Source organism: Aedes albopictus, chromosome 1 (assembly GCF_035046485.1).
Source record: "Aedes albopictus strain Foshan chromosome 1, AalbF5, whole genome shotgun sequence".
NCBI lineage: Eukaryota > Metazoa > Arthropoda > Insecta > Diptera > Culicidae > Aedes > Aedes albopictus.
The window spans coordinates 12,075,448-12,351,746 of NC_085136.1; the positions used below are offsets into that span (position 1 = coordinate 12,075,448).

At 40.8% G+C, this 276,299-nt stretch overlaps 1 protein-coding gene and 1 non-coding gene across 16 annotated transcripts; one reads left to right on the forward strand and one right to left on the reverse strand.

Moving 5' to 3' along the window:
• Positions 1-1,276: 1,276 nt before the first annotated feature.
• On the reverse strand, positions 1,277-1,351 carry Trnad-auc (transfer RNA aspartic acid (anticodon AUC)). Its single transcript has one exon. It is a non-coding gene; the product is annotated as a tRNA-Asp (tRNA).
• A 12,086-nt stretch (positions 1,352-13,437) lies between these two features.
• Positions 13,438-217,453, forward strand: LOC109424976 (titin). 15 transcript variants are annotated; one of them, XM_062843497.1, is made up of 7 exons: positions 13,438-13,662; positions 15,064-15,426; positions 169,560-169,673; positions 203,848-204,224; positions 204,292-204,439; positions 204,511-213,727; positions 213,818-217,453. In XM_062843497.1, exons 3-7 carry the CDS (start codon positions 169,580-169,582, stop codon positions 213,915-213,917), a joined length of 9,936 nt encoding a protein of 3,311 aa, XP_062699481.1. In that variant the 5' UTR covers positions 13,438-13,662; positions 15,064-15,426; positions 169,560-169,579; the 3' UTR covers positions 213,918-217,453. The 15 variants fall into 15 exon arrangements, with proteins under 15 accessions (XP_062699481.1, XP_062699491.1, XP_062699459.1 ...); XM_062843507.1 differs by having other exon boundaries at positions 13,438-13,649; XM_062843475.1 differs by lacking the exon at positions 13,438-13,662 and adding an exon at positions 13,693-14,176.
• Positions 217,454-276,299: the final 58,846 nt, after the last annotated feature.

Genomic DNA, 276,299 nt, shown 5'->3' on the forward strand with positions numbered 1-276,299 from the left:
CCATAATTTCCATAACGTGCTCACATAAATAAACTATCTTTGCCGAGTTTTCTTGTGATTCGCGATAATTTTACTAAATTAACCAATTGATTTTATTTCATTCCAAGATGATAATTTTCACTATTTTCGAAGCGCATTAATTTTATGGTTCTGCAACCCCAATATTCACGGTAAAATTGAATGCGCATAAGCCTACCAACACAATAACTACTAAAATATTGCTTTAAAATGATTGCTTTCTACTTACGAATGATGCATCCTCCTGAACTTTACGTGCCATCGAAGAAGCTTCTCTGCATCTTGAGCTGTCATAGTTTTGTTGATAAAAAAAAACAACAACAATCGAGAATGGGAAACTTCTCAACTAGGTTTTAAAACGGGTTTATTGCTACTTCTAATGCGGTTTGCAAAACCTCTCCGAGAGTGGTCCACTTAGCCGGAAGATTCTCTTAAAGAGGTTATCAAGAGGTTTTGATGTATAAATCAGTTTTATTGCAAGTTTTAAAAATTTGGTCATGCAGATCTCTTGTAGAGCCGAACAAAACCTAACATGTTACTTGGGTTGTGATATACCCTTTTGCTGTGAGGTACGCAAGTAGCAGTAATAGAAATCGAAAAAGCTTTGCTTTTCCAAAAGATCAACTTTGTTGACCCAGTCTAATACACTGGCACCTCTTTTAATTCATATGGCTGGGTCTGCATAAATTAAAAATGTACATAAAAAGGGGGAAACTTATGCATAAATGGAGTTTGAGCTTTGAAGAGAGAATCTAGTTCGCGAGAGCAGGTCTTGCTCTTGGACAATTGAGGTGGGGCTAAGGGAGTTTCCAGAAAGTTCCCAAAGAGCCCATAAAAATAAAAATAAATAATAATAAATAAATAAAATAAATAAAAATAATAATATATAAGTTACGAGCAACCCGTTTCCACTGACCACAATTAAACCGTTACCACCGATCATGCCGATATTCGTCAATAAGCCACTTTCGCTATCCAAGCCTGAGACGCAATCATCATTCTTCTTCTTATTTCTGATTCGGTGGTGCTTTTCTTTTGTGCACACACCTCCTAATGGACCGGCATCGCAGGCCATATGTCCAACCTGTCACTATTTATACTCCGTGGAGTTTACAAAGTTTTTCTACTTTATCGACTGTGTTTTTCATTTTTTGGTACAGTGAAGTCTTGCTAGTCCGTAGAGACTTTTTACAGTTATGTTTTATCGTCCGAAGACTGTCTCATTCTTTTATAGTCCATAGACTTGCCCACTCACCCCTGGAGGGGGTGGGAATTGAACCCATGACCTTCTGATTGATAGTCAGAAGCCTAACCACTACGCTAGATCCCCCCCCACGCAATCATCATGAGTCAACATAAACATTCATTCGCCGGAGCACCATTGCAGCCGAATCGCACCAAACATAAACATCCACCCGCAAGCACATCATACGACGTAGAATCATCGTCATAGCTGTGGCGCAACATATTTTCAAGTTCAAGTTCAGTTAGGTTAGATCAGGAATAATCATGATCGATCGGGAAGTGTTAGTTTATAAAAACTGATTTGCACAATACAGAAGAGAGAGTCTTCAGCTGAAACTGAAGTGGCGCAGTCGTAGTTTTTTAAAAACGCCGAAACCCCCTCGGGTATCATAATTTATATATATATATATATATATATATATATATATATATATATATATATATATATATATATATATATATATATATATATATATATATATATATATATATATATAATTATATATATAATAATAAAATAAATAAAATAAAATAAAAAGGGGTTTTAGGGGCTTTTTAGGAGTTGCTTCAGGGGATTCAAGGATTCTTTTAAGGGCATTCTGTCAGGATTTGTTAGCGTTTCAATGGGATTACGGGGAATTCAGGGGTATTTCAATACTATTAAGGGGGTTTCAGAGTCGTTGCATGGGGCTTTAAGGGCAAATCAAGGGATCTCAGAAGCTTTTAAAGGGCGTTTCAAGGTACTCCAGAATAATTTCAGAGTCAATTAAGAGAGTTTCAGGGTGTTTCAGGAACATTTTAAGGGCGTTCCTTGAGGTTATAGGGGCGTTTCACTGGGTATATGTACCCCATTGAAGACGTCCAAAGGGGTTTCAGAGGCGCTTCAAATTGATTATGATGGTTTCAAGGGCGTTTCAATGAGATTACGGAAGTATCAGGGGCGTTCCGAAATATTTTAGGTCAGGGTCGTTTCAGGTTAACACTTAAATCAAAAGGGGCGTTTCAGGGAGTCTCTAAAAATCCTCTGAAACTTCCTGAAATGCCTCCAAGATCCCCTTAAAGCCCCTCGGCCCCCTATATAGCACACCAGAGAGGCTCCGAAACCCCTCGCGCTCTGATATCATCATGCACTTGCGGGAGATCTGAGAATGATCATGCGTTTGCAGAGGAATAGACGTTGCTCTCAATCCAGTTAAAAGTCGATTTTTTTTAACTAGAAGCTAACGCTCCCGTTCACTACATGTTGAACTCTGAACAGCCATCTCTTAATTGTAAAGAAAGTGCGCCGCCGGGATTATAAAATGGATAGTCAAATTCACCTTATGTTTCAGCTTCGTCACCACTTGATTTCGGCAATGTTGCAAATGTTCACCTCACGAGTGTTCATCACAACTTATCAATTGTCCGCTTGCGATTGATTTGTGCTAATCCATGACCAGATGCAAATAGGTGGCAAAACGAGCATGATGTAACTCGCAAACGATTTTGTACACATCTGACAGTGCCGCCCCTCGCGCGGCCGAACAGCTGAACCTCACCGAATGGGTTGGTTTGTAGAGGCTACGATGCGAATTTTCGACACGCACACAGATACAACAGTTGCATATACCGGCACTATACCAGCCGACAATACTTCACCAAAAGCGATAAAAAGAAAGGTTTAGCTGTAAGGTAGCTGCTCAAAGGCGAAAAGGAATACCCAACAAGGTTGTTCAGCGTCGCGTCTGTTCGTGTGCAATTCGCACGGGAGGTTGATTTGGCAAAACGAAAGAGGGAGAAAACATATTCGATGACGAATGCAAATCGTATCATATCGCGAATTTTTGGATACCGGAATTGAATCTTCCTGGTTGACCTACTGATCAGTCGAGCAGATACATCGTCGTAATCACCAGTGGAACCCTTGGTTCTGCATCATCTTCTATAGAGTATGATTATGAGTTTTCATCGAATTGAAGGTCATTAGTGGACATGAAGCCTTCCTTGATAGAGAATCCAAACTCGGCTGGGTAGCGTTCCCTGACCATTTGCTGAATGGAAACGTATTTCGAAGAAACAGTCGCAATTGGCCTATATTCCACTTCCAGAGGTAGTTTGAAAACGCGTTTCTGAATATTTGATCCATTTGCATATTCGAGCGTACCCACGTTGCCGAGAACTCTTAAAGCGTTCTTCAACTGCTCCTCCTACTGGAACTTGATGAACAGACAAAAATCTTTACGGTACATCGCCGGCAGCATATCACAATCCCAACCTTGCTTTTGAAAAAAAAGCAAAAACTTCATCGTTGAACGGATTCCGGGATTAGGCCCCAAACTTTAACTTCAGCTCAATTCCACTCGTTAGGAAAGTTTAATCTTGACGGTTCACTCGATATTGCCCATCATGTTCAACACTAGTGATGATCAGTTCTCCATCTTCGTCCCATAATTCACATTTGTCCGCCGTAAAAACCGTCTTGTGAACACCTTTGCAAATCATACTTACGAATAGTAAACTAGTAGCCAAATCCGGTATCTTGAGCACACTTCCGACATTCACACAACCTTCACTTCCATCCAGGTATACGGAATCTTTCGCAATTGTCTTCATACTGCTGCCGTTAGCTGTTCCGACATCATGGTTCATCGCCTCTTCATCGATAAATCTTTGTTCCGCCCTCGCCATGTGACAGGTCGCGCCGTAGTCAAAATACCATTCGCTCGTCTTCACGTTTCCAATCGCAAAAATACTGCAAAACCCTTTGGACTTGCTCGGCTTCATCGTAGGTTTCTTCTTTGGACATTTCGAAGCAAAATGACGTGGCTTCTGACAATTGAAACAGGTTCTGGAGTTCGTCCCGTCCTTCGACTTCAATGAGCTGGACTTCTTCATATACCCTTTGCTGTACGAAGCTCCTTCGGTATTGCTGCTTACCGGACCTCGTTCCAGCTTCACGTCTTGCAAAATTTCAACTTTTACATCGTGCATGCACCATCAATGCCACTCCTGATGCTTCAAGCCCTGCTATCATCGGCTAATATTGATCGGGGAGGAGGATTGCAGTTAGCCAGGAATCGCCCACCTTGAATCCGATTGACGCCAGCTTATGGCTCGTGCTCATGAGTACGTCGACGTAAGCTTCTACCCTTGCAAAATTTAATGCAATCTTCCTGGTTAATCCGCTATCTTGAAAGGCAAACAAATTGTTGGCAGGGCTCGTTGCTTGATTTCCCCTTTCAATCCTTCGTCGTTGCTTACGGCAATCCAGTTTCCTTCCCTGATTATAATCATCTGCATAGCAAATCCAAGTCGAATAGTTGTCTCTTCCGCGCAGCTTTTCTTTGGCGTTGACTCGAACAATTCCTGTGAATGCCGAACTTTCGTGTCCTAATTCATCTCCTAACTGGCCGAAACGAGAACTTCTTGAATTTGCCATTGTTCACAAAAACGTTTATTCTATTGAACGTTACACAATGGAATAAAGAAATTAATTTTCTCAACTGTTTATCTAACTAACAAGTGCATAGCGTCGTGGCTACCAGCCTACTTACAACACAATTGAAAGAATCCCAGCAGGCTTCCTCAGCAGAGAAATCTCAGAACAAATGCCTGAAGGAATCACAATATGAATTCCTCTAGAAATGCTCAAAGATATCCATGGTTAAATATCTGGAGAAACTCCAGGGAGAGTTCTTGGATCAATCCTTACAATAATCCTTATAGGAACTCTAGTAGAAATTTCGGAATTTCCTGTAGAAGCATCGGTTTAGCAGCAATTCCTGGAGGAATCCCAGCGAGCACTACTTGAGAAATCCCAAGATGAATTCCTTGAAGAGTTATAAAAGGAAGTCTTGCGGAAATCTCTGGAAGAATTTCCGGAGGAATTCTTGGCGAAATCCCCGAAGACATCGTTGGAAAGAAGACGAAAGTTTTGCTGAACGGCTTGTTGTTGATGATTTGGACTTCGTCGGGAAATCTTTGACTTTTGACACTACCGAAGCCTTTGTCGGCTTTTATGGGTAGCGTGATTGAGTTAACAATGTGGGCTTCCTGTGAATGTGCTAACCTGGTAGCATCTCTGTTCCAAGAATCCTCCTAAGGTTACCCCAGCAATTTTTCCTAGGGGTTCCGGGTCATTTGGCCGAACGCCGTTTGGCCGAAAACTGAATGAGGAACTTAAGCGATCATGTTTCTGTTTCCTTTATCAGAATAACTCGAAAGAAAAGCCTATGATTCAAAGAAGGAAAAATCGATGACAAAAAAAAATCGCAGTTTCAATACCAATTACTCCCTTAACCCTCGAGCGATCGCGCTGTTGTATTTTGTACAACACGTTGAAAAAATCTCGCATTTTGTACTCAGCATTAGCGTGGTGCTGACACAGGTAGTCAACCGCGCGAGTTACGGAAGGTTAACAGTAAACTAGCAAGAATAGCCTATGATTAAAAGAAGGATATATTTGTGATAATCATATTGGCAGGTAGAATATTATCCAGAGTTTGTGCACGCCTCTTTCAGCCAGATGACATTTGGCCAAATGGCTGGACACCTTTCCTAGGATTTCTTCTGGCATTCATCCCGTGGTGTCTACAGAAAGTTATTCTGGGATTCGTCTAAGCGTTTATGATTCTGAGACTCAGGGTCCTGCAAATCTTCTTGGGTTTTCTTCCAAAATTAGAGATCCTTCCTGCATTTCTTCTGGGTTTTATTTCTTGAAACTTCACCCAGGTAACACACTTGTCACAGAAGAGTCACGGTGGCGCAGGTTTTTGTTGCGCAAAAATCACTGCGACTTACTTCTAACAAACAAATGCTTGGTTGCTAGAAGTAATTCACAGTGACTTCTGTTCAACAAAAATTTGCGCCGCCTCGACGCTTATGTGACAAATGTGTTACCTGGGCAAGGGATTCCTTTCGGCATTCCTTCAGGAAATCCAGAATCATTCAAAGATTTTTTCATGAATTACTTCCATGATTCTCCTCTTGGGCGTTTCTCTTGAAATGTCTTCAGAAGCTATATTTCCTGGGATTTCCAGAAAAGATTGCTATAAAAACGGAATCCCAGAGAGATTTTTTTTTTTTGGTTTTTATTTTTGTGTATTTTAACTAGTTGCTAATTCTACACTAGTTCCCAGAGAGAAGTATTTCAGGAAATCCAGTAAAAACTCCTGGAGGAATTCCTTACAAAGCTGATGGAGAAATTTATTTAGAAATTGTTGTAGGAATTTCTCTTGGAACTTCTGAAAATTCTACAGAAGGAACTCCTTGTTTGAGTAATTTCAAAAAGAATAACAAAAAGTCCTGTGGGAATCCCTTAATAAACTCCTGCTGCAACATCCAGCCGGATTTCAGAACGGATTTCTGGAGGAATTCCAGAAAGAACTCCTGGAGGAATCCAGAAAAGAATTCCTAGACAAATGCTGGATGGAGTTTCTAGAAATAAAGACCGGGAGCAGTTTCTAAAAAAAAACCTCGGAAGAAGTTTTCGGAAGAAACCCAGAAAGATCCACCGAGAGAATCTCGTAAGAAGTTCTTGGAGGATCCCCGGAATAGGTTCACCGAGGAATCTTGGAGTCCTGGATCAATCTCAGAAGAAATCCCAGAAGTAGTTATTAGAAGAATTCCGGAAGGAGTTCCTGAAGGAATTCCCGGAGGTATCCCAGTATAAGTTCTTTGAGCTATTCCAGAAGGAGATCAAAGGAATGCCAGAAGGATTTCCCAAAGAAATCCAGGAAGGAGTTCATGAATAAATCTCTAAAGTAGTTCCTGAAAGAATCCCGGCAAAAGTTCCCGGAGAAGTTCTAGAAGAAGTTGTTCCATAAGCAATTTGTAAAAAAAAATCCCGGGAGGAGCTCCTGGAGGAGTCCTGGAAGGAATTCTCGGAGGTATCCCCGGAAGAGGGTCATCGAGGCATCTCGGAAGGAGTTCCTGGAGGAATACCAGAGGAATCCCGGAATGAATTCTTGACGCAATCCCGGAAGTAATTCCTAAAAGAATCCCGGAAGGAGTTCCCGGAGGAGACCCAAAAGGATTTCCAGGAGGTATCCTAGAAGCAGTTCTTGTAGCAATTTTAGAAGCAATTCCCAAAGGAATCCCAGAAGGAATTCCCACAGGTATCCAGGAAGGAATTCCTGAATATATCCCATAAGCAGCTGAATGAACACTGGAAAAAGTTCCCGAAAGAATCCCGGAAAAATTTCACGGAGGAATCCTAGAATAAGTTGTCCGGAAAGTAATTCCTAAAAGAATCCCGGAAAAAGTTCCTGGACGAATCCCGGAAGGAACTCCCAAGGGTATCCCAGAAAAAGTTCTTATAGCAACCCGGGAAGGAGTCCCCGAAGTAATCTCAGAAGGAGTTCCTATATGAACCCAGGAATGAATTCATGACTATATCCCATTAGCAGTTCCTGTAAGAAAACTGGATAAAGTTTCCGGAGGAACCCTCGAACAAGTTCCCGAAAGAATCCCGGGAGAGGTTCTTGGAGGAATCCCGGAGGAGGTTCCGTAAGTACTCCAGTACGAATTCCAAAAGGAATGCCAGAAAAAGTTCTTGCAACAATTCTAGAAAGAGTTCCTGAGAGAATCCCGGGAGGAGTTCCTTGGAGGAATACCAGAAAAAGTTTTTGAAAGATTCCCAGAAAGATTTTCAAAATAAATCTAAGAATTCGTTTAAAAACTTCTGAAGACATATCAGTAGGAACTCCTAGAGGGATCTCGCTTGGAATTCATTGAGGAGTCCTGATGAAATTCCAGCAGAAATTTTGGAAGGAGTTCCTGAAGGAATCCCAGAATGAATTTCTGGAGCAATCCAGGAAAGAGCTTCTAAAACATTCCCGGAAGAAATCTCTAGTGTAATTCCTTGAAGGATCCCAGTAGGAACTCGTAGTGTAACCTCAGAAGAAAATCCTTGAGGAACCCCAGATAAAAAAAAAACAATGGGGGGAAGCCAAAAGGGGGAATCCTCGAATTAACATTTGGAATTCTTAAGAAATCCCCGAAGGAATCCATGGAAGAATCTCGATGGGCATCTTGGGGGAGTCCCAGATGGAACCTGTTTGGTAAGCTGGAAGAGAACCAAAGGGAGCTTCTGAATGATTAATTCTGAAATTTCTTCAGGAGCTCTTTCTGAGATTCTTTCAGGAGTTCCTTGCGTGATTTTCAAAAAAGTTCTTTCAAGAGTTGCTCGAAGAATTCTTTCCGGGATTCTTTCTAAAATTCTTACAGGTGCTTCAGCGCTTCCTACAAGAGTTCCTTCTGAGAATCCTGTTGGAATACATTTTGGTAATACATACTGATTCTTCTCAGCGTTCCAGCTAGAATTTCTCCACGAATTTGTTCTGGGATTCCTTCAAGAACTCCTTTAGGATTTCTTCCAGGAATATCTCCAGAGATGACTTTTCGGGTTCTCTTAGGAACTCATTACGGAGTTCCTTAAGAAATTACATACTTTCGAAATTGTTTCAGGAATTCCTTCAATGATTCCTTGGAGGATTTCCTCCGGGATTCCTTCAAGAACTTTTTCCGAGAATCCTCCAAGAAGTCTCCAGGATTCTTCTAGGAGTTTTTTTTGCAATTCTTGCTGATTCTTCTTGAATATCTCTGGAAGTTATTTATGGAATTCACTCAAATGTTCCTCCTATTTTTTATGGAATTACTCCAAGAATTCCGTATGGAATTCTTCTAAAACTTTCTTATAAAACTCCCAAATTCTTCTAACAATTTTTTATCGAATTTCTCCTCAAGTTTTGTATGGAATCGTTCAAGAGATCCCTTTGGGTTTCTTCTTCCAATCGTGCCAAACGTTCTATCTGGGAATTCTTTCTCAGAATCAAGCTCGGAAAGAAATTCTAGGGAACTTCTTAAGGAATCTCCTGGGGAAATTTTGGAAGGAAAATTTGGAGGAATCTCGGAATACAGTTATGCGGGAATCTCAGAAATATCCTGGATGATTCCTGGAACTCCTGGAGAATTTCCGGAAGGAGTTCCTGGAGAAATCCCTGAGGGAATGTCGTAAGGACTTACTGGAGCAATCGCAAAAAGAACCTTATGGATATATTCCAGGTATTCTTCAAGAATCTAAGGCAAAACTCCTGGAAATTTTTGGAACAATATCTAGTTATTCTGGAATCACAATCAAAATTTCTGGGAGGTTCTCGTAGATTGTATGAAACGATCTTTATGAGGTTTCCAGAGGTATTTGGAAGAAGAAAAAAATGATGGCACAAAAACTGCCGCAGGAATTCCGTAATAAACTCCTGTAGGTTTTCAATCCCTGGAATATCTAGCAGAACTCCAGAATGGGTTTCCGGACGAATTCCATAAGAATGCCAGATAGAACTCCTGGAGGAATACAGAAACGTGTTCCTAGAGCAATGCTGGATGGAGTTCCTGGAAATAAAACTCCGGAAACAGTTTCTGAAAGAATCTCGAAAAAAGTTTCCGGAGGAAACCCAGAAAGAGTTACCGAAAGAATCCCGTACGAAGTTCTTGGAGGATGCCCGGAGGGGATTCTTCGAGGAATCTCTAAAGGAGATCCTGGGGGAATCCCAAAAGGAATCCCAGAAGGAGTTCTTGAAGAAATCGCAGAAGTAATTTCTAACAAAAAAACGGAAGAAGTTCTTGAAGGAATTCCGGAAGGAATTCCCGGAGGTATCCCAGTAGAAGTTTTTTTAGCAATTCCTGAAGGAGATCAGGAATCAAGGAATCAAGGAAAAAAATCATTAATAATTCCTTGAAGAAGTGCTTGGAAAAAAATCCCGGAAAAAAGCTCCCGTAGGGATCCTAGATGAAGTCCCCGGAGAAATTCTGGAAGAAGTTCCCAAAAGAATCCCGGAAAAAGTTCCTGGAGTAATCCCGGAGGAGCTCCTTGGAGGTATCTTAAAGGTATTCCGGTAGGAATTCTCAGAGGAATCCCAGGAGAACTTCTTGTAACAATTCTGGATGTAGTTCCTGAAAGCATCCCTGAAAGAATACTGGAAAAAGTTCCTGAAGGAATCCCGGAAGAATGCCTGAAGAAGATCCAGAAGTGTTTCCGGAGGAAATTCCTGGAGGAATCCCGGGAGGAGTTCACGTATGTATTCCGGTAGGAATTCCCAGAGGAATCCCAGACGATGTTCTTGTATCAATTCCGGAAGTGGTTCCTGAAAGAATCCCGGGAGTTACTAGGGGCATACCAGAAAAAGTTTTTGGAGGATTCTTAGTAGAATTTCCTAGATGAATCTCAGAATTCATAAAAAATATCCTGAAGAAATCTCAACAGAAACTCCTAGAGGGATCTCATATGGAATCCAGAGAGGAGTTCGGAGGGAATAACTGGAGGAATTTTGGAAGAAGATCCTGAAAGAATGCTGGGATGAATTTCTGAAGCAATCCAGGGAAGAGCTTCTAGAGGAATCCCAGAAGAAATCTCTTGTGAAATTCCTGGAAGGAACTTCTGGTATTATCTCAGAGGAAAATCCTAGAGGAATCTCAGTAAAATAAAACCATGGAAGGTAACCGTAAGGGGAACTTCTGGAACTACTGGAGGAGTCCCAGAAGGGATTCCTGAAGAAAACCCAGGGGGCATCCCGGGTGGACTTCCTGGAGTAATCCTAAATGATACCTATTTAGGAATGACAGAAGAAATTCCTAGATGAGTCCCAGAAGGAGCTTCTGAATCAATTCCTAATGATCCCTTTGAAGAATGTCATAAGAAACACCTGGGAATCACAGAAGAAACTTCTGGAAGAGTTCTTAAAAGAGTCTGAGGTGAAAGCCCATATAAATTCATGGAGGAATTCTGGATGTGCAGTAGGCTGCGGCTTATTTTTCAAAAGTTGTTGAAACCTGGAATTCGAAAGCTCTTTTGGATTCAAATGACACAAAAAGAGAAACCTCTGAGTTTAAGCTAAAAATATTGAGATTTAGAGGTCGCGCAATCGCTTCAAAGTTGATTTTTCGAGTAATAAAAAGGTGTTTTCATTTCAAGTGCCATAACTTTCTCAATTTTCAACCGATTTTCAATCTTTTTTTTTATGAATTTCTCACAAATTAAATTTCGAATAAACTCGTAGAACATCATTTTTTTCCAAAGTCACGCAAAATATGAGTTTTTGAAGATTTAACTTATTTTTTTCTTCTTTTTACAAAAATGTTCAACTTTAGAGTCCTATAACTTTTTAACCGTTTGACCAATTTTAAATTTTTTAGCTTGCTTTTGTAGATATTTTTGTTGCCTATCTTTGTCCCAAACAAACTTTTCATCAAAGTAGTCATTTTTATGATACTTTTCACCAAAAACTGCCAAAACATGCCTAAAAACTTGATTTTTTTCATGCAAAATTGTAGTTTTTGACAATTATTTGCAATTTTTTACACAAAACCGGATACTTAGCATCATATTTAGGGATGTAGAACACATTGGAGGATATTTTTTCCAAATTTTTTTTCCTCGCATTTCGAACATGAAAATATTTTTTGATTCAGAATACTCCAAAAACTGATGTTTAAGGCTTCCATATGATTATTGAGAATAAATTTTTCACTTTGAGCCCGAAACTAAGCATGAAAACAATTAAAATTTGGTTAAAAATCTGATTTTTCCAATAAAATACGTGTTTTTGGACGGTTTTTGGTATTTTTCTATTTTGAAATGATTTTTTAATGGTACAGTTTATTCACAGCATTCTTAGGCAACAAAAATATCTACAAAAGTAAGCTAAAAAATTTAAAATTGGTCAAACGGTCAAAAAGCTATAGGACTCTGAAGTTGAAAATTTTTGTAAAAAGAAGAAAAAAATAAATTAAATCTTCAAAAATTCATATTTTGCGTGACTTTGGAAGAAAACGATGTTCTACGAGTTTGTTCGAAATTTAATTTGTGAGAAATTCATAAAAAAAAGATTGAAAATCGGTTGAAAATTGAGAAAGTTATGGCACTTGAAGTGAAAACACCTTTTTATTACTCGAAATTTCAACTTTGAAGCGATTGCGCAACCTCTAAATCTCAATATTTTTGGCTTAAACTCAGAGATTTCTCTTTTTGTGTCATTTGAATCCAAAAGAGCTTACGAATTCCAGGTTTCAACAACTTTTGAAAAATAAGCCGCAGCCTAATGTGCAGCTCCTTGAGGGTTGTGAAATGCAAGTCATATATTAGCACACTTTCCCACGCACGTGAACTCCACATTCCGAACTCAATCGCATGCCACCAATAATGAAAGCCGACTAAACTCCAAATCATAAACAACAAGGTCACGAAACGTCAAAAACTTTGGAAAACTGTTCCTTAGCAACCGCGGCATGCAGTGCCTTATTAGTTTTAAAAGTCATTAGAGGAGGGAAAAGTGTAAAAGAAAAGGACTTTTCATACAAATAAAAAACGTTACTGCGGCAGGGGGTCGAATAATGTCGATTTTGGCGTCACGTATTAAATATTGGTTCCCTTATTAAGCATGTGGCTCCCATTTTCATCCCACGAAAAACAAAGGATTGAAGCGCTGTTTGTTTTGTTTCTTATTTTTGTATTTTTTGTTAGAAGTGAGCACCCATGAAAACAAAAAGAACGGAGTCAATCGGTGTCGTAATCGCTTGTTTTCGAATAGGATGAAAATGGGAGCATGAGATTACTGATGGTACACATACCCTATGTGGCCCTAAACCCGAGTGCAGCTTCTAAAGACGACTTGCTCCCACTATCCGCCAGAGTTCCCGGTTCGTCGTCCCTTGCACAAATCCCTGAGTTCCAATCATATTCAAATCTAAGCAACCACTCAATAGACTGCACCCCGAGCCCGAAACAACGCAACAACGACGACGACGACGACGGACGACACACGTTGACGGCATCACTAAATTCCTCCAGTCAGTGCCAACTATGATGATGATGAAGACGACGACGACGACGACGACGATGGTCAAACACAACGAGCGACACGGCCGTCGTCCCCACCAGAAAAAATGCTTCCCTAAACCCTTCGTTCGCCGCATCCCAACCGCTCGGGAGTGCACCACGCTCCCGCGCGGACCGGGAACGGTCGGTCGGTCGGTCGACGTCGGGTCCGGACGGTACGGTGCTCAGCCGGCGGCGCGGTACGCGCGCGAAAGGAAAAAGATTTGCCGCCCCTTCGGCTCGGCTTGGCTTGGCGCGCGGCGGCTGTAACGAAGCACAGTCGAATCGAGTGTGAGAGGTCTATAAAAGCGCACACGGTGTGGCCGAAAATTTCGAGTCGTTCGCCGTCAGAGCAGAACGCCAAGTGTGTGCAAAAAAATTGTCGGTGTCTTCCTGGACTGTGTGAAGTTCAGGTGAAGTGTAGTGCAACGAGAAACGCGGAGGCGCGCAAGATTTTTCCACCCGCAGCAAGCCAGGATCGAAAGGTGGAAAGCGTGTGTGATCCCGCCCGGTGAAGGAAGAAGAAGTGCTGCTGGTTGGTTCGAGTGGTTGGTAACTCAACAACAGGGGAGGCTGTGATTCGCGCGCGCGAGAGGGTGGTAGCGCTCTCGGAGAGCGGGAGAGAGTTTGTGGAGCGTCGTCGCTCAGGGCTTGTATGCAAGAAGTGTGAAGCTGGACAGGCGGACTTGTGTGTAATCTCGCGGGAGTCGCGTGCGCGCGGGAGCGAAGAAGGTGGAGCAGGAGCAGGAGCAGACGACGGCGACGACGAGTGCCCAGCAGCGCACAGAAGAAAACACACGGACGACCAGCCAGCGAGAGGCCGCTAGTTTTTCTTCTTTTAAGCGGGCAGCAGCAGAAAAACAGCATTAGTAGAATAAAACACTTGAACCGAAGAAGACGAACACCGCGAGCAATCATCTCTTCTCGTCATCGTCGAGCAACCTTTTTCAGTTACAGTAGGACCCCTATATCATAAACTCCCACCGCTCGGGAGCGTTCAGTGTGTTCTTTGATTCAAGTGCGCGCGGGACACCACAAGAACCGACTGAAATTCCTTCAAATGTGATTATCTCTGTTTAATTAAGTGACGCTTGTGACTTGTGAGAAACCAGCGAAAAAGGATTTTTTTTTCGAAGAAAAAGAATTTTGCAAAGTGATTTTTTCGGTGGTTTTTCGAATTTTTGTTAACGAACCGCGAGAGAACGAGACAAGCAACCAGCGGGGAACAGAGCAGGAGAACACTGGACAGAAAGAGAGTGTGTGGAACATACCAAGAAATTGCAACACACATAGGAGAAGGAAAAAAAAAGATTTTTTGTACATATCTCTCCCTGTGTGTCGTCGCTGGCCTGGTCTCCGGTCTCTGGTCTCTGGTCTCTGGTCTCTGGTCGTCCGGCCGGGAAGGTGGTGAAGAAGATCTGTGCGCCCTCTCTTAGTTTGGTCGTGAACGCCAACCGAGTCAGTCCAGTCCAGTCCAGTCCCAGTCGAGTCAGTCAGTCAGTCGGTAGAGACGATTATAGCGGTCCGGTCTGGTCAAGCATCATCCCCGAGATTCAGTTTCAGTTCAGTGGTCAAAGTGTGTGCAAGTGCGTGCAGTTCGGTCCGTGTCCAGAGCGTGGGGCCAGCGCCTACTACTAGCCAAATCTAACAGTTCTTTTTTTTTGCTTGCTGCGCGCTGCTGGGAAATAACTGCGCCCCCTGCCGCCTGCTTCGATTGTGGTGTGGACCCATAACCGGGAAAAACAGTTTAACCGCATTTCTTCGCATATGAACGAGAGCAATCATACAGCAGCAAATAGTGGTGACATTTTTCAAAACTTTTCTGTTTTCTAAATTGAGAAGAAAGTTCGGAGCAATAGACAAACCCAACGCGCGCGCACACACTCACACACACGCACACGGAAACGGATATTCTTCAAATTCGACCTTTTCTTTCATTTTTTCCACAGGAATTAACGGTAACACACAGTAGTGAAGAACAAACAAAATTGGATTAAGAAAATCAGTGCCCACCGTAAGCGGGAGAAAAGAATACAGAAACCAAAATCGTTGTGATCCGCCTGCCCGTAGAGTAGTGAAAACGACACGAACAACGCACAAGTTTCGAATTCGTTGTTGGATTGGGAGCACCAAAAAAAAGAAAGATAGTGTGATTTGTTACGAACACGTTTCTCTGGAGTTTTTTTTTTTGCAAAAAAGTTGAAACAAAAGTTTGGAAAAGCAGCTGCACGCGGTGTTAATCTGAGTGGCCCTTTGGGTGGTTCGAGGCCATCACCATCACCATTGGCGGACGATCATTTAGCGAATACTAGGTGAGTACAGTCGGTTTTGTTTTATTGTTAAGCTGTAAGTTAGGATTTGGTGAGCTCGTTTTAGGTAAATTATTTAGATTTTTTAGGATTTTAGAAATAAGAAATGGTGAGGTGAATTCAAATTACACTATTCCTCCGACAGTCAATTTATTTATAGGAATTAGGGCCTCAGAAACTGGTGAGCTCGTTTTATCCAATTTAGATTTTAAGAATTTTTGAAAACAAAATAATTTAAATTTTTACGAATTTTTAAATTACAATTGGAAAAGGGAACTGAAATATCAACATTGATCCCTGAACACTGGTTGTCATATTCAGGATTTTTAGGAATTAGAGCCTTAGAAATTAATTGCAGCTACTCCTTTGTTCAAGTCCTATAAGAGTCTTGCGATTGAAGCTTCAATTGAATACCAATCAATTGCCTTAGTTCATTCTGAACTCCTTTTAAGGACAGTACTTAACGATAACTGCGAGCTACAGTGAGGTTAATATTGTTAATCAAATTCCTGTAATTTCTGAAAATTTTGGTTTTCAAAATTACAAGAATTGATTGATTTGAAAGAATTGACAAGTTTGAGGAAAAAAATGAAAATACGTGCTAAATGTGCCAAAAACTTTAAAACTGGCCAAAACACAACATCTTAAGATGTGTTATCAACTAAATCATTGTTGTCTAGATGAATTTAATACTGTGTTTTCAGATGTGAATGTTCCAAATGGAGTTACAGTGATACAAATATTCCAAAATATCTTGAAAATACAAATATTTAAGATATTTTGGTTCGGGATTTTAAGAAAACAGTTTTTTTTTGGAAACTAGAACAGAATTCTAAAGGAATTTAGTGTTGAGTGTTGAGATGGAGTTTGAATAAAGTCACCCCTCGTATCGAGTATTGATGGGGGTTCAGAATTGGTGAGCTTGTTTCAAACAAATTATGAATTTTTATTTTTGTTTTTTTTTTAAATTTTTGAAATTAAACTCGATGATAACTCTGATCGTCATATTTTGGATTTTTTTTGGAATTAGGGCCTCAGAAATTGATTGCAATCTTTCAATTACTGAAAGGAAGCCCTGCGATTGGAGCTTCAAACGAGTTCGTGGGGTTTCAGAATTGGTGAGCTCGTTTTATAAACATTTTTCCGATTTTTTTTTAGAATTTTTGAAATTTGACTCAATGAAGCGAATTTAAATTACAACATTGATGGCTGACAATCAATGTTGTAATTTAAATTCGCTTCATTGAGTTAAATTTCAAAAATTCTAAAAAAAAAAAATCGGAAAAAATGTTTATAAAACGAGCTCACTAATTCTGAAACCCCATGAACTCGTTTGAAGCTCCAATCGCAGGGCTTCCTTTCAGTAATTGAAAGATTGCAATCAATTTTGGAGCCCCTAATTCTTAAAAATCCAAAATATGACGATCAGAGTAGGGCCCATATAGCCGAGGCGGTAAACGCACGGGTATTCAGCATGACCATGCTGAGGGTGACGGGTTCGATTCCCGGTCGGTCCAGGATCTTTTCGTAAAGGAAATTTCCTTGACTTCCATGGGCATAGAGTATCTTCGTGCCTGCCACATGATATACGCATGCAAAATGGTCATTGGCAGAGGAAGCTCTCAGTTAATAACTGTGGAAGTGCTCATAGAACACTAAGCTGAGAAGCAGGCTTTGTCCCAATGAGGACGTTACGCCAAGAAGAGAGAGAGAGATGGCTGACAAACACTATTTTGGATTTTTAGGAGTTAGAGCCCTGGAAATTGATTGCTAAGTATCCAATTGCTCAAGTCTATGAGAGTTCTGCGATTGGAGACTCACCACACTATGATGCAAGCTGTAACAAGCGAACCTGACAGTCAAGCGTTAAGCTTGGCTCTCCACTGCTGACTCTTTAGCCAACTCTAAACTATTCTGACAACGTTTGTCAGCTGCCAAAAACTTGTATTACTATGAGGAATGTCAACAACTTTCTTAGTTCCTTTGGTCTTGCAGAAAAAAATTAAAAAAAACACAAAAATTTCAAAAAATAACATGGAACGAGCTCACCAGGAGATCCGATAGTATCTAGGTGAGGAATCAACAGCTGTGTTACTTAAGAAGCAGACTTTTCAGACTTTGTAGATCGAAGTGATGGTGAAATTGGTGACATCGACCAGTACTGCCCCAAAACTTCTTGTCCTAGTTCTTCAGAAAACATCTGGAAAGTTTAAAATTGCCTTTAAAAAACGGACCATTTCTCCAACATCGCGTAAAACCATCGCATCGTGGCGTGAACTTGACCTTCGCCTGCATCTCTGCTGTGATGTGCTGTGCTGGTGCAGTTTGGTGCTGACGCGCAAGTTGCGTCACGCTATTGAGGCTGGCTGGCTGGCTGGCATCATCCAAGCGTGGAATATGAATTTTACCGATGCTGCTGTGTTGCTCCGACCGATAGCTGGTAACCTACATATTTTTCCGCATTCAGTGTTTTTCCTTGGTCCAGTTGGTTTTTGGGAAACGTATGCTGGCCGCGGCGGACGATGGGGAAGCTCACAAAGTGATGTGGGAAAATTCGGTTTGGGAAATTAACATGGAACGATCTCACCGGATTTCGGGTGGAGAATTGTGCCGAATGGAAACGATTGCTTTGATCGGCTTTGATCGGAAATGAGACAATTTGATGTGAGATTGATGTTGTTTTTGAAGCTACTTGAAGCTGAAGCAAGCCTCGACGTATTCGTCTTATCTACCTCCTACTTAAAACCATGTTAAAGCTTCCTACACTTTAACTTTGCATGATGATTTTATGTTCTAATAGATGACGCGTTTGATCATCTTTAGCTCCCTCATTATATTTTTCAGAAATTTACAGACAACGATTTTGATTATCTTTTGACCTTTGGATCCATTTGGAATAAATGATATATTTTTTCCTTTTTTTCATTTTTTTTTCTTTTTTTTTATGTTATTGCAACGGCCAAGTTTGCATTTTTCGATAGAATTCCTCTGTTTATAACTTGCAAAATTCGATGGCTGAGATTCGAAATCCACTGATATTTTGAAACTGTTTCACTGGAAATTTTGAATCCTGAAAGTTCGATGAAATTCGTTTCAGAAATGTCCGGGCAGTTTTATTCTCTCGTACAGAACCGTTGTTATCGTGGGCAAATCTTAGTTGGGAAGTTTTGTTGTTTCATTTGAAACCATGGGCTTTGATTTTCCTCAATTCGATTGCATTGAAAGTAAGGCAAACTTAATTCTTGGTTTAAAGTTGTTGGCTTCCACGAGATAACCACGATTAATGAGAAATCCAAAAACTCCTCCATGGGAAAATTTGGAAAAATCTTTCTGGCTTTTCAAGCAGCTACTGCTCTTTTCAAACTACCTCTGATAACTTCCTCTTGGTGTTAGCTTTATTATCTATGCTACGTTTCATAAAGCATTGAGAAAACATGTCATCTTTATCATACTATGCCTTTTTTTTTCTTTTTTTTTTTCTTTTTTTGACCCTAACGCCAAATGGACCATTTGAAATTGTATGCTTTATACTTGTCGATGTGCTAGACCTTCTACTGATGGCTGGCAGGTTATCATTGTTTCATTTCGAGCCAATGAAAAGGTTGCAAATTAATTTCAGACTTATTCAAGCTGATTGATTCTAACTGATGAAATGTAGACATCACCATCAGAAAAAAGCAGATCCATTTAGCTTTGATATAGCTCCTGCCGCACGAAACACGATGAACATCTCTTTCAGTTGAAAACATTCAACTGTAATCTGTTGAGATCGAGCCGAATGAGATGTAAATTTATCGCACACAAATAAATTTGAAAAATCGGAAAAAAAACAAAAACTTAAAAAATATGGTAATTTTTTTTTTCAACTTATGTGTTTTTGTTGAATTGAAACAGTTATCTTCCTCGTTTACTGCAGCTTTTAGAGTTTTTGAAGCATCTTTCAGATGAAAACATTTGGCTGAAATCTGTTCTGATCAAAACCTGAAGTAATTTGGAATTTGAAGCAAAACTCGAAGCAAATCCTAAATATTTTAGAAAATTTTATTTTTCTTTTTTTTTTAATTTTTCTATTTTGATGTTTTGAAACGATTCCCTCCCGGGACATATTGGAAGAGAGTCATTTCTTGTACGGTATAACAGACATCATGCAAAGCTTCTGTCTTACCACATCACATATAACTATCATGATAAGATGGTACACCTCTCGTTTTCCGCAGTTTTTGAAAGTTATGATAGGCAGACTTTTCTTCTGCATTTTCCAAACTGCTTTTCATAATTTCTCCTGAATTTGGCTTAACTAGTTTGCCATTTTTTTGTCTAATTTCTAGGTATGATATAACGAATAATTCAAAAATACATGGGAAAACATGCTTCGTTTGACATGCTTGAAATTTTGTGAAACCGACAATGGCTTTTTTCATATTTTTTTTTAAATTTTTTTTTTAATTTTCATTTCAAATCACGTTTCAAATGAACTTTTTGGAACCACGTTTTACACTTGCAACGTAATGAACTTCTACTAATGTGTGTCGGATCAGACAATCAGATGGCTCCAGAGACACGATATCCTCCATGTGGGACATTTGTGTCAATAGCGCAAATTGAGTGTCGGATAGTCACCAGCTTTTGAGAGTAAGAAATAATTCTAAATTATTTTGCTTGAACTTTCGGTAACTTCTGAACGATTCAAGCTGAACCTGTTGCTGATTGACCAAATATGGAGGTCATCGGAAGAAAAGCATATTCATAAAATTACCGTGATTCAAAGCGCGGTTAAAATCTCCGTTTTTGGACATTTTGAACAGTCGGTACTCAAAACTTTTACGTACCGGATTAATTGCCTATGGAGTGGTATACACGATTCCTGTTTTATCACTTCCAGAATTGTTTAAGCATCTATCAGTTGAAAGCATTCAACGAAAATCTGTTGTGATCAAATCCGTACCGTGGAGACAATGAACTAGATATGAGTTTGTAGTGTACCCAAAGCATTGAGGAATTTCAATCAAAATTTTAAAAAAAGTGACAAAAACTTCAGAAACAGTATTTTTTTTATTTTTTTTTTGTTTGGTCTGGCTTTCTTAAGATATGTTTACAACCATCTCTTGCACGGTATGGCAGATACCGTTTGAGAAGTTTAAACAAACTGAAAATTCTTAATAATTAAAAAAAACGTCGTTTTTTTTCGTTTTTTTATTTTTTTCTATATTTTGTTGGCTTGAGAGGGTTCTCTTAAAATATGTCCATAACCGTTTTTTTGTTCAGAATAACAAACACCATCTAAGAATTTCAAGAAAAAGTATTGAAAAGTTTGAAAAGTTAAAAAAAAGTTATTCATTGGAAATTTTCTGTTTTTTTACATATTTTTGATTTTTTTTATTTTTTGCCTTTTGTTGGTTTGAAACGGTTTTCTTTCACCCAAGTCATGAAAGGAGTCATTACGACCTCCCAGACTGGCACACTGAGTGTGCACTACGTCAGCGAGGTGAGCGTTAGCTAATGCATAGAAAAGCTTAAAATATGCTCAACATTGTTCGTGGTCATTTCTTGTACGATATGTGGACATAATTTTAAACTTCCACGTGTTCTATGAAATGAAATTGAAACCGACATGCAGCTGAAATCAGATTCGAAGAGAACTTCGTACATAGTGAAAAAATCATATAATCTTTTCAGAAATAATCTGCTTATAGGTGTTATTCTCATTCTTGAAATTTATCTGAAACGACTTGGAAGAGTACTACCAGTGCCAGAGAAACTTAAACCTAAAGAAGTGACATTGTCCCTCTGTTTTAATTCTAGAAAGAGTCAAATCAAACATAATGAGAGCTTATCAGAAACTATACTGTAACTTTTGAGAAGGGACTGAAATAAGCAGATTCTGTTGGTTGAAAAAAAGTGAGGGATTCCACTAGAAAAAAAATCTTGCAAGAATAGCATAGCATAGAAAAGCGAAAAAACTTTCACAAATCGTTTATGAAGCTGCAAAGATTAGTAAATGCAATGTCATTGAAGAGTGCAATAACAGCTTATGCAGGCAAAATTTGGAAATCAAGCTTAAACGTTGTTTTTCTTTAATATCTTTTGTACAACAAAAGTGTTTGTTGGGAAGCACTCGTCTCCATCTAGATGAGCAAGTTCTCGAAAGCATTCCTATGTTATAAGCCTAGAAGGCATCTAGACTTGAAACAGCTTTCGATATGTGGTAGAATGGTAACAGCAGTGATCATTCATAAGAGATACATGGTCATAGAATAATACAATGTATGCATAAAGATAATCGGAATAAACTCATCAAGTTCCATCTCCTCAGGAAAATTTCGACAAATTTCGCAATTTTTGGCGGATTTCAGACAACGAATCGAACGAAACCATTGAGAGAGAAACGGTGGAGTAGAAAACACATTTGTTTTCGGAAAGAATATGTTTTAGTCATGAACTTCCTTTAACGATCAAAACTTTTCAGGCATAAACATTTAATGATTAGGGAATCGTGCCCCAGAAGTTTATAAGATTTTTTTTTTCTTTTTTTGACGTTTCCACTTTGTAGAGAGCTCGGACCTATGTAGTTGATCCATCCCGCTCTCCTCCTAAGTTTTGAATTGATTTAAATTCAAATAACTTTTGTTATAGTAAAAGAACCGCAAACAAATATTTTATATTTCTTTTTTTATTTTTTTTCTGTTTTTTTTTTTTTGTTTAAAACAGTTGTTTTATTTCAATAATGTTAAAAGCCATTTCTTGCACGGTATAGCACATGTCATTTTAGAATTTCAATCAAATGTTTTAAAAGTTTCAAATTCTTTAAAAATTTTAATAAATACGATATTCCTATTTTTTTTTTTTGCTTTTTGCGTTCCATTAAATCTAGATTTTATCACCCCTCTATTTCAATAGGTTTCTATTGAGCAACAAAACCCCATTTTTATTGAATAATACGATCAAGCATGATACTCTGATCGTAACGGCACTCATCTCGATCTCGAAAAACGACAAAATAATAAAAAAAAACTTGAAATAAGTGAAATGGTAAACAATTTTTAAATTTTGAAAAATGTATTGATTTTTTGATTCTATACCTTTTTCTGAGCCACTATGATTTTTTTCTGATTTTTAGAACTTCATTTTGGTACCTAAATTCAATTTCGAAGAGATTTTTTGAAAGCACTTTTTGACAGCTGGGCAACTGTTTGACAGCTCCGCCCAGTACAAACTGCGACGAGGGGTGATCCGACAAATTGCTCCCATACAAACTTCAAATTGATTTTTAAATGGGTTCTCAGGCATCAACATTCATGAAAATTTGGATTTCGGCTCAGTTCGACTTGCAGATTCAGAATGTCGAATTATCTCAACACCGTTAAAGAAGCAAATTCAAATTTGAAATTTGAGGTCGACCTTGTCGTGATAGAGGCTCGACATTTTCCACAATGGGGATTCAGAACAGGTTCCTATCTGACGTACACAGGAAACAAAAATTCACTCAATTATGGGTTTATTAATGCAAGGGGTGGGACACTTGATCAAAAAATTTAAAAAAAATATTTTTTTAAACACAATCAGTGCAAATAGATCGAAAAATGAGTAAATCTGTATTCTTGAACCATCGTTAGTGGTTTGAACCAAGAATCTAGGTAGGGCTTTAGTACCCTGAATGTGTCAAATGGGCATAATGTGAGGATCTCTGAAATTAGACGCCTTAAACAGCAATTAGAAGTTCAATAATATTTGCAAAGGTTTCACTCATATACAATCTTAATGATTTTTTTGGTTATATGATGGTTCGGAGGAGCTTTTGAGGTCTGTTTGACTCAAAATTGTTACTTTGGTGTTGTAACTCTTGGTAAGCAGCTAAAAAAAGGACAGTCTTTGGGTAAAATTGATATATGGGATACTCCTTAGACAATTTTTTTCTTGGTATAATTTCAGAATTTTTATACTGTTTTTACTATGGAGAACCCAAATGGAAGATAACGTGCTTCTGGAGCCGGCCTTCTGATGGAGACGGTTAGCTGAGCACTATCTACTCCATAGCTCTGTACCTGTAAGAAACTAAGTTGGAAATCGAACATGAGTCTCACTCTCGAAGGAAGTGACTCCTATGAGCACAGCTCGTGTTTTTTTTATGGGATTCTAACCTATTCATCAACGATGGTGGAAGCGTCATGGTATTAGGGAATAAAAAAAAACACTGTTCAAGAAGTAGTTGTTGATCGTACTCGTGCTATGATAAACATGGTTTCGAAGTTTGTGACAAAATAAAGAGAAAGCTCAACTAAGAAACGAACGAAAGCTTCGAAAGAGTATTGGTGACACGGAAAACACAATAGTTTCCTGAAGCGCTGCCAAGATTTTTGGTTCAAACCACACAAACAATGGTCTCAAAGTATTTTATTTACGCTTGTATCACTTTCCATTTACTCATTTTTTGTTTAAATTTATTTTTGTTTTGGATTTTACTTAAAAAAATGTTTTTTTTTTTATTTATTGAACTTGTGTCCCACCCCTAGCTTTAAACTCATGATTTGAGTTATTTTGTTACTGTGTACGTCAGATAGGAAGAGTTTTGAATCCCCAGTGTGAAAAATGCCGAAAGCCATCGAATCAGGGTCGACCTCATATGTCAAACTAGAATTGTTTGCCATTACCAGCTCGGTAAAGATGTATCAAAACGAGTTGCTGTAGCTTTGAATTGGTACTAAGAGAACCAAAAGCATGGCTAAAGACGGTTGATAAACATGAGTGACTTTTGTTTTGCGGCGTGCACAGACATACGCACACACATACATACACACATACACACACTCGCCTCGCACACAGACATTTGCTCAATTCGTCGAACTGAGTTAATTGGTATACGAGACTTTGCTCTCTGGACCTCAGCTTTCCAAGCGGTATTCATGCCCTTTCTATAAGTGTAAGAAGGGTAAAAATCCTGATACGAACCACTGGCAATCGAGAATGCTGCCACTGAGATTGAAAGAGCAACCAGGGTATCGTGCATTCTCTATGAAATGTAAGCTCTGTTCTTTTTTTTTTTTAAAATTCAGCAGTCTCTCAAATGTTAGCTTCTAAAGTAGTTGAAGCAGCTCCTTTGAAAACGAAACATTGCCTTTTGGAAAAGTTGAGATACAGAATAGGCTCCTAAATTGCTATCGGGATTCTTGTTTTAAACCACAATATATGGTTCAAGAGTAGATATTTACTCATTTTTTGACGTTTTTATTAACCATAGTTAAAAATATATAATTTTTGTTTTTTATGCCTTCTGTCTCGTCCCTAGCTTATAACACATACTTTGAGTGATTTTTTTTCACCGTGTATGTCAGATAGGAACATTTTTGAAATCCCAGAGCGAAAAATGTCGAGCTCAGTCACACAAGGTTGACCTCAAATGTCAAAGTAGAACTATTTACCATTTTACTTATTTCGAATTTTCTCATTATTCCTTTGTTTTTCAAGTTCGAGTAAAGTACAATTCCGATTAGAATACCATGCTTGATCGTATTATTCAATATAAGCGAGATTTCGTCTTTAATTTTAGGACCCTATTGGCATAATGTGAGGATCTCTGAAATAAGCAATTAGAAGTTCAATAATATTTGCAAAGGTTTCGCTCATATACAATCTTAATGATTTTTTTTTTGTTTATATGATGGTTCGGAGGAGCTTTTTAAGACTCAAAATTGTTACTTTGGTGTTTTAACTCTTGGTAAGCAGGTAAAAAAAGGACAGTCTATGGGTAAAATTGATAGAAGGGATACTCTAAGACAAAATTTTTCTTTTTGATAAAATTTCTGAATTTTTTATACCGTTTTTACTATGGCGATGGTTGGACGAGCACTATCTACTCCTTAGTTCTGTACTCATGAGGACTTCAGTTGGAAATTGAACAAGTGCCTCGCTTTCAAAGGAAGTGACTCCAATGAGCACTGTTCGTGGTTTTTGAAATGGTATTCTAACCTATTCATCGACGATGGTGAAAGCGTCATGTCATGAAGGAATGAAAAGCCAGAACTTATCGATCGTACTGGCACTGTGATAAGCAGATTTTTTCATTTTGTGTCAGGATTAAACAGAAGGCTCCACTATGAAACGAACTAAAGCCTCGAAAGAGTATTGGTGACACAGAAAACACCATAGGGTCCCAAAGCCTTGCCAATATTTTTGGTTTAAACCACAAACGATGGTCTCAGAATACATATATACTCATTTTCTGCTAGTTTTATTAATAGGGTTCCAACGCCCTATCTAGATTTTTGGTTTAAATCACGAACGATGGTCCAAGAATACATATTTACTATTTTTTTTTATTTTTTTTAATGGTTGTGGTTGAAAATATTTATATTTAAATTTTTGGACTTGTGTCACACCCCTAGCTTGAAATTCATGATTTGAGTAAATTTGTGTTCCCGTGTACGTCAGATAGGAATAGTTTTGAATCCCCAGTGTGAAAAAAGTGTGAAAATCTAACGAGTCAAGCTCGACCTCAAATGTCAAATTAGAAATGTTTGCCATTACCAGCTCGGTAATGGAACATCAAAAAGAATTATAATAAAATTCAGCAGCTTTGAATTGGTATTAAGAGTACCAAAAGCATGACCAAAGATAGTTGGTAAACATGAGTGACTTTTGTTTTGCGGCGTGCACAGACATACGCACACACAAACATACACACGCACACATACATTTGCTCAGCTAGTCGAACTGAGATAATTGGTATACAAGACTTTGTTCTCTGGGCCTCCAAGCGGCTTTCCAAGCGGTATTCATGCCCTTTTTATGAGCATAAGAAGGGCAAAATTCCTTATACGAAACACTGGCAATCGAGAATGCTGCCACTGAGACTGAAAGAGCAATTTTTATTAAACTCAGCAGTCTCTTAAAGGTTAGCTTCTAAAGTAGTTGAAGCAGTTCCTTTGAAAACGAATGATTGCCTTTTGGAAAAGTTCAGATACAGAACTGTCAATTTACCTTTCATTATAACAAACCAGGGAGTTTTAGTGGAAAAGCTGTGAAGATGTACATATAAGAAAATCACGTCGAATGTTGCTCCGTTTAATCCCAACTGTTTGATCGCATCCTATTCGTTTAACGACCTCATCTGTAAGGTCGCCTTCAATGTCTCGAATCTATTAAAAGCCAACTTAAAAGTAAATTGGCACACCCCTCGCACTTCGCTAGCATGCCTCCAGTGCTGGGAATCGAAAACCTTTGACAGTGCTTTGTTTACAGTTTTCTCTAGAGAGCAATTTCTCAACAAACTGGTGCAAACGTTTGATCAAAATAGTCGTTTGCTTACAGCCACAGGGCACTGCATTGTTTTGATTTTATATGGGATTTTGACGTTTATTAGCCTTGTTGTTTACAAAATTTCTGTATTAAGAGTGACAGAGAAGGAGAGAATTTCATGCAGTGCCCTATAAAATGGTAGACGGACCTCGATTTTAGAGTGACACTTTCATCGATGACAAAACACGTACGTCAAACTCGATTTCAAGCAGCTCAGAACCGGTCAAAAGTTTTACATCGTGACTGCGGACGAGGTGGGGTCTGCCTGGGAAGATTAAAGTTTGTGCTTGCCTACAAATTCTTGAAAAAAAGCTATGATTTGGACCCACTGGCCATGAAGCCAATGAAGCCAACTTCTCTAGCGTTCACCGCATGTAAACAGAGGCGTCACCGTATATGGGCATTAACATTGTGACAGCAGTGGATTTATGTCAAACACACAAGGCTACGGTGGCGCTATCTGTTCATTCCATAGCGGCCGTTTTAGTTATTTTAGTGATCCGTAGCGGCCAGAAAACGGAACCATTTGCCACATCCTTATGTTGTAGCTTAGAAGTTTTGATAAAAGTACTGTGAAGCAACTAGATGAATTACGAATTATAGTTCTTTTTGTGCGAACTAGTTCAGTCTTCGCATCAAAACAAAGCAGCCACCATGGACTTAAACATAGTGACAGCAGTGCTCCCAAAAAGATTTCTACTCAGTCACTGAGCAGGCCTTGCTCAGAAATCGACATGTCTTTTGTCTTTCTCTTCATTTTTGTTAAAGATATGACAACTCAATTGTCCCAGTTGCAGCTGGAACTGAGTAGGAAAACAAAAGACTTATCGATTTCTGAGTAAGACCAACTTTGTGATTGAGAAAGTATATTTCTACGTATGGAGTTGTGTATGTCAAACGTTGTGTCAAACATACAAGGCTTCGGTGGCGCAATCTGTTGAATTCGAAGCGCTCGTTTTAGTTGTTTTAATGATCCAATATTGATTTTAACGAAATAGATTTATCAAATGGGCTTCTACACGAATTTATGCTAAAAAAAAAAAAAAAAGAAGTTTGAGCGCTGCCGGCACCGTGCAGAAGTTCATAGGTAGCAGAGGGTAGCAGAACACACACATTGGCTACTTTGATGTCCGGCTTCTAATCAACGCTGATCCCTCTATCCGAACACATTTCATCGTCAATTGTTGCCAAGTTTGCCAAAATAGTCCAATCCTATTTCAATAAAGTGGAAACACGTTTCACACCCGTCATCCGTCACATGACGGCGACCGCAATCCCCTCCTTCATCCCGGTTCAATCTCAACCGGAATTTCACAACCGAGTCCCGAGCTATGGAACGGAGGGTTCGCTCTTCTTCTTCTCACCAGTCATCCCATGTGTGTGCCATATCACGGCCTACTAAAAATATCAATATCGATTTTCCTCAGTAGCAGTAGCATTCTCCATTGCCTACTTTACCTATTGTCTGTGCCCTGACGTGTAGAGGTTAGTGTGGGACACCAAAATACATTTTACTCCTGTACACTTTTTGAGCTCCATTTTGGCCCCATATCAACTGTGCAAAATTTCAGCTCGATCGGAGAAACTATATTTTAGCGCCAGCCGTTTTAAATTTTCATACGATTTACTATGGGGAAAATCACTTTTTCAAAGAAAAATCACCACAGGTTGCCCTTTAACCCCTAAAAATATATCGATGAATGATTTCTGTTGGAAATTTTACGAGGAACAAACCCTTTGAAGACCGCAAAGCGATCGAAGGCATGTGGAAAAAGTTATTGACTGAAAACCGAATGACATGCCCACGCTGTTTAACACGTAAGGAATAACAATAAATAATAAAATCTCGTCATTTTATCGATCGGGTAAGGCTTAATAACTTTTTCCACAAATGTCGCATCGCTTTGCGGTCTTCGGTGGTCTGATTCCTCGTGAAGTTATCTACAGAAATCATTCGACGACTTATTTTTAGGGATCAATGGTTGACCTCAAGCGATTTTTCTTTGAAGAGGTAAACTTTCCCCATAGTAAATCGTATGAAAAACTAAGAATGGCGGGCGCTAAAATATAGTTTCTTTGATCGATCTGAAATTTTGCACAGTTGATATGGGACCAAAATGGAGCTCAAAAAGTATACAGGAGTTGGAGTTTTTCCATTTTTTATATTTTCCCATATAAACCGTGTACCAGGCTAGAGGTGTAAGCCCTAGTTCTCCAGTGACCATCATTTTTCGTCTGCCGCCCACCCATCTCCCTGTATCGCATCACATCGCAACTCGCAGCTCGACGCTCGCAGCATGCCATGCGTTTGTGTGTACCAGATTGGAATCTTCGGAAGGGGCAGGACAGTAGCATATCGCACGGTCACAATCACAAATCTCTCGGCGTCGTGTCGGGTCGGGTGTGGTGCATAGCCGGCGGAACAACGGGTTGCACGAGAATTTCTCGAGGGTGGAAAAAGATAGATTATCATCATAACAAGCCAACGGGACTCGGGGCCCGGCTTTCGCTGCGATGTCCACCGTGCCATAATCTGCTATCAAATCTAGTCGTCTTTGCCCCTCACAGAACTAGATAGATAGCGAAAGACTACCGTAGCCGTAGCACCGGACAGGTCTCCGTCCACGTTCGTGGAGAGATCTAATCCAGGAGAGCTGGCCGAGATTATTTAATAAATAAATTGCCTAGCTGGCTGGACCCGGCTTCGATAATAAAGTCAAATTGTTCTTCCCGCCTTGTCTGTTGGCCGCGACGACGCGAGAAGGCATCGAAGTAGGCGAAAAGTGGACAGATGGCAGTTCGGCCGCACGACGTCGTCGTAGCAAGCGTTGCCAGTTGTAGGTGGATTAACACGACGATGCATCGTCGTATCGATTGACACTGTGCATTCGGACAGTCAGTCAGTGGATGATGATGGCGAAACTCGGGGGTGACAGGCGAGATCCCTATAAGTGTGATAATGAAAATGAAATTGTAATGAGATGACCGAGTTCAATTAGCCCTGCGGCTTCGAGTCTCTCACCGAGCTCAGCTCAACGGGGATGATGATGGATTTATCTCATCCGCGGACGAGAGTAGGGTTGATTCAATTTGTGGGAAGCGGCGACGTCTCGGATGAAAGTTTGTGTATATCGGTTGCGGTGGTGTGGCACCGCACATCACTCGAGAGATGAAATAGATACGTCCCATTAAAGGAGATTGAAGAGACCTAGACCACACGTCCCGGGGACCCCAAAACCGGGGATCCATTTGATGCGATTGTACGGCCACGGCTTTCACGGTCCACCGAGAGACACGGTTAGGAAGAAAACGCCACGATCGACTCGCGATCTGCTCCACTGCGTCCCGTCCCGGTTGTCTACCGGGCACCAAAATACCCGATGCAAACAAGAACAGAAATAACGGGGACATTTCACCACGTGATTTCCGCTAGCAATCACAGCAATCCAGGCAGGCAGGGAAGCAGTGTACGCGTCTCATCTCGAATCCGCCGAAGTCGAAGTAGGCTTCGGCTTTCCTAACGAGGTGCTGCGCTGGCGCTGCCGCGCTGCTGTTCAATGATTGCTGCGATCTGCTGTTTCTGCTGGATGATGACGCTGATCGTCGGCTGACACGATGACAGTCGATTTGTTGCGCGTTCCCGTCCCGAACCGCATTGCGGTGAAGAACAGTTTCCAAGATTCTTTTTTTGTTTCGGTTGTCACCTTCACCTCTATCTCCGTTCGCGTCCCGCGACAACAACAACAACAACATTTCCGATTCTGATCACACCAGATTCTGATCTCTGTTCAGCAGATCGAACACGAATCAACGCAGCAACGCTCTGCAAAACCATCAGTCAGTCAACGACGAAACGGTTTCGAACCCGAACAGGTTAACGGAGAAAGAGGACAGTGACTTTGATTGGGGAAACACGACGCGGACGGAGGCGTGTAAAGGAACTTTATGGGGAGGGGACATTCTGCATAAGTAATTAAAATTTGTGGAAAAAGCTGTTTTTTTATCAAAAAGTTTACCATAATCAGCGAAATTTATTGGAAGCTCTTCAGACTTATTGTTATTTTTTCCTGAGTCTCTATTTAACTATGATCTTAAAACAAATGTATATAAGAAAAATTGAGATTTTCGACAATTATGCAAAATTAAGACAGCTTCTTATTGTCGCGCTTATCTTTTATTAGAGTCCGGCGGCGGTCGTACGCCCGCAAGGCATACGGCCGCAGTGACAGTCGCAAGGCAAAAAAAAAAGAAAACATGTTCCCGCCCAAAACAAAAGCACGTGGGTTTCGCGAAGTGACAGATGTTTTTGAATGTATTTGTGATAAACGGCAGAAGTGGCTCAATGAAATGAGTGTGCTTGCTGTTAAACCCCGTATAATGGTATACAATACTTTTAAAATCTGGTGACGCTGTTATGATTAGTAACTGTCGCGCTTATATCAGAAGCCATATTCTGATTTTTCTTTTGAGGCATAAATGCTCCACTGCACGAATTTATGATGTTCTGCTTATTCTCATACAAAATTTGACGTTTGAGCGGTGCCGACACGGCTCAAACGTCCAATTTCGTGTGAGAGTAAGCAGGCCAGTATATATTCGTGCAGTAATCCATAACACTGACAACTGACAATGGATCAATGAAGCAAACTTTTCTAGCATTCGCCGCATGTAAACAAAGGCGCCACCGTAAATGGGCATTAACATTGTGACAGCCATGGAGTTATGTCAAACACACTATGCTGCGGTGGCGCTATCTGTTCATTCCATAGCGACCGTTTTAGTTGTTTTGGTGATCCATTGGTACATCCAGATTCATTCAGATCTGGGTGTTCTAGATACTACACACGAAATACAAAACAAAATTTCATCTAACTTCAAGAAAATTGCAGTCTGTCAACAACAATCAAGACAACTTTCACACAGATCGTTAGTTTTCGTTTGGTGTGTAACTTTCGCTTTTCCGGACAAACCTTGAATAAAGGCTGAAGTTGATGTGAATGTTCAACTAAAATTCATTATCAATTTTTGTTGAACTCATCGAAAGAAACGGTCTCCAGTTAGCCCAGTGATTAAGGCTATGGATCGCCAATCCGGAGACGGCGGGTTCGATTCCCGTTCTGGTCGGGAATGTTTTCTCGACTCCCTGGGCATAGTGTATCATTGTACTTGCCTCAAAATATACAAATTCATGCAATGGCAGGCAAAGAAAGCCCTTCAATTAATAACTGTGGAAGTGCTCAACGAACACTAAGTTGAAGCGAGGCAGGCCAAGTCCCAGTGGGAACGTAGAGCCATAAAGAAGAAGAAGAAGAAGAAGATCGAAAAAAACGCAAAAACTGCATTTCATTGCTCAACATGCAAATTGTTATGTTTATTTAATGTTCCTATGTGAAGAAAACTGAATTGAGCTTACATTTTTCATTGCGAAAAAAAAATAATTCCAGTTACGCTCTTTTTTCACTTTAATCCGTTGCAACGCGTTGTTTTGAATTTGGGATCGCTTTGACAGCTCATGACAGCGAAATCTCGGCTTGCCTTGACACACGGTTTCTCCCTGCCAGATTCAAATAATATGGCACTTATCACACGCCATGATCTCTGCAAAATCAAAACAAACAATACACAACAAATCGTAAGTATTTTTTGAGTGAATAATTATGCAACTGACAGATACAACTGATGAGAACGATCTTTGCTTTTTGGAGAAAAATGTAGAATAGAGTTTCTTAAAGTAATGACAAAGCCCCGTTTTTATTGAATAATACGATTGAGTATGGTATTTGAGTCGAAACAGAACTTTCCCCGAAACGAGAGAACAATCAGGGGGGCGAAATTAGTTTTACCGAGCCTAAATATCCCGAAAAAGACGAAAATTCTTAGTAAAGCCTGCAAAAGTTTTGCCGGTTTTACCGGGTTTTTTTTCGTCTTTTTTCGACTTTTTTTTATATTTCTGCTTGGAAAAACTAGTGTCATCGCCCAGAGAATAATGATAAATCCCAAAGTAAGTAAAATGATAAACGATTCTAGTTTGATACTTGAGGTGAACCTCGACGTGACGGAATTCGACATTTTTCACACTGGAGATTGAAAAATGTTCCTATCTGACGTACACGGTAACAAAAATTCAGTCAAACCAAGAGTTTAAAGCTAGTTTCTTCAGAAGCTAGTTCATTTCAGAAGTTTTTTTTTTTTGAGTAATTCTGAAGGAACTTTCAGCAAAATCCTGTGGAAATCCACAAGGCATTGTTGGTGGAATAGCTGTCAGAAGCCCGTTAGATAAAACTGCAGGAGAAATAGGTCAAATGTCAAAAGAATCCCTAATCATGTATGAAAAAAAAGAGATCTGTAGATTTTTGTGAAAGATCCTTGCCCAAGAAACAAAAGTAGCTAAAAAACAGTTCTTTAAGCTGAAGTTTGCTTAAAAGTTGACGATTCCACTCTTATACATGCAAGAATGCTCGCAAGAATGTTTACTGGGTAGTGTAATCCTAAATGGAATCACTAAAACTCCTAATGAAACGTTTCTACGAGACTCTAAACATGGTTTTGCAAAAAGTGATACGATATTTTTAGAACGATTCGTTAAATAACCAGAATGATTTTGATAGGCGAACGTGAAGGAGTTCTGGGAAGATTGCTTCAAGAAATTTTCGAGCAATGCCTGATGAAATCCAGTATCTAGATAGAAATTCTTCAGGGAATATATCACAGAAGATCCTTTCCTCTGCAGCTAGACCCGAGGGATGAAATCCCCATGGGAATAACTAGAAGAACTGAACTAATGTCGCTTCAAGATATGTTTTTTGCGGAAAGTCAGAAGGATTTCCTCCTTCTAAAGGAATTTATCCAGTAATTTCTTCAGGAATCTCTGCAGAGATGTTTCAGGGTTTTTTTTTCTTGTGAAGTTTTTTTTTCAGCAAGTCTCGCCTCGTTTATACACACGTAAAATATCTCAATTTTTATGGTTTTTTTTAGTTTTTCTCCAAGATTATGTTTAGCAGCCTACAGAAGGAAAATATCTCTCAAAGAATTTCACTGGTATCCCCAGGCATTTATCGGGACTGCTCTAGTAGCTTCCGTTGGCTTACTACCGAGACGCATAAGACTTACTTATGAAGGAATCCCTAGAACAGATTTGATTTTCTTTTACTTTTGAAGAGCACGAAAGATGCCCGTAGTGAAAATCTTTCTACTAGGAATTGTTCAGAGATTTTTGTTGAAGAGATTCAACCGATTTTCTAAGAAGTTTTCTCCAATAATGCTTCACTCACAGAGAAACAGACGTCACACTCTTATTGCTTCCCATCGATCACCTTTTTAACGGTTGATTCAAATATTCAGTAGTGGGACGATCGACCACTCGCGGCGCTGGTATCGTTTTTGCTCCTGTTTGACGTTTGCTCACTACCGCCATCTAGTGGCGGCCCGGCCAAATACTATACGTTTAGCATTGGTCGATTACGTTTTCGTGACGATGTTTTTCAATGAAATGTGTTCTAAGTGTTACGTCTGTTTCTCTGTGCTTCACTGATTCACATAATAATTCATCCAAAAGCCCCAACATGCTACAGCATGTTTCTACTGGAATATTCCAGAAAAATCAGCCATTGGAAAGGAATATCTTGAATTTTTAGAAGAAGACATTTTGAAGAAAAGAACGGAAGAAGGTAATAGGAAATCATTGTCAGTAATCTGTCAACTCATATTGGAAGAGCTCCTTGGAAGAGTTCCGCGAACAAGAAGAGTTCATATATATTTCGGTTTATGTCTGTTTGGGTCACATACAAATTACGTAATGAAAAACGCTTCTTCCTTGCGTTACGTCTCAGCTGGAACAGGGCCTGCCCATTAGCTTGAGCACTTCCATTACTTGGAGATTCCTGTGTCGACTCGCCACCATTCGTTTATCGTATGGCAGATAAAACTCTATTCCCAAGAAAGTCGCACCCAAATGTCGCGATACATTTGAAAAGAGGGGAAAACCCTTTGTAAACTAGCTTGTTTCACATCATCATCGATCCAATCTTTTAAACCAACATTGTATCAGCTTTTCCTGCTAAGATTTCTTCGTGAATTTCTTCTGGGATCCTTCAAGCAGATCCTGCCAGGATTCATCCGGGCAGTTTCTCCCAAGGATTTTATCCAGTGGTTTCCCTAGGCATTCCTCGTGGGATTCTTCTAGGAATTTGTCTTGCTATTCTTCAATGAATTCCTCTCGAGTATCGGAAATTCTGTGATTTGTCCATGAATTCTTCCTAGGGATTACTGTGGAGATTTGTCTGATTTGTGAAGAGTCTCCATAGATTTTCTCAGGATTTCTCCTTCAATGTTTTACAGAAATTCGTCTATGCTCTACGGGTTTCTCTACAAATTCCTGCGGAGATTTCTTCAAGGGTTTCTCCAATAATACCTCTAAGGATTTCTTCAAGTAGGGAAATGGAACCATATCGGCAAGGCTCCTATTTTGGGCACTTTTCTGCTATAACTCAGCCAAATTTGAACCAATTGACACAATTTTTGGAACGCGGTCAGATACGTACAGTATCTAGCCGTGTACAAAGTTTCAAGTCAATTGGTTTGGAATTGGCTGAGTTATAGCGACAAGTGCCCAAAATACCGGCAACTGTCCAAGTGGCTCGCTACCCTACTTATTCAAGTTTTTTTTTCAGGAATTCCACTTCACATTCTCCCAGGACTCCCCGCATAGACTATGACCATAAGACATGCTTTACCACCGATTCGGGATACAATTCGAACAGTATGCGGTATTGTTGACAGTGTTGAAAAATTCATTTCGTCATATCTAAATTCAATCACCTACAGCTCTTTTTAGAAGCTGAACCTGAGAATATGGTATATGAAAAACTTGTGCGGCTAGACCAGTTCTGCAAGAAAGTCACGGAAAAACCGCCATTTTTCGAATATTTAAGGTAAATGTCACGGACTTCCTTTGAAAAGTGCCAAATGATATTCACCGTGAATATCATTGGCATTTTTCGAAGGTAGTCCGTGACATTTATCTTAAATACTCTAAAAATGGCGGTTTTTCCGTGACTTTCTTGCAGAACTGGTCTAGCTGCACAAGTTTTTCATATACCATATTCTCAGGTTCAGCTTCTAAAAAGAGCTGTAGGTGATTGAATTTAGATATGACGAAATGAATTTTATGCAATTCAGTATCATAATTTTTAATTTTATATATCTCATTGTGGTAAAGCCTGCGCACTTTAGAATCGGTACACTTTCAACCGCCTGCCGCTCAAAAACGGTGTCACTTGGAATAAAGTGTTGTTAGAAGCAATTGAAGCTTATCTATTGTAGTTTGTAGGAAAAAAATAAAATTTGCTGTTTTTATATTCTTAGATGAACTATTGATCTGAATACGTAAACAGTGCCAGTTTTGTCTGCACACATTGAGCAAAAATCAATCATTGTCAGATTCAAGATTTGTGTAGGAATATATAATTACCAAACCCACCAATTACGCAGTATAGAGTAGTTGTTGGTATTATGATTGTTGATTAAGGGAGGTAAAATATTCCATGAGCGTTTTAAAATTTCCAATATAGCTATGGTAAGCCTTTGAAGGGTTTTATGGAAAACCAAAGGCTTGCATAGATATTTAAGGTCAAAAAAGTTGTTTTCGCATAAACTTTAGTTCGGCAAATACGCATACGGGAAGGATACTATACGAATAGTATTGGAATACAAGAAACCATTGATTTGATGCAGAACAATATAAATAATCGTGGCTCGAAAGCTGTATGGACTATTGCTGACGAAATTCATTGGATGTGTTTTGATGGCGTGAAATATCTAACGATTTTTTTTAATAAAACTGAATCAACTCAGAAGTTTCTAATTTGTGATCATAGAATCACATCTATAGTTTCATAATCTATATGGTTTTCAATGTTTTATCCATGAAAACTATCTTATTTTAGGCTTATTATGAGGAGTTAGCCTTATGACTGTTAATTTCTGACTACTGTGAGGGAAAACTGCTAATAATTTCAAAAATAATCCAGGATTCGATATGAATTAAGTTGGGCCACTTGAATTGGGGAATTGTAGATCCAAAAAACGATTCCAGGAAATATTTTTTCATAAAAAATTACTTTGAGTAAAATTATGCTCTGAATGTAACGTGAATTGACAATAAGGCTATAAGTTTATTATGGTCTTGTGAATCATATTTGTCAAGAGTTTACTGCCGTAACTTGTTTTGAGCATATCTTTGATGAATATTATTTTGTTTCTTGTGGATATATCAGCCCGTAAGCTGTGAAATTTGCGAATGTTGACGATCATTGATTTGTGCAGAATGAAATAGCATGAATTTCACAATCAGGTCAAAATTTTATCTTGAAGAAATAAAAACTGATTTTTTCATATTTTTCCTACAATATACAATAAATAAGCTTCATTTGCTTCTTACAACATTTTTTTCTAGGTCAAACCGTTTTTGATCTGCAGCCGGTTGAAAGTGTACCGATTCTAAAGTGCGCAGGCTTTATCATAATGGCCAATTTTTCCGAACTGGTTCATTATGCAACTGAAATGAGTTGCATAATGAAAAATAGTTGTATAATGTTCATAATGCAACTCATTTGAGTTGCATTATGAACATTATGCAACTCAAATGGGTTGCATTATGAAAAAATCATTGCATAAAATTTTGTATGGAACTCGTTGCATAACTCGATTTTTTCAGCACTCTTCGTATTTATCCAACTCGGCGAGCCTCGTTGGATAAATGTACGACTCGTGCTGAAAAAATCAACTTTTTGCAACTCGTTACATAAATAACTATTTCAGCACTGATTGTTGAACCGTCTACAATACGGTCCGTATATGGTGTTGCTTATTATGGTTCCTCTGGGGATACGTTCAGAAATTTCCCTTGAAATTCCTCCACGAATTTTCTAAAGGAATTCCTCTTGAGATTCCTTCAGGAATTCTCTCTTATATTTATCCAGGAGTTCCTCCTGTGATTTCTTCAGGAATTCTTCTAGGTACAGTAGACGTTCGATAAGTGACATACGTCAACCGGTTGTCAATTATTACCGGACACAGTCAAAATGCACTCAAAAACATCGCAACTCAGTTGACGTTTTGTTTTTGACAGATAGCGGTGCCAAATTAATGCACTTAGCGGACTTGCACTAGAACAGCATTGCAGTTACAGCGTTTGCACCGAGCAAACGTCTACTGTATTCCTCTAGGAACTTTTGCCAGCGATTCCTTCAGGAATTCTTCCAGGAAATGCTCCTGTGATTCTTCCATAAGCTCCTCTAGTGATTCCTCCAGAGATTTCTCCATGGAGAAATTCTCCAGGAATTCTTTCAAATTTTTTATCCAAGGATACCTTCAGAAATTCTTTTTATGAGAGTTTCCAAGAAATTCTTCCACGGTTTCTTACCGGGACTGATCTAGAGATTTCCCCAGGGATCTCAATGTGAATTTCTTCAGGTAGATCTCTATTTCTAAATGATTTTCTTCGGGAATTTCTCAAGAGACTCCTTTTGAGATTCCTCCAGAGATTTCTTTAGAGATTTTTCCAGAGATTCCACCAGGAATACCTATCTGGATTCCTTAAGGGGTTTTCACTAGATATACCTCCAGAAATTTATCTTAGAATTCATCTGGATTCTTACCCAACTAACATTTTTTACTGGATAAGAGCTTAAAAGAGTTTTCTTCCAAATGCGTTTGTTCCATAAGCTCTTATGTGGCTACTTTTGTTAGTAGGGTAGAGATTCTTCTATTGTTTCTTCGAGGGATTTCTCCAGGGAGGAATATAGTTTTGGAAGGGAATTTTCCAAAAATGCTGTGTGAGTTCCTCTAAGAATTCCTCTTTTTTGCTTTTTTAACAACTCTTTGTTTGCTCTCGAAAAGGCGTTCAATGAGTACCTATTTGGTTTATTTGGTTAATTGCATACCGGATTTCTTTTTATTTCCTTGACACAGATTGTCGCAGAGCTAAATACAGGGTGTCTACTACCTGGAAAAACCTGAAAAGCCGGAAATCTTCAGAAAATGTTATTGAAAAGGGGAAAAACCTGGAATTTTCAGAAAATATCTTGAACCATTAGAGATATTTTGCTTCTATAAACAATAAAACATTGGGTCGTATGAATGAACAAGTAGTAAACTTTATTGCTTGTAGATCTAACCAGAAAGGAGCACTACTAAGTTCATACCAGTGTTAGATTTTCCCAGAAATTTCGTTATAGCTTGTTTCTGGAACTTGCTCTCGAAGATTCTTGCAGACTCCTAGCGGAATTTTTAAAATTTTCGAACAATTCTTTTCCGAGATTCTTTCTTGGAAATTTTCCAGGATTCCTTAACTGAGACCGATTCACTCAGGATGCATCTCAGATGTTGCTGTGGAATTTCTCCTAGAGCTGGAGTTTCTCTCGAGATCCTCGGGGGATATTTTCCTCGATTCTTTCCGGTTTCCTCTTGGGACTTCCCTGTCGTGACCCAGCGAACAATCCCGAAGTCCGCGAAATCAGGGATTCGGAAGGCTTGCGTCCGGACAGGATAAAATGATTTTTTCGTTCTTTTTTAAAAATTTTATTTTTCACGTCTATCTCCTACAATTTCTGTCACAAAACTGCCTCTGAACAAAATCATAGCCTACTCACTATTCTAATTATCCTAATAACCTATTAACATTACCAAACATGAAATATTTGGCATTCCTTGCTATTACTCTCATTCTCTACATTGCCTCTCTTATCTACTCTTAACTCTATTATTTACAATGTTTTTTTTTTTTTTATAAATACAAAATTATGATTTTCCACATTTTCTTTCATGTTTTTAATTCTCCCAGCAGCCAGCAATGGTATCTTATAAAATGTGTCCATGACCAATTCATTATGTTATCTCTGTCATCAGTTTCTGCACTGAAAAAAAATATCATGTTAATAAATATTTGATTTGCAAAATAAATAACAGAAAATAATGATTTAAAAGATTTTCATACATATTGTATTCATATACTTATCACAATGACTACATGCTTAAAAAGTCTTCGATATGTAGCATTCTTGAAGGAAGTATTGATAGTTCCTGTGGTGATTTTTTGCTGTTATTTGCTGCTGAAGATCAAGCTCGGTTTTGTCGCTGTTCATCCTATTGTTCTTTCCAGTTCTGCTCCTGTTCATATGGTGCTCATCCGTTACTCCTTTTTTTTTGTGTGCCAGCCGCCAGGATTGTTGAGTCCAAGATGCGATTTACCAACCAACTCAGAGGTTCAATGCATCCTTAATTGAGGCCAGTATTCTAGTATTCAACCAACTCAGAGGTTGTTCTATTAATCCGTTATTGAGTCCAGAATGCGACTTATCAACCAACTCAGAGGTTTTAATGCATCCTTTATTGAGGCCAGGATTCTACTTATGAACCAACTCAGAGGTCATTTTATGAATCCGTTATTGAGTCCAAGATGCAACTTACTAACCAACTCAGAGGTTTTCAATGCATCTTTTATTGAGGCCTGGATTCCAATAATCAACCAACTCAGAGGTTTTTCTATGAATCCGTTATTGAGTCCGATATGCGACTTACTAACCCACTCAGAGGTTTTCGCATTTCATAGAAGCCAAGATTGAACTTATCAACCAACACAGAGGTTGAGTTCAAGAAGTGACATACTAACCAACTCAGAGGTTATTCTATGAATTCGTTATTGCGTTCAAGTTGTAACCAAAAATATATAGTGCAACCAACTCAGAGGTTTTCAATGCATCATTCATTGAGGCCAAGATTCTACTAACCAATCAACTCAGAGGTTTTCTTTTATGAATCCGTTGTTCAATCTATGCAGCGAGTTACCCACAGACTTAAACAAGTCGCTACAATTTCAATGCAAGAGTTTTGAAAGCTATACTTGATCGAATCAATCGTCCAATTTACTACTTAAATGCAAAGCAAAAAAAAATAGGCCTCACGTGGAACGTTTTTTTAAATGGTTTCAATACGTAACCAACTTCTATCAAAGATATGAATTGTAATTGATTTACTGATTATGACCAACTCAACGCCTAACTAGCCAGGAATTGCATTCAACATTGTCGGTTTCCATATGCACGAATAGTCTCGTTTCTGTGTTATTTTTTCTTTGCATAAATATATTGAAAAATTAAGCTTATGTATGTATGTACTCAAGTTCAGTATTTACATGTATTGATCATATGAGGAATGGAAATTCATCAATTTTAGTTAGAATTCAATTAGTTAGCCTACACACCTAGAAAATATCATGTAATTTTAAGTGTCCTGAACCTGACATATACGAGCATCTTCAAAAACACAAATTTAGAGGTTGAAACATGTAAATTTACGTTTTTCAAGACACCCCAAAATAAAACTTATTTTTTTCTTAGCGTCTAGCAATCGCTAGAACCGATTTGTCAACATAAAAAAGTAAAATATTGTCAATCATGGATTCGAACACCGGACCTGTTGATCGTGAGCCACATCTCTTACCCCTCGGCTATTTCACCGAGATAGAAGGTGGTTGATGAACGTGATGCTGGTTCTACGTTTCTGGTGAAACGGATTTGTTGATATCTTAGTATTTTGGGAGTTTATAACGCAATTTTGATAATATTTCGAGTAACTAAACGATAAAATATCAAAATATAACCTTTCTTTGTGTAATATATAACTCACTGATTATGCCCAACTCGACACCCAACTTAGTCTGATGAGCAATTTATATGTTGTTTGATCAAGCGCATTTTTCAAATTGGACGATTTTTGGTATTTTTTATAGTGTTTTAAATTAGTCGTTCGTTTTGAATTTGTCAATTACTATAACCACTGCATACTTGTACCATTCGATTTTTTTTGTTTTTTTTTTTTTGCTGGTAACTCAACACCAAGAATGATCATAAAATTGAATGCAGTATACCTACGACTACACTGGAACAACAGACGAGATTTAATGACATACTTTTTAGAATCCCAACATAGTGTTTTAAATTAGTCGTTCGTTTTGAATTTGTCAATTACTATAACCACTGCATACTTGTACCATTCGATTTTTTTTGTTTTTTTTTTTTTTTTGCTGGTAACTCAACACCAAGAATGATCATAAAATTGAATGCAGTATACCTACGACTACACTGGAACAACAGACGAGATTTAATGACATACTTTTTAGAATCCCAACATGGCCGCCACAATGGCCGACTTTGGACCCTACTCACGATTTCGAGCGCACAAATCTCTTCGTAAACAAAACCAGCGGACCTGATTTTCTCATTTGAAACTTATTTCAAGTGAGCAAGAACAGAATAATAAAATTCACTGTTGTTTGAAACTTGCTTCTTGAGATTTGTGCGTTTGAAGTTCTGTTGCACTGTTGAAGCGGGATTTCAAAACGTTCCCCCACAAAATGTGTCCTCAATCATATTTCAGTTTAATTAAACACAGCATACAAGAGGTGCTGTAACAGATTGTAATCCTAAATGATAAATTCCAAATTTTTGGAAGATTTTTTTGATTTTTTTTTATTCTCATACTAACAGAAGTTGTAAGATCCCATTTTCGTAAACGCCCACTTCAGTCTAATGCTATTGTTATGCGAAAATGGACAGCATAAGTATGCATAAAATGACAGATTTTGAATAAGTTTGAATATTGTTTATCGTGTTTTGGATCACAGCATAACTACCTTAAATCATTTCCATTTTTATTCCATTTCCATTTTCACTTCAATTGCACGCATTACTTTGGCATTAATCAACTCAGAGGTTTTTAATGAATTCTTTGTGGAGGCAATATTTCTGCTTATCAACTAACGTAGATGTTATTCTATGAACCCATTATTAAGTTCAAGACACAATTTGTTAACCAAATCAGAGGTTCTGAATACATTCATGATTAAAGCCAGAATTCAATTAGTCAACCTAATCCAATCTTATAAGTGCTCTTTATCCAGTAAACCACTCAACATTTTTCAATACATACGAGTTACGAATGTGGCTCAATTACTCATTTCAAATTTTATAACGATTCAGGTAATTAGTACAAGCTCAATTTTTAAAATGCTCCATAATTTTCTCAAATACAAAACAACATTTCTATTAACCTACATTTCCACATCAGCTTCAAGCAATTTCGCTCACTATTTAAAAAGTATAACTTTTGCTTTTCTGAAAAAAATATTAACTAGGTATGTTACATATCACCATTATGCCACTCTACCAAGTTGTTCCGTACAGTCATAAAAAAACATATCAACTTACAAAACTCTATGGCACATCAATTTAGTACCCTAGTAAACATTTAGTATCCAATTTAGTTTTTTTATTAAAATTAAATATTGTGAACTGTGCAGCGGTACATAAGCTGATATAATTAGGGGTACTCACTAAACAGATTAAATTGCTGCGTAAGCCATAATTTTCTGCTTATTTGAAATGTTTCATGATTTAGTGAATGAAATAATCAAAGATTGCCTTGGTGATCGCGACGTTTAATCAGTTTACGCTGTTAAGTGAATTCCCCTATCGTTCTTCTATTCAGGTAAGTATCTCCCAGAGTGCTACAATCCACCCAAAACTGAACAAAAATCAATACAATAGTTTCAGACGCTCTAAGCATTCGAAAAAAAAAATCCATTATGTACCTCGTAGAGTACACCAGCCCCTCGAGTTTATTAAGATTATAAACCTAAATATGAATACACTTCGTTCACCTGATGAATAGTTTCAAATTCCACTCAGCAGCATTTGTGTTATTGCGAATAATTGCTTAAAATTTGAACCTATTTCCAAACCTGCTAAAACAGCCTTCACAAATAACGCATTTGATAAGAACAATCAACAACTTTGTGAATACATAACACAGCTTTGGTGCTTGTGATTTTGATTTTTTTAATACATACTTGAAAACCTTGTACACAAATCCAGTACAGTGTGGTCCAAAATGGCCAACATTGAAATGGTTGAACATAAATTAAAGTGCCACTACACAGACAAGCAATTTTTCATTGGAGACGTTACATTAAAAGTTCAGTTTTTTTACACTCTCCAATCGCATGCCAACGATTCGAAGATACGAGAAATTAGTAGGAACATCTTTAGAAAGGGCGTATCTGTTGCTTATTTTCTGGATAAGAAAAGAGCTGTCGAAAGAGAGAGTATCTACGAGAAAATGCATGCGAAAACTCATTCAAGCGTTCGGGATGTTGCGGCCGTTCTATTGATCAGGTCAGAAGAATTTCTCAGAATTCACCAAGGGTACTACTCCGTGTGCAACGATCGCAGTCAGAAGAGTCCAGCATGCGGTATCGTTCAGGAATGCAAAGTTTTCAAGCACAGTAATATTTTCTAATTTGATTAAGACAAGGCTAGTTTTGAACATTCAAATTACACGCCGGCTGGACTCAATTGCACAGTTTTTAGTAGATTTAGTGGACAATTTTCAACATTTTTGTTCATACTTATCACATTAAGATGGTCCTTGTCCTATGTACTCCATCCAGCTTTCGAAAAGCAAGTCTTTGCAAATGTCACCTGGTAGCATCTCAGAACCGTCGATGTGTAGGCAGCTGTTTAGGCCTGATCGATTCTCGTTGCGGTACCTCCTCTCCATAGCCACAGTTCAATTCTAGGTATCTTCCAAAAGCTTCAAGTTCTCCTTTTGTCGCGGGAGCTTTTTGCGCCATGTCGTGACCCAGCGAACAATCCCGAAGTCCGCGAAATCAGGGATTCGGAAGGCTTGCGTCCGGACAGGATAAAATGATTTTTTCGTTCTTTTTTAAAAATTTTATTTTTCACGTCTATCTCCTACAATTTCTGTCACAAAACTGCCTCTGAACAAAATCATAGCCTACTCACTATTCTAATTATCCTAATAACCTATTAACATTACCAAACATGAAATATTTGGCATTCCTTGCTATTACTCTCATTCTCTACATTCCCCAGAAGATTTTCCCGGGAAGAAGTTGGATTTGTACTAGAGCTCCTGCTAAGGTATTTAATAATTTTCTGCAGGAGTTCATCCCGAGATTTCGACCGAAATTTCTCCTGCAATTTCTTCAAGATATCTGTGTAAGTTTTCTTCTAGTTTGCCTTCCTGGAGTTCTACTGGAGTTTCATCTGAGATTTCTCTCGGAGTTTCTTCTGGAACTTCTCTCAGAAGGTTCCTTTCTGTGTTGATTCTGCAAGGTCTCTCAGAGATTTTCCGAATTTAGTCTGGACTCTCTCCCCTAAGATTTGGAGTGTCTTTTTGTGATTTCTGCAGGAACGATATTGCTGATATTTCTGATTGAGTTCTTCCCGTGATTTCTTTCAGAGCTTTTTCGAGGCTTTTCCTCTTAGTTTAGTTAACAGGATTCCTTGCAGTGATTCTCCCGAGAATATTTACTACAGATTTTCTGGGAATTATTCCCAGAGCTCTTTCCAGAATCCTTACCGCAAATTGTCCCGAAATTGTGGGTGCTCCTGGGATTTCTCTAATACTTGCTCACGGAGTTCTTGCAGGGATTTTTCCAGAAGTTTCTCTTGGAATATCTTCTGGGATAACCTACGAAATTGTTTTTAAGAAGCTTCCAACAAAATTATCGGAAGGCATCCAGATGAAATCTTGTGAGAAACTCCGCATAGGCCTTAGAGAAGTCTCTAAAGGAACTTCGGAAGAAATCCTGAGAAAAACAGAGACACATCCGAAAAAAGCTCTGGGAAGAAATAAAAAGTAAATTGTAGGTGGAACTCCGAAAACCTCTAAGAGAATTTCCGGGAGGAAAATGTAAGAGAAATATTAAATTTGTCTAAAGCTATCCCGGAAAACCACTAAGAAAAATCATGAACGAACTTTGAGTAATTTTTGGAAGAATCTTCTAGACGAATACAACAAGAAACTTAAGAAATATATCAGGAAAACCTCTGAAAAAAAAAATCCGGAAGGAACTCCGTGAAAAATCCTGCAGAAATTCTGAGAGAAACGCTGGTGAAAATCGGGAAAAAACCTTTGATAAAATCAAGGAAAAACTCGCAGGAAGAATTCTGTGAGATACTACGAAAGAATTAAAATGAGGAATTGCGGTAGAAATCCAAGAAGGAAACCAGGAAAGAATTCATGGAAGAATCATGGTTTAAATTTCGAACAAAATCTTCAAATGAATTTTGGAACGAATCCTGGAGAGATTTCTATTAGAATTTGGAAACGTTTATGGAATTTGACGGTCATACGGTCATTGCAATCACTGATTGAACTCCTGAATGTTTTCCCTGATTTTTTAAAGCGTTTATATGTTGTTTCTTTTTAAAAGAAATTTCGGGGGAATTGTCCAAGCAATTCTTTCCAATTGACACAAAAGAACTCTACTAAAAATCCAAAGTATTCTCAAGCCAATTTTTGTTGTTTTATTTTCGAAAGAGCTAACCCTTTTAAGGCTCAAGCATCCGTCATCATTTTTCGGAAAGCGAAAAGCAGTTTTTTCACTGTAAATCAAAACAATGACCATGAAAATATATTCACTGTATTCCATTCCTCATGTGGAATGCAGTGAATACATTTTCATGGCAATTTTTTTTTGTTTTGAACGAGAAAACTGCTTTTAAATTCTTAATGATGACAATGATTTCAATGACGAATGCTTCAACGTTAAATGCTATGTTGAGATTATATTAATTACTGCAACAAGTGAGAGACGTCAAAGAGCTGTCAGTTGCTTTAGAGTTACTGGAAGAGAGAGTGGCATCATGACAGAGGTCTTCTGCTCATTTCGAACGGAAATTTGTATGGAATTAACAGATGATCACTGTTCCAATTTTGACATTGACGTCACTCTAAGTTGCTCTTCAGCTATTACTTTTCAAAATTAATTGGTTTTAGACAGTTTTTGTTTCATTAATTAAGTTGAAACATAAAAATTTACATAAAATTGCAACAGTTAATGTCTCAGACTAACAACTGTCAAAATTTTCGTCCCAAACGTGCAAAATCCACTGTCAATAACAGAGATTCCAACGCATTTTGAATCACACCCCACCCATTCGTCACCCCTAGCTCGCGCACTGGCACTGTGTCACCGATGCATCGCATCACACCGCATTCGTCATCCGATCCGTCGCATCGTAGCAACCGCTTGCTTGGATTGGACGTCGAAAAAATCAATGAACTTGAATTCCCTGGCCTGCTTGCGCTCGTTGACGCGACGCACGACACAAGAAGTCGAGTTGCGAGTCCAAAGTCAAGGCAGCGCTGCTGCTCAGCCTCTCTAACGGTGGTTGGGTCTCACCTCGTCCTCCTCCTCCTCCTCATTGTCGCTCTTAGCGAGGCGTGACACTGCTCTGTGTGTGGTTGGTACGCATGGTCGCTTGTTGTGTGTCTGTATGTGAAGCATTATGCTAATTAGCCAGGTCGAGCGAGGCAACAGAAGGATTGTTGTAGGAGATGATATAAAATGATTAAGGTGCTAATACTAATGATTATGATAAATATTTCCATATTTCTTTCGTTCGTGGTTGACGGACGCTTGAGATAGATGGAAGGCGACGCGACGCGTCGCGTCGTCGAACCCAACAGGCTTACTGTGATCTGATTGGATGGGTACGTTCGCAAACGACCGAATCTTTTGTTTAGAAAATCACCGAAGGTGTTATCAGGTAAAATAGAACGTCGCCAGTGGCATTCGGCAAGCGATGATGATTCATTCATCACTCTCGCTCGCTCGGATCCGTTGATCGATGACAGCGATGATCGCGATCTATCGCGCGGGAATGAGTGAGAGTGGCAAATTTGTCAACCCGAGCGTGTCGTTCGTGATTGTGTTGCGGCGATAATTTCGTGTGAACGACTCAATCCAATCGATTGGGTGGGGTCCAGTCGTTTGACTGGACTTCGATTCGATCGTAGGAGGCGAGGCGGTGGTGGCAGAATCCTGTTTTTTCGAACTAGGTTATCGGGTGTTTTATTTCGGTGGTTGCGAGTTGCGAATGAGCACAAGTGCGGAACCGAACTCAGAGTAGTTTGGGAAGTTTCTTTCCCCAAGAGGGAAATAGGAAAGTTTTTGCATTTACTGTTGATAAGTTGGGTGACAGCAGACGAGAAGATTTCGATTCGAGTCCGCCGAAGAAACTTGTTCTTTTCGGAGCACTCATATAAGTTTGTTGTTACTTGGGGAGTTGGGATGACGAGAGCACATATTCACAAGGGGGTAATTTCGGAGTTCTGCTCGAGTGACTGTCAATTTGTTTGACAAAGATGAGCAAGTGTTAATTTGGTGTGAATTGGAGTTTGAATGGAAGCGAAGCGATATTTATCTCACGGAGTTGTTTGGTTCTGGTTATTCCTGGGATCATCATAGTGACCGTTGGAATGTGTCAGCGTTTTTCGATTAGGTAAACAATAATGCTTTGTGGAGAAACTGGGACAGATATTTTAAAAGTGTTTACTCAGTCCATTAGTTGAACTGGTCTAGCGTTAGACGATTTCAATTTTCTCTAATGAATTCACTTGCTTCTGACAAATCTGTCTGACAGTTTCAATTCATCGAAAAATAAGCATCTTTTTCAAATGGACTTTATTCTGCGCTTCGTTCTAGTAAAAGTGTTGCAGAAAGCACATATGTTTGATTGGCAACACTGCTGTCATCGCAACAGTCATCGCACAGTCTACTTTGATCTACCAAACCGCAAATTTCTTATTGCTAGCAATGAAAATCGCTGATTATGATCGCTCGCTGATTCGTTAGTCAAACATGGGGTTCTCGATCGAAACATGCGAAAATACAACTCGTTTTAGGTGCTTTCCATGATTGGCAAACTCATCAAACATGACCAGCGATCACATATTAGTGATCAAACAATCAATCCAGCAATTCATCACGATCGATCCCACTTTGGAATTTTGTAATTGGCTTCGAATTCCGGAACCTATCTAGAATCTTGATCGCTCATGATCGCTGGAAAACGAACCACCGTTAATTACCGGCAAACACCATTGTTCCAATCCAAAAGCATGTTATTCAATGATGGCGCTAAACGAGGAATCCCCGGCAATTCCGTAAAATGGAAACCTGCAATTGTTGGGATGACGTACCCAAATGAGGATCAACCCGTCCGTCATCTCAATCTTCAACTGATAACAGACACAGCATCACGAAATTGTCACCCAATTAAGTCTGGGATTTCTCAGTCGAGCTGGGCGCCATTTCCGATCCGCAGATTCCGGTTTTTGAACTTGAAATCTACATTTTGCAGCCGTCTCAGACTTGAACGAACGATAAAGGTCACTCGGCCGTCTCTTGCTGCTCGGTTGAATGACTCGGCACGCGTTGGGAAACTCCATTCGACACTCGACGTGAAGCTGTCAGTGTTTCCGACCGTCAAAATCTCCGATCAGATTTCCGAGAAAGACTCCAGCATTGGGCGCGATTGGTGATCGCGCCAATCTGACGTACTAGTGAGTGCATAAAACCTCCTACGCATCGCCACCGCCACCCGTTTAATGAAATTTGCTGTTAAACATTTCAATTTGGACTCATTAAAGCACTCAAAACCGCGCCTGAGCACGACGCAGCAGGCCGTTTAGTGTAAAACATACTGTAAATTGATGGATCGCCCACCACCCGCTCGCGCCTGCCTGCTTGGATGGCTTCATTAGTGGGGTGATGGCTCCGATTATGGGCCTAGTTGTACACGACTTTCAGGCAATTGTGTTAAGGTTTTCTTGCGACTGAAACCACAATAAAACCTCCTCAAAACCAAATTAATACGTGCGGTAGTTTTGCGATAGTTTTAACACGGTTTTATGACGCGTTTCAAGTATTCGGTGGAAAATTCTATGGTTCTCGAAAACTGAGAAGCTGCAATGAAACCGTTATAAAACCTTTAAAAGACATTTCTGCTTAAGAGCTGTTGGACACGCGGTGTCCATCACAAGCCCATTCACCCTAGAATGGTTGAGTGGCGAGAAATTGCGCACCCCTGGCGGCCAACCGCTTAATACGCCGTTGAGTAGAGTACCTACTCTGGACGGAAAGAAGATTAATTAGCACGGCGGAGCCTGCGCGACGCGATTTTGCACACAGCGCAGTCTGTGCGAGGGCGTATCTAAAGTGGCGTGAAAAGGTTTCAAATCGGAGTTTAACGGCGGTCTTCCGAGAAGCTTCGACTACGATGAGATGGCCGGTCGCGTTCTCTGCCTGTGCACACTTGGATCGCGCGCCGCCGCCCGTGATGAACTTTGAGTTATCACGGCTTAGGTGGCACGGCCTACTGCAAACAGGCGGAAAAATGGCGGTGAAATTTACCGCCCGTAATTGGGCGGTTTCGAATTTCCCAAACACAGTCATCAACTACGAGCTGTGGCGTGGCGGCGTACACTCGATGATGGGTGACGTCTCCTCGCAGTGACCGCGCGAGACTGACGACTACTCCGTACAAATAGTTCCAAAAGATAATAGGAGAGGGAGGTCTTTGAATTTTGATTTTTCACTTTTGTTAATTGATTGATTGGGGCGCGCGCGCAATTGGCGTCGGTGGCGCGGAAATTCACTTTCGATCTCATCGACCGAAAAGTTGGTCAGTCTGGCTGACTGCTAGCTGACAGACGGGGAAATTTGCTCGTGTCGGAAACCCGGGGGAGGTTCCAGCCGATTCATACAGCGGCCAGCGGTCAATCGCTTCTGTTTGGCAATTTCTCGTCGTTGCCTCGTAAATTGGTGGACGTGATTAGGTTTTGCAGAAAATAGCCAATTTCTTCGGGGAGGCGGGCGGTAATCGGTGCGCAATGAGGTGCATTATATCAGCATCATTAGAGTTTCTTCTCTAATCGATGGGTTTGTATGGAAGTCAAGAGCACAGATGAAAGGACGATAATTTGATTATCGTAATTTGATAATGTGGATTTGGGTTGCTTGGACCAAGCGTTGGACGCGAAGCTTTCCCCTTGCTGGGGGTGTTACCATCCAAGTAACATGTTTTAGTCGAGTAGACTCTATAAAACCATCATAAAACCAAAATAAAAATAATTGTTTTGGTTCTATTCCAGCTTTCAAAATCTTTTCAAAACTAAAAGGTCTTCCAAATGTTGCTTGGGTCTGTCTGTAACCTCGATTACCTACAAGGCAACGATAAAACCTTGCTTGAAAGGCAACAAGGCAGCTGTTGGCGCGACAATGACTGCTAGTAACCCTAGACACAGATAAAGGAGAGTGAAAGATCAGTTGAAAGAGAAAGACCATCGATAGTGGTTGAAGTAGTAAAAAAGCATACAGATTAGAATAATAAATTGGAATAGTAGTTGGAGAAAAGGTTTGAAACCCGACGGAAGGAAGCACTAAGAATTGTGAGTGAAATTGTATTATCTATAAGTTAATTGAAATTCAATAAATCTATTTAGTTTAAGCTGATCAACGAAACAACGACTTTCAATCTGCTGTAAAAACAGTGCGTGATTGAATCCCTCCCCGCTCCAACAGCAGCGATAGAGTAACGACAAAACCTCATCTTGAAATTCAGTTCAGTTAAGAAGCACAAATACCACGAAAGAAGCGACAATTCATAGTTCTTCCTTAAATTTCGATCGAACCCAAGCAACAAACTGAAGTCCAGTCAGTTTTAAGGAGGTTGTAAAGATCAGCATACAACCCAGAGGAGTTTATTTTGGTTTTAAGGTGGTTCTGTTGTCTTAGTTATCTGCAAGACAGAGTAAAGGTAAGCAGCGAAACATCATAATTCTGGTCTTGCGGAATTGTGAATTCCTTCTTCTCCCTTAAATTCCGGCAAAAACTTGAAGTTCAGTTAGTTTTAAGGAGGTTTTGAAGACCAGCATAAAACCTGAAGGATTTTGTTTTGGTTTTATGATTGTGTTGATACTTCAACGTGGTTCTTTCCGGAGTTCACTCCACCAATTCGACAAGGATTGTCGATAAACGAGTTGCCCTACTTCACCTTGGTTATAAAATTTTGGCTATTCTATTAACACTACAGCAGACCGCAAGAAGAACCGTGGGGGGGGGGGCATTTTCCGAACAATAAAGAATGCCAAATAACTGTGCGGTTCCACTATACACAACGAACGAATGATTTCTTTATTTATATTCATCGAGTGTCAACAATAACATCAACATCGAGTAAACGATCAAGGTACGTCAGTAATAAAATGTTGTCTCGATTACGGAGCTGTCCCAATGACAACTGTCTTATAGATTATTATAGAAATGCTTCAAAAATTAGAGCAGAATTATCCCAGAGATTGGAACAATTCTACTCCAAAGCTTGGAGCAGAACTGCTCCACAGTTTGGAGCGAAATCGCTCCATAGTTTGGAGCAGAACTGCTCCATAGTTTGGAGCAGAACTGCTCCATAGTTTGAAGCCGAACTACTCCATAGTATGGAGCAGAACTGCTCCATAGCTTGGTGCAGAACTGTTGCATAGTTTGAAGCAGAACTGCTCCATAGTTTAGAACAGAACTGCTGCATAATTTGGAGCAGAATTGCTCCATAGTTTGGAGAAGAATTGCTCCATAGCATGGAGCAGAACTGCTCCATAGTTTTAAGCAAAACTGCTCCATAGTTTGAAGCAGAACTTCTCCATAGTTTGGAGCAGAACTGCTCTATAGTTTGGAGCAGAACTGCTCTATAGTTTGAAACAGAACTGCTCTATAGTTTGGAGCAGAACTGCTCTATAGTTTGGAACAGAACTGCTCCATAGTTTGGAGCAGAATTGCTCCATAGTTTGGAGCAGAATTGCTTCATAGTTTGGAGCAGAATTGCTCCATAGTTTGGAGCAGAATTGCTTCATAGTTTGAAGCAAAACTGCTCTATAGTATGGAGCAGAACTGCTCCATAATTAAGAGCAGAACTGTTCCATAGTTTGGAGCAGAACTGTTCCATAGTTTGGAGCAGAACTGCTTCACAGTTTGGAGTAGAACTGCCCCATAGTTTGAAGCAGAACTGCTCCATAGTTTGTAGCAGAACTGCTCCATAGTTTGGAGCAGAACTGCTCCATAGTTTGGAACCGAACTGCTCCATAGTTTGGAGCAGAACTGGAACTGCTCCACAGATTGAAGCAGAATTGCTTCATAGTTTGGAGCAGAACTGCTCCATAGTTTGGAGCAGAACTGCTCCATAGTTTGGAGCAGAACTGCTCCATAGTTTGGAGCAGAACTGCTCCATAGTTTGGAACCGAACTGCTCCATAGTTTGGAGTAAAACTGCTCCATAGTTTGAAGCAGAACTGCTCCATAGTCTGGGGCAGAACTGCTCCATAGTTTGGAGCAGAACTACTTCACAGTTTGGAGCATAACTGTTCCACACTTTGGAGCAGAACTCCTCCATAGTTTGGAGCAGAACTGCTCCATAGTTTGGAGCAGAACTGCTCCATAGTTTGGAACAGAACTGCTCCATAGTTTGAATTACACGCAGATATTTGTTGGAACTATCACACACAACAGCAAGAAGAGAAAGGAACTTTCCGAACTGGAGAGATGTAAACAACTTGCGTACAGTTTGTCGATTCACAAACGACTTAATTTCTGCAATATTTACATTTTCAATGATAAACAATAACAATTCGACAACTCACCACAAGACCATGGTGTATTCCCAAACATTAAAGTTGTCTCGATTGCGAGGGGTGCTCGAATGCACGCATTACAACTTCCCTGCAGCGGACTTGTGAAAGGTGTTTATAATGAGACTGCATTGGGGTTAATTCAGGCTAGATTTTCGTCGGAAAATCTACTCTTTTCGCAGCAGTAGGCCCTATATGGAGCCCTGTTTCGATTCTCGTATTCTCCACCTGCAAGTCCGAGCGAACAAATTGTTTGTCGAACCTTTGAACTCCTGCTCTGCTAATCCAACAAAGTTCCACAACCTGGAAAACCCCGTTTTTCTGAAAGCTAATCGCTTCAGTAATTAGTTATAAATTAGACTACAAGCAAAGTGGAAATTGGAGGTGCTCTGCGAGCTACGATCGTAGTAGCCTGGATTTTTCTGGAGCAGCTCCTGCGCCACGCCACACCAGATGTGGATCGATTAACTTGATGAGAATGATTGAACGAATAACCATTTGCTAAAGATTCTCAATTCGTGTAATTGTAGTGCGGGTAGCCAATTAGCGAGGTGTTCGATTGCGAAAGTAGATTTCGGGAGTCTGTAGTGATGCAATAATCGACTTATTGAAATGATTGATATATTTGGCAACTCTTCGAGAATTGTTCATGAACAAATCGAAGTGACCTAAAAGTTACCAACGAGCATGACTTCACTCACTTAACGTTTAAGTGGTAAAGTGTTTAGGAAGAACGAACTTGTTTCCATGGGCACCTAGTTGACACAGCATCGCTCAAAAGTCGAACGAGTAAACAAGTGCATTGATTCATTTTGTAATTGAATATCCACTGTTCAGGAAAAGGAATGGACTGATGCACAGGTGAACTAAATTCACTCGGTTCGAGAAGTTTGACACTAGAGCGGGCCATTTCCAATGAGAATCGGCCAACTCCGATTAGAAACGCCCCGCTCTAGTGTCAAAATTCTCGGATCGAATGAATTTGGTTCATCAATGGATAAGTGCATAATCGACTTCTGAAAGGTCGATGTAAACTGAATTCAGCTTACCATTATCAATCGAATGCATCAGTCCGTCACTCTATATACGTAGATCTTCTGTGGTCTGCAACCAAACGTTATCGTCGTTCAGGATCTTCTCAACGCAACTCAAATTGCCACCCTATCTCTGCCAGGAAGTAAATCACCAACAATGCGCCGTAACCAACAAGCAGTGTCTCCTCTCCGAGGGTCAAGATCAATTTCCCCTCACTTCGCCACAAACTCTGCGAGTGAACTCGCTCACTCGCCGCTCGCCAAAACAATCCATTGACACCGTCAGTCAGTCTACCGCCACCCGACTGCATCGCACCACCAGTCCAAAATGATCGACCTCGACACGTCTCTTCACCGTTGCTTGTTCCACCCTCCACCCATTCCTTCGCCAAGAATACGCGCTCTGCTGCTCTGTCGCTTATAATACACGCGTCGCATCACAAATCTAAATTGCTGCCCTCCTGCCCACGCGTCAACCCCTCTCACTCACAATTCATCTGCGACTGCGAGATGGTCGTCAGTCGCTGAATTTATGAATGAATATTGAATCTAACGCGCGCGATCGTCCGTTCGTTCGCTCAGTCGCAGTAGGCCGCGATCCGATGCTACGCGACGGTTCGCGTGGCACTATGACAACGTACGGGCACGGCAGCGGCGGCGGCGACTAGATGTCTAAGAATCTAGTTTAGAAGCCTCGTTGTCGCCGCCCCCGCTCGCTCTCGGTTTGCTTCGATCCGCATCACAACAGCGGACGGACGTGAATTTATGAGTGGTGCGCCGCCGCCTGCTTAGTCGGGTTTTATGCGTCGAGTTCTCCGTTGTTGCGGTGGTTCAACCAGCTACTAAAATCCCTCCGTATCGTATACCTACAGTTTTGTGAATGAATTAAGAGCTACCGTTCCGTCGCGTCGCCGCATCCCTGGGTGTAGAAGATTCGTAACGATCCGAAAAACCGCAACCCGGTCGTTCCGACCGCCGCGCCGCAAGAGCCGGACACATAAAAGTCTAACTTTATGATCCGGAGCAAGGTGAAATTGAATGAGAATTTATTGCAAATTTCCTCGATGGAGGCGACGCGAGGTAACGGCGACGCAACGGAGACAAGTGCGACTTTCCACTTCGATCGTTCGCGTCCCGAACGGCTTCGCCCTGGATATGACTCCGGAATACGACCGAAAACGACCAATTAGTCGCGATTTGCCACGAACCGCAAACAATTGCCACTTAGTCACCACCGCATCAACGTCAACACCGCCGACTACGTCGCATTTCATCGCAGCATACCTACTTAGGTAGTTGACGCAGCAGTCCTTGAACTTAAAGCGAAACGTTTTTGGGGCAGCCAGCGCAAGGCCTACTTGCCCGTGTCCGGATTTGTGAAATGAGTCCAACTCCCTCCCGTGCTCTAGCTCTAGCTCTAGCGGGCTGTGGCTGCTGCGATCGGGCGCATTTCACGAGAAGTACGAGCGCTTGATCGCTCCCGTGGACTGGATTGGCTGCTGGCGGACATTCCACATCCCGGGCCACTAACGGGGAATGCGCCCCGACTGCTACTGCTTTCGGACTCCCCGTAAACAGATGTTATTTTCTGCTCCATTTTTCTTGCTTCCTTCTACGCCTGGTTGCCTGCCTGCCTGCCTGGCCGCTTTTGGTCTTTGGCGAGGTGTGAGATGTTCGAGCGGATCCAATCCGGGTGTCCGGTAGGGGGTCGGCGCACTGCTGATGAAGGGGCGCTGCTGCGGCTGGCCAGTTTTCAGAGCCATGAGCTCTCGTCAGCCAGCAGCGAGCCATCGAAGGAAAAATAGGTTATTGATGCTGCTCTGCTCTGCTCTGCTCCACTCTTCGCCGCGCATCGCCGCCGCTGCGAGGCGCGTATCACTTCTGACGCGACGCGGCGCTTCTGCTGGAGCAGTGCTGGCAGCTGCGTAGGTCGCGTGACCCCGCACAATGCCTGTCCGGGTCCATCTTGCGCATCAATTTTGTTGATGTTTTCTGAATTGATTCGAACGAATCCGGAAGTTCCGGCTGTTGCAACCGAGTCGACATTTCTGCTGAATTCCATCGTCATTGTGTTGCGCCTTTTTTTCTTTCGAATAACGTGGGGGTTCTCATTGTTATCTGACTACCTACTAGGTATTCTGTGCAAATAAAATCGACGCGGCGCCGCTGCCGCGGCGAAGCGAAACCATCAAAATCGGAAGGGTTGCCGGTGTTCGGGGTGGTTCTGAAAATTGTTTAGTCCTCGACGAATCAATTGCTCGTCGTCCCAGCGATTCAACCGTGAAATGATCGGGGTGATACGTCAAAATGCTTGACGTTTGTGGATGCGGTAGATCCATACGGATTTGAGGTGTCATGTTGATTTTGAAACCAGAACCAATGCAATCAAAACATCGTCGATAATTGTTTCAACAGTGAGTTAATAACGTTTTTTTCGTCTTCTCTGTTTTCTCATTACAGGTATGTTTCAACAACCGTGAAGAACAATCATTCGATAACGCGTCATTCGTGAGTATTCTAACAAAGACTTATGAAAACGCAGCATTTGAGTTCAAACTGAGGTCTCATCCAGTGCAAGAGGCGCTTGCAAATACTTCATCTGCAATGCCTTTTAACTTGAAGTTTCCTAAGTGCAAAAAATCGCACTGTTATCTGTCAAAATCAAACGTCAACAGTGATGCGATGTTTTCGCATGCACTTCTGTTGCTGTGCGATGTTTTGCAAATGCACACTATTGATTGCATTCTGTCAGCAACTGACTTCTTCGACGCCTGTCAGTAGGTGCATTGAAACGTAAACATGTGCCAGCTATCGAGCGACTGCTGTAACTCAGTCGGTGCCTCATCGGTATCCACGTTTGACAGATAAATGTTTACCTTTTTTGACTAATCTTGCAACTGGTATCTTTGTTAGGCATTTAGGTGGACCTATCTCTTCAGGAATAACTCGGGCTCTTCTGAATAACATCTGGGTCTTATCCGAAGATCAACTTGGTCTTTTCTGAAGCTCAACCTAGTCTTTTTTGTAACTACCTTGGTATTTTCTCAAGATCAACAAGTTGTTTCCTGAAGATCAACTTGGTTCTTTTCTGAACACCTTCTTGGTCAGTACTGAAATCAACTTAGTCCCTTCTGAAATCCAATTTTGTCTTTTTGGCAACTATCTTGGAATTTTCTAACGAAACGAACTTTGCTTTTTTCTGAAGACCATATTGGTCTTACCAGAAGACCAACTAAGTCTCTTATGGAACTATCTTCTCTGAAGACCATCTTGGTCTTCTCTGAAGACCATCTTGGTCTTCGCTGAAGACCATCTTGGTCTTCGCTGAAGACCATCTTGGTCTTCGCTGAAGACCATCTTGGTCTTTTCTGAAGACCATCTTGGTCTTCTCTGAAGACCATCTTGGTCTTCTCTGAAGACCATCTTGGTCTTCTCTGAAGACCATCTTGGTCTTCTCTGAAGACCATCTTGGTCTTCTCTGAAGACCATCTTGGTCTTCGCTGAAGACCATCTTGGTCTTCGCTGAAGACCATCTTGGTCTTCGCTGAAGATCATCTTGGTCTTCGCTGAAGATCATCTTGGTCTTCCCTGAAGACCATTGTGATCTTCCCTGAAGACCATCGTAGTCTTCTCTGAAGACCATCGTGGTCTTCTCTGAAGACCATCGTGGTCTTCTCTGAAAACCATCGTGGTCTTTTCTGAGGACCATCGTGGTCTTCCATGAATACCAGCTTGGTCTTCTCTGAAGACCATCCCGGTCTTCTCTGAAGACCATCCCGGTCTTCTCTGAAGACCATCCCGGTCTTCTCTGAAAACCATCCCGGTCTTCTATGAAAACCATCTTGGTCTTCGCTGAAGACCATCTTGGTCTTCGCTGAAGACCATCTTGGTCTTCGCTGAAGACCATCTTGGTCTTCGCTGAAGACCATCTTGGTCTTCGCTGAAGACCATCTTGGTCTTCGCTGAAGACCATCTTGGTCTTCGCTGAAGACCATCTTGGTCTTCGCTGAAGACCATCTTGGTCTTCGCTGAAGACCATCTTGGTCTTCGCTGAAGACCATCTTGGTCTTCGCTGAAGACCATCTTGGTCTTCGCTGAAGACCATCTTGGTCTTCGCTGAAGACCATCTTGGTCTTCGCTGAAGACCATCTTGGTCTTCGCTGAAGACCATCTTGGTCTTCGCTGAAGACCATCTTGGTCTTCGCTGAAGACTATCTTGGTCTTCGCTGAAGACCATCTTGGTCTTCGCTGAAGACCATCTTGGTCTTCGCTGAAGACCATCTTGGTCTTCGCTGAAGACCATCTTGGTCTTCGCTGAAGACCATCTTGGTCTTCGCTGAAGACCATCTTGGTCTTCGCTGAAGACCATCTTGGTCTTCGCTGAAGACCATCTTGGTCTTCGCTGAAGACCATCTTGGTCTTCGCTGAAGACCATCTTGGTCTTCGCTGAAGACCATCTTGGTCTTCGCTGAAGACCATCTTGGTCTTCGCTGAAGACCATCTTGGTCTTCGCTGAAGACCATCTTGGTCTTCTCTGAAGACCATCTTGGTCTTCTCTGAAGACCATCTTGGTCTTCTCTGAAGACCATCTTGGTCTTCTCTAAAGACCATCTTGGTCTTCTCTGAAGACCATCTTGGTCTTCTCTGAAGACCATCTTGGTCTTCTCTGAAGACCATCTTGGTCTTCTCTGAAGACCATCTTGGTCTTCTCTGAAGACCATCTTGGTCTTCTCTGAAGACCATCTTGGTCTTCTCTGAAGACCATCTTGGTCTTCTCTGAAGACCATCTTGGTCTTCTCTGAAGACCATCTTGGTCTTCTCTGAAGACCATCTTGGTCTTCTCTGAAGACCATCTTGGTCTTCTCTGAAGACCATCTTGGTCTTCTCTGAAGACCATCTTGGTCTTCTCTGAAGACCATCTTGGTCTTCTCTGAAGACCATCTTGGTCTTCTCTGAAGACCATCTTGGTCTTCTCTGAAGACCATCTTGGTCTTCTCTGAAGACCATCTTGGTCTTCCTTATCTGAAGACCAGCTTGGTCTTCTCTGAAGACCATCTTGGTCTTCTCTGAAGACTATCTTTTTCTTCTCTGAAGACCATCTTGGTCTTCTCTGAAGACCATCTTGGTCTTCTCTGAAGACCATCCCGGTCTTCTCTGAAGACCATCCCGGTCTTCTCTGAAGACCATCCCGGTCTTCTCTGAAGACCATCCCGGTCTTCTCTGAAGACCATCTTGGTCTTCTCTGAAGACCATCTTGGGCTTCTCTCTGAAGACCATACCGGTCTTCTCTGAAGACCATCTTGGTCTTCTCTGCAGACCATCTTGGTCTTCTCTGAAGACCATCTTGGTCTTCTCTGAAGACCATCTTGGTCTTCTCTGAAGACCATCTTGGTCTTCTCTGAAGACCATCTTGGTCTTCTCTGAAGACCATCTTGGTCTTCTCTGAAGACCATCTTGGTCTTCTCTGAAGACCATCTTGGTCTTCTCTGAAGACCATCTTGGTCTTCTCTGAAGACCATCTTGGTCTTCTCTGAAGACCATCTTGGTCTTCTCTGCAGACCATCTTGGTCTTCTCTGAAGACCATCTTGGTCTTCTCTGAAGACCATCTTGGTCTTCTCTGAAGACCATCTTGGTCTTCTCTGAAGACCATCTTGGTCTTCTCTGAAGACCATCTTGGTCTTCTCTGCAGACCATCTTGGTCTTCTCTGAAGACCATCTTGGGCTTCTCTCTGAAGACCATACCGGTCTTCTCTGAAGACCATCTTGGTCTTCTCTGCAGACCATCTTGGTCTTCTCTGAAGACCATCTTGGTCTTCTCTGAAGACCATCTTGGTCTTCTCTGAAGACCATCTTGGTCTTCTCTGAAGACCATCTTGGTCTTCTCTGAAGACCATCTTGGTCTTCTCTGAAGACCATCTTGGTCTTCTCTGAAGACCATCTTGGTCTTCTCTGAAGACCATCTTGGTCTTCTCTGAAGACCATCTTGATCTTCTCTGAAGATCATCGTAGTCTTCTCTGAAGACCATCGTGGTCTTCCCTGAAGACCATCTTGTTCATCTCTGAAGCCATATTGGTCTTCTCTGAAGACCATATTGGTCTTCTCTGAACACCATCTTGGTCTTCTCTGAAGACCATCTTGGTCTCCTCCCAGTCCTGAAGTCCTTTTTGCAACTATTACGGCCTCTTCTGAATACCAACTTAGATTTTTGACAACTATTTTGGTCTTCTCTGAAGACCAATTCAGTTTTTTTTACCACTATCTTTGTCTTTTCTGAAGACCATCTTGCTCTTTACTACAGATCAACTTTTTTTTTTTTTTGTAGACTAAGGACTAGGACTCAAACTGAACATCTGCTTTCTCCTTGTCGAAGATCAACCTGGTCTTTACTAAATATCAATCAGATTTTTATAAAAACCGAGACTAACTTGGTCTTTTTCTGTAGACAAATGTCAAATATGTTTTTTATTGACGACTAACTTAGTCTCTTCTGAATACCAATTCAGTCTTTCCGGCAACTTTGTTGGACTTTTCCGAAGACCTTCTTGGTCTTTACTGAAGATCAACTTGTTTTTTTTTTTAAGATCGAAGACTAAGCCCTGAAGTCCTGATCTTCTTTGAAGACCACAGACCAAGACTAAAACTGAGGATTAGCTTTACCTTTGCATAAGATTAACTTGGTCTTTGTTCAGTATCAAACAGGTCATATTCGAAGACCATAATGATTTTGGTCTTTGTAGAAGACCAACTTAGTCTTTTTGCAACTATTACGGTCTCTTCTCAATATCATCTCAGTCTATTGGTCTTTCCTGAAGACCATCTTGGTTTTTATTTTAGATGTCCTTGCTTTTTTATGTAAACTAAAGACTAAGACTTATACAGAAGACCAGTTTTCTTCTTGCCGAAGATCAACTTGATCTTTACCAAACAAAATTCTGATATTTAAAGACCAAGTTGATGGTCTCTTCTGGACTCCAATTCAGTCTATTTGGCAACTATCTTGGGCTTTTCCGAAGATCTTCTTGGTCTATATTGAAGATCAACTTGGTCTTTTCTGAAAACAAAAGTCTAAGCCCTGAAGTTCTTGTCTTCTTCGAGGACCAATAACTATGACTGAGACTGAAGACCAGCTTGCTCTTCGCTAAAGATTAGCTTGGTCTTTGCTCGATATCAACCAGGTCTTTTTCGAAGACCATGATCAACTTGGTCTTTTTTGAAGACCAACTTAGTCTTTTCTGAAAACAAACTTTGTCTTGGTCTTCTTTAAAAACCAATTCAGTTTTTTTTTCAACTACTTGGCCTTTTCTGAAAATCAACGAGATGTTTCCTTAAGACCAACTTGGCTATTTTCTGAACACCAGCTTGATGTTCACTGAAAATCAACTTGGTCTTTACCAGATAAGGTCTGAAGATAAACTTGGTCTTTCTGGAACAACAGAATTGATCTTGTTAAAGAATAAACTGTGCTTGTTTAAAACTATGGAAGGTAAATGCGGGTTTTAAGTGAATAACACAACTAGGTCTTTGCTGAAACGGTCTTTCTAAAACGAAGAGCTCAAGGATTAAAATTCACGTTCAAAAGTCAATCAAGTTTTCAAAACCGCATTGGAAGACTCTGGAGAATCCCTACGGGAGTTCTTAGGCAGCTCTTACAGTCAACCGACGACAGGATGCTATCTTACCAAAAAGGCAGAACTATGGCGAAAAAAATGGTACAATTTCTGAACAAAGAGGACACCAGGAACCCTATTATAACAGAATACTTTGTTCTAAGAACAGAAGGTTGCTAGTCATCTCTATTTTTTTATCTCCTGGATAAAATTTCAAAAAAAATATTTCGAATTTATTTTCGTATTTTCTGAGTAAATGCTGTGGGATTTTTTGGAAGAAATTCCTGTAGATATTCAAATACAGAATAAGTCTTGAAATTGGTTAAATTCGTGTAGAAATTTTAGCGTGATTACCAGATGTTTTTTCAGGAGGAAATTACAATGCTAATTCAAACTAATCCAAATTATAGCTGTTTAGGCAACAAAGAAAATGTATTTCGAGGAAATCCGGGGATTTTTATATTATTTTTTTTATGAAATTTTAACTTTTGCAAAAAAGTCAAAAACTTATTTTGTACTACATTTACCAGAAATCGTCTAATTAAAACCTAAAACAAGCTTCTCTTCGTAAAAAAAATGTGAAAGATGGTTCCGAAACATCTTCTGAGAATTTCGAAAATTCGATACTCTGTGATACAGAGTATTTTCTTTTTTATTTTTTTTATATTTCAATAATTCACAAAACTTTTTAGGAGCCATTTCCAAAACCATATTTTGGTGAATCCCCAAACAATCCAAAATCAACCGTTTGAAGGTAATAAGAAAAACTAGTATTCCAAGGATGATCCAGATATTTTTTGTTTTTTTTTTTTCTTTTCTTTTATTTTTGAAATTTTAGCTACTGTGAGAATCCTTAAAAAAGCTTCTCGTAAAAAATTCTTGTAAAAAAATCCAAATCTTCTAGTGTAGAAATGTATCGAAACATCAGCAACTGCAACTATTGTAGATATTGCTGTTATTCAGTTTGTTCAGAGGTATCTCCCTCAGGTGTCAGCGTCTTTTTTTCATATTTTTTTAATTTTTGATTTGCGATTTTTTTGTTATTCTGATTTTTTTGTGGCTAGAGCTATCCATACCGTAGAAGGTGTTTAGAATCAACTTTTGGACGGAGCTTAAGCATAATTTCCAAAGGAAATCAGACCAACAAGCATCAGCACAATATAAAAAATTTGTGCAAGATACCCAATGAAAGTTTTAAAGATTTCGTTTTGAAATGTCTGGTTTTTTAATATAAAGAATTTTAATATATTCGTATATTAAAAGCTTCTGTAAAAAACTTCTACTGAATAGAAATAAATAATTTTCTCTATTGGTTTTGTGAAATAAAAAAATAAAAAGGAGGAATCTCTTGAAAAATTACAAAAAAACATTTCTAGAAAAAAAATCATAAATTTACATAGAAATTCCTGTAGATTTCATCTCGTGGAAACTCAGCGCCTGAGAGAAGCAAATAGAACACCTCCTGAATCGATGTCTGAAAGAAATTTTACTCATGGAGCTTCTGAAAAGAACCAAATCTAATGTCAATATCTCAAAATTTTCACTCTGATTGCTCTGGAAGCTACTTTTCGAGACAACCTCGATCTGCTTCTGGATATACCACTAGGAAATATCCTAGATGAGAGAGATGAGGAAGATGATTAAGACGATCTTCGGGAAAAGCTCTTGCTTCCAACATGATGCCATTTAATCGAAACTTAGGAAGTAGAAACGAGGAATTTCTTGAAAAATATTTTAAGAAAAAATATTGATCAGATCTTAGAGAGAATCCTGAAGATTGTATATTGTTGGAACTCACTGTCTGAGAGGAGCAAGTTAGACAGCTTCTGAATCGATGTCTCGTCGAGTAATGACAATGGAGAAACTTTTAGCTGATTCTCTCATTAAGCTTCTGAGAAAAGCCATGTCCAATGTCGATTTTTCGAAATTTTGACTCCAATTGTTCCGAAAGTTAGTCTTTGAGATATTCTTGATTTGTTCCTGGATATGTCACTACACGGGAGATCATTCAAAGAATTACAAGGTAAAATTTTTACTTTCAACACCATGGCAAACTTTCGGCGGAAATAACTAGAGGCTTCCGGAAAAAAAATGTAAAAAAGTAGAAAAACTTCAGAACAAACCTCTATGAGATTTCAGATGGAAAAAAATAAAAATAAAAATTATCCTTCTCTTTTTCTTGAATACGTTCGTTGGAAAAAATGGGTAAATTTAAGAATCCTAAAACTATCCAAAATGAATGTCTTGGGATTTTTTAAAAAAATCTTCAGAAGACATAGATTTTTTTCCATTTTTTCTCCAAAATTTTAAACTCTCTGACTGCGTTTGCGAAAACTGTCTGTTTGAGTTCTGAAGGTACTTATCGTCAAGGGAAATTCAAGACAAGGGCTGGAAAACGTTGGAAATCACACTAACCATGTTTCAGGGTGTTCCTTGATGAATTCCCAAAGTTTTTCTAATGAGATTCTCCAGTGAAATTCCAAAAGTCGTCTAGGAGTAACTCCTGTATCAACGGGAAAGTAGAAAAAATTAGCGCAGGAGTTCCAAGGAATGTTTTGAAATAGTTTGGGCAGGAATTTCAGGACTTAATTGTTCAATTTTTCAATTTTTTTAAAAAAAAATTTAAGAAAATGGTGGAGTTTCTGAACATTGCAATCCTGGATGAACATTTAAAAAAAAATCAAGAATTATTTTAAGAAACACACAAAGAAAAATATCAAAAGAAAAATCTGAAAAACACAACTAAAGTTTTCAGAATTTTCCTTTTTTTTTAATTTGCTCCTTTCATCAGATTCTGGTGACAATCATCGAGAGCTTTTTTGGCGCACTCATGTGGCGAATGGCAAGACCGTTTTCTCATGGAGATGCTAGGATGCACTTTGACTTTAAGGATTGTTTTTTTTTGTATAATTAGTTTTTTTATATTTTTTTTTGTTTATTTTTTGAAGGTTTTTAAGAAAAATGTTGAATTTTCTGAACCCTGTAATCCTGGAGGAACATTTTGGAAATCATCAACAATTATTTTGAGAAGTAACACGAAAAATGTGGAAAAATTCTCAGAAAAAATATCCAAAAAACTTTTGTTTGAAATTTGCTCCCTTCAACAAATCCTGAATGGTCTCTTGGAGAAGTTTTTGAAAATCTTATATCAGCGAGAGCTTCTTGGCCGAACTCCTATGGCGAATGGCAAGACGGTTTTCTCTCATGGAGCAGCTGGGATGAATTTCTCTGAAGCAAATTGAACGAAACTCCAATGCCGAATATCAGAAATTTTATCTCTATGTAGGTAAAGAGAGAACTGCTCTTAGAGACTTTCGTGGTCTGTATCTCTGGAAATGTTTCTGGGAAATATTCCAGATGAGCCTACTTAGAAGACGATTCAAAGGTAACACGTTAACACTTCTTGTATGATCCCAAGGCGGCGAATTTACACTGCTGGATGTCCTAATGAAGGAAGCTGAACTGAAACTGAAAAATATGGGTGATACATGACTCGAGAAGTTTCAGAAATAGTTCCAGAAGGAAATCTAAAATCACTGCATGCTAACTGCAGATAAGAACAAATCAGTGCAGGAATGATAAAGAAAGTTTTAAAATAATTTGTGCGGAAATTTCAGGACTTTTTTGTACAATTTTCAATTTTTTTTTCCGTTTTTTGGAAAATTTTCACGAAAAATGCCGAAAGAGTTTTAAGAAAAAATGCTGAACTTAGTAATGCTGGATGATAATTTTAAAAAACATCAAAATTTGAGGAGCTACACAAAAAGATCTGGAAAAACTCTCAATTTTTTTTTAAGAATACTTCTGTTTAAGTCCACAACAATGATCACTTGGAGAAGTTTCCGAAAATTCTACAACAATGACAATCATCGAAAGCTTTTTGGCTGAACTCCCAAGCAAATTCAACGGAGCTTAATGACAAATTTCCGAAATTTTATCGCTATGTACTTTCGTGATATGAATTTCTGGAAATGATCCTGGAAAATATCGCAGATGAGCCTTCCGGAACCGTTCCTGAAAAATATGGGTAGATGTCATGAGAAATCCCGGATTAATTTCTTCAGAATTTTCAGAAAGTACACAATGCCAAGCAGCGGTGGCAACTCTTGGAAGTTTTTACATATTTTCTTATTTTCGTGAATTTTAACGAGGTAGATGCATTTTCTCATTTTTTTTCTTTTATTAAATAATGGAGCAAGGTTTTCAAAATCGGTTTCCATACACATTTAGAGGATCAAGGATCAAGGTATCTCCTAAGTTTTTTCCTGTTGGGAAATGTTAATCAGTTTTCCAAAAATCAAGTTTGTTTAAACAACTTGATCATTGCTCTGAATGTGCATGGGAACCGATTTTTAAAATGTTTCGCCATTATGTAATTAAAAATAAAACCAAACCAGGGAAATGCATCTTGTTTTACCCAAAAGCTAGTTCTTCATACGGCTTAAAGTTTCTGCAAATCAGTAGAAATGACCAGTTTTTTATATATTTTATTCTTAGAATTTTGCCCAAAAGTTTCAGATCTTGGGCAAAATTCTTGAAAACTTAAACAATAAGAATAATTGAAAAGTAGTCCGAATCATGTCCATTCATTTGCGGGAATTTTCGCCAATTCTTTTCAAGAAATTTCAGATAAATAGTCAAAATGTTTGGAAGAGATTCTTCAAAAGGTACAACCATCCATTACTTCTAGAACTTCCTTGAAGTCTCTTAAAAAAAAAAGATCTTCCAGATATTCCCTCTTGAATATCTGTGGACTGTGGGAAAGGAAATTAATCCAAATGGGGTTGAAAATTCTAGCTATAAAGATATGATAATAATAACTGTTGAAAACTATAAATAAGACTTTTCAACCAAGGTTTTATTTTTTTTTACCTTTTTTTCCTTGAACACGAGATTCCTCGTTGATTTCCTCTTGAATATTTTGTTTCAGAACTTGTTCAGGAATTCCACCAGCCTTTTTTGTGTGAACTTTCTCCATAATTCTTTCAGAGGTACATATCTGCAACAGTACTTAACGACAAATCTAACGCAAGGATCTACAGAAGCCTAATAAAACCTCGTTAAACTTTTTTTTCTTTTTTTTTTTTTTTTGAGATCGCCAGGGCACTTTTGAAACGGCTTCATACTGAAGGAACATTACTAATGCTTCCTCAGCATTTCCATTGGGAGGTTCTGAAGCAAGCTTCTGCTAGAGTAACATGCTTCTTTTTTGTTTCTAAAAGAGGTGATTTTTGGTTGAAACTTCATCGGAAACCTACAGTAATTTCTTGGAAACTTCTTCCAGCAACTCTTACAAACTTTGATCTTTTGTGATGATAACTTTGATCTTTCCCAAAAAGTGCTCGGTGTTTCTGAAATGTTTTCTTTATGTCCTTCAAAATACGTGAAGAAACATCTTAATGGATTCATGTAGAAACTTCCCTTGATATGTCTGCATGAGAACTTTTCGAAATTTGATCAGAACAGAGGAGGTAACAGGTGTAAGGTTTTATGACGGTTCTAAAAACGTCTTTAAGGCTAATTGGCCACCGAAATGCTATTTGAATCAGGTATTCATTCTCAACGGTTTTGCACAGGATTTCTTCAAGAATTCTTCCGTAAATACTTGCAAGGATTCTGCAGGAAAGTGTAAAGGGTTTTAAACAGAGGAGATTTCTCAAAACCTCTTCAAGGCCAATTTGCCATCGAAATGTTACTTGAGTCAGGTATTTATTCTACTATATTTCCACGGTTTTGTTTTTGCTTCAGGATTTCTTCAGGAAGTCTTCCAGGAATACTTTCAAGGATTCTTTTTCAGCATTTTCGGGAACACTTCCAAAATTTCAACCACTTTTTTTTTCAAAAAAAAAATCAGGAGATTTCACCAGAACAAACGCCAGGAAAACATCGTAGGTTTTTTTTTTCAAGATAACCCCAATGTGTAACCCTCATTAAGATCTACAGTATTTTCTCAGGGATTTCTTCTGAAAACCCACCAAGGATCTCCCATGAAGTGTCTTTCCGGCGATTTTCATGAAAAGGTTTCATCAGAAATACATCCAAAGTTTTTTTTTTTCAGTATTAACGAGATTTTTAGCCCTGAGCTAGTTAATCTCGGGACCCACTCTTTACTTCCCTTCCGAAGGAAGAACTCACATTTTGCGAGTTTGTCGGGAGTGGGATTCGATCCCAGGTTTTCGGCGTGATAGTCAAGTGTTCTAACCATCACACCAGGTCCGCTCCACACATCCAAAGTTGTTTTAGGGAATACCTGCAATGATTTCTCCAGAATATTTCTTCAGACATTCTTCGAGGGATTATATCAGCCACCTAAACAACCATTTGGCACGTATAATGAGCTTTACGACCGCGTTATAAGTACTTGTATACGTGACGGTTACATCGCATACGATGTAGCGAGATTGTCTTATGCATTATGCACAAGTTGATGCGATATACGTGCATTGAAGTGACAATAACAACGCTGTATGACTTTGATGCGATCTTTTGCGATTTACGGTATGCACTATTGCGATCCAATGCCGTATCTTGCACGATTGATTTATAAAAACAAAACCGTTGTCTCAATGCCGACTTGGATTGAGAAGCCGCAATTTAGTAACCTTACGAAATAAGTGACTTTTTGTAACATTTTGGCACTGTAACCGCTGTCAACCAGCAGTTCTTCCATGGTTTTCGCTATATCGCATTACTTATGGCAATATCAACGATTCCCGCTTAATGTGATTAGTTTTGAATGCATGCAAGTTCATTCATGCACCAATGCGAGTTAAATTGACATAATAAGATAACGTGCCAAGTGACGTAAGTATAATCATCACAGCAGGCTATTGTGCGAGTTCAATGAACACTTTGTGAGTTCGCTCGCACGTTTATCCGACTAAGATCATCGCAATAAAACATTAGCGTGTCATTCATTGCGATGAAAATTATCCATCTATCGTACATATATGCGTTACTATTGCAAAATACAAGCGTGCATCCTTATGCGACTCGTGGTTGTCTGGAGAATGTCTCCAGAGCTTTTTTCAGGAAAACAGCCAAGGAATTTTTAGAAAAACCTTCAGCAAAAGTTCCAGGGATTTCTTTGGAAAATTCTTCCGAGATTTTTGAGAAACAATTTCCAGCGCACATTCAAAGATGTCTACAAGACTTATTGAGGAACATTTCTGGATTTTAAGTTCAGTAAAAGCGGTGGAACTGCTTAAATGCTTTCAGTGCAATTTGAGAGTAAAAATTGACTAATACTTGATGAAACTTATGGAGAAATTTTTGTAAATATCGTAATACATTGACTGCTTCTTTTCGCCGTGCACTAAGCAGCCATTTATACTGAATCAAAAAAGACGAAAACAAAGGCTAAAATGACGTTTGTTATCTCAATTTTGGCAAACATTACCTAAACCTCAGCAAACAAGCAACACGACTGCTAAGATCTCATCGAAGAACAAGTGCCAAGTAACAAGTGAGCACTAAAACGCGGCATTTTCATAGCCTTATACGCGCATTTCATGTATTCATCTTAGGCATTTTTGATTTCAATGCAGACATAATGCTGATATAATGCCAGAATAGGTCAAGTAGTGCTACAATTCAGCCGAGGGACAAACGTCAGTTGTTTTCGCACAGTTTTCAGGGCGTATTTGCTGTCCTGGTGTGCATAAATAAATGCAAAAACAGTGCTAAGTAATTGTTTGTATACATTCAGCCATATGGGCATTAATGCTATTAATGGGCATCTACGTGCCTCATCGTATTGCAAATGCTGGTAAAGAGTTTGTTTGCATTCATAATGTTGAATTGGTACTTGAAAGCACTTTCAGTGCTGATTTAGGGCCTATTGGGGTGGTGCCCAAAACAAGATCCCAAACCTAAAGCTCGTATGAAGTCAATTAAGAATATTCCTCGCACGACCAAGTTCGTCGCGTTCGTAGCGTTCAAGTCCTTCGCCTCACTTCTTGCAAAACGATCGATCAATCTCGGGGACAGACTAATTCTCAATTCAGTCCACGGCAAATCCAGGAAAAGAAAGTAAAACAACTCCTCATCGGTAGTCGCATCGCAAGGCGAGGACCATCAAATTGCGTAAACCTTGCTGCTGCTGGCTGGTAGGTGCCAGTCAGTCAGTACCCATAACTACTTTCACAACCCTTCTAGGCAAGCTGGATTCGCCGGACTCGTCTCTCGATTGGGCTGAACCACCACCACCACAACAACAACAACAACAATAACAAACAAATACGGCGCGATCCCGCGGTCGTCCGAAGCGGGAAAAAGAAAGGAAACCATGCATTTCCAGTTGCCTAGAAACCACCGCCGACCGACCGCCGAACCGGCTGATGATGATGATGACGGGCTACTATGTTCAACAACGCTTGCTTCGATGCTCAGCTGCCCAGATGGACGAAGGCACTCGAAAGTGCAGCGCGGTGACACCCGCGCGGACGCGCGCTCGCCAGAACTCCACTCTCGGTACTCTCGGTAATGACCAGCAGTCAGCAGGGCCGGGGCGGGACGGCGGCTACTTAGCCGGAGCAGGGCAGGGCGCGGGTGAAGTAAGGGCACGAGCGCGAGCAAGACTACGACTCCGACGACGACGCGCGGACAGATGTGTACACATAAAATATGTGTATATTGAAGCAAAGAATTCCATACAGGGAAAATTAGGTTAGCGAGAAAAGAGTCTTTCCCCCGCGCGCTTCGGATTTCAGACCAACCACCAGCGTTCGACTCGTAAACCGGTAGAGGTTCGATTTAGAGAAAGAGGAGGAAAAAGTGCTCTCTGCGAGTGCAACGATCATCTCCTCCTCTATCGGTTATTACTGTGACCTCCTTCGTAGCTGTTCAGGTTGGCAATCCTGAATAATGGAAGGAGCGAGGGGAGGGGAGGTCGTTCACACACGGAGATTTTCACGGGGCTCACCTCGAAGAATCGGCAAATTTCGCCTATAGAAGAAACCGCTGTATCATGACGACGAGCTACTGTGCTGTTGCGATGCGATTTGAATGTCCGCGAGTGAAAGCGAGAGTGGGTTGAAGTTCAACGTTCGTTCGACTCGACTCACCGACCGACAAGGAGCGATTTCTGTCACATCATCTTCCTCATCTCAGCAGGCAGAGCATTAGAGCATCATCATCGCCATTATCTCCGTTCGATTGCGGCGGAGCCTACTTCGATGTGCGAGGCGAGAGGGGCAAGTGATCAAGCGCGAGTGCGCGCGCGCGAGGGAAAGTGAACGAAACGGACGAACCGATGATCCGAGGAAGGCTGAATTCGGGGTGGCGGTGGCGGACGACGGTGACTTGGTGACAAAACGACGACAACGATCAAGAAAGGGAAGAAGCGCGATAGAGAATGTGCTCTTGAACCCGCGCGGTGACTTTGAAATAACGGTACCTCCGATCCCCTCAGTGAGAGCAGAGCTTCTTTGCGCAAGCTCATGGATGGCTGCAGCAGCGTGCAGTCAGTGTGCAGTGAGATCGGGGTGATTCCAACCCAAGTGACCCATTCGGACCCTCTGCTGGATCGACGATGCGGACGCGGCGCGGATGGGCGGATGGAAGTCAAAGACTGCATCTTCTCTACTAGCTTTCTTCATACATATCTTGCGCTAACTTTTACTGAACTTCTTCGTCGTTGTCAGCGCTGGCTGGCTGGCTGCAACCGATCGCTCGACGATCTGTGAGAAACAGCGGCGCTTCCCCATCTATGGGAGTGAAAGATCGTGGGATTCGTTGGTTCGGTCGGACGGAGCAGCAAAGCGATAGCGATCGTTTGCGCGCGCGTCATCCCCATAGAAAGCGACTTCGATCGTTGTTCGTTCGCTGCCGCCCGGCACATATCGGTTTTTCCCATTCCACGAACGGACTCTTAATGGCGAACCGAATTCGGTGAGCTTTCACCAAATTAGGTCAGCTTGCGCCATTATGTCACTGCTGCGGCGCCGATAGTCTCTTTTCAATCGGAAAACGCGACCTTTCCGCGCGACACCGTTGAGCCAAATTTGGAGAATTTTCCGGCTTTTCGATCTGCTTTCAGCGGCCAATTCGCCTGCTTTGTTAAACCGAATAATCAGCAAATTCGCACAGCAAGTCATGATTCAAAATTTTCAGCGCCGTCGCGTCGCCGCCTACTCGGCCGCGATCAATCGCCACGGCGTGCCCGTAGGTCGTGTTCGAACCACGGAATTCACCGAATCATTCTCACCGACTCGACGGCGAAGAAGATCTTATCCTTTTTAATGACCTAGGGGCGAAACAACTTCCTCGTTTGCCAAATTTTCGAAACAATTTTAGCGTGTTCCTCGAAATTAATCGTTCACCCCACGTGTCCGCACGTACCACACCCCGTCGCCGCCGTCAGGCGGTCAACATAGCAGGCGGGCATCATCCACTGTCAGACTTTGGCTGGCTGTCTGTCATCGCCGGCGGTATTTTTCGGGGGAGATCGTCACGAAGAACACGGCGATCACGATGAAGATGCGCGCGCATCGACGAAATGATTCTAGCCGAATCATTTCGTCGATGCCGGTACGGTGCTGCGGTGGTTGTTCTTGGGCAGCGGCAAGTCATTGCCCGCCCCCTCTCGACCCGTCTTGTGGCCGGCGGCTCATTTTGGCAAACGATGACGTCGGCAAACCGCGCGCACAGCAGGCTGCGGCCATTGCCGCCGCCGTGCCGGAATGTGTGCGCGGGTGAGGAGTTCATCCTCCGAAATGGCCTGGTTGAATCCGGGTGGAGATTTTTTTTCGGGATTGGGTTTTCCTGTTGTTTCGTTTTAATTGAGTTGAACTTCATGGACCTCACGCCAGATGTTGTTGTGATTTGAACGGAGGGATGGAAGATGCTTGCGTCGAAACAAAGGAGATGATCTACTTCGAGATAAATCGCAGTTTATCTAAATTGAACATTTTGATATAAATGGAAAGAGCTCACCAGCTCAGTACTAGGCGTCGCGTTTCATTGTCGCGTATTCTCTTCGCGATATTCATTCTCGGCGTCGAGTTGGTGGGTTACTGCGTCAGTTTATTTGTGTTCCTTATTCGATTGAGCATTATGGACTTATCCACCGATTAACCGAATACATCGCGGTCCGAGAATTTTGACACTAGAGCGGCGCCGCTTCCAATCAGAATTGTTCAATTCTGATTGGAAATCGTGCACTTCTGATTTTGGCTCTAGTGTCAAAATTCTCGGACCGCGATGAATTCAGTTCATCGGTGCACACGTCTATTGTGCTGATTTTCCAGCTATTTCAGGCCAAACATTTCAATAGGTCCTATCTGCATTTGAGAGGCTCTCTTTGTTCATTTTCTCTTTCAATTATTGCAATGTAATGGTACACTTTTCAACTATTTTTGCAGTACATCTTAAAAGACGATTGTTTTGATCATCGTTCAATGCAAGGAGACAATCATAATACAAATAAACAGCTGAGATATTAACGAAAGAGAGGGAAACCAAAAAATAGCCTCTCTTCTGCAGATAGGACCTTTATACATGACCGATGATTCGGTAATAATGTTATGCACCACTAACAAATATGCATTCCTATATGTCAAGAAACAGTGCTGCCAAGTATCAGTTTCAGTTACTGTTTTTTAGCCGAAAATGAATGACGTTGTGAGTATTGACAGTATCCAAGAGCTCCACTCGTGAGCGACCCAACCAAGTAAATCAAGCCAAACATATCTAAAGCTCCTACCTGCAGAAGAGAGGTTCTCTTTGGTTTCCCTCTCTTTTATTAATATCTCAGCTGTTTATTTGAATTATGATTGTCTCCTTGCATAGAACGATGGCCAAAACAATCGTCTTTTGATTTGTACTGCAAAAGTAGTTTAAAAGTGTACCATTACATTGCAATAATTGAAAGAGAAAGTGAGCAAAGAAAGCCTCTCAAATGCAGAGAGGACCTATTGAAATGTTTGGCCTGGAATATCATCCCTAATCATCCACACGCACGGCTCGTGCTGACAGGTCATTCGTCTCGAGCGGTAGCTTGTGAGAGTGAGTGCCCTATATGCCACTGCCAGCACAAGTGAAAACACTCACTGCACTCACCCACAGAGAATTGAATGGAATTTAGTTCTCTCAGTTCTCAGTTTCCGCTCGCTGCGTGTCAGCCGTGTGAGTGCCGTGTTCAATTATCTCCCGTGTTGTCGACAGAAACACAACAGTGACAGAGGAAAAACAAAACGGAGAAACTGAAAAAAGCTAAATATCGCAATCAAGAAGAACTCTTTGAAGATATTTCTGGGGTACGTTCAAAGGGTATTACTGGAGGAAAATATAAGAGAATTCCTGACGAAATCTTTGATCGCTGTGCTTTAATGAAATGCTGAAGAATAAGAAAAAATATAAATATCCCTAATTGTATGTATTCTCAAAAATATTTCTGAAAATATTCATGAAGAAACCCTTTGAGAAGCAAAATATTTCTTCTAAATTACTTGAGCGATTCCGTTTGAAGTGCATACCTCGCATAAGGCAATGCATGATGACTTTTCGCGATGGGGGTGACAGCCAAAAACGTAAACATAGTGTGAGTACAACTTATCAAAGTTTCGTCAAGTGTCGTCGGTGCTTAACAAATTCCTTTGTGTTCAACTGTCACCCCGATCATCGTATGTCAAAAAAACATGGTAAACAAAAGAAATCAGCTGATCGCATCTGTCTCATGGATAGCCTTATTACACTAAGCCTCGCATGCGTGCATTACCGTTATTATTAGGACAATGATACTGCACACTAACACAGTTCCTGTTTCAAAGACAATATTAAAGACTGACGCGATTTTGTTTCAACTTGTTGTGATAACTACCGGATCACTTATCACTATCAACAGTTCTGCGTTTCGGCTAACCACATTTCTCGCGGCAAAACGCAGAATCGTCGACAAATTTCGACACTGCCGATTTCGGCTCTCTCCAATAAACATTTTTGTTGTACAAGAGTTGAACAAATCATTATTATGCAAACTTTAGCTTAAGGAACTTTTATTCAGCTAGTTCTGTTTCTTGGGTCCCCTCCTGTATGCGTTACCCGAACTGCTGGCAGCGCCATCCACACATACAAACATAAAGCACGAAACCTCCGCCGGATGGCGTAGCGCCACCATCACGATTCGTATTTGCATGCAACGCGGAATCGAGCTTGGGGAGAGATAAATTCTTCGTAGTTTTTCCCGAAAACAACGAAGCAATTCCTCACTATCAAAGTCCACATGAAATAAACATTCTTCCACATGCGAAAGTGCCATCCGGAAGGCGTAACACCGGCCCAATCGTCGGCGGAATCGCGAAAAGTTGACGAATGCGAAAGAAATGTGACAATCAGTTCAAAACACGTCAGCTCGCGGCAACGCCTACTGTGCGATCTATGGTTCAAAATTGGCAGAATCATCGCTAAAGCCTAGTTTCGTGTTCAAAAGGAATCTCTCAAGAATCTTCTTGACAGATTCCTAGCAGAAACTCTCTATGATGACTGTCATTTGAATTGTCATTTCTTCGCAATTGCTTACTGCGATCGAAGATTTCTTGAGCGATTCAGGCAAGTAATTTCCCATGCATGCTTTCATAAGATCTTCAAGGATATCCACCGGGTGTTTCTCCGATGATTATGGATTCGAGATTTGGCATCCATGAATTTTCAGCTCTAAACCATCTCTTAATCGAATCTTGTGCCTGCAGAACATTCTCAACCAAATGGGGTTGAAAAAGTTGTTTGCGTTCTAAAAGGTTTCGGGAAAATTTCTCTGAGGAATTTCTTAAGAATACCTCCTCAGCCTTGTAGCACGCAAGAGCATTTTCCGAGTACTTTAGCCTCGTAAATCCGGCTAGTAAAACGAAGGACCAGAATGGAGGCTTTCCTCTAGGTCTAGGAAAAAATATTGTCGGATTAAAGTTATCGTGACCAATTGAAAAGTGTTCAGGCCAGAGATGGAAAATGATGAAGATTGCAGCTGAGCAGACACAAACCAAAACAAACATACTCGTGAACAACAGGGGCCCGAGAATACTCACACTCCTTTATTCGTGAGTAAACGAAGCTGGGAAACACTCTCATATGAATCGCGAAGCTTCGTGAGTTTTTTGCATTTTGACGAAAAACGCATTTTAACGACTGGCAGTACTGTTTTTCAGGAACAATGAAGTATAAAGCATTAGTTTATGTTGGATAATCACTGGATTTGCTATTATAACCACAATAAAATGCACTTCCCGCACCTCCTCTAGTTCTTCACGAATAAAAACTCATGAGTGTTTCTGTTTTTGTTTTACTTTTTACTCACGAAGCAGACGGGTGCGAATAAACTCACACACTGTTTACTCTCGGAATCGTGAGTAAGCTTTGTGTTGGATTTACACTCACAAATTGCTTCATGATGAGAGTAATTCCATCACTGGTTCAGATTAGAAGCGGTCAAACCAACGAGGGTAGACGATAGTTAAGGTGAAAAAAGTCATTTTTCCTCAGCCTTTCCATATTTCTTTACTTAAATATTGCGATTTTCAAGAAAATGTTTACCTCACTCTAAGGAAAACATTGCTCCACTTGACATTTTCATCATCTTTTTTCCTCGATTTAAAGCGTATCGTTTTCGATCACACGACAACAATCCGTCTCTCGTCTTCTATACCATACAATCCCCATAAAACACACGGTATCATGGCTCGGTTCACTTAACAAGCCAGCCAACAAGCCCTCAACGTAGGTACCCCCAATCGCCGGCAGCATCTTCTGTCTTCCCACTACTGCTGTTTTTAATCACAAGTTATACTCCCTCGGAAAATTTAATTCCCAGTCGAACTTTTCTCTTCATCCTAGCAAGCCTGGTCCCCGCAGGCAGTGCAGTGCAGTACACTTGCGCGCTCTTTCCCATTCTTCCTCTAGAGAGTTCCCGGCCAACTACGACCGATGACAACGATACGTATGGGATACTGAGCTGAGACGAGATCTACTGGGAACAACACTGTTGTGTCTTGTGTCGTCATCGTCTTCATCGTAGAGGGCATAAATGTGGTTAAGACACAATTTTCCCATCCCAGATAGGTCTGACTCTTCCGCACGGAATCAGTCACCATCGGCATCGGTCGGAGAGTTGCAACAGCAGCAGCCAGCAGCCGCCAGCAACTCGTCGAGAAAAGAACACAAACTGTTGTTGTTCATCATCTTCTGGCCTCCTCGAAAAAGAAAAAGTTTTTTTCTATCAGTGAGCGAGGGAGGTCCAAGGAAACGGGGAAGACTCCTCCAAGTCACGTGTGTGCATAATCGGTTAAGGAAGGAGCATGTAGAACAAACACACACTCCAGGTCCAGGGTCGGTTGACACACACTACACTTAAGGACTGGGGGCGGGGGTTTGCCATAATCTGCGCTACAATTTATGTAAATCCAAATGAATTAATTACCCTGCCGATCGGCAGCTCTGCTGGGCTCAGCAGATGCGGGTTTTATGATCTTCCCAGCAGCCACAGCGGGTTTCTTTATTGCAATAATGCCACACATCTCTGTGCGCTCGCAAGAGAGCAGGTGGGAGTGTCGGCACGGAAATTGAATATTCAACGGAAAGAGCCTCCTGGTCCTGGATAGCCGCCGTCGCGTCGTGGAGGGATGACCCGGGTGCACTAAACAAACGGGATCGCACCACTCCGCATATAGGGACGCGCGCAGGTTTTCTTCACACACTTGGCAACGGGCGCGTGGCCCTAGCAACAGCAGCAGTAGGCGAAGGGAAACTTTCCGCGATCTTCTCTTAAACTCCCATGCTAGGAGTGACTGAGCAGGGCTGGTAGCGAACAGGTAGCAAAAATATTGTGGCTAAATCCAAGTAGGTACCAGAATGTTCGGATAAGAGGGAACTTTATGAGCTATACACCTTATTGTTCTATATACTTATTAGCAGCTTCCATTTTAGGTAATTCTTCATTAAACCAATCAACCTAGCCTTGAAAATGCTTGACAGTTCTCAGGACACTTGACAGACCACTTTAATTATCAGCTAGATTATCAGGGAGTTTCAGAGATGTTTCAGGGAGATTCAGGAGCCTTTCAGGGATGGGCTAGGGGGCCTCAGAGGGTTTCAAGTTGTGTTCCAGGGGTTTCCAGGCAGTTTCAGCGGCGTCTCAGAGAGTTTCAAAGGATTTCAGAGGTATTCCACGATGCTTCAATTGTTTTATGTGGTTCAGTAGCATTTCAGGGGTGTTCCAGGGAGCTCCATGAATTTTGGGAAACCTTCCAGGGAAGTTCTACAGGGGCGAATCAGGAGGCTTTGGGTGATTTTAGTGGTTTCAGAGGTGTTCCAGAGGACTTCAGAAGGTTTCAGGTGCGTGTCAGGGGTGCTCCAGAGGTTATCAGGGAGTTTCAGAGGCGCTCCAGGGAGTTTCAAAAAGTTTCAAGAGAGTTGCAGGAGGTTTTCACTCAATTTTAGAAGTGTTCCAGCATGCTTCAGTTGTTTTAGGGGGCTTAGTGGCGTTCCAAGGGTTTTCCAGGGTGTTCCAGGTGTTTTTAGGGGCTTTCCAGGGATGTTCTAGAGGGTTTCAGGCCGTTTCAGCGGTTTTAGGGGTGTTCCAGGAGGCTTAGGAGGGAAATTTCAGGAGCATTCCAGTGGTTTTCAGGGAGTTTAACGGGCGTTTAACAGTGATATTCATAGAGTTCCATGAGCGTTCTGAGGGGCCCTCAGAAAGTCCTTGGCATCCCAGAACCCTATTGGAACATCTTGAAACTACTTGAAACGGCTTAAAATACCTCAGGAATCATCGTGAGACATCCGAAAATCAACTCTCTCTTTCTCTCCCGAAACATCTTGAAACACCACTTCAAATTCTCTAAAACGGTTTGAAACGCATTGAAACGCCCTAAAATCTCTTTAAAACATCCCAGAAACCTTCTGTAAAGCTTCTTGAGACCACTTCCAAACACTCCTTAAACCACATGAAACCTCGTGAAATGCTTCAAAATATCTCTGAAAATCTCCTGAAACTTTTTTGAATACCCCCTGAGGTCACCTGATATCACCCCAAAAACTTCGTGGAACGTCTTGTTACACCATAAAGCCCCTTTAAATCACGCTTGAAGATTACTTGAAAGCTTCCAAACAAGGGTTCTCTCAGAATCCTGACAGGGATTGTCTCAGAATCCCGACAGGGATTCTCTCAGAATCCCGGTAGGGATTCTCTCAGAATCCCGGTAGGGATTCTCTCAGAATCCCGGTAGGGATTCTCTCAGAATCCTGGTAGGGATTCTCTCAGTATCCTGGTAGGGATTCTCTCAGAATCCTGGTAGGGATTCTCTTAGAATCCTGGTAGGAATTCTCTCAGAATCCCGGTAGGGATTCTCTCAGAATCCCGGTAGGGATTCTCTCAGAATCCCGGTAGGGATTCTCTCAGAATCCCGGTAGGGATTCTCTCAGAATCCCGGTAGGGATTCTCTCAGAATCCCGGTAGGGATTCTCTCAGAATCCCGACAGGGATTCTCTCAGAATTCCGGCAGGGATTCTCTCAGAATCCCGACAGGGATTCTCTCAGAATCCCGACAGGGATTCTCTCAGAATCCCGACAGGGATTCTCTCAGAATCCCGACAGGGATTCTCTCAGAATCCCGACAGGGATTCTCTCAGAATCCCGACAGGGATTCTCTCAGAATCCCGACAGGGATTCTCTCAGAATCCCGACAGGGATTCTCTCAGAATCCCGACAGGGATTCTCTCAGAATCCCGACAGGGATTCTCTCAGAATCCCGGCAGGGATTCTCTCAGAATCCCGGCAGGCATTCTCTCAGAATCCCGACAGGGATTCTCTCAGAATCCCGACAGGGATTCTCTCAGAATCCCGACAGGGATTCTCTCAGAATCCCGACAGGGATTCTCTCAGAATCCCGACAGGGATTCTCTCAGAATCCCGACAGGGATTCTCTCAGAATCCCGACAGAGATTCTCTCAGAATTCCGACAGGGATTCTCTCAGAATCCTGACCGAGATTCTCTCAGAATCCTTAAAGGGATTCTCTCAGAATCTCGAGATGGATTCTCTCAGAATCCCGATAGGGATTCTCTCAGAATCCCGACAGGGATTCTCTCAGAATCCCGACAGGGATTCTCTCAGAATCCAGATAGGGATTCTCTCAGAATCCCGACAGGGATTCTCTCAGAATCCCGACAGGGATTCTCTCAGAATCCCGACAGGGATTCTCTCAGAATCCCGACAGGGATTCTCTCAGAATCCCGACAGGAATTCTCCTAGAATCCCGACAGGGATTCTCCTAGAATCCCGACAGGGATTCTCCTAGAATCCCGACAGAAATTCTCCTAGAATCCCGACAGGGATTCTCCTAGAATCCCGACAGGGATTCTCTCAGAATCCTGACAGGGATTCTCTCAGAATACCGACAGGGATTCTCTGAATCCTGACAGGGATTCTCTCATAATCCTGACGGCCCAGATAACCAATTTGCACGTATAATGAAGTTTATGTTCATGTTATACGTACTTTTATACGGTAAAGTTACATCGCATAAGATGCAGTAAAAGTGCCTTATGCGTACAAAAGTGGAGGCGCTATACGTGCAATGACGGGAAAATAATGACGCTATATGATTTGAAGCGATATCTTATGCGATGTACGGTATGCACTATTGCGACGTAATATAGCACCTTATGCGACTTAAAATATTCAAAATAAAAAAATCTTGTCACCTAAGTATCGAACTAATAACCTTTGGATTATCGAGCCGCACTTCACACTTAGCACCAAACACTACTTATGAAACACACTGATTAAATGTCATGACATTCTAACTCACCTTAGTGCTTGTTGGAATGCACTTGGTTTCCATGCGCTGTACGTGTTCGGCAGGCTCTTTGGAAATCAAAATGATGTAGCATGATTTCCCGCACAGTTACCACTACTCCTCTCTTGCTAGCATCACCCATTGTTAATTATAAGGTCAACAAAACAAAAATGATGACTTTGTAACTTGTTTTGTAACCATAATAATGACTTTTAACTATCTTTTAGCTTTTTGGCACTCCAACAGCACCTCTTTTATTGTTATCACATATCACATCGCAATATGCCAACGTTAACGATTCTAGCTTATGCGAGTTTGTATGTACATTTGAACGAGTTTATTTTCACTTTTATGCGATTTGATTTGTACACCAATGCGAGTTAAACTGACATAATTAGAAAAGCACCAAGCGAAGTCGTATAACCATCGCAGTACGCAATTATGCGAATTCAATTGACACTTTGCGAGTTCACTCGAACGCTTTTGCGAATAAGCAAAGTTCATCGCAACAAAACATCGGAATGTCGTCTACTACGATGAAGTCATGCATAATAAAAGTTAATTTGCACTCTTATATGATTTTACCAGATACATCGCAGTAAGCTCAAAAAATAACATCATATGCGATGAAAATTGCCCCTCAGCCGTACATATATGCAATTGTGACTTAAAATAGTACTTTATACGATGTACAGCGTGAATCCTTATGCGATTCCTGGTTGTCTGGGGGGGATTCTCTCAGAATCCTGACAGAGATTCTCTCAGAATCCTGACAGGGATTCTCTCAGAATCCTGACAGGCATTCTCTCAGAATCCTGACAGGGATTCTCTCAGAATCCCGACAGGGATTCTCTCAGAATCCCGACAGGGATTCTCCCAGAATTCTGAGAGAAATTCTCTCAGAAACCTGGGAATGATTCTCTCGGAATCCTGATAGGAATTATTTCAGAATCCTTAAAGAGATTCTTTCAGAACCCCCAGAGGGGTTCTCTCAGAACCTCGAAAGGGAATCTTTCAGAATCCCGTTTCAAATCGGTCAACTAGTTTTTAAGCTATCGTGATCACAATTTCGTGATAATCACGTTTACAGTCTTGCGGGTTGCCTTGTTGTTCTGAACGCCAACTAATACCTGAATGGCAAAACTAGAAAGAAAAGCCTATTATTAAAAGAAGGAAATATTTCTGATGATCATATTGACAGTTAGAATGTCAAAAGCTTCCTCCAAATTCTTTTGATCATGATTCGCACAAACGGCATTCGGTCAAACGATCCATTCGGCCAAATGGAATTCGGCCAGATGGCATGTGCATTCGGCCAGATGGCATTCGGCCAAACGGCATTCGGCCAAAAGACCGAACACCTCCAAAAATCCCTCTGAAGTTTACTACAGATATTCTCTCAATGCAATGGTCTCCGAAGATGTAAATTCATAAATTTCTCCAAGGAGTCGTCCGGGGATTCCTGTAAAAAATACTAATAGTTTCTTTTAGAATTGCTGCGAACGTTCTTTTTAGGATTCCCATGAAAATTCTTCCTGGAAATCTTCGAAACATTGCGCTAGAAATAGCTTCGAGAATTCATCTAAAAACGTCTTCGAAAAATCTTTCAAAATATTGGGAGAATTTTTTTCAAAAAATAATCAAAAGAATCCGTTTTAACTATCTCTGAGGAATCTTCAAAAAATGTGAGAAGTTCTTCAGAAATTTCAACGAAAATTTCTCAAAAAATTGCTACTCCGGAAGCTTATGCGAGGAAAATTCTTCAGAAATAACCAGCACTGTATAAATCCGCTTGTACTTTTGTTAGTTTTCCCTATTCCTTCCATCTATGGCGTCAAAACAAAAATATAAACATCGGCTCAGTCTGCGCTCATCTGCGAATAAATCGTGAATCGACCTGTATAACGCTTAATTTAGTACTTAACCCATATTGAGAAGTGTGAAGATATTCTAGCGTGAAGATATATAAAATGTTCACCTGGCATCCCTGCTTACGTTGTTTTTTGGCTCCGTAATGTCGCAAGACATTCGAGCCTTGTGCATGATTTTCTTATGATGTTATACGGAAAGTAAAATTTATTGAAAAAATCAATAACGCCTATGTGCATCGCAGTCCACATCAATTAAAACTTAAATCGTGTTTCTCTTAGTTGTGAGTCATTCTACATGGGACAATTATGCGTATAACGACAGCGTAACAGTCTTCAAAAAAGTTAATTCCGCGTTCATTTGACGATCATATTGATTATGGTTTTCAATGCTGCGATTGTTCCACCAGAACCGATTGCTCGACATTCACTATAGTGTACACTACTGTTTAGTTTAATGCAGATGTTCTATATGTTTTAAATTTTGACAGCGAAAATATTCCTTGGTCGTTTTCAATAGCACGTTATCGGGATCTCAACCGGATTTGTGCAATTTCAGGAGGGGGTAATGCCTAGTAACACTCACTCTGACCCTCATTCTTAGTGACAGGTGCCATCCATCAAAACAGAATCGACCACGTCAAAGCAACCCTCAAGCTAACCAGTCGTTCAAATCAGTAACAGCAACATCCAACAGCAGCGATCGTCTCCTCTTCTTGAAACACACGATGAAACACGAAGCTCTGACTGCTTGATTTTTACATCCATATAGGCTTTTTCAGTTGACAGGTCCGTGCATGCCACTGTTTACAACTGCCGAACAAAGGTGCAAACGCTGAACTGTCATTTTCATAGGAGAACTGTCAAAGGCCCCCAAAATCAGCTGATTTTAAATGTCTTCTGATTAGGCCTGTTGCTACGGCGTGATATGTTTGTGTATGTTGCGTCATGCAATACCACTGAACCCATTGACCCATCATTCGGGCCCAACTGGATGACAGTCACCTAGCGGTGAGTGACGTAATTTCTGCGTCGGAGTGACTGGTAACGTTCGTTGAGCTGCTCAAAAGATTTGTAAAGAAATAACGCAAATACGCAAATTTAAACTCTGGCGAAATTCCACAACACTTCCAGACCAACATGTGAAAATAGCGGACATTGCAGCCTTGGTCTTCTTCCGTCCCTCTTAGGCGTATTCCAATTTATTTAATCAAAAACTTATCCCGTCATCAGATAGATGGGAGTCTGTTCTACCTGTTACTGGTCAGAGATTATAGGAATACATAGTGGGAAATACATCCAGGAAAAACGGACGGAGGAGCAGACATTTGCAATTGTTGTTAAGCCATTCTATAATGTTAGACTAAATTTGATAGCATGCAAAACAAATGCCAAAATTGTGTAACTTTAGTTACCATTTTTGTGGAAATAGTGACTTCAGTGACTTTTTGATGCTAATAGTGACATACTAGTGACAAGATCGAAAATAGTAAGTCGCTACCATACCTGGTCTGACTGCTTCTTCCAGCTTCTTCCCAGTCCCGTAGTTCCCGCAGTGTTCAGCTTTTCCTTTAATGGTCATAGCAAGAAGCATCGACTTGCTATGTCGGGCTGTCGTCACGCGTGCAGAAAAGTAGGCGCTGGGCTGGGATAGTGCACCTCACCTAGAGAAAAAAAAAGAGAAGTACACATCTAACTTTCACAAATTCTTTCCCGGAATGCGGTGACCTATTGGTTGGGATGACCATCTTCCTCTTGGTCGTCGTCGTGTTGGTCTTGCGCTCCAGCACGCTGGACGGATTCCTCCTAGGCTCATGATGATCGTCGTCATGTCGTCGTTGGTTGTACAAACATTACTCGCCTCGCATTGTTGTGCGCTCTCTAGTTGCTGCTGCGGGGCATCGATCATGTTCCATGTGTCAACGTGCGAGCGGGGTCCATCCGCAATCCGCATCCGCCGCCCCATCCAGCAGGCTGTTCTGTTTCTGTTTGGCTGATGTAATGTTTACTTTCATCCGAGATCCGAGCGGTCGTCGTCGTCGCCTACTAGCTGACCGACCGACCGACGCGATTTCACCAAGAATTCTCCCACTCGCAGTCTCCTGCGATCCAGTCAGTGGAGTCAGTCAGTGCCCTCTCGCCGATGATGATGATGATGATGCCGATTGCTGGCTGCACTGTGCGCGCATCGGGCGGTAGGTGCTCTATTGGTCCGGTATTGGTTTGGTTTGGTCTCCGTCCCGTCCGTCCGGATCCGATCCGATCCGAGCGGCGAGAGAGCTTTCCAGGTTCCGTTACTTTCGTTTCGTTTCGTACATGTGAATAATCGCTGGTTTCCTTCCACATGGTCGGGGTGTGTGTGGTGTTTGCGCGGCGCGGTACGGCGGGGAGGTTCATGTGTGAGATCTCTTCTCGTTTGGTGGGGTGGCCGGCGCGGTGGCCCCGGGGCAGCATCCATCTTTCGGTTGGTTGGTCGGTCGGTCGGTCGGTGGTATCGACCCGCAATGGTTTCCGTGGCACGTTTTCGTTTTTGATTTTTTTTTTTTCAAATGCTTCCCAGATGATGATGGCGATGCGAGAGAGTTAAAAATGGTGAAAATATGGTTTTGCAATTTGCGGATCAAAGATGGCCAAGCGCCAAGTTATGGCGTAGCATGCAAACATGCCTACTGGGATTCAAAAACAATGCTTTGATTCGCAGCACTTTTCTCCGGGAATTTTCTCAAAAGTAGATTCTACAAATACACACAAGATTCGTCTAGAGCTTGCTCCTGAAATCTCAACAAAAGTTTATTTAGCAGTCCTCCAGTTCTTCCAATGTTTCCTGCATAGATTTTCCATGAAGCTTTTCCTAACTAATTCGTCATCGATATATTTCTCAAGAAGTTTTGTCAAAAACTTCCCAGAGAACTGTTAGAGCTTCACCATAGGTTCGTTGTATGATTTGCTAATTCGTTTAGAAACTTGCTCATAAGAGATTCGTTATCGAGCTTTATTAAAGGCCTATTTGTCTCTTTGGAGTATTATCCATATAGCAGAGGCGGTAAACGCACGGGTATTCAGCATGACCATGCTGAGGGTGACGGGTTCGATTCCCGGTCGGTCCAGGATCTTTTCGTAAAGGAAATTTCCTTGACTTCCTTGGGCATAGAGTATCTTCGTGCCTGCTACACGATATACGCATGCAAAATGGTCATTGGCAGAGGAAGCTCTCAGTTAATAACTGCGGAAGTGCTCATAGAACACTAAGCTGAGAAGCAGGCTTTGTCCCAGTGAGGACGTTACGCCAAGAAGAGGAGAGGAGAGGAGTATTATCCAGTGTTCCTTAAAAACTCTGTGCGAGAAATGTTGCCAGCCATTTTCCTTATCATTATCCAACAATGTTCGAAGAAGTTCCTCTAGAAGTTATTTCAGAGGCTCATTAGAAACTTTTCTCTGAACAAACTTATGATTTTTTCCTGATCATCATGGTCTTATTACTACTATCGATTCTAATTTGAGGTCCATAGTCCAATCATCGAAGCATTCCTGTCCTTTCTACTTTGTATTTCTTATTTATGGAACTGAGTGGAATCAGAAACGAGTTGAACAGCCGTAATCAATTCTTCCCAACTTTAAAGCATTATTTTCAGCGGGCCCTCCACGAACATCAATGCTGTATCAATATCACTACTTTTAGTCAGAATTTTCGTCAAAATCGTGATTATTCCTATTCTTTTTTTTTTTTTTTTAATGATTTGATCATGTTGAAGTTTTGATGAAAATTCTAACAAAAAGTACTGATATTGATGGCGTATTGACGCTCGTGTGTGTCGCCTTACGCCTACCAATCGGCAAAGCATGCAACAAAGTGAGCCTCTGCCACATAGCCCTTTCTTTTTCTTTTTTGATTTTCTCAAAAAAAAAAATATAAAGAAGTTTTTTCAGGGATTCTTTCTGGAATTCCTTCTGGAATTGCTCCAAAAACTCTACCGGCGATACATCCGGGGATTTCTCTGGAGATTGCTTCAGTTATTTCTCCAGAAGTTTATCCAGGAATTCGTCTGGCAATATCTTCAGGATAGCTTCTATTTCTTTAGGCTTGCGCTAACGGGAAAAAAATTCGAAAATACACAAAGAACGCGTCGCGAGACAGGACACAACACGATGTCCAACGTCGTCCTGTCGATGGGCAACATCGAGCCCGAAACCGGACGAAAAGGTAAAGTAAAACCCTTTCGATGTTTTGTGAGAATTATAAGTGTTGTGTCCTGTCTCGTGTCGCGTTCATTGTACATGCTTCAGGATTCCTTTATAGATTTTCCCTAGAAGACTTTCTCTCTATGGTTTTTCTTGGGGTTTATCCAAGGTTTTCTATTGCTATTCTACAGGAATATCTCTAGGTATGGCTTCAGGAATTTCTAATATGATTTCTTCTGGAATTCCTGTGAAAACTGTTGCTGGGAATTCTCCTGTAAATATTGCTAGAACTTCTCAAGCCATTTCTTCTCTGATTCCTTCAGAAGTTGCTTTAAATATTGCCCCAGAACATTTTTCAGGTATTCCTCCGTGGATTTCTCCAGGAATTCCATCTAAAATCCTAACAGAAATTTCTTCAGTGATGCCATTAGAAATTCTTCCAACTGCTCTTCTAGGAATTTCTCCAGGTATTTCTCTAGGAATTTATTCGTAGATAACAATAAGGATTCCTTCAGAAATGATTAGTCCTGTCATTTCTCGGATGATTTCTCCAGGAATTCCTCCATGAATTTTATTAAGGATTTCTTTAGAATTTTCTCTTGGGGACTTTCTAGAAGTTTCTCGAGGGATTCCTGAACTTTATTTAATAAACTGACGAAAACTACATTACATTGCGACAAACTCTCAATAAAAGTCTGAGGGGGTACTAAGACAAATCAACCCTTCCTTCTACTCAACCGGTAGTTGTTCCGCGTTTCCCATATTCTGACACTAAGCCGGTGCAGACAAATTACCAGCTTTCCTAGGCGGCCCATCTTGATCTTACCAGCTGCCTGATTTTCATGAGCAATTGAATGGCATCCTTAACTTCATTAAAATATAACAAGCCCCACTGTTGTCAAAGGTTAAGGCGTGGCCATGCTGGGTCGTACGGGGTTTCCGGGGGGGGGGGGGCTTCAATGGAGTTTCCGAGGTGAGGTGGGGAAGTTCAGAGATGTTCAAAGACGTTTCAGTAGGACTCCAAGGGGGTTTTAGGAGGATTCTCAGGCTTTCAGATGAGCTTCACAGGGGTCTTCAACGGCACTTTAAAGCGTTTTAGGAGATTTCAGAGTGGTTTCAGGAAGCCTGAGTGCCTCTAAAACTCATGTGAGATCTAGGGGGGACATTTCAAGGCATTTCAATTCCTTTCCGGAGCCCCCTGGTTCTCAGGTGAGCTTCAAATGTGGCCTAGGGTGGAGTTTCAATGCATTTCATGACGTTTTAGGAGGTTTCAGCAGGACTTTTGGAGGCTTCATAGGACCTCAGATGACCTTCAAGCGCTTCTCAAGGGGCTTACAGAGGCGTTTCAAGGCGCTTCAGGGGGCTTTCAGAGACATTTCAAAGCGTTTCATGGTCGTTTCAGGCGGTTTCATAAGGACTTCAAGGTGTTTTGGACTGATTATGCTTGTAATTCCGATGACCTATACTCTAGACAGTTCTTGGAGATCCTCAAACAGACATTAAGCCCAACACTTGAAATTACATAGTTGCATGAAGCTGTGTAAGCATGAATTTTATTCATAATGCTCCAGTAGATCATTGATTACTCTTATAGATCCGAAACCCTATATTCCGGGAATTTTTCTGACACTCTTAGACAGTCATCTGAATTCATGGCTAGATAAATCAAAGATGTATGAGCCTATGCGAGTACATATAAACCATACCCATAATACAGCGAGAGATCACATGTTTCGCAAGTGGATCCTATTACTTATGTTCAAGAAAGTTTTTGGGACTCTTAAACTCTAGATGTAGTAACTCACGTAACTTTTGTGACTTTTGTACCTTTTTTAATAACTTTTTCTGAGTCGAACCAGCCAACGGCTGAAAATCTCATAAATAAAGTGAATCGAATAACTTTTTCCACGTCCTAAAACCAAAAGCTGTACCATGAAAGTTGTCCAATTCAACCCTCAACTAGTTGATCACAATCAGGAAATTGAGGATCATATTGTTTTGGAAATCACAATTGTGGTGGGTTCCGTACTTGCTTCTTGGTAGTTCAATAAGTAATGAGTAATATTCTTGGCCTACTTGATCAATACCGTCTACCCCCGTTGGTTTGAACGACACCTCATGCAAAAAAATCAGGTACATTTTTTAATTTGAACTTCTAGTAACCCTGTGGGCATCCAAAAACACACTGGTGGTAACCCTTTTTGCTGTTTTGTTTTGATTCTGCGTTCCGTTTCACCCCGTTCCATGAGTAGAATGACGTTTGAACCATTTTTAGTTTGAACGATGTGCAGATTAGAGGGGGTCAAATTAAAAAGTGTTCAGATTAGATGAGGTCAAACCAACGGGGGTAGACGGTACTAAACTACCACATCTCCTTTTCTTAATGATGAAATGAGCGTTTGATATATAAAATGGCCGAATGTTTTAGTTCCAGTCCTTGGTGAGGGACTTCGATTCTGTCGTGCCCTCACTTGACCAACCCGAAGATTGTCCATGAGGCACTTTATTGGGACTTCACTTTTGATCCGCCAGATGTGAACCTGGAGCTTCGTGTTCCGTTGGTAAATTTTTCCGCAGGTGCATTTGAACGGATGGATTCCTTCGTGGGCCAGCTGATGGAACTTGTAGAAACTTCCTCGCCTAGATCCTCCGAGTGTCCTTCTCCTTCGATTAATTCTTCGTTTTTGTTCATCTTCTTTATTAAAATCAGCTATCTTCTCAGGGATCCGATCCTCGTCAGCCATTTTGTGGTGTGTTCCGTACTTGCTTCTTGACAGTTCAATATAAGTAATGAGTACTATTCTTGGCCTACTTGATCAATACTAAACTACCACAACAATAAAACCACTATGCTTTTATTTTGATTTTATTGCAGAAAAGTCTATTATTTCTTATTAATTTGAACTTAAAATTTTACCTGGGAAGGCTGTAGTGTATACCAGTAACAACTCCAGAAATGCTTGGCCTATAGAGGGGAAAATGCGTTAAGACTACAAAACTAAGTGCAATTGTTACCTTCCAGTGCTGATCCCAAAAAAGAGGTTTTTTGCTCTATTCCACCCCTGGGTTATATTCATAGATCCATACCGGAGATTACATCTGATCTTTTATTCCTTGTAGGGTATAAACGTCACTGCGACCAGCTTTTAGATCCATTGTGACAGTAATAGATGCAATGTATGACGAGAGATTACATAATAAAACCGTTTTGCCATTCAATACTTACCTAAGCAACAATTTTATAACGACTAAAGAAGTCATTACACTGTTTGTGTAGGGTCTAGCTCGAACCCAAACTAAGATTCAATAAACCACAATCGGATGAGTAGACTAACATAAAATATCTAATTCTTGAATTAATTGCGCTCTGAAACGGCGTCTTAATATCACCACGTCTCAGCCAATTCTCTCTACCTAGATGGTTCCCGACTACTATGACCGTTTCTTCTCGTTGTCCTTAACTGCCCATATTCGCATAGTCGATGTAACCACCATTGGCAATAGCACCGTACAAACCCAAGTAACATTTTCATAGCTGATTTATTTAAGTTTTATGAGAGATTTATAACGGTCGTCGGTAATGCCATCGGTATAAGTTTTATTGAATACTAAAAGCGTCCTATAAAGCACGAAAAAAAAAATTCATACGACTCAATCATGAAGCAACCTGGAGCGGACCTGGTGTGATGGTTAGAACACTTGACTATCACGCCGAGGACCTGGGATCGAATCCCACTCCCGACAAACTCTCAAAATGTGAGTTCTTCCTTCGGAAGGGAAGTAAAGTGTGGGTCCCGAGATGAACTAGCCTAGGGCTAAAAATCTCGTTAATACAGATAAAAAAAAAAAAAAAAAAATGAAGCAACCTGTTTGATTTATAAAAGGTTTTATGGCGGTTTCCAAATGCTTTTTAAAATGAACCTTGCAGGAGTATTCACTGTGTGGATTTCATGCCAGAAGATGCACTATGTCATATAAGGTGGCTAAAACTACCGCCATTCCTAACCATGACTCAAGTGCATAAGATATTGAAGTATTCGTTGGTTCATAATACGCCTTTTTCAAAATTTCATCTCAAATAAATGTCCTTTAAATAAAATATGATCAATTTGAAGCCGTTCAAATATTACTATTTGCATATTTTGGCCATTCATAGCCGACCATAGTGAAATGCTGTTTATGGTCGATTTAAGCGCCATCTCATAAACAGTAGTGGAAACCAGAAGTCGGCTTATTACAATCTTAATATGGTAATAACACGACCGATTACACTTATACGGGCTCTGATAAAGAGTTGATAGATTTATCGCCAAACGCACTTTTTTCTGGGAAGCTGCTGCTGCCATATTGAAATTTGTAACTTTTTCCCAACGCAAAATCAATAATTTCGTCAGAATGATACATACCTTGATAATTTCATCCATATTACTAAAGGCTAAATAAAGGCACAATCGGGAAGGCCGTTCATGAGGGATCAGGTGAATAAAATAATCATTTCTCGTTTTTCTCGAATGATAATTTTCTGCAAACAAATAACTATTTTTGAGGCGCGCTGGTTTTTTGCACCTATTTTTACAACTTTCACGGTAAAATTCGTTTCTCACACACTTTCTTACTACGGAAACCACCACCAGAGTCACATATTATTACGAATATCAGCTTGGAATTATCGTGGAACATCGATTACATGATGGTTTCGATAAGAACGCTAGTTTGTTTACCTTTTCTTGTACATTTGAATGAATACTGAACGTCAGAGTTGTTCGAACAAAAATGAACACCATGTTGGTTTTGTTGCGTTCTTATTGTTGCTCATAATATTTCTTTGAAAACCTCAATAAGTGTGGTCCACTTGGTCGAAAGGCGTTCTTATAGCGGTTGTCAGAAGGTTGTAATGGAATAGTTAGCATTATTAGCAATTTTATAAAATTTGTCATGAAAACTGTTTATAGAACATTTTAAAACTTAAAATGTTACTTGGGAAGGCTAATATCTAACGCGTGTGCATATTTGTGACCAGTTTTATTAAAAAGATCGCAAGATCTAACCCTTAGTTAGATGTCAACGCGGAAAAATCTTGAACATTATATTTATTCATGGTTAAAATTCCAAAAGTATGTTGAAAAGTACAGTGGCGCTTACATCGACTATGCGAATATGGGCAGTTAACAGCGAGCACATGTATCGAAACACCGAAACAAACCATCCACTCATTATTTTATAATAACATTATCAATTTCCTACAGTTTATCGTTATGTCAAATATTTGTCATTAAAGTCCGACATTTATCCAATGTTGGTCAATTGTTGGACTTGTTTGGCCAAATATTTGTCATGGCTAATGGGACCTTAATTTGCCTTCAAGAGGTTTTGAGGACCTTTTTGAGTTTTATGATGGTACCAAGGGTCTTGCCATAAACTACGAAGACTCTTCTGTTATCTCTAGTCTGTGCAAAGTCTGCGTACGATAAAAACTTTGAAAATTTTGTATGGACGAAAGTCTACGAGGGGAGGCGAGAAAGGAGGAGGGAGTCTGAGAGGGCCAAAAATGAGTCTACGTAGTTCATGGACAGCACCAAAGTAACATTTTTTTATTCAAATAGACTAGAAGAGCCCCTTAAAACCATCAGAAAACCTAAATAAAAGATATTTGGTTTTATGGCGGTTCTCAAAACCTCTACAAGCCTAATTGGCCATTAAAATGTCACTTGGGCACCTAATGACCTTCTAGAATCTACACAACTTGAATAGGTTACTAGGGCATTTTAGTATACGTACTGTATTGTTTGTATTGTATTGTTTCCAAGGGGCAGGACCAAACGAATATCTTTCACTGTACGTATAGGGGAAAACATACTTAATTTTTTGCAAAAAAAAACTTAAATATTGCTTATTGAGAGAAAAATTTCCGTCTGGCACAAAACTCCGACCTCGAAGCCACAGTTGAAGTCACAAAAAGTATCTTTGGGGTGACTTCCTAATGAAGTTTATTTAGAAATAATTTAAATTCGTCATTACACCCTATAATGAAGTCACACCTGCACCCATCGGACAAACCCTCAACATCTCACCCGAAAATTTTCCGTTCAATAAACAACTAAACATGTTTTACCCATTTCCTTCTCTTTACAGGTAATTACAAATTAACTCCATCCACTCCGACAACTTTTATGACTCAATCGTTTGTGCTGAAGACGACGACCGACGCCGCGCTTTAAACAGGTTTGAAACGCATATAAAGAGCATTCTTTCAGAGTTCCTTCGCCGCGTCCAATCGAAAGTGACCCCTTTTTCGGCGGCAACGACGGTGGCGGCGACGCCGCCCGCCACCACAGAGGGGTCCATTTCCTCCGTGACAACGAGACAACGTTGCTCCAAGAAATTGGAGCAACTCGTTGCTGCCCAGCCCCGGAAGGCTGGGCACTTTGACAAATTTACCTACCGAGAGGGCCCAAGAGCCCCCGGTGGCGGAGCGGAGCTCCGCTCCGACACATCATTAAAAGGTATTTCGAGCTTTCGCCGCCGATGCACGATGGATGTCTGTCCATCCATCGGCGGTGACTTCGTATGCGTTGTTGAATTTCGATTGGCCACCGTACGGAAGTGAAAGTGATTTGCTCATTCCGAATGAGGCAGAAAAATCCCCTTCAATGGATCACCACAAGACAGAAAACACTATCATAAAAATCCAAAAAAAAACGCATGCAGATGATCGAGAGTATGTGCGGACGGTGTGGAGCGGCGCGGAGCGCCTTCACCGAAATCTGGGCCAACCAATTTCTCTGGTACCGCGCGCATCGCCGCGGACCGCCACCCGCCGATGGGGATGTGTGCGATCCCTCCTCTGGCGCGAAACTCGAAGAGAACTCGACGAAAAATGGTCAAGTTCATCTCGCTTGGCTCGGCACGGCAGCCACGACGATGATACGCAAATCCGAGCTGCCGCCGCCCACACACTCATTGATCATCAACTCAGCTCGACTCAGCTCAGCAAATCAGCGAGCCATTCGGGACACTTATCTCTCATTCAGTTTGAGATGAAGACCTTGCTTCACCGGGACCGTCGGTTTGGGTGAAGTTGTACTGTTGAATGCATCCGATCTTGTACTACCTTTCAGTTTAGGGTTCTTTGGACACTTCCACAGTTATCAACTGCGAGTTTCTTTTGCCAATTGATCATTTTAAATTCATAAAGAGAAAAAGTTTACTTCGTCATATGCGCCAATTCCCGTCACATCTGACATCCGATAAAGATGTAGACTATCGATAAACAGCCTCTTTAGCACTGAAAATCGAATAATTACACTAATTTTCACGTTTCAATTTCACTCCACTTACGAGTTTGATAATTTGTCTTGTTTTGCGTACGACGAAGGCAACCGCACCAAAGCAGTATCTAGCCGATTTCACTTGTCGAACCAAACTTCAATTCACACCCCACAAAAGCTCTGTGGCACTTCAAAGTCGAATTTCGCTGCTGCAGAGTGCAGCAAAAGCTGTTAAATTAATTAAATAAATTACGTTTTCTGCCGTCGGTAAAATGTAAACAACAAGTTGTCTTCGTCTAGGGAGGATGCGAGTAAATGTGTGCGTGAATTTTCTGCATACGAAACATCGTATTTCACAACCACAGAGAAAAATGTCTGTGATGGCGTATACAATTTGAAATATTTTGGTAGTTATTCTAAAAGCTACATCCAGCTCAATTTGAAACTTTCTGCTCAATCGTACTTTGAATACATGATTCGATTTGGATTGTGATGATTTTGACCAATTTTTCGAATTAACCACCTACGGTCAAATCATTACTATTCACCATCCTATGTACCACATAGTTTCACGTAGAAGGTGTGCCAGGAATTGAATTCATGCTGAGCTTGAGCTTGATTGGCCGCCCGTAGATGCTACTCCAGTATCGCCAGACCAGCTACACTCACACAAGGAACCAATGAAATATCTGCCACGGACTAGTCAGTAGGTTGTCCCAAAATTGCACATGGTCAAAAAGCTTGGGGGCTCAGCCTGCAAATGATAGCTAAGGGTGTTAGAAACAAACTTTTGTATGACGGCAACTTTCAGAAATGACGTTTAGAGGTCGCCCGGCGAGATTTTTGAAAAATGGCCATTTTTCATAATAAATTTCATACAAATATTTTTTACAGTTCAAAAATTGGCAATACGCACTATTTTTATATTTTTCACAGCTTGATATGGATCCAAACTTCTTGGGAAAAATAATTAAAGACATGTTTTGCAGGTAACTTTTTGATACTGAATTTTTGTATTTACTAAAATTTGTCATTTTTTGATATACTGTGCATTTTACCCATCATAAAACGTATCTGAACTTAATGCTAATTTAAAACAATTTCCATAAAAAGATCGGAAATTTTATGAGGAAAAACTTTGCTGAAGACAGCATGGCGTTTTTTCAATCCGTTTTAGAGTTATTCACAATTTGCTATTTGGTGATATTTGAATTTTTAGATATTTTTCTAAAAATGTCACATCCCAAGAAACAATTATCAGTTTAAGAAATGTTTCTCAGAGCAGCGTTGTAGGGCCACATGTCGAATTATTTTTGGTTTAGTTGAGAGAAAACTGTTGTTCAACTCTTGTTAGCCCAGAAATGGAGAACTTGTTCAACAACAGTCGTTCTATAAACATTGTGAATGTGATGTTTATTCAATGATCGTGCCATCGTTTTACAGCTGTTGTTCAACGTTCAAACCTTTTACTATTTACAAATACATCAGAAACTTTTCTTCAACGTTTATTAAACCTAGTTGTATGATGTCTTTTTGTATAATCGTCTAACAAAGAACGTAGACACAATTATAGCGCATTAGCTTCTGGGTTCATAATAACAAGCTTTCTACGACAATTATTCCAGCACAATACAATCAAAATATGGCAATCATTTCAACGTTTACATTTGGTTGAACAAATGCTGCCAAAAAGTTTCTTGAACGTTTCTTCAATATAGCTGTACGAATGAAAGCAAAAATTATTTTTCTTTTGACATATTTTTTCATATGTGAATAATTTGAAAGATCTAAATATGGCCATATATACCTACATTAACGCATTTCAATCACATTTTTATGATGGAATTCACATCGATGACAAGACTCGAACTCGGGAACTACTGCTTCACTGCCGTCTGTATCTGCTTTTCTCCAATCAGGACTACATGAATTGGAAGATTTGAAACAGTATTTAAACATTGATCCCAATACACTGCCGTTCATGCGTTGCTTAAACATCGCTTAAGTTTTGTTATTCGACTAATTGTTTACATCAACAATGAAGCTGATCAATGTTTGATTAATCATGTTCGCAACGTTTGTTCATGTAAATAAAGTTTTCGGTAAGCTCTGATCATCAGCAGCGCTACTGGAGCTTAACAGTAGTTGTATGGTCACTTAGCTACGGTACGGCGTTGTTTTGCATATTTGGTGACTTTTCAAACATATTTTCATTTTTATACCCAATAAAGTTTTTGTCATTTGTTTTCGGAACTTAGATTTCGTGTACGGAGGAAAAATATGTTTTCTCCTCTTGTGAATCTTCTTATAAAAAGTGGATCATGAACCCGGTAGAGATTGGAAAACTCAATCCGTGTCGTGATGAAGAAACCGTCAAGGGGAAAATTTCTCGACGCTGCTAGTTAGAGGAGTCAGCTGCCGTTTTTAAGCACGGTAATTTTACTGCTGTTGGTCAGAAGAGTGTGAAAGGTGAGTCATGTTGTTTTTTTAAGTGTGTTTTGATGATTTAGAGCTGCTGCAAGGCTCTTGTTTGAGGTAAAATAATATGCAGCCGTAGATGCTCTTATTAGGTTCATAATCAACCACCATGTTTACAAATTTAAACATGGCGAACAATGGTAATTAAGTGATATTATTACACTGCTAATCAGCAGCTGAACAAAACGATTAAGCCAGTATTCTTAAACTATGTTTAAGATACTTTGTTCCACTTTGAATAATATGTAGAATTACGGCATCTAATGTGTCGGAAACAGCTTGTCTTCGTACATTGTTACAACACTATTAAGCAATCGATGGAAATATCTTAACAACTTTCTTTAAACTTTTGTTCGATTAGTTGTTCAATTAACAAAAGTATGATGAACTAAAGTGCTGTTTTCGCGGTTTGAAATATTTATTCGACATTTTTTTTTCAACACATACTCTTGTTCAACTGTCAGCGCTTTTATACAACACTTGTTAAAATGGCATGCTTATTAGTGGTTCCGAATTGTTACTTGGGATAAGAACTTCCCAAAAACACATACAAAATAAAAAATCACGTATGCTCAACAAGTTTTTGTCCTGATTGTGTTATGGAATTATGGTGACATCATTAATTGATTTTGATTTTTTGTTATTCAATCCCTCCATATAGAAATTAACTAGCAAAGATTTTAAAAAAGCTAGCTCTATTGACAAGCTTCGTACTGCCTATTGATTTTTAAAGATATTCTCCACAAAATGTTGAATATTTTTTTGCGTTTATCTTACTTTCCTGTCGATATTCTCAATTATTTTTCAACTCGAAGACGTATGAGTCCTGGACCAGTGAAACAGCCCAGGAAACAGTGGCAAAGTGAATAAAGGCGAATACGTTGCTCCATACCAAATTCAAATCGCGATTACGAACATCTTACGTAAGAATATAAATATGTATACCAATTCAAGACATTCTAAAACACAGAGCATTTCTTTTTTGACATTTACTGATTTGAACTATCTTATCAACACTTAAAATAAGATACACCGAGGCAAATTGAAACGGGTGGGATGAGTTGAACCAGTGAGTTAACGTAATGTTATCCAAGGTTAGAACAATTTGATTACCATAACACATACACGGCATACAATAAGACAAGGTAGGCTATTATTGGTTAACAACAGTTTTGGACATAAACAAGTGACGTCATTTTTATCGTCCTATATGTTGATCAAAATGATAGGGACTACTAGAACGTTTTATTCATGTCCTTTGAACGATTAGAACAACAACATTGAACAATAAAATCAGCATGTTTTGCGAAATGTATCACCTTCTAAATTGTATAGAAAATGTGCCGTGCGTTTGATTGTGTATTATGCTCGTATAAATCATTGTCATTGAAGGGCCCATATAGCCTAGGCGGTAAACGCACGGGTATTCAGCATGACCATGCTGAGGGTGACGGGTTCGATTCCCGGTCGGTCCAGGATCTTTTCGTAAAGGAAATTTCCTTGACTTCCTTGGGCATAGAGTATCTTCGTGCCTGCCACACGATATACGCATGCAAAATGGTCATTGGCAGAGGAAGCTCTCAGTTAATAACTGTGGAAGTGCTCATAGAACACTAAGCTGAGAAGCAGGCTTTGTCCCAGTGAGGACGTTACGCCAAGAAGAGAGAGAGAAACCATTGTCAGTACGTAACCGTTAAAAATGCCATGGCCTACTGAGGCATCTCAAAATGGTACCTAATGATAAAGTTTCTCGCTAGTAGGTACCTTTCTGTATCAAAGAAACTAGATTTGTCAACGGAAACGAAAATTCAATAAATGATGCCACCATAATTCCTAAACACAATCAAAACAAAAACTTGTTGAGCATACGTGATTTTTTACTTTGTATGTGTTTTTGGGCAGTTCTTTTGTGATTTTTTTTTAAATACCTAAAAATCCCAATTTCACTAAATAGTAAATCGTGAATAACTCTAAAACGGATAGAAAAAACGCAATGCTGTCTTCGGCAAAGTTTTTCCTCATAAAATTTCCGATCTTTTTATGGAAATTGTTTTAAATTACCATTAAGCTCAGATACGTTTTATGATGGGTAAAAGGCACAGTATATCAAAAAATGACAAATTTTAGTAAATACAAAAATTCAGTATCAAAAAGTTACCTGCAAAACATGTCTTTAATTATTTTTCCCAAGTAGTTTGGATCCATATCAAGCTGCAAAAAATATAAAAATAGTGGGTATTGCCAATTTTTGTACGGTAAAAAATATTTGTATGAAATTTATTATGAAAAATGGCCATTTTTCACAAATCTCGCCGGGGCGACCTCTAAACGTCATTTCTGAAAGTTGCCGTCATACAAAAGTTTGTTTCTAACACCCTTAGCTATCATTTGCAGGGTGAGCCCCCAAGCTTTTTGACCATGTGCAATTTTTGGGACAACCTACTAGTCAGGCATCTTTAGTGTGTGAGTGTTGATGATCTTCTATTTTTAGGCGGCAATGGCGCCTGCCACGCCAGGATGCTGGTCAATGTGGGGAAGGGGAAGGAAGCGATGATTGCAATCGTTTGTATCCACATCAGACCGAACATACCTCTGCGCCTGCACAAATTCATGCGGATGTCGGAATGTTGGTGGGATATGGTTGGCAACGGGTTCACACATTGGTGCGTGGATGCCAGGCGTAAGGGTATAGACTAGTGTATTTATTACTCTGAAGATATTGCGGCACAGTTCGCTTGATTGCATAACTCGTAGATTGACACTGTGCTGTGAAAGTTGGAAGGAAGGGAAACGGCTTTTTCAACCCGTTTCTGTTCCAGCGATGGCTATGAACATGTGAATATACATGAGTTCTATATATGTAGAAAAGAGGGAGAAAGTATATACAAAGATACAAAGTAGGAGAAAAGGGACGGACCAGGGATTGAACCCAGGACCTTCTATATACGAATCAGAAGCGGTAGCCACTAGACCAACAAGCCCGTCTATGTGCCAGGAATTGAATTCAGGTTGTGCCCAAAATAGACGTCGACTAGACGGAAACGGAATTCGTGGAACAATTACTCAATATTGTTATTTTAAGGAACTTGTAGTTCTTTCACAATATTTTTTACATAATATGGATCATTCAAAAACTAGAAATTAATACCACATTGGCTGAGAGGCATTGGGCGAGATGCAAGAATTAACTCGATCTTTAGTGGTCGGTGTTTAGTTAGACGGGAATTATATTAAAACCCTATAGTATGGCAGGCAAGAATATGCTCTTTACTAGACTGCCTCAAAAAAACACAGTGAAGTCCAAAACTCACAGGTCTGTGTACAAGACACAACCGCTTATCATAAAATACGTGGAGCCAAAGACAAACAGCCCTAGCCTTACCGGCCGTCATATCTCATTTTATCATTCTTATGTTATTTATGAAAAACACTTAATGACTCGCTAAAAACAAAAAATATTATCATTGCAATTTTTTTTATTTCTGAGTTATTATTGAATAACAATAAATAACTGACTAATAACAAAATATGTAATCATAGCAAAATAAGTTCTTCTGAGCATACTAAGTAAAATAACATCCTAATTGCATATTTTGCAATCGTAACTTGTTTTGTTATTGATGAATTATTTAGTATTTATTTTATTATAAATAGAATATTGATGAAGAGTAAATTTTGTTATTGTTTTGTTAGTAAATAAAGCTAAAAAAACAAAAAAAAAACTAATTTTGTTCCAGAAAAAAAGTAAATAATAACTTATTTTGTTATTATAAGATCAAACCAAGGACAAAACAATTCTGAACTTACAATACAGTTTTTTTTCCAATCATAAGAACAAAATTTACAATTATGATGATTTTTTCTTTAAATAACATATTTTGTTCTTACTTTGTTCTCAATAACTCGTTAATAACTTATCCAGTTATTCTCCATTTTGAAATATTTTGTCCTTGGTTTGTTCTTATAAGGATAGAATTAGTTATTATTGAGTTATTTTCCAGTACAAAGTCAGTTATTATCTTTGTTCTTTTAGCTCTTATTCCCAACAAACTAATAACAAATTCTGCCATTCAGCTATTCATTTTTAATGGCAAAATTTGATCTTCGTTAGTTATTTTTTCAGCCCGGGTTTAGACGGGGTATGGTTTGAGTTTTATTATATTTGTTCTTGCCTGTGTAATAAAAGCTTTTATATTTTTAGTTGATATTTAGGACTTTTCTCTACACTCAAACCTCCATTTAGGTCGGATCCATTTAGGTAACGTTACCTAATTGGAATCTGATTGTGTTCAGAGCAGTTGGAGTGTTTTAGATTAGGGATAAGGTTGGTTTAAGGGAATCAAGTTGCAAGTGGTGGTTAATGGAGTTCAGGACGTGCTCAGGGGGGAGCAATAAGAGGAGAGGGGGTTGGTTTGGAACTTTTACGGTTTCCTAACAACTTTCTTAAACATAAGTCAACGAATTCTCATGCATATCTTGTGTGCTTAAATGTTCGAATCATAGTCATGCTTACACAACCTCATGCAACTTTGTGCTGACAAGTGGTAAGTTCAATGTTTGTTTAAGAATCTGTAAGAGCTCGCTTGAGTATAGGTCAACGGATCTACAACCGTCAAACAGTCTGGAACGTGTTGAATCCTGAAACGCTTATGAAACACTTTACAGCGCCGCTGAAATCTCCCTAAAGCTTACTTAAAAGCAGTAATCCAAAAGGTATTTTCAGAAACTTAAGACCCCCTCAACCCCCTCAAAGTCCCTTGTAACAACCCTGAGACCTTACGAAATCCCCGAAAACGCCTAAGTTATTTCTGGGTAACGCCACCAAAACTCGCCAAAAATCATCTGAAGCTGTCTGAAATTCTTCGAAGTCCCCCTAAAACCCCCTCGGACCCATGTAACGCACCTGAGACTCTCAGAAACCCCCCGAAAACGCCTGAGTAACGCCTCCAAAACTCGTCAAAAATCCTCTGAAGCTGTCTGAAATGCACTCGAAACCCCATCGGATCCCATGTAACGCACCTGAGATCCTTCAAAACTCCCCGAAAATACTGCTTAAGGCCCCCCGGTGCAAAGTCTCTGACACCCCCCCAACCCCCCTCCTGAAACTCCCATGAAATCCCTCTAAAACCCTGCATGACCCCCTTTAAAGCTCCAGGTCACTCGCCCATCTAGGTTCGAAGTAATGAAAAGGGGGTCTCACGGGGCCCTAGGAGGTTTCATGGGTTCCATTCCATACGGTTTCAGCGGGTTTTAGAGGGTAATGTAGTTACAGCAGCGTTCCAGGGGTATTTCAGGAGGTTCCAAGTGGTCCCAGGGGCGTTCCACAAGTGTTTCAGTGACATTCCGTTTTATGCGCAAAAAAGGGTTCTGTAGGTTTTACAGGCGTCCCAGGGGTGTTCCATGGGATTTCAGGAACGTTCCAGAGTGTCCCAGTAGGTTTCACGGGGTTTCAGGAGAGCTCCAGGGGGTTTCCAATTCGTTTTTGGAGCGTTCCAGTGAATTTCAGGAGGTTTCCTTGAGGTTGTACGGTGTTTAAGAGCTGTTGAAACAGGTTTAAGGGGAGCTCAGAAGCGTTCCAAGGGTTTCTAAGGAGTTTCAGGGGCGTTCCATGGAGTGCCAGGGTGTTCCAGGGGGTTTCATGGTGTCCCAGGAGCGTTCCATGCAGGTTTCAGAGACGTTCTAGGGTGTTCCAGCGAGTTTCACGGGGTTTCAGGGGCGTTCCATGGGTATTTCAGGAATGTTCCAGGGTGTTCCAGTGGTTTTTAGGAGGTGTCAGGAGGTGTCAGGAGCGTTCCAGGGAATTTCAAGGGATTTCAGGGGCGTTCCAGAAAGTTTAGGGGTGTTCCAGGAGGTTCTAGAGAGTTCCTAGGGCGTTCTCGGGAGTTTAAAGGGTGTTCCGGGGCATTTCATGCAGTTTTAGAGACGTTCCAGCAAGTTTCAGGACGTTTAAGGAGCGTTCCAGGGATTCACATGAGATTTCAAGGGTGTTCCAGGGTTTTTGTTTTCGTGATATCACCTGAAACCATGAAAATCCTTTAAACCCCTCTGAAGCTTCCTTGAAAGCCCTTCAAATTTCTCCTGAATCTCTCCTGGAGCCCTCCTGAATCACCTTGAACATCCTTAAAACTCCTATAAAACATTCCTGAAACCTCCTTAGAAACCCTTAGAACTCCAGGGACAGCAAAGTTGATGTATGTGGCAAAGTTTCTCTGAATTGATTGATTGAAAACGGAAAAGTTGAAAAAAAAGAAGATAACCTCCATGTTGAACAAATGAACAAATTTTACGAAGTAGCTAAGCAGGGATCTAAGAACTGGCGTAACATAGAACACTTTATCATTCACCGAACATGCTTTCCGCAAAAATCATGCTTCCATCATTCAAAACAAAACAAAATCTGAGTGTTGCTTAACCCGTTTGAGGTCTGAGGAGTGCTCAATACGAACCCGTTAGAAAAATGGTTCGAGGTGTTCCAAACTTTCCAGGAAGTCTGTTCTTCAAATCTACAGGAGCAGTTATGTTCGTTTCAGCAACACATACTATCATTGCATAATCTGCTGGAATCCTGGATTCAATTGAAAACTCGAATAGTCTAAACACCATTATAAGGCTATTCAGGTCATCCAAACAAACTTGGAGTTCAGAACCTCAGGTCCATACTCGTAACAGTAGTCATATCAGCATTACAGAGTAACGTTCCATAGACAACCATGGTTACTGGACCTACTAGGAGACTTTTGGGGCAATAAGGGTAGTTCTAACTGTCCTGGAGTTCGATTATTGACAACTAAGGTCGTTACGGTTGTTATTACCAACTGTAACATCCTGCATCCAACTAATATCTGTGGTCCCCTTGGAATTGTACGAATCATTTCGTAATTCCTTTGGGATTATGGAATTCAGACCAACCTTACTAACTTGGTGTTCAGCGCTTCAGATCTATACTCTTAATAGCAGTCATACACGCTGTACAAAGTATTTGGGACAATTTGATCAAATGGCTCCGAACTCCGAAGAGCAGGACTTCAGAGCTACACACTCGTAACAGAGTAACGTTGCATAATCATCTTTGGCTACCGTATCTACTGGATCTACTTGGAAACTAACAGATATAACTGCATACCTTCGTGACATAGACGGTCGTCCAAACTCCCAAGCAACACACATGTTATATAACAGTTACAGCAGCGCAAGTTTTGGTTGTATAGAAGTTTATTTTACGTAATTCTTACACAATGTTGAAATAACGTCGAATTAACTTCTATACAACCAAAACTTGCGCTGTCGTTACTCTTATATAACTGTGTGTAGCTTGGGCTGTTCTGGAGTTGAGTCCTTGTTATTTTCGCTGTAACATCACATTTACAACTGATATCCATGACCTCCCTGGAATTGTACGAACCATTCCGTAATTCCTTTGGGATATTTCAGACCAACCATACTAACTTGGAGTTCAGAACTTCAAATCTATACTCGTAACAGTAGTCATACCAGCTATACATAGTAACGTTACATAATCAGCTTTCACTACTGGACGTACTTAAAGACTGATGAATATCATGTTAAACTTTTGGGCCATTCAGGGTCGTCCAAACTGTCCTGGAGTTTAATCCTCGATATCTACAGCGGTTGAAGTTGTTATTTTCGTCATGAAATGTAACATCACATATCCAACAGTAAGCTATGACTATTATAGTCATTAGTCATATGTGACCCCTTGAAATTACACGAGCAATCTTTTGGGATATTCCAGACTAACCAAACTACTTCAACTTCAGATCTATTCTCGTAGCGATACCCGAGTAGAGGAAAAGAGCACAATAATAGCATATTTTGATATAGAGATCAAAAAGTGATATGGGTTTGATTGACATAAGAGATAAAAGATCGAAAAATAAAATCAAAAAAATACTCCTGGAACATCATCATCAAATCATATTTAGATTTTGTAAGTTCTAACCAATAGCAGCGAGCTATTCATATGATCTTGATATATCAAATTTTGATATTGTTCAGATGTTCCAGGAACATTTTTCAGATATTATTTTCAGATCTTTTATCTCTTATATCAATCAAACCAATACCATGTTTTGATCGTCAGTATTTTACCTCTACCCGGGTAGTCATATCAGTTTTGCAGAGTAACGTTGTATAATAAACCCAACTAACATTTTTAGTCAAATAGACTAGAAAAGGTTTTCAGAACCATCATAAAACCAACATAGAGGGTATCAGGTTTTATGACGGTTCTCAAAACCTCTACAAGACTAATTGGTCATCAAAATATTACTTGGAATCTTTGGTAACTGAACCTACTTGAAAACTGGTAGACACTGTTATATTGGAAGTTTCAGGGTCGTCCAAACTGCCCTAGAGTTCAGTTCTACAGCCTTTACAGTAGCAACAGCAGTTACTCACAACGAAACTTCTCCAAAAATCAGATCTTCTTCTAGACTTTCTCCGCTAGACTTTTAATCTTTTCTGAGAAAAATCGGTGTTGTTGTATGTTTTGGGGATATTACGTATTATCCAAACTGTTATGGAACTTAGTTCTTTAAATCTACCGTCATAAAATTAGTCTAAGAAAGATTCATAAAATCTCAAGTGTCATTCCAGGATTCATTTGGATTAATCCAGGTCATCAAATTTTCCTTGGAACTCATAACTTTACATCTGTGCCACCTAATCCATGTTTACTGTATTTTGAAATATTCTGGGTTGTCCAAACTGTCCTGGAACTGAGCTCTTGACATTAGCACAGCAGTAACTGGTTTTGCTATGAACAGTCAAGTAGCACATACCACCGGGATCTGTGAGCCACTTGGAGTCTTAAAAGCCACTCCGAAATACTTTTGAGATATTTCAGAGCAACCAATTTTTCCGAGATCTAACAACTTCAAGTCTACGTTTGGGACAATAATCTCTTCCACTACATACTGAAGCCTTCTAATAACTTCAAATAGTTCAAGATCAATTGACATGGTTGAGAACTTTTGGGAGCCATGTTGTGAGTAGAGAAACAGTCTCGCCACCACTAAAAATTATATGTTCTCACTGACTTTTGTTCATAGACACTCTCACTCAGCGAGCGTTAGTCTTAGACTTAGTGGACGTCTGAGGACCGAAGGAGATTAGGGATGGCGAAAAAGAGCGTGAGGTTAGGTGGACATTGAATTCAGGTTGACTCTCGGCTCCACAGAATCGTTACCCGTTCTTTGGTGAAGTTGGTTAAAGCGCCCCATCTAGTGAACTGGGAAGACGTGAGTTCAAATCTCACCACAACTACGTAGATTTTTTTTTTTTTTGCAATTTTCCATTTCATTCCCATTTGTAAAAATTTCAACACACTTGTGTCTGTGAACTTCGGGCTTCACGTGTGTCTTTTTTCCAGTTCATTCATTAGAGGCTCAATCGCGTACAACGCTTTACGGAGCCGAAAATCTTGAGATATTTTTTGTTGTGGATTCTTCTAGATTTTTAGGCAGGTGTCCACATGAAATTTGTGGATGGTTGTCCGACAGATTCCTTGACCAAATTCCCAGAGAAACCTCCTTCTGCCAGATATTGTTACATTAGAAGGCCTTTTCTCAAAGGCTCATGTTACTCCGCCTCACGGCACTTCGTAATCACCTAATCTCCTAAAACGCGCAACTCACCACACCTCGCACACAAGTAAGTGCTCTCCAAGCTTTGTTAATTGGTAAATTGTGCCATCTCCGCGCCACACTTCACTCCACCGCCTGCTCTCGAGAGTCGCACATTTTTTTTTTTTGGAGGATTCATTGAACTGATTTGCATAGAGCCATCATCATAGCAGGCAGCCGACGAGCCGAGCGAGAGCACGCACCTGTCCAACGTTGAAGAACTTTCGAATCACGCATCGTCTTCGACCAGTTGTGGTGGTGGACCGTTTGTGCAATTATAGAAGAGCAGAGTTGTGAAAACGAAATGTCATGAACCTCTCCTCGGCAGCGATAATGATCATCACGCGAGACGAGGACGAAAGTTGGCTCGCAGCTCTCCACTCAGAATACCGGGCACGTCTTCCTTTAAAAGCAAGCTGGTACGGACGCGGGGGTCGCTCGCAGATCGCAAATCTGCGATAAAGTAGCCTTCTTCAGTAGGTTCGACGATGACGACCATCAGTAGGCCGTGAGTAGATGATCGCCGTCGTGCGAGAGGGGTGGCGTCGTCGTCGTCTGACAGCTAAAAGTCGCAAATTACCTCCCTAGTTAATGGCCGTGCAGTGCATCGACGACGACGCGGGTTGCTGCGATGCATCAACGGACACGCATGCGGTAGCGAACGCATGATGCGGGGGCGGCGAGGTGTGTGACAAATTGTTTTCGACAATTTGCTCCGAAACGCAGAGCCTGCTGATTTAGCACACACATTGTTGCCTGAAGGCTGAATCGTTTATGATATTATTGCGGGCAATGTTTTATTTTCGGAACACAAACAGCGCTACGCTGCAGCGCTGCTGCGGCGCTGTTGATTGGACGGAATCGCAGAATTATGGCATTCCAAAGGAAGGTGTTGCTGCCACTACTGTTGAGCGGAGGAGGTTATCCGGGGTGCGAAGCAGTGTGTCGACTGATTGACACATCAATGCACTTGATTGCAGTTGGTGAAGTACACGCTCCTCCAGAAGGTTGCCGCAACTACTGGTCGTCATCATCGTCGTCATGGAGCTGCGGACGTGAAGAATTTTGGGAAATTCCGAGCAGCTTTCGATACCGATTCGCAATGCAAATCGAATCGAGCCGATTGACATTTATTGCTAGTGAAGGACTTTCTGACAGCTTCATTACTGTCACAGAGTGGTTACAAGAATCTTTTCCGGAATTCAGAAACGATTTCAGTTGTTGGTTCATCAAGGAGATGTTGAAGGAAAACTGAATCAGTAAAGGAACTCATTTCAGATGGAATGATGTAGGTATGTGTAGTAAGTCTGGATTCGATTCTCTGTTGCTCTGTCATATTTTTTTAGTTGAAACCTCTTGTCTTCACCAAACTCTGGTATAATTGTATTCAAGTTATTTGACCTGTTTAAAATAGCGAAATATCTTCGAAATAGTTATTAGTATTGCTAATTTAGAGAAAAATTTTCACTTTACGGAAGATTCATGATTTTCACCAAGGTATCATCAATCAATCGAAGGATACCTTGAATTGAGCCTTGGTTACGACGCCGATGATCAATATTTGTTGTTGCTTTTAGAACATTTCACTTTGCAAGCATGCTTTGATTTGACCAAACTTTTCAATGATACTATAATTTTCATGGCTGCGGTACGGCTTTGGCAGCTGCGGTAGGACTCGGCGGCTATCGCAGAGTTAAAAATCTTCAATATCTGTTCGAAATAACTTATCCTATCTATATATATAAAAATGAGTTCGAAATTCCTTTGAAGCAATAAAACTCACGAACGGGTGAACCGATCAGCATGAATCTTGCACGGTTAGATTCGTATTCGTGGCGGCTGTGTTTGTAAGCAGAAAAAGTTACGAAAATCCTTTGAAAAATAACGAAAATTGAGAAAATACTGATTTTTGATGAACCGGGAAGAAATTTGGCGTGATCGAAATGAAATCAATCTAGGGTTCATTCAAATATTACGTAACGCAAATTTTGATGATTTTGGACCCCCTCCGTCCCCCACGTAACAACTTTTGTATGGAAAGTTTTGAAATTTTGTATGAAGCGTAACACATGCTAGACCCCCTCCCTCCCCCCTCAGCGTTACGTAATATTTGAACGAACCCCTAGAGTGCGTTGCTGCTATAACCTCAACAGTTGTCAAACCACCACAAGAGTGGCAAGACAAAGTTTGCCGGGACAGCTAGTGCTTAATAATTTCGCCAGGAAGAAGTTAGAATTGAAATTGAGCAAATAGAGATGTATTACCTTGAAGTAGATCAATATGGATTTCCTCAAGAAATTCTGGTGGATTATAGTTCCTTGCATAACTCATGGACTTAATTTCGGCAGATCTTCGAGAGGAGTTGACGATGCTTTGGAGGCATTCTAATACAGTTTTTTTTGCACCCTTCAACGAATCAATGGAGGCGTTTAAAGCAGTTTCTGAAGGGATTTTGACGGTTTTTTTTTCAGTATTCTTGAAGTATTTTCTGTTTAATATTTCAGAAAAGTGTTTCTCCAACTGTCGGCTACGACCCACCAGTGAGCCGTCAGTTAATATTAGTTGAATCTAATGGCACAGAGAAACAGACGCCACACTCTACTCGCTTCCCATCGATTCGGTAGTTGGTCAATTGACCAGTTGCGGCGCTGGCATCGTTTTTGTGCTCCTGGTTGACGTTTGCTCACTACCGCCATCTAGTGATGGCTTGCCCAAACACGGCATGATTAGCATTGGGCGATTACGATTTCGTGACGATGATTTTTAATATAACTTGTTCTAAGTGTTACGTCTGCATGGAGAAAGGAATCCATAGTCTGTGCTGATTGTCGTCATTGTAGAGGCTTCTTATCGCCACAGGGCAGGTTCCGGTCCCTGGACAAAACATCCATATTGAATGTGTTCCATTAAATATCCGCCATCTTAGCTATTCTGATTGCTATTTTGGCTCCCTATACCAAAAATACACATATTGAATGATTTATTAGCCTAAAACACCAGTGAACAGCGTTCTTGAAGTTTGGGACGCCATCTTAGATTTTAGATCGCCATCTTGAATATTCTGGTTGCCATTTTTGGACTCCTGACATATTCTCCATTCTTTATATGTATATACCCACACAGAAAGAAATTCTGAATACTACACGTGACGTAAACATTTAAACGTTTAAATTTCCATTTCATTTCATTCGATTTTACATAAAATAATGTATTGCACGCTAAGTTGTAAGCAAGCTCCATACTGCAGACAACCTGTAATTTTACAATCCGATGAAGAATTGTGTTGAAAGCGATGGAAGTCATTTTGTTACAGTGAACTCGATGTAACAATTTTTAACTGTGCATATTTCATGATTTTGGAGCCTAAATCTCCATTAAATAGTGGCCATATTGAATTTTGAGACACCATCCTTGATATTTTGGTCATCATTTTTGGGCCCCAGTCATCTTCCCATATAGCCATCTTGAATATTAGGCCGCCATTTTTAATTATGTGCCAACATTGTGGAATTTATGGTTTTCAGTGTCGATTTTTGCATAAAAGTCGTCAACCATGCTAAAGTCTACACAAATCGGCGCAGTTTGATGTGTCGCATGATGAGGCTTGGTTTAGTTTTATACACAGTCAGTTGTACCTGTGCTGGTCACTAAAATGGCTATGACTCCGGAACAAATTGACCGATCCGTACCATTTTTAATAGCAAACAATGCGGTAAAATTCCGGTTCCATCCGTGCTAAAGCCAGAAAGATTGGCCAATGGGAAGTGCCTTAAAAGAGAGTGTCCTTTTTGTATACAGACATACATACATTACACACACATACATACACACATACATGCACACACACATACACTAAGGTCTTTTTACACGGGTAGTTTTTCTGCTTTAACTCGGTCAATTTTGAACCTATCTATCTGATTTTCCGTACACAGGTAGTACTAACCGTGTCTACCTGTGTACAAATTTTCATGTGAATTGGCTCAAAATTGACCGAGTTAAAGCAGAAAAACTACCCGTGTAAAAAAAGAGCTTAGTGTACAGACATCTCCTAAATTCGTCGAAATATGTTGATCGTTCCAACCCAAGAAACATTTTGAATTCCAATTGGCTTTGAGGTGGCTTTAAAAATAGTTTTAAAACTTTAAATATGATATTCTGGTTTTATCATAGCTTTACAAACTTTCTCTAATCTCTTTTACTTTAAAGTTTTATCTGGGAATTAGGTATTTCTTTTTAGAAGTAAATTTCATAAAATACTGTCTCAATTTATCTTGTATGGCAATCTATAAATCGCTCTTCAAATACCTGACACGCAAGCAGAACGAATCAGCTGATAGTCGCGCTGACCATCTGGTATTCTTCAGCACCCGCACCACACATCACGCGTGAGCCTCTGAATGTTGCTGACTGAAGTCGAAGACAACCTAAATGCTCTGCCTTTCACGCCCCCTAAAGTCCCGTCTGGCCGATAATCGCCCAGAGCCCACAATACGAAATGAATACTAATAATTTCGATTCGATGTATATTTCACGCTCATTTTCCCCGGCACTCGCGTCTCCTCACCTCGAGAGGTGTGTGCATTACACGCTGCTACCCATAAAGTGCCTCCTCTATCATGGATGCGCCGCTGAGAAGCATTTAGTGCGCCCACTTGCCCTTGAGTGAAAATCGTGAAAGAGCTCACCAAAAAGACGAAACGAAAGAGAAACAATCGAGAATTGCATGCCGCAGTCAGTTGCTGCGATTATTGGGCTGGTAGGCAGGTTAGTAGGCCTAGCCGCGCCGCGGAGCAATGAGCAGTTTCCATGACAACGACAACGGACGCGCGATGATTGAAACTAGAAGAGGATTGCTTCGTTTCGTTTCGAGAGCCCTCTCTCGAAGAAACGTGCTTACTCACAACTCCCCGTAGGTACGATGCATTTGAGACGGGCGGGAGGAGGCTGCTAATTCTTCTATTGCTTTTGACATTACGCCATTACGCCATGCCATACTCTATGGGCACTGACGAGGCAGACACAGAATTTCGAATTGGTTCTCTTGACCTACGATGATTTCATATAGGTGTCTGCTGCGTCGATCCCGCAACGCACCGTGTCTTACTCATCGCCGCAGCCGGATTTTCGAGTGATCCTCCTGAAGCGCCAGACAATCAATCCGGTTTGATGTCGCAATATGGCACGGGGAGCCACGTGTGTGTGGACGACGATGGCTACTATGATGCAATCCAATTACAATCAGGACTGTTCACCGGCTGAAATTAGTAATCAAGTTCTTGTTTGCGTCTCTGTACACTCAAGAAAACTGACTCATTCGATTCGGGTGGTTTGATTTCTCGAGTAACTCACCAGTGACAGCATGTACGTAGCTGGAAAAAACATCTCTAAACGTCACTTTCTCTTTCTATAGGGTTTATAACCAATAGTGAACTCCACAGTAGCGGAATTTTTCTCCGACCGCATATTTTAGAAAAAATGACACATTCAGGATTCAATCTCGTCCATTTTTCTAAGTGTCGCCTCGGTCGTTAAGGGCAAGGTTCTCCCCGTTCCAACGAAACCGGAGATTCTTGATTGCGTACGAAAAGGAGTCAGTGTGTTATGACGCTATTAAACTTCCACCGTCGTTGCCCTACCCAGCAACGGTAATTTTGACGCTTCTAAATGAACTTTTCAACACACCATTTATTCGCCATCAAGAGCCCTAAGCGAGAGATTTCCCATGTTTCCCTCAGCGCCACCGCGCGAAAGTCATCAACCAGTTTAATTGATGTAATGATGTAAATCACCAATCTTCCTCCTCCTTCCCTAAGCAAACCAGGCGTCGATGTTCCAGTTGGGCGAGAGCTAAAACGGCACGCTGATGGCAGCAGGCCTCGGTAACGAAATCAGAACAAACATCTGCCTCGGTGGAGTTCTTCTTGAGAAGAAGAAGAAGAGCAAAGCAATCCAAGCAATCCGCGCACCAATCGTGGCAATTACATGGCTCACTGGACTGACTGCCGGACTACTAGGATGAGAGAGCCGAGACGAGAGGTGGTGAAAGAATCATTTGCTCTTTGGATTCAAGAAGATTCATTAAAATGGTTTCCTCCGCGTGCTTGGCTATCGCGATTTTTCGCTTCGCCGAATCGTGCATCGACCGCGCAAGATCGATTCGGGATCAAAGTACCATCATCTGCATCAGTATCATCATCAATAACAACAACAACAACAACAACGAGATAGCATGCCTATACCTGCGGTATATGCGGATCGATCGCAGGGCGTTGAACATCGTTCAGGCGAACGGAGATCGATTAGAGATGACCCAAGCTTTGCGCGTCGAGTTCTTGTGGAGAGATTGTCCGAGTCGGAAAAGATACCAGTCAAAGATTTCTCAGAATCTCGTCAAGAGAGTCCTCAGAATTTCGTTCAAAGATTTCTCAGAATGTGGTTCACAAATTCCTCAGAACGTCGTCCAGAGATTGTTCAGAAACTTGTGCAGAGATTCCTTAATTTCTTGTCATGAGATTCTTCAGAATTTCGTCTAAAGATTCTTCAGAATGTCGTCTAAAGATTCCTCAGAATCGTGTCTAGAGATTCAATAGAATCTCGTCTAGAGATTCTTTAGAATCTCGTCTGGAGATTCCTCAAAATCTCGTCTGGAAATTCCTCAGAATCTCGTCTGGAGATCCCTCAGAATCTTGTCTAGAGATTCCTCCGAATATCGCCTGGAGATTCCTCAGAATCTCGTTCGGAGATTCATTAGAATCTCGTTCGGTGATTCCTCAGAATATTGTCCGGAGATTCCTCAGAATCTCATCCAGACATTCCTCAGAATCTCATCCAGAGATTCTTCAGAATCTCTTCCAGAGATTCTTCAGAATCTCGTCCGGAGATTCCTCAGAATCTCGTACGAAGATTCCTCAGAATCTCGTCCGAAGATTCCTCAGAATCTCGCCCGGCGATCCCTCAGAATCTCGGCTTGTGATTTCTCCGAATCTCGTCTAGAGATTCTTTGGAATCTCGTCTAGAGATTCTTTGGAATCTCGTCTAGACATTCTTTGGAATCTCGTCTAGAGATTCTTTGGAATCTCGTCTAGAGATTCTTTGGAATCTCGTCTAGAGATTCTTTGGAATCTCGTCTAGAGATTCTTTGGAATCTCGTCTAGAGATTCTTTGGAACCTCGTCTAGAGATTCTTTGGAATCTCATCTAGAGATTCTTTGGAATCTCGTCTAGAAATTCTTTGGAATCTCGTCTAGAGATTCTTTGGAATCTCGTCTAGAGATTCTTTGGAATCTCGTCTAGAGATTCTTTGGAATCTCGTCTAGAGATTCTTTGGAATATCGTCTAGAGATTCTTTGGAATCTCGTCTAGAGATTCTTTGGAAACTCGTCTAGAGATTCTTTGGAATCCCGTCTAGAGATTCTTTGGAATCTCGTCTAGAGATTCTTTGGAATCTCGTCTAGAGATTCTTTGGAATCTCGTCTAGAGATTCTTTGGAATCTCGTCTAGAGATTCTTTGGAATCTCGTCTAGAGATTCTTTGGAATCTCGTCTAGAGATTCTTTGGAATCTCGTCTAGAGATTCTTTGGAATCTCGTCTAGAGATTCTTTGGAATCTCGTCTAGAGATTCTTTGGAATCTCGTCTAGAGATTCTTTGGAATCTCGTCTAGAGATTCTTTGGAATCTCGTCTAGAGATTCTTTGGAATCTCATCTAGAGATTCTTTGGAATCTCGTCTAGAGATTCTTTGGAATCTCGTCTAGAGATTCTTTGGAATCTCGTCTAGAGATTCTTTGGAATCTCGTCTAGAGATTCTTTGGAATCTCGTCTAGAGATTCTTTGGAATCTCGTCTAGAGATTCTTTGGAATCTCGTCTAGAGATTCTTTGGAATCTCGTCTAGAGATTCTTTGGAATCTCGTCTAGAGATTCTTTGGAATCTCGTCTAGAGATTCTTTGGAATCTCGTCTAGAGATTCTTAGGAATCTCGTCTAGAGATTCTTAGGAATCTCGTCTAGAGATTCTTTGGAATCTCGTCTAGAGATTCTTAGGAATCTCGTCTAGAGATTCTTTGGAATCTCGTCTAGAGATTCTTTGGAATCTCGTCTAGAGATTCTTTGGAATCTCGTCTAGAGATTCTTTGGAATCTCGTCTAGAGATTCTTTGGAATCTCGTCTAGAGATTCTTTGGAATCTCGTCTAGAGATTCTTTGGAATCTCGTCTAGAGATTCTTTGGAATCTCGTCTAGAGATTCTTTGGAATCTCGTCTAGAGATTCTTTGGAATCTCGTCTAGAGATTCTTTGGAATCTCGTCTAGAGATTCTTTGGAATCTCGTCTAGAGATTCTTTGGAATCTCGTCTAGAGAATCTTTGGAATCTCGTCTAGAGATTCTTTGGAATCTCGTCTAGAGATTCTTTGGAATCTCGTCTAGAGATTCTTTGGAATCTCGTCTAGAGATTCTTTGGAATCTCATCTAGAGATTCTTTGGAATCTCGTCTAGAGATTCTTTGGAATCTCGTCTAGTGATTCTTTGGAATCTCGTCTAGAGATTCTTTGGAATCTCGTCTAGAGATTCTTTGGAAACTCGTCTAGAGATTCTTTGGAATCTCGTCTAGAGATTCTTTGGAAACTCGTCTAGAGATTCTTTGGAATCCCGTCTAGAGATTCTTTGGAATCTCGTCTAGAGATTCTTTGGAATCTTGTCTAGAGATTCTTTGGAATCTCGTCTAGAGATTCTTTGGAATCTCGTCTAGAGATTCTTTGGAATCTCGTCTAGAGATTCTTTGGAATCTCGTCTAGAGATTCTTTGGAATCTCGTCTAGAGATTCTTTGGAATCTCGTCTAGAGATTCTTTGGAATCTCGTCTAGAGATTCTTTGGAATCTCGTCTAGAGATTCTTTGGAATCTCGTCTAGAGATTCTTTGGAATCTCGTCTAGAGATTCTTTGGAATCTCATCTAGAGATTCTTTGGAATCTCGTCTAGAGATTCTTTGGAATCTCGTCTAGAGATTCTTTGGAATCTCGTCTAGAGATTCTTTGGAATCTCGTCTAGAGATTCTTTGGAATCTCGTCTAGAGATTCTTTGGAATCTCGTCTAGAGATTCTTTGGAATCTCGTCTAGAGATTCTTTGGAATCTCGTCTAGAGATTCTTTGGAATCTCGTCTAGAGATTCTTTGGAATCTCGTCTAGAGATTCTTTGGAATCTCGTCTAGAGATTCTTTGGAATCTCGTCTAGAGATTCTTAGGAATCTCGTCTAGAGATTCTTTGGAATCTCGTCTAGAGATTCTTTGGAATCTCGTCTAGAGATTCTTTGGAATCTCGTCTAGAGATTCTTTGGAATCTCGTCTAGAGATTCTTAGGAATCTCGTCTAGAGATTCTTTGGAATCTCGTCTAGAGATTCTTTGGAATCTCGTCTAGAGATTCTTTGGAATCTCGTCTAGAGATTCTTTGGAATCTCGTCTAGAGATTCTTTGGAATCTCGTCTAGAGATTCTTTGGAATCTCGTCTAGAGATTCTTTGGAATCTCGTCTAGAGATTCTTTGGAATCTCGTCTAGAAATTCTTTAGAATCTTGTCTAGAGATTCTTTGGAATCTCGTCTAGAGATTCTTTGGAATCTCGTCTAGAGATTCTTTGGAATCTCGTCTAGAGATTCTTTGGAATCTCGTCTAGAGATTCTTAGGAATCTCGTCTAGAGATTCTTTGGAATCTCGTCTAGAGATTCTTTGGAATCTCGTCTAGAGATTCTTTGGAATCTCGTCTAGAGATTCTTTGGAATCTCGTCTAGAGATTCTTTGGAATCTCGTCTAGAGATTCTTTGGAATCTCGTCTAGAGATTCTTTGGAATCTCGTCTAGAGATTCTTTGGAATCTCGTCTAGAGATTCTTTGGAATCTCGTCTAGAGATTCTTTGGAATCTCGTCTAGAGATTCTTTGGAATCTCGTCTAGAGATTCTTTGGAATCTCGTCTAGAGATTCTTTGGAATCTCGTCTAGAGATTCTTTGGAATCTCGTCTAGAGATTCTTTGGAATCTCGTCTAGAGATTCTTTGGAATCTCGTCTAGAAATTCTTTAGAATCTTGTCTAGAGATTCTTTGGAATCTCGTCTAGAGATTCTTTGGAATCTCGTCTAGAGATTCTTTGGAATCTCGTCTAGAGATTCTTTGGAATCTCGTCTAGAGATTCTTTGGAATCTCGTCTAGAGATTCTTTAGAATCTCGTCTAGAAATTCCTCAGAATCTCATCCAAAGGTTTCTTAGAACCTCGTCTAGAGATTCCTCAGAATCTCGTCTACAGATTCTTCAGAATCTCGTCTAGAAATTCCTCAGAATCTCGTCTATCTCTCGTTCGGAGATTCCTCAGAATCTCGTCTTGAGATTCCTCAGAATCTCGTCTACAGATTCTTTGGAATCTCGTCTAGAGATTCCTCAGAATCTCGTCTAGAGATTCTTCAGAATTTCGTCCAGAGAATCGCCAAAATCTCGTTCATAGAATCGATAGATGTTCGTCTTCGCCTGGAAACTCTTTGAAATCTCGTCCAGACACTAAGAACACTCAAGTAACAAATTCCGCAACGTTTATGATATCCCCTTCCTGTCGAGAATTTCCCCATGTAGCGATGCTGTTGCCCAGCCTGTAGGGCACACAGAGCCTCCATAATGAGCCCAAAACCGAGAAACAACACCCGCCGCGAACAAGAACCCAAGATTGTGGTGCGATTACACTTAGGAACCTGCCTACATGTAAAAGCATTCCGAGCTGGCTAATAAAGAACCGCAAAAATCGTGAAACCAGAAGAAAAGATTGGAACTAATTTCGCTTTTCCAGATTAAGAAGCTCTGTACCGGAGAGGGTTTCTCTGTTTTTGGTCGTGTGGAGGGAAATGAATATTAACCGTTGCCGTCGCCGCATACAACATACACATTGCCATCTGTTTAGGGCGCTCGCATCTGTGGTAATGGCTAACTCATGGCCTACTCATATGGAGGATGTCATTCGGAGGAAGTTTTATCGTGGGGCTTTTCTCGAAACGGCGGAAGATTTGTTTGACTTAACAGATTTGTTGATTATTATCAGAAAGCTTCCCTTGTTGTACTGAAGCCCTATCCATTGTCTTTGTAAAACTGTATCATAAATTCAGTAAGTAGTTGCACAACATTCGCATTAGTAGGGAAATTTGAGCTTTTGCTTGAGTGTCAATTTCAGACCTGCGCAGGTTTACATGTGTTATTGTTTATTTTTATCTTACTGCTGTTGATTTGAAAATTTTTGATTTTGCAGTTACCGTCATGAAGCATACATTTGCATCGTTCTATGGAATGTAGGTTTGATTCTCGGAATGGGCGATTGAACTTCTTTTTATTTGTATTTACTGGCGCGTACTACTGTTGCGTAATGTTTAGTTTCGTTCAGTTTGTACAGCAAATGATTGAGACGGTGTCCGTGTCTTAGGAAGAAATGTGAAATCGACGCTTTTTTTTCAAGTTTTCAATCTCAACCAATTATAAACTGTCCATACAGACCTGTGCAGGTTTCGAAATCGCCCTTATCATGGTCAAATTTGCCATAACAGTACGCTGCATTAATTTTGCATGAGGTAAAACCAGTTCTGTAAAAAGTTTTTCTCGACACAAAGTCTGATGCAAATTTCACAAAGACGCTTCTCTCACTGTCATCAGACGAGAAGACGATGAGGGAGAGATTCATGGAGAGATTGTGCCACCACCACCTAGCTCATAGTTGGCCGAACTCAGTCTGTTTAGTATCGGACGAACATGTTTTGTGTATGTGCCCATGTGATTTGAATCTAAACCTGTTCAAAGTGTTACGGCTAGCTGTGCTGTGAACATAGAAACTATTGGAACAGAGAACATATATTTAAGCTCGAACAAACATACGTTGACAATGTGCAATTTAAGTGTTGACAATTTAAGTGTACCTCAACGCCACTAACGGAGACTATCCAACATAATTACTCGATTTGACCACACGATAGCGATGTTCATCATTGAAATGTAAGCGATAGCATCACGCAACGGGAATCTAACAACATACTCTCATATGACCGTTACAAAGTTTTGCACATGGCAGAAATCAAAGAAAAACGTCAGTTCTGTGCGCTATTAGAATATGAATTGATAATATTAGTGGTTGAATCGCCAGGATTTATAACAAAAAAAAACATTCCAGAACCAAGTTCAACTTCATAACAAATGAAAGTTGCAAGATGACATCAGGATGAGAGTCATCTACTGATAATTCAGACCTGTGCAGGTTTAGGTCTGTTTCCACGTTGAAATCGGAAAAGATATGAATAGCTAGGGTTAAGCTAGTTGCTTAATGTTTCGCTTGGAAACTTTGATAAGCTTACAGCAGTACAGGATCCGGCGATTGAAATGCTCCATTACTCCAACAGTCATTACACACTTAGAAAAAATGACGGATTACGGTAAAATTTTACCGTAATCTCAACAGCTGAACGTACGGTAAAAAGTTCGGTGATTTTTCAAACCACCGAACGTACTGCGAATCTCAGGAAAATGCATCTGTCAAAATTACCGGAACGTTCGGTACTTTTTACAAATTTACCGTAAAAATCGCAGAACGTTCGGTATGTTTGTTTACAAATGAATTCTCAATATCACTGAACGTACGGTAAATTTTACAAATTTACGGCGATTTTATGCGAGCACAAAAAAACAATATTTTCATAAAAAACGTCGATGATAGGATTGAATACATGACCTTCTGATCAGGAACCACACTTGCTGCCACTGTACAAGAGAGTCTTGCTTGGAGATGATGCGCAAATTCTAATAGAACTGATACTCGAAGCTGCCGGCGTGGCTGTCAAACGCATTTTACAGTAGTACGGTAAAATAGTCCCATCACCGATCTGTTCGGTAAAATATTCACAGGTCTCCTGTAAATTTGTCTGATTTCACCGGTTCTTCGGTGATTTCTTAGATTTCACCGATTTTCTCCTGCAATTTCATCGATTTCGCCGTAATACTGTAGTTTGCTTGTTTACAGACCAGTTTCGGTGATTTTTTTCACCGAATACTGTAATTTATTCTAAGTGTGTATAATGTCGCCCACAAAACTGCATTGGACAACCCTCGTCACTTTGTTTACATTGTGCCTTGGCTGTCAGTGGATGTGCGTGTTCCATTTGCAATCGAGTGTTTCTGAGCTGTCCGATTAACGTGTATGCAGAAATACAGTCTAAAGACCGTAAGTACCAAAAACTGGTACGGTGGGGAACGTCGAGCTACTGTGGTGACATCTGCCATGATGAAGATTGTCAAGGAACGCATTGAGAGAAATCCTCAACGTAATGCCATTGAATTAGCGCAGTATCTCAACTTATCGAATTGAAGTCTCCGTTGGATCCGGAACATCAGATCAAGCTCTAGCTACAAGATCCAGAAGATTCAAGACCATTCAGCGAAGCAGAAAATGGAAAAGGTGAAAGAACGAAAGCGCTACTGAAGAGAACCGTGGAAGGAAGGTAGAAGAATATCGTGTTCACTGACGAGAGACTCTTCGCCGTACAGCACGGTATACAATTTTCACAAGGCAGGTCAGTAACGCGTGTGAACACAAGCAGTTTCAAAGTAAACATGTGTCGTGATTGCTATCCTTGTGCATTGTTGCTTGTATGACAGTACGAGGAAGCAGGCTATGTTAACTGAGTTATCATCAAATCTCAGTTATCTGCAATGTAACTTGGCCGTACAGCTATCCGTAAATTCTTTATTGCACCACAAAACCTAACCTCAAAAATGTTTGACAGTTGTCAGGTAAGTAGACAGATGTAACATGAGCTAAAAGAGGATGGCAACAAGGTTGGTAAAATCGATATGGACCAGTAGCTCTGTGCCAAAATGGGAGAAAAAAAGGTTGGTAAAGTAGAAATTACTTTTTGTCTTTATCTTTCTTGTGTGATCTGTCCTGAGTGACCTGAGAACTGTCAAACATTTTCAAGGCTAGGTTGATTGGTATAATAAACAATAAATAGAATGAAAGAGTTGGATTGCTGGAAAGATCACGAACCAAGTGATAACGGTCAGCAGAAGACAGCATCGGTGATAGTTTGGATCAGAATCACCCGAGATGGCCGGACTTCGCTGGTATTTGTCTCAGTTGGAGTTAAGATCAATCAAAATAAACATCAGTAAAAAAACAACTCTTCCCTGGGTTCATTGTGATCCCTACGGACTTTCGCTTTCGGGAGTATGTTGGAGGCCGAAGGCTGCTTTAATAAACAAGAAAGTGTGGAAGCACTGAAGCGACATCTGGTGGCAGCGTGGGATGGAATACCCCTAGAGCACCTCCCAACTAACATTTTTGTTGGATTAGAACTTAAAAGAGCTTTCTTCCGAGTGCATTTTCTCCATAAGCTCTTATACTGCTACTTTTGTTAGTGGGGCTGGAAGCCTCGTACAATGCGTTTACCTGGCATCTCCATTAAAGGATTGTCAAAGACCAGATAAATCAGCTGAGTTGTGACGTCAGTGCGTCGGTTAGTTTCAAGGGAAAACAAGTTGAACTCGACCAGTAAATCCTCAAAAATTGATTTGTTTCCAAGTAAAACTAAATGAATTTGAAACTTAGCAGATGTTCTCTCGGTTCAAACTGCAATGCTTTCTAACTGAAAGTCCGGTACAAATACAACAATATTTCAGTTATCGCAACGCTATCCGTCAAACTAAAATGTCAACAGCGTTACGATGTCTTTTCCGCATGCCCTTCTGTTGCAGTGCGATGTTTTTCGAATACACATTGGCTGAATTCTGCAGCAACTGTCAGCTCTTTGAGGTCTGTCAGTTGTTGCAGTTATTGAATTTCATTTGGTAAAACGTGTTGCAGTTATCGAACGTCTACTGTATATGAAAATGAAAAACATAACAAGCGATTGAGTCTTGATCAAAGCAATTAATGAAGTAGTTTCCAATTAGAATTAAGGTTTCATGCTAGCTTAAAGCTAAAACATGCCATAACACAGTGAATTAATAAGTTTTCTTTTTTATCATTGCAGGTATGTTTCAACAACGAATAGCAAGTTAATCATAAGTCATTAGTAAGTACTCCGTTGACAGCATGATAAAAACAAAACTTGGAAGCTGTGACAGGATCACGGCATACAATTTCACAAGGCAGGCTAGTTACCTAAGTAAACATCAATTTTGGACGTAAACATGTTACGTCGTTCTTATCGTCCTTTTACGTTGATCAAATTGATGTGGAGTACTAGATCATTTTGTTCACGCACTTGAACGATTTGAATAACGTCATCAAAAAACTGTCAGATTTCCGGAATGTATCACCTTCTAAATGTTGTACACCGTGGTCAGGATCAAATGGTCGGGATTGTTGTAGCCCATGCAATTGATGCGTTTGACTTAAATCACTAAGTAGGCCATGACAAACAAACTAACTAATATTCCTTTTATCAACGAGATCGTTAACTTTGTGTTTAATTAGGAGGAAACGACACTCTATTAGTTCTGATTGCACTCGCACAAATGAAGTAAATATGAGTTCCTAACAAGATTAATGCACATTATCCATTTCTGGATCCATAACCAAGTCTAATGACAGTTGGCGTACGCGCCGGTTCTTCCACACATAATTCCTTTTTAACTACAACCTACTTCGGAGACACAATCTCCCTCTGGAAAACTTTCTCCGCGCTCGTAACAATCCGTACAAATGAGGGTCTAAGATCTCCAACTTCAAACATCATTAGCAAAATGACCCATCCAACAACAATTTGTCCCTCGGTCGTCAATATCCCTCGCGGTGTGGTCCATCCACAATCTTCACATCCACACATTACTCCCCAGATGTGGCATAAATCGCTTTCAAATTACCACACTATCTCGTATGCGCACATCGCACGTACCCCATTATCGGGCTTCCATCATCATCATAACCATACACTCTCCGTGGTGGCGCACTTTGCGCCTGCCTGCCTTGAGGCAGACTGGCCGGTATCTACGGGGGTCATTACCTTCCCGGACTGGGTCATATCCCGAGGAGGAGGCCCTCCTCCCATCGGCACGACTCCAAATTTACACCTTCTCCTTTCTTCCGATCCGAGAAACAATCATTATAAAAGTGAAACCTTTCCGCGTCGTCGTCGCCGTGGATACCTTGAAATTTCCCTTCGCCTACTGCGCGATGCGACTGCGATGGGCGAGTCGATCCGAATTTTCGGTATTGAAGTCACGTACCTCGCCTCACGTTGTCGCTGAAGTCGCCACCGCACGCAGTAGGCTCAATTTCACTCGCGAAGTCACACCCCTTCTTCACCGCTTTGGTTGCTATGACGCGGTAGAACCAGGTGTCTGAGATGCCGATGTCGAATATTGAAAGCGAATCTCAACTCAACATCCCATCATCATCGTCAGGTGGATTTGGCTTGCCAAATCTACCACCTAAGTAGCATGCGAATGCGGTGATTCTGGAAGGAGATGTGTGGGAACCGCGCACTTCAACACCGCGCGCAGGTTCTTGACTGTAGTACTGTGGTACATGTGTGCGAATCGGCGGTATTGTTCAACTCGCGAGAACTACACTTAACGATCTCTTCATCTTGAATCGCGTCACTTCCTGGATTAAAGCCGCTGGAGCAACCCTCTAGAATGGACCCCCCTTGGCAGCAATTCCCGGATCCCATCTGGGATCTCGGCAGTCGGGATGGATGGGTAAATGTGAATGAATGCCGGGGAATCAATTATCGTTTTGAACGTTTTGCGCTACTGCTGTTGCTGCGGCTGCTGCCACTACTATTCTTCCCAAGATGAAGATGATCACGATGATCGATCGAACGATGATAATGCTTGGGAAGAGCTGTTCTAATTGAATAAAGCGAAGCTGTAGTATGGTAGTGAAAATTTGTAATTGCGATGATTTGCCAATTCTTCAAGGGTGGTTGCCAAGCCAACGTCGCCGTTTGCGCAAGTCACGGACGGGCGTGATTCATCCGCGCGCGGGACGACGACGCGGAAGTCAAGATATTCATAATTCGCAAAGAAATGTCTTATTCTGGCGCTGATCAATCCGGTAGGTTCTGTGGATGACTCGGCGGAATGTCCACGGAGACGATAAGCGGTGTAGTAGTACTTGGAAGTCAATTAAATTTTACAAACTTCACTTTTTCGGGGTGGGAATTTCTAAGGGTCGTCTATCGTAGATCCGTGTTTATGAATTAACGTTGCCAAAAGCGGCCAATCATTGAAATAAAGAGAGTTTAGTGGTTTTGATGACGCAAGAAGAGCCATTCACATCCGTGAAGCAGGATAATTGCCATTTAAATAATGAGAGTTCACTTAAATTTAATATAATTGGAGCTTTCAGAGAGACACGTGAGGATCGTAGCAGACCGTGCGCGCGAGTGGCTGCGTTTTCGAAACTGTCACACGTTTTCTTTGCTCTACGTTGTTTTGATTGTGGCCGGCCGAATTGAGAAACGGCTGGTATTGTAAATTTTACCTCGGAAAGTGCTTATAACTTGGTATACCGGTAAATCTCGATTGTTATGAGAGTTTGTCTTATTCCCATCGGGATATCAGAATTCATCTTCATTTTTGCATGCAGATGGAGGTCAACAATTTCGGCTGAAAAGTGCTGGAATTCGAATAATTATGTGAGTCTGATCCTGAACATCGTTGTGGTGCCTAAGCGTTGACCAAACGTATCCTTTAGACACTATGCGAATGTTCCAGGTCAGCCAAACTATCTTTGAGTTCAGAACTTCATGTCTACACTCGTAACATCAGCTATATCTGACATACTGAGCAACGTTTCATAATCAGTCGCGGTTGCTGGACCAACCTGAAGTCTACTATATATTATTATGAACCTTTGCGACATTGGGGGTCATCCAATCTATCCTGAAGTTTAGCTCTTGATAGTAGCAGTAGTTATTCCCACAATGCACTTTAACCCTTTCAGGACGGTTGGGTCATTTGCACCTCGCTGACGTGTTCTGTATCGGCGAGGTTGATGAAAAATGTTGTCCCGTAGGGGTTAAACTGTAATCCTCCTGGCATATCATGAGTCGTTTTAAGATAAATTTGAGATATCCCAGATCAAAAACACTATTCCGGAGATAATAGCTTCAGGACTACCCTTGTGATAATAGCTTTTGCCACGATGTTAAGTAGGGTTACATAATCCGCTGTACTTACCAAAGTAGTTAGAGGAAAAAAGAGGGTTGTTATATATTTTTGGGGTATTATATGGGCTTCCTCACTGTTATGAAGAATAGTTGATAAAAACAACCACTGTAACTTTCAGAATACTTACTGGACATGATAGATAACAAATCGTAGTTTTCAATGAAAAAAGCTATCGTTACACCCGTAGACTTTAGGATCTAAACTCAAGAGCAGTTTGGATGACCTAGGATATCCCGACTGATTTGATTGTGTCTATTGAACTTTCAGAAGACTTACTGGACATGATAGATTACATTTCGTAACTTTGTATATTGAAAGAAGTTACCGTTACACCCGTAGACTTTTGGATCTTAACTCAAGTACAGTTTGGATGACCTAGGATATCCCGACTGATCTGATACTGTCTATGGAACTTTCAGAAGACTTACTGGACATGATAGATTACAAATCGTGACTTTGTATGATGAATGAAGTTACCGTTACACTCGTAGACTTTAGGATATAAACTCAACAACAGTTTGGATGACCCAGGATATCCCGACTGATCTGATACTGTCTATTGAACTTTCAGATACCTTACTGGACAGGATAGATTACAAATCGTAGCATTGCATAATGAAAGAAGTTACCGTTACACCCGTAGACTTTAGGATCTTAACTTAAGAACAGTTTGGATGACCTAGGATATCCCGACTGATCTGATACTGTCTATTGAACCTTCAGAAGACTTAATGGACAGGATAGATTACAAATCGTAGCGTTGTATAATGAAAGAAGTTACTGTTACACCCGTAGACTTTAGGATCTTAACTCAAGAACAGTTTGGATGACCTAGGATATCCTGACTGATCTGATACTGTCTATTGAACTTTCAGAACACTTACTTGACATGATAGAATGCAAATCGCAGCTTTGTATAATGAAAGAAGTTACTGTTACACCCCTAGACTTTAAGATCTTAACTCAAGAACAGTTTGGATGACCTAGGATATCCCGACTGATCTGATACTGTCTATTGAACTTTCAGAAGACTTAATGGACAGGATAGATTACAAATCGTAGCATTGTATAATGAAAGAAGTTACCGTTACACCCGTAGACTTAAGGATCTGAACTCAAGAATAGTTTGGATGACCAAAGAAAAAATATTCTGCATATTATTCTATGGTTTTAATGCTATTGACCACTAAAGCTACAGGAAAACGTAGAAAAAACTCAAAAATAACGCTTGGAAAAAATCGGCTTCAAAGGGTTAAACTTAACCAATACCCAAATTCCCGTGACACCAATGTAGGCCTGAGATGACGTAGAGGTATATGTATACCTTTCTTAGGTGTCCAGTCAATCACCCTTTCCCATTCCTCAGCTGCCGCAAGGACGTGGCCTGGACAGCTCTCAGCTGTTGGAGGATTGTGTCAATTTTGTCTGGAAGTCAGTGATTAACCCAAAATCTCTGTGCTTTGGTAACGGACGGGAAGAAGCTTCCAGAGACACGTGGCTTAAAACATTCAGAGCAATGAATGCACGTTAGCATGAGCATTAGCGTTAGCATCAATCAAATCGCACAAATTCGTACAGTCCTATACCGCTGTTAGGAGGGTTGCCTCCTTCCCGTCCGTTTGCAATGCACAGAGATTTGAGGTTATTCTTTGGCTCTAAGACAATATTGACGCAATCTTCCAACGGTAGAGAGCTGCTCTGGCCACGTCCTTGCAACAGCCAAAGGATGGGAAAGGAAGTTTAGTCGAACACCTAAGTAAGGCGTAGAGCCTTCTACGTCCTCTCAGGCCTAGGTGTCAGAAAAACAAAATATAAATTGAAAAACGAATATCAATTTCTGAGAATCAATTTGCAAGCACTTTTCGTGGTAAAATTGCCGGTAGGCATAGCACCACCACCTGTTTGTCAATTCGGCCCACCATAATCAGAACAACGCGGAACAAAGAAAACGCGTGACAAACGAGTTTCAAAACGCAGCCACTCGCGCGCACAGGCGGCTACGATTCCCATTCAGCGTCGACTTCATCTTCGGATTCCACCAGTAAGCGTTGCGTCAACCGTAAGCGTGTACTAAAAACACAGACGCTGTTCTAAACTATGAAAATCTTAAAAGTTGACGCACTGCAACGCAGGAATTCCCTTTTGGGATTGCTCTAGCAACTGTACTGTACTTCGGAACTGTTCCTCTAACGAAAGTTTCTTCTGGGGATTCCCCAGGAGAAAACTTCTTCGAAATCCTGCCAGCAAGAATTCCTTCTGGGATGCATCCAAAGATTTCTTTTGGGTTCCATTCAGGAATTCCCTCTGAGATTCCTGGAGCAGGATTTGTTGTTTTGACAAGATCGCCTTCGGAGGTTCATCCAGATATGCGATTGAACTATTACAAGAATATCCGATGGAACTCCTGGAAGAATTGCCCATAGAACTTCTGGGGGAATTCGCGAATGAATTTTGGTAGAAATGCCCGATGGAACTCCCGGACGAGTTCCGGAGTGAACTCATTAACCCGGTAGAATTCATGGAGAAACTTATAGTGGAGTTCCTGAAGAAGTTTCCAATGTAATTGCAAATCACATTCCTGTAGGTATTTCCAATAAAACTCTTTGAAGGAATTTCCGAAGGAAATTCTGAGGGATATTTTGATAAAACTGCTAAACAGATTCATAATGGAACTTCTGGAAGAATTCACGAAGGATCTCCTGGGGAGAACTTTCGATGGGACTCTTGGGTAGAATTTCCCCTGGAGGAAATCCCCAATGAAATTCCTGGCGGAGTTGCCAATGGTATTCATGGAGGACTTTCCCCATAGACTCACGGAGGAATTGCCAGTGAAACTTTTGTAGGTATTTCCAATGATATTTTTGGAGAGATTTCTAATAGAATTGTTGGAGGAATTCCCTAAGGAACTTCCAGACATCTGTCAGCGTTTTTAGTCCTACATTGACGGATGCGTTAACGTTGAAATCGAAGTCAAAGTCGACGCAGCATTGTGGCTCCCACAAGTTTTCAAGGCGTTTAAGGAACTTCATAGGCTTTAAGGTGATTTTTCTTTCAGAGGCATCCCAGTGCGTTTAAGAACGTTTCAGGAGGTTTCAGAGGGGTTTCCGGAAGATTACAGGGGCTTCACAGGCTTTCAGGTAACATAAGAGGATTAACATAAGGGATTTTTATAGGCTTGACGGGTTTTTCGACGAGTTTTAGAGGGGGTTTTAGAAGTACTTCAAGACGTTTTGAGGGGTTCAAAGCTTTTTAGGAGAGCTTCAAGAGAGGAGCTTCAAGAGGGGTATTAAAGCGTTCCAGAGCATTTTGAAGAACCTAAGTAACAATGAATACTGAACAGTGAGAGTATTAGCTGAACATTAGCTGGTTAATGGTGGCAGTGACTGAATACAATCACAGCTGAATATTGGTCTGAACCTCTTTAATCAGCAATACATAAATGACAGTTAAATAGAATATTATACATCTCTGTAACCAGCTTTGAAACGTTCACCAGCAAGCAGAATCAATCATCTGTTGTTCAACCTTTGATCAAATCAATTTTGACAGCTGATCCAAGCAGTGTTTTCGTAGAGTCCACATAGCTTCTTCAGCCTCAATACAGGTTTAGTTCAACTTATGTTTTTGATTATTCAGATACAATAAGCATTGATCTCGTTTTCGAGGATATTTATATATTTGTGTGTGGTGTAGGTGATAAAATGAATGACTATAAATCAGGAGTTCCAAATTCAATTTCCATAGTTCAGTTTTCCCATATATTAATTTATACATTCCTCAACATCTTTTCTGGAAATGGAAAGTCACAAATAGTGAAATTAAGCTTAATCAATGTTATGTTTTTTTTATCTGAAAACAATAAATTTCATTGATTGCTGACTAAGCGCATATTGAGCCTCAAATCAGCCTTTCAATGAACCTCAAATCAGCTTAAGGTTGGATAAAATCACTAAAATTTGATATTTAGAAGCTGAATAAAGGATTGTACATCATAAGCTCAGCTCAAGCCCAGCTTGTGTTCAAATGAAGGTTGCTGCAAAAAGGGTGAAAAAACGGTTTTTCAGTATTAAATTGTTACCTGGGGAGGCTCGCTGATGCATTCGGATTGTCACTTGAATGCGCACTTCCAATGCCTCGTCAAATATAATGAAACATCACTTCAATTCGTTATTGAAAATGTTATGGGTTAAATCGTGCAGAATTTCTACCGTGTGAAGAATTACAGTAGGCATCACGTACGGGTTGCTTTGCTTTTGAAGTAACTGTGATGCTTGACGTTTCTTGTGCAAAAACGTGCACATTTCAGCACCGACTATACAATAATGGATCATGGAGCCATGGATCTCTAGCATACTTAAATATATAGGTTGTTCAAAGGACACCCCTCGAAGAAATGTTTCGCGGAGGAATTAGAAGGGAACAGTGCTTGAATCTAAGTGAGTGTGAATAATACGATCAGTTATCAGTGTGAGATATAAGATGTACTGAATAAAGCTGTGATAAAGAGAATGATCACAGCAGGCGATATAGCGCATTTGAATGTGATGCGAACTGTCAAGCAGACAATGTTAGCATCCCTGCTTGCGTAGCAGCAACTCCAGGCGTCACCCAACTGCGTTCACTCTTGCCACTTGCGAACCAACGTCAGCCTGGGTAAGTTGTGTGTGCTGCACGTGAGGAGTGATTCCTTCCCAGAGAAATCCTAAACTCCACAATCAGGGCCTGTCACCACTACGAAGGAACACGCAAAGTGAACAAACATCCGCGACGAGAAAGATTCAGAGAGCCACACCAGTGTTGCCACAGGTACAGATTATTCTGTAAAAGTACAGATTTTTTCCAACTTTTTGGTACAGATTCTGTACGGTACAGATTACAGATTTTCAGCAAAAGGTACAGAATGGTACAGATTTTTTGCATTTGAGAAAAAATCATTAAAATTCAAATTTAGAACATTTTTAATACTGATATTTTTGTTTTTAAAGTTCAGAAATTGGTAACGGTATACTCAAATTAAGTGTTTTTCATAGTTTAGCCTAAATGTAATGCTCTTTTTTGTGTATTTCAAGCGACTTTAAATCAAATGTGGTACAAATTTGGTACAGATTTTGGGTACAGATTTTTCGAATGCCTGGTACAGATAAAAAAGATTTTTGAGCCTCCGGTACAGATAAAAATGTGGCAACACTGAGCCACACGCCGCTGAACCATCGTTTCTCACTCTCAGTCAGTGTTCATTGCTCCTTCCGTCAATGGTTCAATGGATTCAGATGCCAATGGAGGCATATAGCTACCACTTTGGATCTTAAAGCGTCGGTCTAAGAGGAACAAATTTGGGTTTGTTCGGGAAAAATCTGTACTTTTCAAGCACTGGAAGGAAATTGAGACAATTCAAAGGAAAATGATTATTGGCAAAAGTTGTGATGTGAATTTAGACGGAAATTGCATTTGAGATTGCCGAAAACGTACGTGTGCTCGTATCGTTATTCTTTATGCATTCCTTTTACATCACGGATGTAAATGTTGTCCGCTGTGTTGTCCGTTGTTGAATGTTTGTAGTGTTTAGTCTGTAGAGGCCGCAAGGTCAAAGACGGTGTAATTGTCTTTTAAATACACACTATTGGATTACTTTGATAGGTTCGCCTACTATTCAAAATCGACCATAATTCTTCTAAATCTGACCTGCTCCCTTTTCAATGCAAGTTTGTTTGGGAAACAACTAGGTATAGTTCCATTTTGATGACCAGAAAATCATATTGTCAGAACGTTAACGAGAAACGACACAAAACCAATCAATTCATCACACCTTTCAAAACACATCTGGTTGTCCCAGTTTTCCAATCACAAAACTTTTCCATAGATACACCCGGATCCCAGTCACCCAGTCACCTCAATCAAACTCCCACGAAACGGATAGAGCCAAACAAAAAAAAATCTGGCTAAATTCCAACGGCCACTTTGATGACCGCGTCCGTCGTCAACGGTCTCTTCATCCCGCACGCTTGCTTCGATCGACCCTCTTTCAATCGAGCTAGCGAGACTTGCCGCAACCGAAAGAGCAGAATATCCCTCAAAATTGGTCAAAATCGAGCCCCCCCCCCCCCTCCCCCTGTTCTTCCCACTCGCCCATCTTATATCTTATCACACAAACTAGCATTGTTCGCCAATAATAAGAGCATCGTCGTAGTAGCCGTCGCCGTTGTTAGGCATACTTGTCATGCATGGTATCAACGGTCTTGACGACCAGGCGATGACTACGATTCGATACTCGGACTCGGACGCTCGATCGACTCGACACACATGTCGAACAACACCATCCATCCATATTAAATACTTTAAAATTGGCTGACGGTCTCGATTCGATTTTTTCCACACTCCAGAAGAGAGTGTGTCCCACTGGCTGCCCGTTTCGGTTTTTTGCATTTCGTTTAGGTTTTTCTCCCCAATCGTAGCTTTTTTTTCGTCGGTTGGTGAGGGGGATTTCTCTTTTGCTGACCTCATTCAATTCGGACTCAATATGCATGCATACATCAGCCTACTGCGGGCCGGCCGATGCTGCACAGACCCCGAATTCGAATGTGCTACGTCAGAAGTTCCAAAGCTTTTTCCCGCAGCCAGTGTGTCCTGTTATGACAGCAGCAGCAGCTAGAATGTAATCAAATTGTCATGAGACTCTATGGGTTTCCGCAAGCCGCATCGGATGAAGTTCTTCTGTTTCAGCTTTTCCGAGGAGGGTTCGTCGGTTTCGGTCGCCACCGGTCTGGATCACTGAGCAAGCCGTTTTTTGAAAAGCTTTTTTGATTGACGTTGCCTGGCAACGCAGCGCAGCGACCACCGACTTGATGTCGGGGATTCGACGGGTCGGCAGATAATGCTAATTTCGAACAGGGAAAATTTGAATAATCTCGCTTTCTGCCGCGTCGTCGTTCCATGGCCTGCTATTTGGGCGATACTGCGACCGGTGGAATGAGTGATTGTTATTGGGGGACGACGTCCAGGATCGAATCGGGGTCGTCCGCCGGGCACTTTTGAATGAATGTTTTGATGGATCCGTCAAGTATGACGGTTGAGTGCCGGAGATACACAAAGCCGTGGTTGGGCGAGGACGGAAATCGGAAGAAGAAAGATTGATGGGATAGCCCCTCAGCGTCTTTGGGCAGGAAAGTTATTGTGATTTTTGGTGCGGCGGCTCAACTACCGAACGAACGAATGTGAAGATGATGGAAAGCCGAAATTGGGAGAAGCAAATTTGATTGAAATTTATCACTGTCAATTATCGAATTCGCAGATTGGCACCTTCATGCGAGGAAGCTTTGTTGTTGAGGGTTTTGTCGGAGAAGAAGAAGTGTTAAGTCATGAATATAATGGGAACATTGTGTTTTTATGAGTCTTTGTGGCAGTTTTAAGATTGGCTTTGGGCCACCCTGAAGCCTATTTAAGTAACCCTAATGTTTTAATTCCAAGTAGCCCACATGTCACTGAAAAGTCACGACAGCGCAGGTTTTAGTTGCATAGAAGTCGCTGTGACTTTCTTCTAACAAATAAGCACTTATTTGCAAGAAGTATAAACTTTTTTTCCGGGACTCCTCCAAGAGTGTCTTCTACGATTCCTGTAGTGTCCGGATTTCAATGGCCAAATTGGCTGAATCTCTTCACCAACGAGAACGGATGCAAACCATGCAACCTAGTAGCGTGAAATTTTTTATTACACCAATGAACCTAACCTCAAAATGACTGACTATTCTCAGGTGATTTTGACAGATATAACATGAGCATAAAAAGGACAGCAACAAGATCGATAAAGTAGAATAGCTTAGAATATATGATCCGTCTTTTTCGTGCATGTGTGTGGTCTGTCAAAATGACCTGAGAAGTGTCAAACATTTTCATGGCAAGCTTTGTTGGTGTAATGAAGAATACTTTAAAAGATTGCAGTTTCCTTTTAATCTTGATAGACTGTTTCGTGTCTGCTTTGTTTATCCGGTAGCGCATCACCGTTGCCAATGCCATATGCCCTGTTGATCTTTTTCTTGGTATCCCTCTCAATCCCTACAATTCTCATCAGGGAGTTTCTTAGGAGATTCTTCTGGGAAATCTTGCCGAGAATCCTCCCGAAAACTCCTTCTGGTATTCCTCTTGTGGTATTCTTCCAGAAATCCTTTTCGGGATTGCTTCAATAGTTTCTTCCGAGATTTCGCGGGGAATCTCTTTCGGGGATTCCTATCGGGAACTTCATCCGGGATTCCTTCAACAACTTTCCTGACATTCCTCCAGGAACTTTTCCCGGGATTCATTCAAGAAATACTTTCGGGATTCTTTCCGGATTTCTTCTTTGGGGATTCCTACGGGAATGTGCTTTGTTTATCCGGTAGCCATCACCGTTGCTAATATCATATGCCCTGTTGATCTTTTCCTCGGCATCCCTCTCAATGCCTACTACAATTCCCATGGAGTGTCTTATGAGATAGGGAAAAAAAGAAGCAAAGAAGATCGTGGGCAGTTCATCGAGATTGTTTCAATAGCTTCTTCCGAGATTTATCGGGCAATTCCTTCCGAGATGCTTCCGAGGATTCCTGTCGGGAACTCCTTCCGGGATTCATTCAACAACCTTTTCCAGGGTTCTAGGAACTTTTTCCGGGATTTGTTCGAGAGCTCCTCCCGTGATTCACCGAGAATTTGTTATGGGATTCCTCTCGGAATTTTCGGGATTCTTCCAGGTTCTGCTTCCTGGATTCCTCTTTATACATTCATTCATGTATTCATTGCAGTACTCCTCTACGACCAACTTCAGGGAAATCCATAAGGAACTCCTTTCGGGAATCTTTCAAAACTTCTCCCGATATTTTTTCCAGATTCCTTCAGATTTTGTTCCGGGATTCTCTCTAAAACTAGTTTCGGGAGTACTTTAAAAACTCTTTCTGGGGTTCACCCTGGAGCTCCTTCTGAGATTATTTCGAGATTTCTCCTAGAACTTCTTCTGGCAGCCCTTCAGAAACTTCTTCCAGGGTTCTTTCGGTAACTACTTACGGAATTTCTCTGCGAACTCCCAACTAAAGTTTCAAATTGCTGACAGACTCTTCTTCCGTGCTACCTCTGGAACAGAAGAAACGTCAAACAATGCCTGCTAATGTGATCCTCATATGTGCTAGGCTTCCCCAAACATCTGACACTGAGAGAGAAATAACTTCTTTTACTGCATCCCATGGATAAACGTAAGATTCGCTTATTTTTTTTTTTTTTTCAGAGAAGCCTTAAGGGACTGCTGGGAATGTTTCCCGAATTGCTACCAGCGTTTCTACAGATTCCATCATACATTCCAATTGGGATTTCTCCAAGAATCCCCAATGGAAACCCTTCAGGATTTTCTCCCAGAATTTCTCATGGATTTTCTAGAGAATTTTCCTATGAATTATTTTAGGGATTCCTTTTACAATACCTTCTGAAGTTCTGAATAGGATTCCTCCACAAATTTCATTGGGGATTCTTTTAATAATTATCTCGGAAGATCCCAAAAGGGATTTCTATTGAAAATTTAAGGACACCTTCAGTTATTTCTTCAGGAATCACTCGAAAAGTTTATCCAGGAATGTCCCTGGGAACTTCTACAGGATTCTTCTATGGATATCCCGGAGGATACTCTTGGGATTCCTCCAAGATTTCCCCTTAGCACTCCTACAGAAATATCTCTTGTCATCGCTTCGAGAATTTCTCTTGCGATTTCTTCTGGAATTCCTGCAGAGATCCTTCTAGAAGTTCTTTCTGGAAATTCTCCTGGAATTCATGCTAGAACTCTCCAAATCGTTTCTGTTAGTATTTTTCCAGATTTTTTCAAGAAATTCATCTGAAATCCAAACCTTTATTCTGAATTTTTCCTGAAATTTTAGAGACTCCGCTCCATAACATATTGACGGGCTTTATCGGAAATTACCAAGATTTTTTTAATAAAAAATCATTTGAAATTTTTCCAAAAATTTTCGATCAACGTTCACAGTAATTGAAAGACAAGTTTCTTTTATTTTTCTTTTTTATTCAGGGATTTTCTGCCGTAGGCAGGTTCATCCCGACGGACAGGACAAGTTTCTGTTGAAAAGTCTCCATCAGACATTTCCATTTCCTGCGGAATTCTTTCAGAAATTCAGAGGGAAATCTCCCAAATGAGTTCAACCAGAGATTACCAAAATTTTCCCCAGAACGTTTCGGGCGTTATTCTTGAAAAATTTATCAAATTATTGTTTTACAAGTCTTTTAGAAATATCTACAGAAACTCCGATGAAATAACCAGAAATTTCCGAAGAACTTTCTCTAAAACTTCTTAAAATTTATCTTCTGAAATTTCTACAGAATAGAGTCAGACATTCTTTCAGTGTGCAGAAATTTCAGTGAAGTGGTTCCATTTGTTTCGAAATTTCAGTAGGAATTCATCCTATGATTATTCCAAGAACTACTCCAAGGATTTATCCAGGAATTCCTCTGGTGATGTTTCTAGGGATTTGTAAGAACACTACAATTGGGATTATTTCAGAAAATACTCAGGACATACAGTATCGGACAATAAAAATGCACCAAAGCCGTTTTCGCATACAAACTAGTCAACTTTGGATTGCCATATCTCAGTTATGTCTCAACCGATTGTTTTCATTTTTCTGTGACGAACTACAAAACATTTCAATTTTTAAAAACTATTGAAAAAGTTCAGTGATAACTATTGATACAAAAGTTACAGATAGGTTGAATTTTGACAATAAAAATGCACCAAGGCAAAAAATTGTGTAGACTAAAATGCTGAAGTCAAATAGCTATGGTGTCTTCAGCAAATTTATTGGTCATCACACAAGAAACATATTTGCCGAAGACACCATAGTGATTTGACTTCAGCATTTTTGGCTACACAATTTTTTGTCTTGTTGCATTTTTATTGTCAAAATTCAGCCTATCTGTAACTTTTGTATCAATAGTTATCACAGAACTTTTTCAATAGTTTTTGAAAATTGAAATGTTTTGTAGTTCGTCACAGAAAAATGGAAACAATCGGTTGAGACATAAATGAGATATGGCAATCCAAAGTTGACTAGTTTGTACTGGAAAACGGCTATGGTGCATTTTTATTGTCCGATACTGTATATACGGGAGCTTCTTTAAAGGTTTCTACAAAAATTACAAACGGGATTCCTTCAAAAATTCTTGAAACTGAAGGAGTTTCTCCTTCAATCTCTCGAGTAATTCTTTCAGGAAATTTCCGAGGGATTCCAACAAAAATTTTCACCTGGAATTTCACCAAAGATTTCATCACTTATTCCCCTTGGAATTTTAAGAGGTTCTCTACGGATTCCTAAACAAAAAATCCTCCAAAGATTTTTCCAGTGTTACCTCTATGAGTTTTTCCCGGAATTCCTTTAGGTCATTTAGGCCATGTCATTTCGAAACCCATTGTTTTTCTCAAAACATGATCGTTCAACTGACTTATCTCTTTTTCTTTCTTTTAATTACAGGTATGTTGACTTATAGTACGTGAGTACATCCTTTGCCAGGACGAGATTCATTGACCTCCCGTGGAAGACACTCTGGTTGCGCCAGTGCCAAATCACTTGCGCTTGCAAAAGACATCAACACAGGTTTGAGACTATGGGGTTCCCAAGTATGGGTTATCTACTTCATTTGCTGAACCAGACCTATCCAAAAGTCTACCATTGGGTCGTTGGCTCCATTCAGCTTTATTCCGGCCTTCACTTTTGATTTTTTTTTCCCGAAAATACTGACAACTACCTTCTGGCCTATGGTTGAATTCCTGAATTTCTGAAATTTCTAGAATTTCTGGGAAAAGTTTTTTTTTCCAAATTTTTAAAGAAATTTCTCAAAAACTGCTGAATCAATTGAATACTCAAGTTTTGTTACTCGAGAAGTTTTGCATGACAATCTTCATTAATTTCAATAAAAAGCATTGAGAATTTCTGGACCAATCTCTTCAAAATTTCTAAAAAAAAAAGTCCTTGAGATTTATGTTTAAATACATCGTAAATTCTAGAAAAGTTTCTCTAGAAATTTTGGGAGGACTGTTCATGTTATTTCTAGAGAAATGGAAGCTGTTAAGCTGAAAAATATTTTGATATCTCTTCAACAATCCTGTAAAATTTCGGGAGAAATTCTAACGATTTCTTGGAGAAATTTCTTGAAAACATGTGTAATAATATCTGGATATTTTTTTTTAATTAAAAAAATCGACTGGACTTCTGAAAGTCTCTGGATAAACTCATTGGAAGATTTTTTTCTGGACGGCATCGAAAACTCGATGAAGACTTCTCTGAAGAAATACTTTAGAAATATCTTTAGAAGTTCTATAATTTTTTGGAAACCATCTCGGAAATTTCTAGAAGAGTTTTCCATGATCTTTTGCAATAATTTTGCTGGAATTTCCGGAGAAGTCCGTCAAGATTTTCTGGTGGAGAAAACCATTGAATCATCAGAAAAAATATAATATTTTCTTGGAGAAATTTTTTGATAACCTAAAAACAATATCTGGCGAAAATTTTCTAAAATTTCCAAAAAAAGATACTCAGACATAATCCGAGAGAATCATTGTAAGTTTATGAAAAATTTCAATTGGAAACATTCAATTGGGAACATTCTAGGCGTGTTTTGGATGATTGCCTTGAGAACATATGAGCCTCGTGACTAAAATCCTGAAAAACTAATGGAAAAGCTTATTTAACATTCTGAGATAAATTTTTCAAGAATGCTTCTCAAAGACTTGTACTACAATATATAGACAAAATTTAAAAAAAAATGTTCGGGAATTCTGATGAATACCTTGGAAATCTCAGTATAAACTCATTTGGAGAACTTCCTTCTGACTTTTTAAATTTAAATTTTCTGCGGGATTGAAAATCTAATGAAGTTTTCTGAAGAAATTCGTCAGAAAATTATGTAAAAATCTGCGAAATCTTCTGAAAAATATCTTGGAAATTTCTGGAAAGGATTTCCATGATTTATGTAATAATTTTGGTGGAATGAGCGGAGAAGTCCGTCTAGGTTTTCTGGGGGAAAAGTCATTGAAACTTCAGAAAATATCTTATATTTTTTGAGAAATTTCTTCAAAACTTTTAAAACTATATCTGGCGAAAATTTTCAAAAATTTCAAAAAAAGTTCGACAAAAAATCCGAAGAATCTTTTGGAAGTTTTTGAAGAAATTCAATCGGAAACATTCAGAGAACATTCTAGGCATTTTTGGCGGATTGCCTTCAGAACATAGCAAGCACTCTGACGGTGTTTCTGAAGAGCTGCTGGAAAAGCTTCTTTCATATTTTTTTTATGAATTTCTCAAAAATGCTTGAATGGATTATACGTTACTTTTTCGTGGATATTTGTTAATCAGTTTCAAAAACTTCGAAAAACAAGTCCTACAGAAATTCCACAACGAGTCCACGAGAATTTTTCAAAACAAAATACCGTCGAGAATTTTAAGAGATATCTTTTCAGAAATTCCACGTAATTACTGGAATATCTGAAAATTTAAAGAATGTCTCACTAAGTTCTATGGATATTTGAGAAAATATTTTCTTTGAAATTACTGTACAAATTCCTCGAAAATGTCTTGATATTTCATTGAAAATCCTGAATATATCTCTTTAAGAATTGTAATACAATATCAGGATAAATTACTCCAAAATTGAAAAAATGCCCATAAAATTCATGAGTCAATCCTGGAAATCTCTGATTAAATCCATTTGGAGAATTTCCTTCTTAATATCTGAAAGAATTCCACAGCAAATAGAAATTTCAGATCAAGACTTTTTTTTTACCGAAATACTGTTTACAGCAAAAACGTTAATCGGGATTGTTGATTGTTTGGAACAATTTCTTTGGAATTTCCGAAGAAGTCCGTCACGATTTACTGAGGAAAATTCTGCAAAATTTCAGGAAAAATCTATAATTTTTTTGAGAAACTTCTTGAATTCAGTATGGAGAATATAGGTATTTGTAAACAAATAATGTAAACTTTCTTTGGAATGGTCTTGAAAAAAAAATTTGAAAAATTCTTAAATAATTTCTCATGTTTTTTTGGAACATTTTCTTTCGAATTGCCGAAGACGTCCGTCAGGATTTTCTGCAGAAAATTGTGTTAAATTACTAAAAATAAACTTATTTCTCAGTTTCTCCTAAAACTTCATGAAAACTTGTGATACACTAGCTGATGAAAATCTTCAAGAATATCATAAAAAATACGAGAAAATCTTTGGAGATTTCTGCAGAAATAAAATTGGAAACATTAAGTGAATTTTCCTGACAATTCTTGAAGGATTGCCTTGAGAACAAGCTGGCGAAGGATTTTTTTTAAATATCTACAGAAATAACTGTTAAGTTCCATGACATTATCTGGAAGTTTGCCTTTCGAATTTTTGGAATTTCCCTCATGATTTGTGGAGAAATTCGTCAGAATTTTCTAAAATAAAAATAAGATTTTTTTCTAAGCTTTTTGGAGAAATTTCTTGAAATACTGTAAACATTCTTCGAAATTTTCAGGAGAAAATTTTGGAAAGTTTTTGAAGTTTTTTTTTTCAAACAATCTGGCAAAATTTCTGGAAAGAACCTACGATCTTTCGGAGAAATTTCTGAAAAACTTGTGAAAAAACATCTGATGAAATTTTTCAAGAATTTCAAAAAATAGCTTACGGAAACACTCGGAAATTTTCGAAGAAATTAAATTGATAATATTTTCAGAATTTTTCTGGCAATTTTTGGAGGACTACCTTGAGAACATCTAAGGCAAGCTGCCCAAATTTCGAAGAAATTTATGAAGAAATTGCTCCAAAATTCCTTGAGAGCCGCTGGATTTTTTTTTTTTTTTAATTTCACGAGTTGTCTCTCGGAGATTTCTGGAGAAATTCATCACAATTTTCTGAAAAAATCGAAAAGTTCTAAAGAAATTCCAAAGGACATTTTTTTCAGGAATTTCGGCAGTTAAAACATGGAAACATGGATATTTAGGGACACATTTCTCCTTTTCTCATGGAGAAATTATTGAGAAATTTCTGGAAAAAACGGCTGACTTATCTTTATTTTCTTACGGAAAATTTCCATACAAGTTTTGGAACAATACTTGAACAGTTTTGGATCTCTTGATAGTTTCTAAAAACAGTGCTCAGAAAACTCCATAGCAATTCCTGTGAAATTTTCGTAGAAAAATTCTGAAAAATCTCATATATTCTTAAAAAAATCGGGAACTAATTGGAAAATTATTTTAGGAATTTGAAAAAAAAATACCCGAGAAAACCTTTGGAAATTTCTGGAGAACTGGGCAACTGGAAATTTATAGTGGACTTTCTAGAAAACCCTTCAACCTTGAAAACATTCGAAGTAGTTTCTGGAGAAATTCTATAGAAAAACTGTAAAAATTCCCCCGGAATTTTTAAGTTTTCCTTTATAATTTTCTCGAAAATTTGTAGAGAAATTCTTCAGGATTTACGGAAAATCAGTATAAAGTATAAAAATTCGAAATTTATTACTGTTAAAATTTCTCATTTGCTTTTGGAGAAACTCATCTGAAATTTCTGGTAAAAATCCTTATATATTGTGTTTGTTTTTAAATGAATTCCTCATGAATTCTGGAAGAATTATGAACATTTTTTGAGACATTTTCATAAAATTTCTAAAAAATACTCCATAAACTCCAGAAATATTTCTTAGGATTTTTCAGAGAAAATATTCGAGAATTTATGAAAAAAAAGCTGCAAATATTCTCAGAAATATCTTAAAAATCGAGAACTAATGTCAAAATTACTTGAATAATTTGAAAAAAAAAAACAAGAATATCTGGTGGAAGCTAGGAAATTTCAGAAAAAGTTCATTTGGAAACATTTTCTGGAGGGTAGTCTTGCAAACATCTTAAGCAAATCTGACGAAACTCCATAGCAATTTGACTTGAAGAAATTCTATGAAAATAACTGTAAAAGAATTTCTAGAAGCTTTTCTTTGGAATTTCCGGTATTTTTCCTTGGAAATTTCTAGAAAAAATCGTTGAAATTTCCTGAAAAAACATGAGAATTGTTTGAACAATTCTGGAGAAATACATTTGTAAATTTTCGGTGAAATAATCCAGAAATGCTGCAACGAAACTCTGAGATTTTTTTTAAATGAAATCAGGAATTTCAGCAGTAAAACATCTACATTTCTGGATAAATTTCTATTCTTATTTTAGAGAAACTTATGAAAAACTTCTTGTACAAGCCTTTTGACTTATGTTTCTCTTTTTTTTTTTTTTTTTGATAACTTCCCATACAATTTCTGCCACACTACTTTCGTATACTTTCGGAAACACTTTTTGAAAATTTCTAAAAAAATCTAAAAACATCAGAGAAATCCCTTATTTCGCATAAGGAGAAAATTGTCAGAAATTTCTGAAGAAATCGCAAATATTTATAAAAATCAGAAAAATGTTAAAAATATTTGAAAAATTTGAAAAAAATGAGAGATTCCTTGGAAATTCAATTGGTAATATTTAGTGAACTTTCTGGACACTTTTGGAGAATTGTCTTGAGAGCAACTTTAACAAATTTGACGAAATTCTAAAGCTATTTCTAAAGAAATTCTATAGAAATATAAACTGTGAAAGCTCCTTAAAAATTTGCATTTCTGGAATTATCTCTTGGAAGCTTATGTAGAAATTTATCAAGATTTTCTGAAAGTTTTTTGGAAAATTATACATCTGGAAATTTTTAGTGACGTATCCTGGCAATTTAGTAATAATGTCCTTGGAAAGCTCCAAAGGTTTTTTTTTCAAAAATTTTGAAAACATTGGAATGTCTGAAAAAATACTCATGCGAAATTTCTGTTGCATTGAGGAATATCTATAAAACACTTTTTGGCTATTTTCCAGTATATCAGTGATGGTTTTTCTTATATTGCCTCGGAATTCGTGAAAACTTTATTTAATAATTCGGCAAAAAAAAACAGTTTCAGTAAAAAGTATTGAAAAAATCTGAAAAAGTATAAGTAAGCATTTCTTAATATAAAGCATTTTTCTGGAGGAGTTTCTTCAAAATTGTTTGAAGAAACTGCTCATTGATCTCTGAACCAAAATTTCTCAGTAATTTCTTATTGCCGACGACACAGATTACTGAAAAGAAAGATGGCCAAAAGTTAATCCAGCGGAACTCCAATAAATATACCTGACATGAAGGGCCGAGTTACTAAGTCATAAAATGTTATGATGCAATCCCAATTTCCCAGCCAACTCGTCCCTCGATAGAGCCATCTGTATTTCAATGTCACCTACTTTGGCAACACTTTCAAGGTTATAGCCAGCCAAGGACCTCCACCGCCGATCGATTGGAAAAACAACTCAATTGCGAGGAGTCACACGCATCCGACCTGAATGAACGGGGAAATCTCCCTCATCCAACACCGCTCAAGAGCTCCAAATCAAACATAAACACGTGAAGTGTGCACTCGAATTGGCTCCTCGATTGCGCCCTCCAATGGATGCATCAATTTGATCATCCGTCCGAACAACACTGGCAGAAGAAACATAATCAAACCTTGATGCACGCCGGTAGTTCTCTTGTTTTGGCTTAATCGAACCATCATCCATTCATCCTCCTTAACCTATTGAAAATTTCTATTCATTAGCCGGCCCGGGCTCTCGCGAGCTTTGGACGGACAAACCATCGGCGCGCGATGATCGTGGAACCCTTCAATTTGGAGGCCCACTTTCCACTTGACTTTCGGGTGCTCGCAAACGAAGAAAAGATGTGCGCACTCGCAACCTTTTCTCGCAAAAAATTGGGCTTACCTATTCGATTGACTCCTCAAATCGATGCGATGTGTGTACCGATAGCAAAAAAAGTGGGCTGTGGGACTGTGACCTCCGGGTCCGATTGGCCTATCAAACGGCAAACTAGATCAAACCGATGGAGAAATGATGGTTCTGAGAAGCCTATCGTTCTTCGTGGGTTGCTTTGATCGTTCAACGAGCGATAATCTCCAACCAAGTGGCTCCAAGAGTGCTAATTATTTGACATGAGATGACAGCGACTGCTGTCATGCTTCTTAGCCTTCTTAACATCTGGAGGTGGTTCCCTTGGGAACCTCTTCCGATTCGGGAGCTTCCACGACGCGGATTCAAACGAGGTTGCCTCGGTTTGCAAAAAAGCTTTTCGAAAACGGCTGCGCTGCATCCCACCCTCTGCGCATGTATAGCCGTCATCTTGCGCGCAGTTCAACAATGTGCGACATGGTTCACACAATTAGTCGTGCGCATGTCAACGTCGCCGATTTCGTCGCCGTGCAAGGTTCTTGAACAGCAGCGCCCCTTCGCCTCGCGTTGTTGAAAGTCCGCGATGCGCGATGATTACTCTTGTTGGAAAAGTTTGTTGGTCTCTCGAGGTTGCTTCGTTCTCTTTCTCTTTGGTCGCAACGCGGACATTTCCGTGGGGCGGTGGAAGGTGAAACGAGGCGCCACCTCGCGCTTCCTCTCGTTCCGGGTTCGAGTCATCCGACTCGGAGCAGCAGCGCCCCGAAGAGAGTTGGGTAAAGTGCCGTTAAATTAGAGTATTTAGTTACCGTTGCTTCGCAACCAGGCATCCCATCCAAGCAGGCCGCGATCCCATATCCGAAGCCGCCGCGGGGCGAACGAGAGCGAGATCATCCGGCTCTCAACTCAAACTCGGACCCGGACTGCTGGTCGTTGTATTGAGGTAAACAACTTGCGCGCCCGCCCGCCGCACTCTGGTGGAAGAGTTTCCTCCTGCGGGGTTTCCTTCCATCATTGCTTCGGTGTGATGGGGGAGCGCTGGGTGAGATGCTCGTGGGGAGTAAAATGAGTTTGTTTCAAAATGTTCAAATGAAATACTTTTGAACAGATATTTAAACTCTAATCTATTACTTCAAATGATCAGAATGAAGTTTTTTATTTTCATTTTCTTTCCTTTGGTATATCGTCTCATTATTCCTACATTAGTTTTTAAAAATGCTTCCAAAAAACTTATTGTGGATTCGGCTCTACCCCATTTGGCATAACGCCATTTGGCATAACGTCGTTTGGCATAATGTGATTTGGCATAATGGCCATTTAGCATAATGCCGTTTGGCATAACATGAAGAACAGCCTTCTTGATAAGAATGTGCATAATATTTGTTATGCCAAATGGCCGTTATGCCAAATGGCTTTTATGCCAAATGGCATTATGCCAAACGACATTATGCCAAATGGCGCTATGCCAAATGGGGTAGAGCCGTGGATTCATCTGAAAAAAAAATAAACCACGAGGTTTTGTCGGAGCTTTTTTCTTCGAACATTCTCCAAAAAAAAGTTTCAAATTTTTCCTCAGATTCGTCCAATTTCCTGTTAAAATTTCTCCTGGAATTTTTACGATGGATTTAGAAAATTCTTCAACAGCGTTTTCAAGAATTCATCCATGAGCCACTCAAGCTATTCACTCTTCCAATATTTCCCTCCATAAACAAGCCTCCAGACATGATTTTTTCGAAAAACTTTTCAAAAACCAATAGAGTTCTTCTAAAATAACATTCAACAAGGTTTTGCCGGAAATTTCTACGACGATTTATACGAAACTTCTTCTAAAAAAGGTTTCTAATTTTTCCTCAGATTCGCCAGATTTGCTGTTAAAATTTCTTCTGGAATTCCTTCGAGAGTTTTTCTGAAAATATTTTCAAGAAATTTTGCGGGAGTCACTCAGTCTATGCATTTTCAATTTCTTCCAATATTTTTTCCGAAAAACAATCTTCCAGACGATTAGGATTCTTCTGAAAAAAAATCAAAAAAGTTTTGCCGGAAATTCCTACGACGATCTCTACGAGATTTCTTAAAAAAATGTTTCTAACCTTCTCTCAGATTCTTCCGATTTACTGCTAAGATTACTCCTGGAATTCCTGCAAGGGTTTTTCAGAAATTTCTTCGACTTCGAAAGTTATTTTTTTTTTTTAAGAATTAAAAAAAATTCTTTAAGTATTCTTCTAGACTTTTACTCTTAGGTTTATCCTGGATATTTTAGAATGGCATCTTCAAAAACTTCTCTAAAGTAGGCTCAACGAAGTGCTCAGAAGACTTATTCTTTTTTTTAAATTATTTTAGGATCACTGCGAAAATTCAGAAAAACTAAATAAATTTCGGAAATAGGTTTGCAGTCTTGTTATATTGGAACAAACTATTTAATTTTGTCCGACGTTTCGACACCGGGTTCGGTGTCTTCTTCAGGGTGTCGAAACGTTGGACAAAACTGAATAGTTTGTTCCAATAAAACAAGACTGCAAAGCCGAACCTATTTCCAATCTCAAATTAAAGTCGAACCAACATAACATCTAAATAAATTGTCTTAAAATTTTATAAAAAAAAATCCTGCAGACATTCCACCAAGGATTCCTCCATGATTTTTTCGATAGTTATTCCAAACAATTCTTGAAATAGTGCACAGAATATATGCCGAAGGATTTCTCTGAAAATTTCCATGACGTTTCTTCCATTAATGGAGACGATGATTTGTTTTGACGATTTCCTCCATAATTTATATGAGAATGACTGCAGAAACTCCCGCAGACTAAAAACAAATAAACAAATACATTTTTTTGAGAATTTCCAAACAAAATTCACAAGACATTCTGCTAAGGATTCCTCCAGAAATTCTATCATGAATTTTGTAAAAGATTTCTTTCCAAGAGAATCCTCAAGACAGTTCACAGAATATTTGTCCAGGAATTCTTCTGAAAATGTTCATGAGAATTCTCTCAAAGACTTATCCAGGGTTTTTTTTTCTAAATATGCCCCAAGATGTTCTTCCTTAAAACTCCTCCGGATTTACCTCCAAAAAATTCTTTACAAATTTCTCCGAGGAGACTACCATTTTTTTAACGAATTTTTAGAATTTCGCACTTGAAGTTCATCCGAGAATTCTTCCACAAATTCCACCGAGGATTCCTTTGAAAATTTCCAAAAGATTTTTCGAGGATTCTTGAGAGTCATGAAGTGTCTCCAACAGATCCCAAAAAAAAAAAATATTTCTCCAGAAGTTTATCCAAGAACTTCGTCATAAGTCTATCCGAGGTTTTATTTGGGGATTCCTTTTGAAATTTATCCGAAGATTTCACCGAAAATTCCTTCAGATGATGCTTTCAAGGATTCTTCCAAATTTCCATTGAAAGTGCTTCCAATAATTTTTCTAAAAATTTCTAAAATTCTCCTACAGAAGTTTTAGTCTTTCAAAGTTTGCTCTACAAAAAACTCCGAGAATTCTTCTAAGCATGCATCCTGAAATGCCTATGAGGAGTATCCCAGAATTTCTACTAATGATTTCTCCAGAAGTTTCTTCGAGAAGTGTTTTATAAATTGCTCCGGGAATTTATTATGGGATTCCTCTTAGATTTTTTCCGAAGATTCCTTCCAAAATTCTTTCGAGGGTGCTTAAAATGATCCTCCCAAAATTCCCACTAAAGGTACTTTTGAAGATTCTCCAAAGATTCTTTTAAAAATTTCTCCTTCAAAAGTTCATCCGGGGATTCATTTAGTGAGTTTTTCGAAGATTTCTCCTCAAACCACTCCGAGGATTCTTCGAAAAACGCATCCTGAAATACCTACGAGATGTCTCCCAGAAATTCTTTGAAGAATTTCTCCAGAAGTTTATTCGGGAACTGTTTCATAAATTTCTCCGGGAATTTATTTGGGAATTCTTCGTTCGATAAGTCCGAGGATTCTTCAGAAATTTCCTTCAGAAGTGCTTGAAATTTTTCCGAGGAATCTTCCAAGAGACTCTCCATGAATTCCTTTGAGGAATTCTCCAGAAGCACCCCCCAAAATATCATCGGAAATTGTTCCGAGGAGTTCTTATAAATTTCTCCCAAGTATTTCATCTCAAATATATACAATTACTCCGTTTGATCTTTTTTGGAAAATTTCCCCGAAAATAACTTTTACAATTCCTCGACTAATCACTCTCTAAGGATTCTTCCAGAAGCTCTTTCAACGATTTTTAATGAAGTTTTGTTTTCCAAAAAATAATTCAAACATGGATCCAAACATTTCTTCCGAAACACCTCCAAGGATTTTTCAGAATATTTTCCCCAAATTCGTCCTGGAATTTTTGAAAAATTTCTTCATAATTTCTCTGTGAATTTCTCAGACGATCTCTCTATGAATTCTCCAATGGATTCTTCCAGGAATTTCGTCGAAGCATCTTCCAGAATTTTCTTAAACAGCTCCCCCAGAAACTCATTGGACGTTTCTTCCAGGAATATTTCTGGAAAGGCATCAGCAAATCCTCTGAGGATTTCTCAAAGTATAGCTCCAAAAATGGCATTACAAACTCCTCCGCGGAATCAGTGAAGTCATCCAAGAATAGTTCCTGGAATCGCTCAGGAATGGAATCTCAGTTATGTTACTTAGTATTTCAATTTTATCGTTTGTAATGAACGCCAAATCCAGAAATATTAAAAAGTATTGCTGAGAAAACAATTTAAACCATGGAAAAAACCGAAAAGATTCGTGGTGTTTCCTAGCAAAAATCCCGGAGCATTTCGGAGAGGAAGTTTGAATTTTGTTGGCGCATTTTCTGCAGATAAAAACCCCTGCGGAAATTCTTGAAGAAATTTTGGAAGCACTACAAGTATTAGGATCTCTGAAATATTCTGAGAAAAAACTTGATTTTTTACATTTACATCTGGCAAGACTCGTGAAAGGTTTTCAAATATTACTCCAGAAACTCTACCAAAGATTTGCCCAGAAATACTTTAGAAAACTTTCCATGGATTTCCACAGATACATCCTTTATGGATTACAATCTTCCATAAATTCTTTAAGATTTTTTTTCCAAGGATTGTTTTACGCAGACTTCTTAAGAAGTGGCTTCAGAGTTTCCTTAAAAAATCTCTAGAAATTACTCCAGAAATTTCATAGATTACTTAAAAAATTCGAAAAATCTTTAAATTTTTTTTTCTGATAAATTTTCTTACATTTTTCTAATTAATATTTGAACATCATTGGGGACATTTTTTGTTTTTTTTATAAACATATTCTGGAAAATCCAGAGGAAGTCCTTAGTATTTTTCAGAGAAAATTTTCAGGAACTTCTGGAAAAATATCACGCAAGTATCCTCACAAGTATCTTAAAAATCGGGATTCAATGTAAAATTTACTGAAAACTTTTCTCAGATTTTTTCAGAAATTTCTGCAACGATTTCCTTTTGACTTTCTTGTTCTAAGAATTATTTCATTAAGTCTCACAGATTTCGTTAAAAACCTTCCAAAGTTTTTATAAATTCCTCGACACATTCCTGCAGCGATTGTTTCAGAAAATTTTCTAGTGTTTTTTACGGAAATTCTTCCAGAAATTACTCTAGAGATTACTCTAAAAAAACCACCAAGAGCTCCTTTAGAACATCTTTCTTGAATTACCTCAAAAATGGCTTTAGAATACTCTCCAGGAATTCTTTCCGGAAATCTTAAATGGGTAGCTTAAGAAATTCATCCGGAGTTCCCTTCACAAATTCTTCAAGAGTTTCCTTCTGAATTTTTCCGAAGGACTTCCCTAGAATATGTCTCAGGAATTTCCACTCAGAGATTCCTCCACTGATTCTTTTAGAAATTTCTCCAGGGATTCTTTCGGAAAATTTCCCACGGACCCCTTCAGAAATTCCTCTAGCGATTTCATCAGAAATTCATAATTTCTCCTGAAAATTGTTTCAAGTATTTCTTCGGACATCCAGGGATTCATTGAGGAATTCAAACAAAGTTTCCTTCAAATAAAATCTTCTACAAATTCCTCAATTTTACCAGGGCAAATCCTGCAGGCATCCGGCTTCGAACCAAGAAAATCTTGGCTGGCCATTTACTGGCTATCGAACGAGGTTAGATATGAGAAAAGACAAAACGTATTCAAGAAGCATTTGTGCTGTGATATTTATACATTCCCATTGTGGTTGTTTAAAACCTGTTTCATGGTCGTTGTCACCGCAAAGCGATAGAAACTTCACCAAGAATTTTTAAGAAAATCTTTATTGCATTGCTGCTTAATTTGCCCAATAGCTTCTTTTAGAAGTTACCCCAGAAATTCTTCCGGAAAATTTCCTCGGATTCCTTCAAATAAAATTACAGTAATTACTTCATATAATCTTCCAAAGATTCTATTAGCAACTCTTTCTGTGATACCGTCAGAAGCTCTTCAAGGGATTTGCCAAACATATTGCTACATAAAGTCTCCTGATGTTCGTCTAAGTCTTTTTCAGGAATTTCTCAAAATAATCCATTGGAAAATTAATCTTCTAAGGATACTTTTAGAATGTCCACCACAGATTTTCTAAAAAAAATCTACAGGGATCTCCAATGATTTGTTCCAACAACTTCTGCGGCAGATTCTTTCAGAGATACCTTCAGAAATTCGTACAAGTATTCCATCGCGAATTTATCAGGGATTTCTGTTCGAAATTTGTCTAGGTATTCCATTGGAAATTCCCGCAAGAGCATCTCCAGATTCCTCAGCAATTCCTACAGGATATCCTCAAAGAATACCTCTAGAAATGTCTCATGGATTCTTTCAGGAATTTTCACAGATTTTAGGATGTGTAAGAATTCTTCAAAATAAATCTTAATTGATTCTTCTGTGAATTCCACCAGGATTTTGACAAGAAATAACTCCAGGTATTCACCCAAAAATTTCTTCAAAAATAAAAAAAAAAAGGTGAGAACACATATTTATAATGTAGGAGAATAATAATGGTTCACCCGTATCTGGTTTTACCATAACAGCACTGTTTTGGGTCCGATGGATCAAAAAACGTGACCTTCCACAGTTAAAAGTAACCAGCTGCAGTTACGATGCGTTTTAATATTTGGTTCAGGCGCTACCAAAATCCGGCCTCGAAAACACAAACTTGCGTAGCGACGCGTCTGGGAGAACCCAAAGCCCGCCTTAGAATGTTCGATGAGAGTTTTTTTACTGATATGTTTCAGACTTTGTCACGGTAGTCCTAACCAGACTATTGCTTTTTTGTCTGCTTTTCAATCAGGAAACGTAGCAAGCTGTGCACGCGAGAGACAGCGCTTTAAAAATTTTCGCGCGTTTTTTTTTTTTGCTCTGCGTTGTTTTGAATGTGGTCGGTCAAATTGAGACACGGCTGGCGGTGCTATGGAAGGCAAATTTTACCTCGGAAAGTGCTTGCAAATTGATCTTTGACGATTTAGCGGATCATGTAGTATTGAGTAGGATGATTCGCGACTGTTGTGAGTGTTTGTCATATTCTCAGCAGCGTGCCGGAATTCGTCTTAATTTTTGCGTGGTTTCTGTCAGTCTTGTTAGAGATCACATTCATTTGAACTTTTTCGTCGATATTCGGCCTCCTTTATCTCCGACATTCGCCACACAAGCAATCAAACTACTGTACGAAACCAAAATGTCAAACGAATGCACTTCACCACGATAGCGTCTTCGGGAGACGGTTCGGCTTTTGTTATTCCTGTCTTCTTCCATAATGAGAGCTGTGTTGGCCAAATGTGTGTCGTATTCAATGCAACATGCAAGAATAATACTAACATTCATAATCGGAATTGGCTGCAAATCTATGCGAAAAGCTTGAATTAGACAAATGTCATCGTGTCAGACGATAATGATTTGACGCTTTCTTATGTTTATTAAACTTCGTTCCACCGCTCGTGTTGTGTGTAAGAGATAACGGTAGCGCACGAATGTAGCAAAGCAAGCTGACACCCGACTGCGGCAACGAAATGAAGGTAGTGAAAAGTGTCGAATGTTTACAAGACTGGTTTCTGTACATCCTTTGAACCACCGCTTTCATTATGTAGGAATATTGTGGCATGACTCATGTTTGCTTTAGTGCTTATCAAATATCCTGTCACACTTGAGATGAGATGGTCATTGGTGGATGTGGCACTCGATCCCAACTAGGCTCAACCCGTTTTATGAAGTCGGTTACCCTGTTCGGACTACATTGCTAACTTTCCAAGGGCTCTAATAACCCGTTCCCTAATATTGACGACCTTACATTATACAATACTCCACAATTGCACAGAATGTGTTAAAGGAGGCAATTCTCATAGCAGCGGTGAAAACTCACCATGACAGCGGCCGTTGTCTCGTTGCACGAAAATGAAAAACTTGTTTGGCAGTTGTAAACAACGGCGTACACGTCATACGTCAAGTTGAACAATACGCCCGCCTCTTAAGGGAGCCACCATAGTAACAGATTCGATTCTGTGGATTGAAGAGCTCGTTCAAATTAGAAGCCGCTAACTTTGGCTCTGATGTAAACAAATCGGTCGCCTTTGAACAGGGTTGCCGTAGCGACGGAATTGGTCCGTTTGACCAGGGCGGGCGAAAAGCTCGCCTTTGAAAGTAATGAATTTCAATGCTGGCTCCAAATTTGTCACTTTTGTTATCTTTTTCCGATTGGATTATGACATTTGTAGTGCTTTCAAACACATGATGACGCTCAACAAGCATTTGTAATACAGGTCCAAAGCTGTGCATTTGTCACCGCCGCTTTCTGATTCCAAACATTTGGCGCATTTTACCCCGTTCGCTTTGTTTTTGACAGAGAACATGTCGATCACTTAAACAAACAAGCGTCTGACGAAGTTTTCAGTGTTTTTGTTACCATGAGCGCATCTCACCCTCAGTTCCCCTTTCTTGGGCTACTTGGATGCGCCCGGAGATGAATACCCCCGCTCATGTATTCGATTTGTTCAACGCACCTCTTCTGGCTGGTGGCTGCGCGGCGGCGGTCACTTCCCTCACCCCATTTTCCGGCAGTGGTCGGAAATTGCGGGAGGAAACTCCTCTGTAGGTGTATTGGTTGTAAAATTAATAACTACGGTGCGGTAGGAAGGTATGAAGTTTTTGCTTCATGTTGCAAAATTTTACCGCCGCGGCGCGCCGCGCCGTCTTCCTCTGTACCGCCTTCCTTATGGGAAAGGAAAATGGGAGTTCGCGGGATCGCACGCGGGTTCGTGTCTTAGGAAGGCCTATAATTTCGCGTACATACATACGCGCGCTCTCGCTCGCTCTCTGTCTCTCTCGCTCACACGCTTGTTATTTCTATATGCGGTGGTTACCTACGGGATTTTCCTCGGTGAGTCTGTAATTATCGACCACAGCAGCAGCTCTGAAACGCTGAAAATTGCGATCATCGGCTTTGGAGAAAGAAGAGTAATTTTTTGCTTTGCGCGTTCAACGTTTGATCCATTTAGAAATTGAGCAAATAATGGGCCCTCAACACTCAAACAGCGACTGTGGCTCAGAAGGTTGAACTTTTGCGACAATAGTCGAAAATTCTCATATGCCTAGACTATCCTCTTCTAGTTTCTTGGCATCTATTAGGGCAGAATCAAAGAATAAGAATATCAAGAATGCTCTCTCCGCTGATGCTCGGGGAGAGACTACCGCAGCGCTATCTGCGGATGAAAGTTCAACCATTTTGCGGTAGTGTGCGTTACTGATTGTGTTCGGATACCAAAACATACGCATACCACCTTCTTTTATGACAAATCACGAACACTGTTACATAGAGCTTCCACCTTGAAACGCTTAGAGAGCGCCACTTATCTTGTCGCTTGACGTTCGCATAGAAAAAGGCAAAAGAGGACATTCTTTCTATTTTTATTCTTTGAATTGTCTCGCTTACATCTTTTAGGTAGATGTCATATTGGCATTATCCTTGCCATTCCACGCAGCGAAGCAGATGAGCGGGGCCAGCAGTGGAAGTTTTCATGTCTTTTTAACTTTAAAGCGTTTAATCGCTTATGTTTTCAAATTACGATGATTATACATACTTTGAAACACAAATGTATGGACGAACTCGTATAAATGCACGTATGGAAACGTAAGTGTAAATATGAAGTCACATAGATTATATCGTAATAAACTTCCAATGGGCAACGTTCAGACTTGTGCCAAAACGTTAGCAGGACTTCGTGTATGTACGTATAACGACTACACTTTTGCATGTATAACAAAATGTTCCAACAAACAAGCCAAGGATTGGTAATACTCTCGTCAAACTTAGCGTTCTGATCTACAGTGCCCTCCTCCTCGAGGAAGAGGTTAAACCTTTACCCAATTCAGGGGATACGCACCGGAAAATAAGGTTTTCAATCCCTAACATATAACCAAAACGCGTCGATCTTCTCAACATTGTGTGTGAGAATCGACCAGAGCAGGGTCGGCGGACCGCCGAACGTCATAACGATTATGGGGATGGCTGTGATTAGCATAATTTAATAATCGTAGGGTTAGGCCCAAAATGGCAAGCCGGAGCGAGCGCCGCGCCGCACCGCATCGATTCACGAAATAATCGGTTGGTTTCGTTTTTCGACTTTTCGACAGCCAGCGCTTGTGTTTCTGGGGAGGCACTTAACACACAAGCAAAATCAAATGGGTGTATAATGTGATATTTGGAGAAATTGCTTCTTCCGATTGACGATGGTTGATGGTTGATGATTATGGGTTGGGATGGGAGCCGGAGTGCAGCGTTTCGAAATAATCACAGGTCATGGTACTTCCGAAGGGGCCCCAATTGGGCGTCAATTTTCCGCCGGAGGGTGATCTGGATTATGAGGTCCGAAGCGGTCAAGGGAAATGTGGTTTCTTTGGGTAGATGATCAACTACTATTTGGTGCAAATTGAGTGCTCTATATATTGGGTGGAACAGATAATCTTCTGCACGAAGAGCAAACAAACCTGTAGCTGAAATAGAACAGTAGGCCCTGGAGATGTAGCCATGATTTTATGACTCGTTGATCAAAGATCCCCGAGACAAAAGGTTTGGCCTACTTACGTTTCTAAAGAAATGACTTCTATGTTCAATTGGCAATCAATCGATTAAAATTGCAAGCCAGGCTAACTGTTTCGGAAACACTTTGGAAGCAATTGTAGGGTAAGGTTTTCTTTTCAATGTTGTCATGATCACCGTGTTTTCTATCATTGAGCGATCATCACGAATCGACAATTGATTGGAAAACCGGTTCTTCGCCTTTACCGATGATTCTTTTTTAACATAAGAAGCGCGATTGCCTGCCTAAAATTGAACCTTTTCCAGATTGTTGCAACTGTTGAAGAAATATGGGCTACAAATTCTATAAATAAGCAATGTTTCCCGGCCAATTCGTAGTTGCTAACCACCATCCCCAATGTTCATTTTCGATGTAACTATTAGTTACCATTCATTGAGTCAATGGCAGCACCGGTCACTTCGTTGCGGCAATCGAGAAAAAGGGATAAAAGTTAGTGTCACATCCGTTGTAACTAAAGATCGAGCATAATTATGCATTTTCTTCACTGTTGTCACGAGAAGAAGTTTACGTTAGTGCAAATGGGTGCAATTTTTCACGTTCTGGATTCACCTAGGTAAAGATCCCAAACATTTGACCAAACAAGCTCAACAAATGTCCAAAACAACGTGAACCATGCCAACCAACCAACGCAACCTCTTGGATGAATGTCGGACTAAAATGGCAAATATTTGTCCATGTCTAATGAACTCTGAAATGAAAAGCGATGCGACCCAATGAATGTTAACAATTAAATAATAGCAAGAAACGAGCTCACCAGTTCATATGTATCTATCCATCGTCTCATCGTAGGCCTGAACGTGAGATTTTGACATGAATCTTCAGTGACCTGCCCAAGTAACAATTCCACTGCTGATTGGTTTTGTTTGATTATTATTAGGGGTTTATTACAGCAATAAGTAAAACTCACAGTTTTATGACTACTTTTATGAAAACCATTGAAGAAATGTTTTTTAGTATACTTGAAGATATCCATAAAGCCAGATTTTAAGAGTAAACAAACTCTCCGATATGTAAACCTTCTGGCATTCATTTTTACCACAATAAAACTGTTCAAACTCTCAACAGATGGCGATCCCTTCGATTAGTAACGACATCTGTTGGTGGAAAAGCAGAAACTACGACACTACTAGGTTTATTGTGGTCATCATGAAAGTAAACTTGTTTCGTTTTATTTTCGCTAATTTTTCAACTAGGTTTTAAAACAATTTTATTGCTACTCTTAATGTGGTTTGCAACACCTCTCCGAGAGTGGTCTATTTAGCCGGAAGATGCTCTTAAAGAGGTTGTCAAGAGGTTTTGATGTATAAATCAGTTTTATTGCAAATGGGTCATGAAGATCTCTTATAGTGCAGAACAAAACATAAAATGTTACTTGGGTGATACACCGACACGCAAAAAACAATTAGTAGAGTTGCAATCGCATACCTTTTCCTACTCAAGGCACTAATTACTGCGTCCTCATCCCGCGGTGACTGTACTGTTGCGGACTAGGCAATGAAAAGTTTAACCGTATTCTGAAGTTCTAACGCACCAGACATATTAGTATCAGGCTTAAAATTCTATTTTTTTTCTTTCATCAAAATCACAGGCTCAAAAATTGGCATGTTCACAGGTCCCCCAGAACGGCACAAACAGTAGCAGGGTTTTCCAGAACATGTGCCGCGGTGCACTTGAGGCACCTTGATTCAAAAAGGGATTCAGTGAGGGTGCTCCTAGCTATTCACGAAGAATGATTAAAGAAGTCTACCAAAACTCTCGATAGAAATATAATCACGTGTATTTCGAGAACTCGCCGTGGATATTCACAGCGTCAAAAATCTTATCTAAATCTGAAAATTTTTGAGAATTTTTGAGAAGTTCTTGAAAATTTCTCAAAAAGTTTTTTTGAGAACTTCTCAAAACATTTCAGAAACAATTCATCTAGTATTCTTGTGGCTTTGCGTGGGACCAGAGAAGAAATCAATCAATGTTCTCGAAATAAGTAAAGCTTTGTCATTCTTCTACCGAAGCTCTAAAAACGCAACTTCCAAGGTTTGTCTTAAATCTTTCAGAAGCAGATATCCAGTAATGGTCTTGAGAAAGCACCTTTAAAAACTGCGATATAAATCATACAGCGATCAATGTAGGCACTCGTTAGAAATCTACAAAAATAACCTCTAATTTGACAATGCATCTTGAGCATCTTCCTTGGCATTCCGGAGGCTCATCCCCGGAAATTTTCAGAGATATCCTCAATATAAAAATATTCCAAGTCAAAAATCTGTGTCACTCGCATTAAGATCCGACAAGCGAATAAACACAAGTCAGTATCATAATTATATCAGTGTGCAGGGCCGGATTTAAGGAGGCCAGGAGATTTTCTGGAACTTTTGTCGGAATTTCCATTTTTTTTTTGCATAGCAAACTGACGGAAAATATTAATTGAATTCCAGAGCCGTTGAAACGTTTTCAGAGGAACTCGAGCAGGACTTTATTTCCAAATACGTAGTTTTGTTTATAATTTCTTCAGAAAAATATGGTAAAAATCATAAGATTTTCTTCCTGAATTAAGGATGTGGCCAGCGAACTCGTGTCAAAATACAAAAACTCCTTGCGGTTAATTTGTGGAGAATTTCGATAGTTTTGCAAACATTTTCTTTAGAAATCGGCTTAAAATTCATTCTTTTACAAATTTTCTAGAAATTTCACAAAAAAATCTATTAGAAATGAAATCAGAAATTTTATCAGAAACTCTTCATGGATTTCCGCTATAATATCCTCAGCCATTTATATAGGAATTGCCGCTTAAAACTACAGTATTTCCATTGCTGCATAAAGTTTGCCAGTAGTTTAGTTGAAAATTCTTCTTGTACTGACTTTTCGAACCCTCTTAGCAGAATACCCTCTTCGAATGATGTGGATAACTGTCACTGAGGAAGGTTACAAGTGGTAGTCCTGTTGTCTGCGTTGTGAAACGCTTTGTTTCACGAATGATCATGAAAAAATATTATCTCCACCTGAACACCTCAAACGCCACAGCTTTGATTGTATAATTCTTGCAACGGTTTTATTTTGGTATTTGCTCGAACGCTACTTGCTCAATCAGAACAATCCTTCGAATGCTTTTAGCTTGATTTGGTCAATCCTTCAAACCCTACTGATCCTAACAAGATCCTGACGTTATTTGCACACTATTGATTCCATATTTATAAATCTTCAAACGCTACCGGTTCAATTTAGACAATCCTTCGAACGCCAACTGTTTCACAATCCTTCAAATGTTACTGACTCGATTTCAATGATACTTCGAATGCTCCTGGTTCGACTTCGAAAGTCCTTTGAATGCTCCTGATTCGATTTCACAAATCCTTCGAACGCTACTGGTTCGACTTTGAAAATCCTTCGAATACTTCTGGTTCGATTCCAAAAACCATTCGATCACTACTGGTTCGATTTCGACAATCCTTCGAACGCTCCTGGTACGACTTTAAAAATCCTTCGAACGCTCTTGATTTCATTTCAAAGATCCTTCGAACACTACTGGTTCGATTACAACAATCCTTCGAACGCTAGTGGTCCGATTTCGAAGAACCTTCGAACGCTACTGGTTCGATTTCGAAGATCCTTCGAATGCTTCTGGTTCGATTTCAAAGGATTGTACGCTTCTGATTCGATTTCACCATTCCTTCGAACGCTACTGCTTCGATTTCAAAAAGTCTTCAAACGTTCCTGGTTCGATTTCAATAATCCTTCGAACACTCCTGGTTCAATTTCACAAATCCTTCGAACGCTACTGATTCGACTTCAAAAATCCTTCGAACGCTCCTGATTCGATTTCAAAGATCCTTCGAACACTACTGATTCGATTCAAAAAGTCCTTCGATCACTACTGGTTCGATATCGACAATCCTTCGAATGCTACTGGTTCGACTCAAAAATCCTTCGAACGCTCCTGGTACGACATCAAAAATCCTTCGAACGCCCCTGGTTCGATTTCAAAGTTCCTTCGAGCACTACTGGTTCGATTACAACAATCCTTCGAATGCCAGTGGTTCGATTTCGACAATCCTTCGAACGCTCCTGGTACGACTTTAAAAATCCTTCGAACGCTACTGTTTCGATTTCAAAAAGTCTTCAAACGTTCCTGGTTCGATTACAATCATCCTTCAAACACTCCTGGTTCTGTTTCACAAGTCCTTCGAACGCTACTGATTCGACTTTGAAAATCCTTCGAACGCTCCTGATTCGATTTCAAAGATCCTTCGATCACTTCTGGTTCGATTCCAAAAAAATCCTTCGATCACTACTGGTTCGATTTCGACAATCATTCGAACGCTACTGATACGACTTTGAAAATCCTTCGAACGTTCTTGGTTCGATTCCAATCATCCTTCGAACGCTCCTGGTTCGATTTCAATAATCCTTCGAACACTCCTGGTTCAATTTCACAAATCCTTCGAACGCTACTGATTCGACTTCAAAAATCCTTCGAACGCTCCTGATTCGATTTCAAAGATCCTTCGAACACTACTGGTTCGATTCAAAAAGTCCTTTGATCACTACTGGTTCGATATCGACAATCCTTCGAACGCTCCTGGTACGACATCAAAAATCCTTCGAACGCCCCTGGTTCGGTTTCAAAGTTCCTTCGAACACTACTGGTTCGATTACAACAATCCTTCGAATGCCAGTGGTTCGATTTCGAAAATCCTTCGAATGCTTCTGGTTCGATTTCAACAATCCTTCGAACGCTACTGTTTCGATTTCAAAAAGTCTTCAAACGTTCCTGGTTCGATTACAATCATCCTTCAAACACTCCTGGTTCTGTTTCACAAGTCCTTCGAACGCTACTGATTCGACTTTGAAAATCCTTCGAACGCTCCTGATTCGATTTCAAAGATCCTTCGATCACTTCTGGTTCGATTCCAAAAAAATCCTTCGATCACTACTGGTTCGATTTCGACAATCATTCGAACGCTACTGATTCGACTTTGAAAATCCTTCGAACGTTCTTGGTTCGATTTCAATAATCCTTCGAACGCTCCTGGTACGACTTCAACAATCATTTGAACGCTCTTGATTCCATTTCAAAGAACCTTCGAACACTACTGGTTCGATTACAACAATCCTTCGAATGCCAGTGGTTCGATTTCGAAGATCCTTCGAACGTTCTTGGTTCGATTCCAATCATCCTTCGAACGCTCCTGGTACGACAACAACAATCCTTCGAACGCTCTTGATTCCATTTCAAAGATCCTTCGAACACTACTGATTCGATTACAACAATCCTTCGAACGCTACTGGTCCGATTTCGAAAATCCTTCGAATCCTTCTGGCTTAATTTCAACAATCCTTCGAACGCTCCTAATTTGATTCCAAAGATCCTTCGAACGCTACTGGTTCGACTTCAAAAATCCTTCGTTTCAAGTGTTCTCAAGAGCATTCAATAGAAATCAGCGGGCTTTCATGGGGCTTTCTAGGATGTTTAAGGTGAATTTTATGGGATTTCAAGGAGTCTCAGGGGGTCTCAGATGCGTGTTAGGGGATCTCAAGGTTGCTCAGGGGGAATTCAATCTCAGGGACACCATAGGATGCTTCAGGGAGTTTCAGGGGGTTTTTAAGAGCTTTCGTGTTGTTTCAGGGGGGGGGTCTATGGAATGTCAACGTTTCAAAGAGTCTCAGGTGGATTCAGGGGTTTAGGGTGATTGCAGAATAATTAAGGATGGTTTAAAAATAGTACGACGTTGGAGGCTCTGAAACTCCCAGGAAAACTTCTTGAAACGCCTCTGAAAAGGGCTTTAAACTCTATGAAAAAATCTCCAGGGAATAGCCCTGAAACACACCTAAAACTTGTTGAAATTTTTAATTAAACCTCATTTCTCTGAATCCCCTCCAAAACACCCCTGAAACTCCATTGGCGTCATCGCAATCACTCGGAACTAAGTTCCCTCAATTAAGGACATACGCGTTGGGATCCAAACTCAACATTGCACCAAAACCTCAAATACACAAATCTCAAGACGATTATGCTCACTTGTCATATTCCTAGAACGATTCCACAAAAAAAAAACCTCCGGTAAAAATTCCGCAAAAACTGCTGAAGAAAACGGAAAATTTCATATTTTTATCAGTTTTTTAGTACACTCAGGCAACTGAACATACGAATTTCATAAAGTAAACTTTATGAAACAGCGATAAAAATGAAAAAAATATGTTCATAGGGCAGCTATGATTTTTGTAACGATTATGCTGATTTTCATAAAACTGATTATCCTTTTCAATGCATCTATAGTTAGACAATCATAATGTGCTTTATGAATTGTTTCAGTTTCCAAAAGTGAGGAACTTAATTTGCACCACGGTGACCTCGACGGTGACATCATTGTCACAAGTATGCAGCGGTTCGTACGGAATAGTTACCGTAAACCATCTTTGTTAAATTAGGAGAGGTTTGGCTCTTGAGCGAAAGCTTCATTATCATTAAACTGAACAATTAACAACAAGTAAACAAATTCCGGATTAAAAATGGATCAGTTCATGCGTAAAGCAATCGTTCTAGAGTCAATTTACACGTGTATTGCATCATTCCACCCAGAATCTAATTCCATGCTAAGCGCTACGATTTTCTTAATTTGGCTACTGAATTTCATAATTTAGCAGCAAGAAATCATAAAACAACATTATGAAATCATAATCAAGCTCTGATGAATTCATTAACACACCTTATGGTTTCATAAGGTCTCATTTGAAATCAAGAAAGAACATTATGAGTTTCATAATGTGACACAATGAATTCATATGGGCTTGTCTATGATTTCATAATGCAGTTTTAAGGATAACGGCAACAGAATCTGTTTCGTTTCCACGTGTTTCATAATGAGTACTTACGAATATCGTATGTTTAAGGTATGGCTAAATTTCATAATGCGTTTTTATGATTTCCTTACGGTCATTTGCCTGAGTGTAGTGTTTCGTGGTACTGCGAGGCTGTTTATTAAGAAGAGCGTCTTTATAGCGCATTCAGGCTTCCTTCCCGTCTCGCCTTCGTCATCATTCGAACAATTGTCACTTCATCTCTCGCAAAAGTTATGTGAATATGAAGTCACACTGTTTGCTTCTGTAACCACCCGAAACGCGAAAACAAAAAGCAAAAAATTCGACACATTTCGACACGAACACATTTTGGCAGCGGGGACTGTAGGGGCAGTAGGGACTGGCAACGCACACAAGACACTAAAACACTTCCGGATGGCGTAGCACCGCCAGCCGTTTCAGCAACGCTGTGAACTAATTTTGAGCACAATCCTTCACAAAACTTCTCAAAATCGAAAAATGCACACTCTCTCATTCGCGAAAGAATAACGATTCGGATGACGTAGCACCAGCCAAACCGTCAGCGGGATCACGGTAGAAAAATTTCCGAACGCGAAAGAAATGTGACAAGCAGTTTAAAACACGTCTGCACGCGGCATCGCCTACTGTGCTACTTCTATTGACCGCACGGATAGTGCCGAAAAAGTTTAAAATCAATTTAGTATGACTTCATGCAATCTATTAGTGGAAATATCGTTACGATATCTATCTGTAGGTATCTTGATCATAAGATAACCAGTACTTTCTCGCAATTGCTTGCTGGAGACTTCATCCATTGGGGAAACGTTAAGCGACGAACCCAAAGGCGCAAATCTTGATGAAAGGTGTCTGGAACCAACGTCCAATAAACACATAGCAATAGGGACAGGAATCTAGAATGATCACATATTTCCCAACCGATAGCAATCTTAATTGGCCAATTTAGCCTTCTTGTAAGCGCGTCATTCCCGCGTAATCACTTCCGCAAATCTTCCTAGTCCGAAGCCACTATCAGCCATCAAGTAGTGACACCTCATGCAACGGTATCCACCACAACACCTCATTCCACAAACAGGTTCCACTCGGACCCCATCCGAACTGGAGCGAGCAGGGTCCTTCAAACCACCATCCACCCATGACACCCTCAACCAACAGTCACACATCGCCCATCTCAGCAACCCGAAAAACCAGTCACACAAAAAGTTACGCAACTTTGTGTCTTCGCACGCGGGCCCGGGCACTCCTTTGCCTGATTTGGTTGAACGAATCAACGCGAGCAAAAAAGGTCTCCATCCAATCCAGTCAGTCAGTGCTGCAGTCGCCGTGTCCCACATCCAAAAGAAACGGCAAAAAGGCTGCAGCGGCCGTCGTCTTCGTCTTCGTCGTCACGACGGCATCGCATCGCAGTTGACCATGATCTTGAACGGAGCGAACGTTGCTGTTGAACGCTGTTGAACGTGAACTCGAACTTGACCATCGCGGTGTGCGTCGCGTCGCGCTCTCGCGCGCTCTGCACGGCGTTGCTCTTTCAGCTTGCGGTTCACATATTGGGGAGACAGCGGCAAAGTAGGCGCAGAAATCCTTTCGTACTTACGTATGAGATCGGGAGGAATGCACATTCTGCAGCAAGTAGCTGCAATCTCGTAAATATAGAGCAGCGAGCATCGCTGCTCGGTTCAAATGTACATTCACTTAATGCACTGCCAGCCACACACTTCAATACCAGTTGAACCGGATCGGCTTGTGTGCGAGGAACAAGCCTCTCGAATCGACGACGACGACGACTCTCAACAACGGTAGAAGACGCGTGAAGTGTTTGCAAAAAAACGATCTGTCGTACACAGGAAGCAACCAGTTTTAGTGTACTGCAACTAGCAACAATAACAAAATGCCCACTTATGAAAAGAAACACTGACATAAATTTGAAATTGCAGCTAGCAGTAAAGCCAGCAGCCAGCAGCAAGGAGAGGAGAGAGTGCGAACGGTCACATTCACTCACATACTGCCGCGCCGCACGGTGATGCGTTCGAGTAGAAGTTTTGGTCAAAATTCTGTACTTATGATTCACTCCAGAATTTTTGTCGCTATCGATATTGATGAATGATGACATCGACAAAGGAGCTCCGCGTTGGAAATCCTATTGTGAGGCCACCATGTACGAATTTTATACCGCAGTCATCTATTGATGAAGACCTGCAGCCGTTCAGTTTTCTAAACTGATACACACCAGGTTTCACTGGTGTACAACAGCACAGATTTCACGTTTGAGTTGCAAATTCGGATTTTGATGCGTCGACCAATCTGACTGCTCGTCCATACATTTCTTCAACTCGTAAAAGCAATCCTCGCCTTCTTGATCCATGCACCTATGTTTATCTTCGGCCGCCAAAGGCCACCATTTGGCTACCAAGATATTGAAAGCTTTTAACATACTGCACTGCTTGTCCAGCTACGGTAAAACTGGAAGGCTTGACCGTGTTTACATCCAACTATTTGGTCTAGTTGACGATGATGGTAAGACCTGCCGCCGCTGAGCGTCTGGCAAGATCATCGAGCTTGCCCTGCATATTAGAGCGCTGTTGAGCTAATAATGCAACGAGGTTCTAGGTCATTTGGGTGCTCCGTGGTAATGGGCTGCCGCAGCAACCCACGATTTGGTTCACGATCAATCGCACGTACCAGGATCTCAACCAGGACTACGATGAAGAACAGTAGCGGTTATGGTGCTCCCTTCTGTGCTTCAATGAGGCCGATGATTTTCTGAGGGACACCCTTGCGTCTGAGGGCTCCCCACATATTGGCGTGATTGAGACGATTGGAAGCTTTTTCGGAAATCAATGAACACCATGTAGAGAGACTCTTGGAATTCTTCGATTTGATCCAAGATGATACGGAGCGTGACAATATTTGGTCCAAACAGGATCGTCCGGCTCGGAGTTCTGCTTACTACCGTCGGACAGTTGCGTCAATCTTCTCCTGTATTCGGTTAAGGATCACTTTGCAGAGAACTTTCAGATCGACAGCCAGATCACCCTTTTTGGGTACCTCTACTAAGACGCCTTGTATCCAGTTGACCGAAAATGTCGTGGTTTCCCATATGTTGCAGACTAATTGATGCATCAATGGGGTGCATACTACGGGATCAGCTTTAAGCAGCTCGGCTGATTCGATTTCATGCTACAGATGGCTGTTTTTATCTCCTGCAGGGATGGAGCTTCGGTGTTGACACGGGTAATGTGTCGAACTCTTGGCGGAGCATGCTGAGATGTTGGTGGCGTGGTAGACACTTGAAAAAGCGTTTCAGCTGGTCTGCCGGGTCTTACACGGGCATCGTGGCATTCATCTTAGTCCCACTAGGTGGCTACGTAAGACATCGTAGAAGAGACGAATGTCGTTGGTATTTGCGGCTTTCTCACCTTCATCGGCTCGGGAGTCTGCCTTCGTTCGTTTGTGCCGTCTACAGGAGTATTTCTCTTCCTCCTCGAGTTTCATATAGCGCTGACGGGTTGCGGCTTTGGCTCCTCGTGTTTTCGTTCGCTCTGTCGCAGCATTGGCGTTTCTTCGCTCTTCTATCTTTCTCCAGGTGTCATATGTGATCTGCTTTCTCTGGGTGCGTTTCTCATCCAAATTTTTCTCGCCCAGGGTATTTTTAATGGAAGGTCTTTGCATATAAGCAGTCAGTGGACGCGGGGAGAGGTTTATGGCGGGGGTGATGGAGGTGATTGCTGGCGAGTTTGTGTACGCTGTACACTATTAAAATTAGGACTCAAGCTCTTTGGTTGATTTTATTACCATATTAGCCCGCAAGCATATGTAACCAGAAGTGACATCTTTTGGATCATGGCTTGCTACTATTTATAAAATGCCAAATCAAAACAAGCTTGCCAGCTGTCATTTCAAATTTCAATATGGCGGATTGAATGATTTCCCACATTGGATTACCTTCCTTTTACTTACCTTGTTCTCACCAGCCTTCTTGATAGTGCTCACATTGATCGTCGACGCTTTCACCTTCCGGAATATCCGCAGCACGGGTCTCCAGCTCCTCGATGAAGGACCTTTTCACCGCAGCGTGTGTTGAACCGGCGCCCGATTTTCTCCTCCTGTCGATGGATCCTGCTAATGCGCAGCCTGATCTCGCCGACACGGGCTTTGATTCCTCGTGTTTTCGCTCGCCTCTTAAAATCGAGTTTGACATAGTGTTTTGTCATCGATCAAAGTGGTGGACTTCCAAGGTACTTCAGCCTAGACTTCAGCACAACATTCTTTCTTTCTACCATTTCCAGTTGACGGTATTTCTGAACGCGATCATCAACTCTAGTCTTGTCTAGTCGACAATTACACAGCCATTAAAACACTCCTTCGATATATTCATTTGAAACAATCAATAGTTACACTGCTCATACGAAATAAATTTATTCAAATATCGCCATAGGCTCTCTAATTTCTCATATATTTATTGGTACAGAGTGTTCATAGCGAGGCGATATTTTAGACAGGTATAGACAAGCAAAGGAATGAATCAACTCTGTACCTTTCGAGGTTATTTTTAAACAGATGTTTTATTACATATAAGAACTATATCATTTCAGGAAACAATTCTCCTGATTTGGTATCCTAACAAGCATTTGGGCATAGTTCCAAAGTTACTAAAACCCACATGGTCCAGTCTGACTTAACGCCGATCAGAAGTGAAAGAATTCCGTCTGGAGAGACGTTGCTAAGAAAGTTAATGTCACTCTAGTGAAGCGCAAACAATCCCAGTCAGATAGAAATTACTGCAGCAATTCGCTGTATAGATGGAAGCAGTGAGCAACCTATTTGGTTTCTACATTTTCCACACAGGTTTTGAGTTAAATTTTGTTCTAAGATAAACATCTGTTATCGGAGTATTTTTTTTTAATTCCTGTTCGGGTTTGTCACTGCGACCAGTTTTTAGATCTATTGTGACATTACTCGTTTCCTTAGTATAGTGCATGTCGCATTACTAAATTGCCATTGAGGGGCAATAAAGTATCGATTTTGATACAGTTTTTGTTTTGTTTTCTTAGAAAACCAAACAAGAGTTCTGATATTGGCCATGCATCGGAAACCTAGCATCACCCTTGTTTTACTGCTAAATTCTCCCCAGTAGGAAGTTTAGGACTCGGGTTTTAACATTAGCAGCAATATCATTCCAATAAGGGAACATTCATTTATTACGTCCATCGTTTTTCGGGATTTCTAGACCCCCCTCCCCCCTCTGTCACGCTATTTTCCTATACCTAATACACGTACTGTCACACTTTCTTAGACCCCCCCTCCCCCCAAAATGTTGGACGTAATTTTTGAACGTTCCCTAATGGAACATGTGTTCAGTAATAAGGATTCTAGTATGTTTCTTGCGTACTAGCACTTTCCAGTCTTCGAAGAGTTAGTACATACATGGATCCCTAACCCAATTTGATTTCCTTTGCATTGAGTTTAGCCTCAGATGGTGAGGTTTTTAACTATATGCAAAGTAAAGTTGATAAACTCAGTTTTATTCAAAAACTGGAAGTTTCCAAAACACCAGTAGTAAGGACTAAATACTATAATTCCATGAATTACCAGAACACATATTCCAAAATTGAAAAAAAGGACGACACTAGATTTCGGTATGGTAGATCTATCACCGCACCGCAACCTAAAAAGGCGATCTTCCCACGCTACGGGCTCCGTTAAAGATCGAGCATCTTTTAAACCCCCTCAACCATTCATCCCTCAGCGCGGGTCGCCTGACACCTTAGATTGGGGTTACCTGTTTGGTGGACTTTTACCCCCGGAACAGGTGGTCCGTAGTGCTATTCTAAGCCGGCAACTACACGGGCCTATCTAAGGTTAAAGAGATTCCACCAAACGCGTTAAGATTCTTCTGCAACTTCATGACTTCACTGCTGTTGTCCGGGAAAGCTAGTTCCTCTAAAACATGCTTTCTGAACGCGATTTACTACTCTGAAAAAACTAGCACCAGTTGTTCTCTGTACAAAAGTGTAAGCAAACCACTGTCAATGTGTAAACAAATCACTGCCAAAGAACAAATCATTGTAAGAGATGACACTGTCAAAGAGGCCCCGTTATGAGCAAATGTCAATCTAGTGCATTTGTTGGTGTCAAAAGTTGAAGGTGTAAATAAGGACATTACGAGTTAGTCAACAGGTTATGGGCCCAGCAGCAGACCAATTTCAGTAGGTGATGCGTTGATGCTGCTATAGTTCCTGTTCGTTTTTGTTGGTGTATTGCATCTTGAAGAGCCGACGATAGATCATTCGAAATGGAGTTTTCGGTGGATAGAATACGATAATTTTGAAGTCTGGAAGATTCGAGTGAGACAATTGATGATCAGAGAGGGAGTTCGGGCACGATGGTGAACGACGCGCCTCCACCGGAAGAATTGAGAACACAGAATGGACAGCGAAAAAAAGCTTGCGCCTGGTAGAAGATTCGCAACTACGGATTACAAAGTGTCCTTGATTAAGGATCTTGCTAAATTAGAGCTCGCGGAAGGAGGAGAAATGCGCAGCCACCTGATGGAATTAGACACTTTGTTTGAGCGGGTTGAAAACGTAGGAGATAACCTGGAATCAAACAGACGTCTGGGCGCATTCATACTTGCAAATGTTCTGAAGTCGTATAGAAGTGAGGTCAACCTAGTGTTAAAAACTACAAGTAGCCACACTTCTTTCAGCAGTTGAAACGCTTAGTTCCAGATCAGCTCAAGCTAAAATATATTTCATATTAGAAAAAATCAACAAATCTGAACGTATCTACTCACAATTTGGTGTAGGCTTATAGAATTTAGGTTAGGTTCAGTGTAGGCTCAATTCCGTCTTGGAAAGTAGTAGTTACTGGAATTACAAATCAATTTAGCAATCTTATACATATTTACGGAATAATCTGACCAAACTCACTCGTTATAGACAACTAATTTAGGTAAATTACTCTTTTATAATTTCCTTTCGCATGAATCGATTGTGATGATTCACCTAGTGAGGGTCAACATTAGATAATTAATTTTATAATTACTTAGACAATAAACGGGCTTACACTTCACTATCGCTCGAAATTCACTTAGATAAGGGATAGCTTAATGGGTATATAATGTAGAAATTCACGGTTTTTCGATATCTAAATAGTAATTATAATGCACATTCACTTCACCATGCTTTCAGGGCTCGCATTCATCTGAGGTTTCGTTATCGGTTTTGTTTTGATCTTGCGATGCTATAGAAACTGCAGGTATCGCATTGTCACGTCGGTTGGTGTGAGTGGTTCTCGCAGGGCCGAAGTATGAGACCTTCAGCGTTGCCAGTTAGCTTAGGAACAACCTAGTTTATCCTGTTAATATATTCCTAAGTGAAATTTATATTTGTAGTGCTCTGGAGTAATAGACCATCATGAAACCTCATCAATCTCACTTCTATGGCCTACTTTCAGGTCATTTCGGGCAAAAATCAACTATCAGATATGGGAATCGTTCCCGAACATGGACATCATCTCGTATTGAAATCCGAATCAAGACACACCTTTGGGATTTAAAATTCCTAGACAAAATTAAGCTATGAAAGCAACTAACAATGCGAACCAAAAGGCAACCTGCCAGACAAAATACTATTACAGAATTGATTGATGCACTAAAAACAACTATGAAACCTCGTAATCGTGGGTTCGAAAAATGTTATCCACTAGGGAAACAGGGGAAATGTATGTTCTGTGTTGTGTATGTTCAAACGTTGTCCTAGTTTATAACGCATTTGTAGTGTTCCACTATTAAATGCTATATTGTAATATGCATTTGTAGTGTTTCATTATATTTTTTTATAATAACTGGTGGAGGAACGACGACGCGACAAAGATAACTCGGAAGAGCAAAAAACTATGCTGATAAAGAAAGAACGGAAATAGCACAGTGAGCTCGTTCAAAAACGGCTTCATTCTTCGTGTGGAAGTCTCACCATTTGAAGCGTATTTGCGAAATGCTGTGAAAAGTACGGGAGGAGTCAGCACTATCACATGAGCCCTGACGAAACGTAACAGCTGTCAAATCTTCACCGCCTTCAGAGTTTTATGGAATTCTCGGTCGGCAATACACTCCGCGAAAACAAAACACTTAAGCTGGACTAAGAAAATCCATCTTATCATCCATCTGCTCTCGATGTTTGGTTTTGTGCACTTTACTTTGACCCGCCCTACTCTCATGCCCTTTGCTTCACCTCTAGATCAGCTTTTTTTTTTGGCTTTCAGACATCTTTGTGATCCTAGACGCTTGAATTTCAAGCATAGATGCTTTGAAAATGGTTTAGGTTACCAAGTATCAAACTTGCAGAAGTGTCATGTTCACAATCGACGTCAACTTTTTGGCCATCCATTGTGCCACAGTGCGCCATCCTCCCAGTGCACCCGTATTCGAGCGCGCTCGCCTCCTTGGATCCAAAGTTTTTTCCGCGAACCAGCGCGAAAAAAAAGTAAGCCAATGCAATCAAAGTCGGCTTTGGACAATTGGCTACTTTGTGTTGTGTTGTGTTGTGTTTCAAACCTATAATTTCTCCGAACACTCTCACGTCTGGGGCCATGGTAGCGTCGCCCCGACGCGGCAGCGCCTTCTACCGACCACTAGTGGCCGCCGCTGCTACTGAACACCGAATCCGTCGTCGCTGTCCAGTACATAGTGGTATGCAAACTACATGTTAGGGTGGGTCAACGCTGTAAAATTGTAGCAAAGCATATGCCAAAAAGTTTGTCGAAGACCGCAATCCTAGTCGATGCTTGGTAAACATTAAGGATCAGTCTGTACATTCATGCTATGTATGGATCACATGGTTTGGGAAAAACTTAACTCGCTAAGAGAAAAGCGCAAAAACGTATGTTCTCTCACGGAAAATCTAATCCAGATTTCACAATGACCCACCCTACCACACGTACGGCAGGATTGATCGTCGGCGGCCAGAGAAAAGTGCCCATTTCGGCCACTCTGAAGTGCGCGGAGAGCTTTTCGGCACCCGGCCCTGCCTACTCGGATCGGATAATGCATTTGCGCACAGTGAAAGTGCTCTTTTGCTTGCGACCATTATTGAGTGGACCAAAAGTAGTGGCCAGTAGGTTTTACTTTCTTCCTCTCTGTCCAGCGCCGCGGCAGCGGCACTCTTTCTCGCTTTTAGTTGCTGAGGCGTTTTTTTTATTTGCCTACTATGAGTTTTGTTTTCGGATGGATCGACTGATCGGCTGATTGATTGATTGGTCCGTAATTCGGATCGACGGTAATTTGCGTGCGGCGCAAGCGCCACCGCCACCAGTCATTCAGTTCCTTGCCAGCGTTATGTGCGCGATGACATTCGAAAAAATCCGATCGATCGATCGCACCAATGACTGGAAACGTACGAATTTCTGATTGATTGATTGAAAATTAACGGATTAGAGCGGGTAAAGAACCCTGGCGGGTTCGTCGTCATCCCGTTGATTGAAGTCTCTCGCGTCGTCATAATGGGTCATAATGGTGGGAAATTCTCGCCTGCTGCGATCGCCATGCGTGTGTGATCGATCTAACGTGATTATAACAACTGACGTTCTTTTTCTTTCTTTCTATTTTTCGCTTTCGTTTCAGGGTATAAGAAAACAGTCGCCATGATCAGAAGGAGTTCGAGCCTTAAAGGGCTCGAATCGATAGCAACCTTTCTTATAGTGGTCACGATAGTCGTGACGTCACAAGTTAATGCTGGTGAGTACAATTGATGATTATTTCTTTTAAAGATTGTTTATTTGTTATTGAAGATATAGATGATACTTTCATTGCTTTTCATGAAATTATAATATTGCAAGCCAACATGGAAGCTAAACGTCAAACATTTGATCAGAAGTTTCCATTGAAACCCCTCCCAACTTATCCTCCGATGAACTGAATTCACTTGGTCCGAGAATTTTAACACTACAGCGTGACCGTTTCCAATCAGAATTGAGAGATTCTGATTAGAAATGGTCCCGCTCTACTGTCACAATTCTCGAACCTGGTTCATCAGTGGATAAGTCCATTGACCGGTTCACGAGTTCATTAGGTTGACGTTTGATCGGTGCCGTGTGTACAGGTAATGAACTCGTTTCCATGGTCAGCTACACAACGTGGCAACGCTCGAAAGTCAAACGTGTTGTAGTAGAGTAGTGGCAGCCCCCTGGTAGGACTTGAAATAAGAGTGATGTGACAACCCCCTGGTAAGATGATGATGGCAGTTGCTCGTGACCCAAGCAACACACATGTTATAAAAGAGTTACGACAGCGCAAGTTTTGGTTGTATAGAAGTTTATTTTACGTAATTTTAACATTGGGTTGAAATAACGTAAAATAAACTTCTATACAACCAAAACTTGCGCTGTCGTAACTTTTATATAACATGTGTGTTACTTGGGGAGTGTCCATGAATGTATGCGTGAGATTTGAACAGTTGACGAAGCATATATGCTGATGGATATGACAATGTTTGTTATTGTTTTTGTTCTTAGTCCGTACTTAGAGTTGTTTGTAAATAGACGTCTGTAAATAGCACTCCTTGTACAAAGTTTTTCTTTCTCCGTATCACGCGATTTCGGGACGGGAATTTATCCGTAGATCGGTTAGGTACCGAGTAAAGTGTCCACTGTGCTGGGATTCCAACAAAACGAACGTCAAACGTGTATTAGTCAATTGAGTAGCTCCACGAGTTACACCTGAAAGTCATTTAGGAGTTCCACCTGAGATATCTCAAGCAATTCTAAAGCTCTCTTCAAGAGTTCTATATAAAATTCCAGCTGTATTACCACCTGAGATTCTCCCTGGAGTTACGCCTACGATTTTACCAGAAATTTCAACTAACATTTCTCAAGAAGTTCCACTTGAGATCTCCAGCAAAATCGAACACCCTTCAAGAGTTTCATCTGGAATTCCTGCAGGAGTTTTGGAGAAAACCAACTCCAGGAGTTTTACCTGAGATATCTCCAGCAATTCGAAAGCTCACCCTTCGAGAATTCCACCTGGAACTCCTGCCAGAGTTCCACCTGAGATTTCTGGGAGATCTAGGATTCTTCCAGGAAATCCATCTGCGATTTTTTCACGTGTTCCATGAGAATTTTCCCAGGAAGTCCTCCCTGGGATATTTTCAGTAACTTGAAGGCACTCTTCAAGAGTTCCACCTGGAATTCCTGCAGGAGTTCCACCTGAAATTCCAACAGGAGTTTCACTTGAGATTTTCAGGCCTGAGACCTGACCAGGAGTTTCTACTGGCATTCCTTCATGGGTTACACATGAAATGCCTCCAGCTGTTCCATCTGAGATATCTCCAGCAATTTGAAGGCACTATTCAAGAGTTCCACCCCACATTCTTCCAGGAATTCCACTTGGGATTTTCAGGAGCTCCACCTGAGATCTCACCCGGAGTTTCACCTGGGATTCCGCCAAGAGTTCCTCCACTCCATTCCTTCACGAGTAGCATATGAGATTTCTCCAGGTGTCCAGGTCTCCAGAAATCTTCAAGAGTGCCACCTGAACTCCCTGCAGGAGTTCCACCTGAGATCCCCCATGGGTTACACTTAGGATTCCACCAAGAGTTTTATCTGGCATTCCTTCACAAGTTACTTGAGACTCTTCCAGATGCTCCACCTGAAGTATCTCCAGCAATATGGAGGCACTCTTCAAGAGTTCCACCTGAGATTTCTCCAGGAAATCCAATAGAGATTTTCAAGAATTCCATCTGAGATCTCACCAGGAGTTTTACCTGGGATTCCACCAAGAGTTTTACCTGGCATTCCTTCACGAATTACGCATGAGATTTCTTCAGATGTTCCAGCTGAGATATCTCCAGCAATATGGAGGCACTCTTCAAGAGTGCCACCTGAACTACCTGCAGGAGTTCCACCTGAGATCCTCCATGAGTTCCACTTAGGATTCCGCCAATAGTTTCACCTGGCATTGCTCCACGAATTACGCATGAGATTCCTCCAGGTGTTCCTGTTGAGATATCTCCAGCAATATGAAGGCACTCTTCAAGAGTTCCACCTAAAATTCCTGCAAAAGTTTTACCTGAAAAACCTCCATGAGTTCCAGTTAGGGTTCCGCCAAGAGGTTTACCTGGCAGTTCACTATGAGTTACACAAGATATTTCTCCAGGTGTTTCGCCTGAGATATCTCCAGCAATGTGAAGGTACTCTTCAAGAGTTCCACCTGGAATTTTTGCAGGACTTTAACCTGATATTTCTCCAGGAGTTCCACCTTGGATTTCTTTCAGGAGTTCCATCTGAGATTCCTCCAGGAGTTTCACATGGCTTCTATTCAGGAGTTTCACCTAGGATTTATCCGGAAGTTTTTTTCTGCAACTACGCTAAGACCTGGTCTTTCTCCAGGTAGAAATCCACCGAGACCTGGAATTCCTCCTTGGGACTTCCGTCGAAAGAATCCTCTCAAAGTTCCGCCTGAGATTCCTCCAGAACCTCCATCTGAGATTGGTCTAGAAATTCCGACCGGGGATTCTTCCAGGAATTACATCTGGAAGTCTTCCAAGAGTTTTACCTGAGATTTCTCCAGAATGTCCACATGGCTCCCTTCAATAGTTACACCTGGAAATTCTGCAGGAGATCCACCTGAAGTTCCTCCAGCAGTTCCACCTGGAATTACTGTAGGAGTTCTAACCTGAGATTCCTAGAGGAGTTCCACCTGGGGTATCTCTAAAAATTCCACATGAAATGTCTCCAGGAGCTTCAACTGGGGTTTCTTTAGCAGTACCACCTGGACGTGCTACAAGGATTCCTGGAGGAACTCCATGAGTCCCCCGTGAATTCCTTCAAAAAGTGTAACAAGAATTCTTCCGGAAACGTTTCTCCAAAGTACTTCCCGGTGTGTGCTCCATTCTACGAGACTTTTCCAAGTATTTTCGTTTTTGGAATACGGCATCTGAAGTGCTCTTAAACGAATTACTTCTGAAGCGTTCCTACCTGAGAGTGTTCCTTCAAGGCCGCGTTCTTTCGGAAGTGTTCCTCTCAGAGTACCATCAGAACTACTCTCGCATTGGTTTTCCAGGACAGTTCTTCTAGATTCTACGAGTTCCTCCAAGAGTATTCTCCACAAGTTTCTTCTGTAGTACTCCTTGTCACTTCCAAGACTACGAGCACTCCTCCAGAAGTATTCCTTTGAAACTTCATTCGGAAATGTTCCTCTAGGCGTTCCTCATGCACTTCTCAGTATTCCAGGTACTCCAGGAGCATTCCTTTAGGTTCTACGAGTTTCTACGGGAGTGTTCCTGCTGAGGTGCTCTCAAAGAAGTTCCTTCTTGATTAACCTTTTGAAAGCAATTATAAAGTAATTATTGTAGACATTTCCGGAAAAATCAAAGCAATTCCAAGAATTTTCTAAGAATTCGTATTCCAAAAAAAGCACCGAGCAAATTATCAAAAAAATGTGTCAAAAAATTACGAAAGTCCAGTAATTCCAACAGAAATGGCCTTAAGAACTCTCAACGAAATTATCGAAGCAATTCAAAAAAAAAAACAAATTCATGAAAGACTTTCCACATGAATTTCAAGAAAATGGCCGAATTCCTAAGGAAACTATTGACGGCGCTCTTGAAAAACCCCCCGAAAGAATTACCAAAGAAGATTGTTCCGATGGAACTTTCAATTCTTTCAAATTTCTATCGATGTAAATAGCCATGAGAATTCTCAAAAACAATTTTTTTTAATCCAAGAAGTCCATAAGCAATTGCCGAAAGAGTTCTAAAAAATTTAGAAGTGTTTTCAAAGAAAATTCCGATAAATAACCAAAAGAGGGGAAAATTGTCAGTTTGCAAAAAAACTAGGAGTGGGTAATGTCTGAGACATAACCGCAATGTTGACGTAGGACAAAGACAGGAACGAGATTCCGACTTTTATATTTTCATAATACAATGTTTGTTGTTACAAATGGTGGACTGATGTGTTGAGTAAAGTTGTTGTGTGATCGCTTTCGCTGAACGCATTTATAACCCAACAAACATTTTTGCTGTATAAGAGTAAAACAAATCACTCGTAAGCTAACTTTAGCTCAAGATGCTGTTATTCAGCTGGTTCGGTTACCTGGAAAGATGTTGACTAGTTCAAGAGTTATTTCGTTTTGAAGAAAAATTGTCAAATTACTGTTCTACGAGAGAATTTTCATCGAGCGGATAAAATTATTAGATAATTGAACGGCGTTAGATAGATCTTTTCAACGAAAGTTTAACGTGAAACTCTTTCGACAATACGTTGTTTTCATCTTGGAAGAACATATTAGTGGCCGACTTCACTATTGCTGAACTACCAAGCTTTCAGTCTGTCGCTTTTGATTATCCGAATCATAACTCTTGAGGAATCTTTTTCGCTGATCCTGGAAAAGACCGTTTATAAAACGGAAGATATTGGCAAGACAATTGCATGAATTAATCACGCAATGCGATTTTACCCATACTGAATGCGGCCGTTTGCTGTCGTGGATGAGATTCCTGGTGCTGCCACCACGATAGCCGAGAGTTATCGCTGAGTTTGTGTGCTACTGCCTAGCTGGGAGGTGACATCTCCACTCTCCTTGACTGACGAAAGATAACTGAGGAAACAGCTTTTATGCCCCTAGATTAGCAGATGAAGCTCCTCCCATTCGGCTGACTTTCCAGTTTATTTCGATTGCATGACCCGCTCACATTGTGTCAGACGCTTCAAACGACTGCAACCGTTCCATGAGACAATTTCTAATCGAACGGATAAACTGATTGAAGTATAGAATAGTTAAGATCATTTTAGTTCGATAAATATTAGAATGAAACAATGTTTCAGGTACAACTGTCCGAATAAGATAATGCGTTGCTAAATTTCGGGTAGAAAGATTAGTGACTGATTTTGCTGTTGCTGAGCCACCAAGCATTCAACCATTCACTTTTCGAATGCACTACACTTTTACCGATCGTTGAAGTATATCCGAAAATTATCCGATTCATAACTCTTAAGGAATAATTTTCTCTGGTCCTGAAAAGGTCCGTTCAAATAACGGTTGATTTTAGAAAGACAATTGAAAATTATCCGCACTGAATGCGGGAAGTCATCGAAAACTGCCGCCGCCTGCTGCCGAGAATGAGATTCCTGGTTCTATCAGATAGATAATCGATAGTCGTCGCTGGGTTGGTGCGCAGCTACCCAGCTGCGGAGGTAACTTCCATTGCCGGGCCCACCGCAGCCGTGATCAGTGGATGAGATTCCTGGTGCTATCACTCATCGCAGTTGACGTGCTGCTCCGCAGCCGTGAACGTGATATCTACCTCCACCCTCCCTGACTGATCCAATGAAAATGACGAAAGAAATCAGAGGGAACAGCTTATAATGTCCCTAGATTGGCAGATGAAGCTCCTCCCATTCGGCTGACTTTCCAGTTTATTTCGATTGTATGACCCGCCCAGCATGATTCGGTCACTTCAAACGATTTTCAACCAAGAAATGAGAGAAATTTTCATTTAACAAAAAGTAACCAAAATATAAAAAGATTTAGATCAGTTTAATTCGAAAAATGCTAGAATTAAACAAGGGATCGTCCTTAAATTACGGCACGCAAAACTTAGCCATTTTCAACCCCTCCTCATCCCCATGTCACACTTTTTGTATGGGACCTCTGAAATTTTTGTATGGGTCGTCACACTTTGCTGACCTTTAAACGTGACGTAATTTCTGGACGCTCCCAAATGTTTCACGAAAAATGGTTCAGATAGGACAATGCGTTGCTAAATTCTGGGTGGAGCGATTAGTGGCCGGAATTCAATTTTTAATGTTTCGATTGAACCACACTTTTCTCGATTGAATGAAATTATCTGATTTACAACTCTTGAGGAATTATTTTCGGTGGTCCTGAAAAGGACCGTTTAATTATTTGACGATTTCAGGAACGAAATGGCATGAAAACATCATGTCACGCAATGCGTGTTGGTTTTCTCCTTGCTAAATACAGGATGCCACCGAAAACTGGTACGCCGCTTTCTGCCATGGATGAGATTCCTGGTGCTATCCGCACGATAGCCGAGAGTTGCGGCTGGGTTGATGTGCCACTACACAGCTGTGGAGGTGACATCCACCCTGCCTGACTGATCCAACGAAAATGACGAAAGAAATTAGAGGGATCAGCTTTTATGTCCCTAGATTGGCAGATGAAGCTCCTCCCATTTGGCTGGCTTTTCAGATTATTTCGTTTGCGTGACCCGCCCCGCATGCACCAGACGCTTGAAACGGTTAATCAACCGAGAAATGAGGAAATTTTCATTTAACGAATAAAGTAACCAAAATATTGGAAGGTTTAGATTATTTTAATTCGAAAAATGGTTAAATTAAACAATGTTTCACGAAAAATGGCCTGGATATGATAAAACGTTGCTAAATTCCTGGTGGAATCATTAGTGGCCGGCATCATTATTGTTGCGGGGCCACCAAGCATACAATTTTTCACTTTTCGGTTGCACCACACTTCTACCGAGCGATGGAATGAAATAATTATCTGATTCACAACTCTTGAGGAATAATTTTCTATGATCCTGAAAAGAACCGTTTGAATATTGGACGATTTCATACCGAAAATTGACATGAATTTAACATGCCACGCAATGCGTGTTAGATTTCCCCGTGCTGAATGCTGAACGCCGTCGAAAATTGGCCCGCCGCTTGCTGCCGTGGATGAGATTAGTGATCGCCTTCACTGTTGCTGAACTGCTGTACCACCAAGAATTCAATCTTTCACTATTTGTTTTCACTACACTTTCTCGGTCGATGGAGGAAATTTATCCAATTAACTCTCTAGGAAGCATTTTCGATGGTCCTGAAAAGAACCGTTTGAGTTATGGATGGTTTTAGGAAGAAATTGAAATCAATTCATCATGCCACGCAATGCGTGTTGGATTTCTCCGTGCTGTTTGCTGGAAGCCGTCGAAAATTGGCCCGCCGCTTGCTGCCGTGGGTGCGATTCCGGATTTTGCTGCTGCCTCTGCCACCACCGTCGATCAATCCGATGTTCAAACACTTCCTTGGTCTGCCGCGTTAGACGGTTAGAAGGTGAATGTGCAACAGCACCCTTGCCGAAAACCACCGCCACCGAGCCGACACGGCCGTCAAAGAATGAGCGAAAACGCAAACGAAGAAAGTGGGCAGCTCTCGTTCGATGCGTTCACCTCGAGACGACAAAGGCAAATGAGGGAAGAAGCGAAGAAGCAGTAGCTTTTATATTCGACGGGAGTGCTCCAAAATGTGCTCGATCGTGATTGGCTGGAATAAACATGGGTTCACTTTTCCTAATTTTTCAATAGTTTGTTATTGAAAATCAGATAATGTTAATATTGGACATAATTGGTGTAAAGATTTCCAATCGATTGGAGCCAATATTTTGAAAATTCAACGAGAAATGGCTGAGTTATTAACGCTCAAAATCTCCACTTCAAACGTAACGCGGCCGATTTCTGAAAATTTAGAATGACACCCGGTATAGAAAAGAGAGACGTAGTCCTACGTCAAAAAAACTGCCAAAGGCATTGTGAAATGATTAAACACGAACGTTTTTCAAAGAAATTGCCGACGAAATTTCTAAAAGAATTGTCGAAAAAGTCGACGATGACATTCTCGAAGGAATTCCCTGAAAAATCTGAAGAGAAATATCGAAGGTATTTCCAAATGAATTGTTCAATGCATTTCCAAATAAATAACCGAAGGAGTTAGAAAAGAATGCCGGAAAAATGTCCAAAGGAATTTCTATGAAAATTCTCAAACAAATTATTTTAAGAATTTCCAAGTAAATTCTTGTACTAACCTAAGAAAAAAAACATCCGTAGTAATTTTGAAGGAATTATCTCAAGGAAATCTTTGAAAGATTCCAAAAGACTCTCGGAAAAATATCAAAGAAATTGTCGGAGAAATTTCAACAAAAGAATCTAAAGGAATTCCAGAAAAATTTCCGGCGGAAATGTCGAAAGAATTTTCAAATAAACTGACAAAAAAATTCTTAAAAACATTTCCAAGAGCATTAAAAAAATCATCAAAAAATTACCCAAAGGAGTTTACAAATAAGTTCCTAAAGTAATACCGGGGCAGTTTCCAGGAGAACATTCGAAGGAATTTCCAAATTAATTGACAAAAGAATGTTTTAAAAAAATCCAGAGGAATTCCGAAGGCATTGCCGAATACGAATTTCCAAAGAAATAACTGAAGAAGTCCCCAAAAAATTTCCCCAAATGCAATACCGCAGGTAATTTAAAAAGGGATTTTCGAAGAAATTCTCAGTGAAATTGTTTTAAGTATTTTACGGAATACCCAAAAGGAATTTCCCAATGATACAGTCGCAGAAACTCTCACAGAAAATTGACAAAGGAATTAGCAATAAAAATGGCCACAGATATCCTTAAAGCGGTTGTCGAAGGAAATGCCGAAGCTATTACCAATGATATTGCTGAAGAAATACGGAGAAGTTCCCAATGATAGAAATGGAGGAACTTCTGAAGGAATTCCCAGGGCACTCCTTTAGAAATTCTAGGGGAAATTTCTGTTTCAATCTTGGTTTTAATTCATAAAGGAACTGCCTAAACATGTCCAGAAGAATCCCTAGACGCATTCACGGAGAAACTCCCGATCAAACGTGAGGAATAATTGTTGATGAAATCTCCAGTAAGATATAAAAGAAGAATCCATTGAGTTCTAGTCAATTCTTGGAGGGGCTTCTAGAAAACATCCCGGAAAAATCCCTTGAAGAATTCCTTCAGAAATCTCTGTGAGAATTCTTGCAGAAATACTGGTACTCCTGGAGGAATCCACGCATGAGTTTCCGAAGGAATATCCCATTGGAACTCCTGGATGCACTCCCAGAGGCAAAAATCGCGGAAGAAAAACTGGAGAGATTCCCAAAAGTATCTAGAAAAAATCTCGCAACAGGGCACTGCATTGTTTTGATTTTGTATGGGATTTTGACGTTTGTTGGCCTTGTTGTTTGCAAAATTTCTGGAAGAGTGAAAGAGAAGGAGAGTGCCCTATTAGTTTAATGAAAAGCGTGAATAATTAAAGGGGAATGACACTACCTAAAATTAAAAAAAATTAAAAAGGTTGAAGATCCGCGTTTGATCCGGTTCATCCCTCATAAATTATCAGATTTTTTTCTGGTTTCCTCAAACATTGACAAACATAACTCAGACGCCGCACTGTATAGACACAGCCAATTCTCAACTTCTGGACGAACATCCGTAGCAGTAGTTGTTCCACCTCTAAGGTACCAATCATCTGTTGTGTGGACACAAATAGTCCATCCCAAAGCGAAATCCATTTGGTCAAGAAATTACCTAAATTAGCGACGCATTAGACCCCTCATTAACGGGCAACGGGGCGTTACAGCGCCGCACACCACAGAAGTCGTTCCACATCGCCCTGTTGTGAAGCCCCATAACGTGGATGTCGATTTGGACCGGTGCGCGCGGACTTCCTTATTTTACCGGTCGAGATTTGGTATTTTTCACCTGTAACGAAATAAAATATGTAAGAATTTGAATATTAAAGCCGCTCTTCAGGTGATTGAAAAACATCAAATCAGTTTTGACCTGCGTGTCTTTTCGAACAACACTCCTAAATTCTTGTTTAATTAATCTCTTGTTTTTCGACAACTTCGAAGGGAGGCGACAATTGAATTATGAGAACTTTTGTTCTCCCACTCTGTGTGCCACTGACTGAGGCTGCCACAATAGAGCCATCACTCATTGGTTCGCTCTGCTTTACAGCAAGCACATCGCCTCCTTCGTTCATTCGTCCATCGCGTCCACCAAAAATGTCAAAAAACTCATTTCAACCGTTTCTTTTGGTGCGACGACGACGAAGAACAAAACAAAAAAGACGACACGCGGATGATGACAACACTGCTTGCCTTCCGCGTGCTTGCAAGCAGGGAGCAGGTAATTAGATTGTGTCGCACCCCTCCCCTCATCGTCTTCGGACCACTCTTCTCCTATCCCTTATCGCAGCGCAGCGCAGTAGGCCACTTCGCGCGGATTGGTACCGCGTTGCTCTGGCAGCAACGCCAACGATGACCATACGCGCTGACGTCTGGAAATGGTTAACGCGATCGCGCCCGTCTAGCGGAACCGAGCACCATCGGGTAATTTGGGTCATCTTCTTTCTTCTGATGGGGAAGCGTTTGCTCGCGGTCGTCGTCGCACACGGGCGCTCGGAACTGGACCTGGATGGAATAGAGGTCCGGCTTTTTCCAGTTGTCCAGTTGGGTCGTTTACTGATGTTTACCCAGCAATCACAGTCGAACTCTCCCGCACTGGATGGGAGGCCCTACTTCTTGAAGAAAGCTTCGAAAGTTGATGTTGTCATTGTTGTTGTTGTCATCGTTGTCGACTTTAATGACAATCTCAACAACGAGTGCAAAGAATGTTCTTCCCACTCAATCACCCCTCGTTGCGTCGCTGCGGCAGGGTTTCGCCGGGGAGCATGGCCGACTTGGATGTCGTCGTGCGGGGAGCACGCAGACTGACAGGTGATTGTCATTGTACGCAGTCTGAACGACGAACCGTTCTTCGGATTCCCAAAATTTTGTTTTTGATGGTTCTAAACTTGAAACGAACAAGTGCACTCTGTCACTCAGTCATGGGGAGCTGGCGGACCAAGGGACAGGAAGCTCACACAGTTTGGTTCTTCTTTTATTTGGGTAAACCATCTCTCTTGAACTCATAATAATTGTCTGTTTCCTCCACCGGATGGGTCATTGCCTTTGAAGTGTTCTTACGGTAAAGCAGTTCTTACGATTGTGGACTTGATTTACAGTGTTTGTTCCATACTGACTGGCAAATTGAGTTACTCTGAAAAGCTGATGAAAGTCTTAAATGTTTAAATAAATGTAACAATCTGTCAACCCTCGTATTAACCCAGGGGGATGACGAAGGGCCAAAATCATCTACCCAGCATTCAATTCAACATGGCGTCCAATGTTTTTGTTTTGATTGCCTAATTCATGGAAAAAATGCGCTGGAAACATCGACACTGCTTCGCTGCTATATATAATATCGTGCAAAGTGATAAGGAAAGAGAAACAATCATCAAAAACATCGATTTCGTTTGAAATGTGTAATTTCTGAAATAAGCACTAGCAACACACGAGCCACACACCCGAAAATCAGGAGCAAGTTAGGGTAAACCGACCAGAAAGTGGGTACCAAAACGCGCCGTACCAACAATGATGTTGGGTGGAGCGGCGATGTACCGAGTTTGACAGCCGTGTCACCCCACTGTATTAACCGGTCAACCCTCGCATCGAGACAACCTTTATTTAATGTAGACACACCATGAATGTGTGTTGTCGAATGTTGTCATTATTATTTTGTAAATATTGTGAATAAATAAGTCGTTCGAGTACTGTTAAGAAGTACATCGGTGTATTGCTTTTTCGTCCCAGCCCGTGAATTCCGTCCACAGTTCGTTTTCCGTCCGCTGTCTGATATTCCAACATTGAGTTCATTCTGATTGATCTTCAAGCAGTCCAGGAGTCGGATAGCACTTAATCCTGGAACACATAGCATCCGTTCCATCGAGGTTTGCGTTTTGTGACAGTTTTCCCATGGGAAACTAACGAGCCTGGATAAAACGAAGAGGATCGAAACGTCAAAACTATAAGAGTCGATTTTCTGTCATCCCCATAGTTCCAATCGAGCAGGAGACCTGTCAAAACGACAAGGATTCACCACTTTGGTATACTCGAGACACTTTATGTCAAACTACTGTCACGCACACGCAAACGCATTCATTGTTGTGTATACCGTCTACCCCCGTTGGTTTGACCGCATCTAGTCTGAACACTTTTTAATTTGACCCCCGCTAATCTGCACATTTTTCAAACTAAAACTAGTTCAAACGTCATTTTGCTCATGGAACGGAGTGAAACGGAACGCAAAATCAAAACAAAATCGCAAACAAGGTTACCAACAGTGTGTTTTCCGACGCATTTAGGGTTACTAGAAGCTCAAATTACAAATGAACCCCGTTGGTTTGCATAAGAGGTGTCATGCAACCAACCAACGGGAGTAGACGGTATTCTTCCCACGATTTCTACCGGAATGTTTGCTTGCATTCATACATCCCTATCCTGGAGGTTATGCGGAAGTTTCTTTCTTAATTTTTCCAGAAATTTCTTCTTAAGAATCAATTTTCTGTCATCCCCATAGCTCCAATCGAGCAAGAGACCTGTCAAAATGACAAGAATTCGCCACGTTGTTGGTATACTCGAGACACTTTATTGTGGGCGTATTTGGTTGAATTAGGAGTCCTGCACTTGTTTCTTTAGACCGGTTATTCAGGATCGTTCTTGTTTTCCGAATAACCGGCTCCGGAAACCCGGAACCACAAGCTTCCAGTAGAAATTGACAAGAAGGGTTGTCAATCGATTTCAAAAAGTTTGAAGCTTCTTCACGAATCACAAACAATTTGTACCGGGATGTTTCTTTGAATCTTACTAGGGACCTCCCGGATACAAGGTTTGGCGGAGTTTCTTTCTTGATTCCTCCTAAGATTGCATCCAGGTGTTTTCGCGGAGTTCCTTCAGGGATTTCCCCATGATCCAACCGAAACTTTTGAGAGTTGTTCCTAGGATTTCGGCTGGAGTACCTCCCCGGATTTCGTCCAGAGGTTTCCCCGAGGATTGTTCCCAGAATTTTTCAGGGAATTCCTTCCGAAGAGCCTAGCAAATTCTCCCAAAGCTTTTTCAGCGATTTCTCATAGAGAGATTTCCGGGAAAGCTATCCAAAAGTGTCTTCCTGGATTTTTGCGATACTGCAGAAGTTCTTCCAGAGATTTCTCCCAACCAGCCTTTCAGGATTTCTCTTGGAGTTCTTCGCGGGATTTCGACCGGGAAGTACCCCTGTATAAATCCCGGGAGATACACTTGAAGGAAACTCACAGTACTTTCTTGAACAAATTTCAGAGGGAACTTCTTAAGAAACCCTCTGGAAGCAATAGCGGGGAAACCTTTGGGAGAAATCCCGGGAGGAACCTCCTCTGAAAACCCGTCAAAATCTTCCTAGAGAAATCCCGGGAGAAACCCAGTAGGAATTGCCGAAAACAATTTAAGAGGAATCTCCGGAGAAACTCCTCTAGAAATTTCAACAGGAATTCTGAATGAAACTTCAGAAGAAATCTTAGGAGAAAGCCATGAAAAACTCTGAGAGAACTCCCGGGAGCAGCACCGGAAGGATTCTTCCAGGAGAAGTTTCGGGAGAAACTCCGAGAAATATTACAGGTGAAATTCCAAGGTAAATCCCACCAGAAGCTTCAAGGAATATCCCGGGAGATACTCCTGTAGACATCGCGGATGAAACACTAGAAGGATGCTCACGGTAATTTATTGAACAAATTACAGGAGGAAATCCGTATGAAATCCCGTGAGGAACTCTGGGAGCAACACAGAGGAAACCTTTGGAAGAACTGCTTTAGAAACCCCGTCAAAATCTTTAGTACAGATCCAGGGATGAACTTCAAGGGAAATCCCGGGTGAGGAACGCCAGGACGAATTGCAGACTACAATTCAGTAGTCTCGGGGCAAACCCACGAAAAATCCCATGAAAAGATCTTGGAGACAATGCAGGGTGAACTCTGGGGGCAAAACTCGGGAGGGATTTTGGAAGGAATCATTGGAAAGTAGTGTATGAACCTTGTTTGAAACTCCAGGAAGATTCTCAAGGAGGAATCTTCGAAAGAACTGTTAGAATCTTGAAAAAATAGCGGTAGGAACTCTAAAGAACTTCTGAGAGGAATTAAGGGAGGAATACTAAAAAATGTCGGTGAAATATACGGGGCGAATCTTGTGAAAAATCTTAGAAAACATTCCAAGAGGTATCTCCAAAAGAGTAGAAAGAATCTCTGTCGAAACCTGCTTGATTTAGGAGCTCTGATCTTGGCCGGTTATTCAGTATCCTTCGTAAGAAATCCCGTAGGAAAATGGAAGCAATACAGGGGAAACCTTTGGAAGATATCCCGGGGGAGGAACTTCCTCAGAAAACCCGTCAAAATCTTTAGTAGAAATTCAGGGAACTACTCCAAGAGAAATGCCGAGGGGAAACGCCAGGAGTAATTTCATAATATAACTCAAGAACAAACTCCGAAGAAACTCTAATAGAAATCACGCAACAATATCTGAGGAATATCCTGAGAAAAACTCCTGCAGAAATCCTGGGACAAACTTAGGGAAAAATCCTATGAAAAGATCTTGGAGACAACATAGGATGTTGAATGCCTAACGACTCGCACTGTGACCCTCACTTCAAAAGACAAACACCGACCATCAACACAGAAAAGAGCCACGCCAAAACAACGCTAACTAAGCCTCGTTCAAAGCAGTATCAACAGCTTTCAAAAGCTGCAATCGTCTCTTCTTCTGCTTGAAACACACGATGAAACACGAAGCGCAGACTGCTTGATTTTTTGTTCTACGCTTTACACTTACTCTCATACGACGTATTTTATTTGTGTTTGTAGCGCCATGCACTAAAACAAAACTGATTGAGCTTTATCCGGACAAAACCTGATGACGGTCACCTTTGAGTGAGTGTCATAATTTCTGCGTCGGAGCGACGGTAACATGCATTGAGAGATATAGAAGTCGGTCGGTTGTGTTACCCGACGTCTCCACTAGACAGAAATGTCTTGCCATTTTGCTGGACAGATGTGTCATGACAGAAATGTTTTCTCGCTGTTTGCATGGAAAGCAGCGGTGTTGATCATTTCTGTTACGTTTTCTCTTACTGGCAGCAAAATGGCAAGACATTTCTGTCTAGTGGAGACGTGGGGTTAAGAAGGTGATCTTGTACAAGACTACCTAGAACTCTTATAACTTGATTGAACAGCTCAATCATTTATTGAAATTTGTCGAGTGTCCATCCCCTGGCTTCTAAACAATTTTTGAATTTTCTCGCCTAATTACTGCGGATCATCTTTTTGACAGTTCCGGTGAATGACCGTCGTCAGCGTTGCACCACCGCAACGTTCCGATCCAGGACATCCAACTGGACCAGAGGCAACACGAAATCGCGCTAAAAACAATTAGATTCGTTGGTTCGCCGTGCTGTTTCTTTCGCCCCACTCACTACTAGGTACTAGGTACGGGACGGGGTAATAAGTGGCACAAATCACCAAAACGATCAGTTTCTTTCCTTTCTTTCGGTAGCTGAGCGCAGTTGCCACTACTGTACTGTGGCTCCCATGGCTACCCACGCAGAAAGCTGTGATTTGTGGCGGCGTAGCCTACTACTGCTGTTGTGGTTGGGGATTCGAGTCGGAGATGTTAATCAAAACGGTTTATGTGGTGGAAAAATATTAATTTGGATGATCTGTCCGTAAAAGTATAACTGTTGCAGATTGATTTTCTGAATGATTGCAGCTGTACAATTTACAATTCTCTGAATTCACCAATGCGTTAAACTGGTTTCATATCATTCATCGATGTGACGGCTGGCTTACGTATTCACTGGAATTTGATTGAAATCAGGACTCTAAACGACCTGTTCAAACCGAACTTCAAAACTGCAGTTAACCTATTTGAGGCTTAACCGCATTCAACGCTTAACGGAGCCGAAATTGAGTTGATCGATTAGACTTAAGAATAATCAACTAAATTTAAAAAGTCGTCAACGCCTCAGTCATTCGTTAGAATCTCGTCTTATCGACGAAGGATGAACAAGGGGATGAAATAAAGTTCTTCCCCGACGGCTCTGGTTAGATCCGCTTCGAAGATGATCGCTCTTCGAAAATTGACCCTCTCATCACGCGCTAGTTAATTGAATCCAGGAAGTCCGTACACACAACGCCCACCGCCGTGCGGCTCGTTCCAACTATCTCACGGCACTCCTCCTAAAGGTTAATTGTCCTCGGAGATTTCGGATCGCCGCCGCCGCCGCCACCACCACGATCACAATATCATCCGCGATCTACCTTGCAGAATGCGATGCATGGCGACTCGTCCACCGAAACCCTGTGATTATGAGGAGCTGATGATGATGTCGGTTCGAAATAACGAGATCATCAGCCATTACTTAGTAGCCGGACATTAGAAACCGATCCGCGGAGGATCGGTATGTGATGATCGGCCGGACCGGGGGTAATTGTTTTCATGAACTTTCGATATGATTCGTATTTGAGAGAAGAGTACATAGTTAATGCGTCATATGTGCCGGCGCTGCCGCGCTGCGCCGCGCCGCCTCAAAAATCGCAGTTGGCCGCGCCGTGCAGTGCAGTGCGGTGAGTCACCAGAGAAGAGTAGTGGTGGCGCTGACGTCAACTCTAGATTATTGCTTTCGCGGCGAAATTCCATTAGCCTGTCCGGAATCCAAAGCAGTTTTTTCGGGGGGCTTCGATGGAGATTTTTTTTCTCTCTCAAGCTGCTATTTTCGCGAACTGTTCTTCTTTCGAAGGGGAAGTGTAAAACACACATTTTGACAACGGTTTCCCGCAATTGAAGCTGGTTGACAGCTGTGAGCTGGCAATTTGTGGCGCAAAAGCTCGCCAATTGACGATGACTTTTTGATTGTTTCCATTTGAATAATTGCGGGAGACATCCTCGCGGAATAAATTAAAGCGGGTGTGTTTTTTTTCGGCGTTCTAGCGCGGATGATGTAAAAAGACATTTTTGGCTGCTGATATCATGATTTTGGGCAAATTAAGTCTACCTTGAACCGGAGTTAACTTAATGCCCTGATTGAGGTGAAACAGGCTGAAGCGGTTTTTGGATGGATGTCACGCAAATTTCTAAGGACGAAACGATTTTGCGGTGACTTTATTGTGCTGTCACTGAAACAGTGACGGTGTTCAGATAGTGCGATGCACAAGCAGGTCATGGCATCCCAACTAACAATCGCCAGCCGCAAACAAGCATGCATGCTGAATTGTTGCTTTATAATAGTAATTATAGCTGAACTAAAATTATGCTGTACACATTACAGTACAAATGCTTTTTCAATTGAAAAAGTAGCCAATGTTCAACATTTCGTATTGGTATTAACAATGATAATTCATAAAACTTTTTAAACGTTTAATAAGATTTTTATTCGACTCGCAGTATCTCCTTTACAACATAGTTTAACAAGACTTTTTTCTGCTTCTTGTTAAGTTCATGTAAAAATTAGGACATGTTCCTGTATAATGTGTTTTCCACAAGTCAAATAAGCGTTTTCGTTTCATCATACTTCGACTCAGAGTACATGATGAAAAACACGTGTTTTTTACCGAACAACAGCTGAATTAATCTGTTGTTCAGTCGTTAACCATAATGTTGTGCTAATTCACCACTGCTGTATAGGAGTCAGAGTCTGATCATTATTAAACCACGGGAAGTTTATGTTTTGATTTGAGCGCTGCAATTCATCATCTCTAGGATGGCGCAGATAAGAAGGCATGCGGCTGGCAATCGAGGGGTCTCGAGTTCGAATCTGGATTTAGGTAAATTTATGTGTAGTTATTATTTCACAATATTTCTTCACAGCATTATGTTCCAACTATAAACTCTCGTGGAAATTGAAATTTTTTGCATTTTTCTATTTTTAATCATTTTTGCTAAAACTGAATAACAGCTTTACTATATATTTGTAAAACGATTTAACAACAAACATTTCAGTTGGTACACAACACTATGCTTTAAAGCAGTGATCACCAAACTGCGGCCCGCGGGCCGCATGCGGCCCTCGACCAGGTTTTGTGCGGCCCGCGAACTGATTCTTAAATGCATTAGGAAGTGGCCCACTCATAGATTCCAGAATGAAAATCAGAAATTTCACCATATTTTAAGACTTTCATGAGATTGAATATTAATTACTGAATTTTGCCAATGTCATGGAAAGTTTTTAAAGAAATATGATTAAGTTGTATAAAGTGTAAAAGAAATAGAGTTAAGAAACTAACTCTATTGTAAAAGACTACATTTTCGAATTTTGTTCCGAAAATTTTCAAAACTGTTGTTAACCTTCGAGCGGTCACGCTGTTGTATTTTGTACAACACATTAAAAATTCTCGCTTTTTGTACTCCGTATTAGCGTGGTGCTCAAATATGTAATTGGCTCAGGATAAATGTAACAAGTTCTCTGTCATGGATTTTCGACTTGTGGCAGAACTCGTCATTAGTAATTAGTCCAATTTCTCGAAAATAAAATTCGAATAATTCCCATTTTGTTTTTTTTTTATCGGCAAAAAAATATAGTCAGCACTTTTACCAGAAAAATTCAATAAAAAAAAATACAGAATTTTTGCCTACAACTTCTTTTAAAGTGTTGCCTAAACTTTCGAAATTTCGCTAAAAGCTTTAGGGGGGGTATGATACTCTTCATTCCCCTAGCAATACTTTTGGGAGTTTCTCTTAAAATATCTATTCTAAATCGGCTACAAATACTTGCAGAATTTGTACATATAGACGAGGCGGTAAACGCACGGGTATTCAGCATGACCATGCTGAGGGTGACGGGTTCGATTCCCGGTCGGTCCAGGATCTTTTCGTAAAGGAAATTTCCTTGACTTCCTTGGGCATAGAGTATCTTCGTGCCTGCCATACGATATACGCATGCAAAATGGTCATTGGCAGAGGAAGCTCTCAGTTAAAAACTGTGGAAGTGCTCATAGAACACTAAGCTGAGAAGTAGGCTTTGTCCCAGTGGGACGTTACGCCAAGAAGAGGAGAGGACTTGCAGAATTTGCTCAGAAAATCATGTCTGCAGGTTTTTCTTCATTGACTTCCTAAGAAATTACGCAAGAAAAACTTGAAAAAAATATCAAGGATTCCTACAATAACCCCGAAAACCCTGAAATTTCTGCAAATCATTCTGAAATTTCTCAAAATCCACGAAAAGTCCTAAATAACATCATGAATCTTGGAAATTGTTGAAAATAAACTCTTTAATGACTTGCGGCCCGCAGTCTTTTTTCAAAATTCAATTTTGGCCCGCATAGACAGTTAGGCTGAGGATCACTGCTTTAAAGCTTCTCCAAATTTGTGTGAACAAAACCCGAACAAAGGTTGTGCCTGAAAATTATCCAAATGTTATTCAACATCATGCTGAATCAATTCGTCGTAAAGGTGCTTGTAAAATGAGTGATTGTTAGTTGGGATACTGACGTGATTCGAACAAAACGTCAACACCAAGGCTCAAAATAAAACGCTCTTCTCGGCGAAAATTGAGTGTCTTTGCTGCCACTTTTGCGCAAACTACCTCTTTTTCGATGTGACCTTCTGTTGTTATTGTTGACACATTTGACGTTCCGAACCGCCGTCGTGTGCGATAAGGAAAAATCCGCACTATTGACTATCAAACGCAAAGCTAAATTGCGCAGGTGGCGCTTTTCTAAAACAGTGAATTACGAATCCTAGACTGAATTGCTAATGATACAAATGGAAGAAAAGTGAAATTATTGCAGATTCTCATAACTTATATGCAATGTATTGACCAGAAATATGTTATTTTTGCTTCCAAAGTTGAAAATTTTGTGTTACCTAACCTCACATTTGATCGCCAATATAGAAAACAAACAGTAAATCTGAAAGATCTCACCAAGTTTCATCTCGTCGATTAAAGGCTCCCACGCCTCAATTTCTTGTTTAGAATTCCTCCAGCAGATTATTTGGCAATTCATCTACGAGATCCTTCGGGAAAATCTCCTAGAATTGCTTCCAGAAGTTCTAGAGTTGCTTGAATTATTCAACAGTTTTATCATTTTTTTTTAAGAGTTCCTTTAGAAACTCCTTAAGGAGTATCTCTAAGAACACCCTCAGAGCTCGGAAAGTTCTCTAGAAGATTCATCCACAATTCCTCCAGGAAATCCTTTGGTAATTTCTCCAGGAGTTTGGTAGAAAGTTATATCAAAAGTTCCTCAAAACATTCCTCTTTGAATCCTTCCAGGAGTTCCTTCGAAAATTACTTTAAGGTTGAAGGATTCGTCATTGATATTATCGTCATCATTGAAATTTCGAAAGCAGTTTTCTCGTGCACAACACAAATATTCGTTATGAAAATGTATTCACTGCATTCCATTTTCCATCTAAAACGCGGTGAATACATTTTCATAACGAACATTTGTGTTTTGAACGAGAAAACTGCTTTTTGAATTTCAATGATTACGATGATATCAATGACGAATTCTTCAACCTTAAAAGTATCTTTAGGCATCTTGGCGGAGTCGTTCAGGAGATTCTGCGATATTTACCCCAAAAGCAGCTGCGAGAATTTTTTTTTTAGAAGATTTCGTCAGAAGTTTTGATCATGAGTCCAGAAGTTTTTTCTGGACTACCTCCAGAATTTCCTTCGGTTTTTATAGTTTTTTTTTCAAGAATCGTCGGAAGCATGTATTCCAGAAGTCCCATCTGGAATTTCGAGAATTTCTCCAGTGAAGCCTTTGAAAATTCCACTAGGAGTTCATTCGGAGATAGCTCCGAGAGGTAGTTTTCAAGTAATTTTCCAGAGAATTCTTCTAGGAGGTCTATCGACAATTACTCTTTAGGAATCTTGGTGAAATCCTCCAGGAACTCCTTACATATTTTTTCCAGGTGTTGCTGCGAGGATTCCTCAGAAGGCTCCAGAAATTTTTTTGGGAAGATTTTGTCAGGAGTTTCGACAAGAAGTCCCCATGATTCTGTTGGGAATTTCTCCATAAGTTTCTTCAGGAATATCTCCAGAAGTTTCATCTAGAATTACTCCAGAAGAGCCTCCGGAAGTTCAGGAGTTCTCCAGAAGTTCCATCTGGAATTACTCCAGGCCACTGATTATTCCACTAAGAGTTCGTTCGAAAATTGCTGTTGAAGCTATATCAAGTCTTTCCCCGGGAATTCTTTCAGGAATTCTATCGAGAGTTATTCCAAGAGTATCTGTAGGATTATTTTCAATAATTCCAACAATTTCTCCAGGATTTCTTTTGATAACTTCTCCATACGTTCCTTGATAATGTCCTCCAGAAATTACTTCGATATTTTCTCCACAAGATGCTGCGGGTATTCCTCCAGAAGTTCTTTTTGGGAAGAGTTCATCATTAGTTTTGATTGTAAGTCCCCATTTGATCTTTTGGGAATTTCTCCAGAAGTTTCTTTGGAATGGATCACCAAATTAACTAGAACGGCCGCTATGAAATGAACAGTTAGCGCCACCGTAGCCTTGTGTGTTTGACATAACTTGACTGCTGTCACAATGTTATCGTCCATATACGGTGGCGCCTTTGTTTACATGCGGTGAACGAAAGAAAAGTTGGCTTCATTGATCCATTTCTTCTGGAAGAGAATATTTCCAGAAGTTTGTTTAATTTTTTTTCAAGTCTTCGGGCAGTTTCTTCGGGAGTTTCTCCAGTAGTATATAGGAAATGTTATCAGGCGTTTTATTGGGTTTCCTGGCGGAGTTCCAGACGTAATTCTTGGAGAAGTACAAAAAAAACTTTTACAAGAAATTTCAGGCGGAACTGATGAGGAATCTCCGATAGAATTCATGGAAAAATCCCAGTATGACTATCTGTGGAAGCTTCGCTAGGAATATCTGGAGGAATCTTGAAAGCAAATAATCCCAAAACAAATTCCAGATGCAAATGCAGGAAAAAATACCTACCATACATTACCCAGTGACATCCCAGAAGAAAATCCATGTAAAAAAATAAAAGGAACTCTAGGATAAGTCCTGTAAGAACTACTCAACGAAGTTTTAGAAGGAATTCCTGGGGTTGTTTCTTAAGAAACTTTTTGAAAAATCCCAGAAGGAATTTCTAGAGATGTACAACAAGTATTTCCTGCAGAAATCCCAGGGTGAATTCCTGACCTGCAGAAGAAATTTCTGCAGAAATTTCAAAACGAATATCAGCAGAAATCTAAGAAAAAAAAAATCCAAGAGCAATCCTTTAACGAACTCCACAAGGAATCTCAGACGGAATTCTCAGGCGAATAGAAGAATTTTTTGGAAATATTTTGTAAAAATATCAGATGGAACTTCTGGGAGATTTCTGAAAAAAAAAGCTTTTGAAAGGCATTACTGTAAGAATTCCAGAAAAAAGTTCTCTGGATGCCAGGAGAAATATCTGCAGGAATCCCAATATGAATGATGCAGAGAAATCTTTAGAAGGAGTTGCTATAGATGACAATTTCAAAAGGAATTCCTGGCCAAATTTCCAAAGGAAACCTAGGAATATTTCTAGAAGAAATTCCTTGAGCATTCCTAGAAATGTCTGGACATTCGCAGAATCCCAGCGGAATCTCTGAAATTATGTTTGAAGCATGGAATCCCAGATGGAATCGCTGCAAGAATGCCAAAAGGAATCCCTAGAGAAATCCCAAAAAAAAAACTTGGAAGAGTGACAAGAGGAATCCCAGAAGAAGTTCCTAGAAAGAATTCCTGGAGGAATCCTAGAACTAATTTCTATACAATCGACTCTGAACATGTCGATGTTCTACATCTCGATATCTCTCCCTATCTCGATGGTTTGATCGGTCCCTTCAATCTGCATACATTTTACCTTTCTACATGTCGATATCTCCTTATCTCGATATCTCTCTATCTCGATGCGATCACGTTTTTGTTCTAGATTTTCTCTCCATATGTCGATATGTCCGTTTTTACAGGTTGCTAGATCTCCTTTTTAGGTGCAAAACATTCTGGGAAGACGGAGTGACATCTGTTTGTTGACGGTTTTTCCTGGTTACGGACGATTTTTCAATCTAGTGTGCATAACAAATTGGTTCGTGAATTCGATCTCTCCCTATCTCGATGGTCCCTTCAATATCGAGATGTAGAGAGTCAACTGTAATAATCGCAGGAGCAATATCTGGAAGAGTCTAGAAAAACTTTCTGGATGAAAATTCATAGATATAGGTACTTAACTTCCGATTCCCATAGAACATGGGACAACTATTCTGGATCTGTAAAGAAAGTCAAGAAGAAATTCCAGCAGGAGTTACACAGGGAATCCATGGAGGATTCCCAGAAAAGTTTCCTGGAGAAATTGTAACATGAATCCTTAGAGGAATTCTTGGCGGACTCCGACGGAGTTGCTGGAATAATTTCATAAGCAATAACAGGAGGATTCGCAGGAGCCATCCTAGCAGAAGTTCGTGGAGTAATCAAAAAAGGAATTCTTGAGGGATTCAAGAAGGAGTTCCTGGAGGAAGCCCAGAAGAAAATGTCTGCCTGGATCTTTAAGTTTCTGTAGGAAAGCCACAAGGTATTCCTACAAGAATCCCTCTCTAGGAACGCCTTCTGGAAGTCTTCCTGGACTTTCTGTAGGGATTCTTCCTGCACTCTCGCGAAAACGGAATCGTGGGTTTGAATCTCACCAGAACATGATTTTTTTTTCGCAAGTGTAATCTTAGTTTGTCAATCGATCAATATGACTTAAAAAAGCATCATGTTCCCAGCATTGTGACATTTGACACGATTGGGAGTTAATCTTAGTGCTCCATTGCCAATTTTCAGCCCCTGTTCTCATACGAAATCTCAGTAGGCCCAGCAAATTTCATCAAAAGAGCTAACACTTCCAACCCACGAAAAGCAACGTTTGTTCATTGCTCTAACCAGCTATGGTTTGACATCTCAGCAGGCTTATGAATTGCAGATAGCAATCTCATTCCCGCTAGTTTTCTATCACCCGAAAAAAATCTGGCCCATCTGGAAACTGAACTGCTGGGGAGGAGGCGGAGACACCACATCTATCTGATTACATTCGAAACCTATCCCACGGGTGGTGGTGCCTAACCAGTGCGCAGCGCTGCTACGCTGATATTTGGTCGTCTCTTTCGAGACAAACAAGACTACAAACAAGAAGAAATTTCCCGGTAATTAGATGTTCCCGTCCCAGGGTATCCCGCGATGAGATCGCCATCGCATGCAGCAAGGTTATGACACATTTTTATTTACTCGCACCCCCTCATCCTCTCGTCGGGAACCCTAGTCGGATAACGATGATGATGTTCCGTTTTTGGAAACCCGGTTCATCATGGGTCGGGAAAACGACGATACTTGATGAATATTCATTCGCCCTTTACTGCTGCGCCTACTGTACTGCCATGCCACCAACCAAGTCAGCGCCTACTAGTTACAACCGAGTAGGTTGCTTTGAAAGTCTCTTTGGAAAACGGGAACATCCTTTGGGAGCGGGGAGCACGTCCGTGCGCTGTCATGCGGGATGCGGATGCGGATGTTGCGGATGCGGAAGACAGCAGCAGGATAGGAAAAACGGGAACGCAGCCCGGGAAATTGGCGACGGTCAAATCTTAATTGCATCTTGTCGCCATGGTGCCCCCTCCCCCGCACTGCACACTGACTGGATTGAATGCGGCGTTTGAAGGAACTAGAACGGGGTTTTCAGTCCGTCCGTCCGTATGAAGCTCTGCGGCGTCCGGCCGCCGCCAAAGTTCTTGGCGTTGCGTGTGGAATCGATCTTGATCTCGACTCGACAATCGCACTTTTCCAATCTCGCTGGTACCCTAATCTAGCGTGGGTACCCTAAACTTGAGGGAGTTGGATCTTGGATGGAACCACACGAGGGCATAACTGTTGTGAACTTGGCAATGACTGCCGCCACGCGGTAACGTGGTGCGATGACGAACTCGCAGTAGGCGATGGCGCCGGGTGAGAAGTAAGCACGGTGGAAACACCTTGCTTTGTTTTAGAAAATCTCAGGCGTTGCTTTGCTTTGCGTTGCTTTGGTTCTTTGGTCGGTGTTAATTTTAAAGCTATTTTTATGCACTTTAATTTATTTCTGGTAGAACGAGCTCACGGAAGCTGTTTGTTTGGCGGCGCCGCGTTCGAGTTTACTCTCCGAACGGAAGGAAATGGCGCGCAGAAACGGACGGCTTTTGTATACGATGATTGTTGTACATATGTACCAACGCTTTTTTGTAGTGTAGGTGGCAATGCGGAACTGCAGAGCAGATTCTGGTAAGCTGCTAGACATTTTCGGTTTGATGTATTCTTCAATTTCATACTCAACATCGAACAATTTCACAAAATGGCTCTCAACTATGAATAAACAGAGTGGGAGATTGAAAGAGGTTTCAGCATAAAATAGTTGTTTGTCAATCGTAGGAGGCATGATTCAGTGACTTTTGATTTGATACATCACTTCACCTATCAAGGAGTGATCAATGTCATCCGGGGAAAGGTTGAGCGGCCATTATTTTTCCACCGTGAGAAATTCTCATCCCCCGCCTCCTTAAATTCCTTTGAAATTTCGCTTTCTCTGCTTTTCTCCACAAACTAAACGTCATGCTCAACCTTACAATATATAAAAACCTTGGTCCGGGGAGCGTATGCGATCGTGTGATTTCTATACTAGTTTAACTGGTATCTCTTTCTTTCCATCATTCATACGGCTTTTCGCCTCTTGTAAGGGCCTATAACCTCATCCACTCACCACTGCTTGATCGTCATCATTCAAACTTCGATATGCTCCTTTCATCTGGCTCATCCATCAATGTTGTGTCTGCCAGTGAGTTTCCTTCCCGATTATGGCGTATTGTTCCGATCCTTGCTCTCCTAATGTGTCTCCGTGTCGTCTTTTCTTCTTTTGCTGTCTTTGTCGCTACGTGCAGCGTTGGATTCATTTCTCTGTTACTCTTGTCACCCTGCGCCGTTTCTTCGTTGCTTTTGCCACAGTTCCATAGATGAACTTCGCAGGTCATAACCGTTGGTAACGGAATGGAAGCTTTCTGTACTAAGAAGAGGATGGAAAAAGAACTTTCACGATATGCGTATTTGCATCTCCGACGACTACTTCAACTGAAGACTTCTTCATGCAGATGGTTGTCTAAAACGTCGAACAGCTACTCCAACTGAGAACACTTTCTTCAGACGGTTGTCCAACCCGTTTTACAGTTCATGCAATCGAAGACTACTTCATCCAGATGGTTGTCCAACCCGTTTTCCAATTGCTTCAACACACTAGAGAGAGCTGGAACATCAAAATCAAAGTGTGAACCAACAATCACCTTATCCAGACTGTTGTCCAATCAAAGATCGCTTGATCCAACCCCAGATTCAATCCGCCCAACATTGCCATCAACCCAAAACTGCTGCATCCAAACGGTTGTCCAACCCGTCCTTCCGTTCGTTCAACCGAATACCACTTCATTTAGACGGTTGTCCAACGCGTCTTGCAGACTCTTTAACCGAACACTTTTTCATCCAGGCGGCTGTTATAAACATTGTACAGATCTTTTAACAGAAGATTACTTAATTCAGACAGTTGTCCATCCCATCCTTCGATTGATTCAATCGAAGACTTCTTCATCCAGATGGTTGTCCAACACGGCTTCTGACTTCTTCAAGCAACCGTCCAGTAGTACCTATAAGACTCTCCAGATGGTTGTCAAAAACGTCGTACAGATCCATCAGATCCAGGTCTGTCCAACAGCAGATTCCTTCATCAAGGCGGTTGTCCAACCCGTCTTACAGCCATTAGTTGACGGGATTGGAAGACGCGTTTCCAATCCCGTCAACTTAAGATTCCTGAGTTCCCAATACGATTATCTAACTTTTCTTCATGTTTGTTAAACCGAAGATCGCTTCATCCAGACAGTTGTTGTTGTTTTCAGTTGATAGTTGTCCAACCTGTCTTAAGGTTAATTCAATCGAAGACTTCTTCATTCAGACGGTTGTCTATCCCATCATCATGTTTCTTCAGCTGTCATCGAGGCGGTTAGCTAACTACAGTGCGAGAAATAAGTATAAAGACAGAGCCGTTTTCCATACAAAATAATCAAGTTTAGGGATCAAAATCTTTTTTTCTAGCGATTCGATTGTTATGGAATTTTGTCTGCAACCTTAAAATAACTGGAACTTTGGCTAGAAATATAAATCATCATCCATTGAAACGTTTATATCGACTTTTCAGATTCAAATAAATATTGCTAATTCAGAGAAAATTTTCCACTTTACGGAAGATTGAAAAGCTACCGCAGCTGTCAGACTGATGATTTTCACCAATGTATCATCAATCAGTCCAAGGATACCTTGGGTCGAGCCTTGGGTACGACGCCGATGATCATTGTTTGTTGTTGCTTTTCAGAACATTTCACTTTGCAAGCATGCTTTGATGTGACCAAACTTTTCAATGATACGATCATTTTCATGGCTGCGGTAGGACTTTGACAGCTGCGGTAGAACTCGGCGGCTACCGCAGAGTGGAAAATTTTCTAAAAATCCGCAATATAAAGATACATTTTTATATGGAACTAGTGTCTTTATATTTATTTGAATCTGGAAAGTCAATATAAACGTTTTCATGGATAATGATTTATATTTGTAGCCAAAATTCTAGTTATTTTAAGGTTGCAGCTAAAATTCCATAACAATCGAATCGCTAGAAAAAGAGATTTTGATCCCTAAACATGGTTATTTTGTATGGAAAACGGCTCTGTCTTTATACTTATTTCTCGCACTGTAGTCCCCTATTTCGTTCATCCGAAGACTACTTCATTCAGATGGTTGTCCAATCGAAGATCACTTTATCCTCGAAAACTTCATCCAGACTGTTATCCAAAACGTCGTACCGACCCTTCAGATCCAGGTCCGTCCAACAGAAGATTTCTTCATCCAGGCAGCTGTCCAACCCGTTTTGAAGTCCATGTGGACGGGATTGGAAGGCGCATTTCCAATCTCGTCAACTTAAGATTCCCGAGTTTCCACGACGATTGTTCAACTTGTCTTTCGGTCCGTCAAACCGAAGATCACTTTATCCAGACAGTTGTTGTTGTTGTTAGTTGACAGTTGTCCAACTCGTCTTACGGTTGACTCAATCGAAGACTTCATCATTCAGACGGTTGTCTAGCCCGTCTTCTTGTTTCTTCAACTGTCATCGATACGTTTAGTCAACTTGTTTCTCATTTTGTTTAACCGAAGAACGCTTTATCCAGATGGTTGTCCAATCGAAAACTTCCTCATCCAGACGGTTATCCAAAACGTCTCACAGATCCTTCAGATCCAGGTCCGTCTAACAGAAGATTCCTTCATTCAAGCGGCTATCCAACCCGTTTTGCAGTCCCAAGTTGACGGAATTGGAAGACGCGTTTCCAATCTCGTCAACTGAAAATTATGGAGTTACCAAGACGGTTGTCTAATTTGTCTTCCAGTTCGTCAAACCGAAGATCACTTTATCCAGACAGCTGTTGTTGTTGTTGTTGTTGTTGTCAGTTGACAGTTGTCCAACCCGTCTTACGGTTGGCTCAATCGAAGACTTCTTCATTCAGACGGTTGTCTAGCCCGTCTTCTTATTTCTTCAACTGTCATCGATACGTTTAGTCAATTTGTTTCCCATTTCGTTTGGCCGAAGAACACTTTATCCAGATGATTGTCCAATCGAAAACTTTCTCATCCAGACGGTTATCCAAAACGTCTCACAGATCCTTCAGATCCAGGTCGGTCTAACAGAAGATTCCTTCATTCAGACGGCTATCCAACTCGTTTTGTAGTCCCAAGTCGACGGTATTGGTAGACGCCTTTTCAAGACAGTTGTCTAATTTGCCTTCCAGTTCGTTAAACCGAAGACCACTTCATCCAGACAGTTGTTGTTGTCTTCAGTTGACAGTTGTCCAACCCGTCTTACGGTTGACTCAACCGAAGACTTCTTCACCCAGACGGCTGTCTAGCCCGTCTTCCTGTTTCTTCAACTGCCATCGAGAAGGTTGTCTAACTTGCCTCCCAGTTCGATCATCCGAAGGTCAATTCATCCAACCCGTCCTACAGTACCTTCAACTGAGGACTTCATCATCCAGAAGGTTATCCAAAACATCGTACAGGTCCTTCAGGTTGAAGTCCGTCAACTCAAGTTTACTTCATTTAGACGGTTGTCCAGCCCGTCTTATAGTCCCTTTCACGGAACACTTTTTCATCTAGGAAGGTTACTCAAAACACTGTACAGGTTTTTCAACCGAAGGTAACTTAATCCCGACGGTTGTCCAACCTGTCAACCAGTCCCGTCAGCCGAACGCTTCTAATTTCAAACAGTTATCAGTTTCTTCAACGAATATTACGATATCGAAACGGTTTTCAAACCTGCTATTCAGTTCGTTCAATCGAAGATAACCCCATCTGGTCGGTTGTCCAACCCGTCTTACAGTGCCTTTAACCGAACACTGCTTCATCCAGAAGGTTTTCTAACACACTGTGTAAGCCATTCATCCGAGAATTATGTCATCCAGGCGGTTGTCCAACCCGTCTTGGAGTTTCGTCAATCGAATATGACGGAATCAAGGCGGTTGTTTAACTTTCCGTTCAGTTCGTCAATCGATGTTCATTTTATCAAGACGGTTGTCCAACGCGTCTTTCGATTTCCTCAACCGATGATCACTTCAATCAGACAGTTGTCCAAACGGCTCGTCTTCCGTTTTCTTCGACTGTTATCCAGACGGTTGGTCATCTCGTTTCCAGTTCATCCAACCGGAGGTCACTTCAAACGGTTGTTCAACGCGTCTTTCAATTCCGTCAACCAAAGATCAATTCATCTGGACGGTTGTCCAACGCCTCTTGCAGTATCTTTAACCGAACACTTCTTCATTCAGACGGTTGTCCAACCCGTCTTACAGTTTCTTCAATCGAATATTGCTGTATCAAGGCGGTTGTCCAACTCTCCGTTCAGTTCGTCAAACGATGATCATTTCATCCAGACGGTTGTCCAACACGTCTTTCGATTTTCTCAACCGATGATCACTTCAATTCATCTTGTTTCCAGTTCATCCAACCGAAGGACACTTCAGACGGTTGTCCAACGCGTCTTCCAATTCCGTCAACCAAAGATCAATTCATCCAGATGGTTGTCCAACGCGTCTTTTTTCAACGTCTTTTCCAGTCTTTCTCGGAAGATGACGAACAAGTTTGTCCGTTTAATAAAATGCATCATTGAAGCCGACTTTTCCGCTACTCACCGCATCAAAACAAAAGCGCTACCGTATATGGACGGTCACACAGTGGCAGCAGTCGAGTTACGTCAGACACACAAGGCTACGATGGCGCTATCTGTTCATTGCATAGCGGCCGTTTTAGTTATTTTAGTGATCCATTGAGATTGAACAATTCGTCATTGATATCATCGTCAGTATAGGACATTTGATGATGTATTACATTACAGCCAGATATAGCCGGAATCCTATCCGTCGCTTTGTTGTCTCTCTTTTTTTGTGGAGAGACATTGGAGGCACAGCTGATTTTTTTTCCTGACAGTTGCGGCGGGAATCGATCTCGCGCTCCTCAGCACGACGATGCGACTAAATGCTTGGTGATACTAGCCGATCACGAAGCCACTAGATTATTGCCAGTCCAAACCAGAATTACATCCGCTGCTATGGCGTCTCTTTCCTTTGTGGAGAGACAATATTGCCAATCCCGGCTTGGACTTCTTACGTCGCTTTGGCGTCTCTCTTTTTTAAGGCGAAAAATTGTTGCCTGTTTCGGCCGGAATTACATCCGTCACTTTGGCGTCGCTCTTCTGTATGGGTAATGGGCCGTTTAGGCGTCTTCTATTTCTAAGCCAAAACATTATTGCCAGCTTCGGCCGAAATTTCATCTGCCGCTTAGGCATCTCCTTTCTCTGAGGCAAGACATTATTGCCAGTCCCGGCCGGAGTTTCATCCGTCACTTTGGCGTCCCTCTTCTTTATGGAGAGATATTATTGCCTGCTTCAGCCGGAGTTTCATACGCCACTTTGATGCATCCCTTTTCTGAGACAAGACATAATTACCGCTTTGGCGTCTCTCTTCTGTATGTGTAATAGGCCGATTAGGCGTCTCCTTTCTTTGAAACGAGACATTGTTTCCAGCTCCGGCCGGAATTTCATCTGCCGCTTAGGCGTCTCCTATTTCTGATGCAGAACACTATTTCCAGCTTCGCCCGAAATTTTATCTGCTGCTTAGGCGTCTCTCTTCTTTATGGAGAGACTTTATTGCCTGCTTCAGCCGGAGTTTCATACGCCACTTCGATGCATCCCTTTTCTGAGGCAAAACATAATTACCATTTTGGTGCTCTTTTCTTTATGGGTGATGGGCTGTTTGGGCGTCTCTTTTTTTAAACAAGCCATTGTTTGCAGCTCCGGCCGGAATTTCATCTGCCGCTTAGGCGTCTCCTATTTTTGAGCCAAAACATTATTGCCAGGTTCGGACGAAATTTTATCTGCCGCTTAGGCATCTCCTTTCTCTGAGGTAAGACATTATTGCCAGTCCCGGCCGGAGTGTCATCCGTCACTTTGGCGTCTCTCTTCTTTATGGAGAGACATTATTGCCTGCTTCAGCTGAAGTTTCATACGTCACTTTAATGCATCCCTTTTCTGAGACAAGACATAATTACCACTTTGGCGTTTCTCTTCTGTATGGGTAATCGGCCGTTTAGGCGTCTCCTTTCTTTGAAACGAGGCATTGTTTCCAGCTCCGGCCGGAATTTCATCTGCCGCTTAGGCATCTCCTTTCTCTGATACAAGACATTATTACCTGTCCCGGCTGGATTTTCATCCGTCAGTTTGGCGTCTCTCTTCTTTATAGAGACATTGTTGCCAGCCCTTATGGCAATTTCATCCGCCGCTATGGCGTCTCCTCTCTAGCCTCTACATTGCGAGACATTATTGCCACACCCGGCCGAAATTTCATCGGTCAGTTTGGCGACTCCCTTCTCTACGGCGAGACATTATTGCTATCCACAATCAGAATATCATCCATCGCTTAGGCGTCTCCTTTCTTTAAGGCGAGACATTATGGCCATCCCCAGCCTGAGTTTCATCCACCGCTTAGGCATCCCTCTCTTGCGAGATGAAATCTTCCGAATTCCCTCTGTGTTTGATCCGATCAGATACTGTCCGTCAGGAAATTCAGACTGCTCATAGTTACCTTCAACTGATAGTCCGATTCACTACGTTCTCGGTGTAGTCTGCTCCGCTGAATTCAAACAACAAACTGTTTACCACTTCAGATCTTCGCTTCTGAAGTGTGGTGGACTCCAATCTTGAATCTGTACCACAGCGTCCATCTTCCGAATGGTTCTTCATTTTGTTGCTACAGTAGACGTTCGATAACTGCAACATGTTTACGTTTCACTTACCGAATGAAATTCGATAACTGCAACAACTGGCAAACGCCAAAGAACTGTCAGTCGCTGCACAATGCAGCCAATGTGCATTCAGAAAACATCGCACTGCAACAAAAGTGCATGCGAAAACATCGCATCGCTGTTGACATTTCATTTTGACGGATAGCGGTGCGTTAACTGCAAAATTGTTGCACTTAGCGGACTTGCACTTAAAAAGCATTGCAGTTAAACCGTTTGCACCGAGCGAACGTCTACTGTACCACCAGGAATCCTTTCCGCTTCTGGAATTCTCCGTTATGAGTTCTTGCTCGTGCTCGATGTGATGTGAAGCTTGTTCAGTTGACAGTTGTGATGATGATGATCCTGCTTATCAACATGGCCTACTCAGAAGGACGAAAGTACCACACACTTTAAAAAAAAAATAGAAAACAAACGATATGTGACAGATAGTTTTAAAACGTAAGAACTTGTGCCTACAGCCTACTACGATCCCTTGAAAAGTTTTGAAATTGACACTCCACAGAAAGCACCTTTTGCTTTATTCTGTTTTATGATGGATTATCCACCATAGAATCCATCTGCAATCGCCTGCTACGATGCACCAACCAACCAATCACACGTCACATTAGCTCGATCCAGATGCCAAAAAGATGAATGACATCTCAGTGTATGGTTACTGTTCCCGCTCCACTGCTCCAGATTCCCGGCGAAGAAAATTAACTTGCTCACATGTCGCCAAAAGTTTACCGGTTGCGCTGTCATCACGGTGGCAAGCCACCCACAGCTCACAGGCGAAAGAATGAGGCGAAAGATACCAGTCAGCACTCCCGGAAAATGCCACCCCGAAAACACCGGGAGAGGGATGATTTATCTCGATAATTAACTTAGGAATCTTTGTGTTTGTGTGTCTGTGCATTTCCGCGTTGCAAGAAAAGGGACAGGTCCGAAACAACCACTGACAGTAGGATGATTCATAATTTTTGCCATACTTTCTACCGGGTCAGAAGAAAAGGGATATAAAGTTAGCCTCCTTCGATGGCTTCCCGAGTAGAAAGTGACACATCAAGTCAATGTATCAAGAGGTGTATAAATTAAGGCGTTTGAGTTGGCGCTGCCATCTGTCCGCCGTTTTCTGATCAGCCAAACGACATCCATTTCAAACGTGTATTTGGCATTTCTTCAATTTTACTCGGGTTGCCAGAAAGCAAGCAACATCACTCGACTCGACACTGGGCATAGATTGCGAAACCTGTCGACGACGATATTAGATTGCTGGAGGGAAGAAAATTCTGCTCGTAAAGCATCAGCATGGCGCAACTGGCACGACACACGTGTTCGCAGGAGCAAGTCTGTGATCCGCAAATTGAGTCGACAGCTTCCCCTCCCCCTCTGACTCTGTCTGACCGGAGGGGCCAAGTTAAAAGAAATAGAGAAAAAAAAAGGATAAGACAAGTCATCTCAAGACTAACAACGCGGATATGATTTACATCGTGGAAGCAAAAAGTGAAGACGAGCCAAGAATATGTTCTTTTTTATGCAGCAAATCCAAAGAAACGACGTCACCGACCTGAACGACGATACAAGCCGTCGTGATGGATTCGCCGTTGCTGTCACGCTAATGCCTTGTCATATACACTTTACGACGACCGGCGGGGTCATATCTGGTTTACTTTATCTCGGATTTAAGATGATGGTCCATGCGGAAAGTTCGTTATGGTTATTAAAAGTTGAGCACTTATGATGCTGAACGACTCGGCTTGATTTGCAAGCAATCTTCCATGCAATGAAAGTATCATCGAAAACTTGCATACAAGTCCAAACTGTACTAATCACGTTTTCTCTCTGAACTCTTCCTCTTTCCAACAGCACCCATGTATGAGAGCGATCAGACTGACTTAGAGACCTATGGCGAATCGGCGGGATGTTACTATAACTACAATCACTACAGCGAAGGCGATCGTATCATGACGAACGAACCCTGCCTGAACTGTACCTGCCACGATCGTATGCTTATGTGTTACCTGCGAGTATGTCCCTTCACCAAGGCGATCGGCCAGGACTGCACGATCGAGAAACGTGAAGATCAGTGCTGCCCGGTGATCACCTGCCCGGAAGTGGAAGTGCAACTGGTGGACCACCAAACGACAGCCGGACCCGATGCTGCTGGCAGCTCAACGGCCGTTGGATCCCCCGACCAGTATGGTTGTACCATCGAGAATAGGTTCTATCCGGAAGGAGCTCAAGTAAGTCACCACGCGTGCGCCATCTTGATCGCCGTCGAACAGTCCTTCTAACATCTCTTCTTCCCAGGTGCCATCTAACCCCCACAAGCCTTGCGAACTGTGCTACTGTATCCGTAACATGACCACCTGTGTCATGCAGGAGTGTACGCTACACATTGATGGATGCCAGCCGATCTACAACAAGGGCGTCTGTTGTCCAGTACGATACGATTGCGGTAAGTTTCCTCAGCTTCCAGGAACCTCTGAACACACCTTCTAATCACCCCAACTCCTCTCTCACCCACAGATCACGATAGGGACGAATCCGGCCCGATGCAATTGGAAGACGAAATGACTACTACCGTACGCCCGACGCCTGGCTTCATCCTGACGACCACGATGTCTCCGGCCATCTCGACGGACTGTGTCCACAATGGTGAAACGTACGCCGATGGTGCCATGATCTACACCGACCAGCCATGCGAACACTGCTACTGCATGCGCGGAGACATCGTGTGCGCCGTCCAAGAATGCGGAACTCCACTAGAGAACGAAGGCAAGAACTGCACAGCACTTCCGCCAGCACCAGGACAGTGCTGCCCGGATACGTACATGTGCGACGGAGGAAAGGAAGCCGCTACCACGCTCCGACCGGAATCCGATGACCTAGTCACCGAACAACAACAAGCCGCCGCCGCCACCACTACCGCCAAGGCTCCAAGCAGCGACGAATCTGCCAGCGTGCCAGCCGATGATGACGAAGACGTCCACCATCCTGGTGCCATGGTCGATGACAAATCCGAAAGCGAAGAAGAGACCAGCATCGAAATGGAACCAGTGCACGCCGATGACGATGATGAAAGCGCAGAAGATGAAGAAGCGCAACAACATCACGAAGCTCCAGAAACGCCAGCTGCCACCACTAGTCAACCAAGCCAAGCCGACGAGAAGGAAGCCACCACTCAGGCCGCCGTTCAAGACGAGAAGGAACCAGAGGCACCAGTCATCCCTGCTGAAGCCGATGAAGTTGCCGCCGCTGAAGAACACGACGAAGAACCAAAGGTCACCACAGGCGCAGCCCCTGCCGCTGACGCCAAGCCAGAATCCGAGAAGGACAACGAAGTCGAAGAACAGCCATCGGTCAGCCACGACGATACGCAAGAAGACGCTCACACCACCGAACAACCAGCCGAACCAGAGAAGGACCTCCTGGCACCGACAGTCGCCCCAGCCGATGACGAACAAGCCCCATCCTTCACTACCGTAGCATCGCAGAAGGACGAAGATGTCCCAGCCGAAACTACAACCGCGTTTGCCTTCACTGCTAGCGATGACGATGTCGGTCAAACAACTGAAAGCCGCACGTACCTGCCACCCTTCCGGGACTCGGAAACCACCACCATCCGCGTCGATGCTGACGAACCAGCATACGCCACCACCATGGCACCTGCCGCCGCCGTTGAATCCGACGATAAACCCGAAAGCCTCGCTCCAGAATCCCCGGCCACAACCATGAAGACCACGGAATCCACTACCCTCACCAAGGAACCAGCTCACAAGTACGAAGACAACCTTCCAGAGCAGGACTTTGTCGAACTGCCACCGGCCGAGATCGTCACCGAGTTGCCACCAATCCCAACGACCGCTCGCATTCCGGAGATGCCCACCGAAGAAGTCATGACTCAATCTCCACCGGAAGCCGACTCGCATGTGTTAGACGATGCCATTACCACGTCCGCCCCTGCCGCAGCTGATGTGCCAGCCGTACCAGCTGAAGAAGAGAAGGACATTCCAGCCACCGTTGACATGGACGAACCTGTTGAAATGAACACGGTCATTCCCTCGAGCGACGCCAAGGAACCAGAGCAGGAAACCCCAGACAAGATGTTCCCAGAGGCCATCCCTGGTGAAGGCGATTGCTTAGTCGATGGAGTAACCTACAAGAACAATGCCCTGATCCCCGCCAACAACAAGTGCCAGACCACATGCAAGTGCTCCAACAGCATTGTACAGTGCGAGATGGTACAATGTGCTACCGCCCCATCGAACGACTGCGCTCCACTGCCGGCCGCTCCTGGCGAGTGCTGCCCAACGTACAAGTGCAACGCCGTCGAACAAGACGAAAGCGCTCCTGAATCCGACAGCGAAGCCTCCGTCTCCGAAGAAGCCAAGAAACCAACCGAAAGCGCCTCCACCGAAAGCTCCTCGTCTTCCGATGACACCACCGAAGAATCCAAGGAAGAAGACGAACAATCCGAGAGCGACTCCACTTCCGACGACAGCGACGAAGAGGAAGAATCGAACCAGGTCGAAGATCAAGGCAAGGTCACCACCCGTCGCCCGGTCACTCCAGTCAAGGCAGAAGAACAAGATCAGCCATCCGAAAGCGACTCCGAGTCTTCGGACAGTGAAGCAGACTCCGATGAAGATGACGAACCCGTCAAGGTCACCTCCGCCCGGCCAGCGTATGCTGAACCGAAACCAGAATCCACCACTGTTGCCAAGGTTACCGACGACGAAACCGAACAAGAAAAGGTCACTTCTGCCCCAGCCTTGGACGAGGTTGTACCAACCGAAGGACAGGCAGTCGAAAAGGAACCCGAGCACGATGACGAAAAACTGCCAGCTGAGCCTGTTGAAGCTGAAAAAGAGCAAGACGAAGCTACTGCAACCACCACTGCTCCCGCCGCCGCTGACGAAGAAGCCCATACGACCGTGGCTGCCGTTGCAGCTGACGTCGCTACCGAGGAAGAGGAAGAAAAGCCCTCAGTTGCACCAGCTGCTACCGAAGAACCAGTTGCTCACGACGAAACCACGACCGCTCAAGCCGTTGAACAAGCTGGCGATGATAAGGAAGCCGAGCCTGTTGCTTTCGACGTGGAACAGGACGCTGTTCAAGAGCCATCCAAGCCTGAGGAGGATATGCCAGTTGAAGCCGTCGCTGCCACCACAATGGCCGCCGAGAAAGATGCGGAACAAGACATGCCAGCCGTCACCTCTTCCGCACCCGTTCAAGATGATGAAGTTCCAGTTGAAGCCACCACTGCCAAACCTGCTGTTGCCCTTGACGAAGCCGAAGAACCAAAACCAGCGGAAGACGAACAACAGAAAGTGGAAGATTCTCCAGCTACTACCGCCGTGCCTGCTGAAGCTGCTGCTGACGATGTTGCTGCTCCAACCGAAAAGGACTTCAAACCCGAAATCGAAGCCACCGAAAAGCCAGAAGCTGAAGCACCAGTGATGCCTGCCAAGAAGCCAGAACACGACGACAGTATTCACTTCCCAGAGGACGACGATGAACAGGAACACGTAGAAGTTCAAGAGACACAGAAACCTGTTGTGCCGATTGCCGATGAAACCGAAGATGAGCAACCGATTGAGCACGACGATGGCATTCGCTTCCCTGTCGATCAAGACGAAGAAGAGCCAATCTTCACGCCAGCAGTCGAAGATCACGAAGAAGACGAGCACAAACCAGTTGACGATCACATTCCTGGACATGTTGACGAACACGAACCGGCCCAGGAAATGCCAAGCACAATGCAACCAGCTGCCGACGAAGCAACCACTCCCGAGGCCAGTGTTGAGGATGCTCAAGCTGAAATGGACGGCGGTCTAGACGAAAAGATTGAAGAAGATAAGCCAGTGGAGCCAACGCGCGATGAAGTGATGACGACGAGTGCCCCAGCAGCTGCTGACGACGAGAAGAAACCTTTGGATGACGAGGAAGCTCAAGTACCAACAACCAGCGCACCAGTCAGCCAAGATGCTATCTCTCCCGAAATGCCACCGGAGGAAGTTCACACTCAAATGCCGCTAGAGTCGGACGACCAGGTCAAGGATCACGATGAAGCGCCAGCCACTCAAGCTGCTCCAGTTGAGAAGGAGCCGCAAGCGGAAACCGATGCCAACGTGAGCTCTGAAGAAGAACAGGAACATGTGCCAGTGAGCCAAGATGCCGAAGCTGAAGACGACGGAAGCAGCGAAGAAGCGATAGTTCATGAAGTCCCAGCTCCGACGGCGGATGAGGAGGATGAGGATGAAGAGAAGCCAGTGGAAGCGGAACACAAGCCAGTCGCCGCCGATGACGATAAGCCAGCTGAAGAGGAAAAGAAACCAGTTTCGGATGACGTTGAGAAACCAGTTGAAATGAAGCCAGTTGCTGCTGCTGATGAGAAACCAGCTGAGGAAGATGTGAAGCCGATGGCTACTGATGACGAGAAGCCAGCTGAGGAAGAGATGAAGCCAGTTACTGCTGACGATGAAAAGCCAGCTGAGGAAGATATGAAGCCAGTTGCTGCTGATGACGAAAAACCAGCTGAGGAAGAGATGAAGCCAGTTGCTGCTGATGATGAGAAGCCAGTTGAAGAAGAGATGAAACCAGTTGCTGCTGATGACGAAAAACCAGTTGAAGAAGAGATGAAACCAGTTGCTGCTGATGACGAAAAACCAGCTGAGGAAGACAAGAAGCCAGTTGCTGCTGATGATGAGAAACCAGCTGATGAAGAGATGAAACCAGTTGCTGCTGATGACGAAAAACCAGCTGAGGAAGACAAGAAGCCAATTGCTGCTGATGATGAAAAACCAGCCGATGAGGATGTCAAACCAGTCGCTGCTGATGACGAGAAACCAACTGAAGAAGAAGTCAAGCCAGTTGCTGCTGATGACGAGAAACCAGCTGAAGAAGAGATGAAACCAGTTGCTGCTGATGATGAGAAGCCGGCTGAGGAAGACGAGAAGCCAGTTTCTGCTGATGATGAGAAACCAACTGAGGAAGAGATGAAGCCAGTTGCTGCTGATGACGAGAAACCAGCTGAGGAAGATGAGAAGCCAGTTGCTGCTGATGACGAGAAATCGACTGAAGAAGAAGTCAAGCCGGTCGCTGATGATGATGAGAAGCCAGCTGAGGAAGAAATGAAACCAGTTGCTGCTGACGATGAGAAGCCAGCTGAGGAAGATGCCAAGCCAGTTGCTGCTGATGATGAGAAACCAACTGAACAAGCCCAGCCAGTTGCTGCTGATGATGAGAAGCCAGCTGAAGAAGAAATGATACCAGTTTCCGCTGACGATGAGAAACCAGCTGAGGAAGATGTCAAGCCAGTTGCTGCTGATGATGAGAAACCAGCTGAAGAAGAGATGAAGCCAGTTGCTGCTCATGACGAAAAGCCATCTGAGGAAGAGATGAAACCAGTTGCTGCTGATGACGAGAAGCCAGCTGAAGAGGAAACGAAACCAGTTGCCGCTGACGATGAGAAACCAGCTGAGGAAGAAATGAAACCAGTTGCTGCTGATGACGAAAAACCAGCTGAGGAAGAGATGAAGCCAGTTGCTGCTGATGACGAGAAACCAGCTGAAGAAGAGATGAAACCAGTTGCTGCTGATGACGAGAAACCGGCTGATGAAGATGTGAAGCCAGTTGCTGCTGATGATGAAAAACCAGTTGAGGAAGATGTCAAGCCAGTCGCTTCTGATGATGAGAAACCAGCTGAGGAAGAGATGAAACCTGTTGCTGCTGATGATGACAAACCAGCTGTGGAAGAAAGCAAACCTGTAGTTGCCGATGATGATGAGCAAACGACTGTGGCTGCTGATGAAATTACCCCGGCGGTTGATGAGCAGAAGCCAGTTTCTAGCGATGACGAGAAACCAGTTGAAGAAGAGGAACCAATTGCTTCCGATGACGACAAACCAGCTGAAGAATTGACCCCAGTGTCAGAAGATGAACAGAAACCAGTTCCAGAAAGTGACGATAAGCCAGCTGAAGTAGAGAAGACTCCAATGGAACCAGCGATTGTTAGTGATAGCAAACCAACGGAAACTGAGGATGAGCAGAAACCAGAAAGTGACGAAACAGTTACAACTTCAGCACCAACAACCGATGAAGAACACAAGCCTGAAAGTGATGAATCTACTACAATGGGTGCTGCTGTTGAAGATAAGCCAACTATGCAAGCCGCAGATGAAGACAAGCTAGAATCCGATGAGGAAGAACCAAAGGCAACTACAACTGCTCCAATGAAGCAAGCAGATGAAGAACAGGAAACAGTCAGTGCCGATGACATGCAACACGAACCAACTGCAGTCTCTGATGATGACGAATCGACAGAAGTGGCCAGTGAAGATGACAAAGAACAAGAATCGGTTGATGACAAGGCTCCAGCGGCGGAAGCTGATGAGGATCAAAAGGAATCTGACGAAGCAGCACCTGCAACCACACCAGCTGCTGATGAAGAACAGAAACCAGCTGAAGCTGATGAAGAAGAAAAACCAGCACCAGCCAAGAAACCGGAAACGATGATCCCAGAGTTCGAAGCCACTACCGCAGCTCCTGCCAAGGAAGAAGACATGGCCGCTACTCACAAGCCAGAACAAGATGAAACCAAGCCAGAAGTTGAAGCCGACGAAGTGAAACCAACCGAAACGCCATTGAAGGCAGAAGATGAAGTTGCTTCCGAAGAAGATGAAGTAGCGCAGCCTACTCCTACCGCTGACGATAAAAAGACCTCGGATGAAGCTGAAGATGACACGCAGCAAGCCACTGAAGCTCCAATTAAGGAAGCTGATGAACCACTGGCAGCCACTACTGCTGCTTCAGTTGCTTCTGACGCAGAACAAAAACCAGTTGAAGATGATAAGAAACCTGAACTCGATGAAGCTGAGAAGGATGAGGAGCAGAAACCAGCTGTTGAACCTGTTGAAGCCGATGAGGTAGAACATAAGCCAGAAGTGGAGGCCGACGAAGAAGAGAAGCCATCCGTGGCTGCTGAAGCTGACGAGGAACAGAAACCAGAAACCGCTACTGAAGCCGAAGAACACAAACCAGAAACCACACCGGCTATGGACGTTTCTGCCGAGGAAGAGGAGCAGAAACCAACGCCTGCGGCTGATGTGACTGAAACTGAAAAGGACGATGAATCTCCAGTGGAAGCCGATGAAACAGAAAAACCGGCAGTTGCAATGGACGAAGAAGAGAAGAAGCCCGTTGAAGCTGAAGATGAACAAAAACCAGCAGTTGAACCAGTTGAGGCTGACGAAGAAGAAAAGCCTGCTCAGGAACCAGTTGAAGCTGACGAAGATGAAGAAGTGAAACCTGCTCAGGAACCAACTGAAGCCGATGACGAGGAACCGAAACCAATGGAAGATGCTGTCCCAACTACTGCCAGTCCTGTTGCGGATGAAAAGAAACCAGAAGATGACGAACAGAAACCATCTTTGGATGAAGAACCCGCTACCGAAACTGCAGTGAAGGATGATGAACAAGATAAGCCAATCACCGTTGAATCGGATGAGGAAGTGAAACCAGCCGAAGCAACTACTGTGGCGCAAGAACAGCAACCAACGACGACGTCTACTCCAGAAAAGGAAGCTGACGAAGAGCAGAAGCCAATGCCAGTTGAATCGGATGAGGAAGACAAACCAGCGCCGGAAGCCGACGACCAAACCAAACCAGTCGAAGCTGATGAAGAAGAGAAGGCTACCGAAGCACCAGTGAAGGAGGCTGATGAAGAGGAAAAACCAGCTGAAGTGCAACCAACAACTGCTGATGAAGAACAGAAACCTGCTGCTGAAGAGGAAGAAGAGGCCAAGCCAACTCCTGCTTCGGATGAGGAGCAGAAACCAGAGCTGGATGAGAAAATCGAAGAGGAACCAGTTAAGGCTGATGATGAGACGCCAGCTACTACGGCAGCCGCTGTCGCCATGGATGCCGAGAAGGAAAGCGAAGAAGAACCAGTCAAGGCTGCTGATGAGACGCCTGCTACTACGGCAGCCGCTGTGGCCATGGATGACGAGAAGGAAAGCGAAGAAGAACCAGTCAAGGCTGATGATGAGACGCCAGCTACTACCGCTGCTGCTGTGGCTATGGATGCCGAGAAAGAAAGCGAAGAAGAACCAGTTAAGGCTGATGATGAGACGCCAGCTACTACCGCAACAGCTGTGGCCATGGATGCCGAGAAGGAAAGCGAAGAGGAGCCAGTCAAGTCTGCTGATGAGACGCCAGCTACTACCGCTGCTGCTGTGGCTATGGATGCCGAAAAGGAAAGCGAAGAAGAACCAGTCAAGGCTGATGATGAGACGCCAGCTACTACCGCAGCTCCAGTGGCCATGGATGCCGAGAAGGAAAGCGAAGAAGAGCCAGTCAAGTTTGCTGATGAGACGCCAGCTACTACCGCAGCCGCTGTGGCCATGGATGCTGAAAAGGAAAGCGAAGAAGAGCCAGTCAAGTCTGCTGATGAGACGCCAGCTACTACCGCAGCTGCTGTGGCCATGGATGCTGAGAAGGAAAGCGAAGAAGAACCAGTCAAGGCTGATGATGAGACGCCAGCTACTACCCCAGCTGCTGTGGCAATGGATGCCGAGAAGGAAAGCGATGAAACCGGAACACCAAGCGTGGATGAGGTTCAGCCAACTCCAGAGCAGCCAAGTGAATCTGATGAAGTGGCGCCACCAGCTGCTACTCCTGTTGAAGCCGATGAGGAACAAAAACCAGAAATGGCCGAGCCAGCTACTACTGCAGCTAGTACTTCTGACGATGCCGTCGAGGAAGAGAAGGAAGTCACGCCAGCAGCGCCGGTGGCCGATGACAAGGACGAAGCAGCCCCAGAAAGCCACGAAGAAGATGTGCCAGCCCCAACTACCTCAGCTGCTCCGGTAGAGATTGCCAAGGATGAAGTTCAGACTACGGTGGCTCCAGTCAAGGCTGATGAAGCCGAGAAGGAACCTGAGAGCACGACAGTCGCAGCTGCAGAAATCACATCCGCGCCAGTTGTGCCAGCCTCTGATGAAGATAAGGAAGACGACAAGCCAGTTGCCCCAGTTCAGGATGAGGTTCAGAAACCAGTTGAAGTTGAAACCCAAAAACCAGCTGAAGAATCGCCAGTGGAAGCTGACGAGGAAGATGACCTGCAGCAACAAGCTAAGCCAGTGTTTGACGACAAAGAAGACGATACGCAGAAACCAGTGACGCCTGGCTATGAGGATAGCTACTTCCCATCGAGCACTAAGAAACCAGAGAGCGACTCTCCAGCTCCATCCTATGGACCACCTGGAGGTTCGCAGTACGATCCAGGATACGGACACATGCCACCACATTATCCACCATCGTCGTACGAAGACGACTACACCGATGAGGAAGATCCAGCCTCGTTCGGACCGGGTACCTGCCGGTACGGTGGCAAGCTCTACGTGTCCGCCCAGCAAATTCCACGGGAAGATCCGTGCGACTTCTGCTTCTGCTTCCGCAGCGATATCATCTGTTTGCAGCAGTCGTGTCCACCGCCAATCAGCGGCTGCCACGAGGAGCCGATCTCCGGCTTCTGCTGTCCACGGTACGAGTGCCCCGTCTCGATGGCCACAGTGCTCAACGTTACGACCAGCACGACGACCACCACCACAACCCTGCCGCCGCACTTCCTATCGCACGCCTACAAGGGCTCGGTGACGAAGCGCGGTTGCCAGATCCAGGGCAAGGCCTATCAGGTCGGCGAAACGGTAGCGTCCGCCAGCGGACCTTGCATGCGATGCTTGTGAGTATCTTTTTTTGGGAGAGGGTGGTTGTGATCCGGAAGAGGAACTTCGATTGATCCCGATGTTCTTGCTTTTTTACTTTTTTGCAGATGTGGCGGTGATGGCCAGATGAAGTGCGAACCCAAGGCCTGCAGTCCCGAGCCGATGCTACAGCAGATGATTGCCGTGGCGGCGTCTCGAAGGCGATGAAGCGTCTAGCCAGAGGATAGCCAACAAACGAGCGAGCGTGCAAGCAAGAGAGAGATTAAACATGAGAGAGTGAGATTGCGAGCGAATACAACGTTAAAGAGGTAATCTCACGTTAGAATTCATTTTTCAAACTAGGAAAACAGGAACTGTACGATACGGGATTAACCAGTATATAGGAAGGAGATGCTACGGCATCTCGTGGCGAGTGATGGGAAGCGATGAAGACGATGGTAAAAAGAGAAAGACACGTCACACGAAGCAAAGTAGCTCATTTTTCCAAAAGACTTGATACAACAATCACTCATAGTTAGAACACACGCACACATTCACACATAGTAGACCAGACACTCACACAAACACCCGCGCAAACAGATCAGTATAGCCGAGACAACGATTTCTTAGATCCAAGGCTCACCTGATTGACGGCGGCCATTTTGGAATCCGTTCAATATGGCCGACTTCGATCTGGTGAGCCGGCATTCTAATTCTTTATTTTGTGTACAGAACAGAATTCTTTCGACATGACAAACTGAGAAAAATTCACAAACGAGAACTAAAAGCAACCAAAACCGTTAGGAAATCACCGGAAAGTGATCGTCGTGTCTCATACAATTACTTCTAGTCTCTCTGTTTTACGTTTTTTTAATAGAAAGGAATGGCAATGGAAACGAAGCGATATGGATTTAGCAATGGGTCGTAGTAGAACACTCACTCACACCGTTATAATTCGCCGAAATCTTGTCTTTTTTAACGTAGATGCTTGTTTAAGCAGACAGCAAAATCTCTGATCAAAATTATGACGTGAAAATCTAAACATAAACACAAACACAAACACACCACACACACTCATCGACACATCGAACAGTTATCCCCTCAGTGCGTTCTTGTAAGTGTAAAAACTAACCTCAATGTGAATGTTATTTTTATACATGGATATGGATATGCATTTCCGTTTTTTACGTGTTAAATTTATTAATTTTTGATGTAATAGAACGTGTAGAATACGAGTGCTCTGGAGTGTGAACGCGACGACGGTGCATCGACTCGCCCCTCGTGCCAAACGCTCTTCTCTATGTGTCAATCGTTCCGTTTGTCATTTTGACAGGACGGAGTGAAAACGCGCAAATCTCACTGCATAGGAAAACAAATGAGAACAAACGATGATTTGAGACGTGTAGGAATGAATAGGATTAAGAGACCAACTTTAGCTGCCCCCATTTCTACCCTATAAACTTCTTTGTTTATTACCTCTCAAATCCGAGCAACAGAGAAAGATTCACTTCTGACAGTGTTACCAACGCCTACTCAGTTTCCATGGTGATAGGATTGAGAGAGAGACACCCCCACTGAACTTTTCACTCATTAGCATCCCAAACGAACAAAAAAAGCACAAACGAAGACACGAGTTGTGATATGTAATATTAAAATGAAATCGAAACGAAAAAAAATACTAACGTGTGCATATTCGGGTATAAATTATAACGCACTCCATCAAACCAGCACTGTATTCAGAACGGAACAAAAACAAAATTCATCTTCGTTTTACAGTAAGTAGGCCAGGGTGAGTTACCAGGCCGACTGGATCCGTCACATGAGTTCCATCGTCCGAATCTGATTCGGTCGCTAGAACCCGACGGCATCTCCCGGCTTGGTCACTCACCCCCAAAATATCAATAGAATGGCAAACAAAAATTTACCTTTTTCCGACTCTCTGGTCGTCTCTTCTCATGTATCCACTCACTACACAAACACACACTTTGCAACGCGGCTCACTTGGATGAGTTCTCTTCTGAAATCTTTTACACACTGAAACATACACTCACACAAATACAGACACTATCGTTGAAAACAACAGAATCGCGGGGGCGAGCAGAGAGCGTGAAAGATGTAAATATTACTAATTTATAGAAAAAAAACGATAAAAGTGAATAAAACAAAAAAAGCGACACTAGGATTTTAAATACATGTTTTTACATTCGAGCTAAAGAGAACAGAGAAAACGGCTCGAAGTAATTCAAAATTATCAATTAATTTAACTAATTAGCAAGAAAGCTCAAAATAAGTAAAAGAAGAGAGTATTTTTTATCTTAGTTTATGTGTTTCTGTCACTTCTTTTTATATTTGTATATTTGCCATAATTTTAATCAATTTCAAAGCTATACTTTTGCAAAATTACTTTTCGAAGGTGACTCAAACTACTGTGGAAACGACACACAAGTAAAAACAATCTAAGCAATATTCAAATTTAGACCCACACAAAAAAATCCCTTGCAAAAAGCGTGAAAAGACATTAAGAAAAAGCAAACCGAGTATTGAAAAACTATCGATTTAACTGTATTACTTAGCTATTAATTTACTCAGAAGAAAAAATGAGAGCAAGCTCATGCATAACTGTAGATCCCAGGAAACAACAGCAACAGTGAACACAGAACCAGTGTTAGAAAACAAAAAAAAAAGTTAAGTCGACTGACAGTGACACGAGTCGTAAAATCAACTGACATAGCGTGCGTTGTGTGAGTGCCCGCCAAGAACACTCGAAACCGCACTCACACAAACGCGCCACCCCCCGAACAAGCTAGAGAGAAAAGAGATCCAATAAGCCTGAACCGGAGCGACATTAGCTCGCCCGTGCCGTACCGAGTCGTCCCGAACTCGCTCCTCCCCGTGAGTGCCCTTCCCGCTTCACGGACGGTCACTCACGGTATTTTTTATTTATTTTTACTAACACCGAAAGCGTTACTTTTCCCAAATTGTTATAAACTCTTCAGCACGCGACTGACGTGTGTCCCAGAATAAGTAGCAGCGTTAGACAGTGTGAAAATGAATCATGTTATTTCTCCTTTAAATTATTATTCAAATTTTGTATAAGTCGACGAGATAGAGTTTGCAAGCAATCAGGTGGATTGCTTTCAAACTTTATCTCCCATTCCAAACGATGACCTCTTCCGCTGTCTAAGAGAACTAAACATATAGAATAACCCAATTGCACACACAAAAGCGAGTATAAGCAATAACACACACAGACACTCTCACAGAGAAAACGGCAACGGCACGGCTGCGACCAGAAATCTTGCTCGGGTTCAAAACCAGAAAGCGCAGGTTTTTTTTTAATAAGATCAATCTAATTTATAGAAACAAAAGCACGCACGAACGCAATCTCGAACTCTACTACTTCGAAGCTAGTGAGAAATGTCCTTTTTGTTTAATTTGTGTAACCCCTTATCTGTTGATGGGAAGGACTTTTCCTTGTTTCTTTTCGGCGCAAACAAAGAAGTGCACAAAAAAGTGCAAAAATTTATAGCGAAAGAACAACTGAAACAAAAAAAAAAACAATGCGAACTTTTTTGGAAAGCAAATTGAACAAAATCAGCACACAGAAGAACAAAACAAAGCAAAAGAAAAAAAAAACAGACAGTAAAGACAGACGAAAGCGACGAAGAAGAAAGGAGGCAAAAGAATATGAGAAAATCAGGATATTTTTAAGTGTCCTTTTATACTGAAATAAAATTTTTACGTAAAAATTGAATAAAAATAAACCGGGTTTGAAGTTACTGTTATCCGAAAAGTTCTCAAAGTCAGCCTTGTCTTACCTTGATGGCAATAGCAGCGTGTCGGCATGCAACAGCTGAGAATGGTACTGGTATTTTGGTGCACCAACAAAGGTCTTCAGCGATGTTCCTCCACTATTCCTCGGCGTAGAGAGCATCCTGTAAATAGCAGAATTTCAGATTAATTTGTAAAAAGTGTCAGTGTAATGTCTTCATAGTCTACATGTATACATGATCAATGTTACCTTAGGTTAGCGTACTTTTTTATAAGAATTCAAAAATGTACTCTTTTCATGAGTGTACAATATGGTAACCCAAATCTGGAATCATTCAAAGTATTTTTTCAAGAATTCCTTCTGCGATGTCTTCAGGAACTCCTCTTGGGGATGATTTTTTCAGGAATTCATTCTAAGTTTCCTCCAGAGATTCCTCCGGGAACTCCTGCAAGGCTTCTTCCGGGAATTGCTGCAGGGATTCCTCCGGGAATTATTCTATAGATACCACCCGGAACACCTCTTTTGTGAGTAACCACCATTGAAAAAACTACGCCAAGTTTGGGCCTATAAAATGGTTGCTTATTATAAACATTGCAAAACGATTGACTTGACCAAATTGAGGCAAACTTTCAACATATTAACATACCATTAGAAATAAAAACACTCAAAACACAACTTAATTTATTTTTTTAAATATTAAAAATAATATTTTTCAATGTTTTTCGTAAATATTTTATTGGGAAATAAGAAGAAAAAAATATGTACACTCCCGATCAAAAGTTTGGGGTCACCCCCTCAAAAACATGTCATTTTTTTAGGCCCATGTCTCCACCAATTTGCGTTCGATTTCAAAATCCTAGATCTCATTCCAAAGATAATAATTCAAAGTAACTTTGAACATGATTTCGGTGAAAGTTTTTCAAAAATATTTGTATGTAACTTAACCCAAAGTTGCCAAATTTTCTAAAAAATGAATATAAACTTACGGAAGTGTCGCTGGAAATTGGGCCCACCAAATTTTATGATGAGAGCAGCAATATATACAATTTTCCATTGGCTTTCAACTCCTTTTTACCGAACTTAGCTAAAAAATCTAGAGAAAAAAGTTATTAAGTAACTTAACCCTTGATGAAATCGACCAAAAGTTTGGAAAATTTGGCAACTTTGAGTTAAGTTTACATACAAATATTTTTGAAAAACTTTCACCGAAATCATGTTCAAAGTTACTTTGACTTATTATCTTTCGAATGAGACCTCTAGGAATCTCTAGGAATTCCTCTAGAAATTTTTCTAATAATTCCTCCATAGGAGTTTCCAAGGGGTTTCTTCAGAATTTTTCCAAGATTTCCTCCTAAAATTCTTATAGGGATTTTTTCACTAGTTCATCTAGGGATCAATGATGGAAATACTCTCACCATGAAGCAACTCGTGAGTGAAAAACCAACAAATGGTTTACTCACGGTTCTGAGAGTAAGCCGTGTGTGAGTTTACTCGCACCCGCTTGCTTCGTGAGTATGAAGCAAAACAAAAACAAAAACACTCATTAGTCTTTATTCGCGAAGAAATAGTGGAGGTGCGGAAAGTGCACTTGCGTGCGGTTTTGATAGCAAAATAAGTAATTATTCATCAGAGAGTAATGTTTTGTGGTTCATTGTTCCTGAAAAGCAGAACTGTCACCCGTGTGAATGCGTTTTTAATTAAACTGAAAAATGTTCAGAGCGGTAAGAAGTGTGAATATGACTCTATGACATTTCCCCGAATTCCATTACCCCGAATATTTTTTCTGAATTATAAATTTCGTATTTTCCAATACGAAGGAAAATCATGACGTTCATCCCGGAACGAACTAGATTGATCGATAAAACTATATTCTGCCTATTTTTTGCGGTGAGAATACCTAAGCATATGAAGCTCCTGGGACCCTTTGAACAGATCTCTGACCAGTATGAATAATAGATCAGGCAATAACCAAAAGAAGGAAAAAATCTCTACTCAATAATTGGTTTCGGATCATATGGATGAAAGAAATAAACTAATGTGATCATTAGACTGATGCAAATTTTGAAATTTTCGCTCCCCTATGCTTAAACGATGACGATTTTGGTTATGATAATCCTGCCAAAATTTGAGATTTTTTCGATCAAACTTGACTGAGCACACGCCATTCAAAGTTTACATGGAAATTACTTTGGAAAGCCGAATCTATCATTTGCACAGACTATAATATCTTTCCATGATGTCTTTAAAACAAAACCGATATGGATTCATATAGCTTACATAGTCATCTATCAAAGTGCCGAAGATACATGACACGTAAAACCTATAGAAAAATAGTTATTCCATAAAATTTAATTTCTAATGTTTAGTAATGGTGTTTTACTTTACTTCTTGGGAACACTGCGTGGGGTAAATTATGCCTAGTAGGCAAGGAAAATTGTGCAATGCAATGTGTCAAAACAAAAGCACAATTAGCTGCAGCAGGAGCAGCACCAAAAATGTTAACTGCCAATAAAACAATCTTAACAACTGTTTTACTGCGATTTCCTCGAGGATCGTGATCAAGTTGTGTTTCTGCGGACCAAGGAAGGAGCCTGACCACATTCTTATTGTCTAGACTGACTCCTATAGTGCCAAAAAAAAAAACAACAATACATTGGATGGTCTATAATCTCATTACATTCGGTGCCATACACGGCAACCACCACCATAGGCTTCAACTTTATCCTACTAGGTTTCAATAGACATTGGAAAGGCATTTCTAGAAAACAAATGATCAATTTCCTGGGCAAATAAAATGTGAAAGCGTCCTTTGAATTGTTATATCGGTTCGTATGCAATTCGGATCGTCTGTGACAGGGAACCTTTATCCCTGTAGCACAAGTAATTGGATGACGGCCGTTCACTTCTACGGACTGAGTTGTCGAGCGTTAGCTGTAAGATACCCCTATTTTACTTTATCATATTCCAGAGTATCTGGAAGTATCCACATTGTTTATTTGCGGCTGCTCCATCCTTAGTTCCATACGAGATTTCATCCTATTATTCCTTGATCAATTTACCATCACGAAAAAAAAACAAATTAGAATAGCTGACCGCTGTTGCTGCACGGCATCGCATTCTCATTTTGACAATTTGATTTGTAAAATTTCCTTTGGCCTACTAGGCAGAATTTTCCTCTCGCAGTGTTCCCAAAAAGTAAAGTAAAAGATCATTGCCAAAGATTTAAAATCAAATTTTATTAAATAACAATTTTTCTATAGGTTTTACGTGTCATGTATCTTCGGCACTTTGATAGATGACTGTGTAAACTATATGAATCAATATCGGTTTTATTCTTAAGACACCATGGATAGATAAATCAGCATGTGCAAATGATAGATTCGATTTTCCATAGTAATTTCCATACAAACTTTAAAAGCAGTGTGCTCAGTCAAATTTGATCGAAAAAATCTCAAATTTTGACAGGATGATCAGAACCCAAAATGCCATCGTTTAAGCATAGGGGAGCGAAAATTTCAAAATTTGCATCGGTCTAGTGATCATGTCACTATTCCATATAACAGTATAACTTGAAAGAACAGCCTATGATTAAAAGAAGGAGAAATCTCTGATAAAAATAATAACATTTGCGACGCCAACAAATTGCTTAATCTAATCTAATCTAATCTAATACAAACGCAGCCAGTACGAGAAAGCATCCTGGAAAACAATCGGGTTAGATCATGCTGTAGTGAATACGAGCCGAATAGAATTGAGTAAAATCGAATCACCTTTGCGTAGTTTACGTTGAGTGTGTATTGATGACAGATACTGAAATGAACTCAAGGGAAGAAAAAGAAGCGAACGGTTCGAAATAAATTTCCCTTCAGTTATATGACGAGTGTTACGAAGAACGGTCGATGTAGAATAATAATTTTATTTTTGTTAATAATAATAGTAGATTTCGAATACGACACATGCCTGATTACTTTTCTTGTCAATATTGAGGCTTGCAGCATATCAAAGATATGACACAAACGTCAAAGCGGCCAGGCCTACTGCGTTGTATTTGCCGCAAAGATGATTCTTTGAAGTACCTCGAGTTTTGAATGATTGTTCTTTCGTCGAAGTAATTCTGGAATCTACATGGGAGGAAGGATGCGTGGACATACCGTACCAAACGCTCCAGATTGTAAATGATTAATATGGTTGAAATATATGTAAATGTATCATATTGGATGTGATTGTATAACATTTCGCGGTAAACCACTTCGCGGTAACCCATTTCGCGGTGTCCCATTTGGCGGTATTACATTTCGCGTTTGTACCATTTTGCGGTACGTACCATTTCGCCTTTTTTTCCACAAAGGACGTATATTTCAGAATTCATAACGAATCTAAACCCACATTGAAATATTGGAATATAAACTCATATCTCTCTTAATATTTATCATTACAATTGAATCAATAAGCTTGGAATATAGAACGTGTACTTTTCCCAAACAATACGTACCAATAATAGAATTTCTGAATGTAAAAACAACCAAACTCAACCATTCATTTCAAACGATTTTTTTGGTTTATTGCAACAAAATTCAATGACAACTTGTTGATTGTGCTACTTTTCCCCGAATGTCGGTTCTCCGAATGCCGGTTCTCCGAATGTCGTTTCCCCGAAAATCAATGCCCCGAATAACCCGTTTCCCCGAAAACCATTCTTAATTCAGCAGTCTTTCAGCAGGTCTGAGGAGCGATAGAACTTGAAAGAACCGCCTATAAAATAAAGAAGGGTGTGATTCGAGGAAATGGGTCATTTGGGGAAAAGTGCCATTCGGGGAAACGGCATTCGGGGAATCAGCGTTCGGCGAAACTAAATTCGGGGAACTGACATTCGAGGACATTCGGCACAACCGTTTGAAAGAAGGTAAATTGTTCGATGAAAAAGTTAACAGGTTGATGTCAATTAGCTTTTGTTAAATGTAATTCGAAAGAATGGCCTATGCGTTAAAGAAGGGAAAATATACCATGAAAATGTTAACAGACTAAGGGCCGATTTCTTCACCTCGGCTTAACCGGTAAGCCAGGCTTACTCATACAGTGGAACATGGCTTAACGCCTAAGCAAGGGTGAAGAAATCGCCCCTAATGTCAACAACTATTTGACCAGTATAACTAGAAAGAATAGCCTATGTTTGAAAGAAGGGAAAATACCTGATGAAAACATTATCAGATTGGTTGTGCCACCAATTGTTTAGAAAAGATAACTCGAAAGAATAGCCTATTTAATAAGAAGGAAGAATATACCATTTGTAAAAAAATCCTTACATTGAAAAAATCCAAGAATGTCATTTAAATTTAAAATTCAGCCAAATATGTATTACATGCATATACATGTATAGATATAGTTATCTATCATTATGCTATTGTCACACATGAATGTAAAATAGATTGAAAACTGTAAGGTATCTTTCGAGATATGATGTATTCTGGGAAGTGAATTTCCCTGAAATTCGGCATTTTGGGAAATGGATTTTCCGGAAATGACGGGACAGCCGTAAATATTTGATAAAATAAATTAATCCTTCTGCGGCCTTGTTTGTGTATCCATTTGTTTAAAAGAGCAAATATGAAAGGTGCTGGTAAATAGTGTATGAGTTTTCTCTAAGAAAGCTTCAAGTTGTTTAAAGACAAAATGATACCGCCTAAAGGAAAACCGCAAAACGGTAAACCGCGAAATGGTATATACCGCGAAACAGTACACACCGCGAAACCATAAACCGCAAAATACTACACACCGCGAAATGGCTCACCGCGAAATGGGTCGCCGCGAAATGTCGGACAACCATTGGATGTTATATAATGTAAATTGGAAAGGTCTCACCCATTTATTGAGTAGCGTTGAATCAGGAATCCGCTGCAACACTGCTATCACTATAGAAACATTCAAACAGTAACTACAACTCACACAATTTGTCATCTCCAGACCATATGCCGTGTGCGTACACTGTCAAACTTAACTTATTTGAATACAAGATTTTCTTTATTCAAAACACGCAAACTTTTTTTCTAGTTCACATTAGGAACGACACCTGCCCTGGCGCAATATGTAATAGCCACTAATAGAGTGACTGGAAGGGAGAGTGGCGTCATGTTCCGATTTTGACAGGTCTCCTGCTCGTTTGAAACGCGCGTTTGTATGGATTTGACAGCAATTTGACACATGATCTTTGTTCCAATTTTGACATTAACGCCACTCTAAGTTAAAGGCACTCTAGCCACTAAGAAAACAAATTGTGCAGCATCACCGCATGTGGAAACTGATTTTCGTCTGCCGAAACTGTTACAGCTTGAGATCCACGATATAGAAGCGCCAGCCAAATGCAAAAAAAAAACATCCCAACAGCATATCTTCTGATGCGCTAAAAGATTTCTTCATAAATTTTGATATCTTTTCAATAAGAAGTTGCACTTTCCATCATTTCCCCAGAGGAATCCAAACTCAAACATTTTTTTCAAACGTTCTTGCACACTAAAACTTCCCGGCTGCACACGGGTAATGACGACGCGCGATCAATCCGACATGAAAAAGATGGCCTCCGGCTACTGATTGGCATCGTCGTCACTGCAAATCACACTCCAATCACTTTGCAAGCGCTTCTCAGTGGAAAACTATCCGGAAGGCATGGCGCCACTATTAACGATTCGGTCGGCTAATTAAAAACAGCGTGGAGACTAAAAACGCGTGACAGAAAATTTTAAAGCAACCGCTCACGTGCACGGCTTACTGCGATCTCCTCTTGCGACGCCAACAAATTGCCTAAATTAATTATTAGAAAGAATAGCCTATGTTTGAAAGAAGGATACATAAGTGATGGCCGCATAGTAGAATGTCCTTGAATGAAAGTTCTTTGGTAGTAAGCTCAGAAAAAACATCATATGCTCAAAGAAGGAAAAAAAATGTTGAAAATGTGGTGAAACACTTAGTGTGCCGTTAAGTACCCATGACGGGTCTCGAGGTAGGTTTATGAATAAATAATTCGGATATTGGGCCATTCGGAGAAATGGGTCATTCGGGGTAATGTCATTCGGGGAAATGTCCTAAAGCCGGATTCCTTCATGAGTTCCTCCAAGGGTTCACCCAAAAAATCTTTAGATATACCTGAATGAATTCTTCTTGGAATTTATCAAGAACTTTATTCAGAAATTCCTCCAGGGATTGTTTCAGAAGTTCTTCCAGGTTTTCTTCTCCAGGTTTTTTTCTAGGAATTCCTCTAGGAATTCTTCAAGAAATTTCTTCAGAAATGTATTCAGGAATTCCTCCCAAAATGCCACACTACTTTATACATGAATTCCTCCAAGGGTTCATCCTAGAATATCTCTTGGGATCTTCTTCTTCTTATTCTTCTTTTTCTGCTGCTTTTTCTTCTTCTTCTTCTTTATGGCTCTTCGTCCCCACTGGGGCTTGACCTGCCTCGCTTCAACTTGGTTTTCTTTGAGCACTTGCACAGTTATTAATTGAAGGGCTTCTTTGCCTGCCGTTGCATGAATGTGTATATTGTGAGGCAAGTACAACAATACACTATGCCCAGGAAATCGTGAAAATTTTCCCGACCGGAACGGGAATCGAACCCTTCGTCTCCGAATTGGCTATCTACCTTAACCACTAGGCTAACTGTAGACCCTATCTCTTGGGATACCTTCAGGAATTCTTCCTGGAATTCCTCTAGAATTGTATCCAGGTAATCCCTCTAGGGATGCTTTCAGAAATTCTTCCAGGATTTTCTCCAGGAATCCAGTGATTCCTGCATAAATACCTCCAGACATTCCTCCTGGAATTCCTCCAGAAATTTCTTCTGAACTCATCCAGAGATTCCTACAGAAATTCCCCCAGGCATTCCCTCTAGACATTCCTTCAGGAATTCCTCCAAGCATTACTGCAGAAACTCCTACCAGAATTCCCCCAGGTATTCCTTCAGGATTATTTCCAGTTCTTCTCGGAATTCCTGTGGGAATTCCTCTAGAGATCGCAACGATTCTCCCAGAATTTTTTCTATGAATTCCTCCCGGAATTCATGCTACCAGAAGTTCCTCCAGGGATTTCTTCAGAAAATACCTTAGGAATACACTTATATATATACCAAGAATTTCCCTAGGGATTCCTCCAGGAATTATTTCAGGACTTCCAGGATTTGATTCAGGTATTGCTCCTGGAATCCAGGGATTCGTTTGGGAATACCCAAAAGCATTCCATCAGCAACTTCTCCAGGCGTTCCTCCAGTAATTCATCCAGAAATGATTCCAGGAGCTTTTTCAAGAATTTATCCAGGAATTCCAACAGAAATTTTTTCAGTAATCTCCCAGGAAATCCAGCAGGAGTTCTATCAGAAATTCATCCAGGTATTCCTCCGGAAACACCTCAAGTGATTTCTTCAGATTTTTTCAAAATCCTCCCAGATTTTCTCTAAGTATTTCTCCAGCAATTCAGGATTCCTCTATGATTTTTTCTATGAATTCCTCCAGGGATTCCTCTAGGAATTCTTACAAAGATTCCTCCAAGAATTGAGCAAACCTTGAAAAAACATTTCAGACTCTAGTTTAATTTAAAAATACTTCACTAATACTTCACTTTTGCAAAAGAAAATAAAAAATGAATAACTCTTTTAAAGAAAAACTAGAAAGGACGAGCAAATTCCTTTTAATTCTACTACTGTGCTTATCTTCGGACAGATAGGCCTATTTCGTCTGTGACTTACAGACTTCTTCAGTGTCAAGTGCTCGACTGAAGAAAACCTCGCATTCGTTGTGGCCATTAACCTACTAGAAGATTGGCTTCTGAACCAATATGAAGATTCAGATTCAGATTGGATTAAGAAAGTTCGTACATACATCAAATTAACCAAACTTTGTATGGAAGAAAATTATTTTTCGTTCAGAAATGAAACCTATAAACAACTTAATGGTGCCCCCATGGGCAATCCACTTTCTCCATTTTTAAGTGAAATTTTTATGGCAAATTTGGAAAAACGCTTAGAAAACAACAAACAGCTTCCTGAAGTCTGGTGGAGATACGTTGACGACGTGTTTAGCATTGTTAAGAAACATCTTTTACCTGAAATCTTGAACAATATCAATAATGCACACAAAAACATCGAATTCACTTGTGAAATTGAACAGAACAACCAACTACCATTTTTGGACATACTCATCGTAAAACAAGAATCAACACTTTCCTTCGAAATTTACAGAAAACCGACACACACTCAACGCACTATTCCAAATTCATCAAATCACTCACATCAACACAAAATTGCATCCTTCAATCACATGATACACCGAATGCAGACACTTCCACTTAGTGAAACAGGAAAAACGAAAGAACTTAATTACATTTTCGAAACAGCACAGTTGAACGGTTACACAAAACAAACAATACAACAGATCATCAACAAAAAGACACAACAACAATACAGACGTTCTTTGACTACACTGACACGGACAGAACCTACACTTAAACGGATAACTGTGAACTACAACAATGACACCAAAAAACTCCGACCAATTCTCAGAAAGTTTGGTTTTGAATTAGTTTTCACAAGCAAGGCTAACCAACTTCAAACTCTCTTAGGATCTACGAAGGACCCGTTGGACAACTTAACAAAATCTGGTGTTTACAAAGTAACATGTAATCACTGTGACAAAATATACATAGGACGCACAAAACGCACACTCAACACACGATTCAAAGAACACATAACGGAAGTATCAAAAGCACACAAAGACACAGACAAGGGACTCATTCATCATTTTAAATCTAAAGTTGCTGAACATATTTTCAATGAAGGACATTTTTTGAATACTTCAAATATTAAACTCTTACGACACATTACAAACCCATGGAAACTTGATGTTGCAGAAAGTTTAGAAATTTACAAACAAAACAATAAAAAACTACTTAACAAGGATCAGGGCAATGGATACACGTGGCTGTTTAAATTTTTACCTAACACACACAAAACATTACACAATACACAAAACACAAATTGACTACCTACCAAATCGGCGGGAAAAAAAAAAAAAAAAAAAAAAAAAAAAAAAAAAAAAAAAAAAATAACAAACACCAATTGACTACCTACCAAATCGGTAAGAATTTTCCTAGCTTTAGGTATCTTATTGACACCCTGTTTTCTAACAGGTAGATACACCCCCTTTTTTACAAATCCGTACCTACAATTTTGTACCTACATTTTTATACCTACACTTTTACCCACACACGTACCTACACATACACTCCTAGTATAAATACCACAACGAATGCGAGGTTTTCTTCAGTCGAGCACTTGACACTGAAGAAGTCTGTAAGTCACAGACGAAATAGGCCTATCTGTCCGAAGATAAGCACAGTAGTAGAATTAAAAGGAATTTGCTCGTCCTTTCTAGTTTTTCTTTAAAAGAGTTATTCATTTTTTATTTTCTTTTGCAAAAGTGAAGTATTTTTAAATTAAACTAGAGTCTGAAGTAACAAGTTCTACTAAAAGCTCTAAAGTAATAGTAAAGCTTGAAAAAACATTTCAAATTTAATTTTCAAACATATTTTTTATAAACTAAATCGGTGATTCTAGAATCCAGTTGGGCTAAATTTGTGTTCAAAATTGCGTTATATTGGTTTCCGAGATGTTTGAAAAAAAAAATGTCAAATTTTGGTATCTAACCCAAAAAAATACCAAAATACGACCTTTTTTTTTAATGTCTTAGAAACCAGAGATATTGCAATTTTGAGCACAAATTTGGGCCAATTGGGTTCTAGATACACTGATTTAGTCTACACAAATTATGTTTGAAAATAAAAATTTATAATGTTGTTTGAAGCTTTACTTTAGCAAAAATTTCACTTAAACTTTTTGCGCCCCCAAATATTAACCAAAATCGCTAATTTTTGTACAGCTCACTTAATTCGATTAGTAAATCACTTTCCTCTTGGGAAACCAAATCCTGCAGAGATTTTTTTTAAATTAGCCCCACCCTAATACATGAGGGAAGAAATTCTCCATGAAGGCACCCAGAAATATTTTCCAAATTTTCTCCAAGAGATCCTTTGAAAGTTCATCCACGAATTTGTTCAGGAATCAATCTATGAATTCATGCAAGAATACCTCCTAGAAGAATAATTCGTCATGGAATTCTTTCAGGAATGTATCCTGAGATTTTTTTCTCCAAGAAATTATTCAAGATCCATGGATTTCTTCACGAGTTACTCCAGAGATTCCTCCAGGAGATTTTTCAGGGATGTTTTGAGGGTGTTTCTTTAGAAACACCTTCAGGGATTTTTCAAAAAATGAGTCAAGGGATTCATTCAGAAATTTCCCCGGGAATGCCTCGAACGTTTTTTTCTAACATTTGTTTTGGACTTTTACAAGAATTCCTTCAGGAACTTCATCGTGTCGCGCTCAGTTGTAAAAGCTAGCTGGTATAAATTTGCTAGGGGTCGGGTGCTCGAACTAGCCCCCCTCCCCCCCCCCCCTTGACCGAAAAACTGGCTACGCCCTTGCTACCCTGATAAAAAAAATCCTATAAAATCCCATTAAATACCATCAAATTACGATGAATTCTTTTGTTGAACAACAAATTGTATTGTTGTTGAATTGGTGTAGTTGCAGCCCCCTGGTAGAATAAGTAATAATATTGAACGGTTAATCCCCCGGCTGATGCGAAGACAAATGTCAGTTGAGTGACTACTTAAGTGTATGTGTATGAGTAAGAGGACGACGAAGCATTATGCTGAAGATAAATGTGTATTATTGTTTATATATTTTAGTCCGTACTACTCACTGGTTGTAAATACACTCTGTCCATTATCTATAAGACCAGATGATTTTTGACTACCACCGTTCAGGAAGAAAACACATCACTTCAGTTTATACCACGATATGCTTATGTGAGTGAAACCTGTACCATGCATGAGAATAATCGTGTGTGTGTGAACGCATCAAGCAGTAACTACTGTTTTTGTGATTTTCCTTGTCCATTTCGTATAAGACCACTGGCAGATTCGTGTGTTTTCATTTTGCTGCATCAAAATGCCCAAGGGTAAAGTGCTCACGGAGAAGGAGAAAGGAAGAATCGAGGCATTCCATCAAGAAAAAGTTGGAATAAGGGAAATCGCGCGGCGGATTGGCCGGTCTCATCAAGTTGTGTGCAATTATCTCGCTGACCCTGAAGGGTACGGAAAAAACAAAAGAGCTCCACGGAAATCAAAGCTATCCGACCGCGAGAAGAGGGCGATAGTTAGAATAGCTTCGGACTCGACTAAATCCTTGATGCAAATCAAGCAAACTTTAAATTTAAACGTTTGCCGGGAGACAATTCGACAGGTTTTGATAAAAAGCCCGAATATTAAAAGGGCAAAAAAGGCTAAGGCTCCTAACCTTACTGCTTCCCATGTTGAAAAACAGCTGAGTTTTGCAAAAGCTCATATGAACTGGCAGTGGAATTTGGTAAGCTTTAATTAAATGTTATTTTTCGAATCCTCCAATATTCCACTATGGCTCTGAAACTGGAAAAATATTCTTGATTTTTTAAACATTTTTAGACAATCTTCAGCGACGAAAAGAAATTCAATCTGGATGGTCCGGACGGCTTCAATGGATACTGGCGCGATTTAAGGAAGGAGGAACAATATTTTTCAACTCGGAACTTCGGGGGTGGCTCATGCATGGTGTGGGCAGGCTTTTGCGCAACCGACAAGCTGAAGATAGCGTTCACGTCCACCAAAATGAATAGTAAGGAATACATCAGCACTCTTGAAGGACATCTTCTCCCTTTTTTGCGCAAATATCGTCGGAAGAAGTTTACATTCCAACAAGATAATGCCGCTATTCATACCAGCAAGGAAACGAAGCAATGGTTCAGGGACCAAAAAATCGATTTGCTCGACTGGCCGGCACGTTCACCTGACTTGAATCCAGTCGAAAACCTTTGGGGGATTTTGGTTCGCAGGATTTATGCCGAAGGAAAGCAGTATGCCACTGTTGATGAGCTGAAGTCCGCTATAACGACAGAATGGGACAAAATTGAGAAATCTGTTCTACTGAACTTGGTCAACAGTATGCCCAATCGAATTTTTCAAGTCATTAATCGAAATGGCAAAGCTACGGATTATTAAACTGTAAGTTCTGATGCTGATTTTTATAAGTTTTACCCAATGACAATGTGTAATATTTGAGATGGTCTTATAGAAACTGGACACCTCGAAAATATGAAGTCTTATTATACAAGTAATAGAAGGCATTTTTATTCAAAATAAATCTGAGTCAAAAAATAACGTGTAATGCATTATACAATTATACACACATAGACCCAAAATTACTATTATTATAGTTGAGTTGAAACAATTTGGGGGTGGTCTTATAGAAGTTGGACAGAGTGTAGATGTTGTCGGGAACGCAATCATAGTTTGCAATTAATTTGATAATTCACGAAAATCCCGGGACGTGTTTCGGTCGGTCGGTTCGATTGTGAGACCGTACGCTGGGATTCCAACATAGCCTATTTTCTGCAAAAAAAATGTCGTATTGGCACAATAATACATGCACAATAATATCTACAGCGCTAGGCATTTTGCGTTACGTAATATGCGAATGAACCCATATGTGATAGTGCATAGGCTGGGTAACAATCCTCATTTTGTAAGGGAGAATCCATTAATGAAGTTATATATTTTTATCAATTTTGTGTCATACGGAATCAAAGATTTTCAAGAGAATTCCCTAAAGGAATACCGGAAAAAGCCACTGAAGGAATTCCGAACGATTCCCGGAAGAAAATCTGAATGAATGTAGGAGAAATTCCGGCATAAGCCCCTGCAGGAAGCCCGGAAGCAATGCAAGAAGGAATCATGAAGTAATGGAGTAACCCTAAAAAAATCTCAAGATGAGTTCCTGAGATTATTCATGGAGGAATCCTTGAAAAAATATTCCTAAGAGGAATCCCTGAAGGAATCTTAGAAGAAATCTAGGAAGGAATCGTGAAAATCCTAAAAGAATTCATGGATAAATCATAACTGGAAGAAATCTTCGCAGGAATTGTTAAGGTAATTCTAGAAAAAATGCAGGAGAAATGCTCAACAGAATCCTGGAAGAGTTCCTATGGGAATCCCGAAACGGATCATCTCAGAAAGACTTCCAAAAGGAACCTCGGGAAAATCACTGGGGGAAATCCCGAAACAAATGCCGAAATAAATCCATAAAAGAAACGCCTATGTTGCCTTATCTATGAATGGGACTTTCATAGAAACTTTCCAGATTCCTTCCAAAATTATGTTCAAAAGCATTCACAAATGTCTCCCAAAACTCTTCACAGAGACCTTTCAGGAGTAGTGTCTTCAGGCTGCTTCAAAAAGTGTTTCCAGGTACTCTTCACAAGCTTTCCCTGATTCCATTCCAGAGTTTTCCCATATTCCGTTAAGAAATTTACAATATTCTGCCTAGAAATCTTCCTTTTCAGTAAACTCCCCAGATGCTTTCGTGGATTATTAAGCTATGAAGTCTTTCCAGAAGTCTTCCAAAATTATTCCAAGATTTCTTTTATGAGATTTTCCCAGACTCCTTCCAAAAGCATTTTCAAATTCTCGTCATAATCATTCTTGGCTTTCTTCAAAGAGTCTGCTCAGACTCCTACTAGAAATCTTTCCAGAGTTCCTCACACATTGCTTCCAAGAGTATTCCCCGATTGCTTTCAGTAGCCTTCCCAGATCCGATCCAGGTTCCAGTAATCTTGCCGTATTGTTTCCATGAGTCTTGTCAGATTACTTGGGAAGACACGTGGAAGGAATCCGGAAATTCTCGTAAAAATAAAATCTGGGAAGTCACCTGGAAGGAAAATGAGAAAATGCCTTTTAGGGGTCCCCCAAATTCCTTTCAAAGGGGTTCTCAGATTCTGTTAAAAAGTCTGCTCAAATATCTTATATCTTTCAAATTCCTTTCACGAGTCTTCTGAATCAGAAGTTCTGATATGGATTTTTCACAAACGTTTTTTTTTATACCATTCATTGGTCATCACCGCCCGGTGATCACCGTCGTCCTAGCGCAAACCGTCATTTGGTTCTTCTGATTTGTGCTCTTGAAATTTTGGAGTGTGGACTGTGATGTCTTTTCAGATATCTTTCCCAAACGTGTGCCCAGATGACTTTGATAAACTTATTTGGATTTTTAGGCATATTTTATTAGAAAAATGCCCGTCTGTAATGAAGTTTGCAAAGGTGATGGATTGTTTAAAGGCCAAATGCTACATGCAACCGACTAAAATATTAACGCGCACTGAAACGGCAAAAATTAGCAATAACCACCCAGTCAACACACGATCGCATATGCTGTTGAATAGGATGCTAAAGTGGAGGCGATATGCGTATACTTTACACGCGGTTAAATGGGAGCATGTACGCATATGGCCTCCACTTTAGCATCCTATTCTACATCACATACGACTTCGTGTTGGCTGGGCAATATCTCACAGAAATAATATTAAAAACTATCAAAGTCTTTAATAACAGAGAGATGTTCCTTCTTTTTATCATCTGCACAAAAAACTATTTAAAAATATCCATAGGATTGTCAGTTATTCAACAAAAACCAAAATTTTTATTGCTTCATCCATACAAAGTGTTAGGCGATTTTGATCAAGTTTATTGCTAATTTCTAATTTTTAATTGAGCGATAATATAGCTGCCACAGGCAACCCAACTAACAAAAAGTCTTATATGATGTTGAATAGGATGCTAAAGTGGAGGGCATATGCGTACATGCTTCCATTTAACCGCGTGTAAAGTGTGTGTATATCCCCGAGCAGAGGAAAATATCAAATTCATAACAATATAATCACATAGCATGTTTTTATATCATGATTAGTTATTAAGTATAACTTTTTTATAACATGTTTTGTTGAGCAAACTTATTTTGTTATGTTCAAGTTATTGAGATTCAACCACTAAATAACATTTCAATAACATACTTTGTTGTAGACCAAGTTTTGTAATTATTCTACTATTGAAAATGTTCAAATATGTGATGAACTATAATACAACAATAAAAAGTTTTCAAATTCACAAAAAGATTCATTGTAATTAAGTTGTTATTGAAACTAACAAAACATGTTATTGAATTAGTCTTCCAGGAACATTTTTTTGTTATGATTTTTGTTATTTTGCCGCTTATGACAGACAAGTTTATAACATAATTAGATGTGTTAATAAAATAAAAATTACTGACTTTATTATACAGTTAGAGATAGTTTCGGCTTTGCAGTCTTGTTTTAGTGGAACAAACTATTTAATTTTGTCCGACGTTTCGACACCGGGTTCGGCGTCTTCTTCAGGGAAAAAATGATGTTGTTTTTTCCCTGAAGAAGACGCCGAACCCGGTGTCGAAACGTCGGACAAAATTAAATAGTTTGTTCCACTAAAACAAGACTGCAAAGCCGAAACTATTTCTGATCTCCTATCACAGTCGAACCAACATAACATTATACAGTTATTATGCCAAAATAACATATTTTATTATGCTGTTGATATATTCTTCTGCTCGGGTCGCCTCCACTTTTGCATCCTATTCAACATCATATGCAATCGTGTGTTGATTGGAAAACTGAGTTTATCTACACAGATCGAAAAAAGAGTGTAAAATTCTATGATATATGATGCACATGATTGGAGCGTGGGATATCACAGAAGTTTACATGACATATCATGTGAAAGTCATAAAATATCATGTAAACTTCCATTATATGTCATGTAATTCAGCATGACTCTGTCTGTTTACATGACATATAACACAAATTTACATGATATATCATGTAAACCATCATAACACTAAGTTTACATGACTAAACTGAAGTTTACATGACGTGTAAATCTCATTATTTTTATCAGTGTAAAGAAATTTCGAAGAATATTTCGTATATACTTGGGGAGCAAACGACGGATTTGGGGTTCAATTCGTCAAGGCTTCTTAGCCAAGATGGCTTTGCTAAGCTGAAAAATATCATGCGGAAGTTTTGGTATAGTTTAAGTCCGATCGGTTTTAAACCGTTGTGATGCGGACAATCTCCTACCTATCGGGCGGTCTAGATTTCGGTTTCTGTTTTTGGAATCTTCCACCATTACTTTCTCCAAAAGGTTCCAAAAATTCTAGACCGCCCGATAGGTAGGAGATTATCCGCATCACAACGGTTTAAAACCGATCGGACTCAAACTAGGGTAGCGAACCACTTGGGCAGCGGCCGGTATTTTGGACACTCTTCGCTATAACTCAGTCAATTCCAAACCAATTGACTTGAAATTTAGTACACGGCTAGATACTGTACGTCTCTCATCGCGTTCTAAAAATTGTGTCAATTTATTCAAAATTGGCTGAGTTATAGCAAAAAAGTGCCCAAAATAGGACCCCTGCCGAAATGGTTCCATTTCCCTATACCAAAATTTCCACATGACATTTTTGAGTTTAGCAAAGTTATCTTGAGTAAGAAACCTTGACCGATTGAAACCTTGAAAAGGTTCCATACGGACCGAAACGTCGGGAAAAATCAAAAACTAATGTTTTCGATTCTCCCAAAAGACGACAAAACTAATATTCCAAAGAAGATATCGTAGTAAATCCTAAAGAATCTGAAGGAATTCCTGAAGTTGCTCCAGGAGATATCTTTGAAGATATCCCTGAAGAATTTCATGCAAGATTGCCTGAAAATGCTCCTGAAGGAACTCCAGGGAGAATCCCTGAAGATTTCTTGGGGGAATCCCTGGATAAACTCATGGAGGAATCCCTGATGGAACTTCTAGAGAAATCACAAAACAAAATGCAGATGGAATTGCTGGGTGTACTTCATAAGGATCACTTGAAAGAATTCCTTGAAGAATCTCTGAAGAAATTCCTGAAGGAGTTCCCGGAGGAATCTGTAAAAAAAATCTCTGGAACATTGCAAGAGAAATCTCTCCAGCAATTTCAAGAGAAATTTCTCTGAAAGTATTTCCGAAGGAATCCTTCAAGAAACATCTAACAAAATACTTGAATGAACTACAGGAGAACCTTCTTACGAATTTTCTAAAGGAATCCTGAAGGAAGTCCTAAATGGATTCCTGAGAAAGTTAGTGATGAATTTCTAGAAGAAACTCCCGGAGTAATCCCTGAAAGACATCCTATAGGAATCCAGAAATCGCAGAAGGAATTATTTAAGAACCTCTTGGAAAAGTCTCTCCAGCAATTCCAGAAGTAATTCCTAGAGGAATCTCTCAGCGAATTTTTGGAGAAATCCCTGGAGGAGTTCCAGGAGGAATCCTTGAAGAGTTCCAGAAAGAATACCTGAAGGAATTCCTGTAGAAATCCATGAAGGAGTTTCAAGAAAAAACTCATGAAGGATGAAGGATTTCCTGAAGCAATTCCTCGACTTGTTGCTGGAGAAGAAATTTCCTAAGGAATTCCTGGACAAAATTCCAGAATGAATTTCAAGAGAAATCCCTGAAGATGTTTCAGAAGGTATTTTTATAGAAATCTCTTGAGAATTCTCTCCAGCAATTTCATGAGAAATCCCTTTTGAAATTCCAGGAGGAATCCCCGAAGAATTTCTGGAAGTATCTGTGAAGAAATCATTGATGGAGTTTCTGAAGAAATCACTGGAGGAGTGCCACAACACGGGCTTGGTGGTCTAGTGGCTAGCGCTTCTGATTCATATGCAGAAGCTCCTGGGTTCAATCCTTGGCCCTTTCCTTCTACTTTGTATCTTTCTATGTACTTCCTCCCTCCTCTCTACATATACAACTCATGTACATTCACATGTTCATAGCCATCGCTAGAACAGAAACGGGTTGCAAAAACCGTTCCCTTCCTTCCAAACTTTCATAGCGCAGTGTCTCAATCCTATTAAACAACGCCTACAAGTTATGCAATCAAGCGAACTGTGCCACACATCTTCAAAATAATAAAAACACACAATTCTATCACCTTGGTATCACCTTGGTATCCACGCACTAATGTGTGAACCCTCTGCCAACCAAGTTCCACCAACACTCCGACATCTGCATGAAACTATGCTGACGCAGAGGTATATTCGGTCAGACTTTTCTCTTTCCTTTTTCCCCACATTGACCTGCAACCTGACGTGGCAGGTACCATTGTCGCCTAAAAATAGAAGATCACCAACGCTCACACACTGAAGATGCCTGCTTGTCCCCGGCAGATATCTCATTGTTTCCTTGTGTGAGTGTAGCTGGTCTGGCGATACTGGAGTAGCATGTTCGGGCGGTCAATCAAGCTCAAGCTCAAGCTGAAGCTCAAACTCAAGCACAAATTCCTCGAGGAGTGCCACAAGCAAAAAAAAGGAATTCAAGGAGAAATCCTAGAAGAAATTCCTCGAAGGGTCCCTGAAAAACTTCTAGAAGGAATCTCTGGTAGAATTCCTGAAGAAATCTCTAATGAATTTTCTGAAGGAATTTGTGAATACATCCCAAGAGAAACGGTTGTCGGAGCTTTAAAAAACACGAAGAAACTCTTGAATGAACCCCTAAAGAACCTAAAAAAAATTTGCTGAATGAAATAATTTCTGAAACTTCTGGAGGAATCACTGAAAAAAACTGGGGAAATCCCTGAAGGAGATCCTAGAGAAATTGCTGAAGGAGTTCCTGCAAATCCCTGAATGCAATTCTGGAGATAACCCTGAAGAAGTTCTTTGAAGGAAATCATAGAGAAATATCTTCAGCAATTTCAGTAGAAATCGCCAAAGAATTTCCTGGAGGAATCCCCGAAGAATCTCTGAAACATTTCCTGAAGGAATTCCTGGAGAAATCTCTGCAGGAGCCCCATAAGGAATCCCTGCAGGGGTTTCCGAAAAATCTTTCCAGCAATTACAGGAGAAACTTCTCCAACGTAGAGTCGAACCAACTGGGAAGTTGAAAACCTCTTTAATAAAGATAATAATAATTATAATAATTCTCCAGCGATTTCAGGTGAAATCCCTTGAAGAATTCCAGGAAAAAAATCCTGGAATGATTACAAGTAGAAACTGCTGGAGAAATCTCTGGGTGAGTTTATGAAAGAATGTTTCAATAAATTCTAGAAAAATCCCTCAAGGAACTGCAGGTGAAATACCTCTAAGAATTTCGAGAGAAATTCTTTAAGGAATTCTTGGGAAACCCTAAAAGAAGTTCCTGGAGGAATACCAGAAACAGTTCAAGGAGAAGTACCTTAGGAATTTCCTAGAGAAATCCCTGTGAGATTTTGAGAACAAATCCCTGAAGAAGTTCATGAAGGAAGCCTTGAATCCCTGAAATATTTTCTGGATGAATCACTGCAGGAGTTGTTTTAAAAATCCCTGATATAATTTTGTAAGAAATCCCTCAAGGAATGCCAGGAAAAATTCTATAACGAATCCCTGGAGAAGCGTGAGAGAGAGAAAGAGTATTTGTAGATAATTGTGTTGTTCAGCGTACGAGTAACTGTACAGAGGTAGTGAAGGAGTCCAGGAACATTTACTGTAGAGCTAGAAATTCAAACAAAACGCAGTATTACCCGTTGTGAAGATTTATAGATTCCGACGCAAATAAATGATTAGGCTCTTTTTCAGCGTAGGTGCGTTATATGTAAATGTTTGTTTACAATGCAAAACTATCACCAAATGTGTACCTAACAACACAGCGTAAAATATTCACCAGAACGCGGTCTGGTTTTATATCTGTGGGCCCACGCAAGAAAAATTCACGCAACTAATTTTCGCGCAGGAGTCTAAACAGGTGGAATCTCCGCAATATGTTATGTTGTACTGTAAAATTACTCACCTGACGATAAATTGTTGACAGGGTTCAACGAAAGATTGCCTCTTCGATGAAACGTGTTGGTTGTGCCGGTATTTGAGGCATTTCTCGTAGTCGATGATCTTGTTCACTCCCAGTACACGTTCCACACGTTGCTTAACTCGGTGAAAGTTCGGCACTAAATAACTGCTCCCGCGCAGATCTTGTATTCAGTAAAAAATGCATAAATCTTTATTGAATTTCACAATTTGCAGAAGTGAAAGAGCTCCTTCCTTCGTTCGTTCTTCTTCGTCAGCTTAGGTTCTCACACTGTTCTCTCCTTCTCTTCCTTCACAGTGTTCAACGCTTTCCATGCGACAATTTTCTTCTTATATTGCCACCCCATGCATATGTTCTTCTGGGTCGTAAAATGATATCAGTAGTAATAATTGTTGTTTTTTTTTCTGTTAAGTAAATGATTACTTTAGACTTGCCGCGTCTTCCCAACTTCTACCTCCAGATCCAGTTCAAAAATGTTGTAGAGATGTTAGGAAAAGAATGAAAGCGTTCACGCGTTCGACATTTTTTTGTTCGGTTTCTCAGCACTCAGTCACTCATTTCCGTTTCTAGCTGTTTTGGTTTAGAATGCAAATGACCCGTTCGAGGTTTCTGCTTAAAACTGTTTTCTTCAACTAAACCTAATGATTATTCGCCCCGTTTTGATTTGGGGGCATGATTTGTAAAACATTTCAACAACGCAACTATGATATATCTTGATTTTTCTTGAGAGGAATTCAAATTTAACATGACAATAAATGCAAAAAACGCACGATCAAACGGAAAAAATAAAAGCAACACGTCTTTTTCTTCGCGTGTTAAGGTGAGAGTATGCATGAGTTTGTGCTGGATTACCATTTTGTTAATTTCACATATTCAATAGAAAGTGACTACCTACTAATTCTGAAGAGACGAGTGATCCTATTTTGGTTGTTGTTGTTGTTGTTTTGGGTTTACTTTATCGTTTCCTATCGCTCGGTTAGAGAAAAATGTTTGGCCTTTCATTTGGTCAGTTAAATATTATTTTTGAAACATTTTTTTTTGTTTTTCGTTATTCTCAATCATTCGCGCAATTGTCCGTTTCTGCCGCCGTGGCGCATGGTATGCTTTGATGTGGGAGAGGTGTGTCTCAAGTCTTATTTACACGCGATGATTGACGTTTTCAAGCCGGCTGCGCTGCTACGCGATAGTGTCCGAAACAGACAAAGCAGGCTGTGATTTGATTTTCTTTTATTTTTTTTTTTGTTTGTTCTCTGCTCTAAACATAAATGTGCGTCATTCTGTGTGGTGATTTTCACTTTTGTTTACCCGCGGAGTTGTTTGACATTTTCCTCCGCCCATTGTTTCTCTTCCTTCTTCGTTCTTTGTTCGAAAGCTTGGTTTGCTGTGCAATAAAATAGTATCACAAAATTACAACTTGTTTTAAATAGTTAGTGTGTATCTTTTTTTTATTCTTTAATTTTTATATCGTAGAGATGAAACGCCTACCTTCTAAATCGGTAAAACATTATTTGTGCTTGCATGTGTTTCTTGTTGTCTGTTATTACCCCTTTTCCACCATTTTCTTCTGTGTCCAACTTTGACACGTTGCATTGTGGGTTTTGTCGTCTGATTTGGACATTGATGTTTTGGAAAACATCGATTACATTTGAATGTTTCTATTTGTTGGAACTCACGTTGAAGGTTACAAAAATGTGATTTTTGGACAAGTTTCCTAACTTGTCCGACCCTACCCCTTCCCTAAACGCGGTGGACAAAATGTCATTCTGCTCTGTCAAATTGTGTATCCTCCCGCCTAATGCTACTGTAGTGCCATAAAACGACACGACCACGTCTACTTTGATTCATTCTAAACAATGGGTGTTTGCGGCTGTTTTTACAAGTTTTGGCTGTTTTTTTTTCACAAATTTTACCACACTTAAACGTCAAGAGAGTTTGAGTTTGCTGTTTTTATTATAAACATAATTTTATACTATAATTATGTATGTTCATAGTACTTTGATGATTAAGTTTATCTTTTTCACGTACTGATCATCTCGGTAATACCAAGATTCAATAAACCCACCTTGTTTTACATTCTCTAATTTTATCGTTAAGTGCAATTATTAAGGTTAGGGAAATGGATTGAAAATACACTATTAGGATAAGAATGATCGAAGTGTGCGGTTATTTATGACATGTTATCTTACTATCGAAATGGAATTTGATTGAAAGACTGAATGTATATGAAAAACGAAGTGCCCCAACGATGCACAGTAGGAAAAAATGTTGCAGAAATCGCAATTTTCAGACGCTGCGCTTTCAGAACGAAGATGACTTCAAAAGAAGTAAAAATGACTATAAATCGATGTGGTCGCCTTTTGTTCAGGCTTCGAAAGCATCCCATTTTTTCTCAAATTTGCCATGTTTTGCCGGTTTTTGATACAAAACCCATCACATTTGGACCTCTGCCACTGATCTACAAACCTAAAAATACACATTAAATTATATAGCAGAGATGATTCAAAATGACCATAAGTTCCATGCTCGTGGCCCTTTTTCCCCGATTTATTCAATAAACTTCGTTTGTAAGTTAACTATGAAAAAAAAAAAACAATTGGATTCTAAAGTTTTTCAGTTGTCTCCAAAGCATCGTAGAAATTATGATGTGAATCATCTTAAAAAATCAGATTAAGTAAATGTCAACGTATGCAGAGTATAGGGGAAATGCTCCGTTTTGCGCTCGTTGCATGTCCTATGTTGTATGGGGTGTCAACAAAGGTTAGTGGCATTCCCCTTACATGCCCTTCCCCTAGAAAGCATCAGTTGTTTGTAGCAGTTGCGGAGAAGGTCACCTTTATCGTGAGGTCCCGTATTGTGCCAAGTGATTCTACTGTAGTTTGTGAGGATGTACGGATGTTCCAGTAAGATGGAGGGTACCTTCTAGACATTAATAGGCGAATTAGTGAAGAGAATTTCCTGGGTGCATTCTTCGAGAAATCATAAGAGGATTTGCCACAGGAATCCTTGAAAGACTACTTGGAATTCTTGAAAGAAATCTCGGAGGGATTTCATTAGAAATCCTTGCAGACAGTGTTGGGAATACTCACTTGGGAAAAGTTATACTCACTTGCTTCTATCTCAGTCCAGAAGCATGTTATCCAAAAATGATGTTTGAAGGGCTTTTAGATTGTAGCTTAATCTAAAAGTTTGCCTAATAAAGTAAAGGTCGCAGACGCATACCAAAACCGTGAGAGAGCTGTGAGCACAAGGTGAGTATAAATTACGCGACTTTTACTCACATCGTACTCACAGCTCTCTCGAGAAGAAATCCTAGGTGAAATCCCTTAAAGAAAAGAATCCCAGGTGAAATTCCTTAAAGGATTCCAGGTGGATTTGCCGAAGAAATCCCGGGAGGAATTTCCGAATGAATTCCTGAATCAATTCATTCCCGAAAGAATTCCAGAGGATTTCCCACGGGATTTCCGAAGAAATTTCAAGTGGAATTCCGGAAGAAAGCCTTGGAGGAATTCTTGAAGACAGCCTGAGAGGAATTCAGAGAGATATCCCACAAGCAATCCCAGTAATAATTTCTGAAGGAATTCTGGAAGGCATTCCAGAACATGAAGAATCCCGGGAGGAACTTGTAGAGAAATTCCGGAAGGAAACCCGGACAGATTCCCAAAAGGAAGTCTGAAGGAATTCTGAAGAATTCTCAGGCAAAACTCCGGAAGAAATCTTAGCAGGAATTCCCGAGGGAATAATATGTGGAATTCCCGTACGAATCCTGGAGTTACTAAAGGAAACCTAAACGGAATTCTAAGAGGATTACTGAAAAAAATCTCAGGAGGAATTCCAGAAGGAATCTGAGAAGGAACTTCGTGAAGAATCTTAGGAGGAATTCCGGAAGGAATCCTGGGATCAATGCTTGGGGGAATTCCCAAAGCAATCACCCGAAGGAATCCAAGATAGGATTTGCGAAAAAATGTCAGGTGGAACTCCGGAAGAAAGTGTAGGAGGAATTTTGAAAAAAAAAACAAGAGAAATTCTGAAAAAATACCCCAAAACGTATCCCGAAGCAATTGAAGAAGGCATTCCTGAAGGAATCCAGGTAGGATCTTTCATGAGGAATTCCCGGGAGAAACTCCAGAAGGAAGCCTGGACGGAATCCAAAGTGAAATTCTGAATTCAGGTGAATCTCCGGTAGGTACCTGAGGTGGTATTCCCGAAGAAATCATACGTGAAATTTGCGAAGCAATTCCAAATAAAATTCTGGAAGATTCCCAGAATAAATTGTAGGAGAATTTTCATGTACAATATTAGAAGGTATTCCGGAAGAAATCCTGGAAGTAATCCCTCAAGGAATGCGTAATTGGCGTAACCTTCTGAATTTTCTGAAGGAATCAAGAGAGCAAATCCCACTGGCATATCTATCAGTTATAATTTTTTGACGAGTTACTGAAAGCATCCGTGGATGATAAAATCCTGGATGAATTTCTAAAGGAATTTTTGGTAGAATTCCTGAATAAAATTTTGTTGTACTTCTTTATTCAAGGAAACTTAAGAACTACAGAAATTTTTGACAATGCTTAGTTTTTATAGCCCCAATTTGTTTACCCGTTGCTAAGGGTTTACTCTGGGTTGCTACTCAACATCAAATGAAATTCAAATTCAAGTATTGACCCAAAAAACACAACTAGCTGAATAACAGTTTCTTTAACCTTTTGGAGCCGATTTTTTTCGCCGCTGTCGACGCAACCTCGCTGGTGTCGAACACGTTTGTTATGCTCGGTTTTATCGCCGGGGTCATATATGACCCCTCCGGCTCCAAAGGGTTAAGAGTGGTTTATTGCTCTCTTGTACAGCAAAAATGTTTGTTGGTGATTGCTTTGATACTCTCCAACATTCCTCCCTTCTTATTTCCAGAACGCGTACGGCATACGGATCATCCTTTGAGCGCGGACCGAAGAAGGCTCTGGAATGGGTTGCTGGTCATCTTCTTCCTGCTGCGAGTCGGATTGACTTGCTTCTACTAACGAATCAGCTTGCTCGGAATGAGCCAAAGCTACTCTTCATCTTCTTCAGATTGCTCATTGGTTGCCGGGCTGGCAGCCACTGGCAACTCTTCAAGTACTGCTTCGGATTGTGGTCGAACTTGACGAATTGGGGTTGCACTGGTGGTCTTGTGGATTGCAGGTCAACCATGTCCAGGAAAGTCGAACCTTCATCTTCTTGCAGTGTCTGAGGCCGGGCTTGAACACATCAGGAAACGCTGCTTTGTACCGTTTGATCTGATCGGTTGGAGCAGCAACTCCACTCCACTGGTTTCAAATTGTTGTTAACGGGGTGTCCTATAGACCGAATAGCTCGATTCAGTCCAGACCGAACAGGTTGATTGGGCTGTTGGTCACGTAGAAGCTTGCTGTTTTAGTGACACATACGAGCGTAGCTGTCGTCTATCGGAGTCACCAAGAGAAAAGAGTCGTGTCCGGATGTCGGCGTCCTTGGAAGATCGTAACCCGCAGATGAAAATCAAGCTCTTGAATTGATCCGCCATGATGTTGATGAGGTCGAAAATAACGGTCGGTCAGCACCTGTTGACCGTCCAACGTCCAACGTCAGGAAATCGTCAGCGTCATTCTTGGCAATTGGAAACAAAGGTAGTGCTTGTTGAACAACGAAATCCGTACGCCGAAAAGCTCCTTCAGTTTCTTCATCGTTTCCTCGAATGTGTAGTCATGGGGAAGGTTTGGCAGCACGAAACTGTCGTGGACAAGCTCGCTGAGGGTCCGCAGCAACAATCGCACTTTCTCAGCATCGTCCAACTTCGCGCCGTCCTTCAGGAAGAGATCTTCGTACTTGCGGTACCAAAGGTCGAAAATGAGGCCATTCTATGGGTCGTACACGAATTCCAGGATGTTGTAAGCCGGAGATTCGATGATGAATTCCGGATTGTCCGTCGGGACAATCGATGAAACAATGGGAACCGTTTTCTTCAATGCCGAAACGTTCCATCATCTGCATCACCCGAGCGTTTTGTACTGCCATCTGCCAATTCTGGTCCAGGATTTGCTAGTAGAGATCTTGAATGCGGGCTTCTCCAGATTCTGCCATCTAGTTTCTAGATTCAGCAGCTCTTCCTCCCGCGTTGGATCCGTTACTTCTCGTTGCCAAAGGTTGTACGTATTTATTCAAGGAAACTTAAGAATTAGAGAAAATTTTGACAATGCTAGGTGTTTAAAGCCTGAGTTTGTTTACCGGTTGCTAAGGGTTGCTATGGGATGCTACCCAACATCAAATGGAAATCAAATTCAAGTATCGATTGCTTTGATACTCTCCAACAAATTTTGAAAAAATAAAAACTGAAAGAAATTCTGGCAGCAATCCTTCGAGAAATTCAAAAATAGATTGGAGAAATTGTAGAGGAATCGCTGGGCAAATCTCATGCAAAAAAAAATGCACAAAGAAAATCCTGAAGGAACTCCTGGGAGAATTCCTGAAGCGATCTTTAGATTCCTTCGGGAATATCATGAGATATTCGGACATTTCGAAAACATCGAAGTAATTACTGGAGGAACATCTCTGAAGAAATTTGTGAAGGAATCTCTGAAGGAATTCCCGAAGGAATCTCAAGCGAATTACCTGAAGGTATCCTTGAAGGCTTTCCAATGCAAATCTATTAATTGGATTGTTTTCCAATTGTTATTTTTTCATTGTGCGTTTACCCTTATCTGGGTAATTTCCATGGGGTATGTTTTATGTCACCATAGGCGCCAACTTGTGACGTAGTTGGGGGGGGCGAAGCTCTCCAAAATTGGACAAAATTCAACTTTTTTTAGCTCAATGCACTAGTTTTCACGTAAATATGCCTAAACTAGATGAACTGCGTCGAAATTTTACGAATTTGGTTGATTTTGAGAGGCCTCGCCCCCCCCCAACTACGTCACAAGTTGGCGCGTATGTATGTCACCCAAGATGGTTTCTTTTATGGTATTCGTCCACGTGCGGATTGGCAACATAAGCCACCATTGTGCTCTGTATTCAATTCTTTTATCTTTGTGATTTATTGAGTGGAATGAAGTTAGGTCCCGTACTCTTCCCGTAACAAGAAAAGCGTTGGAGGAGATTTTAGCTCGGTTATAGATTCAGGAGCTTCGAGTCACAAAACAAGCAGAACGTGGTCATGTAGTTGTTTTCAAAGCAAATTGAAGAAAAAAGAAGGTGAACTTTACTGCCGTTCTAAGCATATCTGTACCATGTTGTTTTTCTACGCATACTGTCCCACCGCTCTAACTTAAGTGACAACTAAAAATCAATGTCAGAAAGATGCTTGACGTTATCGTGGAATATTTATTTGTGATGCAAAATGAAAAAATATTAAATTAACTTCAAATGGCTCTGTTACTGAGAAAAACACGGTAAGAATGCAAAACAACATGGGACAGATATGCTTAGAAAGGCAGTTTACCGGAACAAACTCTGAACAGTGTATTTAGATCAATATTAAAGAAGACTTCCGTTCTTGAGGAGCTAGGATAGGATGTGACAACAGAAATTCGCCTGCCTTGTTATTTTTCCGTTCGATTTCGTCGACAATGAAAATCCAGTGTTGCCATTTTTCTCTTTTCCAAATCTTTCAAACAATTTTAATTTTAAGTTTTAAATTTTGATGCATATTTTGCACCGCAAAGCACTATTTGCATTTGGAATAGCATAATTCGCAAGTAAAATTGCTTTCAAACGCAAGGTTCTTTTATTTATAGAGGAATTTACCAAAAGTTCAATTGAGATCGCCAATGTTCATGTTGAAGAACGTATCGAAGCAACCTATGACCTGTAACTTAGAATAAGACATTAGAAATAAATCATTACTTTAGTACCGTCCACACACGAGACAAGACGTGTTTAGCTATTCTCTGCCTAATAGGTTATGGGCCAGCAGAGGTACGCAGAAGAAAATAAGAAAGTTCCGGATCTCAAGATTTTTTCAAAAGAAGCAAAAGAAGATGAACGGAGGTGGTAACGGACTCGCTTCCCCCGGACTGCCAGCGATCGAGCGGCTCGTCGGTCGTGAAAACTGGCACACCTGGAAGTTTGCGCTTCGTACGTTTTTGGAAGTCGAAGAGCTGTGGGAAGCCGTGGAACCTACTCCGGACGAAGTTGGGAATTTGCCTGAAGTCAACGCCGCCAAGGACCGGAAAGCCCGTGGAAAAATCATTCTTGGGCTGGATCCGACGCTGTACGTCCACGTTCAAGACACCAAGACTGCCAGGGAAGCTTGGAAGAAGCTGGAGAAGGTATTCGAAGACAGCGGCCTCACACGGAAATGGGGACTTCTCCATAAGCTGATAACGACCAACCTGGACAGCTGTGGGTCGATGGAAGCGTATGTGACGAGGATGGTTGGTACGGCTCACCAACTGAATGGCGTCGGCTTGAAGATAGACGAAGAGTGGCTGGGAATGCTGCTTCTCGCTGGACTGCCCGAGTCCTACAAGCCCATGGTCATGGCATTGGAGAACTCTGGAGCTGCGATAACCGGAGATGTAGTGAAAACGAAGCTACTCCAGGAGGTTCAGCAGTCGCCAACGAGTGTCGATCCGGCGTTCGTGTCCAGAGGACCAGGAAGAAGCAAGCCAAGCGGTGTGGAAAAGTTTCCGTCGAAGGGTCCGAAATGCCGAAGCTGTGGAAGATTTGGACATATCGCTCGATTTTGTCCCTCCAAGGAACCAGCGAAGAAAAGTGTCAAAAAGGGCGACGCTTTTTGCACCATTTTATCGGTTGCTGCGATGGATGAAGCCGAAGACTGGTATTTCGATTCGGGGTCCTGTCGTCATCTCACGAGGAACGAGTCGTTGCTAAGCGACGTACGCAACGCCGATGGACAAATTTTCGCTGCAAACAAGGGTGTGATGAAGGTAGTCGCGGAAGGCACCGTCGCATTGCATCCCGCATGTTCGAAAGGATCACCGATTGACGTCAGCGAAGTGCAGCTGATACCGGGACTGGCTGCAAATTTGCTTTCGGTGAGTAAAATCGTCGATAGAGGTCACACGGTCATTTTCAGGCAGCAAGGTTGCGAGGTGATCAACCCAGAGGGACGGAGAATCGCCACCGGACATCGATCGAATGGGCTTTTCAAGCTGGATCAGCAACCCTCGAAGGCACTGGCGTGTCAACCAACGAAGTCGATCGATTTGTGGCACAAGCGAACGGGACATCTGTCCATCAAGGGCCTGAAACAATTGAAGAACGGCTTAGCATCAGGCGTGGATTTCGTCTAATCGGAAACTGGTGACTGCAAGGTTTGCGCTTTGGGACGGCAGACCCGGTTGCCGTTCAGCAAGGAAGGAAGAAGGGCCACGGAGATTCTCGAGCTGGTCCACTCCGATATATGCGGCCCCATGGAGGAGTTTTCCATCGGAGGCAGCCGCTATTACATAACATTTATCGACGACAAAACCCGCAGGATTTTCGTGTACTTCTTGCGCACAAAATCCGAAGAAGAGGTAACCGAAGCGTTCAAGAATTTCTATACCATGGTCGAGCGACAGACTGGCAAGAAGTTGAAAACCTTGAGGACCGACAACGGAAAGGAATACAAGAACCGTGGATTCGAGAAGCTCCTGGAACGTCTAGGAATCTGCCATCAGACAACTGTGGAGTATACACCCGAGCAGAATGGGATGGCAGAACGGGCCAACCGGACGATAGTGGAGAGAGCCCGTTGCATGTTACACGAAGCCAACTTGCCGAAGAGATTTTGGGCGGAAGCGACTGCTACCGCTGTGTACATCATCAACCGTTCACCGTCGAAAGGAATTCGCACGACTTCCGAAGAAGCCTGGTCGGGACAGAAACCGGATCTGTCCAACCTGAGGATTTTCGGGACAACAACGATGTCGCATATTCCGAAGCAACGGCGGCGCAAATGGGATGCGAAGGCAGAAGAATGTATCCTGATCGGTTTCGATGAGGAAAGCAAGGCATACCGGCTCTACAACAAGAAAACCAGAACCGTTTTCAAATCAAGAGATGTGACGTTCATTGACGAAGGAAGGTCAGCAGCGTGTCAAGAGTTAGTGATTCAGAAGCGTGATGATGAAGTGAACCTGAGAGCGAAGCGACGACAACCAACGATGGTCCGGTTGGATTTCGAGGATTGCGATGTGCCAGATGAAACCCGTGAAGTGCTGGAAGTGAACCGTACGAATCCACCCGAACAAGATGACGATAGCAGCTCCGAGGACAACTACGATAGCGCAGACGACTCTGTGACGATCCCTGCTGACAACATTGTGACGAACCCCACTGCGCTCCCATCGCGAACAGTTTCAAATCCGCCCGTGTCACGAGGCGTCGAGGCGAAGCGGTAGGGAGCGCTTCATCCCCGGCAAGTATAAACAATACAGTATTCGATGCAAAGGTCTACCCGCTTCGACGTTTTCAGATGGTCCATGCCGAACGAGCGACGACGCGACTGGTGAGGTCACCGGTAGTTTGGCCAACAGTTCGGAATCTGCTCAGCACTCTGCGTCCCCGTCGTACTCCAATCAAAGGCCAGTTGATGATGTTCAACAAGGGTTGATGCTCAGCGATAGGGGACGCTTTCCCCAAGGCAAGTATTGTAATACCATCCCTGAAGGCAGTTCCACCGGTTATGATTCCCTGCAGCACATTTCCGACTATCCCGTTACTCCCGAAGACGCATTATCGCGAGACGACGCCCGGCTTTGGAAGTCCGCGATGCAGGAGGAGTATGAGGCGCAGATGCGAAATGGAACCTGGACTCTCACGGATCTCCCGGCAGGAAGGAAGGCCATTCGTTGTAAATGGGTTTACAAAACCAAACTCGACGCGGAAGGAAGACCAGCTCGTCACAAGGCTAGGCTGGTAATCAAAGGATACTCGCAGCGAAAGGGGGTAGACTATGGAGAAACATACTCCCCTGTTGTACGTCATAGTTCCCTGCGATATCTCTTTGCGACGGCAGCCCGTTTGAATCTCGGCATCGATCAAATGGATGCGGTTACAGCCTTCCTCCAAGGAGAACTCCCTGAGGAGATATATATGGAACAACCGCCTTACTTCGAAGACACTCAGAACAGGACCAAGGTCTGCAAGCTGAACAAGGCTCTGTAGGGTTTTGCCTTGGGGTGGTCTGGGGTATTCTGGAGGATTTCCGGGGGGTTTTGCCGGGAGTTCCGGGAGAGAAGATTCTACGCACTAAAACACTTACTAAACACCTTTTTCAACACCACGCTCACGCACCGTCCGTCCGTGTCGATGGTCACACAACTTCTGTCTCAACTCCTTACTCGACCGAACGCCGACCGCAGTCGGCAGCCGTCGTCGTCGTCGTCGTTCGTGCAGTTTGCCAAGATCAATAAATGCACAAGATTGTTACAGTTTATCTTCAGACTCTACATCCCACCTCTTCTTTATTTTTACAAAATGAATGAATGACATCAGTACGTTACATAGTCCTTAAGCAACTTCGATTCCTTTCTTACTCTCTTAGAAGTCCTAGCTACCTCTGATGGAACATCTCCTGGTTCTTCAAATTGATCCATAGCCCTTTCAACTTGTTCATTGGGCTGAACATATATTTCAGGACTTTGACCTACCCTCTCGTTTATTGGAGCTGATATCGTTTTCAGATGAGCAGCACTCCGCCTATACTCTTTGCCTGAATCAGTCGAACGAATCACTACTTCCGTACCTTTCTTCTGAACTACCTTGAATTCTTCCGGACCAAAGTCTGAGCTTAGTTTATTGTCCTTTCTCATCCGTTTAGCTAGTACATGCTCACCCACTTTAATAGAACTTGGTCTGGCTCTTCGTTTGCTATCCGCATACACCCTTCCCTTTTCTTTTTCCAATTTGTCCCTATCCCTAACTCCTTCGGTGTCGATCGTTGTTGCTGGAACATAAGGTAATTTTGTTCGCAAATTGCGGCCAAACATCAGCTCTGCAGGAGTTTTCCCGGTTGTCGTGTGGTTAGATGAGTGGTACATCATCAGATACCTGCGTAGCTCTTGTTTCCAGTCCTGGCCAAGCTCTTGGGCTATACGTAAGCGCTTCAGAATCGATCGATTTTGCCGCTCCACCTCTCCATTCATCTGTGGCCAGTAAGGTATAGTTCTCTCCAGGTGGATACCAAACTCATCGCAAAAATCTCGAAACTCTTCCGAAGCAAACTGTGGTCCGTTGTCAGCTCGAAGGATATCAGGCACTCCATAACGTGAAAATATCGTCAGTAGCTCTCTGATGGTAGATGATGCGGATATTTCCAGCATTTCAACCACTTCCAGATATCTGCTGTAGTAGTCCACACAAACCAGCAAATTTTCCCCGTTTGGTAGCGGACCAAGAAAGTCCACAGCAATTTGTTCCCATACTCTTGATGGGAGCTCCTTCCTCGTCATCGGTTCTGGAACATTTGGTGCTGAGACTAATGAACATCCTCGACATGCCTTCACGAATCTCTCAACATCCTGATCTATTTTTGGCCACCAAACATTCCCTCGTAGGCTCGCTTTCATGATCCTAATACCCGGGTGGCCTTCGTGGCCCAGCCTTAAGACTCTTTCACGTAGAATTTTGGGAACCACTATCTTATCGCCCCGTAATAGCACATCGCTCACCATACACAGCTCTGGCGAAATAACTCTATACGCCAACGGTAGATCGTCGAGAGTACCTGATTTTAACGCATCGCTAACCTCCAAAATCTCAGGATCATCACGACTTTTGTTCTCTATCTCCTCCCATTTGAGGGCAACCATCTTTGCAGCGGCTGTGACAACCTCGTATACTACCATCTCCTCTGTTTCATCAAACGGCGTTGGAACAAATGTTGACAGGCGAGATAGAACATCGGCAATGTTGGTTTGTCCTGAGATATGCACGATCTTGTATTGAAAGCTCTGGAGTCGGAGTACCCAACGTTCGATGCGTGCACATGGACGAGACACAGGAGTGAAGAGAAAAATCAACGCTTTGCAATCAGTCAATAGGTTAAATTCCTTGCCAATTAAATAGACCTGGAATCTTTCTACACTCCAAACAAGTGCTAGTGCTTCCTTCTCGGTCTGACAGTACCTTCTCTCAGTGTCCGTCAGTGACTTGGAAGCATAGCAGATGACACGCGAATTCCCATTTGTATCAGTTTGGATGAGTACTCCGCCTAAAGCATAAGGGCTTGCATCGGCAATGACAGATGTTCTATCTTCATGCTTGTAGAAACCTAACCTTTGCGCATTCACCAAGCTTTGCTTTACCGCACGAAATGCAGATTCTTCTTTTTCGCCCCACTGAAACTTCACATCTTTCTGGGTTAGTCGGCGAAGAGGTTCATCCAGAGAAGCCAAATCTGGGATGAATTTTCCCATATAATTAGCGAGCCCAAGAAAACTTCTGACCTCACTTTCATTCAGTGGCTGGCGAAACGACATAATCGCATCTCGTTTCGAATCCGAAGGCAAAATTCCTTGGGGATTGATATTATATCCAAGGAATTCGAAATCCGTTACCCGTATCTTGCACTTTTCCCAATTAAGAATTACGCCTTTTTCTTCAAATCTTTCAAGAACCTAAAATTGTATAACAGGAAATAAGATAGTGGAAACAAAAGAAAATAATTAGTTCAACAATTCAGTTTATTTCTTCAAACCATCAGATTTATACCTTCTTCAATCTCAAATCGTGTTCTTCAACACTGCTCCCTTCTACGCCGACATCGTCTAAATACCAGTATGTGCCCTCGCAGTCGGCCAGAATTTCGTCCATCTTTCGTTGAAATATTTCTGGGGCCGACACGAGGCCAAACGGCAGCCGTGTGAAACGGTAAAGCCCACGATGTGTGATGAATGTCACGATGTCTCTCGATTCCTCTTCTAGTTCCAGTAGGAAGAATGCATCTTTGATGTCAAGGACGCTCCAAACCTTTCCTCTTCCGATTTTCGCCAGCACGTCGTCGATAATAGGCATGGGGTGCCTCTCCCGAATCACAGCTTGGTTGACTCGGCGTAAGTCAACACAAAGTCGAATAGTACCGTTCGTCTTGTTGGCAACCACCAACGGCGATACCCACGTAGCCGGACCTTGTTTCGGTTCGATGATTTCTCTGCGTAGCAGTTCCTTCTTCCAAAGGAATTGGGATTCGCCGTAACGGTTGGAACACTGGAGTGATCTTTGGGTCCATAGAAATTCGGACTTTCATCCCGGTTATCTTGGAGAACGGAGAATCATTTCCTTCCTCGTTTGACACTTGGTTTGTCTCCAAACCAATCTTCAGGATTCCTAACTGCTTCGAAGACGTATCGCCCAATAAATTCCGCTGCCCGTTTTGCACCACCATGAATTCCGCTTCCACAGATCGCTTTCCGATTTCGATGACTGCTTGAAAAGTCCCCAGAATAGTCAGTGGCTTGCTTGATGCGTACGCTTTCAGAACCTTGCAGCTACCCTTCTCGCATTTCGATACGACGATCTGCTGCGCCTTCAGTTTCTCCCATGTATCCGATGTGATCAAATTGACATCGGATCCAGAATCAATGAATACCTCAGTCTTCACTCCGCCGATAGTACAGGCGAAAACATTCGTATCACTTCCGGTATAGAAAGTGTAGTACACTTTTCGTTCGGCTGCAGTGCGATAAGGCATCGATTGAGATGCTGGTTGGGGCTCGGGTTGCAAATCCTGATGCAGAGTTTCAGAAGCATGATCGGCAATATCTTCAACAATTTGCACTTTCTTTGGGGGCGCCGGGTGTCGAAATTCAGAAGGATGCTTGCGGCAGACATTTTCAAAATGTCCGGGTTTCTTGCACCGCCGGCAGATCTGATCTTTCGCGGGGCACATAGGAGATTTTGACATGTGCCCCTGTCGACCGCAGGCGAAACAAATCCTTGAACCATTGTAGGTCGATGAAACGGTTGGAAACCGGTTGATGACCTTTTCTTCCTTACGCTCTTTTCTCGTTTTCACGGAGCTCTGCACCTTGCAAACTTCTGCTGATTCAATGCCCCTTTTCTCGATCTTTAGTTCCTGTTCTTGTACGCGAACGCTCTCTATTGACTCTCCCAGTGCCTCGATATCACCCAACGACTGATCTTTCTCGAGAATTTTTCGTCGCAGCTCATTGGAGTTACAGCCCTCAACTATTACATCAACCAACATAATTTCTTCCATGACGTTCTTCACCTCCTGGGAATATTTCTCCAGCCCGCAGTCCTTCAATTGCTGGCGCAAACGTAGGACGTAATGTGAAAAACGTTCGTTCGGCCCCTGCTTCATGCTTCGTAGCCGGTGTCGTTCGAGGACATCCTGCTTGCGCGGTTTGAAGTATGCATCCAAACGTTCCACTGCGACATCATACCAACGCTTTTCTAACAACACCAGCGGAAAATCTTCAGTACCCTCCAGCGTATTAAAAACCCGTTGCAGCTGTGGCCCACCCAGATGTAACATCTTGGAACGCCTCATTTTCTGATCATGAACTTGGCTTGCTTCAAAATAATACTCCAATGAGCTCTTCCACTCCTGCCACTCTTTGGCAAGTTTACCGCTTTCGATTTGTTCACATCTGAACATCGGAATCGGTCGGCTTTCTTCCATCTAGAAAAAGATAAAAGAAAACGCGAAAATCACATTATCCTTGAGATCCAAACTCTGACAATCAGAAATTTATAGATCTCATAATTAAACATACTTTATTAACACATTTCAAAATCCAACGATTTGAAATTCGCATCTTCAAGTTTATTTATTTATTTCAATGTTTCTCAAATATAATTCCGGTTTAAACTTCCTTTTCTAGGCTTCCGATCGAACTGGGAACCCTTCCACAGTTTACTTCCTACTATGCCCCCTGACACTAGCAACCCCAATCGAGCACCCTGCTCCGATTGACTTCCCATATTCATCAATCCAAACAGATAGAACTGGGAACCCTTCCACAGTTCACTTCCTACTAGGCCCCCTGACACTAGCAACCCCAATCGAGCACCCTGCTCCGATTGACTTCTCATATTCATCAATCCAAACAGATAAACATTGGCGTAACTAGGATTTTTTCCTGGAGGGGGCCCAGGGGGGGCCTGACTTGAGATGAATTTTAAGCGGGATGGGCGCCCGATATGTGAATATGCAAATTGGTATTGTAGTTTTGAGTAATCAAAATGACTGTTTAAGATTTGTTCATAGTTTCGTAAACTATATGAGTATATCACAAAAGATCAAATATGGTCGCAGTGATAATATACCCGACAAAAAAAAAACTATATGAGTAAGAACAATTCCTCCAAGATTTTTTTCCATGATTCCATCATGGCTTCTTCCAGAAAATCAATCAAGAATTCATCTAGGGATTCCACTAGACATTTTTTCGAGGATTTGTCCTGGGATATCTTTAGAGGTTCCTCCAGTAATTGTTCTAGTGCTTTTTTCGAGGTTTCCTTCATGAATTTCACCAGAGATCCTTTAAGGTATTTCTGCAGGTATTCAGAGATTTCTACAGGGATTTCTTCATATATGCCTTCCAGAATTCCACTAGAGATTGCTCCAATAATTACATCTGGAATGATTCGAAGTATTTCTGCAGGATTATATTCCAGAAAATCTCTTAGAAAATTTTACTTAGAGATTATTAAAAAATACTCCAAGAATTGTTTGAAAAAATTGTACAAAAAAAACTTTAGGGATCCTTTAGGGAACTTTAGGGAATATTCCTACAAAAATTCTTCCAGGTATTCGCTAAGAAAGCTCTCCTGAGATTCCATAGAGTTCCTCATGGAGTTGCTTCCGGGATTGCTCATCGGGTTTCTTCAGCTTCGAGTTCCTTAAGGGATTCACCGGAAATTTCTTCTGTTATTCTTTCAAAAACGAATTCCGGGATTATTTCAAAAATGCCTGCAAGAACTCTTGTTGGGATTCCTTCAGAAACTTCCCCAGGAATTAATTCAGGATTTCAGGATTTCCTCAGGAATTTTAGAGGTTTCTTCAGTATTTCCTCTAAGAATTCATCAGAAACTCCTCCTGGAATTCTCTCAGAAATCAAACTTTGTATTTCATCATAAATCTTGAGATTCCTCCAGAAACTCCTCAAGGGATTCCTTCGGAAATTCCTCCCGGATTTTTTTCAAGATCTATTCCAGGTATTCCTCCTGCCAATCCTCTAGTATTTTATTCAGGCATTTCTCCATGGACTTCTGCAAGAGTTCTACCAAGAATTTCTACAGGAATTACCCCAGGTATTTCCTCAGGAATTCCTCCGGGAATTTATTCTAGAATGGACCCAGGAATTCTTCCAGGGTTTCCTCCAAGAATTAATTCAGGAATTTGTTCTCTAGGGTTTCTTCTACACATTCCACCAGGAATTATTTCATGGATCCCTCCAGAAATTCCACCGATGATTCCTGCAGTAATTCCTCCTGAAAATCCTCCAGAAATTCCTCTGGAAATTCCTCCTGGAACTCCACCAGAAATTCCTCTCAGAATTCCTCTAAAAATTTCTCCAAGAATTCCTTCAAAAATTTCTCCATGGATTTCTACCAGAATTCCTCTAGAGATAATTCAAGGAATTCATTCAGGGATTCCTCAAGGTATTCATTTAGGGATTCCTCCTGGAGTTCTTCCATTAATAGTTCCACGGAATTTCCCCAAGATTTCGTATAGAGAATTGTTCAGGAATTCCTCCTGAGGTTCCTCCAGAAATTGTTTCAGGGATTCCTCCAGGTTTATTTCCAAGAATTCCCCCTGGGATTCTTCCAAGTAATTCTCTAGAAATTCCTTTAAGGATGCCTCCAGGAATTCCTCAAGAGGTTTCTTAAGAATTACCCCAAGAATCTCTTCAGAAAGTCCTCCAGGAATTGATCCAGGAACTCATATAGGAATCCCTTCATAAATAACTACCGCAATTCCTCCTGGAATTCCTCCGAAAATTGCTCTGGGAATTACTCTACAAATTTTTACTGGTATTTATTCAGAAATTTCTCTTGGAATTTTTTTAGAAATTTATCTTGGAATTTCTTCAGAAATTTATCTTGGAATTTCTTCTGAAATTCCTCCAGTAATTGCTTCCAGAATTTATCTCGAGATTCCTCCAGGAATTCATTCCAGGAATAGTTCCTCGGAATTTCCCCGAAAATTCCTTTACAATTTTTTCCGGGAATTCTTCCTGGGATTCCGCATGGAATTTGTCCAGAACTTCCTGGAGGAATTTGTCCAGAACTTTCCGGGCAATCCTCCTGAGGTTCCTCCAGAATTTGCTTCAGGGATTCTTCCAGGGATTTTTCCAAGAATTTTCCCAGGAATTCTTCCAAGAATTTCTCTAGAAAGGATTCCTCTAGGAATTTTTCAAGAATTTTCTTTAGAAATTTCTCCTGCGAGTTTCTCCATGGACTCATGTAAGGATTTCTCTAGAAATTCATCTAGAGATTGCTCCGGGAGTTCTTCTAGAGGTCCCTCCCAGAATTCTTCTAAAAACTCCACCAGGAATTCATCTAGGAATTTATCCAGAGATTGCTCCAGGCATTAGTTCAGAAATTTCTTCAGGGATTCTTGAAGGAAATTCTCCAGAGTTTCCTCAAAGGATTTCTTAAGGAATTTCTCAAGATACTCCTCCAGCAATTGATACAGGAATGTCTCCAGAAATTTATCCAGAGATTTCTATAGGGATTCCTCCAGGCATTCCAAGATTCCTTCAGAAGTTACTACCGCAATTTCTCCAAGAATTTATCTATAAAATCCTCCAGGGATTAATTAAGAAATTTCGTCAAGAATTCCTCCCAGAGTTTATCCAAGAATTTTTTCAATAATTTCTTCTGGGATTCCTGCATGAATTCCTCCTGAGATTTCTCTGGGAATTCCTACACATATTTTTTCAGGAATCCTCCAAGAAATCCTCAAGGGATTCTTTTAAAAATTTCCCCAAACATTCTTTCCGAAATTCATTCAAGAATTATTCAAGGTATTGCCCCTGGCATTCTTGTAAGATTTCATCCAGGCATTTCTGCCACGAATTTCACCGGAAGTACCCCAGGTATTCCTTCAGGAATACCTCCGGGAATTTATTCAGGAATGGATCCAAGAATTTCTCCAGGCATTTCTTCGGAAATTCGCACAGCAATTTCTTCAGGAATTCTTCCAGGAATTCCTCCAGAAATCCTTCCAGGGTTTCCTCCAAGAATTAATCCAGGAACTTCTTCTCCTCGGTTTCCTCTACACATTCTTCCAGGAATTATTTCATGAATTCCTCCAGAAATTCCACCGATGCTTCCTCCAGTAATTCTTCCAGAAATTTCTTCTGAAATTGCTCCTGGAATTCCTCCAGAAATTCCTCCGTAAATTTCTCCTGGAACTCCACCAGAAATTCCTCTCAGAATTCCTCTAGGAATTTCTCCAGTAATTTCTCCATGGATTCATTCCAGAATTCCCATAATTGAAGGATTTTTCAATGAATTCATTTAGGGATTCCTCCTGGAATTCTTCCATGAATAGTTCCATGGAATTTCCCCAAGATTTCATATAGAGATTTCTCCAGGAATTCCTCCTGGGATTCCGCCTGGAAGGTGTCCGGAAGTTCCTCCAGGAATGCCTTCTGAGGTTCCTCCAGAAATTTGTTTCAGGGATTCCTTCATGGTTCTTTCCAAGATTTCTCCCAGGGATTCTTCCAAGAATTTCTGTAGAAATTTTTCTAAAAATTTTTCCAGGAATTCCTTAAGAGGTTTCTCCAGAAATGCCCAAGAGATTCCTTCAGAAAGTCCTCCAGGAATTCATATAGGAATTCCTTCAGGAATTCCTAAAGGAATGCCTTCAGAAATTACCACCGCAATTTCTCCAGGAATTTCTCCAGTGGCTCCTTAAAAAATTCCCCCAGAAATTCCTCCCGGAGTTTTTCCAGGAATTATTCCAAGAACTCCTCCAGGGGTTCCTGCATGAATTTCTCCTGAGATTCCTCTAGGAATTCTTTCAAGGATTTCTTCGGGAATTCTCTAGGAAATCCTCCAATGATTTCTTCAGAAATTCCTCCAGAAATTTCTCTGTGAATTTATCCAGGCATTTCTCCAGGGACTCCTCCAGGAATTCCACGAAGATCTACCCCAGGTATTTCTTCAGAAATTCCTACAGGAATTTCTTCAGAAATTGATCCAGGAATACCTCCAGGAATTTCTTCGGGAATTCCTACAGCATTCCTTCAAGAATTTCTGCAGGAAATCCTTCAGAGATTACTTCAGATATTCTTTCTGGAGATTCTTTAGGAAATTTTGTAGGATTTTTTCCAAGGGATTCCTCCGGAAATTCTTGCAGGTTTCCTCCAGGAATTAATCCATGAATTTCAACTCCAGAGATTCCTCTAGAAATGGCCCATATAGCCGAGGCGGTAAACGCACGGGTATTCAGCATGACCATGCGGAGGGTGACGGGTTCGATTCCCGGTCGGTCCAGGATCTTTTCGTAAAGGAAATTTCCTTGAATTCCTTGGGCATAAAGTATCTTCGTGCCTGTCACACGATATTCGCATGCAAAATGGTCATTGGCAGAGGAAGCTCTCAGTTAATAACTGTGGAAGTGCTCATAGAACACTAAGCTGAGGTGCAGGTGTTGTCCCAATGAGGACGTTACGCCAAGAAGAGAGAGAGAGATTCCTCTAGAAATCCGTCCAGGAGTTATTTCAGTAAATTCCACCAGGAAATACTCCAGGAATATATCAGAAATTCCTTCAGGGATTCCTTTAAGGATTCTTCCGTGAAATTCCTCCAGTAATTCTTCCCGAAATTCCTCCAAGAATTCCTCATGGAATTCCTCTTGGAATTCCTCCAGAAATTCCTCTGGGAATTCTTTTAGAAATTTATCTTGGAATTTCATCAGAATTTTCTCTAATGCTCCAGGCATTACTGCTGGAACTTCTCCAGGGATGCCTCCTTCAGAAATTTCTCCATTAACTTCTCCAGGGATCCCGCCAGGAATTTGTCCAGAAAATTCTCCAGGATTTCGTACCAATTTGTACGATAATAAAAAAAATCCAGTAATGCTCCAGGCAATAGTCCAGGAACTTCTTCAGGGATTCCGCATGGAATTTGCCCAGAAGGTTGTCCAGGGCTTCCTTAAGAAATACATCTAGGAATTCCTCCTGTGATTTCTCGAAGAATTCCTCCAGAGATTCCTCCAGGAATGCGTCCAGAAATTCCTCCAAGGATTCATCTAATTTTTTTTCTAGTTATTTCTACAGGGATTTCTGATGCGGATTCTTCAGATTTTTTTCCCGAAATTCTTGCATAATTGCTCTTTGGATTCCTCCAGGAATTCATCCAGGAATTCCTCCAGGTATACTTTCAGAAATTTCTCCAGGGATTCCTGCAGGTTTTGCTCCGAGAATTCCTGTAATGATTTCTTCCGAAATTTCTATATGGATTTTTTCAAAAATTTATTCAGCGATAAGTTCAAAAATTTCAGTAATCCGTTCATAATCTTTATCACGGACTCACTCCAGGGTTTTTAAGGGATTACTTGTGGATTTTTTGAATAATTTGAAGGATTTCTAGAGGAATTCCTCTAGCGATTTATATTGGAATTCTTTTCGATAATTTTAGAGGGACACAGAAGCCAAGAAATTCTCCAAGTAGTCATCCAGGAATTCTTTCACAATTATCTCCGAGAAATCTTTAAGGAATCCAATCATGAATACCTTCAAGATTACCCCTTGCAGCAAAAACTTTTAAATATATTAAAATTTCATCAATGGCCTATTGAATGTGTGTATTGTTTGATAGACGCACCAATTCCCGTGGCCCACGAAATAAAAGATATTAGTGACCGACTAGAAATCACCTCCAGCATGGTTTTAAAGAATACCCTCGCGCTTACGCTTGAGCTACATGGATCATTTCTTATTATGTAACATCTATTCTCACTAGGAAGGAATTCAAAAACTTTTGCTGGAATTCCATTGCAAATTCAACCAGATTTTTTCCCACATGATACTTGAATTCCACTTAACCATATTTTGCAGTAATGCTGCTAGAAAATTCAAAGATTCTTAAAGATACTCATCAAAGAATTCCTGGAAATTATCATTTAGATTTAATTTCTCAGCGATTCAAAAAAGAAGAATAACAAAGCATTGCTATTTATAAAATTCTGGTTATATAATGTTTGGAAATCAAAACTAACTAATTACATAGACCATTTTGAACAATGATCTTGTAAAGAGTGACAAATTGAGAATAGTTTCCAATAACTGTCAATTTGAGCACATATTATGCCATATAAATGTCTATTATAGATCTATGTTTGTCACCACGACAGTGGTTTTCAGATTTTTTCTAATTTCCATATATAAAGTCATGGAAAATTTCTGGGGGGGGCCTGGCGGATTCTGGGGGGGGCCTGGCCCCCAGGCCCCCCCTCTAGTTACGCCAATGCAGATAAAACTGGGAACCCTTCCACAGTTCACTTCCTACTAGGCCCCCTGACACTAACAATCCCAATCGAGCACCCTGCTCCGATTGACTCCTCATTTCATCAATTTAGATAGATCGAACTGGGAACCCTTCCACAGCTCACTTCCTACTAGGCCCCCCTGGCACTAGCTTTGTTTACCGGGCACCCTACCACGGCATACACCTTCTAGACACAACATACTAAAGACTTTAGCTGGGCACCCTACCACAGCTATCGACTATATTTACTAGCATTTTCATTTACCGAGTATAGTTCACAATGGCACCAACCTAACCTACAATCATGCACCCACTTTCAATTACTTCTCATCCGAAAATTCTCCGCACATCTCATTGAGCTCCAACATGCACAGCCAACAAATTCAAGGACAATCAATTTGTACAGAAAATTTAATTTTGTGTGTGCACTATCACTGCAAAAGCAAGTGCTCATTAATCACTGTATCAGATTACGGTAAAATTAAAATCAAATTAAAGCATTCGCCGATCGAAGAGCATTTTTCATTTTCACAATTCTGAACTTTCTTCAAAATGGCCGACTTGCAATATGAACCGGCTCGAAAATATGACGCAATCACTGCACGAGGTAAATCAGCCATCTTTGATTTTCCAAGCAAAAATTTAATCATTTTCTCATCATCAAAACTAACGATAAACACTTCAAAATTACAAATAAATACCTTTTCTTTCGTCGCCAAATGTAGGGTTTTGCCTTGGGGTGGTCTGGGGTATTCTGGAGGATTTCCGGGGGGTTTTGCCGGGAGTTCCGGGAGAGAAGATTCTACGCACTAAAACACTTACTAAACACCTTTTTCAACACCACGCTCACGCACCGTCCGTCCGTGTCGATGGTCACACAACTTCTGTCTCAACTCCTTACTCGACCGAACGCCGACCGCAGTCGGCAGCCGTCGTCGTCGTCGTCGTTCGTGCAGTTTGCCAAGATCAATAAATGCACAAGATTGTTACAGTTTATCTTCAGACTCTACAGGCTCTATATGGATTGAAGCAATCGAGCCGCGTGTGGAACCAAAAGCTGGATACCGCATTGAAGAAGTTTGGACTGGTTTCAACGGACTACGACCCCTGCGTATACTACAAGATCGCCGGCAGCAAAATTATGTTTGTGGCGATCTACGTCGATGATGTTCTCATCTTTACGAACTGTCGTCGATGGCGGAAGCAGCTGAAGGATGATCTGGCACGGGAGTTCCTGATGAAAGACATCGGTCCAGCCAAGCACGTTTTGGGGATGCGTATCACGAGAAGCCAAGGTAAGATTTCCATCGACCAAGAAGCGTATGTGGAGACCATCCTGGAGCGGTTCCAAATGGCCAAGAGCAACCCGGTTGCGACACCGTTAAACCCGAACGACAAGCTTACGAAGGAAATGCAACCAACCGACGATGAAGATGCCGAACGAAAGAAGCGTGTTCCGTACAAGGAGGCCGTAGGATGTCTGATGTACCTGGCGCAGTGCACACGTCCGGATATATGCCACGCTGTCAACGTTTTGTGCAGATTCAATGAAAACCCCGGAGAAAAACATTGGAACGCCGTCAAACATCTGCTGAGATACCTGAGAGGCACCTCGAATTTTCGACTAACGTACAGGAAGGATGCCGACTCGACGATTACAGGGTACGCTGACGCGGATTGGGCTACGAGCAGTGAGGACCGGAAGTCCATTACAGGATTCGTTTTCATCGCGCAGGGTGGTGCGATTTCCTGGTGTTGCAAACGTCAACAGACTGTAGCACTTTCGACTTGTGAAGCCGAGTATATGGCGCTCTCGGCAGCCGTACAAGAAGCGCTTTGGTGGAAGCGCCTGCGTGCAACGTTTGATGTCGATGAAGCGGTCCAGATCAATTGAGACAACCAAAGCACTATCGCAGTTGCCAAAAACGGTGGATACTATCCAAGAACCAAGCATATCGACATCCGTCATTGCTTCATCAGGGAGGCTGTTCAACGCGGCGACGTCGATGTTGTCTACATCAGTACCGACAAACAACTGGCGGACTGTTTGACGAAGCCGCTCGCAAAACCCAAGATCGAGCTCCAGCGAGATGCTATGGGAATCCAGAGTCAGTAGGTTGAGGAGGAGTGTTGAAGAACGTATCGAAGCAACCTATGACCTGTAACTTAGAATAAGACATTAGAAATAAATCATTACTTTAGTACCGTCCACACACGAGACAAGACGTGTTTAGCTATTCTCTGCCTAATAGTTCAGGCGTGGGAGTCACTTCAGGTTGATTTACATTTGAGGCGATGAAACTCGATGAAACTCGATGAAACTCGATGAAACTCGAATAATAAAATAGAATGATTTTGAATATTGTTATCAAATGCCAAACTTGTGCCAAACCTACAAACTAGCAACACGGCCAAGCAAACAACAAAGCGATCTGATCGCAGCAAACAAGTACCAATTTCAACCAATCAGCGACTGGTCTCCGTTTGAGAGAAAATTGGCCTCTAATTGCCTGACTACGTGACGCATCCTATCCTAGTTGAGAAGGAGTGTTGAAGAATTATCAAGAACTTCAGTCATGACAATCCTAGCAGGCTGAGAATTGAGTCATATCAGTGTTTACCATCTATCCGTCAGCGCGAGTTGTAAAAATATAGATCAGTTTACTCGATAAAACCTATTTTTTCACAGAATAGTTAGCGTTAGCGTTAGCGTAGTTACGGTACAATATTCATGTAACTTTTGCTAATCTTGCTCGGATTGCTTTTCGACTAATTTTTCACAGAATAGTTCCACAAAAAGTCATGCAGCGCGACGAAGAATGTGTGAATAACATGTAAATAGTGCTTTTAAGAATTAAGACTAACGACATTTTCTTGTCAAAATTTGATCAAATTCTGCATTGAAGCAGGACGAAAAAGATACTTTTAATCACTTCCTTTGTTTTTTTTATGTGCAGATCAGTGGGCACAGATGTTCATTTGCTGCTCAGTAAGGTCAAATAGGCCAAAAATGTATATTTTCATATCGAGTGATTTCTGCCTAGTATTTGGTGGTTTTAGCGATGTACATCAGCGGCAGAAGAGTTCATCTGCTTCCCGGCCTAGTTTTTTTTTTTTTATTGAAATAGAATCAAAATGGCAGAATAAAGCACTTCTCATGGTCTGGAAAAGACGACCTTTCGGACACTTGTCATTTTAACATGACAATAAGTCATCAAAACCGTTCTAAAACAGCAGGATCAGACAGTTGCGATTATGGGACCATTTTTTTTTACAACTATGCTATGAATCATGTCTGTCAAAAATTTAGCTTACTAGATTCGTCGAGAGGGCGCTTCGTCTAAAGGCTTATATCCATGGGTGTAATGTATCTCTGGATCCCCAACTATTATGAATTCGATGCAATATGAAGTTTGGATACAAACGATGTTTTGAGATAGGATAAATTCCATAATTGGCATGCATAAACCTATGAATCTATCTGCTGCGATGACCTAGTAGTATTCTCGAGTAATTTCATCGCGGTTCAACCCTGTTAAATTTTCGTTCCCTCAAAATCCGAGGGAATCGCCAATCGTACCTAATGTCAATGAAAGATGAAAAAAGAAACCTAACGTTCTAATTGACCAATCATACACACCACGACTAAAGAAAGATTTCTGTGTTCGACTACGTTTAGACTATATTAGAATTATCGGTTTTTAGCTTCTCGTGTTTCCGCTTCCCAATCTTCGTTCCGGAAAGTCCTCAGCTTCCGTTTCTAGTTTCTTGTTTATGAACAGTCTTTGTAAATTACCTCGTGTTTCACTAATCAAAAGTTTTATAGCCATCATTTTCGGAACGGTTTTCTGCCGAAACTTATTCGTCCAATTGGTTTCCCTACTGTTGTATGCGAATTCCACAATTCGAACTGATAAAAACGGGTTAAGATATGACTGCGAACCGAAACTCACTACCTTCAAAAAATGGCGACATCCTGTGACGTCGACGACAGCCTATTCTGCCACGGAGTCGCGAATGCGTACAAAAATAGCCTCCTACGATCGGGTTGATTTTTTTTTTGGTTATGTTTCCTATGATCCTTTACTGTTTCGAAGAGATTAGTTTAAATATTCTTTTACCTTGTTTTGTCTGCTCTGTATGCTATATACGATATAATGTCATTTTCTTGTTTTTTTTTCTTTTCTTCAATAACAATTAATAAATGTGTGTGCGCAATTGAGTTTACAGTAAGTTTCCTTCGAAAGGTACTAATTTTTATCATTTCTTTTGTAGTCTGCAAAATCCCCGATCCCCACTTCCCCTTGTCGCGTTTTCCGGTAGTTCATCACTCACCCTTGTCCTTTGTCTTCTATAGGTTTGTCAGCTTGTTTTTTTTTTTGTTAAAATATATATATCCTCTGGTTTCGTACTGATCGAATAAATATATACGGGTTTGTTTTTTTCTTGTCGCGATACAATCAATGCCAAAACGGAAAAAACGGAACCCAAAATCGAATTCATTCGCGCCAAATATTTGTTTGTTTTTGTTCCTCCAATTTGTAACTGTTAGGTTTTACATATGCGTTTCGTTTTTTTTTTTCTAAAATAGATATAATATAGATATTTTTAAATTCTCTCCAATATTCGTTTTTTGCTTCTTTTTATAAGCTGGTAACATACTTAAATAGGATTTCACTGCTTTTGGTGGGCAGCAAATAATCGTTTTTGTTTTTCTTCTTCTCCTTCACTTTGACCAATAAGGACAGAATATGTGTGTAGTACATACAAAACAGGTACAAAATACTAGTAAGTAGCACGAATCTGTTGAAATTACGCGCGTTGTTTTTCGCTACAAACTTGATAGCTGTTGTCTACTTTGTCTTAGAGATGCGTAGTATCTTTTGACTGAGTTTTTTTGCGTTCAACTACTGTCAGTGGTTTAGAATTTTAAATACCGTTTCCGATTTGTCCAATTTTTCTACAAAAGCATTATTTAGTAATAAGGCTAAGAAATATTATAACAAAATTATAAAGATTATAACAAAAAAACTATGAATCACATCAAGTAAGCTCCTTGGTAGGCTCGCATTGCTGAAAATTGTTGCGTAAAAGTTCAAAATTTCACGGGAACGGGACATTTGACATAAACTCCATTGGCATAACGGTCATTTGGCATAATTTGAAATGTTCTTTTTATGGCAAATGTCCATTATATTAACTACCATTTATGCCAAGGGCCCTTATGCAAAACAAGTTTATTCCAAATGACTTTATGCCATGCCATTTGGCATAAACTAGTTTCCTTATAAAGTCGTTTGGCGTAATGTCATTCGACATGAAGCACGACGTTTGGCATAATGACCATTTGGCAAATAAGCACGCACCATAAACGAAGGAAATCATTTTGCTAATGTCAAATGTCACAATGGAGATTAGGCCAAACGACGTTATGCTAAATGATTTCTAACCAAATGTTCCACTCCCAAATTTAACAGTTTTTTAGGAAATTCAAAGAAAAACATCTAATGGACCATAGAAGATTTCATGGAGTTATTCCTGGAGGCATTACTGGAAAATTTAGAGAATTTAAGAAAGATTTAGTACAATTCCTAGAAGTATTTTTTCTCAAATTATTGAATGAACTGTTTGTGGAGTTTTTAGAGAACTCTCTGGTTAGATTCGTCCGGCAATTTCTTTAGTATTGCCACTAGTAATTTGTTTCAGGCTTTCCTCCAGATATTTCTTCAGGAACCGCTTCTTTAGGGATTCTCCGGCAATCACTTTTGAGGAATTCTACGAAGGAATTCCGGAATCATTCCAACCAATCTTCTGCAAGTTTCTTCTAGAATTCATCCGGGAATTACCTCTGAGGATTCTGAAAATTCTTTCGTCATATTCTTCAAAATTCTTTCAAAAATTACTTTGACAATGGCTTTCGGGAAATTCTTCCTTCTGCCAATTTCTTTGAAACTTCCTATTTTTTTTTTCCAAAATTCTACCACGAATTCTTTTTGAAATGATTCCTGAAACTCCTTTAGGAATTCTTCTTCAAATAGCGTTGCGGATTTCTCCGGCAATTTATTGGGAAATTTTTCTAGCAACTTCTGTAGGAATTTCCCAGGCATGTTTTCATTACTTTCACCGGCAATTTCTTTCAATAGTACATACAGGGGTTACTCAAAATAACTGGGACAGGTAAAATTTTCACTTTTCAAAAAATGTTCAACTCGCTGTAACTTTTCGAAAAGTGCATCACATATTCTCAATTTTTTACTGTAAGTTCATCAACTAGTTGTTTATCAGTAGCCCAATTTTGGAGAAGATCGGACCATTGTCCACGGAGTTATAAAGATTCTAGAAAAAGGTAAAATTATCCGATAGCCAACTTTGAGCTGTTATATCTCCGGATTCAATGAACCGAATGCAATGAAATTTTGACCATTCATGACTTGTATAATGAGCTATAAAAAACCTTTGACTTAACTTAAAATTCTTAATACGGAAGAAAATTATAGCGATTAGATTATTTTTCTAATAAAACACCTAATTATCCAAAACTTCAACATCGTTTCAAAATTCAAGATGCAAATTATAGTTCAATTAATTTCCTTCTAAATGACTTATATATAAATGTGTTTTGAAGGAAAGTTACAACATAGCCGCTAATAAATTGAGAAAGTAATGGGATGCATATTAGAAATTGATGAATTTACTAAAAAATCGTGAAATGAATGAAATCGTTATAACTTTTTCTCTAGTTAAAAATTTAAAGTAAAGTTAAACGTTTTTAAGAGTTCATAATATAAGTCATGAATGGTCAAAATTTCATTGCAATCAGTTCATTGAATCCGGAGATATAAAAGCTCAAAGTTGGCTATCGAATAATTATACCTTTTTCTAGAATCTTTATATCTTCGTGAAGAATAGCCCGATCTTTTCCAAAATTGGGCTACTGATACGCAACTAGTTGATGAACTTACAGTAAAAATTTGAGAATATTTGATGCCCTTTTCAAAAAGTTACAGCGAGTTGAACATTTTTTGAAAAGTGAAAATTTTACCTGTCCCAGTTATTTTGAGTATCCCCTGTACTTGAAGTAATTCATTTATCAATTCTTTCTTCGCGTTCCAGTTTTTTTGAGAAACCTCCAGCAATTTTCTCTGAAACCCCTTTGACAGTTTTTTTTTTCTAGAATTCTTTCGGTGATTTGTTCAAAAACTCTTGTTCAAGTATTTCCCCTGCAAAGTTGATAAGAATTTGTTCAGTAATTTAGTTTCCTGATTTCCCCAGCATATCCTTCAGGAATATCTCGCAAATTGCTTGAGGTTTTCCTACGGTATTTATGATTTCCAGCAGTTTCGTGAGGAATTCCTCAAAAACATTTTTAGGTGTTTCTCCGACAACTTCTTCAGGGAAATTGTCCTTAGGAATTCTACGAAAATTTCTTTGATATTTCACCGGACAGTTTCTTTTCAAATTTCTCCGGAAATAGCTCAAGGAACTTCCCTGGTAATTTATTTAGCTGTCACTCCAAAGTCATTCCTTATTTTTAAGAAATTTCTATCGTAATATTTTTAAAACTCCTCCTAACTTCTCTTTGGAATATCTTCGGCGAATAATTTGGCAATTTCTCCGGCCATTTTCTAGAAAAAAATCCAGGCCAAATTTTCGATTTTTCGAGTCCTTTCCGGAAATTTCTTTAGAAGCTTCTCCGGCATTTGTTTTCATAAATTCTTAAAATAGTTCCCTAAAAACTTTCTCCGACAATTCTTTCTGAAATTCCTCAGAGAATACCTTTGGGAATCCCTCCAGTGTAATCTAACCAATTCCTTCAAAAATTTCTGGAGAAATGTCATAAGTAATTGTCGAAAACCAGAATAATTTCCAGAGTAATTCATGAAGAATCCGCTGATGGGATTCCTAAAAATAAACAGCCAGAAGAGTTTCTCAAAAAAGTTGTTTTCTTTTTTTTGTTCAAGTGATTCTAGAAAAAAATGTAGGAGATCTTCGCGGCGTAATTTGAGGAAAAATAATAAAAAAAAACTTGTCGGAGAGATTCCTAACGATTTTGTTTTTGAAAATTCTCGTAGCAACTGTAATTTATAAGAATAAACTGCTAACTTTATCCGCTGAACGAATTGCATGGGGATTTTTTGAGTTGGAGAAATTTCCGAAGAAGTGAAGAAATGCCTGAAAAATACTTTTCAAATTGTTCCCGAAACAGCCTGAGGATGGTGATGGTAATTTAAGGTGAAGATATGACGAAGCCACACCTCGAATTTTCAAGAGCACAAATCTGAAGAACCGAATGTCATTTTGCACTGAAAAGTTGATCGATTGGTCACCACCAGCAGGTAACCAATCGATCAACTTTTCAGCGCAAACCAACATTCGGTTCTTCAGATTTGTGCTTTTGAAAAATCGAGGTGTGGCTTCGTTATATATTCACCTTAATTGGGAATTTCTCCAAAAAATTCGATAAGAATTTATTTGGCGAATTTTTAAGAAATTTCTTCCTTAATAATTTTAGCAATTCGTCCAACAATATCTTCAAAAATTCTACTAAAAATTCGTATATGAATCGCTCCAAAAAATTTCTTTGATTTTTTCCGGAAATTAGTTAACAATCTCTTCGGCCACTTTTTCAAAAATCCACGTCCAAGTTTTTTATTGGGTTATTTTTAAAATTTCTTCTACACTTCCCTCGGAAAGTTCTTTAGGAATTTCTCGAAATTTTTTTAAAGAATTTCCACGGTACTTTCGTATCATTGAAAGTTTCCTTGGAAAACACCTCGGTATTTTTTTCAAAATCTCTTCAGGAAATTTCTTTAGAAGCTCCTCCAGCATTTGTTTTCATATTTTTTAAAATAGTTTCCTAAAAAACTTTCTCCGACAATTCTTTCAGAAATTCCTCAGAGAATACCTTTGAGAATCCCTCCAGAAAACCATCCGATTCTAAGGGCATATATCAGGCAGCTCTTTTAGGACTGTTTCCGGGAAATTCTTCGAAAAATCCGTTGAGAAACACTGAGGTAACTTTATCACGATTTCCTCAAGACAATTTGCCAAGAAATTTCTCCCACAAATCCGGCCATTTCATCAGCTATTGCTCTGGAAATTTGTTTGAAAATTTCTCCGGCATTTTCTTTAGAAATAACTGCCATATTGTTTCAAAAAGTTTTATAGAAGTATGTCCAGCAATTTCTTCTAAAATTCCTCGAAATTTGGCATTAAAACTGCTTCAACGAATCTTTTAGGAATTAATCAGGCGATCTCTTCAGAAGTTTGTCATGTCATTTATTTGGGACTTTTCGGCATTTTTAGAAATTTCTCCGGCTATTACACTTAAAAAAATCCGGAATTTCTCTGACAATTCGTTCAAAGATTTTTCGGACTTTTATTCAATTTATAATTTCTTTAGGAACTTCTCCTTTTTTCATAATTACAAAAGTTTCCTAAGGACTTCCTCTGGCAATTCTTTTAAAAACCCCTCAGAGAATATCTTGAGGAACTCCTCCAGAAAATATATAAAAAAGTCTCTCATTAACTTCCCTTAGGAATTCCTTTAGGACTTTCTCTAGCAATTTTCTCAGACTATTTCCGGGAGTTTTCGGAAAATCGCTGGAGAAATATTAAGGAAACTTTTTCATGGTTTCCTCAAACAGTTTCCCAACTATTCTAGAAACTTTTCCGATAGTTCCTAAGGTATTACTCAGAAAGTTTCTTTAATAATTTCTTCGGCAACTGTTAAGAAAAAATCATCGGCTTTTTTTTCAAAAGTTTCTCCGACAGTTTCCCTAGGAAGTTCTTCGGTATTCAAACACTCTTCCGGAAATTTCTTGAGATGCTCCTCCGGTATTTTTTTCATAATTTATAACAATGATTTCTTCGACAATTCTTTCAGAAATTCTTCAGAAGGACCACCGGAAAGTATCTAGCACATTCTTATTAACTTATTTTTTTTGAGAAATTCCTTTAGCAATTTTTTCAGCAAATCATCCGGTCAATTCTACGGAAGATCCCTTGCCAAATACTAAGAAAACCTTTCCATGACTTTCTCAGGCAGTTTACTAACAAATTTCTTCCGCAAATTCAACATTTTTTCTTGAGTATCCTTTCAAATATTTGTTCGGAATTATTTCCGGCAATTTCTTTGGAAATAACTGCAGCATTTTTCCCATTTTTTGTGAAAGTTTGTCTGACAATTTCATCAAGAATTTCTTAAACAATTGGTTTTGAAATTCCCTCAATACTGAGCATTTAAACCAGTTGATCAGTTGATTTTTTAGGAATTGTTCCGGCAATTTGAGAACTTTGTCATTCAATTCATTTGGGACTTCTCGGCATATTTTAGAGATTTCTTCAGCTACTCCTTAAGGGATTCTTTCGATAATTTCTTTAGGAAGTCCTCTGGCAACTTTTTGAAAGATTTATCCGATTCTTTACCTCAGGATTTCACATATTTCAGGAACTCCTCCGACAGTTTCTTGAGGTATTACTCAAGAAGTTTCTTTCGTTATTTGTCCGGCAATCGTTTGGAAATTTATTAAACAATTCTTGTAGGTATTTTTGGCCATGCTTTTAATGACTCCTCTGGATATTTTTCAGGAATTTCTCTGGCAGTTCATTTAGAAACTTGCCTGATAGTACGGAGAAATTTCAAAAGAAATTGTCGAAAGATTCCCAGCAAAATTTCCAGAGATATTTACGAAGAAACTGCTGATGGAATTTCTCAAAAAAATCCCAGAGGAATTTCTGAAAGATTTTGCATCCATTTTGCAAGTGATTCCTGAAGAATTTCTCAGTGAAATTCGTGGCAGAGTTTTGGAAAAAAAAAACAATACTGAAGAAATACCGGAGTAATTCCTAGACAAACGATCAGAATGTTTGGAGAAAGTTCTACAGCAACTGGTGATGGAATTCATAAAAAATGTCAATTTCTGAGTGGAGGAAAACACTAAGAAATTATCGGAAAAATTCTTCAATAATTCTTTGAAAGAATTCCTAATTCGAGAGAGTTTTTGAATTTTTCTAGCGATTTCTTTGAGAATTCCCCGGATTTTTGCCAGAAGCTCCCCCGAATGTTTTCTCAAATTTTTTTCGATAATTTATTCAAAAACTGATCCTGATTGGATTTTTTTTTAATTTCTTACAATAGTTTTCCGAAGAATTCTTCAGAAATTTCTGAAAACATATCTCTAGGAATCCCACCAGAAGGTATCTAACAAAGTTCTTTCAAAGGGCTTTCAAGTTCTACAGAATCTACCTTAATCACCATTCAAACTACGTTTGCAGTTATTGTCCTCTGTTATTCATGATGCTCTACAGGTCAGGACGAGGAATTCCAGGTAGAATTCTCAATGATTCCCTAGATGGATTCCAGATGAATTTCCAGGTGAAATTCGTTATGAAATTCTTAGTGTAGTTCTGGTGAAATTCATGATGGAATTCCTGGTAGAGTTTATGAAGGAATCCCCGAGGGTCATTCGGAGGAATTCTTGAAGAAATATCTGATGACATTTTTGGAAGAATTTCTAGTACAATTCCTCACGACAACGCTGGTGAAATATCTTGTGTCATTTCTCATGCAATTCCTAGTGATTTTTTCATGGAATTCCTGGTGAAAACCTGATGAAATTCCTGGTAGAATTCCTGAGGGAGTTCCCGATAAAATTCCTGATGGAATTCCTGGTGGAATTCCTGATGGAATTCCTGATGGAATTTCTGGTGAAATTCCTTATGGAATTTCTGGTGAAATTCCTGATAGAATTCCTGGTGGAATTCCTGATGGAATTCCTGGTGGAATTCCTGATGGAATTCCTGGTGGAATTCCTGATGGAATTCCTGGTGGAATTCCTGATGGAGTTTCCGATAAAATTTCTCGTGGAATTCCTGGTGGAATTCCTGATGGAATTCCGGGTGAACTTCCTGATGGAATTCCTGGTGGAATTTCTGATGGAATTCCTGGTGGAATTCCTGATGGAATTCCTGGTGGAATTCCTGATGGAATTCCTGGTGGAATTCTTGATGGAATTCCTGGTGGAATTCCTGATGGAATTCCTGGTGGAATTCCTGATGGAATTCCTGGTGGAATTCCTGATGGAATTGCTGGTGAAATTCCTGATGGAATTCCTGATGGAATTCCTGATGAAATTCCTGATGGGATTCCTGATGAAATTCCTGATGGAATTCCTGATGAAATTCCTGATGGAATTCCTTGAGGAATTCCTGATGGAATTCCTTGAGGAATTCCTGATGGAATTCCTGGATGAATTCCTGATGGAATTCCCTGGATGAATTCCTGATGGAATTTCTGATGGATTTCTTGCTGGAATTCCTGATGGATTTCCTGCTGGAATTCCTGATGGAATTCCTGGTGGAATTCCTGATGGAATTCCTGGTGGAATTCCTGATGGAATTCCTGGTGGAATTCCTGATGGGATTCCTGGTGGAATTTCTGATGGAATTCCTGGTGGAATTCCTGATGGAATTCCTGGTGGAATTCCTGATGGAATTCCTGGTGGAATTCCTGATGGAATTGCTGGTGAAATTCCTGATGGAATTCCTGATGAAATTCCTGATGGGATTCCTGATGAAATTCCTGATGGAATTCTTGATGAAATTCCTGATGGAATTCCTTGAGGAATTCCTGATGGAATTCCTGGATGAATTCCTGATGGAATTCCCTGGATGAATTTCTGATGGATTTCTTGCTGGAATTTCTGATGGATTTCTTGCTGGAATTCCTGATGGATTTCCTGCTGGAATTCCTGATGGAATTCCTGGTGGAATTCCTGATGGAATTCCTGGTGGAATTCCTGATGGGATTCCTGGTGGAATTTCTGATGGAATTCCTGGTGGAATTCCTGATGGAATTCCTGGTGGAATTCCTGATGGAATTCCTGGTGGAATTCCCGATGGAATTCCTGGTGGAATAATTCTTGATGGAATTCCTGGTGGAATTCCCGATGGAATTCCTGGTGGAATTCCTGATGGAATTGCTGGTGAAATTCCTGATGGGATTCCTGATGAAATTCCTGATGGAATTCCTGATGAAATTCCTGATGGAATTCCTTGAGGAATTCCTGATGGAATTCCTGGATGAATTCCTGATGGAATTCCCTGGATGAATTCCTGATGGAATTCCTGATGGAATTCCTGATGGAATTCCTGATGAAATTCCTGATGGAATTACTGATAGAATTCCTAATGGTATTCCTGAAGGAATTCCTGATGGAATTCCTGATGGAATTCTTGATGCAATTCCTGATGGAATTCCTAATAGAATTCCTAATGGAATTCCTGATTAAATTCCTGATGGAATTTCTGAAGGAATTTCTGATGGAATTTCTGATGGAATTCCTGATGGAATTCCTGATGGAATTCCTAATGGCATTCCTGGTGAAATTTCTGATAGAGTTCCTGGTGGAATTCCTGGTGGAATTCCTAATGGAATTCCTGGTGGAATTCCTAATGGAATTCCTGGTGGAATTCCTGGTGGAAAACCTGATGAAATTTCTGGAAGAATTCCTAATAGAGTTCCGGATGGAATTCCTGATGGCATTCCTGGTGGGATTTCTGATAGAGTTCCTGATGAAATTCCTGGTGGAATTCCTGATGGAATTCCTGGTGGAATTCCTGATGGAATTCCTAGTGGAATTCCTAGTGGAATTTCCTATGGAATTCCTGGTGGAAAACCTGATGAAATTTCTGGAAGAATTCCTGAACGAGTTCCTGATGTAGTTCCCGATACAATTCCTGATGGAATTCCTCGTGAAATTCCTCGTGGAATTCCTCGTGAAATTCCTCGTGGAATTCCTCGTGGAAATTCTGATGGAATTCCTCATGGAAATCCTGATTTTTGATGGAATTCCTGATGGAATTCCTGGTGGAATTCCTGCTGGTATTCCTGATAGAATTCCTAGTGGAATTCCTGATGGAATTCCTGATGGAATTCCCGGTGGAATTCCCGATGAAATTCTTCGTGGAATCTCAATGGAATTCCTGGTGGAATCCCTAGAGGAATTACTGATGAAATTCCTATTGGAATTTCTTAAGGAGTTTCTGGTGGAATTTCTGATGGAACTCCGAGTGGAGTCTCTGATGGGATTCTTGCTGGAATTTCTGTTAAAATTCCTGATGGAATTGATGAAATTCCTGATGGTGTAATACTTGATGGTTATTCTAACGATGAAGGTACAGGATGTTTTAGTCTTATTCTTAGAAATATGTTCACTTCAATTCTTGTAAGAATTCCTAATAGAGATTTTTCAGAAATCCCTGAGAATCACCCGGAGAAATTGTTAAAGTAATGCCTGGTAGCATTCTTAGAATGATTCCTGGTGGAATTTCTGGCAGAATTGTGGGTGAAATTCTTTGAGACATTGCCAGTGAAATTCCTGGTGGAATTCCTACTATATTTCCTTATGCAATTTCTGATACATCTCCAGTAAGAATTAGTGGTTGGACTCGTGACAGAGTTTCTGATAGGATTTCAGCTGGAATTCCTAATCGTTTTGTTTGTGGAATTCCGGTGGTTTTCATAACGCGATTCCTAGTGGAATTTAGAGAACTCTTGGTTAAAACACCCGGTGGGATTTGTGATTCTTAAAAGGGTTCCTAGATTTTCGGAAGTCGGTTTTAGAAGATTTTCCTGAAGGAGTTTTTGTAGTAACTTCTGATGAAAATCCTATCATACCGCATTTGCCCACTAGACTAATTGGCAAGTAGCTTTTTAGTTAAATACACTAGAAGAAGTTCTAAAAACCATCATAAAACCAAAATAAGAGGTACAAGGTTTTAGGATGGTTGTCAAAACCGCTACAAGACTAATTGGTCATTAAAATGCTACTTGGTGTAATAGTAAACTAAGACTCCTAATATTAAGCTGTAATAGAGTTTTTCATTCGAGCTTCCAAGTATGGCAACAATGTTCAGCAATGTAACTAAAGTGACTTATACTGAAATAGTTTTTTTATGCAATAGTAGAAAGGAAAACTGGTAATTAAAAATACAAGAATATGCATTGAAAAGTGTGAAACCAATAAAAAAAATATACTAGAAGAAACAAAAGTAACTTGTACTATGCCTGCAAAATCTTCAACTTCAAAGAATAAGTATTCTACGTCCGTAAAAAGCCTCCCGAAGATGTTCGGACTACTGCGACAAACATTCTTGTGTTTCCAAAACGTCTTAGTTGATTCCATCGAATCTTTCAAATAGCACCTTAAGTCGATAGAAATCAGCAAAATTCTCGCAGCTCACAATTTCCAACCGCGTAAATCTGTCCATAACCACTTGATTTGTGACTACTTTTGTTAAAGCTTCGAGTTCTACCCTTTTTTCCGGCTATGCTTTTTCACATAACACGAATAGCATTCCGCTTTTAAATCCCGTGTACTAGAAAAAAAAAAGTTCCCTTTCCATATCAGCCACACCCAACACATCATCATCATCGTATAGAGTCCCCATATATCTTACGCCTAAATACACGACACGATTGAAACATCAAAATGCATTTATAGGATTCAAACTAAAATGTATGCCACACGTTTATGCGCAGTGGACGGAACTGGACTCAAACACGCAATATCCATATGAATGTGACAGCTGCACTGCGATATCACTCA

Coding starts and splice junctions, on each gene's coding strand:
- LOC109424976 (XM_062843497.1), top strand. CDS start 169,580: ATGATCAGAAGGAGTTCGAGCCTTAAAGGGCTCGAATCGATAGCAACC. Junction 204,225..204,291: donor TCTATCCGGAAGGAGCTCAA/GTAAGTCACCAC, acceptor TCTTCTTCCCAG/GTGCCATCTAACCCCCACAA. Junction 204,440..204,510: donor TCCAGTACGATACGATTGCG/GTAAGTTTCCTC, acceptor TCTCACCCACAG/ATCACGATAGGGACGAATCC.